This window comes from Anomaloglossus baeobatrachus, chromosome 2, assembly GCF_048569485.1.
Source record: "Anomaloglossus baeobatrachus isolate aAnoBae1 chromosome 2, aAnoBae1.hap1, whole genome shotgun sequence".
NCBI classification, from domain to species: Eukaryota; Metazoa; Chordata; class Amphibia; order Anura; family Aromobatidae; genus Anomaloglossus; species Anomaloglossus baeobatrachus.
Window position 1 is genome coordinate 539,966,860 of NC_134354.1, and position 274,456 is coordinate 540,241,315.

A 274,456-nucleotide genomic window follows, 5' to 3' on the forward strand; every position below is an offset into this window, starting at 1 on the left:
CATGTGGTAGTAGTAGGGCGCATTACCCCAGTTTCTACCAATTCTTTAATGGTTTCTCCTATCTCTCTGTGACCTCCTGGTATTCGATATTGTTTCATAGCTACCATTTTTGTAGCTGGAGGCACATGTACAGGGGGCATTTTGACTTTGCCCACCACCACTGGTCGCATTTCCTTATGACAAGACTTAATCCCAAAGGAGAATTTTCCTTCTGTTAGATTAAGAGTCATCCCTTTTAGGACATCAATTCCCAAAATATATTCTGGTATAGGTACTACCAGTACCGTATACTTCTTGATAGGTAAATTACCTATCTTTAAAGCTACCTGTGTCTGAACCCTGGTGATCACTTGACCACCTAGTCCAGCAATTTTTACTCTAGGTCCTTTTATTTTTTCTGGGTTTCCATGAATTAAAGTAGCCTCCGCCCCCGTGTCAATCAAAGCTGGGACTCTTTGAACATTTCCCCCTTTCCAATGTATGCTAAGATTGACGTAGGGACGTTCGTCCCTTTTTATCAATAGGGGGGCTTGGCTGGCTACCTATAGTAAATCACTTCCTTCTGAACTTTCATTTACACAGACTTCAGTCTGTGCATTAGCCCTTCCTTCCGTAACCTTTGTGGCCACGGCTGCAGCCAGTTCTTCCCATGGATAAACTGACTGAAAATCTTCCCAAGACACTTTCTTTGGGGTTTTTTCCCCTTTTCCCTCTAATTTCTTTACCTTGGGGGTTTTTGAACCCCCTTCCATATTTGTAGTGGTCACTTTCTTTGCAGATAGAACTTTCTGTTTGTACAACTTCCATAATTCTCCTGTCTCCTTTCCATCAATCCTTTCCTTATTGATCCCGGCTTTAAGCAAAGCCTGGAACATGTCTTTGCGAGACACCCGTGGGGCCTCCCCTACTGATTTCTTTTTCCAATCAGGATTGTTTGGCTTATTGTTTCCAACATGGCCTCCAGGGGACGATTTATCCCACTGTCCCATATCCTGTAACTCCCTCATCCTCCCTAGAACTACACCGATTGATTCTCCAGTCAGCGCTACAGTTAAGGTTAACATAACTGTTTTATATGCTGGAGGAGCATGTTTAACCAGCCTATTTCTTATGCTGGCTGTCAATGGGTACTGGAGATAATCATCATCCATTCCCAAAAGAGGAAGAGCATTCCTCATTGCTTCTTCCTTCAGCCTTTCCATACCATCTTTTAAGGTATACCAAGGTTTATCATTGATAGGAAAATCTGCTTCTGATGGGTATTTGTCCAGAAAAGCATGGGCTAAGATCATGATTAAGTTTTGAGTACCATGCTCATTATGATCAACAAAATAATTTTTTATTGATCTCTGAATTACTGGGTCCCGAGACATGGTGACAAATTTTGCCACGTCTCCGGCGTCAAAGTGCACTCCACCTCCTCCGAGATCGTGCACCCTGACCAACCAGGGAATTTCTCCTTCTCCTGGTTTTTGTCTAAACTGTGTTAAAATGCTATCAACTTCTCCCTGAGAGTAATCTTCAATGGTTACTCGATTTTTTACATGAGGGATCGTTCTCTCATTTGTGATGGCATTACCATCTTCGTCATATTGCAGATTTCCCTGACCATCCCGGACATGTTCCCGGATGATATCATTCTCTGTCCTCTCTAAGCGCCTCCTCACGGGATTAGCCTGAATCTTCCCTTTATGGTAATCCTCCTCATCAGATGATGAAGATGAATCCCACACATCCCCATCCCAAGTATCGGGATCCCAGTTTACAGAAGCTGAGGCGATACTTTTATGTACTTTGGTTTTATTTACTTTTCCTCTTCTTTTCTTGTACTTATTTTGAGCGATTTTTACGGCAGCTTTTTCTGCCACATTCTGATAATGTTCCAATTTATCCTTCAACAGTCTGGTATTACATTCCAGAACTGTTTTCTGGCCACCTAATTCTATCATCTTTTGTTCCATTTGGGAACATTTCTTCTGCATCTTTAGATTACGCTCATGCATCTCGTGATATGCACTTGCCAAAATCCAGATGCGCCGTCCTAAAGACACTACATCACCTGCTTTCACAGGGACACTACTGAGTACATTAACAACATCAGTAATTTCACTACCCTTGAGCTTATTCTGCCATTGTTCTGCCAATCCACAATTGACCAATTCATGTGCTATAAGATTGTAGGGAGCCTCAGTCCAGCCGGGGATCTCCACAACAACCTCCTTAACATTATCCTTATGTTTTCTGAACATTTTGACACTATGCAAAAAGATTGAAAAAATATCTGGAAATTTGCCAAATATATGTTTTTAATTTCTAAATTACAAAAATTTGTTAAATTACTTCTAATAGAAGTAATCCTGCCGACTACGCCAATTTATGTCTTGCTAAATTCTACTAAAAAGGGGGCTGAAAGCCCGTACTTACGAAGCGCTCACTGATATCCTAATCAGGCACGAATACTAATATTCTTTATAGCAAGATACTATTTATTTTAATAGCACATGAATATATATAGTCAATGGTACATAGGCATAAGAACTATAGTCATAGAAACTTATACAATAACAGAAATATGCATCAACATTACCGTTATGTTGTAGCAATCCTTTCACATCGGAGGGAACTCGAGTTAATGATAAGGAATCAACATGGCATCTTGCATCACAGGAACAGTGCGTACGTACACTTCAATGTCCTGGAAGGTTTTCCTAACATTAAGCGAGTCTGGTGTATTTTTATAGGAAAACATTGTAGGTTGTGTTTAAATGATCACCAGCATGTGACAGCTGAGTCATGTTCATGTAACTTGACCACAAACTGCTGTGGCACCGGCAGCTTCCTGCACATTTCCTGCACATCCTGCCAGTTGACAACTGACCGACCACAGTTTGAACATAGTGTTAGTGAAATATTGCAATGAGCCGTAAATTTCATATGCAAGCTTCCTTAAACCTGTCTTTAAGCTAACCACAAGTTTCCTGTAAGTGGAACTGTAAATGTTACTTCCTTGTTATCTTGAAAACTGCTTCAAGACATGTATTCTTTGGTCATCATATTGGCCTTCCAAAGGACATCTCTTTGATACTGAATTATTGATAGGTCAAATAATATCTGGGATCACTCCTATCTTTTGATTATGATTCCTATCTAATTACATTCAAACTTCAGTCATATCACATTGGTATCACACATGGCCAAGGTAAGGGAGGCTGAAAAACGACCACCTTTGAACAAAAAATGAACCTGTGGGACCTTTTCAGGTTGAGGATGGAGTGAAGCTCAACTCCCAGACCTACTGCCAGTTTCTGGAAGACAACTTCTTCAAGCAGTGGTACAGGAAGTAGTCGGTATCGTTCAAGAAAAACATGATTTTCATGCAGGACAATGCTCCATCACATGCATCCAACTACTCCACAGCGTGGCTGGCCAGTAAAGGTCTAAAAGATGAAAAAATAATGACATGGCCCCCTTGTTCACCTGATCTGAACGCCATAGAGAACCTTTGGTCCCTCATAAAATATGAGATCTACAGGGAGGGAAAACAGTACACCTTTCGGAACAGTGTCTGGGAGGCTGTGGTGGCTGCTGCACGCAATGTTGATCGTAAAGAGATCAAGCAATTGACAGAATCTATGGATGGTAGGCTGTTGAGTGTCATCATAAAGAAAGGTGGCTATATTTGTCACAAATTTTTTGGGGGTTTTGTTTTTGCATGTCAGAAATGTTTATTTCTAACTTTTGTGCAGTTATATTGGTTTACCTGATGAAAATAAACAAGCGAGATGGAAATATATTTGGTTTTTATTAAGTTGCCTAATAATTCTGCACAGTAATAGTTACCTGCACAAACAGATATCCTCCTAAGTTAGCCAAATCTAAAAAAAAAGCCACTTCAACTTCCAAAAATATTAAGCTTTGATATTTATGAGTCTTTTGGGTTGATTGAGAACAATGCCCCCTATGACATATATGACATACAGTATATGACATATATGAGTTACTGGGGTATTTATTGTGTCCCCCTGTACCATCTGTGATACGTACTGGGTGACACATGTTACGAGAGTGTCATGTGATTTAACATGCTCAATTAGGTAATGCTGTTTCTCCCATTTTGCCGCTGGAGATGCATGAGCGGTGGTGGTTGATGTGTACACCCCCTTTGATGTATGTTGGTCATCCTGTTTCCAAGATGCAATCTGTGACGCGTTCATGGTGGTGCGTGTCACGTTGTTTTCATGTGATTTAACATGGCGCTGAGGTTTACACCTCCAGTGACGTGTGTGATGTCTCTTTGTATTCAGCGTTTCCATGGTGTCATTAGTGACGAGTGCGCAGTAGCAGCACACATCACGTGGGTGTCATGTGATTCAACATGACGCTGAGATTTGGGACAACCCTTTTTACCCACCATGCCACGACGCATGCACTGTGGTGAATATACCAAGGACGCTTGTGCATTGGAAACTAGGATGGAGTGTCCAGGATAGTATTTTTGGGGACAGCTGTGTTCAATCATTTTAATTGATGAGGAAAAAATAGGATGTTCCTGATGTGCATTCCCATAGTGCCTCCTTCCTGTGTGACGCCTGACTGACGTTATTACAGCATTGTCTATGACCAGGGATTATTTTCTCTCCCAGCTGGTGCACACTATGGGACTCTGCGTCTGGACACTCAGTGTTTACTTTTGTCTATTTTGGGGTAGCTACTTTATATGTAATCCAAATTCTATTTGTTCACTCTATTGTAATATATACACTACAGTTCAAACATTTAGGGTGACCCAGACAATTTTGTCTTTTCCATGAAAAATCCTACTTTTATTTATCAAATGAGTTACATAATGAATAGAAAATATAGTCCAGACATTGACTAGATTAGAAATAATGATTTTTACTTGAAATAATAATTTTCTCCTTCAAACTTTGCTTTCGTCAAAGAAATCTCTCTTTGCAGCAATTACAGCTTTGCAGACCTTTGGCATTCTAGCTATATTAATTTGCTGAGGTTATCTACAGATATTTCACCCCATGCTTCCAGAAGCCAGTCCTACAAGTTGGATTGGCTTGATAGGCACTTTTTGCGTACCACACGGTCAAGCTGCTCCCACAACAGCTCAATAGGGTTGAGATCTGGTGACTGGGCTGGCCACTCCATTACAGATAGAATACCAGCTGGCTGCTTCTTCCCTAAATAGGAACCCATACAAATAACTTCAAAAGACCATATTATAGGTGCATAAATAAATCTTTATTAACATGATTAAAAAACATAAACACAGTAGACACAATAGACATGATTAAAAATTGATAAGGTGTAAAATGGAGGGTCCATCAAAGAATCATTCATGATATCATAATCTCCATTTGTAAAGCATGTATTATTTACTCTCATCACCATATATCATCCCCTGTGTTAGGTTGATAAATTGATTTACTATTAAGTATGGGAAATATATGTATATACAGTTAGGTCCAGAAATATTTGGACAGTGACACAATTTTCGCGAGTTGGGCTCTGCATGCCACCACATTGGATTTGAAATGAAACCTCTACAACAGAATTCAAGTGCAGATTGTAACGTTTAATTTGAAGGTTTGAACAAAAATATCTGATAGAAATTGTAGGAATTGTACATATTTCTTTACAAACACTCCACATTTTAGGAGGTCAAAAGTAATTGGACAAATAAACCAAACCCAAACAAAATATTTTTATTTTCAATATTTTGTTGCAAATCCTTTGGAGGCAATCACTGCCTTAAGTCTGGAACCCATGGACATCACCAAATGCTGGGTTTCCTTCTTCTTAATGCTTTGCCAGGCCTTTACAGCCGCAGCCTTCAGGTCTTGCTTGTTTGTGGGTCTTTCCGTCTTAAGTCTGGATTTGAGCAAGTGAAATGCATGCTCAATTGGGTTAAGATCTGGTGATTGACTTGGCCATTGCAGAATGTTCCACTTTTTTGCACTCATGAACTCCTGGGTAGCTTTGGCTGTATGCTTGGGGTCATTGTCCATCTGTACTATGAAGCGCCGTCCGATCAACTTTGCGGCATTTGGCTGAATCTGGGCTGAAAGTATGTCCCGGTACACTTCAGAATTCATCAGGCTACTCTTGTCTGCTGTTATGTCATCAATAAACACAAGTGACCCAGTGCCATTGAAAGCCATGTATGCCCATGCCATCACGTTGCCTCCACCATGTTTTACAGAGGATGTGGTGTGCCTTGGATCATGTGCCGTTCCCTTTCTTCTCCAAACTTTTTTCTTCCCATCATTCTGGTACAGGTTGATCTTTGTCTCATCTGTCCATAGAATACTTTTCCAGAACTGAGCTGGCTTCATGAGGTGTTTTTCAGCAAATTTAACTCTGGCCTGTCTATTTTTGGAATTGATGAATGGTTTGCATCTAGATGTGAACCCTTTGTATTTACTTTCATGGAGTCTTCTCTTTACTGTTGACTTAGAGACAGATACACCTACTTCACTGAGAGTGTTCTGGACTTCAGTTGATGTTGTGAACGGGTTCTTCTTCACCAAAGAAAGTATGCGGCGATCATCCACCACTGTTGTCATCCGTGGACGCCAGGCCTTTTTGAGTTCCCAAGCTCACCAGTCAATTCATTTTTTCTCAGAATGTACCCGACTGTTGATTTTGCTACTCCAAGCATGTCTGCTATCTCTCTGATGGATTTTTTCTTTTTTTTCAGCCTCAGGATGTTCTGCTTCACCTCAATTGAGAGTTCCTTAGACCGCATGTTGTCTGGTCACAGCAACAGCTTCCAAATGCAAAACCACACACCTGTAATCAACCCCAGACCTTTTAACTACTTCATTGCTTACAGGTTAACGAGGGAGACACCTTCAGAGTTAATTGCAGCCCTTAGAGTCCCTTGTCCAATTACTTTTGGTCCCTTGAAAAAGAGGAGGCTATGCATTACAGAGCTATGATTCCTAAACCCTTTCTCCGATTTGGATGTGAAAACTCTCATATTGCAGCTGGGAGTGTGCACTTTCAGCCCATATTATATATATATAATTGTATTTCTGAACATGTTTTTGTAAACAGCTAAAATAACAAAACTTGTGTCACTGTCCAAATATTTCTGGACCTAACTGTATATATCTCATTGCATGTTAATCATAGAAAAACACAATGTTTATAAGTCTTTGCCGGAGATATATCCTTTATATAGTAAACAAGGAAAACACGCATGGGGAGATGTGAAATCTCATAATATGTGAGAAAACTCAAAAGGACGTTTCTCACAGTAAAATAACAAGGTCCATGTAGGACAATTATGCAGGTGAATAGAGATGCTTTACCTAATGTAGATAGATCCTCCCCCACACCACTCCAACGATCGTTTCACGTAGTAAAGGATATATCTCCGGCAAAGACTTATAAACATTGTGTTTTTCTATGATTAACATGCAAAGAGATATATATATACATATATTTCCCATACTTAATAGTAAATCAATTTATCAACCTAACACAGGGGATGATATATGGTGATGAGAGTAAATAATACATGCTTTACAAATGGAGATTATGATATCATGAATGATTCTTTGATGGACCCTCCATTTTACACCTTATCAATTTTTAATCATGTCTATTGTGTCTACTGTGTTTATGTTTTTTAATCATGTTAATAAAGATTTATTTATGCACCTATAATATGGTCTTTTGAAGTGATTTGTATGGGTTCCTATTTAGAAACACTTAGAGACCACTTTAGAGTTTTTTGATTATTGATAACTTCCTTGTGAGTAAATTCTTCCCTAAATAGTTCATGCATAATTTGGAGGGGTACTATGGGTCATTGTCCTGTTGTAGGATGAAATTGACTCCAATCAAGCGCTGTCCACAGAGTATGGCATGGCGTTACAAAATGGAGTGATAGCCTTCCTTATTCAAAATCCCTTTTACCATGTAGAAATCTCCCACTTTACCAGCACCAAAGCAACCACAGACCATCACATTACTTCCACCATGCTTGACAGATGGTGTCAGGCATTCTTCCAGCATCTTTTCAGTAGTTCTGCATCTCACAAATGTTCTTCTGTGTGATCCAAACACCTCAAACTTTGAGTTGCCTGTCTATAACACTTTTTTCCAGTCTTCCTCGGTCCAATGTCTATGTTCTTTTGGCCATATTAACCTTTTCCTTTTATTAGCCAGTCTCAGATATGGCTTTTTCTTTGCCACTCTGCCGTGAAGGCCAGCATCCCGGAGTCACCTCTTCACTGTAGACGTTGACACTGGACATTGACATTTTGACATGTTGACATTTTGTGGGTATTATTTATTGAAGCTGCCAGTTGAGGACCTGTGAGGCATCGATTTCTCAAACTAGAGACTCTAATGTACTTGTTGCTCAGTTGTGCAGCGGGGCCTCCCACTTCTCTTTCTACTCTGGTTAGAGCCTGTTTGTGCTCTCCTCTGAAGTAAGTAGGACACACCATTGTAGGAAATCTTCAGTTTCTTGGCAATTTCTCATATGGAATATCATTCATTTATAAGAGCAAGAATAGACTGTCGAGTTTCACATGAAAGTTCTTTTTTTCTGGCCATTTTGAGAGTTTAATGGAACTAACATATGTAAAGCTCCAGATCCTCAACTAGCTTAAAGGAAGGTCAGTTTTATAGCTTCTCTAATCAGCAAAACTGTTTTCAGCTGTGCTAACATACTTGCACAAGGGTTTTCAAGGGATTTTACTAAACATCCATTTGCCTTCTAACACAGTTAGCAAACACAATGTACCATTAGAACACTGGAGTAGTGGTTGTTGGAAATTGGCCTCTATACACCTATGTAGATATTGCATTAAAAAACACACGTTTGCAGCTAGAATAGTCATTTACCACATTACCAATGTATAGAGTGTATTTCTGTTTAATTTAATGTTAGCTTCATTGAAAAAAATGTGCATTTCTTTCAAAAATAATGAAATATCTAAGTGACCCTAAGCTTTTGAACTGTAGTGTATATGTAATAGATGTTGGATGGTCTTTTTATGGATCATGTGTTATTTTTATAGCCTCCTGATGAAATGCATGAACGGGGAAATGCGTCAAGGTGGGCATTTATTGGCTATTATCACATAAAGAGGACTTTATCCATACAGCAAGTGGACTACCAATAGTGGAGATATCCACAGAGATGCTGAATATTGGATTGCGGCAACTTGCCTAGTGTATACACGATATATGTAAAGGATTTTCTATAACATATGAAGCTAAATATTGGTTATTGAGGATCTCCTTATTAATAATGTATACATTTTATGTCCCCTTGTGAATATTGCCGATATGGTGTAAATCCGGTTTTCTGTTCAACCCTGCCTTCTGTAATATATCTGGGACCACTGCATAACCAGTATATATATATATATATATATATATATATATATTCTTATCCATCTAGATATATTGGTTATCATAAATATTGGAGTCTATATGATGGAAGACTTTATTTAATAGGGTGGATTTTTCCATATACTATTGAGTTCAGGATTCTACTGTTTGTCCATGAATTGATAGGCTGAACTTTCCATATATTATAAGTTGAGTATTGCACTATTTCTCTATACATGTTTTAGTGTGTTTTTGATTATCGCACAGTAAAGTGTGTGTTTTAATGATTTTTGATAGAATAAAATTTTGTACTGGGAAACTTTGTGCATTTATCAGAATATATTTCCCATATGTATATTTTTGTAAACCATGGACTCGGGTGAACCCTGACGTCACCGTGAACATGGTCAAAAACAGCTGAAGACTGCCGAGTGACAGCAGTACAGTGAATACCCCCGGAAGTTAATGATCGGACCCGGAAGTAGAAGCGGCCAAGAGACAGCAGGTCTGCAGGACACGTCGTGGGACATGTAAGTTTAATCATAATGCTTTTTAATAATGTGCTTTTTTACAGCCCCTGTACCCGAACTGGACCCGAACTGTAACACGAGCTTCCCAGGAAAGCTCGTGTTCGGGATCGTGTGCACGAACACTATGTGTTCGGTACGGACTTTGAACTTTACAGTTCAGGTTCACCCATCACTATTAAGGATAACTCCAGGTTAGGCCATGTTAAGCCAATTATAGTGATTGATCTTTATTATTTCTGGCCTGCTGCAAACTTCTTCAATACTGGCCACTATTCCTCCTTTGACAAGTCTGCATGCTGTCTTTGAAGTCTGTTCCTACTAAACTTTTCTATGCTGTGTTACTGCCTTTAGTATGTCACCATGTCTCTGACTATGCTAGCTGGGCTCAATCCAAATATGCTAGGAGCATTTCAACAATATTCATCCAATAAGCAAATTGTGACAATCGTAGTTCAAAATTTCCAAACAATATATCCCGTTATTTAATTTTCCAAATTGATAACAACTTCTGATCTTGGCTCTCAAGTCTTTATTTTTTGAAGGGTTCAATTTCACATGTTGCTTTAAAAACAGGATCATCTGTCAATACAATCCATAAATCTATACCACACTGCCTGAGATGTCCATTGCATTTTTCCCTTCAGACATTATAAAAAAATAATCAAAAACTCCCACAACGGTACAAAAAAAACCCTACGGCTTGTTATGCAAATACCATTGACATTGTGAGGCTGGGTGGGAAGAGTGGGGTCCGGTGACCCAATGAAGCTGTGTGGATGGTACGACTATGTACATTAGTAAGGTTTTTCAGAAGTCATATAACTTTTAAAGCACACACACGAAATAGAGACACAGATATTAGTTTGCCTTTTTCCAAACAACATTTAATTAAATAAAATAAGAAATGTTTCTGAAACCATGTTGCATAGATTCTAGTTTTCTTATCAAGGTAAATAAACTAATCAAGGTGAACTTACACAAGTGCAGAAAATGCGTAATGCTGGTTAATGGATCATGCAGGTGAAAATGGAAGGGCATGTGATATCCATAAATTCTTTAGTGTGTGATATCAGCAGCAGAGATAACAATGCTAATGCAGGAGGAATATTTGATCTGATTTGATGGTAGAACTTGACATCTAAGCAACCTTCAGTCCTCTCTATAAAAGAGAATGAAAGTGACCAGAGGCGGCTTTGGTGTTGGATTTCCTGTGCTGCAGAAGGGGATCAATCTTGGTCACCAGAAATGGCGACGTTTAATGAAAAAAAGACATGCAGTCAACGAATGGAAAACTTTGGTCGCTTTGTATGGAACTCTGACACAGGAGAACTGATGGGAAGAACCTTAGTTAAATGGGGTATGTCTTTTAGCCATATTACTATTAGGAAATAATTAAATGTTATGACACAATAAAATAAAACAGTACTAAAAACCTATACAAGTGATAATTTTTTAAAACATTATCACTAAACCTTTATGTATTCAAAAGGAAATGTAGAGATAGTCACATTTTTGCAACCTTTAAAGATGTTTTTGATCTTCTTGTAAAGTAGTAGACGTTAAGCTTCACCATCATAGAGAGAAATATTTGTGAAAGATTTGACATCATTTATATGTAATTTTGTACAATTTTTAAAATTCAATTATCAAGCAAATGCTTTTCATTCATAGCAATGCAAAAATGGTTAAAATAACAATTTTGACAAATTATTCATATATAGTAAGTAGTGATGAGCGAGTATGCTTGTTACTACTCGGTACTCGCACGAGTATCAATGTACTCGGGCTACTCGGCGGGGACCGAGTAATCTCGCGATACTCGTGCTGTACTCGTGGTCTTCATGTTGGCGCTCTTTTTACAGCCATCCCTTATGCAGGGATTGGCTGGCAGACCACTGCAATGCCACAGCCCTGTTGTGGAATTGCAGTGATTGGCCAGCCCGCACAGCGTGACCGTGCCTTTAGCCCGACACTTCCCCGCTCGGCTACGGCCCCTCCCGCACTCCACTCCGCGTGTATATATATATGCACGCTTACACACACACGCACGTTTTTTTTTTTAATTTACAGTTTTCTGGTTTCTCCATGCTGCCGGGAGTGATTTCACAAAAATACTCGGGTCTCCCATAGGATAACATTGGGCTCGTTGCTCGGGCCGAGTACACGAGTATCTTGGGATGCTCGGCCCGAGCCTCGAGCACCCGAGCTTTTTGGTACTCGCTCATCACTAATAGTAAGCTGTAACATAGTATGCCTAATCAAAAATGGCTGTTATTTGGATTAATAGAGCTGTTTAACATTCCAGGCACGTACAAGAAGTAATATTATTCGAATATATTCATACATCAAAATTAGGAATAAATATATAATAATGTGCAAGATTTTCAGGCAGGAGTTGTAAAAATACTACAATAATGCTTCTTCTTGGTACCCATCCATATAGTTTTTAGACTCATCAAACAGATTGTTCTAAACATCTTGGAAAACTAACTACAGCTCTTCTGTGGATGTAGACTTGTGCAAATCCTTCTATCTATTCATATAGTTCCAAACAGACTAGATGATGTTGAGAACAGGGCTCTGTGGAGGTGATATTACTTCCGTTACTTCTTGCTCCAGCTTCCACAACTCCTCCCTTATGGTATTGCATGATAGATAAGGGATCTGCCTATATTTCTCAGCATTGAGGATACCATTAATCCTAACCAAATCCCAAACTCTTTTTGATGATATGCAGCCCAAAACATGAAAGGACCCTCCACCATGCTTCACGGTTACCTGTAGACATTCATTATTGTAGTGCTTTCCTGCCCTTCAGTAAAGTTCCTTATGTTGCAGCCAATTATTACAGATTTTGACTAATCAGTCCAGAGCATCTGCTGCAATTTTTTTGCACCCCAGTTCCTATGTTTTCATAATTCAATCTCTAGGTCTTGATTTCATGCCAAATCTTTGGCTTTTGAGAGTAGCTGGGTTCTACTAGTTGTTACTAGTTTTATGCTTATGGCATGCATGGACATGCTCGGTACCATTGGTTGCTGCTAGTTATAACCAGATGGTACTCTTGAACACCTAATTTGGCAGGGAAATAAGCATGATCCATCTTTCATCGACTGCTCTAAGTTCCCTTAGCTGACCACTGTGTCTAAGTCCATAACATTGCTCATTTCTTGATGCTTCTTCAAAAGAGCTTGAACAGAGCATCTTAAATATCCCAGTCTGTACTGAAATATTTGCTGGGGAGAGATCTTGCTGATGGAGTATAACTACGTTTTAATTTGTTGCTTTGCTAAGTGTTACCATTTTATATGATCTGTTAAATGAAATTATGTTCTACAGCTTTAACTTTGTATCAGAGTTTAGCTGTTTTTCACCTAGTTTTAAGCCTCCTTCACAGTTGTTTCTGTTTCAGTAAATGACTGTCTTTTAACCTACATATGAAAATATTTGTATAATCGGTTACTCTTTGTGCAAATATATCTAGAAGAATTGAGGTTGTTTGATAGCAAAGGGTGATTATCACAGCAAATATTGATTTGATTTAGATTTCTGTTTTGCGCATTCACTTTAAATTTTGTTAATATACTTTTGACACTTTTAATTTTTAAAACATACTTACTTGCAGCACTTTTTATGCACTTTCCTAAAACGTGTACAAAGTATTGTAGTTTGCTAGTACTTTAACATACTGCATATTTCCTGCCCTTAAAAATTTGGATGGAAAATTTGCAGCATATGCACCGCATGTTAAGCTACACTAATGGCACGTTTTATATATATATATATATATATATATATATAGCAATGCAAAAGCAGGAGCAGCACTTAACATGTTGTGGTGCAAAGTCCTTCCAATCAGTCTCACCCAATTCCGATAGACAGCAAATAAAAAAAAAAAAGTAAAGGTAGCACTCAGTTTTTACTTCAAAGAAAACACCTTTTAATGTCCCATGGGATACAGCAACGTTTCAGTCACAAGTGACTTTTTTTCAAGCAGTACCTTAGTCACTTGTGTATACAGTATACAGTACAGACCAAAAGTTTGGACACACTTTCTCATTCAAAGAGTTTTCTTTATTTTCATGACTCTGAAAACTGGAGATTCACATTAAAGGCATCAAAACTATGAATTAAGACATGTGGAATGAAATACTTAACAAACAAGTGTGAAACACCTGAAAATATGTCTTATTTTCTAGGTTCTTCAAAGTAGCCACCTTTTGCTTTCATTACTGCTTTGCACACTATTGGCATTCTGTTGATTAGCTTCAAGAGGTAGTCACCGGAAATGGTTTTCACTTCACAGGTGTGCCCTGTCAGGTTTAATAAGTGGGATTTCATGCCTTATAAATGGAGTTGGCACCATCAGTTGTGTTGTGCAGAAGTCTGGGAGATACAAACCTGATAGTCCTATTGAATAGACTATTAGAATTTGTATTATGGCAAGAAAAAAACAGCTGAGTAAAGACAAACGAATGGCCATCATTACTTTAAGAAATGAAGGTCAGTCAGTTCGAAAAATTGGGAAAACCTTTAAAGTGTCCTCAAGTGTAGCGGCAAAAACCATCAAACGCTACAAAGAAACTGTCTCACATGAGGACCGCCCCAGGAAAGGAAGACAAAGAGTCACCTCTGCTGCGGAGGATAAGTTTATCCAAGTTACCAGCCTCAGAAATCACATGTTATCAGCAGCTCAGATTAGAGACCAGGTCAATGCCACACAGAGTTCTAGCAGCAGACACATCTCTAGAACAACTGTTAAAAGGAGACTTTGTGCAGCAGGCCTTCATGGTAAAATAGCTGCTAGGAAACAACTGCTAAGGACAGGCAACAAGCAGAAGAGACTTGTTTGGGCTAAAGAACACAAGGAATGGACATTATACCAGTGGAATTCCATGCTTTGGTCTGATGAGTTCAAATTTGAGATTTTTGGATCCAACCACCGTATCTTTGTGCGATGCAGAAAAGGTGAATGGATGGACCCTGCATGCCTTGTTCCCACCGTGAAGTATGGAGGAGGAGGTGTGATGCTGTGGGAGTTCTTTGCTGGTGACACTGTTGAGGATTTATTCAAAATTTAAGGCATACTGAACCAGCATGGCTACCACAGCATCTTTCAGCGGCATGCTATTCCATCCGGTTTACATTTAGGTGGACCATCATTTATTTTTCAACAGAGCAATGACCCCAAACACACCTCCAGGCTGTGAAAAAGCTATTTGACTAAGAAGGAGAGTGATGGGGTGCTACGCCAGATGACCTGGCCTCCACAGTCACCAGACCCGAAGCCAATCGAGATGGTTTGGGGTGAGCTGGACCGCAGAGTGAAGGCAAAAGGGCCAACAAGTGCTACGCATCTCTGGGAACACCTTCAAGACTGTTGGAAGACCATTTCCGGTGACTACCTCTTGAAGCTCATCAAGAGAATGCCAGGAGTGTGCAAAGCGGTGATCAAAGCAAAAGGTGGCTACTTTGAAGAACCTAGAATATAAAACATATTTTCAGTTGTTTCACACTTTTTTGCTAAGTATTTAATTCCACATGTGTTCATTCATAGTTTTGATGCCTTTAATGTGAATGTAGAATTTTCAGAGTCATGAAAGTAAAGAAAAAACTCTTTGAATGAGAAGGTGTGTCCAAACTTTTGGTCTGCACTGTGTGTGTGTGTGTGTATATATAGGGAGGGGACGCTGCGCTCACCGACTGCTCGGGTCCGGCTGCTGCTGCTCGGTGGCTTGAGCAGTGGGCCGGATCCCGGGGACTCGAGCGGCGCTCCTCGCTCGTGAGTGAAAGGGGGGTGGTTTGGTTTAGGGATATTGTCCGTAACGCTACCCACGGTTGTGGTGAGGTTGTGACACCACCGCTGCTCTGGACGGGGATCCCGGGAGCGGTGACAAGGTGCAGCTTGGATGTTGTTTTCTCCCCTCCGTGGGTAGGGGGGTTGGTTGTCTCGGGGCCCGGTGAGGGAGGGATAACAGGCGGGTTACGGGGCCTGGTGAGGTGCAGGGTCGCGGGGGCAGCGCGGTCTTGACTGCTGGGAAACCCCGGAGGTTTCCTTCGCTAACGGATTTGACCCGTTTTACGGCGACTCCTAGCCTGGTCGGGGTCCGTAAACCCTACCGAATGGTGCTGGCTTCTCTTCGCTCCCCGATACGGTACCGGCGGGCCACCGCCCGTCCCCAGTCCTTACGGTTTACTTCAATCAGCCTCTCCTGCAGACGTTCACCACCGTCTGCCAACCTTGCTGTATGTGCCCGGGCCACGCACCCGGACATGGTCAGTCTCCTCCACTACCACTTCACTTCACCACTCCTCAAACTCCAAACTCTATCTCCCTTCCTTTTCCCACCTCCAGGACTGTGTACTCCTCGGTGGGTGGGGCCAACCGCCTGGCTCCACCCCCTGGTGTGGACATCAGCCCCTGGAGGGAGGCAACAAGGATTTTTGTTTGACTTCAGTGTGCCTAGCCGGGGTGTCGGTTGTGTTGTTGTAGTACCTGTGACGTCCTGACTTGTCCAGGGCGCCACATTCCCCCTTAGTAAAATGCAGACCGTCCGTGGGCTGCCCGTCCATCACCGGTTTTATTTTTGTTAACTGTAGAAAAAGGGATAAAAACACATAAACATTAAAACAAGCATTGCTGTATAAACTTCCCTTAACGGGAGGTACGGTTCTTAAACGTTGCAAATGGTAACGGCTTCCACTCTTCTCCCACCCAAACAACCTGGCCCTGATGCTGCCCCTAAGAAGTGGGCAGCACCCCTTGACCCCAGTCCAGAACCAAGCTGCCCAAGCGGGTACTGTCTCTTTCAGGGGACCCGCGTCCATGGGGACCCCTGAACCCCCGGAGGATCGCCACCGGTTATGGTAGTGGCGGGCCTGGGCCATCCCTTTCCTCCAGGCCCATCCTCCCAAATCAGCCTCTCCGGAGGCAGCAACAGTATCAAGCTAACAATTTTATTTACATCCCACTAGTCCGTGGTTGCCCTGCCAGTTCTCGGGCTTGTCCGTAAGAAGTCCCTTACGCAACGGTTGAAGGAAGTCCCTACGGGGACCAGTTGCCGGCAACGGCCAGTTCAATCAAAGTTCCAATCAGGTGACATCTTCTGTTGATTTACTTATCATTCACAACTTTTAACGGTACTGGTGGTCCCAACGGGGACAACTGCTGGCAACGGTGGACCGCTGACTCACTCCAAATCCACGGTGTCGGCCGGGGGAGGGGGCCGGGCTGGTACTCGGGCCTCTTGACTCCCCCTCAGCTTAGCGTCCAGAGCAAACCAACCCCTCTCCCCGCAATGCCTAGTGTACTGGACCAAATCCCCCGGCATCAGGTTGCGGCCCGGGTGGTCCTCCGGCAGGTGGGCATTGACGTCCCGTCGGGCCACAAAGACTTCGGCCTCCAGGCCCGGCTCATATATAAAACCGTACCCCCGACGGACGTCAAACCTCCTCACTTGTCCTTCATAGAGCGGGCCCCGTACACGGAAGGTGGCTTGGCGAAGGCTTTCCTTCTCTCTAATCATGTGGGCTACCAGCTCCGCCTTCCTTCTTTCCCTCTCCGCGATCTCCTGGCCCAGCGGGGTCTGTTCCCTGTCCCAGTAAGGGGCTACTGCGGGCCCCAGCGCACCGGTCGGGCCCCGCGAGACCTCCTTCACGCTGCCCAGTACTGGCATTCTGGGGGGAAGGTCCCGCGGTGTCATGGCCTGGGGTGCTGCCTTACAGCGGCAACCTGGCGCGGCCTCAGCCGAGGCATGGGGGATGGGCACAGGGATCGTCTCCCGCTTAATCTCCTGCACGGAGCAGCCTGTCGCAACCGATTCTGGCTCAGGCACGATCACTACAGGTGCCTCCGTATCTCTCCGCTGACGGCCTCGGATTTCGGCACCTTCCAAGGGAGCGGCTCCGGACGGTCACGGGCCCCGGTTGCAGGTCGGTCCGCCTGGGCGGATTGGCGGGGTACCGCTACCGGTTGTGGTGGTAGTGGGCCTAGTGACGGGGCAGCAGCAGCCAACACGGGTAGCGGGGGAGGTAGCAGGACGAGTGAGCGTAGACCGGGCCCCTCGGCCGCGATGACCGACCCACTAGGGGTACAGGGGCGTGGGTCACTTACCCTCTCTTCCAAAACTCCCTCCACCTCGCGTCTCCGTATGGCTGCCACCACCTCCACCATGTCAGCCTCCCACTCCTCCAAGAGGAGCTGCACACGGATCTGCAGCCGTTGTTGTAGTTGGGCGGTCCGGACCTCCACCCACGCCGTGGTCCCGGGCGCGGGGGCTACGGTGCTGCAGGATGGTTGGTACATCGCTGCGGCAGCCTCTTCCAGGAACCAAAAGATGGCCGCAGGGTCCTGGCGTCCCTGCTTTTATAGCCGCGGGCTACATGCGGCCAGACGCCATCCGTCCCCCTTAGTCTTTTTCCGGGTCCTCCTCTACAGGGGCGGGGTTTCGGCTTTCGCGCCTCCACTGCTCAAGGAGACGCTCGAGCGGGGACGTTTCGCGCCCAAAATGGCGGCTTCTCAAAATTTTCGGCCGGACACCTCCGGCGGTCACAAGGTGCACCTCTACCAGATGGCAGAGCGGTAAGATCCTGTTCGTGACGCCAAGTTGTCGCGGGCGGGGAGGGGACGCTGCGCTCACCCACTGCTCGGGTCCGGCTGCTGCTGCTCGGTGGCTCGAGCGGTGGGCCGGATCCCAGGGACTCGAGTGGCGCTCCTCGCTCGTGAGTGAAAGGGGGTGGTTTGGTTTAGGGATATTGTCCGTGACGCCACCCACGGTTGTGGTGAGGTTGTGACACCACCGCTGCTCTGGACGGGGATCCCGGGAGCAGTGACAAGGAGCAGCTTGGATGTTGCTTTCTCCCCTCCGTGGGTAGGGGGGTTGGTTGTCCCGGGGCCCGGTGAGGGAGGGATAACAGGCGGGTTACGGGGCCTGGTGAGGTGCAGGGTCGCGGGGGCAGCGCGGTGCCGCACGGCACGGTTGTACTCACTCAGCCAATGATGAATGCAAAGTCTCCGGTAAAGCAAACGGCTGGATGGACGGGTCCCACAGACGGCTGCGGTAGTTCTCCCGGTAGGTTGGCGGTGACTGCCTTTCCCTGCTCCTGTGTTATGTTCACGGTTCCAATGGCTTCCCACCGGTAACCCGCTCCCCAGCTTAGATGGAGGCTGAGGGAGCCCCTTTTGCCCACAGGCTCTGGCCCTGGGAACTGTAGCCTTGGCGGTGACTGTATATCCCTTCACGGTTTGAGCTGTTGCCTTCAATCGGGTCTTGACTGCTGGGAAACCCCGGAGGTTCCCTTCGCTAACGGATTTGACCGGTTTTACGGCGACTCCTATCCTGGTCGGGGTCCGTAAACCCTGCCGAATGGTGTTGACTTCTCTTCGCTCCCCGATCCGGTACCGGCGGGCCACCGCCCGTCCCCGGTCCTTACGGTTTACTTCAATCAGCCTCTCCTGCAGACGGTCACCACCGTCTGCCAACCTTGCTGTATGTGCCCGGGCCACGCACCCGGACACGGTCAGTCTCCTCCACTACCACTTCACTTCACCACTCCTCAAACTCCAAACTCTATCTCCCTTCCTTTTCCCGCCTCCAGGACTGTGTACTCCTCAGTGGGTGGGGCCAACAGCCTGGCTCCACCCCCTGGTGTGGACATCAGCCTCTGGAGGAAGGCAACAAGGATTTTTGTTTGACTTCGGTATGCCTAGCCGGGGTGTGGGGTGTGTTGTTGTAGTACCTGTGACGTCCTGGCTTGTCCAGGGCGCTACATATATATTGTGACAGGTTAGGCAATTAGCTCATGAATTCGCTGTCTTCTATATGAGACGGGACTTTCAGGCACATCAAATGCTGAAAAGGTTCATGCAACCGGCAATAAACTGGCTCTGCATATATCTCAGCGAATCCAAAACTCAAGGGATACAGTGAATGTTTTGCACCTGCAGATTAATTAATACTAAAGGTGTGTGGGCCTACTTCATTTTTTAACAATTTAAGGGAATAAATCATCAATTCTTGATCACCAAACCATGAGCAGTATGGATCAGAGCCTGGTTGCAAGTGTTTAATATAAAATGCAGTTTGACTATCTAGCTAGGGACTTAGGAATAGAGATGAGCGGACATTTGGTTCGAGACCCGTACTTTATCCAAACTTGACCCCAGACCCCTAATAGTATCTAATGGATGTGCCTCTTCTGGGGGACTGTGGGCTGATGTTTTTAGGTGGGAAATGGACAAATAACACTGGCCCTTCCCAGCCTGATAATACCAGCCCCTAGCTGTCTGCTTTAACTTGATTAGTTATCAAAAATATGCAAGACCCCACACCACTTTTTCAATTATTTAGACAAATAATTAAAACAAAATGGTGTAGGATCCCCTTTATTTTTGATAATCAGACAAGGTAAAGCAGGCAGCTGAGGGGTGCAGTCCCCAGCTGTCTGCTTTACCTGTGTTGGTTATCAAAAATAGGGGGTTCCTTTTTTATTATTTATTCCCTATGCACTTGGCTGTTGGGGCACTGTGCACCAGAATTTATACAGGCTGGATCACGAGGTGTGCCGGCCAATCACAGCTATGCAAATAGTTAATACAATGGGTTCGGAAGTTGCCACAGCCGACAAGCCTGTTTATTGGCTGTGCTGCAGTCGTTTAACAATCTTTATTTGATGTCGAACCTGAACAGTAACACGGACTTCTGTAAGAAGCCCATATTCGAAGTTCAGGGACTACTAGGAAACCCCGAACTTTACCGCTCATCTCTACTTAGGAATATAGTGTACAAAAGAAGTCCAACACTGCTTTACCCCACAATGCTTTAGTTGATTGATATGTATCGCCCATGTGTATATATTGGAAGAGATCCCCCATGTGTATATATTGGAAGAGATCCCCCCAATCATCTAAAGGGAGAAAAGTTGATCAAGGGCAGTGTTGGACTATTCCAATAGTATCCAGCCAGCTTTTTAAACTATATCTTCTCTGAGCTGTCAGAGCATTTTAGAGAAATGCATACCTGGCTACAATCATATCGTCAACCTCTCATTCATGCTGCTGGTAGTTTGAGCATAAATTGAGTGACAAGTTCCTTTTAAAAAAAAAATAAATAAATAACAATAACTTTCATTATTAATATGTGTCTTTATGCTGCTGTAAGGTTTTGTTAACCAAATATATTAATAGATTAGTTGTGAAGAAAACATTTAAACATACTAGTGTAATACTTCTATTTTGCAGTGTATATAAGTCTTTATTATGTGGCTTTTTACTGTGTTATGATTGGACTATTTGCACTTTCCATCTACTCTCTGATGAAAACACTCAGCCCGTATGAACCAGATTATCAAGATCTAATCCAGTCACCAGGTAATTTTGACCAGTTATTTATTAATCACCAGTATATTAGGCACCAATGATATTCTATTATGCTATTAATGTTAAAGCAGATTGTGACTATACTCCATGTGGCAGTAACAATTATAAACCAAATAGAGCACAGGACTACTTTTCTGTATGCAACCATTATGATATTGTTAATCTTGTGCTCAGATGGTTTCTATATACTAAAAACGGAGAATTTCTTCACAAATATTATAAATCTTCTTGTTTTTCTTAAACTATTACCTTCTGTGAAGATGCTGTAAACCATATGAGTAAGTGGTGTATATGCTAATAAAAACATGTAGCATTACCTTTCTAGCATAAGGATCTATATTTTGCAGGTGTGTTTGTAATGAGGCAAGGCTTAGCTCTGCTGTTCTGTGTAAGTTGTAATCCCACACAGCTATAATGTAAGATCAGGAGAGCAGATTGTCAGTCATTACAGGTCTCACAACAGTAACACCCCCTTTATTTAAAATAAGCTCGAGTCAGTTTCTAATGCAGATACGTGTCCAGCCCACACATCTTAACAGCTCATTTACATATTAAGACAAATGTGGATTTCTCTAAAATAAGACAATAAATCACAGATATCAAGATATGATTTTATTCAACTTTCTGTAACTTACATGCGTATAAAAATGTATATGTATAGGGCGGCATGGTGGCTCAGTGGTTAGCACTGCAGCCTTGCAGCGCTGGGGTCCTGGATTCAATTCCCACCAAGGACAACATCTGCAAGGAGTTTGTATGTTCTCCCCGTATTTACATGGGTTTGCTCCGGATACTCCGGTTTCCTCCCCCACTCCAAAAAGACCTACACATAGGGAGTTAGATTGTGAACCCCAATGGGGAAAGTGTTGCCGATGTGTAAAAAGCACTGTGGAATAACAGTGCTATATAAATGAATGTTGTAAGCCGCTCTGAGTCTTTGGAGAAGGGCAGCATCCAAGTTTGACAAATAAATAAATAAAATAAATGGCTTAGGAGGATTTATACAGCTGACAGATTCCCATCAAAAGTGCTAACTGAGACTGACATAATTGATGGCTTATCCCCAGGACTCCCACTTTTTAGTTGAAAACAACTCCAGCAGCATCCGGAATTAAGCGATGTATGGAGGAAAATACAGAAGCGCTGTCCATTTCTTAAAGTGCCATCTGTCATGTAATGCACATTATCTCCCATTCATTTGCCAGAATGGTTTTCAGCTGAACAGTTGGGGTGCTGGATGTTGGACCTCAAACGATCCAATGCTGATGACCTATCCTACACATAGGCCATCAATATGTCAGTCATAGACAGCCCTTTTATCTCTTATTAGACTAAATAGTTAATCTTATCACCATTGTCTTTCAAAATTAGCCCTTCTGTACATGATTGTATATGAGATCACTATCACTCTGATTGCAAATTATATAGTAATACTTATTTAAATATGGAAATGTTTACCATTGTATAAAAAAGAACTTATTAACCATAGTACATTGAAGGCATACGTCATGCTCATCTCCCTTTATGTACTTCAATGGATACCAGTGCATTTTATCTTTTGCAAAATTATTCCCGTTGTATAAAACAGTAAATCATACAGATTATGTATATATATTTAATGCCTCTGCATAGAACAGCGCAGTTAATCACTGATAAAGTGAATATAAAAAGTCTACACACCCCTATTAAAATGCTTGTTTTTTGTTATGTGAAAAAAATCCTTCCAAGTAGAATTATTTCAGAACTTTTTTCCACCTTTAATATACATCATAATCTACACTTTCAAGTAAAAACTTAAATATACAATTGTGCTGGACAGGGGTGACAATGCGGCCAAATGTATATGGCGAAGAAGGAATTGAAGTTTTCTACAACATTTCAAATGAAAAGTCTTATGAAGGAATTGTGAAAAGTCTATGCAAATTTCTCTCAGGTATGTCTTATCATCTTTAGTACATAGTATTCCTCAGGCTATGCATCACTCTCCTTCAAAATGGGACAATAATGTTTTCTGAGGCCCTTCTCTACATGTCTTACAGGTTGTATTGCAGTCCCTCCTTCTAATTTCTGGTAGCCCTTGCAATTAGTACATAGGCTATATGAGTCTAGGAGTCCCACTACCTAACAATTTTAATAGCATGTGTATTAGGCCCTCCTTTATGTCTAAGGCTATGTGCCCACGGAACATTGTACCTGCGTATATTCGCAGGTATGTCCGCAGGTTTCCCGCAGAAGCTCCCCGGAATCAGCAGCAATCCATAGCTGCGGGATTCCAGCGAAATATGTGTGGAAAACCTGCGGACATTCATGCGACTTACCTGCAGAAGTCCCAGCCTTTATCTCCATAGTGGAGGGCCGGGAAATCCGCAGGTAATTCTGCAGGGATAATTCCCATGCAGTTACGTGCGGTTGTGGGACATCCGCAGCATGTTCCGCTGCCACACATACCGCAGCATGGACACAGCACTCCCCATGTCCCATAGGATAACATGAGGAGTGTCTGTACTTGCTAAAACCTGCGGGTTTATGCAGAAAATCCAGATAAATCCGCAGGTTTTCCGTGGCAAAATCCGTGGGTACATAGTCCCGTGGGCACATAGGCATATAATACCGGGTGTATCGAAGTCCCTCTGCCTTCAAATATTTGTCAGTTCTTGCATTGTCTGTATAGGCTTTGTGAGTTTCATAGTCCATTCTTCATAAATTAAACAATCTGTCTGATCATTTCATACACAACACATGCCCAGATAAGGTAGTAAAATGTTAAAATTAAATTTTCCAGTGACTACTGGTGTTTTATTTTCGCCTCTACTATGCCATCTACTGTAGTCATAGGCGACAGGGAAATACGCTGAGAGATGGTCAGGCTATTAAGGGGTGGAGGAGGGAGGAGGTGGTTTTATTTTTCACTTTTTAAGTTTGCCTTATACAGTCATGGCCAAAAGTTTTGAGAATGCTACAAATATTAATTTTTACAAAGTCTAATGCTTAAGTTTTTCTAATGGCAATTTGCATATACTCCAGAATGTCATAAAGAGTGAGATCAGCTTAACAGCAATTACTTGCAAAGTCAATATTGGCTAAGAAAATGAACTTTAACCCCCAAAACACATTTCAACAGCATTGCATTACTGCCTTAAAAGGAGCAGTTAACATTGTTTTAGTGATTGTGCCATTAACACAGGTGTGGGTGTTGATGAGGACAGGGCTGGCGATCAATCAGTCATGATTAAGTAAGAATGACACCACTGCACACTTTAAAAGGAGGCTGGTGCTTGGTATCATTGTTTCTCTTCAGTTAACCATGGTTATCTCTAAAGAAACACGTGCAGCCATCATTGCTCTGCACAAAAATGGCCTAACAGGGAAGAGTATCGCAGCTACAAAGATTGCACCTCAGTCAACAATCTATCGCATCATCAAGAACTTCAAGGAGAGAGCTTCCATTGTTGCCAAAAAGGCTCCAGGGTGCCCAAGAAGGACCAGCAAATGCCAGGACCGTATCTTAAAACTGTTTCAGCTGCGGGATCGGACTACCAGCAGTGCCGAGCTAGCTCAGCAATGGCAGCAGGCTGGTGTGAGTGCTTCTGCATGCACTGTGAGGCGGAGACTCTTTGAGCAAGGCCTGGTTTCAAGGAGGGCAGCAAAGAAGCCACTTCTCTCCAGAAAAAACATCAGGGACCGACTGATATTCTGCAAAAGGTACAGGGAGTGGACTGCTGAGGACTGGGGTAAAGTCATTTTCTCAGATGAATCCCCTTTTCGATTGTTTGGGACATCTGGAAAACAGCTTATTAGGAGAAGAAGAGGTGAGCGCTACCACCAGTCTTGTCTCATGCCAACTGTTAAGCATCCAGAAACGATTCATGTGTGGGGTTGCTTCTCAGCCAAGGGAATCGGCTCACTCACAGTCTTGCCTAAAAACAGAGCCATGAATAAAGAATGGTACCAGAATGTCCTCCAAGAGCAACTTCTCCCAACTGTCCAAGAGCAGTTTGGTGCCCAACAATGCCTTTTCCAGCATGATGGAGCACCTTGCCATAAAGCAAAGGTGATCACTAAATGGCTCATGGAACAAAACATAGAGATTTTGGGTCCATGGCCTGGAAACTCCCCAGATCTTAATCCCATTGAGAACTTGTGGGCAATCATCAAGAGACGGGTGGACAAACAAAAACCAACAAATTCTGGCAAAATGCAAGCATTGCTTATGCAGAATGGACAGCTATCAGTCAGGATTTGGTCCAGAAGTTGATTGAGAGCATGCCAGGGAGAATTGCAGAGGTCCTGAAGAAGAAGGGTCAACACTGCAAATATTGACTTGCTGCATTAACTCATTCTAACTGTCAATATAACCTTTTGGTACTCATAATATGATTGCAATTATATTTCTGTATGTGATGTAAACATCAGACAAACACAATTAAAAACCAGAGGGCAACAGATCATGTGAAAAAATAATTTTGGTGTCATTCTCAAAACTTTTGGCTATGACTGTATACAAATCATTATACAGAAAATAATGTTTTATTTTTTTCCCCTGTAAAGTCCATTTTATCTTCAGCATTGTATGTTTTATTGTCAGTTCATAAAAGTGGAGTATTTTCTGCACTAAATCTGCAAATCACAAATAAGCAACGTGTGCATGATATTTCAGGATTCTCATTGACTTTGCTGGCATCAGGATTCCCTTCAGGTTTTGGGACAAATTTGCAGTCTAAAATTTATCTAAAAATGCAATGTGTTCACACAACCTAATACTCTAACAACATTGTTTCCAACAGTAACCTGAGAGTCAGAGATGCTTCCAGGCATCCTCCCCATGCTGTTCCCATTCCATATAAGTGCTGTTTCCATCCATTTTAATAACTTTCCTGCACCCCTTCAGCCCTCCTGTTTAGATTTTCCAAAAAAATGCTCTAGTTTCCCTTTGACTTCCATTATACTTGTTGCTCAAATCCAGCTCGTATGAGTGTCTGACCTGCTTGTTTCGAGTACCGAGCACTCTAGCATTTTAGTGATCCCTCATCACTAAGAAGGACGTAGCATAATTTATGAAAGGTTTTGACTATTTCATGGAAGAAGCTGGCTTGGGGCTGGTGATTTATGTGCCCCGGCTACTAGGTGTCACGGGTAGACCAACAAAGCATTCTGCCTTGACCTCTGTTAGATACAGGATTAGTACAAGGAATTTAATTATTGCCCAAGATGAAAGAAAGTTTAACTAATAGGTAATCGTAATTAAATGATAAGACAATAATGAAACCATCATGCTGATCAACAGATGGTGATATTTAGAAATACCATCTAACACTAGAATTTCAAGTAGTGGCAGAAGTAAATGCAGAAGTAGATATATTCATCATCTTCTTAACCAAACATTGCTGTCTTAAATGAGTTTTGCAAAACTCAATAGAAAAAAAATGCTGCCTATCCACACTGCAAAAATAGACCTTAATGAAAGGGATGATGCAACTAGATCACAGACTTATTATTGATTAAAAGTAATATTCAGCCCATATATGGATAATATGTATTAAAAATAATATTAAAAATGATAGTGATAATAATGATTGGTACCTATACTGTATACCAAGGGTCTAAAACAGGCGGCCCACATATGCCCCCTGAGACTGCTTCTTGTGGCCTGCGGACTCCTTGACAATCATGGCCACCATCATCAGCTCTTTATTTCAGTTGAATGTATTGCCAACGCTGCACAGAGACAAGCTCTCTGCACAGCTATACCAATGGCAGACACTGGCTAATCAGAGGCCAGCAGCTGACATCGGTGTATTACATCAGTTGCTGGCCTTTGATTGGCCGGCGGCTGTCATTTGTATAGCTGTGCAGAGAGCTTGTTTGTGTGGTGCTTGCAATACATTCAACTGAAATAAAGCTCTGTTGGCAGCGGCCCCCTGCACCAGGCTGCAATTGTCAAGGAGTCTACATGCCCCGATGGAATGAAGGATAGGTTAGGAGAATATGTTTTTTTATGTGTATAGAAAGAATGACACAATAGGGTACATTACTACAGTATAGTACATTGCTACAAGAATTGGACAAAATGGGGAGCAGGATGGGCACATTACTTCAGGATGGGGACAGTACTACAGGATGGGTACCAGGATCGGCACATTACTACAAGAAGGGGGCAAGGATGGGCACATTACTACAGCATGAGGACATCTAATGGGTGCATTTCTACAGGATGGGGACAGGTATGGGTACATTACCACAGGATGGGGACAAGGATGAGGAACATTACTACAAGGGAACAAGGATGGGCACATGGATACAGTATGGGGACCAGGCTAAGCACATTACTACAGGATGGGGACAGGATGAGCACAAGAAGGGGACAATGATGTGGACATTATTACAGGATGAGGACAAGGATGGGGCACATTACTTCAAGGGAACAAAGATGGGCACATTACGACAGGATAGGGACCATGATGGGCACATTACTAAAGGATGGTGACCAAGATGGGCACACTACTACAGGATGAGGACAAGGATGAGCACATTACTACAGGATGGGAACAAGGATGGGCACATTACTATAGGATGGGGATTAAGATGGGCACATTACCACAAGTGGACAAAGATGTGCATATTACTATGTGATGGGGACAAGCATGGCACATTATTACCAGAAGGGGACAAGGATGAGAACATTACTACAAGAAGGTGACAAGGTTCGAGCACATTACTACAAGAAGGTGACAAGGATGAGGCACATTACTACAAGAGGACAAGGATGGGCACATGACTATAAGACGGGACAAGATTTGCACATTACTACAAGAAGTTGAGAAGGATAAGGCACATTACTTACAAGGGGAAAAGGATAGGCACATTACTACATGATGGGAAAAAAGATGGATGCATTATTACAGAATGGGGACAAGGATGGGAACATTATTACAAGATGGGGTGCAGGATGGAAATATTACTACAAGATGATGGTCAAAATTACTATACAGTGCTAACTGTAAGATGATATTACTTACAAGTCAATAAATAAAAAAAATGAATAAAGCATGAACATTTTTTTACTATAAACATGCATATATACAGTACAGACCAAAAGTTTGGACACACCTTCTTATCTCTAGAACAACTATTAAGAGGAGACTTTGTGCAGCAGGCCTTCATGGTAAAATAGCTGCTAGAAAACCACTGCTAAGGACAGACAACAAGCAGAAGAGACTTGTTTGGGCTAAAGAACACAAGGAATGGACATTAGACCAGTGGAAATCTGTGCTTTGGTCTGATGAGGCCAAATTTGGGATCTTTGGATCCAACCACCGTGTCTTTGTAGAAAAGATGAACGGATGGACTCTACATGCCTGGTTCCCACCGTGAAGCATGGAGGAGGAGGTATGATGGTGTAAGGGTGCTCCCCAGACACACCTCCAGGCTGTGTATGTGCTATTTGACTAAGAAGGAGAGTGATGGGGTGCTACGCCAGATGACCTGGTCTCCACAGTCACCAGACCTGAACCCAATCGAGATGGTTTGGGGTGAGCTGGACCGCAGAGTGAAGGCAAAAGGGCCAACAAGTGCTAAGCATCTCTGGGAACTCCTTCAAGACTGTTGGAAAACCATTTCCGGTGACTACCTCTTGAAGCTCATCAGGAGAATGCCAAGAGTGTGCAAAGTAGTAATGAAATCAAAAGGTTGCTACTTTGAAGAACCTAGAATATAGGACATATTTTCAGTTGTTTTACACTTTTTTAAGTATTTCATTCCACATGTTTTAATTCATAGTTTATATGCTTTCAAGGTGAATCTACAATTTTTAGAGTCATGAAAATAAAGAAAACTCCTTGGATGAGGAGTTGTGTCCAAACTTTTGGTCTGTACTGTGTATATATATATATATATATATATATTAAACAAAAAAGTGCACATTTGATAGTCACAGTTGTGACAACCCAAGCTATAGAACTGTACCATAACCCACGATGAATGCCATTTAAAAAAATAAAATAAATTAAAGAAAAATGATCAAAAGAGTGATTCAAAGATGTGTGGAAAAAAATATGGTATCAATAAATATGTCCCTTTGCAAAAAATGCGGCCCCCCAAATTTTTTTTTTTTTTTTATTTTTTCTATGTGTGGCCAATATACCCAGCCGAGTTTGAGACCCCTGCTGTATACCATAACTCACTGATTGCGTAATACATTACAGCGTACAATAAAACCAACCAGATGGAAAAGAAGAACAAGGACTGCAGCAACACTACTGATGTCAAATCTTTTCTAACTGTGAATGAAAATACTAAACATGCATGTCAGTTCACAACTGACATGCTTGGGAATTGCTCCTACGATAAGGATCACACGTTTGGCTTTGCATCAGGACAGCCATGTCTCTTCATAAAAATGAACAGGGTAAGTTTGTCTATTACTGTTTCAAAGGGTTATTCTAATTATCATAAATTGTTACGAAAGCAAAATGCTTTTAATAAGAAACAACATTGCAATTTACTTGTTATTAAAAATCTGCTCGATACTCAAGAACGAGAAGATTTTTAATTTTCTAATTTCTTGCTTGCTGGCTAGCTTACCAGCCCCCCCTGCAGATTTTCTAGAGTAGAAACAGAGTACTTTTTGCAATTGAGCTTGTAATCACTGTTCTGAAACTAGCTCCAATGAAATGCACTCCTACGATACTGCAGAGACAAGGCTGGTTCTGCCTGCAGTTTTAAAGAGCATACAGATCCTGCCCACAACACAATGATGCCTCTAGTCCGAACTGTCAATCAAGTAAGAGCACACCAGCCCCTGGCAAGTAGCAAGGAAGGAGGCAGAGGTACAGTGCGCTATAGAAGATTGATGTTTGGATAATTCCCTTAAATGTAGGCAGCTTAAAACGTTTGTGAAAAATTGGGGCATCTTGCTACACTCTTCCTTACACCATTTCCTATTGGCTTACTTTACATCTATTTTGCACCAAATTATGGTACAAAACCTAGCAAATTTCTAGCACAAACATAGCACAATAGCTAGCACAGGGAATTTGTCATCCTAAATAAAGTTTTTATGTTAAACATATTATTTGAAACATTTCTGGTGATTCTATTTGATCTTACACTATCAAATGGACTTTCATGGCCAAGATGGGAATCACTGCTTCTAGGCCCTGGCCTCCAGAGGTGTGATTGCTAAATAGCCAACCATAGTTGCACTATGCTGTTTGAGTGCACTCCTATGAATGGTAATGAATGGGAGTTAACTAATCAGTGTAGTACAGAGAGCAAAGCTGTTTCCACAACTCATGAATTACTCCAGCAATGCAACTCGCTGTGCTACACTACTACTATTACTCCCAATCATTTCTATACAAGTTATACTAACAGGCCAGCTGTGATCAGCTGTTTTCAGAACCCAACCTTTGGTGGCCAGGATTGAGATCTAAAAACAGTTTTTCCTGTTTTGGCCATAAAAGTTGAAGATGTAAATGACCCTCTAATATTGAAAAAATAAATCTTGAAACTTTCCACTGTCACTTTGTCAATTGAACCTCAAAATCAGCTGATAATTCATGTTCTGTAGAGTGCCCCTAGTGAATAGAATTTACAAGTCAAGCTGAGAAATTGTTCCAGCTGGCACAAATTCCCAAGGAAGATGGTGAACTAGGGTAAGGCAAATCTTTTTACTCATCTCTAGTCACAAAGCATATTCTTATGAACATAAACACTCTCAAACACGGGTAACAAACAAAGGGAAGATTTACTACAGGGAAACTCTGCACCCGCAGATAACTGATCCCTGTAAAGACTTGAAAGTCCCTAGCCACAGAACTCTAAATACCACCTCGGACCTGATTCCCTAAAAGGCTATTGAGGAATTTCTTATACCTTCTGAAGGACCAGAGGGGTTGGCCACAATATACTGCAAACAAGAGGAGAGGAAGGTGTGCAGGAAGATACAAAAACTCCAAGTGAGAAAACGTTCCTATAAGGTAGAGAGGGAAAGCTAAAAAAAAGGGTTCCAAATTAGCAAATCTACCAGAAACTTAAAAGAGTTGAAAGGAAAAGGTGCTGGAAAGGAAAACAAACCAATTCACTCCAGGCGCTAAACTGGTGTTTACCCAATGAGGTAAACCTCTAAGCTGAAGGGATGAAACTCCTAAACACAAGTACACCTAGAGGTATAGCCAGCAAAGACGTTCAGTAAAAGGTGAACATCTAAAACTGAACCCAGATTCTGATAGGGAAAACCAAAACAGGAAAATGGGAAATACCTGGAGAGTAGCGAACAAAGAAGAGAGAAAAAAGACCATTGAAACCATCAGCATTTGGACAGTGAAGAAAAGGCAAAGCCTATAGAAGGCAATAAACATCCCCAGTCTATTGATTAATTTAGTCCATCTACTCGTTACCTGTGCCCCGGTCTACCAAATCCAACATTTCTTTATTAACACTTCTAGATCTGTCAATTACGTGGCCTCTTCAGACCCACTTTGCCTGTGATGTCTAAGAGCTCCCACAAACTCACAGTTATACTTTCATGTGCTTCCGATCGTACACAATGCAGCTCTCTTCTTTCTCCCAAAAACTCTTCACAGTACCTATGCTACCCAGCTGGAAGCTACTTCATTTCTTACCCAATATAACTGCATATGAAGCATTAATCATACATTAAACGATTACATAAAATATCCACATACAAAAATACTTTAGAATATTACATTGCAGTATCAAAATCACTATAGCAATGTCATCAGGTGGAATCAGCCATCTTTTCACTCCTCTCCAGTCTCTACCAATGAGGTGTTGCTCACAGGATTCCCTTGAGATGTTTATTTAACCTACTCTAAATCACTGCCCTGTAAGCAAAACCCCAATGGTAAAGACCATAAAAATGATCACTAAATAAAATGCACATATCTCTGGACCAGTATGGCTGACAGTAAAAAAAAGATTTATACACTGACAAGCAAAAGGGTAACAATGTTTTGAAAATTTGACTTTCAGGCTCCATATCTCCCCATCCATTACAGCTTTGCGCTTGAGACTACATTAATTTTATAGACCATCATCTTGGCTATCGCATACAAAAAATTGACTTGTAACTATTTAGCATATGATTTAAAATCTAAATTTAAATTTTTATTATTTTGCTAGCATTTTGACAGTCATATGAAAAAGTTTGGGCACCCCTATTAATGTTAACCTTTTCTCTTTGTAATAATTTGGGTTTTTGCAACAGCTATTTCAGTTTCATATATCTAAAGCGGGCTTTACACGCTACAATAAATCTTACCATGTGTCGGCGGGGTCACGCCGTAAGTGACGCACATCTGGCATCGTAAGTAATATTGTAGCGTGTAAAACCTACGTGCGATTGCGATTGAACGAAAAATCATTCATCGCATGCACGTCGTTCAAAAGCTAAAAATTGTACGTCGGGTTGTCCAATGTTCCCGAGGTAGCACATATGGCAGTATATGACACCCCGGGAACGATGAACAGATCTTACCTGCATCCCGTGGCTCCCGCCGGCAATGCGGAAGGAAGGAGGTGGGCGGGATGTTTATGTCCCGCTCATCTCTGCCCCTCCGCTTCTATTGGCCGGCTGCCGCATGACGTCACTGTGACGCCAAACGTCCCTCCCACTCCATGAAGTGGATGTTCGCCGCCTACATCGAGGTCGTATGGAAGGTAAGTACGTGTGACGGGAAATAATCGTTTGTGCGACATGGTCAATAAATTGAATGTGCTGCACATACGATGGGGGCGGGTACGATCGCATACGATATCATATGCGTAATTGTACCGTGTAAAGCATGCTTTATAACTGATGGACTGAGTAATATTTCTGGATTGAAATGAGGTTTATTGTTCTAACAGAAAATGTGCAATCCACATTTAAACAAAATTTGACCGGTGCAAAAGTATGGGCACCTCAGCATAAAAGTGACATTAATATTTTTTAGATCCTCCTTTTGCAAAAATAACCGCCTCTAGTCGCTTCCTGTAGCTTTTAATGAGTTCCTGGATGCTGGATGAAGGTATATTTGACCATTCCTGTTTACAAAACAATTCCAGTTCAGTTAAGTTTGATGGTCGCCAAGCATGGACAGCACGCTTCAAATCATCCCACAGATGTTCAATGATATTCAGGTCTGGGGACTGGGATGGCCATTCCAGAACATTGTAATTATTCCTCTGCATGAATGCCTGAGTAGATTTGGAGCAGTGTTTTAGATCATTGTCTTGCTGAAATATCCATCCCCTGCGTAGCTTCAACTTCGTCACTGATTCTTGCACATTATTGTCAAGAATCTGCTGATACTGAGTTGAATCCATGCGACCCTCAAATTTAAAAAGATTCCCGGTGCCGGCATTGGCCACACAGCCCCAAAGCATGATGGAACCTCCACCAAATTTTACTGTGGATAGCAAGTGCTTTTCTTAGAATGCCGTGTTTTTTTGCCTCCATGCATAACGCCTTTTTGTATGATCAAACCACTCAATCTTTGTTTCATCGGTCCACAGGACCTTCTTCCAAAAGGTAACTGGCTTGTCCAAATGTGCTTTTGCATACCTCAGGCGACTCTGTTTGTGGTGTGCTTGCAGAAACTGCTTCTTTCACATAACTCTCCCATACAGGTTCACCTTGTGCAACGTGCGCTGTATTGTTGACCGATGCACATTGCCTCCATCTGCAGCAAGATGATGCTGCAGGTCTTTGTAGGTGGTCTGTGGATTGTCCTTGACTGTTCTCACCATTCTTCTTCTATGCCTTTCTGATATTTTTCCTTGGCCTGCCACTTCTGGGCTCAACAAGAACTGTACCTGTGTTCTTCCATTTCCTTACTATGTTCCTCACAGTGGAAACTGACAGTTTAAATCTCTGAGACAACTTTTTGTATCCTTCCCCTGAACAACTATGTTGAATAATCTGTTTTCAGATCATTTGAGAGTTGTTTTGATGAGCCCATGATGCCACTCTTCATAGGAGATTCAAATAGGAGAACAACTTGCAAGTGGCCACCTTAAATACTTTTTCTCATGATTGGATACACCTGCCTATGAAGTTCAAAGCTCAATGAGGTTACAAAACCAATTTAGTGGTTTAGTAAGTCAGTAAAAAGTAGTTAGGAGTGTTCAAATCAAGAAATTGATAAGGGTGCTCATACTTTTGCACCGGTCACATTTTGTTTAAATGCGGATTGCACATTTTCTGTTAATGCAATAAATACTACAATAAACCTCATTTCAATCCAGAAATATTACTCAGTCCATCAGTTATTAGATATATGAAACTGAAATAGCTGTTGCAAAAACCCAACTTACGATGCCAGATGTGCGTCACTTACGGCGTGACCCCGCCGACACATCGTAAGATTTATTGTAGCGTGTAAAGCCCGCTTTAGATATATGAAACTGAAATAGCTGTTGCAAAAACCCAAATTATTACAAAGAAAAAAGGTTAACATTAATAGGGGTGCCAAAACTTTTTCATATGACTGTAAATCCACCTTTAGCTTTCAACACTGCCTGAATCCTTCTGACTATGCTCTCAATCAGACTCAAGCATGTCTATAAAGAAATCTGATTCCAGGTTTCTTATACATGTTTCCATTGTTGGTGCATGCTAGTCAGCTAATTTGGGTATGTATACAGCTTTTTTCCTCAACTCTTCCCACAGGTTTTCGATTGGTTTGAAGTCTGGGAACTGTGGGGGTCAATCCAGCACCTCTACTTCATTGTCATTGAACCAATTCTTCGCCAATCTTCACGTATGCTTCGGGTTGTTCTTCTGCTGAAAACTATGTTGTTCTTTTCATACCCATAGTACTTGAGTATACAAAGTAACTCAGCTTGTAGGATACTAACATATACCTCAGTATTGAGCCCACCATAGATCCTGGTCAAGTATCCATCGTCATTGGCTATGAAACAACCCCATATTATCAGGCTTCCTCTACTGAACTTGACAGTTCTCGATCTATTAGCCTCTTTTTCCCTTGTTTATTTCAGACCCATTTGCACCCATCAGAGAATAGTCTATTGACTATTGTCTCATTGCTTCAAATCACCCATTTCCAATCTTCTACTTTACACTTTTTGTAAACACAAGCCGACACTCTTTATGATGATACTGAAGTTGAGGCTTCTTCACCTTCTATCGGTCCACCATTCCAGACTTGCGTAATAATACTTCCATCGACATCTGTGATCTCATTATTACAATCTTATTACATATTATATATATACATCTTATTACAATATTATTATCTTATTCTTCCAACTTTCATAGCACCCAGATAATGCAATTTGGCAATTTTCTTGGCTGAGAGACTGCTATCGATGAGCTGGGTGATGCTGTTCCTCTTTTCTTTGGAAATCTTCTTTATGGCTGCTCCTCAAATAGAACCAGTGACTTTGCTTGGGAATCAACCTAATAACACAGTTATTAATGAATGTGAGAACAGGTTGTAAGATTTTCCAAACACCAGGAGCAAAACAGAAACAATGGAGTTATATGACAAGAATCTGCATAACTAATCATATACTAAGTAGTTTCAAGTTAAATTTCTGTATGAGATAGCCAAGATGATTGTCTATAAAATGAAGGTAGTCTCAAGCTCAACGTTTCTAAAACAAAAGATAAATATGACATAGGATACAGTATGTATATGACATTTTTTAGCACTAAATTCAGCCACACTCTTTAATAATGTTGGTTAGTAAATCTCTTTCACTATGTTATCTGGAAATGTATTTCCTTTCTTTTTTGTTACACATTAGGTGCACTTTTTTGCAATTTTATTGCACATTTTAGTAAATGGGAAAGACACATTTAAGGTAGAATTCAATTTATAAACATATAGACACATGGTTTGACAATTTATGTGATGAGTATTTTTAAAGAACCTACTTGAATGGAATTTATTCTAATACCAATTAACTAGTTATTAATTAATGAAAATAAATAAATCACTGTATCCAATTTGAGTAGGACTTCTTTTGTATCATAGAGATCTCCTCACACATTGTTTTGTCTTAGACCTGGTCAAATATTCAAAAAGATTTTCAGTAAGCTATCAGAACATGAGAATTCATCATTTGTGTTTTTGTCACTTTTCTTTTTTTGTCTTATGGTATTCATTTACGTTTTTGTGCCAAATTCTTTAATACAGCACACGTGGTTCATGAATTTTGCTCAAAAAATCCTTTTTTTGTGTTTTGCCATTTTTGCCACTTTTTAGCACAGTAAAGGCCACTTTACACGCTGCGATATCGGTACCGATATTGCTAGCGTGGGTACCTGCCCCCATCGGTTGTGCGACATGGGCAAATCGCTGCCCGTGGCGCACAACATCGCCCAGACCCGCACTACTTACGTGCCCTGCCACGTCGCTGTGACTGGTGAAACGCCTCCTTTCTAAGGGGGCGGTTCGTTCAGCGTCAAAGTGACGTCACAGCTGCGTCACTGAACCGCTGCCCAATAGAAGCGGAGGGGCGGAGATGAGCGGGACGAACATCCCACCCACCTCCCTCCTTCCGCATTCTGGGCAGGAGGCAGGTAAGGAGAGGTTCCTCTTTCCTGCGGTATCACACATAGCGATGTGTGCTGCCGCAGGAACGAGGAACGACTTTGTTACTGCTGCAGTAACAATATTAGAGAATGGACCCCCATGTCACCAATGAGCGATTTTGCACGTTTTTGTAACAATGCAAAATCGCTCATAGGTGTCACACGCAACGGCATCGCTACAGCGGCCAGATGTGCGTCACAAATTCCGTGACCCCAACGAGATCGCTTGAGCGATGTCGCAACGTGTAATGCGGCCTTTAGTCAAATATTGTATGTTAGTCTTCAAGTACACCAAATTAAAGTACTGCCTTAAAATTTACACTCCAGCCAGGAGTCATTTTATGAACTTGTTTAAAAACGACTGGATAATGAAAATTCAGGACAAGTAAGAGAATACTAAAATATTATGCAAAATGTATAGAGAATACGGAGCAAAAATAAAACCACTAATAAAGAGCATATTACGCCAGAAAACTGGAGAAACAGCAATTATTAATTCAGGTCAATGTCTTCAGATATCATAAACATAGGCAATGTATATGATAAGATGCCTAAATAGCTGTTTCACATCCAATCATGTAACAATTCAGTGACTGAGTTTGGAATATGTCACCCAGGTTTAGCTTCATATAACTATTGTACTTTGATGACTAATGGCGCTCCTTCACATTGAATGATCCATTGATTGCGGTGAGACTCAAAAGCTACCATATATATATATATATATATACAGTGCCTACAAGTAGTATTCAACCCCCTGCAGATTTAGCAGGTTTACACATTCGGAATTAACTTGGCATTGTGACATTTGGACTGTAGATCAGCCTGGAAGTGTGAAATGCACTGCAGCAAAAAAGAATGTTATTTCTTTTTTTAATTGTTTTTTAAATTGTGAAAAGTTTATTCAGAGGGTCATGTATTATTCAACCCCTCAATCCACCAGAATTCTGTTTGGTTCCCCTAAAGTATTAAGAAGTATTTCAGGCACAAAGAACAATGAGCTTCACATGTTTGGATTAATTATCTCTTTTTCCAGCCTTTTCTGACTAATTAAGACCCTCCCCAAACTTGTGAACAGCACTCATACTTGGTCAACATGGGAAAGACAAAGGAGCATTCCAAGGCCATCAGAGACAAGATCGTGGAGGGTCACAAGGCTGGCAAGGGGTACAAAACCCTTTCCAAGGAGTTGGGCCTACCTGTCTCCACTGTTGCGAGCATCATCCGGAAGTGGAAGGCTTATGGAACTACTGTTAGCCTTCCACGGCCTGGACAGCCTTTGAAAGTTTCCACCCGTGCTGAGGCCAGGCTTGTCCGAAGAGTCAAGGCTAACCCAAGGACAACAAGAAAGGAGCTCCGGGAAGATCTCATTGCAGTGGGACATTGGTTTCAGTCAATACCATAAGTAACGTACTCCACCGCAATGGTCTCCGTTCCAGACGAGCCCGTAAGGTACCTTTACTTTCAAAGCGTCATGTCAAGGCTCGTCTACAGTTTGCTCATGATCACTTGGAGGACTCTGAGACAGACTGGTTCAAGGTTCTCTGGTCTGATGAGACCAAGATCGAGATCTTTGGTGCCAACCACACACGTGACGTTTGGAGACTGGATGGCACTGCATATGACCCCAAGAATACCATCCCTACAGTCAAGCATGGTGGTGGCAGCATCATGCTGTGGGGCTGTTTCTCAGCCAAGGGGCCTGGCCATCTGGTCCGCATCCATGGGAAGATGGATAGCACGGCCTAGCTGGAGATTTTGGCCAAGAACCTCCGCTCCTCCATCAAGGATCTTAAGATGGGTCGTCATTTCATCTTCCAACAAGACAACGACCCAAAGCACACAGCCAAGTAAACCAAGACCTGGTTCAAGAGGGAAAAAATCAAGGTGTTGCAGTGGCCTAGTCAGTCTCCTGACCTTAACCCAATTGAAAACTTGTGGAAGGAGCTCAAGATTAAAGTCCACATGAGACACCCAAAGAACCTAGATAACTTGGAGAACATCTGCATGGAGGAGTGGGCCAAGATAACTCCAGAGACCTGTGCCGGCCTGATCAGGTCTTATAAAAGACGATTATTAGCTGTAATTCCAAACAATGGTTATTCTACAAAATATTAAACCTAGGGGTTGAATAATAATTGACCCACACTTTTATGTTGAAAATTTATTAAAATTTAACTGAGCAACATAACTTGTTGGTTTGTAAGATTTATGCATCTGTTAATAAATCCTGCTCTTGTTTGAAGTTTGCAGGCTCTACCTTATTTGCATCTTATCAAACCTGCTAAATCTGCAGGGGGTTGAAGACTACTTGTAGGCACTGTATGTATATATATATATATATATATATATATATATATATATATATTTATATAGTGGGAAAATAAGTATTTGATACACTGCCGTTTTTGCTTGTTTTCCCAAAGACTTGGGAAGGTCTGTAATTTTTATCATTGCTACACTTCAACTATACCAGAGATTAAAAAAAAATCCAGAAATTCACATTGTATGATTTTTAAATAATTACTTGCAATTTATTGCATGAAATAAGTAATTGATCACTTACCAACCAGTATGAATTCTGTCTCTCACGGATTAGTTATTTTTTCTTTAAGACGCCCTCCTACTCTGCACTCATTACCTGTATTAATTGCACCTGTTTGAACTCGTTATCTGTATAAAAGACACCTGTCCACACACTAAATCAATCGCACTCCAAACTCTCCACCATGGCCAAGACCAAAGTGCTGTCTAAGGACACCAGGGACAAAATTATAGACCTGCACAAGGCTGGGATGGGCTACAGGACAATAAGCAAGCAGCTTGGTGAGAAGGCAACAACTGTTGGATCAATTATTAGAAAATGGAAGAAACAGAAGCTGACTGTCAATCTTACTTGGCCTGGGGCTCTCCATGCAAGATTTCACCTAGTGGGGTAAGGATTTTGAGAAAGGTCATTAATCAGCCCAGAACTAGACTGTAGGACCTAGTCAATGACGTGAACAGAGCTGAGGCCACAGTCTCAAAGATTACTATTAGGCTCTGTGCGCACTGGGAAGTGGAATTTTCTTGAGAAAATTCCGCATGCCCTCAAAGATTACCGCACCCGCGGTAAAAAACCGCGGGAAACCGCACCCGAAAACCGCATGCGGTTTGCTGCGGTTTTACCGCGGTATTATTCGCGGTATTGCCGCGGTTTTCCCGCGTGCGGGTTGGGATGTGCTTTATTGCATTCAATGCAATAAAGCACATTGAAGAAAAAAAAAAAAAAGTCATTTAATTCTGAGAGTAGATAGACAGAAGAATAGATAGAGGGATAGATAGATAGAGGGATAGCTAGATAGAGAGATAGATGACAGATCGCTGCATTTCCCACGGTCGGCAGTGAGTTCACATTACCGGCCGTGGGAAATGACCGGTAATTACCTCTGCTGCTTTCATTCAGCCTGTGTCTGTGACAGTCGCGGCTGGATGGAAGCAGCGCTGGACGTCGGACCTGGATTACGCCGGAGCTTTGTTTGGGGGGGTTAATAAAATGGTGAACGAGGCTTGTTTGTTTTATTTAAAATAAAGGATTTTTGGTGTCTGTGTTTTATTCACTTTACTTACGGGTTGATCATGTCAGCTGTCACATAGACGCTGCCATGATCAAGCCTGGGGTTAATGGCGGTTGTCCCCCATCACCATTAACCCCTTGTATTACCTTGCCACCACTGCTACACGGTGGCAAGAAGAGCCGAGGACACGCCGGTATTGTCGCATATTGCATGCGACAGTGCCGGGGCAGCTGCGGCTGATATTCTCGGCTGCCGGAGGGGGAGTGAGGCGGGGGACATTATCCCTGCCCCTCTCCCTCCCCAGCCTGAGAATACCGGGCCGCCGCTGTGTGCTTACCTCGGCTGGAAGGTAAATATGCAGCGGAGCCCACGTTCTTTTTTTTCTATATTTCCGTTTTCTTTCTATGTGTGTTCTATGTGTCTGTGTCTGTGTTCTATGTGTCTGTGTCTATGTGTCTATGTGTTCTATGTGTCTGTGTGTGTGATGTGTGTGTGTTTACTCTCTGCACGGCTTCCTCTTCCTGTAATGACATCACTTCCCTGCAAAACCGCAAGCAAGTGATGCACATTACCGGAGGTAAACCGCAAAATACCGCAGGGAATAACGCAGGAAAACGCAGTGAACCGCACAGAATTTGCTGCCTGCGTTATTCCCTGCGGGATTTCTTGATTAACATTGAGTCAATGGAGTAAAATCCCGCAGCAATGTGCGGAAAAGAAGTGACATGCACTTGTTTTTGCTGCGGGATTCCCGCGGCAAAACATGCAGCTGTCAAATTCCGCCCAGTGCGCACAGGATTTTTTTTCTCCATAGGATTTGCTGGTGATTCACTGCAGAGATGTTATGAACATTTTCTGCAGCGAAACATGCAGCAAATCCGCGGCAAAATCCGCGAAAAATCCGGTAAGTGCGCACATAGCCTTAGTAATACACCGTCATGGATTAACCCCTTCACCCCAGGATGATTTTCCGTTTTTCATTTTTGTTTTTTCCTCTCCTTCTTTTGAGAGCTATACCTTTTTTTATTTTTCCATCAATATTGCTATATGAGTGCTTATTTTTGCAGGACAAGTTGTATTTTTGAATTACACCATTCAGTTTACCATATAGTGTACTGGAAAATGGGGGGGGGAATTTGAAATGTGGAGAAATAGTGAAAAAAGTGAAATTCCACAATGGTTTGGAGTTTTTTATTCACCATGTTAACTATATGGTAAAATTGACATGTCAGTATAATGCCTCAAGTTGGTAGGAGTTTGTAGGTACCAAACATGTATACTTTTACTTTTATTTAAGTGGTAAATAAAAATTCAGAAACTTTGAAGAAAAAAAAAAGAATTGCGCTTTTTATCACCTTTAACGTTCTAATTTTTAAGTATCTGGGGCTTAGTGATGGCTTATTTTTTGTGTCTTGAGCTGACGTTTTCAATTATACCATTTTTGTGTAGATGCACTGTTTCGATCACTTGTTACTGTATTTTAATGCAATGTTGCGATGAGCAAAAAAACACTTTTGGCTTTTGGAATTTTTTTCTTGGCACGACTTGTATTGATCAAATTAATTGTTTTTATATTTTGATAGATCTGGCATTTCGAAATAATGTGGCAATACCAAAATATTTGTATATTTTATTTTTTAATTGTTTTATTTTCAAGGAGGCAAAAAGGGAGGTGATTTGAACTTTTATTTTTTTTAATTTTTTTATGTTAACTTTTTGTTTACTTTTTTTATTGATTTTATTAATTCCTCTAAGGGACTTTATGGCTGCAGCATTGCTTAGATCAGGGTGGGGGTGCTCTGTTCTCTCTCACAGGAAGTGAAACATGGTAACATCAGGAGTCATCAGCTGACTCCAGGCCATGAAAACACATTGGAGGCCTGTGATTGCATCATGGGAACGTCGATGTTGGCAGGGAACAACATGATCCTCACCGTGGCCCTTTAAATCATGCTGACAGTGTTTGACAGTGCGATCTAAGGGGTTAACAGGCGCGGATGGATCTCCAATCCTCCGCACCTGTTAGCCACACATGTCTGCTGCTCAAATCAGCAGACATGTGTGGGAAATACCGTGGGCTCGCCGCTGGAGCCCACGGTAACCAGAGAGAGGCAACCAAGGCCACACCAGTATGTCCTTGGTCGCTAAGGGGCTAAAATCCTGCAGGACAAGCAAGGTCCCTGTGTTCACAACAGCACATGTTCAGGCCTGTTTGTAGTTTCTCAGTGACCTTCTAGATGATCCAGAGGAGCCATGGGAGAGGTCATGTGGTCAGATGAGACTAAAATACAACTTTTTGGTATCAACTTAATTCGCCATGTTTGGATGAAGAAGAAGGATGAGTACAACTGCTAGAACACTGTCCCAGCTGTGAAGCATGGGGGTGGAAACATCATACTTTGGGGGTGCTTTTCTGAAGATGGGTCTTGGATGAGTTTTCCGAGTCTTCCAGCATGACAGTGACCCCAAAAACACAGCCAGGGCATCTAAGCAGTGGCTCCATAAGAAGCATTTTGAGGTCCTGGAGTGGCCTAGCTAGTCTCCAGACCAAACCCCAATAGAAAATCTATGGAGGGAGCTGAAGTACAATGTTGCTCAGAGACAGCCTGGGAACCTGAAACACCTGCAGAAGATCTGTATGGAGTGGGCCAAAATACCTACTCCAGTGCATGCAAAGTTGATCAACAACTACATAAAATAATGAAGAAGATAATCCAGCTGGGTGCAAACGGTTCTCTTTATTCGTGCATGAGAGGATAGTGCACAACAAATGTTAACGCGTTTCTGGCTTAACGCCCTTAGGCGGGCTTTGCACGTTGCGACATCGCAAGCCGATATCTTGTGATTCCTGGCGTAGCGAACATTATCGCTATGTCAGCTTTACATGCACTCACCTGTCCTGCGACGTCGCTCTGGCTGGCATCCGTCATCCGGGTCGTACAACGTCAGAGCGACGTCACACGGCAGGAGGCCAATCAAAGCGGAGGGGCGGAGATGAGCAGGATGTAAACATCCCGCCCACCTTCTTCCTTCCGTATAGCCGCCGGTGGCAGGTAAGGTGATGTTCCTCGCTCCTGCGGCTTCATACACAGCGATGTGTGCTGCCGCAGGAACGAGGAACTACATCGTACCTGACGCGGCAGCGTAATTTTGAAAAAGTCGGAGCCTACACCGATGATATGATAACGACGCTTTTGCGCTCGTTAATCGTATCATCTAGGATTTACACACTACGATGTCGAAAGTGACGCCGGATGTGCGTCACTTTCGATTTGACCCCACCGATATTGCACGTGCGATGTTGCAACGTGCAAAGCCGCCCTTAGTCATGAAAGCCAGTAATGTGTTAACATTTGTTGTGCACTATCCTCTCATCCACGAATAAAGAAAACCATTTGCACCTAGCTGGATTATCTTCTTCATTGTTTGCATTGCGGCCGGGGCAGGGCCGACATTCGAGTCTGGGCAGCGGTCAGGTCAGGTGGCGGTGAGCTGGATCCTTAAGCATTAAGCTACATAAAATGTCTGACCTCTGTAATTGCAAACAAAGATTTCTGTACCAAATATTAAGTTTTTTCTTTTGTATCAAATACTTATTTCATGCAATAAAATGCAAATTAGTTATTTAAAAATCATACAATGTGATTTTTTTTGTACTCTTTGGGGGGATTCCATCTGTCGCAGTTGAAGTGTACCTACGATAAAAATTACAGACCTTCCTATTCTGTGTAAATAGGAAAGCTTGCAAAACTTGCAGTGTATCATATAATTATTTTCCTCACTGTGTATGGCCACATGATTTTCCCCCAACTGATGATGCTGAGGTTAACAGGATTAAACATATTGATTATGAAAGGTCCGAAACTTTTCTTTTTGAAGTTGATACATTTCTGGCAGTGAGTTACTCCTTTCTCCCCAATGAAAACATATGCATGCTCAGGGATCTGTAAGAATGACTGATGGCCAAGCAAAGATTTAGCTGATAATTATTAAGGATGTATTCCCTTTCACATTTCAAGCTGAAAAAGTATATTACATTTAAAAATTGTATTGTTGTGTAAAAATTGTGTGTTCTCTTTTTTTTTTCAGATCATAAATTTCATACCTGACAATAAAACATCCCCAACTCTACATTGTTTCTCAACGGTTAGTTTACTCTACAGTCATGTAGCACAATTTTCTTTTATACAGTTAAATGAGTCGCTACTGTGTTAAATTGTTAAAGGGGTTGCCTACTACCAGAACAACCCCTTCTAATTCCCTATATTTGGCCCCATTGACATAAAAAAGGTCACACTCACCTCCCATACCAGTGCTGTTCCAGTGCTGTAGGGCTCATGTGAGGTGGCCAATCACCGCTAGCTTCTCTCTCCCTGACTTCAGACGTATGAGTTTATCAACAAGAAAAGAGAGTGTTTGGCTTGGTCTGGTGACTGTCCAACACATGGCATGAAAGATACGCACAGACCCGGGCGCAAAGTGAAATGCACAAGCATCAACAGGGATGGTAGTAAGGGGAGGAGGACTCTGATGATAGGGAGCGGGGGATGGGTTACCTCTTGACACTAACCTGTGTCTGGTCCCTGAGTCCCCCTAACTTCCCTATATGAGTTTAGTATCAAAGAAATCCTCACTCAGACAGGGGAGTACGAGATAATAAGTGCTTTCATTCAACACAGTGTGTAAAGGATTGGTAATGTTACGGTCAGAGATTAGACCTTCATCAGCATCACACAGCTGTTGATGTTGTCAGTGGGTATATAGTATCCAGCACAGTGGAAATACTCGATCATGTCGCTAGGGGAGGGCGCCCTGAACACCTGAAAGGTAATATGGCGCCCTCCCCTAGTGATGTGATTGCATATTTACACTGCCGTGGGACACTATATACACTGACAATATCAACAGCTGTGTGATTCTGATGAAGGTCTAATCTTTGACAGACACGTCACCAGTTGAAGTAAAGCACTTATTATCACGTACTCTGAGTGCTGGATTTCTTTGATACTTTATTAAGGATTTGGATCCTATCCAGGCACCTCTACATGCAGAGTGCAGTATCTTCCTCTGTTTATTGAATTTCCCTATATGATTTGTTACCCTTATCATGCCCTAGTCCCTTACTGTCCCTCCCTGGATAATGAAAAGGCCAATGACTATACTAGATGTCACTACTATGCTAAAGACATACAAGCAAAAGAGGACAAGCAAGAGAACATAGACAAAAGGATATACAAACAAGCATCACTACTGCAGGCAGACACCAAGGCTGCAGCCAGCTAGGTTCCAAAACGTAGCACTGCAACAGCTAAGCTCTAACAGCATAACACCAGCAGTTCCAAGAGAGCTTCCTCCCTTCACGGTGGTCAGAAACAGAATTAAATTCTATTACCCTCATCAAGTGATGGATCATGTGACCATTTTAAAGGAGATGGGAGGGGTCACCAACCAGCTGCCCCTCAGGGGAACTAACCAGGAGCTACAAGCACGGAAAATGTCATTAACCCTTGCTGCACCAACAGAAAGCAAAACACATTTAAAATCATAAAGCAATGTGAAGCTCCAGTCCCAGAGTTTTCACGTCTCTCAACCACGAGAGATTCTAATGACATTGATAGCTGCAGCTGGCCACTCACTTCCTATTGATTTCTCACACATCCAAAGGTGGGGAGAGAGAAGGCAGCAGTGATTGGGCACAGGACTTGCATGACGTTATAACCTCACATCATCAGTAGGAATGCGAGCGCTGACACTACTGGCACAGCACCGGCACGGAAGGTGAGTACAAAATTTTTGATCTTAACGGGGACTAACATGGGGAATCAAAAGGGGTTCTATAAGTAGTGGACAACCCTCGATTCTGGACTGCCTATTTACTCTAGACATTGAGACAGTCCATCTTCTACTCTGCAATGTAATTTTTAGAACATTATTGCACAGTAAGCAGCTGCATCAGACCGTGCAGTTTTAGGGGTGGGACACTGACTGTTAGGCACAGTCACACTCCCAACAGAGAAGGCAGAGATCATTTACTACCTTCTCTGTCTTCTCAACTGCTGTATGCACAGAACTGAACAAGCCCTGTCTATAATGCATAGAAAGCATAAACAGCACTTTCTCCTCTAAATTATCATATTATTGTCTTGTGCCAAGAGGTATCAAGAGCCACTGGGTCCGTCTCAGGTCAGCTGTGTCTTTCAATTAGGAGTCTGAAGTTCCCTTGTAAGTAGAGATAATAAGCCAACACCACTTACAGATGAAACCAGCAATACAAAAAACTATTGCTGTCCCCGTTCTTTTGTGTGGGGAGACTGTGTGAATGAAATGAAAAAAAGAAAGAAAAAAGCTACCAGTTTAAAACGCTGTTTCTAGGCTGTTCACATCAGAAAAAAAACAAATGACTGATATAAGAAAAATAATGTTTATAGGAAAGGGAACACAAATCTAATATATAAAGCTGAATGTGTGTATATATGTATGTATGTATGTGTGTGTGTGTGTATGTCCGGGATTGGCATCTGCACCGTCGCAGCTACAGCCACAAAATTTTGCACACTCACACGTCTGGACCCTGAGAGCATCATAGGCTATGTTGTGAGGCGAAATTTTAACCCCGCGCATTCCAATTTACCAATCAATTTTGCCCCTATCTACATAATGGGGAAAAAGTGAAACGAAAAGTGTATCCACACCGTCGCATTTACCATCACAAAATTTTGCACAGATACCTCATGTGACCCAGGGAACGTCGTAGACTATGTTTTAACAGGAACATTTAACCCTGCGCTTTACAGTTACTCTCCAAAAAACATGTCTTCATTAAAGTAAAGGGAGCCTGGAACTACAGGTTATTAGTAGGAGCTGTGAGTGGTTGCTATAGGAACAAAAGACATTCATAGTATAAGAAGCTTATATGTGAAGTAATAAGATGTCGGTGGGGAGACGGATAGAGAGAGACAGAGGGAGACAGACAGAGAGAGAGACAGAGAGACAGGGAATGAGACAGACAGAGACAAACGGTGAAAGAGACAGACAGAGACAGACAGGGAAAGAGACAGACCTGGAAAGAGACAGACCTGGAAAGAGACAGATGGGGAAAGAGACAGGCAGACATGCAGACAGAGACAGGCAGACAGAGAAGGAGTATACAGCCAGAGAGACAGACAAAGATAGATGGGGAAAGACACAGACCTTGATAGAGACAGATGGGTAAAGAGACAGAGAAATAGAGAAACAGGGAAAGAGACAGACAGGAAAAGACACAGACAAAGAGATGGGGAGACAGACCTGGGAAAGAGACAGACCTGGGAAAGAGACAGACCTGGGAAAGAGACAGACCTGGGAAAGAGACAGATGGGGAAAGAAACAGAGAGATAGAGACAGACAAAGAAAGAGACAGAGACAGGCAGACGAGGAAAGAGGCAGACCTGGAAAGAGACAGACCTGGAAAGAGACAGATGGGGAAAGAGACAGACAGGGAAAGAGACAGACGGGGAAAGAGACAGATCTGGAAAGAAACAGATGGAGCACATTACTTGGCCAATTTAGTTAAATCTGTGTGGAATATCTGTGGTGTTGAAATATATGTTGTGAAAAGCTTCTATTAGCTTAGTTTTTGCCTTTTAATAATTACATTTCTATCTATTTGTTTTGTGGTTTTTGTGTGCAGAATACATTTTTGTTAATACATTCTATTTTGTTTGTTTTCTCTTTCCAGATCTGTCTCTTTCCCCTTCTGTCTCCCCGTCTCTTTGTCTGTGTCTTTTCCTGTCTGTCTCTTTCCCTGTTTCTCTATTTCTCTGTCTCTTTACCCATCTGTCTCTATCAAGGTCTGTGTCTTTCCCCATCTATCTTTGTCTGTCTCTCTGGCTGTCTCCTCTTTCTCTGTCTGCCTGTCTCTGTCCCTGTCTGCTTGTCTGTCTGTCTCTTTCCCCATCTGTCTCTTTCCAGGTCTGTCTCTTTCCCTGTCTGTCTCTGTCTGTCTCTTTCACCGTTTGTCTCTGTCTGTCTCTTTCCCTGTCTCTCTCTGTCTGTCTCTCTCTGTCTCTCTCTATCCGTCTCCCCACCGACATCTTATTACCTCACATATAAGCTTCTTATACTATGAATGTCTTTTGTTCCTATAGCAACCACTCACAGCTCCTACTAATAACCTGTAGTTCCAGGCTCCATTTACTTTAACGAAGGCCTGTTTTTTGGAGAGTAACTCTAAAGCGCGGGGTTAAATTTTCCTGTCAAAACATAGTCTACGACATTCCCTGGGTCAGATTTTCTGGGTCAAAATTTTGAGATTGTAAATGTGTCGGTGCGGATACACTTTTCGTTTCACTTTTTCCCCATTATGTAGATAGGGGCAAAATTGATTAGTAAATTGGAACGCGCGGGGTTAAAATTTTGCCTCACAACATAGCCTTTGACGCTCTCAGGGTCCAGACGTGTGAGTGCAAAATTTTGTGATTGTAAATGCGACGGTGCGGATACACTTTTCATTTCACTTTTTCCCCATTATGTAGATAGGGGCAAAATTGATTGGTAAATTGGAACACGCGGGGTTAAAATTTCACCTCACAACATAGCCTATGACGGGTCCAGATGTGTGAGTGTGCAAAATTTTGTGGCTGTAGCTGCGACGGTGCAGATGCCAATCACGGACATACACACATACATACATACATACACACATTCAGCTTCATATATTAGATATATATGCATATATATATATATATATATATATAATTTCTATAATATAACTACGGTATATACATATAATTATATACAGCATGTACAGTGTGTGTATATATATATATATTTATATATATAAAAATGTAGTATATAAAATTTAAAATAGTACTAATTATAATAATGAAATCATGCTCTATATGCTTACACCACATAGGATGAACATGATCTTGGCCCTGTAGAATATTTTCCGCATGGATCTTTTGGTGTACAATACTTCCCGTACTATGGAAAGAAGAGACAGGTATTCTAGAGTGAAAATCAAGTTCTCTAGCTTTAGTTATTTTTCTGTAAAACTCACAATATATCCCCCCTTGTTTTCTTCCAGCCAAACTACACCAATCCAATAGTGGCGGTGAAGCTTTCTCATGTTAAGCTCAACAAGGAAATTGAAATTGTCTGCAGAGTTAATGGGAGCCACATTATAAATGACAACCCTCATGATCCGTATGAAGGAAAAGTGACATTCAGGCTTAAAATAAATAAGTAATTTGCCCTCTATAACAAGAATGCAAGGTATGAGCGGTGTGGCGGTGGTTCTTTATAAACGTCACGTGAAAGGTACACTAACATTGAAACAGGACAAAAATCAAATATATGTATTTGCTAACAATTACTTTAGAGATAAGCAGATGAAGTGCAAGGTGATACGTTATCAATGTACTCATGTTAATTCCAAATCTTCATACACGGATAATACGCAAGGACCAACTGAACAAAACATACAATGAGAGCAAAATTTTTTTTATATTTTACCTTCTGATTGAATAGGCAATACCTTTGGTTGTTATCAGGACTTGTTTTTAAATAAGGTCCATTGTGGTTCTCAATTTTGACCGCATTGCAAAATGCTTAAATATAGAAATAACATTATATTGACCTGTGTACATGGTCTGTAACAGACCACAATTTCCAGACCAGCTGAGGATCTGCTGGCCAACACTTAACAGCCCAATAGAGTCATGTCCAAAAGTTTTTACGACTGGCACAAATTTTTGTTTTTTCACAAAGTATGTTGCTTCAGTGTTTTTAGATTTTTAGACAGATGGTTCCATTGTTATGGAAGTACAATTATAAGCATTTCATACGATTTTACACTTTTCTTGACAAATAAATTAAGGTTATGTAAACACTCAATATTTAGAGTGTTGGCCCTTATTTTTTAAGACTTCCTTAATTTGCCTACCATGCCGTATTTCAGGTTCTAGGCCAGTCATGGCGAACCTTTCACAGGCCGAGTGCCCAAACTGTAGCCCTAAACCCAATTTTCTTCCGAAGTGCCAACTAATCCTATTATGTAAATAATTAATTGTAAACTTACCTTTGCAGTCTTCTCTTCAGCAGGGGGCATCACGCTCATGGTTACCACACATTGAAGCTGAGCCCCTGCCCTTTCGAGACACAGCAGTTGGATTGATCTTTCTGGAAAAAATTGCAACATATTAGACAGAGATTTTAGCACGGAATGCAATCAGATATCACCCTTAAATCCACATCTACATTTCAAAGTCTCAACATCTTGAAATCCCATAAAGACGTGCGAGTTGCTCCCCTCCCCTTTCATTGTGTAGTTATGTCCCCCTTCCTGGGCCACTTCCTGGTAAACACGTCCCCCATCCTGATATACATTTCCTACATTCTGGTATATTTGTCCCCATCATGGCCCCATCCTGGTAAATATACCTCATCCTGGTAAATGTCCTCCATCCTGGTAAATGTACCCCATTCTGGCATGTTTCCCCATGCTGGGAAATGTACCCCATCCTGACATATTGCCCATCCTTGTAAATGTTCCCCCATCCCGGCATGTACCCCATTCCTGGTAAATGTTCCCAATCCTAGTTAATTTACCCCCATCCAGGTAAATGTATCCCCATCCAGGTAAATATCCCCCTTCCTAGCATGTATCCCCATCCTGGTAAATGTCCACCTTCCTGGCATGTTCCCCTTCCTGGTAAATGTTCCCCTTCCTGGAAAATGTACCCTATCGTGGCATGTCCATCTTGGCATGTATATTTTCCCCATCCTAGCAAGCATGTTTTCACCATCCTGGCATGTATGTTTCCTCCATCTTGGCATGTATGTTTTTCCCATCTTGGCATGCATGTTTCCCCATTCTGGCATGCATGTTTTCCCCATCCTGGCATGCATGTTTCCTCCATCCTGGCATGTATGTTTTCCCCATCCTGCCATGCATGTTTCCTCCATCCTGGCATGCATATTTCCTCCATCTTGGCATGCATGTTTCCCCATCCTGGCATGCATGTTTCCCCTATCATGCCATTCATGTTTCCTCCATCTTGGCATGTATGTTTTCCCCATCCTGGCATGCATGTTTTTCCCATCCTGCCATGCATGTTTCCTCCATCTTGGCATGTATGTTTTGCCCATCCTGGCATGCATGTTTCCCCATCCTGGCATGCATGTTTTCACCATCCTGCCATGCATGTTTCCTCCATCCTGGCATGCATGTTTTCACCTTCCTGCCATGCATGTTTCTTCCATCCTGGCACATATGTTTCCTCCATCTTGGCATGTATATTTTCCCCATCCTGCCATGCATATTTCCTCCATCTTGGCATGTATATTTTCCCCATCCTGGCATGTATGTTTCCCCCCATGCTGGCATGTGTGTTTCTCCCCCACCCCATGCTGGCATGTGTGTCCCCCCCATGCTGGCATGTGCGTTCTCCCCCACCCCATGCTGGCATATGTGTTCTCCCTTCCACCCCATGCTGGCATATGTGCTCTCCCCCCATCCCATGCTGGCATATGTGTTCCCCCCCCCCACCCCATGCTGGCATATGTGTTCTCCCCCCCACCCCATGCTGGTATATGTGTTCTCCTCCCCCCCCCATGCTGGCATGTGTGTTCTCCCCCCACCCCATGCTGGCATATGTGTTCTCCCCCCCCCCCATGCTGGCATGTGTGTTCTCCCACCACCCCATGCTGGCTTATGTGTTCTCCCCCCACATGCTGGCATGTGTGTTCTCCCCCCACCCCATGCTGGCACTGGCACTGGCCCCCCCATCCCCACCTTGGCACAGCCGCACACGAGTTATAAAAAAAACCAAAACACAACATACAACTCACCTTCCAGTACTCGCTCCACCGCTGTGCACTGCTGAGTCCTCAGTTCCCACGCGGCCAGAAGACCTCATTACACCGGCGCCGCTTGCTGACGCTCCTCTGTCTCCTAGGCAACACACCTGCAGCCTGGGGTGTGGAAAAAAGTCTCCTCCGCTCCAATACAGCTTTGATCTGCCGGCGCAACTGCACCTGAGCACTCATGATAGTAGGCCAAGCTCCACAAGTATCCAAGCATGCCAATGCTCGATCAAGTAATAAGCAGTGACAAGCACGTTTACCCATCACTATTCATCATCAAATTACTCTTTAATCGTTGGGAGAAGTTTCTCTTGAGGGACATGTACATACCATTCCTTATTCATGGAAGAGTACTTAGGGAAAATCATCAGTGAGCACACTCTTTTGAATGAAAAGCAAACCCCACAGATGAATGGTGTCAAGCTGCTTTACCGTTGGCATGACACAAGGCTCATGGTAGTGATTAGCTTTTCTTCTTCCAACAATCATTCTTCATGATGTCCCAAACAGTCTGAAGTGGGCTCCAGAAATGACTTTACCCCAGTTCTCTGCAAACAAACTCATTTCCTGTAAAGTTATTTTCTCTGATGAAGCCCAGACTGTATGGGACTTCTGGAATATTGATTATTGGGGGAAGAAAATATGACCGCTACCACTAGTTCTGTGTCATGCCAACACTAACGCATCCTGAGATCATTCATTTGTGGGGTTGCTTCTTGCTCTGATTGTAGCTGATCACTACAGTTAATTGCCAAAGAAACTTGGTAGCAAGTGTTTAGTTAGGGTACCTTCACACTTTAGCGATACAGCAGCGATCCGACCAGCAATCTGACCTGGTCAGGATCGCTGCTGCATCGCTACATGGTCGCTGGTGAGCTGTCAAACAGGCAGATCTCACCAGCGACCAGTGACCAGCCCCTAGCCAACAGCGACGTGCAAGCGACGCTGCGCTTGCACGGAGCCAGCATCTGGAAGCTGCGGACACTGGTAACTAAGGTAAACATCGGGTATGGTTACCCGATGTTTACATTAGTTACCAGCGCACACCGCTTAGCTGTGTGTGCAGGGAGCAGGAGCCGGCACCGGCAGCGTGAGAGCTGCGGAGGCTGGTAACGAAGTTAAATATCGGGTAACCACCTTGGTTACCCGATGTTTACCTTGGTTACAGCTTACCGCAGGCTGTCAGACGCCGGCTCCTGCTCCCTTTACATTCAGGATTGTTGCTCTCTCGCTGTCACACACAGCGATGTGTGCTTATCAGTGGGAGAGCAACAATAAAAAAACGAACCAGGGCTGTGTGTAACGAGCAGCGATCTCACAGCAGGGGCCAGATCGCTGCTCAGTGTCACACACAGCGAGATCGCTAATGAGGTCACAAAAAACGTGACTCAGCAGCGATCTCAGTAGCGATCTCGCTGTGTGTGAAGCACCCCTTACCCTTAAGTGCTATCACAGGGCAATTTAAGCATCGTAAATTGAACATTAGAACCAGTGGTATGGCCATTGATTTATGACCAAATGTAATACAGAGCCATTAGACCTGGAATGAAGACAAGAGGGGGCCAGCTACTGTACTTAATGACATCCCAGACCAAAATAATGAGAATACAAGAAATGTGACATTTCCCCCAAAAATGTGTGACGCCCTAGCAGCAGTCGGACTGCTCGGCAGACACTTCGATGAAAAAAAAGGGCTATTTACAGGGGAGAATATTTGTGACGCCACCTACGGTGTGCGGTAATAAGGAATACCGCCACTGCCTTGTGGGAGTGCCGGGGCTGATGGTATTGGGGCAGCCTGGTGGTGATTCCCTCCGCAGGTAGGGGCCCCGGGACTCAGGGTAGGGAATAGGAAGGAAGTCTATATTGATATAGGGCCGGCAAGGGGAGCCAGGGTACTCACTCAGGTGTGATGACGCATTCAGTGGACACAGACTCTGAGGTAAACAAAGTCTCTTGGTACTGCTGCATTCGGTGACAGCACGTCCGGTGGTCCCTTTCAGTGATTCTGTGGTGGACTGGAGCCTTCCTCCATACACTGTGTACTGTGTGTGTCCCTGGCCCTGTTGGCTTGAAACCTTCGGGTCCCGTCCCTCTTTTTACTGGGGACCTGCTCTTAGCAGCTGGCACGTGGGATTTTGTGACTGCTCTGTGTGGGAAGTCCTATCCCTCCGTTGTGCTGACACCGCTAATCTCTGCGCCGTTGCAGATAGCACGTGAAGCTACTTCCCGCTGCAGGTTAATTGCCGGGTTGTGTGAAGCTACCTCCCGACTTAGGGGCCTGTCCCCCGCTGTGTGCCCAGACCGGTTACTGTGGATCCGATGGCTGACGGTCCTCTTGCCCCGTCCAGCCCTGTCCTCCAGTTTCCCGCGACTGGGTTTCCGTCTCCTCAGGCACAGGCCACTGTCCGTGACCCAGCCAGACTCTCCTCAGAGAGCTCTTAATCCCCAGGTCCTCTCTCTTTTTCAGTTACTACCAACTGTCTAACTGACTCCTCCCACCAGCCTGTCTGACTCATAGGTGGGCAGTTCCTTTCCCAGCTGGAACCACGCCCCCGGTGTGCCTGACAAGTGTAGTGTTTGGGTGACTAGGATTTGTGCTGTTGGTACAGAATCACTGTTGCGGACCCCGGAACCAAGGAGGGTGGGCCCTGCACCAAGGATAGAGAATAGTGCAGTTCCCTGTGACACCCTGGACTAGTCCAGAGGCGTCACAAATGCATCTTCATTTTGTTGCACATAAATGCTCCAGACCAATGTCCATATATCATTGCAATCAAGACAAAAGCAGCGACTCATCGCTGAAGAAGACATACCTCCAATATAGCATCAATTGCTATCTTGCTCTGCACCATAATAACCTTTGACAGCAGTAGTATGATCTCAATGAAGAAGCTTTCAAGTGAGAACTTCAAATCGGTTGTACTCCCAGGATTATGGTGTGGGTGGCATAAAGTATGGTAGCTGAACGCTTTTTGTCATTTCAGATACACTAATTGTTTGGCTTTACATTCATTTAGTGTGTAACCAGTGATACGCCCATTTCTGTAAAGTGTACAAGGAGATGTTTCTCAACACGACAATGCAAGAGCGCATGTTGCTCATGCTACTGTCAGCATCCTGCATTGGCTAAACAACCTACTAGAATGTCTCTATATATTGATACCATCAAGCATATCTAAGATATCATTGGTTGGCAACTGCAAAGCGAGCTGACCGTAGCAAATCTTAATGATGTGTATAAACAAGTGCAATCAACATGGCAGAAAATTCCATTAATAACCTCTTTGATAGCATGCCAAGATGTGTGGGTGTTTGTATTTCTGCCTGTGAAGCTCATGATCAATGATGAATAAATCAAGATGGTTTAAAATATTTTATTTTCATTTCTTCAGAATTTGCATATTATTAACATTATTGATTTTCATAATGCCATGATTTTTCCTTCTTGGTGTTAACCTCTGAGTAATAGAACCAAACATTTGAAATATGACATATGTTTTAATATATTCCAGTGATTTTTTTAGAATATTTGTTCATTATACATTACACTTTATGTTTGTGGTAAATTTAGGCTGATATGTTTTGTATTTATTTATTTAAAATATCAGACATTTAACCAAGATTTTACAAAAATTAGCATTTTTAAAAAGTTGACTGATTATACCTTTGCACCAATTGTTGCACCCTGAGTAGTGATAAAGTTCGGGGTCCATATCGGACAGCTAGTGTCTGGGCATGGACCCAGAACATGGACTTCTCAGGTAAGGATGCAGATACATTAGCGTATGGCATCCGATGCGAGAGCATTGGATGCGATATGCTAATGACCCCCGGGTTCAGGCTCTGCTGCGAACGTGAGCCGAGTATCATGCAACTGTGACCGGCTCTTGCGATCGGATCATAGCTGCAAAGCGGAGGACAGGCGCTGCAGAGGAGAGGTAGGAGTGGTTGTGAGTGATACGGCTCTAGCAGAAAATCTCAGCATTCTGCGATTTTTTTCCTCAGTCCAATTAGGAAAAAATATCGCTGATCTGAGCTGCAGCATTGTCTTAAGCGGGCTTTACATGCTGCGACATCGCTAGCAATGACGCGAGCGATAGCACCCGCCCACGTCAATAGTGCGTCACGGGGTGATCGCTGCCGTAGCGAACAATATCGCTACGGCAGCGTCACACGCAATTACCTCTTCACCGATGTCGCTGTGACCACCGTACAATCTCTCCTTTAAGGGGAGGTTCATTCGGCGTCACAGCGGCGTCACTAAGCAGCCGCCCAATAGAAGCAGAGGGGCTGAGATGAGCGTCCGGAACATCCCGCCCATCTCCTTCCTTCCTCATTAATGGCGGCCGCAGGTACGATGTTGTTTCTCGTTCCTGCGGTGTCACACATAGCGATGTGTGCTGCCGTAGGAACGACAAACAACCTGCGTCATGCAACAGCAACGCTATTTGGGATTAAAACGACGTGTCAACGATCAACGGTTAGGTGAGTAATTTTGATCGTTAGCAGTCGTTCGTGCGTTTCACACACAACGACGTTGCTAACGAGGCCGGATGTGCGTCATGAATTCCGTGACCCCAACGACATCTCGTTAGCGATGTCGTTGCGTGTGAAGCCCCCTTTACACAAGGCCGAGTGCAAGGCGAGATTTTATCTCATTGCACTCATTATACGCATTATACGCTCGTGCGAGTGTACCCTAAGTTAGTGTTACGGTTCGAGTTCGGCCACCCAGATAAAAAAAAAAAAAAGATGCAAAATGTGGATTAAAGCAGGACAATTATACTTATCGTGCTTCCAAGGGTATATTCACTGCTTCCCCACCCGCTGTGACAGCGTCTGTGATTGGTTGCAGTCAGACAGCTGGCATCTGTGACTATTTGTGTAAAAATAAATGAATAATTGGAAAAAATTATGTAGGGTCCCTTGTATTCTGTTTGATACCCAGCGCAGATAAAACAGACAGCTGGAGGCTGCAGTCAACAGCTGTGTGCGTTATCTTGGCTGTGTATCAAAATACGAGAGACCCCATGCAGCTTTTTTTTTTTTTTTTGTTAATACTCAGCCAAGATAAAGCACACAGTTGGGTGCTGGTATTCTCAGGCTGGTGAGGGCCACAATAACCTATTAGATGCTCCAATCCTGGAGCTTACCTGGCTTATCCCAATTGCCCTAGAGTGGTGGCAATCTGGGTAATATAAGGGGTTAATATCAGCTGTGATTTTTCAAAAAAATCACAGCTTTCATTGAGCCCAAGGTTAGTAATGGGAAGTGGTTTATGCGATCTCAGGATGTAGCAGAGGCTCTAAGCCATTTTTTCAAATTATTATTCTTTATACTCCATTTCTGAGACCCAAACAGCAAGTGTGAGGGCAATCAATCATAGATGCCAGCACGCCGGCAGTTGGACTGCAACCAATTACAGATGCTATCACAGAGGGTGGACAGGAAAAGCAGTGAATATTCAGGAGATGTAATGAGTTTTGATGATGTAAATAGTTTAAAAGCAGCGCAAAAACTCAGTAAGTATAATTGTCCTGCTTTAATTGCCATTTTACTTCTTTTTTGCAGCCCACCAGCTCTTACTAACACCATTTTATAACACTTAAGTTTGGATCCCTTAGACTTATATGGGGTTCGGCATCCATGGTCAAGTTTGGGTCAAGTCTGGTCCTGAACCGAACTTTCTTTTTAAGTCTGTCAGCATCCACCGAACCTGAATATCTGTGGGTTCGCCCATCGCTAACCCTGATTTGAAAGCAGGATACATAATTTACTACACATTCTCATACCTTATCAATAAATACAATAGAAATGATAATTTCCAGCATTATATAAGCTAAATGATTGAAATTTTGGTGTATTTATATGACCAATAATAAATAATATTGTTCTTGTCATTCACAGATTGTGCCTCGTATGAAGAAGTCAGTTATGGAACAGACATTATAATCTTTCATCAAAATGCATGAACTCTGCTGCAAAGTGTTCATGTCGCAGACTCACATCAAGAGTACCTTGACATTTTTTTTTAAACTAGCACTGATATATGTAAAACTGAAATACAAATGCATGGAAATACCGATATGACATTAGATATTTACATATTTCATACAGGTATTTATTCACATACATCCATCACAAGCTATTCCATGGAATCACTCCAAGACTAGCTCTACCTTCATGTAGCCAGAACAGGAAAACAACTTGTTAACTTTAAGATTGATACTGTATATATTATAATTCATTATATTTGATTCTCACAAGCAGTGGTATGATTGGTAGAGCAAGTTCAAACAATATCCTAAATGTAACAATAATTAGCAGTGTTGACCCGTTCATTCTTTATTGTGCATTGTCATTACACTGGGACTTTTTTTTTATCAAAAGTTAAGCATAAAACTTACAATAAATATTGGAGTGGCCTAAAAATCAGATTCAAAGAACACCATTTCTTAAAATTAGAGTTTCGAATAACCAGTCCAATCCTCTGTGGTAGCCAGAGCAGGGCAGTTTTCACTTCAACGTTGGCACCTCTTACACTTATTGACATTTCATGATGTCGCATCAGGCCAAGTGATATCATGGGGCCTAAAAAACCCAAGATGTTGGGCAACAGATGAAGACTGCCCTGGTCCAGCTTCCAAGGAGGATGCCAATACATTGCTCAGTTGTAATTTTGTCAATCGCTGAGGATTGGAGCGGATCAGAACTGGCAATTTACATGTGGAGGACTCCTATGCTTGTGCATATCAATGAAAATGCTCCGGAACACACCATGATTGCAGGATTTTGCTAAGGATAACATCTGAGCCGAAATAAATTAAGCTAAAAATTGTAAATAAAGAAATTAAGGAAAATATAAAACAATGTTGATAAATAGACATTTGTTTCAATTTATACACAAAATTTGTTTATCACAGGAAACATTGAAGTTACATTGTTGAATACCAAGTATAGCAATGTGAAATTATATATATTATAGTTATGAAGCTCTGCCACCACTTTGATACAAATTTGTATCAAGAATCACTAATTGAACCCAGGTTTTTTTTTACATTTTTCCACCTGATTAATCAGAAGGGCATGCTTTCTGTGTCAATTTCTGCTGCACAATACATTGTTGGTATAGTGCACAACACTGAAAAATATCACTCAGTATTTATATACCACTAGTGTTGAATTCTATATTTTACAGCACTCATTTGTAGCTATTCATATTCACTGGCTTTATTATGCTATATCCCTTAATATGCTATATCCCTTAATATATCTTACACACTTACTTTCAATCACCACAAATAAAGTAACATTAATCATGGGTTAATCCTTTACGTGTATATATCTACTATGGCTCCTAAAAAACAAAATATACTTGTCATGAAGCATAGCTCTCAACCGTCCTGCATCCAGTGGGACTGTGCAGATTTGAGGGAGCTGTCCCACTGTCTCGGAAGGCCAGGGCTGTTGTCCCGACTCACACTCACTCTGTATGATGACTTTTCTTCTGCCATCTTTATTGCTTCAATGCATCTTCTTAGGGGGCTGGGACAGCTTCATTCTGCCCTCTATAGACTTACATTAAATTAAATAAACAATTATATTTTCTTGAGATCTGATCTCAATGGAATGCGAACCCCCAACCTGAATCAATGTAGGTGGTAACAAAAGCTGTGAGCTACAACCTGCAGACTGGGATAATTCTCTATGCCTGAATATGCTGTGCATCCTCCAAAATTAGAGGCCAATTGTACTGGTACATAGAGCTACATCTCTTTAGACCAGTGCATTTCTATGTACCTAAATTCTCGAGGTAAATCAAAAGATACCACTGAATTCTAAGCCCTGTAGGGCATACACCTGAATTATATTAAAAGATAACAATGTCATGTGACTAATAATATAGGCATATATGTAAAAGGACTAAATGCAAGGATAAACCAGAAAAACAAATACCACATCAGATAAGGAGAAAAGGTAATAGGCTTCATAAATATAGAAAAATAACAAACACTTTATTAAATAAAAACATGACAGAGGTCAAAGAAAAAGACCAGCAAAAGGATGACATTATCAGCAGGAGAGGGAATTATGTAAAATGTATAACATATTTCAGAAGTAAATATGGGGGTAGTGCCTAAATGACAGAATACATACATAGTGAGAGCAAAAGTAAAGTTAATAGTAATAAAAGGGACATGTCAGCAGGTTTTTGCCACCTCATCTGAGAGCAGCATGATGTAGACAAATAGACTCTGAATCCATCGATGAATCACTTAGATTCCTGGATGCAGCCATTCTCACACAATCAGAATTTTTAGTTTTAGCCATTTAGCAGAGCCAGGTTCTCTATAAAGATTGTACATTGACAGTGAGGTGTCAATCAGATGAATGGGCATGCCGGACTGCCGTGCGCTTTATATTGTAGTCCAGCAATGATAATCACAGTCTGAAAAGGGTGGCATAGTTAATTTTTTTTTTAACCTCTACAGCATGCTGTCCTCAGAGTACACAGCAAAAACCTGCCGACAGATTCCCTTTAAATAGAAGTCATGCACATACCCATTAATTGCCTCTCCTGGAATGGCACCAACTCCAACATGTTTTATCGCAATGCCTTTGTTCTCACTATGTATGTATTCTGTCATTTATGCACTAGCCCTATATTTACTTCTAAAATATCTTAAACATTTTTAGACTATGCCCTCACCTGCTGATAATGTCGTCCTTTTGCTGCTAAGTAGCGATAGGTGGACCCCGACTGTAAAGGCTGGTTCAAATGTACCCGAGCACTTACCCCAATCCTGGAGTTCTTAGGGAACTCCAAATAATGATCCGGGTCCGGCAACCTGGGTAATTAACAAAAAAATAAAGGAAAAATAAAGAAAAAAAGGGGAAAGCAGGCACGTTATACTTATCAAGTCTCTTGCTTGGCTCTACAATGCTTCCGAGGCTGCTCATTAACCTCATGCATATGTACTGCTTCCCCCGCCCACTAGCAGTCCCTGTGTTTCTGATTGGTTGCAATCAGACGTCCTCCACCCTGTGTGAAAGTGTGTCTGACTGCTTTCAATCAGAGACGCACAGTTTGTGTGTCTATATTGGTGTAAAGATAAATAAATAAATAAATTGGCGTAGGGTCTCCCCATATTGTGATATCCAGCACAGGTAAAGCATATGTCTACAGGCTGCAGCCCCCAGCTGTTTGCCTATCTTGGCTGTGTATCAAAATAAAAGGGACCGCATGTAGCTTTAAAAATAAAAAAAATAAAAAAAATTAAATAATTTTAAAAAACGGCATGCAGTATACCTCAATTTTGATAACCAGCCATGATAAAGTCAACAGCTGGGGCCTGGCATTCTCAGGCTGGGAAGATCCCTGCTTATTGGCACCCCCAGCTTAAAAATAGCAGCCTGCAACAACCCAGGATTGCCGCACCCATTAGATGCAACAATCCCGAAACTTTACTTGGCTCATCCCAATTGCTTTGTGTCACGTGAGTACCACGACGGAGAGTGGTCCCTCCTATTTCTGGTGTAAGGAGATCACTGGTGATAGTTTTTTCTTTGCTTGCCTCTAGAGGTAAACTGTGAGCTGTGGACCAGGAAGACATTCAGAGAATATTTGCTGTGTGAAAGTTGTGTTGAGTTTTTTTCTTTCCTTAGTACTTTTTGTTTTTTTTCCCAATTGGTTCATGTCATGATGTATGTAGTTTTCTCCATCCCATATTTTTGTATAAGATGCCATGTGATGTATTTTACCTTCTCACTGTATTTGCTGTAATACTGTGTCTTGGGATGTAAGTGACCATACCTTTCCCCAGCCTGTATCATATTGCACTCAGGCTTCAGCAGTAGCTATTGTCATTGATTTGGTGGGGGTTGCATATATATATTGTTCTTCTCAGCATGGGACTTCTCCAATCTACAACTTGGTAAACAGAACAGAGCCAGCAGTCTAAAGTCCATTCATGCATCAAATGGCCAGGGGGAGGTGTGCCCACCTAAGGGGCTGATCCCAGGAGAGAAGAACATGTTAGTTCAGTTAGTTGGATCTCGGCTGAAGACGTACTAGGATCTATAGCTGAGGCTGGATCCTGGGGTCTGTGTGTGTGGACTGTTACAGACTGGAGATCCGCGGCCACGTGGGATTGTGCTTTGTTGAGTGAAGGGTGAGGACCTGTGCTAAGGCCAGCTCCTTATCGCCCGTGCATGGACGATTGGACTTTGAGGACTTTTGCATTCTCCTTGGCGCCCCCGGACCTATTTCCTTTGTGTGGACTCCAAAGAACCATTTTAATATTGCATGTTTTATGCTCCCTGCCTCATTAAATCTTCTTGGATTGTTCCTTGGCCTGGCGTCCCTTACTGCTCTGTCGCATACCCCGTCACAAACTGGTGGCAGCGGCGGGAGCAGAGCAGAAAGAATGGAGGACAACGGCCCATTAACATCTGGATTCAGAACCTCAGGATACAGGAACTGGACTGTGGTGAGCCTACAAACAATGGCCCGTGAATTAGGAGTCGGTTACAAAGGACTCTCTAAGGAGCAACTAATTGAGGCATTGGAAAACGCTTGCCTGCAAGATGGCACCGAGGAACAATTTCCACAGCAAAGGGAGGAAAGACGGGAGCTGGAGGTAAATACCCAAAAAAGTCAATGGGTTGTGTGGTATGAGGAGGAGATGGCACTGCTGGGAGATGAGGTCACCACTGAATATAAGATGGATGCCATTCGCCGAGCTCAAGAGAGGGCAGCATTGCTGGAGAGGAGGCTTGCTGTGGAAGCATCTAGAGGCTCCAGACAGACTGTAACCACAGCACCAACTATGAGGGAATTCTCCAGAGTGTCCAGCAAGGACTTTAAGCCATTTAATGAAGCTGCAGGTGACATTGAGGGCTTCTTTCAGGACTTTGAGCATCAGTGCCGATTAATGGAAGTCCCAGAAAGAGAGCGAGTCAGACACCTGGTGGGCCTCTTGGAGGGTGGAGCTGCCGACGCCTATAGAGCTATGGACCCTGAGTGGAATTGTGAGTATGGGGAGATAAAACAGACCATTCTGGAACATTATGCCGTGACCCCAGATACTTATAGGACTAAGTTCCGTACATTAGACTGTGATGGAGAAGTGTCTTTCAAGATGTTTGCCCACAGACTGAAACAAGTATGCCATCGCTGGCTGGAGGGAGAGGGAGCCTTAACTTGGGAGACCTTCCTCCAGGTCATCCTGAAAGAGCAGTTCTATGCCAGGTGCCCTGCGGAAATCAGAGAATGGGTGCATGAGAGAAAGCCGTCAACTGTGGAACAAGCTGCTGCTCTAGCTGATGAGGTGCTCACTATCAAGCCTCAATGGAAAAAGCTGCTAGCAGAGGGAGCAAAAATGACCAGCTCCCCAACCCCAGAGGTTCCTTGTCCTTCAGTGTCCAATGTTCCTCGACCTAGATCACCACCTCATGTGGATACCCGTGTGTACGTGCCTCCAGTTGTTTCTACCACATTTTTTGGAATACGACGAGGAGAGAAAGTAGAAAAGCAGAGATGTTATAGCTGTGGGCATCCCGGGCATCTGCGGGCCACATGCCAATCTATCCAGTGGAGTCATCCTCCAAATCGACAACCACCTCCAGCACCTGCACCTCCCTATCAGTCACCAAGGTCTCCTACCTACTTCTCCAGAAGGCAAACTGGACGGAGTGAGATGCAGCGCAGATGTTATCAATGTGGGCAGCCTGGTCATCTGCAAGCTCACTGTCCAGGTGTTCAGAGGCAGAACAGCTGCAGACCACCTTTGCCTGTCCATTATCTACATACACCTTCAGCAGGAGAAGAGCTGGATTCAGGCCCTGATGATTTGCCAAGTGACCCTGATATGTTGACTTCCCTACCAGGAGTCTATGGAGTGCGAGCCACAGCCACGCGTTCTTATGATCTTCAGCATAAACATCTACAGGAGGTTGTGCTGGATGGCCAAAAAGTTGTTGGCTTTCGTGACACTGGGGCTTTTCTCACCATCGCAGATCCCCGAGTAATTCAACCAGAAGCAAATCAACAGGGACCAGGAATTGCCATTGAATTGGCTGGAGGTACTCAGAGATATATTCCAAGAGCGAGTGTGACCCTGGATTATGGCTTTGGGGCAAAACAATGCATAATCGGTGTGATGAGCGGCCTTCCTGCAGACATACTCATAGGCAATGATGTGGGAGATATACAATGCCGATTTGTGGGTGCAGGAAGCAGAGTTTAAGTGAAGGAGGATATAAACTGGACCCGAACATTCAACCCTACATCTTCATCATACACTAAAGAACCTGGAGCCAACACCCAAAATGCAGATGGACTGTCCAGGCAAGAGGAGCCTTGAGTCCTGTCAGCCATGCCTGCGTGTACTTAACTAGCAACCTGTAGAGGTCCCTAGTACGTACACAAGTTGGGAGGGGAAGGAATTGTCATGATGTATGTAGTTTTCTCCATCCCATATTTTTGTATAAGATGCCATGTGATGTATTTTACCTTCTCACTGTATTTGCTGTAATACTATATCTTGGGATGTAAGTGACCATACCTTTCCCCAGCCTGTATCATATTGCACTCAGGCTTCAGCAGTAGCTATTGTCATTGATTTGGTGGGGGTTGCATATATATATTGTTCTTCTCAGCATGGGACTTCTCCAATCTACAACTTGGTAAACAGAACAGAGCCAGCAGTCTAAAGTCCATTCATGCATCAAATGGCCAGGGGGAGGTGTGCCCACCTAAGGGGCTGATCCCAGGAGAGAAGAACATGTTAGTTCAGTTAGTTGGATCTCGGCTGAAGACGTACTAGGATCTATAGCTGAGGCTGGATCCTGGGGTCTGTGTGTGTGGACTGTTACAGACTGGAGATCCGCGGCCACGTGGGATTGTGCTTTGTTGAGTGAAGGGTGAGGACCTGTGCTAAGGCCAGCTCCTTATCGCCCGTGCATGGACGATTGGACTTTGAGGACTTTTGCATTCTCCTTGGCGCCCCCGGACCTATTTCCTTTGTGTGGCCTCCAAAGAACCATTTTAATATTGCATGTTTTATGCTCCCTGCCTCATTAAATCTTCTTGGATTGTTCCTTGGCCTGGCGTCCCTTACTGCTCTGTCGCATACCCCGTCACAGTTCATTCCTTATTATTACCTCTTGTTGTTTGGAGTGGCTAGTATGATTGCTGTTTATTTTACCCTTGTGTGTCTAATCCTCTCTGTATCTTTAACCTACAGCCGGACTAGCGTTCCCCCCTGCCCTGCACACTATACAGGGCTGAGTCCAGGGAAAGAAAAGGATAGGCACGTGATCACGACGTGGTAAAATAATCCATATAGGGACTCAGGTGAGTATAGGAGGTGACCCAGCTCCCCTATCCCTAACCCCAGGGTCCACCATTGTATCCTGTACCATGTGTATTGCAGTGCTCACTGGAGGTTCCCGTGTACCTGGCGGAACCCCGGTAGTCACTGTGTAATACCCTGGTGCGATGACAATTGGGGTAATAAGAGGTTAATAACAGCTCACAGCTGCCACAAAGCCCTAGCTTAATAATGGGAGGCATCTATGAGACCCCCCTTACTAATCTGTGAGTGAACAGAAATAAACTCAAGCAAAAAAAATGCCTTATTTGAAATAATATACAAAAAAGACCCTCTTTCTCCCCCTTATTAACCTCAAAAACATCCAGGTCCGACGTAATCGATACGAAGTCCCACAACGATTCTGGCTCTGCTACATTACTGAAGGCATAGTGCGCAGGCACAGAACATGACCGCCTGCTATGAGCTTCAGGCAGAGACTGAGCCGCAGCAATGAGTGGTGACATCGCTCAGGTTATTTGCAGTTACAGCTGGAGATTTCCACCTGTGACCACAGATAACCTCATTGAACTGAGTGACCTCACAGACCTGCATCTCCTGACAGAAAACCATGTTTTTTTTGCCAAGAGATGCAGATTTGGTGCTGAACTGGAATCTGGTGCAAACATTTTAGCACCAAATTTGCACCTTCTGACAGAAAACTGCACCGAAATGCCATGAAAACCGTTTTTGTGCATTTTTTTGTCAAGAGATGGAGATTTGGTGCTGAAAGTTTTACACCATATTCCTCCACCCAATCTACACCTCCTGGCAAAAAATCCCATCACTATTGCATCAAACCTGCATGGTGTTTTAATGAGGGTTTTTTACTGAGAGGTGTAGATTGGGTGCAGGAATATGGTGCAGAAAGTTCAGCACCAAATCTGCATCTCATGGCAAAAAAAAATGCATGCAGTTTTCTGTCAAAAGATGCAGGTCTGTGAACTCAGTGACCTCACTAGAGGTGAGGTTACTCAGTTCGGTGAGGTCACCTGGGATCAGATGACCTGCGGTCACAGATGGAGAAACTTGGGAATCTCCAGCTGTGACTACGAAGAACCTGAGTGACATCACTGCAAATCACTGTGGCTCAGTCTCAGCCTTCAGTAACTTAGCAGAGCCATGTGGATTACGTCAGACCTGGGTGTTTTGGTCGTTACTATAGGGATGAAAGAGGTTTTTTTTGTATTTTATTTCAAACAAAAGATTTTTTCAGTGTTTGTGTTTATTTTTTTTCACTTACAGATTAGTAATGGGAATCTCACTTATTACACTATTAACAAACAAGCTGTCCATACCGGTCGCTGTTCCATCCTTGGTACGTCGAAGTCCTCCCTCTCATCCAGGGGACGTCCATATACGTCTGCCTAGCTAAATCTTTCCTGCTGGCGTGGCTTTTGGCTTGAGCTGCATTGCCTCCAAGATCTTTGCGACGTCGCTGCTCAGCTGTTGCACCTGTGAAGACAAATCACTGATTCCGCCCACTGGCACTACCAAAGATGTTGGTTCCGGCAATACTAAGGCAGGGGGCTTCACATGTAAAGGAGAGGTGTCGGCTTGCCAGGATGGAAAGGGAGAGTCAGTAGCCTCTGGGGGCTGCAGGGCCTTAATCGCCCGTTTTTTCAGGACAGCAAAGTCCAATGTGGGGTGCTCCAGGGTCCACAGCTGTAGCTGCTTACGATCTTCCACCGATCCCAGGCCTTGCAGGAACTGCTTCACAAGCATCTTGTTCCCCTCCTGTTCACCGATGTCGTTGATCAATTTCAGAGACCGTAGCACGGCTTGCAGTCTCAGGGCGTAATATTTGATGCTGTCTTGGGGGCACTGTTTGCAGCTGTAGAACCTCATTCTCAGCTCAGCTTCGGTGCGGGTCTCAAACGCAGCTCCCTGCCATTTAAAGATAGCGGGGACCGAGGTCCGGTCCTCATCAGTCCACGTTTCCACGTCCAACTCAGCAGCGCCTCTCAACTGACCGAGTACCACAGACGCTCACTGCCGGCCTGTTAGGGCATACATATCAAGGATGGTGCAGATCTTCCGCTTGAATCCCTGCAATGCATTAGGTCGGCCATCATATTGTGGGAGCCAGGCAGCGCCAGGCATGTATGGTAAGGTGATCGGCATGATAGGTACGACCGCCTCCGCCCCGGGTGCTGCCGCTCCTGTTGCCGGAGCAGCGCCTGCTGCAACCACATTACCCTGGTCTGGTGGGGGTAGCACTGCGACGCTTCCATCGTCCGGCGCGGACATCTTCACGTTCCCCCTTTGTTTTCGCCAGCCACTCACTGCTGTGCCGGGGCCTTCTGGGAACTTCCGGTACCAAGCAAACTCTCAGGATGAAGGGCGGGGCTTCGGCTTTGCGTGCTGTTGGCCTGGAAGATGGCGTTTTGGCGCCAAAGATTGCGGAAAATGGCGGGAACGGGACTCCGACACCGCAGCTTCGGTTTTTAAGGCGCACGTCACTCAGGTTAGTGGGCCCAGTTCGCATCCTGTTTGTCACGCCAGAAATTTGAGGTGTGCCGCCCCTGCAGCAGATCGAACTACTCGGATCCGGTGACGGTGATTACTCGTGGCTCGAGGGTCTCTGGACTCGGGGGCTAGGGGCCACACTCAAATGAAAAGAGGAGTATTTACAGGTGATTGGTATAGTTCGTTACGCCACCCGTGGTGTATGGTAATTGGGAGTACCGCTGCTGCCGTTGGGAGTACCTGTGGTGATGGAGGGGGAAGCAAGATGATGTTACCCTACACGGGTAGGGGTATGCCCCGGGACTCTGGATGGTGATGCGGGGGTACAGTGCAGGTGTCAGTCGGGTACTCACACAGCAATGAAGCTGGTGGAGCGGGTGACGCTCTTGCAGTCTGCACAAACACACACATATTATGCTCACCTTACCTTCCATTCCCTCGCCGGCCTCCTGGTTCTTGTAGTCCGCAGGTACAGTATGTGTATCCGGTAACCATTGCAATGATGGAGGAACTTCCGCTGTCCGTGCTTCTCAAAGGCAGTGCGCTGGCCAATCAGAGGCAAGCGGTTCCTGCTTATGACATCTGCTGCTGACGCGCTGACTAGCCGATACACACACTGTACCTGCGGACTACAAGAACCAGGAGGCCAGCAAGGGAACAGAAGGTAAGGTGAGCATAATATGTGTGTGTGTGTTCGTGCGTGTGTGGAATAGCACAATAGGGGACCAGGATGGGACATTGCACAAGTTGTGGAACGAATTGTCTGAGCTTGCATTATTTCCTATGGAAAATTTTGCTTTGCTAGACGAGCAACTTGGTTTACAAGCACACTCCCAAAATGGATTGTTCTCGTAAACCAAGGTTCCACTGTATATATTTTATATATATATATATATATATATATATATATATATATATATATATATATATATATACAGTTAGGTCCAGAAATATTTGGACAGTGACACAATTTTCGCGAGTTGGGCTCTGCATGCCACCACATTGGATTTGAAATGAAATCTCTACAACAGAATTCAAGTGCAGATTGTAACGTTTCATTTGAAGGTTTGAACAAAAATATCTGATAGAAATTGTAGGAATTGTACACATTTCTTTACAAGCACTCCACATTTTAGGAGGTCAAAAGTAATTGGACAAATAAACCAAACCCAAACAAAATATTTTTATTTTCAATATTTTGTTGCGAATCCTTTGGAGGCAATCACTGCCTTAAGTCTGGAACCCATGGACATCACCAAACGCTGGGTTTCCTCCTTCTTAATGCTTTGCCAGGCCTTTACAGCCACAGCCTTCAGGTCTTGCTTGTTTGTGGGTCTTTCCGTCTTAAGTCTGGATTTGAGCAAGTGAAATGCATGCTCAATTGGGTTAAGATCTGGTGATTGACTTGGCCATTGCAGAAGGTTCCACTTTTTTGCACTCATGAACTCCTGGGTAGCTTTGGCTGTATGCTTGGGGTCATTGTCCATCTGTACTATGAAGCGCCGTCCGATCAACTTTGCGGCATTTGGCTGAATCTGGGCTGAAAGTATATCCCGGTACACTTCAGAATTCATCCGCCTACTCTTGTCTGCTGTTATGTCATCAATAAACACAAGTGACCCAGTGGCATTGAAAGCCATGCATGCCCATGCCATCACGTTGCCTCCACCATGTTTTACAGAGGATGTGGTGTGCCTTGGATCATGTGCCATTCCCTTTCTTCTCCAAACTTTTTTCTTCCCATCATTCTGGTACAGGTTGATCTTTGTCTCATCTGTCCATAGAATACTTTTCCAGAACTGAGCTGGCTTCATGAGGTGTTTTTCAGCAAATTTAACTCTGGCCTGTCTATTTTTGGATTTGATGAATGGTTTGCATCTAGATGTGAACCCTTTGTATTTACTTTCATGGAGTCTTCTCTTTACTGTTGACTTAGAGACAGAAACGCCTACTTCACTGAGAGTGTTCTGGACTTCAGTTGATGTTGTGAACGGGTTCTTCTTCACCAAAGAAAGTATGCGGCGATCATCCACCACTGTTGTCATCCTTGGACGCCCAGGCCTTTTTGAGTTCCCAAGCTCACCAGTCAATTCCTTTTTTCTCAGAATGTACCCGACTGTTGATTTTGCTACTCCAAGCATGTCTGCTATCTCTCTGATGGATTTTTTCTTTTTTTTCAGCCTCAGGATGTTCTGCTTCACCTCAATTGAGAGTTCCTTAGACCGCATGTTGTCTGGTCACAGCAACAGCTTCCAAATGCAAAACCACACACCTGTAATCAACCCCAGACCTTTTAACTACTTCATTGATTACAGATTAACGAGGGAGATGCCTTCAGAGTTAATTGCAGCCCTTAGAGTCCCTTGTCCAATTACTTTTGGTCCCTTGAAAAAGAGGAGGCTATGCATTACAGAGCTATGATTCCTAAACCCTTTCTCAGATTTGGATGTGAAAACTCTCATATTGCAGCCGGGAGTGTGCACTTTCAGCCCATATTATATATATAATTGTATTTCTGAACATGTTTTTGTAAACAGCTAAAATAACTAAACTTGTGTCACTGTCCAAATATTTCTGGACCTAACTGTATATATATATATATATATATATATATATATATATATATATATATATATATACACACACACACATTATGAATAGTGTTGAGCGGACCCGGATCCGCAAAATCCGGATCCGAACGGTTTGAGCGCCCGATCCGAGTCCGACCAGTACCCGGAATTCGGGGTGCACGATCCGGGATTTTTTTTTTCTCTCTCTCTCTCTCTCTTGTTCCGGATCCGGCTCCCCATTCATTTACATGGCCGTGGATTCCGGATCGGATCCGGACTTCGACAGCAACCCGATCCGGATGCGCCGGACCCAGATTCTGACCAATCCGCTCAACTCTAATTATGAACTATATCAGAACTAGCTTTCTTCCCCTGCTTGTGCAGAGCTTGGAGCTGATGTGATCTCTCTCGGTGATTCAATAACATGCATCAGGAGCAGACACAGTAAAGATGAAAGGCAGGAGTTTGGATGGAGTTCTGAGTGGGTATGAGATACAGGCCACCACAAAAGATCATGGATTTAGGAACTGAATCCAGGAGGTCAGGAGAAAGATTAACCCTATCAGAGCTGGAGCCAGCAATGATGATGTGCTGCTAGAGCATGATAAAAAGTAATATTGCTAAAATAACATAATATATGTGTGCAGAGGCACATATTAGCAAGATTTAGGAGAAAAAAAATCAGTTTTGGTAACTGGACAACCTCTTTAAAGGGAACCCGTCACCATATTTTTCCCTATTAAACTAAAAGAATCACCTTCTGCAGCTCCTGGCAGTGGCGTAACTACCACGGTCGCAGCGGTCGCGATTGCGACCGGGCCCGGGAGGTTAGGCAGATCAGCAGCCAGCTCCTGTCAGTGTGAGAGGAGCTGCGCTGATCTGTCACAGACCTCGCAGCCGCTATTTGACCCGCTGCCGCCGCCAACACCGGGCCCCCCTGCCTGATGTCAGCGGCGGCACCGGGGCCCCCTACCTGGTGTCAGCGGCTGCGGCGTCTCCCCCGTCACCGCGCACAGTAATGATGAAGCATAGCACGGCCGGTGCCGCGCTATGCATCACCATTCTCCCCCTGTGCGATGACGTCACTCCCGAGCGACTGCTATGCTGAGTGCACAGAGTGCAGGACAGGAGGACGCCGACCACAGCACCGGGAGAACGAGCAGCGGGGAGGACAGCAGCGGTGGAAGGAAGAGAGAAGGTGAGTACTTGTTTTGTTTTTTTTAATATAAGTGAGTAAACGGTGGCCAGAGGCTTGGGAAGGAAGTTCTGGGGAAGCTGCATTATTGTACATGGAAGCCTGGAGAGGCTGCTTTATACATGGAGGTCTGAGGAGGCTGCATTATATGTGGAGGTCTGGGGTAGCTGCATTATTATACATGGAGGCCTGGAGAGGCTGCTTTATACATGGAGGTCTGAGGAGGCTGCATTATATATGGAGGCCTGGAGAGGCTGCTTTATACATGGAGGTCTGAGGAGGCTGCATTATATTTGGAGGCCTGGAGAGGCTGCTTTATACATGGAGGCCTGTAGAGGCTGCTTTATACATGGAGGTCTGGGGAGGCTGCATTATATATGGAGGTCTGGGGTGGCTGCATTATTATACATGGAGGCCTGGAGATACTGCATTATACATGGAGGCCTGGAGATACTGCATTATACATGGAGGCCTGAGGAGGCTGGGTGCATTGTTATACATGGAGGTGGTCTGGAGAGACTGGGTGCTATATTATACATGGAGGCCTGAGGAGGCTGGGTGCATTGTTATACATGGAGGCCTGGAGAAGCTGGCTGCTACATTATACATGGAGGCCTGAGGAGGCTGGCTGCATTATTATACATGGAGGCCTGGAGAGGCTGACTGCATTATTATATATGGAGGTCTGGGAGGGCTGAATAATACAAAATGAAGGACACCTTATACATGGAATATAGGGGTGCCTTATGCATGGAGGAGTATGGGGCTGCATAATGCAGTATGAAGTTTTATGGGGTTGCGTTATAATACATATAGGACTATGGGGGCTACATTATAATATATGGAGGACTATGGAGGCTACCTTATACATGGACTATGGGGGTGCATTATAAAACATTGGGGACTATGTGGTGCAGTGTAATATATGGAGAACTTTGGGGTGAATTATAATATATGGAGAACTATGCATATTGCACTGACTTTGCAAAAATGGTGTGCCATTCCAAAGTGACTGAAACCCTCTGGCAGCAGGTTGTCCAGATGAAGGCCAAAGGGGTGACCCTATACGCCATAGCAAGAGAAGTTGGTCATTCCAAGACTGTGATCTTAAGAATATTGATTCTTTACAACATCACAAACTCTTCAAAGTCCCCCAAGAAGGCAGGTCACCCTCGAAATACAAATGGAAGAGAGGGCAGGATAAAGTGGAGAATATCCATTGGTAATCATTTCAACATTGCAGCTGGAATTTCTTGCCAGTTCAGCACTGAACAGGGTAAGGATCTGTCTCCTCATACTGTGTCACAACGTTTAGGCTATGTTCACACACTGCGTTTTTTACCTGAGTTTTTGGTCCGTTTTTGCTGCAGATATTTCTTGAGAAATTCTTGTAACCTTTCTGCAGACATTCCCCAGCAAAACCTATGGGAAAAAAAATTAGCTGTGCGCACACTGCGTTTTTTTCTTAAGAAAATTCTTTCAGTAGATTTTCTTAAGAAAAAGAATGAGCATGTCACTTCTTTTCTGCAGCTAACTGCGTTATTTCACTCCATTGACTGTAATGTAATCATGAAATAGCGCAGGAATAACGCAGGTAGCAAGTGATGTGCGTTATTCCTGCATTATTCCCACGTTATTTCGCATTTTCGGGACATAGTGTACTTCCCTGCACTGCGTTTTGCAGGGAAGTGATGTCACTAGGACAGGAAGAGGAAGAAGAGAAAAAAAAAAGCGTGTGCTCCGCTGTATTTTTACCTTCCAGCCGGGTAAACACACAGTGGCGGCCCGGTATTCATAGGCTGGGGAGGGCGAGGGACAGGGTTGATAAACTTTGGATCTTTTGTAGAAAAAAAATGTTCTAATGACATGGTGTACCCCTTACAAAAAAAACCTTCATATATTCATCAATGTAGATGACATTATTTCTGAAAAAAGCAAGTGATCATATATTGTTCTCTAATTTTGATCTCCAGTGTATACGAAAATAATAGAGAGTATCATATAAAACAAAATAATATAATGAATAAAAACAAAATGCATATCAGAAATAATTGTGCTGGAAGGTGTTTGTACAAATATTAATAATGGTAATTAAAAATTACACAGAGAGTATGAGATAAAGAATATATTTTTTATCACCCTCCTCTGATAAGCAGCTTCTTGTCTATAGACAATGTACACAGGATGCTTTGGTGTGGGTGGGGTTACCTTACTGAGCTCTGCTTCATCCTACAGTACATCTAAGGCGGGCTTTGCACGCTGCGACATCGGTAACAATGTGTTACCGATGCTGCAGCGATAGTCCCTCCCCCGTCGCATGTGCAATATCTAGTGAAAGCTGCTGTAGCGATTATTATTGCTACGGCAGTTTCACACGCACATACCTGCCGTGCGACGTCCCTCTGGCCGGCGACCCGCCTCCTTCCTAAGGGGGCGGGTCGTGCGGCGTCACAGCGACGTCACACGGCAGGCGGCCAATTGAAGTGGAGGGGCGGAGATGAGCAGGATGTAAACATCCTGCCCACCTCCGTCCTTCTCATTGCAGCCGGGAGGCAGGTAAGGTGATATTCCTCGCTTCTGCGGCTTCACACACAGCGATGTGTGCTGCCGCAGGAGCGAGGAACAACATCGCACCTGTCGCTGCACCGGCATTATGGAAATGTCGGAGGCTGCAGCGATGATACGATAACGACGCTTTTGCGCTCGTTCATCGTATCAAAAAGGATTTACACGTTGCGATATCGACTGCGACGCCGGATGTGCGTCACTTTCGATTTGACCCCATCGACATCGCACGTGCAATGTCGCAACGTGAAAAGCCGCCCTAAGAACTCTGATTGTGTCACAATTGCTGCACCTAATAAACTAAGTGATTCATCCAGGAAATCAGGGTTACTTTTCCTACATTATGCTTCTCTCAGGTGAGGTAGCAAAAACTGGTGACAGATTCCCTTTAAATACTTATACTTACTACCTAATGTGTATAGACATAAATATACTTTTCCTTTTTTTACTAATTGACTGAGAGCTTTTCTGACTGAAGACAATGCAGTTTTACGCCGGTATCACACCTCTATGTTTCAGGTGATGCACAGTTTACAGGTCTCCAAACCCAAACTCAACAACCTCATATATAATGTGTGAAAACTGGCCTTAGCCAGAGATGTGAAGATAGACCTTATTAATTAATTCATAAGCACAGATAGCATGACCCAAAAAAACCCCTATTTATTAAAAAAGTATTCTATTTGGCATTCTTTCATATTTTTTTCGCCTATGTAGTTATTTCCTAGATGCGTCAGTGTATGACTGACAGAAAAGTCATCATACACAGACCAGGTGAGATCCTGCTAAATAATCTATCAGTAGGCTGCAATCCTAGTAAATCATTAATCGGATTTTACATGACACACAGAGTGCAGTAATCCTATTACTTTGTTTAGAGAACCTGTTCCTTACAACATAGGGCATAGTTGATGCATTTGTATCTGTGGAGGAAAAAGCACACACCACAATCCGTTTCAGATATTCTGTAGCTGAGAACTCGGATAAAGACCAGAATTGAACATTTTCATTTGTTGGTGTAAGATGTAATCTGGTCCTTTTGTGTCATTGTATGGAAGGCATGCATTCATCAGTCATAACATTAAAACTACCTATCCAATATTGTGCAACGTCCCCCTATACCAACAAATCAATTCTAGCCTGACAAAACATTAGGCCCAATTTATGAACGCTTTCACGCCAAACTTCTGGAGTAAAATCTTTGAAAAGTTGCAAAATTTAGATGTAACTGGTTTATAAATTTTGAGACTTTTGGAGTTTTCACATCTGTTTCTTCCAGCTGTGACACAATAGGTGGAGATGGGGTGGGACAGGACGTGGCTGGGGCATGGCACAACAGCTCATCTAATTCATGACGAGCTGAAGCCTTCCATCCGCCAGAAATCTCACTTCAGTACCTGACTCATCAAATGCTCTATATTTATGAAGAGGTGTGCACCTTTTCATCAATCAATGCCAGTCTTAATTAATCGGGTGAATTGAATCCACAAGACCTCTGAAGGTGGACTAAAGTATCCAGCTACCAAAATGTTGGCAGCAGTTCCTTTACAGGTGACCTGATACATGCTGCCCAAACCAGACAGCATGTGCCTGTCTGGCACTGGCTGTATGAGTTACGTCATGTATGTCTGACTCTGAAATGTAAAAGCCAGTTTAGGACCAACCCACACGGATGACTAGTCAAAAAGGCTAGTCCCTGGCAGTAATAAAAGTAGAGTGGCAAAAGTGTATGAAGCTTTGTATTCAGTATTTCATTGAATCGATTCTTCTCTCTACCTGTGAAATGTTCCCCATGCCATTGGCTGCAACACAACCTCAAAACATGATTGATGCACCCCCATGCTTAATGGTTGGCGATATGTTTTTTTCCTGAAATTCTGTCCACAGGACTTGTTTTCAAAATACATCAAGCTTGCTTAGATTTTTTTCATACTTCTGAAGCTGAATTTTATGATGAGGATATAGGAGAGGGTTTCTGCTGATGACTGTTGTATGAAGGCCTTATTTGTACAGGTGTCTCTGAACAGTAGAACAATGTACCACAACACCAAAGTCTGCTAAATCTTCCTGGAGGTCTTTTGCAGTCAAGCGAGGGTTCTAATTTGCCTCAATAGCAATCTTACAAGAACGCTCTCAGAAATTTTGCTTGGTCTTAGAGACTTTATCTTGACCTCCACTCTTCTCCTGGTTTTTGGGCCTTCACCATTTTCATTTTATGACTGCAGCTGCTTGGATGAATCTATCGCTGCTGTTTTTTTAGCACAAGGTTAGAGGAGGGCGGGTTTTTATAAAGCTGTGAAATTTGCATCACCTGGCCTTTCCTAACGATGATAGTCAAGAAGCCATAACCCTAACAGGCTATGTAAGGTCTGAAACTTTCGTCAAAGTTAGATTAAAATCTATATATAAATATTGCCTAAAATACAAAGGAAATGTGCCATCTTTAACTTCATGCCTTTTAGAGGTCATTTCATCTTCAAGTTGCTCATAACTGTTTACAATAACAGTTATTTTGACCAGTGGTGCCCAACAAATTTTTGTCATGCCATTGTAGATTTCTCTAACTTGACAAAGAGTTTATTCTCTTTAAGTACCTGTAAAACCTGCTTCAAATGTACCTGATTTGACTCTAGGTTAAGCAAATAAATTAAAATGTCATCCAAATAGACTACCACAAATCTACCCATTGGATGTATGAAAATGTAATTAACAAAATACTGAAAAATGTCTGTAGCATTGAACAAACCAAAATACATGACATGGTTTTCATGTTAAAGGGAACCTGTCATCAGAAATTTAGCTTGAAACCTCAAGGATTTTATCTAGGGGTATAGTGAGCATTTTGAACCCACACAGAATTTGATAACATTATGTCGTGATATTGAAAATTTTCATTATTTTTTTTTCACAAAACCGTTGCTTTAGCACCAAATTTCTCACTTTTTCGAGAGGTAATGCCAAAAAGTTTACCACAGTTTGTTACCCACTTTCTTATGAGTGCAGTGATGGGAGGGAGGGCTTGGAACCAAAGGAGCAATATTTGAATTTTGGAAAAAAATTTGGATGAAAAAGATTGCAGATATCATGTTGCATTTGTAGGACGCCTAAGGTACCCAAACAGGAGACAGCCCCCACAAATAACCCCATTTTGGAAACCAGACCAAGGATTTTATCTAGATGTTTCGGGAGCACCTTGAACCCTTGGGTGCTTCACAGAATTTTATAACATTGAGCTGTGAAAATAAAAAAAAAAAATGTTTACCACATAATTGGTACTTCAACCAGAAGGTTGGGTATCAGGAAAAAATGCACTATACAATTTATAGTACAATTTATCCTGATTATACCAATAACTCATGTGGTGGAAATCAACTGTTTGGGCGCACGGCAAGGCTCGGAAGGGAAGTAGCGTTATTTGACTAATATTGGCTGTAATATTTAGCGGACACCACATTGTGTTTGGAGACCCCCTGAGGTGCCTAGACAGTGGCGCTCTACTTATTAATTTACTCCATTCTGGAAACGAGACCCCTTTAAGGCTTTTATTTAGGGGTATAGTGAATATTTTGAAACCACAGGTACTTCACAGAATTTGATAAACTTAGGTCGTCATATTGAACGTATTGTTATCCAATTTTTTATGAGCCACATGTGGCTAAAAACCTGTTTAGACAAACGGGAGAGCTCGGAACGGAAGGAGCACCATGTGAATTTTGGAAAAGTTGAAATAAATTGTGGGTACCATGTCGCATTTGCAGGGTCCCTAGGGTACCTATACAGCAGAAACCTCCCACAAGTGACTCCATTTTGGAAACTAGACCCCTCAAGGATTTTATTTAGGGGTATAGTAAGCATTTTGAACCGACAGGTAGTTCCCAAAAATGTTGCTGTATTGCCAAATATCTTACCTTTAGGCTATGTGCCCACGACCCTGCGACACTGTGTCTAGGATGTAGTGTCAGCCCTCCTGAGGAGATGTAAGGTTTGTCCACAGGAGAACGTAGCTGCCCGTGCCTAGATCCGGGTTTGGGCCGCTGCGGAATTTGCCTGTGTTTTCCCCAAGGAGAACACTGTCATCTGTGCAGCATAAATCGACATGCTGCAGCTCAGGAAACCACGCCGCAGGTCAATTTATGCTACGGAAAAAAACAAGCACAGTGGGCATGGGATTTCCAAAAATCCTTCAAATGCACTTGTACTCCACAGCACAGCGTTATGGACGTTCCGAAAACACTGCGTCCAAAACGCTGCAAACCCTGATCGTGTACAAGCAGCCTAAAAAGCTAGGATGGATGGATGGATAGACAAATGTAAAACACACATATAATGTCCCACTTCCGTAAATCGTCTGACCTGGCACCCTTTAGTGCCTTTCATGTGGCACTAAAGGGTGTTTGGCCTTATATTTAGCCAAAAAATAAAAAAAAGTGGGGTCCCCCATTTTTGTTACCCAGCTAGTGTAAACAGACAGCTGCAGCCTGCAGACCACAGTTGGCATCTTTACATTGGCTGGTAATCCAAAACAGAAGGCACCCAATGCTTTTCTTTTTATAAATAAATAATTAAAAAAAATAAACATGGGGTAACCCCAAACTAGACTACCAGCCAAGGTAAAGTGGACAGCTGGGATCTGAAATTCTCACGGTGGGAAGGTCCATGGTTATTTGGCACTTCCCAGCCTAAAAATAGCAGGCCACAGCCGCCCCAGAAGTGGCGCATCCTTTAGATGCGTCAATCCTGGCGCTTCGCCCTTGCTCATCCCGGTGCCCTGGTGCTGCGGCAAATGGGGTAATAAATGGGGTTGATACCAGCTGTGTAATGTGACCTGGTATCAAGCCCTGGGGTTAGTGATGTCACGACGTCTATCAAATTCCTGACATCACTAACCCAGTCATAAATATAACAAAAAAAAAATTATTTGAAAAAACATTCCTCAACATATTCCTTCTTTCACCAATTTAAAGGAAAAAAAAATCCAGTCCACCGTAATTAATTTTGGTGTTCCTACAACAACCTGGACCTTCCAAAATATGGGGGGCACGCTCAGGGAATGAATCCACCATTTTCTGGAAGTGCAGGCACTCTATGGGGGAAGTGTGGCTGCACTGACCTGACAATACTGCACTCACACTCCCAACCGAGAGCAGTGTGAGCTGCAGTAAGCTCAGTGTCACTGAGTGCAGGATGCCAGCTGAGAGCCACTCTCTGCGCATGCGGCCGACATCTTTTAGAGGAGGGATTGTGGGGGACCAAAGCAGCAGCAAGTACCGGGAGACCGCTGGAGGACCAGGGCATGACAGGGGGTGCTTTGGCTGGACCTGGAGAGCACTTTTCTGCGGCATCTGACATATCACATGAGAAAGAAATCAAAGGAGGAGGATTAATGCAGCGGACGTGCCACTGATGCACAAACACCATTTTACATAGTTGTGATGGGGAAGGAGGACTAGGGGGCACTTTGGCCACACAGGCGGACCGGCAGAGGAGATTTATCTCCCATTTGACATGTTTGATCATGGCAGGTGGGAGATAAATCATTTGTTACCGGTGTCGCCATTTACTGTATCATGATCATCTTTATACGGTGTATACCGATGATAACGTGACCGGGGAACGGAAAAAACGTTCAGAATTGTGATCTCCAGGGTTTCAACGTCCACCGATACCTGAAACACCAGAGATTTTCCGACACTGTGGGGCGTTAAACACTTTTTTCTTACTGCCGTTTTAAAACGGTGATATGGAATAAGTACCCTTTCCTGTCGCCATTTTAATCCGCACGGCCGTCGAAAAGGGGTTAAAAAGCTTACAACACAGCAAAGGGATCACTGCTCAAGGTTGTCAGAAAAGTAAAACATTTTTTTCAAAGACATTAGACATAGCCAAGAAGATTGTGAAGATGGTCAAGAAGTGATCAGATCAGTTCTTGGTGTTGGTTTTACCAGCAGTGATTATCTCGTATGCCCAAAACAACTCCTAGCCATTACTACGTTAAAAATGGGCAGCACATGGAGAGTATCGGTGTGCTGTCTACAATTTTCAAAGTCCCATAGACTGATAAGTAATTTGCTGCATGCAAAAAAAATTGTCTGCACCATAGACTATAATGAAAGACAAAATCAGGAATCCCATCTTTAACACGCATCATGATTAAAATCTTAATGGGCTAAAAGAAGGGAATTTTGTTACTTACCGTAAATTCCTTTTCTTCTAGCTCCTATTGGGAGACCCAGACAATTGGGTGTATAGCACTGCCTCCGGAGGCCACACAAAGCAATTACACTAAAAAGTGTAAGGCCCCTCCCCTTCTGGCTATACACCCCCAGTGGGATCACTGGCTCACCAGTTTTAGTGCAAAAGCAAGAAGGAGGAAAGCCAATAACTGGTTTAAACAAATTCACTCCGAAGTAACGTCGGAGAACTGAAAACCATTCAACATGAACAACATGTGTACCCGAAAAACAACCAAAAATCCCGAAGGACAACAGGGCGGGTGCTGGGTCTCCCAATAGGAGCTAGAAGAAAAGGAATTTACGGTAAGTAACAAAATTCCCTTCTTCTTCGGCGCTCCATTGGGAGACCCAGACGATTGGGACGTCCAAAAGCTGTCCCTGGGTGGGTACAGAATACCTCATGTTAGAGCTGCGAAGACAGCCCTCCCCTACGGGGAGGCAACTGCCGCCTGCAGGACTCTTCTACCTAGGCTGGCGTCCGCCGAAGCATAGGTATGCACCTGATAATGTTTGGTGAAAGTGTGCAGACTCGACCAGGTAGCTGGCTGGCACACCTGTTGAGCCGTAGCCTGGTGTCGTAATGCCCAGGACGCACCCACGGCTCTGGTAGAATGGGCCTTCAGCCCTGATGGAAACGGAAGCCCAGCAGAACGGTAGGCTTCAAGAATTGGTTCTTTGATCCATCGAGCCAGGGTGGCCTTAGAAGCCTGCGACCCTTTGCGCTTACCAGCGACAAGGACAAAGAGTGCATCCGAACGGCACAGGGGCGCCGTGCGGGAAATGTAGATTCTGAGTGCTCTCACCAGATCTAACAAATGTAAATCCTTCTCATACCGATGAACTGCATGAGGACAAAAAGAAGGCAAAGAGATATCCTGATTAAGATGAAAAGAGGATACCACCTTCGGGAGAAACTCCTGAATGGGTCGCAGCACTACCTTGTCCTGGTGGAAGACCAGGAAGGGAGCCTTGGATGACAGCGCTGCTAGCTCAGACACTCTCCGAAGAGATGTGATCGCTACCAGAAAAGCCACTTTCTGTGATAGTCTAGAAAGTGAAACCTCCCACAGAGGCTCGAAGGGCGGCTTCTGGAGGGCAACTAGTACCCTGTTCAGATCCCATGGATCTAACGGCCGCTTGTACGGGGGTACGATATGACAAACCCCCTGCAGGAACGTGCGTACCTTAGAAAGTCGTGCTAGACGCTTCTGAAAAAAGACGGATAGCGCCGAGACTTGCCCTTTAAGGGAGCCGAGCGACAAACCTTTTTCTAACCCAGATTGCAGGAAAGAAAGAAATGTAGGCAATGCAAATGGCCAGGGAGACACTCCCTGAGCAGAGCACCAGGATAAGAATATCCTCCACGTTCTGTGGTAGATCTTAGCGGACGTGGGCTTCCTAGCCTGTCTCATGGTGGCAACGACCCCTTGGGATAATCCTGAAGACGCTAGGATCCAGGACTCAATGGCCACACAGTCAGGTTCAGGGCCGCAGAATTCCGATGGAAAAACGGCCCTTGGGACAGCAAGTCTGGTCGGTCTGGTAGTGCCCACGGTTGGCCGACCGTGAGATGCCACAGATCCGGATACCACGCCCTCCTTGGCCAGTCTGGGGCGACGAGTATGACGCGGCTGCAGTCGGATCTGATCTTGCGTAGCACTCTGGGCAAGAGTGCCAGAGGTGGAAACACATAAGGGAGCCGTAACTGCGACCAATCTTGCACTAAGGCGTCTGACGCCAGAGCTCTGTAATCGCGAGACCGTGCCATGAAGGTTGGGACCTTGTTGTTGTGCCGGGACGCCATTAGGTCGACGTCCGGCCTTCCCCAGCGGCGACAGATTTCCTGAAACACGTCCGAGTGAAGGGACCATTCCCCTGCGTCCATGCCCTGGCGACTGAGGAAGTCTGCTTCCCAGTTTTCTACGCCGGGGATGTGAACTGCGGATATGGTGGAGGCCGTGGCTTCCACCCACATCAGAATCCGCCGGACTTCCTGGAAGGCTTGCCGACTGCGTGTCCCCCCTTGGTGGTTGATGTATGCCACCGCTGTGGAGTTGTCCGACTGAATTCGGATCTGCCTTCCTTCCAGCCACTGCTGGAAGGCTAGTAGGGCAAGATACACTGCTCTGATTTCCAGAACATTGATCTGAAGGGTGGACTCCTGCTGGGTCCACGTACCCTGAGCCCTGTGGTGGAGAAAAACTGCTCCCCACCCTGACAGACTCGCGTCTGTCGTGACCACCGCCCAGGACGGTGGTAGGAAGGATCTTCCCTGTGATAATGAGGTGGGAAGAAGCCACCACTGCAGAGAGTCCTTGGCCGTCTGGGAAAGGGAGACTTTCCTGTCCAGGGATGTTGACTTCCCGTCCCATTGGCGGAGAATGTCCCATTGAAGAGGGCGCAGATGAAACTGCGCAAACGGAACCGCCTCCATTGCCGCCACCATCTTCCCGAGGAAGTGCATGAGGCGTCTTAAGGAGTGCGACTGACTTTGAAGGAGAGCCTGCACCCCAGTCTGTAGTGACCGCTGCTTGTCCAGCGGAAGCTTCACTATCGCTGAGAGAGTATGAAACTCCATGCCAAGATACGTCAGTGATTGGGTCGGTAACAGAGTTGACTTTGAGAAGTTGATGATCCACCCGAACGTCTGGAGTCTCCAGTGCAACATCCAGGCTGAGTTGGCATGCCTCCTCAGAGGGTGCCTTGACAAGTAGATCGTCCAAGTAAGGGATCACAGAGTGTCCCTGAGAGTGCAAGACTGCTACCACTGCCGCCATGACCTTGGTGAACACCCGTGGGGCTGTCGCCAGACCAAATGGCAGAGCTACGAACTGAAGATGGTCGTCTCCTATCACGAAGCGTAGAAAGCGTTGGTGCTCTGTAGCAATCGGCACGTGGAGATAAGCATCTTTGATGTCTATTGATGCTAGGAAATCTCCTTGAGACATTGAGGCAATGACTGAGCGGAGGGATTCCATCCGGAACCGCCTGGCGTTCACATGCTTGTTGAGCAGTTTTAGGTCCAGAACAGGACGGAATGAGCCGTCCTTTTTTGGCACCACAAAGAGATTGGAGTAAAAACCTTGTCCTCGTTCCCGAAGAGGAACAGGGACCACCACTCCTTCTGCTCTTAGAGAATGCACCGCCTGCAGAAGGGCATCTGCTCGGTCGGGGTGTGGGGAAGTTCAGAAGAACCGAGGCGGAGGCCGAGAACTGAACTCTATCCTGTACCCGTGAGACAAAATGTCTGTTACCCACCGGTCTTTGACCTGTGGCAGCCAAATGTCGCAAAAGCGGGAGAGCCTGCCACCGACCGAGGATGCGGAGGGAGGCGGCCGAAAGTCATGAGGTAGCCGCCTTGGAAGCGGTACCTCCGGTTGCTTTCTTGGGGCGTGAGTGAGTCCGCCAGGAATCAGAGCTCCTTTGCTCTTTCTGAGTCCCTTTGGACGAGGAGAATTGGGGCTTGCCCGAGCCTCGAAAGGACCGAAACTTTGACTGCCACTTCCTCTGTTGAGGTTTGTTTGATCTGGGCTGGGGTAAGGAAGAGTCCTTACCTTTGGACTGTTTAATGATTTCCGCCAATTGCTCACCAAACAGTCTGTCTCCAGATAATGGCAAGCTGGTTAAACATTTTTTAGAAGCAGAATCTGCTTTCCATTCTTTTAACCACAAGGCTCTGCGCAAAACTACAGAGTTGGCGGATGCCATTGAGGTACGGCTCGTAGAGTCTAGTACCGCATTGATAGCGTAGGTCGCAAACGCAGTCATTTGCGTAGTTAAGGACGCCACTTGCGGCACTGCTGGACTTAAGAAAGAGTCCACCTGTGCCAGACCAGCTGAAATAGCTTGGAACGCCCACACGGCCGCGAATGCTGGAGCAAACGACGCGCCAATAGCTTCATAGACAGATTTCAACCAAAGGTCCATCTGTCTGTCATTGGCATCTTTAAGTGAAGCCCCATCCTCCACTGCAACTATGGATCTAGCTGCAAGCCTGGATATTGGAGGGTCCACTTTCGGACACTGGGTCCAGCGCTTGACCACGTCAGGGGGAAAGGGATAACGTGTATCCTTCAGACGTTTGGAAAAACGCTTGTCCGAATAAGCATGGTGTTTCTGGATTGATTCTCTGAAGTCAGAGTGGTCCAGAAAAGTACTCAATTTACGCTTGGGATACAGAAAATGGAATTTCTCCTGCTGGGCAGCTGCCTCCTCTGCTGAAGGGGCTGGGGGAGAAATATCCAACAGCCTATTGATGGCCGCTATAAGGTCATTTACCATGGCGTCACCATCCGGCGTATCCAAATTGAGTGCGGTGTCAGGACCAGACTCCTGATCACCCACCTCTGTCTCATCATATAGAGACCCTTCTCGCTGAGACCCTGACCCGCGTGATGACGTGGAGGGTCTCTCCCAGCGAGTTCGCTTAGGCGGCCTGGGACTGTCGTCAGAGTCAGAGCCCTCAGCCTGTGATGCCTGGGACCCCCTTGAAGTACGGATTAGTTCCAACTGAGGGGGACCGGGGAACATAGACACAGCAGTGTCCATGGTCTGAGCAACTGGCCTGGACTGCAAGGTCTCCAGGATTTTTGTCATGGTCACAGACATTTTGTCAGCAAAGACTGCAAATTCTGTCCCCGTCACCGGGGCAGGGTTCACAGGCGTCTCTGCCTGGGCTACCACCACCATAGACTCTGGCTGCCGAAGTGCCACTGGGACTGAACATTGCACACAATGAGAGTCGTTGGAGCCTGCTGGTAGATTAGCCCCACATGCTGTACAAGCAGTGTATACAGCCCGTGCCTTGGCACCCTTGCGTTTTGTGGATGACATGTTGCTGTCTCCTCAGAGCAATATAGGGGTATACAGCCAAGAAGCGACCGTACAGTGCAGTATATATATATCTGGTACAGGAAAAAGTACACCAAAATAACACTGTGGCACTAGTGGGGCCAGCGCTAATGTGCTGCTTACCGCCCGCTATGCAGGTGTGTGGTCGCCAGAAATCCCTAGTCTGGGTCTCCCAGAGCCTGTGTCCGTCCTCCAGCCAGACTGCATGCAGGAATGGCTGCCGGCGTCCTGTGGAGGGGGGGGCGGGCCCTGGGCGTGCTCAGACCAAAAGCGGGAAACCTGCGTCCCACTGTGCCTAGTGAGAGGGCTGGAGCATGTAAATAAGGCTCCAGCCCTCGGCGCTGACGATTGCACAGCGTCTGTCCCATTCCCTGAGTGACAGGGAGGGGGCGGGAACGAAGCGGAGCTAGGCCGCAAAAGCCGGGGACTAAATTTATAAGCGCCGCCGCCGTAAAAGCGCGGTCGGCGCTAAGTCCCCGGCGCACTACAAGTCCCAGCCGCGCCGCCGCTCCGAGAGTGGCCGGCGCGGTAGTTCCCAGCACATGAAGTCACACAGCTAAGCTGCTGTGACTCAAACCCCCGCGTGCAGCGCTACTGTCCCCGGCGCACTAACACACCCAGCAAGTCTGGCGTGTGCGTGCCTGTCTGTACGGGGACACAGAGTACCTGAAAGTTGCAGGGCCTTGTCCCTGAACGGTACCCAGCTCCGTATCCAGCAGGTTCACTGGGTCTGTGGATGGAGCCCGGCCTCAGGGCTTGGGGGCCGGTAAGATCCCACTTCCTCAGAGCCCCTCAGGGGGATGGGGAAGGAAAACAGCATGTGGGCTCCAGCCTCTGTACCCGCAATGGGTACCTCAACCTTACAAACCACAAGTGGGGTAAGAAGGGAGCATGCTGTGGGCCCCATATGGGCCCTCTTTTCTTCCATCCGACATAGTCAGCAGCTACTGCTGACTAAACAGTGGAGCTATGCGTGGATGTCTGACCTCCTTCGCACAAAGCAGAAAACTGGTGAGCCAGTGATCCCACTGGGGGTGTATAGCCAGAAGGGGAGGGGCCTTACACTTTTTAGTGTAATTGCTTTGTGTGGCCTCCGGAGGCAGTGCTATACACCCAATCGTCTGGGTCTCCCAATGGAGCGCCGAAGAAAGTATGGATTACACTGGTCAACGCAATTTTTCTGGCAAAAGGTTTTAAAACATATTTTAAGTTAATTTTGGCTGCTGATTACGAATATGAACTCCGTTTTTGGCTATCACATCAGGATTTCGAGATATTTTCAATTTTTTATGAAAATTAATCATATCGAATGTTTTATGATAAAAACACATGATTTTAGGTACTACATTTTGTATATTTTTAATCAAGGAATAACAAAGATTACAAAGTCTATGAACAGCAAATCAAATATACTTAATGAATTAAACAACAAAATATAAAAACACATATATATGGACCACAGATGAATGGCAAATGGCAGTTATTTGAACTTTCTTTTCTTGGCTGATCTGTGATGTACAGCTTCTGGGTTGTCTCTCATCAAGCTCCACCAATAGTCAGCCATCATATGTGAGTCCCACTGGCCTTGATACCGGTTCTTCCATTGTTTTAATGTCATGATGAAAACGCTCCCCTTGTTCCTCGCTCACATCCCCAAGGTTCTCTGGAAAAAAGTCCAAATGGCTGTGTAAATAGTGAATCTTGATACTCATTCTACATCCCAGATTTCACAGACTCATTAGTAGCTCTTCCACAATCTCTTCATAGTTGTCTGCTTTCTTATTCCCTAGAAAATTCTGCACCACATTACAAAATACATTCCAAGCTCTTTCTTCTGTCTCATTCATTGATGTGATACAATTTGGGTCTCTCATAAGTGTTCTTATTTGAGGTCCATCAAATATTCCAGCCTTTTTCTTCTCTTCACTAAGACCAGGAAAAGTTGATATAGTTAAAGCATTCTCCACAGTGATTGAGAGCTTTGACGAACTGCTTCTTCAATCCAAGTTTTATGTGCAAGGGAGGAAAGACAATGTTCTTCCTACACACTAGAGGATCATGGATGACATTCTTATCACCAGATGCCAAACTCTGTCGCTGAGGCCATTCAGTTTTCACCCAATGCTCTGCTGTAGCTCTACTGTCCCAGTAGCACAGAAAACAAGGGTGTTTTGTGTACCCTCCTTGCAGACCCAAAAGAAAGTTAACCATTTTCAAATCAACACAAATTAACCACCCATGATCATTATATTGTAACCTCTCTAGAACAATCTTGTTGTTTTTATATTCTTCTTTAAGTTTTACAGAATGACCTATTGGTACAGAGCCATACTTATTTCCATTGTGTAACAGAACACATTTTAAACTTCTTTTGGAACTATCAATAAAAAGCCTCCAATCCCTTGAATCATATGCTGGAAGTCCCATAAAGAGAAGTAGCCCTTCAACATCAGTACAATAGACAAGCTGGCCATCTGAATGGAAGTACTTACACAGTTCTGCTTCCCTGTTATGATAAAATGAGACACTTGTTCCGGGTTTCAACATTTGATTCTCTTGTAGTCTTGAAGCCAATAGTTCAGCAGACTCTTTTGGTAGATAAAGATCTCTAACCAGATCATTCAAAGCAGACTAAGTAAACAGAATTGGTTTGTCACAATCTTCATCACATGGCTGAAAAATATCTGGACTGTCTTCTTCATCAGTATAACAATGTGAGGAGAGATCTGTGTCAACGTTTTCTGGAAGCGCAGTATATTTTGAACAGGTATGTCTTCACTATGGGCAACTGGTCGATTAGCTGAAGGGATTCTCGGGTATTGCAAATATTGCTTGTTTTTCTTATTGAAACCTTTTACATCGACAAGGCACAAATAGCAGTCTTCTAAATGATTGCTTGGTTCTCTCCAAACCATAGAAACTCCAAACTGAAGTTTAGCATTCTTTCCTTGAGACCATGATCTCAAGCTCTCAATACAGGTTTTGCCCACTTTGTGAGGAGCCCAATGCTTGTCTTGGTGTCCAAGTTTTACTTTGAAGTACGCAAAATACACCCTCTTAACAAAGTCAGTAATGTTGCGCCTCTGAATCTTCACAGTAAAGTTTCTACAGATCTAACAAAAAATATTTGGATCATCTGAGCACTGTCTTCTGTGAGATGTAGAGGCCATTGTTAGATCAGCAAAACATCTTGCAGAGAAATACAAGATAAAAGTTGTTAGCTACCTGAGTTGTTCATTGAATTTCTGTCCTCCCCTCCACACCTTAGGTATTGATTCACAAACAAAAAACAGAAAAACAGCAGGATAAAAACAATAAATATCAAAACTCATTGAAAATTTAAATAAATAAAACAGTACAGGCACACGACTGTTGTACGTTGAAAACTGTTTAATTTATCATAATAAATGGGAATTATGCATGTTCAAAGAAAACAAAGATATTCTCACATTTATTTGGAGACTAAATGAAAACCTTAGTGAACCGTATAAACCGACACTTTTGATACACTACTTATATTTTTCATGGAATTCATGAAAATGGGATATATGCCTATAGCGCAAAAACGTGATGTGATAGAGAAATTATAAGATCATATTTGAATGCAGCACCCTCAAATTAGGCTATGTCCACACTTTGCTTTTTACCTGCTTTTTTGCTGCTTTTTCAACTGCAGCGTTTCAAAGAAGCAACATGTCAATTGTTTTTGCCATTTGCGTTTTGAACTGCAAAGCAGATTTTTGCCCAAATTTCTGCCACAAAAAGGCTGCAGTTTCAACTGCATAGTGCGGACAAGAAACCCAAATTCCCATAGACTATGCTTGAAAAGCAGAACACATCCATTTTGGCATTAAACGCTGCAGTTGAAAAAGCAGCAAAAAAGCAGGTAAAAAGCAAAGTGCGGACATAGCCTAAAGGCTACTTTACACGCTGCGATATCGGTACCGATATCACTAGCGTGGGTACCCGCCCCCATCTGTTGTGCGACACAGGCAAATCGCTGCCCGTGCCGCACAACATCGCGCAGACTCGTCACACATACTTACCTGGCCGGCGACGTCGCTGTGACCGGCGAACCGCCTCCTTTCTAAGGGGGCGGTCCGTGCAGCGTCACAGCGACGTCACTGAGCGGCCGCCCAATAGAAGCGGAGGGGCGGAGATGAGTGGCCGGAACATCCCCGCCCACCTCCTTCCTTCCTCATAGCGGCCGGGAGGCAGGTAAGGAGAGGTTCCTCGTTCCTGTGGCGTCACACATAGCGATGTGTGCTGCCGCAGGAATGACGAACTACATCGTTACTGCTGCAGTAACGATAATCGAGAATGGACCCCCATGTCACCAATGAGCGATTTTGCACGTTTTTGCAACGATGCAAAATCGCTCATCGGTGTCACACGCAGCAACATCACTAATGCGGCCGGATGTGCGTCACAAATTCCGTGGCCCCAACGACTCCGCATTAGCGATGTCGCAGCGTGTAAAGCCCCCTTTAGTCTAAAACTGTTCTTAAAGTCCATGCCAGAATTTTTTTTTTTTTGGAGACCAGTGTTATCTTTTCTTAGAAGCCAATGTATAAAAATAAAACTATATATTTAAGATAAACAGTGAACTGTATAATTATATTTTTTGCATTAAAATAACCTTACAAAAATGTAAAAAAAAAAAAAGAAATTAACAATTTACCTTGATATTAAATTCAATAACAACTTTTAATGCCCATGCACTTTTTATTAATAAAACTAACAGTGCCAAGTTAAACAATTCATTTATAAGTCTCTGTATAGTTAATAAAATTACATAAGTATGTATGTTCCAATAAAAAGATTATTGTATTTCAGCAGGCAGCTGAAAGCATTTGTGCAGTTAACCATTTCATGGATTTATCAGAAACTACTACAGCTTGCCTTGAAATTCATCATATAAAATATGAACTGCTAAACACGATTCACAAATCCAGAAGGGCAAGGGAAAAAAAAAAAAGAAAAAAAAAAAAGAAAAAAGCTTAAAACGCTATAATTTTAACATTATAATAGATTACAATGCATGTTTAGGAAACAAATACAAAACATTTGCTTCAGAACACATTAAAATGATAATTATGTAAACTATATATATATATTTATAAAACAAAAATAAAATCAAAAAGTTTACCTGGAAGAATTCAGGCAAATTATACTATAAGCAATATTTATAATTATATACTGTATATAGCAACCTTCAGGACATTTCACATAGCTGCACCAGCATTGCAGAAGTATCCTTTGCCAGAAAATGTATGTTATTTCCCCCGAAAAAAACATATACAATAGAAAGCTTAAAAATGGCTATAGTTCAAATTATGTGAGTTTCATAAAAAAAATACCAAAAAAAAACCCCCAAAACAAAAAGAAAAACGGTCTTTGGACTTTGCATGATTTCACAAAACCATACCTTACCGCACATTATTGAAGTAAATAAATGCCAAGTCTGAACATCGTGTTTCATTCCATTACACATAAGCAGGATATTTTATTCTGCATTTCAGGGGACAATACATCAGCATTGAAATGAGGTAAAATTAAGGGACAAAAAAAACAAAACCCAAAAAACTTTTAGAACAAAAATAAATTTACCCAAATATTCACTGCACAAAAATGTAAATAGGAAAAATTACCTAGATTATAAAAACCTTTGCTCTGTTACAATGAATTGCCTTAGCAGTTTGTTTTTTCTCAGCAGTGATGTTAAACAAGAGGAAAAGAAACACACAAAACAAAGTTCTTGTAGCTTTTTTTTTCTTAAGATTTTTCTTTTTTTTTTTTCTTTTACTGTATACAATTCACATCAGTCATCATCATCATTCTCAAAGTCATCATCATCTTCATCTTCCTCCTCTCCAACATAAGAGACAGGTGTCTCCACCCTCGAGCTGCTGTACTGTGAACCATTGGAACTGGTTGCCAGCATCCCATCGGTGGTCAAATCACTGCAAAACAAAGTATTGCATCATTTTGTGTTAGGTGTCAAAATATTATCCGCAACCTGGATTTCTTAAAGGGACTAAAAATAAATTAGAGTCCCCCCGTATTATGATACCCAGAACAGATAAAGCACATGGCTACAGGCTGCAGCCCCCAGCCGTGCACTTATTTTGGCTGTGTATCAAAATAAGAGGAATCACATAATAAGAGGAATAAATTGGCTTAGGGTCTAAGCCCTAGATTAGTAATGGGAGGAGTCTATGAGACCCTCCATTACTAGTTTGTAAGTTAAAGTAAATAAACACAAACACCTACAAAATCCATTATTTGAAATTAAAAACAAAAAAACCCTCTTTCACCAATTTTTTAACCCCCCCCCAAAACACCCAGGTCCGACGTAATCCACAAGAGGTCCCACGATGATTCCAGCTCTGCTACATCTGAACTAAGAGCATATGGCCATAGAACGTGACCGTCTACTGTGAGGTTCAGGCAGGACTGAACCATAGCAATAAGCGGTTATGTCACTCAGGTTATTTGCAGTTACAGCTGTAGGTTCCCACGGTCCTTCACCTGTTATTGCAGGCAACCTGACCTAAGGTGACCTCATTAAACTCCGTGAACTCACCTGCATCTCCTGGCAGAAAACCCATGTTTTTTGCCAAGAGATGCAGATTTGGTGCTGAAATATTTACACATATAATCCTGAACCTATTCTACACTTCCTGGCAAAAAAAATCGCATCATACCGAATGTGGTTTTGATGCATTTTTTTTTTGCCATTAAGTGTAGATTGGATGCATGAATATGGTGTAAAAATTTCATCACCAGAGTTGCATCTCTTGGCCCAAAAAAGGAAAAAAAACAAAAACGGTTTTGATGCAGTTACAGTGCAGTTTTCTGGCAGGAGGTGCATATTTGGTGCTGAAATGTCTACACCAGATCACGGCACCAAATTTGCACCTCTTGGCAGAAAACCGCTCCGAAACTGCATGAAAACTGGTATTGGTTTTTTTTTTGCATTTTTTGGGCCAAGAGATGCAAATTTGGTGATGATATTTTTGCACCATATTCCTTACACGCACTTTACACCTCCTGGCAAAAAATCGAATCACTAGTGATGCATTTTGTTTTTGTTTGCCAGCAGGTATAGATTGGGTGCAGGAATATGCTGTTGCAATTTCAACACCAAATCTGCATCTCTTGGCAAAAAAACATGGGGTTTTCTGCCAGGAAATGCAGGTCTGTGGACCAGTAAAGTCGGTGACCTCACCTCAGGTCATGTCACTGACTTTACTGAGGTCACCTGGAGGTCAACTTACCTGCGATCACAAGTGGGGGGCCGTGGGAACCTCCAGCTGTAACCGCAAATAACCTGAGTGATGTCACCGCTCATCGGAGAGCTCAGTCTTTGCCTGACGCTCACAGCAGGTGGTCATGTTCTATGGCCGCACGCTGCACTTTCAGATGTAGCAGAGCTGGAATTGTCGTGGGACCTCTTTTGGATTATGTCTGACCTGGGTGGTTTTGGGATTAATAAATTAGAGAAAGAGGGTGTTTTTTGTATTTTACTTCAGGATTTTTGGGTTGTTTGTGTATATTTCTTTTCACTTAAAGATTACTAATGAGGGGGATCTCATAGATGCCTCCCATTACTAATCTAGGGCTAAATGGCAGTTGTGAGCTGCCATCAACCCTTTATTACCCAGATTGGGTAATCTAGGGCAATCAGGAAGAGCTGTGTGAAATGCTAGGACTGTCACATCTAATGGATGCAACAATCCTGGGCGGCTGCAGGCTGCTACATTTAGGCTCGGGGGGGAGGCAATAAGCATCGATCTCCCCAGACTCCCTGACTCCCCAGACTCCCTGAGATTGCAAGCTCCCATCTGTCGGGCTTGCTTGGCCAGGGAAGCGGTGAATATGGATAAGCAATAATTTGTGGTCCTGGAAGAACAGTAAGCAGCCCTGAAACAGTTACAGCCGCACGGGAGACTCGGTAAGTATAGCGCACTTGATTGATTATTAATTTTCTTTTTTTTTTCATTTTCACAAGTTGCTGGGCCCCAATCATTAGCCGGAGTTTCCTGAGAACTCCAGGCCCTTGACCGGAACCTGGATACTTTTGAAACCGCACGGATCCGGACTTCTACAGTCCAGATCTGCCCATCACTACTCCTAAGCCATCTAAATGGGCATGAACGTCAAAGAAAGTTGAATAAAATTATATTTTAAAATACTTAAACCATAAAATTATTCTGTAGAATGGATTTGTTATTAGACTTGTTTTATACGACACTCTTGAATTGAATGCACATGACTGTGGCTCATGGTCCATGCACAGACAGCATTTTCTGGACAACCTGTGGGTCTCCTAACCAGAACTAAACAGCTTGATGGGTACAGTGCCTTGAAAAAGTATTCATACCCTGTGACCTTTTCCACATTACCCCCACAAACTTACATGTAGTTTGTTTTTTTTAATTGGGGTTTTGTGAGATATACAGTACTAACACAAAGAAGCAAGTATTTGTGAGATGTAAAGGAAATGATGCATGGTTTTATAAATATTTTAAAAATATAAATCTTAAAATTGTGATGTGCATTTGTTTTCAGCCTCTGTAGTCTGACCGCTAAATAAAATCTGAACTGACTAATTGCCTCCAAAAACAAGTCAATTAATACATTTATTCTCAGTATAACTACAGCTGTTTTGTGAAGGCCACAGATTTGTTTGTGAACATTAGAGATCAAACATTATCATGAAAACCAAGGAACACATCAGACAGGTTAGGAATAAAGTTGTGAAGAGTAAAAAAAAGGGCTAGGCTATTAAGAAAATATCCCAAGACATCTTATGGAACACTGTTCAATCCATCATCCAAACATGGAAGGAGTATGGCACAACTGCAAACCTACCTAGACATGGCCATCCACCTAAACTGACATCCCAAGTAAGGATATAAAAAATTAAAGCAGCGAAGAAGCCCATTTTCACTCTCGAAGAGCTAAAGAAATCCATAGCTCAGGGGGGAGAATCCATCCAGAGCACAACTATTAGTCGCATACACCACAAATCTGGACTTTATGGAACAGTGTTTGAAAGAAAGCGAGTTGAAAGCAATCCATAAAAAGTCTCATTTGCAACAAGTCATTTAGGGAACACAATTAGCATGTGGAAGAAGATGCTCTAATCAGATGAGCTCAAAGTAGAACTTTTTGGGCTAAATGCAAAAACTATAAGTTGTGGAAAACTAACACTACACATCACCCCATAAACACCATCCCCACCGTCAAACATGGCGGGGATGCTTTTCTTCAGCAGGGATAGAGAAGCTGGTCAGAATTAAAGGGAACCTGTCACCAGTTTTTTGCCCTGTAAGCTGCAGCCACCACCACTGGGCTCTTATATACAGCATTCTAACATGCTGTATATAAGAGCCCAGGCTGCTGGGTATAACATAAAAAACACTTTATAATACTCACCTAGAAGGTCGCTCCGATGCCCAACGGTCGGATGGGTGGCGCCGTTCTCCGGGACCGGCGCCTCCCCTTTCGGCCATCTTAGTCTTCCTTATTCTGAAGCCACGGTGCATGACGCGTCTACGTCATACACACGCGCCGGCATTGAGGTCCTGCGCAGGCACACTTTGATCTGCCCGGCTCAGGGCAGATCAAAAGTGCACCTTTGCAGGACCTCAATGCCGGGTATGTGGGGCTCAATGTATTTAGGAGGCTATCTGGGGCTCCATGTATATAGGGGCTATGCGAGGCTTATAATGCATGTAGGAGGCTATGTGATGGCTCATTCTCTATAGAGGAGGCTATTTGATGGCTCATTCTGTATATAGGGAGATATGTGAGGGCTCATGCTGTACTTACGAGGCTATGTGAGGCTCATACTGTATATATGAGGTCATGTGGGGCTCAAAGTATACAGATGGCTATGTGTATAAATATATATAGGAGGCTATGTGCTATGTGGGGGCTCATACTGCATATTAGAGAGTCCAGAAGCAAGGGGAATTTCAAGCTCACCCAGCGGAGATAATCAAAAACGGTGCATGGAAGGGAGGCCACTCCTAAGTCCAATCACGAAAACAGATCCAGCATCCAGTCTAATAGGTAGAATAAATATATTCACTCTTTATTGAATTTCTATTAAAATAGCCATTGATGTGGCTTGGTGCGAACCATACACATGACACATTTCGGACGTCGCAGCGTCCTTGATCACACATATTAGGGAGCCATGTGGGGGCTCATACAGTATACAAGAGGACGTGAGAGTTCATAATGTATGTAGATAGCTATGAGCTATGCGAAGGCTCATGCTGTGTGTATATATATATATATATATATATATATATATAGGGAGGGCTGTGCGTGGGCTAATGTTGTCTATAGGTGGATGTCCGCATACTTAATATTAAGTGATACAATGTAAAATTATAATTCATATGTTAATATCAAGCAGAATTAGTTTCAGCCTATTGGTTCGGCCTTCCACACCAGTTACGGTCTCTCATGTGAAATAAAAAAAAATCCCAGCACTCACTAGATTTATGTTTGGTTGGTCCTTTATTTACATTCCTGATTATCTACAGTTAGGTCCAGAAATATTTGGACAGTGACACAATTTTCGCAAGTTGGGCTCTGCATGCCACCACATTGGATTTGAAATGAAATCTCGACAACAGAATTCAAGTGCAGATTGTAACGTTTAATTTGAAGGTTTGAACAAAAATATCTGATAGAAATTGTAGGAATTGTACACATTTCTTTACAAACACTCCACATTTTAGGAGGTCAAAAGTAATTGGACAAATAAACCAAACCCAAACAAAATATTTTTATTTTCAATATTTTGTTGCGAATCCTTTGGAGGCAATCACTGCCTTAAGTCTGGAACCCATGGACATCACCAAACGCTGGGTTTCCTCCTTCTTAATGCTTTGCCAGGCCTTTACAGCCGCAGCCTTCAGGTCTTGCTTGTTTGTGGGTCTTTCCGTCTTAAGTCTGGATTTGAGCAAGAGAAATGCATGCTCAATTGGGTTAAGATCTGGTGATTGACTTGGCCATTGCAGAATGTTCCACTTTTTTGCACTCATGAACTCCTGGGTAGCTTTGGCTGTATGCTTGGGGTCATTGTCCATCTGTACTATGAAGCGCCGACCGATCAACTTTGCGGCATTTGGCTGAATCTGGGCTGAAAGTATATCCCGGTACACTTCAGAATTCATCCGGCTACTCTTGTCTGCTGTTATGTCATCAATAAACACAAGTGATCCAGTGCCATTGAAAGCCATGCATGCCCATGCCATCACGTTGCCTCCACCATGTTTTACAGAGGATGTGGTGTGCCTTGGATCATGTGCCGTTCCCTTTCTTCTCCAAACTTTTTTCTTCCCATCATTCTGGTACAGGTTGATCTTTGTCTCATCTGTCCATAGAATACTTTTCCAGAACTGAGCTGGCTTCATGAGGTGTTTTTCAGCAAATTTAACTCTGGCCTGTCTATTTTTGGAATTGATGAATGGTTTGCATCTAGATGTGAACCCTTTGTATTTACTTTCATGGAGTCTTCTCTTTACTGTTGACTTAGAGACAGATACACCTACTTCACTGAGAGTGTTCTGGACTTCAGTTGATGTTGTGAACGGGTTCTTCTTCACCAAAGAAAGTATACGGCGATCATCCACCACTGTTGTCATCCGTGGACGCCCAGGCCTTTTTGAGTTCCCAAGCTCACCAGTCAATTCCTTTTTTCTCAGAATGTACCCGACTGTTGATTTTGCTACTCCAAGCATGTCTGCTATCTCTCTGATGGATTTTTTCTTTTTTTTCAGCCTCAGGATGTTCTGCTTCACCTCAATTGAGAGTTCCTTAGACCGCATGTTGTCTGGTCACAGCAACAGCTTCCAAATGCAAAACCACACACCTGTAATCAACCCCAGACCTCTTAACTACTTCATTGATTACAGGTTAACGAGGGAGACGCCTTCAGAGTTAATTGCAGCCCTTAGAGTCCCTTGTCCAATTACTTTTGGTCCCTTGAAAAAGAGGAGGCTATGCATTACAGAGCTATGATTCCTAAACCCTTTCTCCGATTTGGATGTGAAAACTCTCATATTGCAGCTGGGAGTGTGCACTTTCAGCCCATATTATATATAATTGTATTTCTGAACATGTTTTTGTAAACAGCTAAAATAACAAAACTTGTGTCACTGTCCAAATATTTCTGGACCTAACTGTATTCCATGAGCACCATGCAAGATGGGCGGGAGTGCTGATCATTTGTGGATTATACAGTCTCTCATGTGGCCCCTCAGGAAAATTAATTACCCACTTCGAGTTTAGATGAAAGCATAGTCATGTGTTTGAATGGCCCAGTCAGTCACAGTCCAGACCTAAATCCCACTGAGAATCTCCATCCAACCTCACTGAGCTAGCTCTAGTTTGAGAAAGACGAATTTCAGCCTCTAGATGGGCAAAGCTGGTATATACTTACCCAAAAGACTTGCAGCAGTAATTGCAGCAAAAGGTAGTCCTACAAAGTGTTGACTCAGGGGGCTGAATACAAATGCACATCATAATTTTTCAGACATATTTATAGGGTATTTAGAAAACCATGCATCATTTCCTTTATACTTCAGAAATACTTCTTTATTGTGTTGGTATAGGACATAAAATGCCAATAACGTGAAAAAATATAAAAAAGCTCATGGGGTTTGAAAACGTTTTTTATAAAGCCACTTTATATATGAAGCTATTGAGTTTGAGCCAGGAAATGTGTGGACAGGGTCCAGAAATCAAGGTCTGCACATGGCCTACACATCAGATATGAGAACGCAGTAAGTTATCATGAAAATGGTATCTGATCTGCAAACAGGAGGTATCCATTGTTAAGTCCACTCATATGGTGACAGATAGTTGCTCGTGGTCATAACCATGGACACCTAAGCTGCAATGCCCTGCACATGAGGTAAGAGACATGTCTATATTAGAAGAATTATACTACATTTTTACCTGGAGGTATTTGCTAATATTATTACAGCTACTACATATTGGGATAGGATTTTGGAGATGGGAATAACCCATTAAATGTTTGGCCATGACGTGATGCACCTAGCACCTGCACTTGGCTTTAACAGTCATTCTGTGCTGGCAGAATCCCTTTAAATGCTGCTGGCAAACTCTGATAGCGGCATTAATAGCACCCTGGCATGGGGGTGCATCATCCTATGCACCTCTGTGCTGGGATCGACGGACGCCAATGGGTTGCTGTGACAGCCAGGCTTCAAAGACGACAATGATTTTTACTATAAGGCCAGGGCCACATGGGGACTAATGCGATCCTTGCATGACACTCGGCAGTCAAGCAGGCAGCACAGCAGAGGCTGAGTGTCATGCGAGTGTCACTGCAACTGAGGTTCGATCATGCAAATCGGACTTCAGCTGCAAGGGACGGGCCGGCACTAAAGAGGGGAGGGCCGGCGCTGAGGAAGGGAGGGCCAGAGCTGAGGAGGGGTGGGCCGGCACGGAGGAGGAGAGGGAGGGATTTATCTCCCTCTCTCCTCCGTAGCCAGCTATTGCCATTCTTGCCCTGCACTCGCGGAACACCTGTGTACCGCGAGTGCAGTGCAATCTTTCTTTCGCCCCATAGACTTGAATGGGTGCAAGAGAAAGAGTCACGCATTACAGTCACAGCATGCTGCGATCGTTTTCTCGGTCCGATTGAGGCCGAGAAAATGATCGCTCATGGGTGCTGGGACATAAGTTAATATTGGTCCAAGTGGAATGCGATGTTTTATCGCATTCCACTCGGTCCGATTTTCGTGCCGTGTGTCTTAGACCTAAGAAGCAATATTGTTATACTGCTGTGTATTACACAAATGATCACTCAATTGAATGTTCAAGTAACATAAGGGGACTAAAAGTAAAAATAATTAAAAAACATTTGGTATCACTGGATCCAAAAAGTCTAATTTATCAAAATATAAAAATAATTAACCCGATCAGTACACACAAGAGTATTCAAAAAGCCAAATTGTTTTGTTTTTTTGGTTAAGGCAATACCGTAAAAAATACTTCAAGAAGTGATTAAAATATCATAGCTATCAAACAATCTATCAAAAAAAAAACAAAACGATGTCTCACCCGGCAAAAAATAAAGACTTCACACAACTCCATCGATCGAAAAAAGAATATGTTAAAGGACTCGAAATATGGCAACACACTAAATATATGTATTTTTTCACCACTACAATAATTAAAAAACTGAACAATTTTTGTACCGCAGTAGTCTTACGCGGGCTTTACACGCTGCGACATCACTAGCCAATGCTAGCGATGTCGAGCGTGATAGCACCCGCCCCTATCGTACGGCCGATATGTGGTGATCGCTGCCATAACATTATCGCTACGGCAGCGTCACGCGCACTTACCTGCTCTGCGACATCGCTGTGACCGGCGAACCACCTCCTTTCTAAGGGGCCGGTTCGTTTAGCGTCACAGTGACGTCACTAAGCGGTCACCCAATCAAAGCGGAGGGGCGGAGATGAGCGGGACGAACATCCCGCCCACCTTCTTCCTTCCTCATTGTGGGCGGGACGAAGGTAAGGCGATGTTCCTTGCTCCTGCGATGTCGTAGTGTGCAAAGTACCCCTTACTGTTGAGAATCATACTGCCAGGTCATATTTACCACATTATGTCTGAATTGCACCGATTCACCCCCCCCGCCCATCCCCCAATTTCACAGCACTCTGAATTTTTTCCCATTATCCATTACACTATGGGGTAAAATGAATGGTGTTGATCAACTCATCCCACAAAAATAAAAATCATACACTTATGCGTATATATGGACAGAAAAAGAAAAAAGTTATGGCTCTTGGAAGTGGGGAGGAAAAAACTAAACTGAAAAAAAGGAAAGTGGCTGTGGCGGGAAGAGATTAATAAATATGACAGGTCAATGATGGCCAAAAATTGACAGTTATTGGACAGCACAATTATTGGATATCCAATGGTTGCATTACGTTTTGTTGAATAAAAGGGGTATTCTCATGTTATATTACTTTAGTTAGCATGAAAATAAACAATTTTGCAATTGCCTTTCATTTTCTATCTGCTTTCACTCTCCTGCAATGAGAGCTTTTATCTTACGCAGTGTACAGCTTGTTTCCAAGAGATTAGTTGAGTATGTGAAGTAGTTACATTGTATGAGAGGAGTTAACTCCCAATATCCAAGCCACTTCTCTCCAGCACATTGATTTTCATAAAGAAGTTAGCTGCTCACATCCCTTCCTCTCTGTTCCTCACAGGGCTATCGGTATAAGCCCACACAGGCACCCTATATACAGCATCAGCCCCACTCACAGCCCCCCTATACACAGTATGAGCCCACACTATGTATGAGCCCCCACATTGCTTTGTATATAGTATGAGTATACTATGTATGTATAGTATAGTATGAGTATACACTCATATGTATGTATGTATAGTATGAGTATACAAATAGTATGAGCACCCAGTGTCACTCTGTATACAGTGTGAGGCTCAAAGTAGTCTCCTTGTACACAATATTACCCCCACATAATCCCCTAAATGCAATATACGTCTCTAAAAAGCCCCCAATATACAATATGAGTGCTTAAAAGAAGGGAATTTTGTTTACTTACCGTAAATTCCTTTTCTTCTAGCTCCAATTGGGAGACCCAGACAATTGGGTGTATAGCTATTGCCTCTGGAGGCCACACAAAGTATTACACTTAAAAGTGTAAGGCCCCTCCCCTTCTGGCTATACACCCCCAGTGGGATCACTGGCTCACCAGTTTTAGTGCCAAAGCAAGAAGGAGGAAAGCCAATAACTGGTTTAAAGACCAATTCAATCCGAGGAAACATCGGAGAACTGAACCATACCACATGAACAACATGTGTACCCGAAAAAACAGAAAAACCCCGAGAAAACAGGGCGGGTGCTGGGTCTCCCAATTGGAGCTAGAAGAAAAGGAATTTACGGTAAGTAAACAAAATTCCCTTCTTCTTTGTCGCTCCATTGGGAGACCCAGACAATTGGGATGTCCAAAAGCAATCCCTGGGTGGGTAAAAGAATACCTCATGATAGGGCCGTCAAACGGCCCTCTCCTACAGGCGGCCAACCGCCGCCTGAATGACTTATCTACCTAGGCTGGCGTCTGCCGAAGCGTAGGTATGCATCTGATAATGCTTGGTAAAAGTAAGTAGACTCGACCAGGTGGGTGCCTGACACACCTGCTGAGCCGTAGCCTGGTGCCGTAATGCCCAGGATGCACCCACGGCTCTGGTAGAATGGGCCTTCGGCCTTGAGAGAACCAGAAGCCCAGTAGAACTGTAGGTTTCAAGAATTGGTTCCTCGAGCCCCCGAGCAAGGGTGGATCTGGAAGCTTGCGACTGTTTACGCCGACCAGCGACAAGGACAAAGAGTGCATCCGGGTGGCGCAGGAGCGCCATGCGGGAAGTAGAACCTGAGTGCTCTCACCAGAACCAACAGATGCAAATCTTTCTGAAATTGATGGACTGGACGAGGACACAAAGAAGGTGAGGTGATATCCTGATTGATATGAAAATGGGATACCACCTTAGGGAGAAATTCCGGAACCGGACGCAGAACTACCCTGTCCTGGTGAAGGACCAGGAAGGGAGTTTGTATGAGAGCGTTGCTAGCTCGGAAACTCTCCTAAGAGACGAGACCGTTACTAGAAGGCCACTTCCCGTGAAAAACGGGAAGGGAGACATCCTTCAAAGGCTCGAAAGGCGGCATCTGGAGAGCAATTAGAACCTTGTTCAGATCTCAGGGCTCTAACGGCCGCTTGTACGGAGTGCTGAGAAGACAAACTCCCCGTAGGAACGTGCGTACCTGAGGAAGTCGTCGTTTCTGAAAAAATACAGATAGCGCTGAGACTTGTCCCTAAAGGGAACTGAGCGACAACCCATTTTCCTACCTAGATTGCAGGAAGGAAGGAAACATAGACGATGCAACCGGCCAGGGAGAAACACCCTGCGCCGAGCACCGAGATAAGAACATCTTCCACGTCCTGTGGTCAATCTTGGCGGACGTTGGTATGCTAGCCTGTCTCATGGTGGCAACCACGTCCTGAGGTAATCCTGACGACACTAGGTTCCAGGACTCAATGCCACACCATCCGGTTGAGGGCCGTAGAATTCAAATGGAAGAATGGCCCTTGAGACAGCCAGTCTGATTGGTCTGGTAGTGCCCCCGGTTAGCCTACCGTGAGGCACCACAGAACCGAGTACCACAACATCCTCGGCCAATTTGTAGCGACGAGGATGGCGCGGCCGCAGTCGGTCTTGATCTAGCGCAGTACTCTGGGCAACAATGCCAGAGGTGGCACCTAAGGTAGCTGGAACTGCGACCAATGCTGAACTAAGGCGTTTGCCGCCAGAGCTCGATGATTGTGAAACCGTGCCATGAAGCTGGCACATTGTTGTTGTGCCGTGACGCCATTAGATCGACGTCCGGCCTCTGTCAGCGGCGCCAGATCTCCTGAAACCCGTCCGGGTGAGGAGACCATACTCTTTCGGCCACACCTCAGCGACTTAGGAAGTCAGCTTCCTAGTTTCCACACTTGGGATGTGAATTGTGGATATGGTGGATGCCGCGTCTTCCACCCACATCAGAACCTGCCGGACTTCCTGGAAGGCTTGCCGGTTGCGCGTTCTTCCTTGGTGGTTGATGTATGCCACCGCTGTGGAGCTGTCCGACTGAAGTCGGATATGCTTGCTTTCCAGCCGCTGTTGGAAGGATTGTAGGGCAAGATACACTGCTCTGTGTTCAAGAACATTGATCTGAAGAGTGGACTCTTGCTGAGTCCACGTACCCTGAGCGCTGTAGTGGAGAAAAACTGCTCCCCACCCTGATAGACTCGCGTCTGTCGTAACTATCGCCCAGGACGGGGATAGGAAGGACCTTCTTTTTGACCAAGAGGTGAGAAGAAGCCACCACCGTAGAGATTCCTTGGCCGCCTGAGAAAGAACGACGACTCTGTTGAGGGACGTCGACTCCTCGTCCCATTGGCGGAGAATGTCCCATTTTAGTGGACGCAGTAAAACTGCGCGAAAGGAACTGCCTCCATTGCTACCATCTTACGTAGGAAGTGCATGAGGCGTCTCAATGTGTGCGACTGGTTCTTAAAGAAGAGCTTGCAGCCCGTAGTGAATGCTGTTTGTCTAGCGGCAGCTTCACTATCGCTGAGAGAGTAAGAAACTCTATGCCTAGATATGTTATCGATAGGGTCGGGGTCGGATCTGACTTTAAAAAGTTGATGATCCACCCAAAACTCTAGAGAGTCTCCAGCGCAACGTTCGGGCAGTGTTGGCATGTTTCCTAAGAGAGTGCCTTGACAAGTAGATCGTCTAAATACGGGACCACAGAGTGACCCTGAGAGTGCAGGACTGTGACTACTGCTGCCCTGACCTTGGCGAAGACCAGTTGGACTGTCGCTAGCCGGAAGGTAGAGCTACGAACAGAGGGTGTTCGTCTCCTATAACGAAGCGTAGAAACGCTAGTGCTCTGGATCAATCGGCACGTGTGGATAAGCATCCTTGATGCCTAATGATGCTAGGAAATATCCTTGGGACCTTGAGGCGATGACATGGCGGAGGGATTCCATCCGGAACCGCCTGGTGTCCACGAGCTTGCTGAGCATTTTTAGATCCAGAACGGGACGGAACGGCCCGTTGTTATAGGTACCGCAAAGAATTTGGGGTAAAAATCGTGACCTTGTTCCTGAAGAGGAACGGGGGTCATCACTCTTTCTGCCTATAGAGTGCACCCTGTTTGCAGAAGAGCAGCGGCCCGGCCGGGAGGTGGAGAAATTCTGAAGAATCGAGTTGGAGGACGAGAAGTGAGCTCTATCCTGTACCCGTGAGACAGAATGTCTCACACTCAATGGTCATTGACCTATGGCAGCTAAATATCGCCAAGGCGGGAGAGCCTGCTACCGACCGAGGCCGCAAGTCATGAGGAAGCCGCCTTGGAAGCGGGTTTTCAGACTGTCGCTTTTTTGGGCGAGACTGAGCCCGCTAAGAATCTTAGCTCCTCTGATCCTTTTGAGTCCACATTGGACGAGGAAAAATGGGACCTGCCCGAGCCTCGAAAAGGCCGAAAACCCCGACTGCCTCTTGCTCTGTTGGGGTTTGTTGTGTCCGGGCTGAGGAAAGGATGAATCCTTACCCCTGGACTGTTTGATGGTTACATCCAACGCTCACCAAACAGTCGGTCAGCAGAAAAAGGCAACTGGTTAGGCAACCTTTTTTGGAAGCAGAATCTGCCTTCCATTCACTTAACGAGCAGACCAGGCTCTGCTTAAAAACACGGAGTAGCGGAGGCTACCGCCGCACGGTTCGCAGAGTCCAGGACAACCTGAATCGCGTAAGAAACAAATGCAGACATTTGAGAGGTTAAGGATGCCACCTGCGGCACAGATGTACGTGTAACCGTGTCAATCTGTGTAAGACAAGCTGAAATAGCTTGGAGTGCCCCAAGGGAGAGAATGCCGGAGCCAACGGTGCGCCGACAGCCTCATAGATGGCTTTCGACCAGAGATCCATCTGTCTGTCAGTGGCATCTTTGAGTTTGCAGTTCCATCTCCCACTGCAACTATGGATCTAGCTACAAGCCTGGAGATTGGAGGATGCCGCTCGGGACATTGGGTCCAGTCCTTGACCAAGTCAGGGGACAGGGATAACGTGTATCCTAAGCCGTTTGGAGAAGCGCATATCTGGATAAGCGTGGTGTTCCTGGACTGCCTCTCTGAAGGCAGAGTGGTCCAGAAAAATACGTGAAGCTGACTCCTCCACTGGAGGAGCTGTGAGAAATAACCCACATTCTATAGATGGACGCTATAAGATTATTTACTATGGCGTCACAATCAGGTGTATCCAGATTGAGAGCGGTCTCAGGATCAGAATCCTGAGCCGCTACTTCCGCCTCATTACACAGCGAGTCCTTCTGTTAGGACCCTGATGAAACCGAGGCCGCTCATAGCGAGCCCACTTAGGCTGTCTGGGACTGACGTCCGTGCAGAGCCGTGACTCTGGGATGCGTGTGACATTCCCGGAGCTGTTAGTTATTCACACTGAGGGGGGCCATGGATCAATGATTCAACAGTGCCCATATTGTGAGAGACATGTCCGGACTGCTAGGCTTCTAGTATCATAGCCATAGTCTCAGAAAAACTGTCAGTAAATACTGCAGACACCGTCCTCATCCCCTGGCCATTAGTGCATACAATGGGAGTCTATGTACCTGCCGGCCGTATAGCCGTACATGCTGTACCAGCTGTATAGAAAAACATGTGGTTCTGCACCTTTGTTTTACACAGAGAATATGCTGATAACTCCTCCGCATAATCCAGGAGGGTATATACAACGTGCGACCAAACAGTGCAATGTATATAGTACAAGCATATCTATAAGTGCACTTCTGCACTAGTGGGGTTAGCACCACAGGTGCTGCTTAACGCCTGTTACAGCGATTGTGTGACTATCAGAATGCCAGGGTCTTCCACACTTGTCTCTGTATCGTACAGAAACTGACACTAATGGCTGCCGGTGTCCTTGTAGAGAAGGAAGCCGTGGGCGTGCCTGAGAAAGTGCGGGAATCCGGACTCACAGTGCACACAGTGAGAGGGGTGGAGTATGCAAAACATACTCCAGCTCTCAGCTCTGCTCTATGCAGCGTCACGCCCCTACCCTGACTGTCAGGGCTGTGGGCGGTAACGAAGGGAGCTAGGCCCAGAAGCCGGGGACTCGAGTTAACAGCGCGGCCGCCGTAAAAGCGCGGGCCGCGCTGAAGTCCCCGGCGCACCACAAGTGCCAGCCGCGCCGCAGTTCCAGCGGCCGGCGCGACCGATTCATAGAAGTGGCCAGCGTCCCGCCCCTCTCCTGACTGGCAGGTCTGGGGGCGGGAACGAACGGAAGCAGGCCGCAAAAAACCGGGGACTCTAGTTATCAGCGCGGCCGCCGTAAAAGCGCGGGCCGCGCTGAAGTCCCCGGCGCACCACAAGTGCCAGCCGCGCCGCTGCCAGCGGCCGGCGCGACCGATTCCTGGAAGTGGCCAGCGTCCCGCCCCTCTCCTGACTGGCAGGTCTGGGGGCGGGAACGAACGGAAGCAGGCCGCAAAAGCCGGGGACTCTAGTTATCAGCGCGGCCGCCGTAAAAGCGCAGGCCGCGCTGAAGTCCCCGGCGCACTACAAGTGCCAGCCGCGCCGCAGTCCCAGCGGCCGGCGCGACCAATTCCCATAAGTGAGCCTGCTTCAGCAAAGCTGAATGAGGCCATGGCACAGGCGCCGCAGCGCTGATGTCCCCCGGCGCACTACAACACCCAGCATGCTGCGGTGTGAGCGCCAAATGCACGGGGACACAGAGTACCTTGAGGAAGCAGGGCCATGTCCCTGATGTACTCCGCTCCATCCAGCATCTTCTCCAGGGGCTGTAGATGGAGCACGGTCTCAGTGCCTGGAGACCGGTAAATCCCACTTCACCCAGAGCCCTGTAAAAAGGGATGGGGAAGGAATCAGCATGTGGGCTCCTGCCGCCGTACCCGCAATGGGTACCTCAACCTTACAAACACCTCCGACATACAGTGGGGTGAGAAGGGAGCATGCTGGGGACACTATATGTGTCCTCTTTTCTTCCATCCGACATAGTCAGCAGCTGCTGCTGACTAAAAAGTGGAGCTATGCGTGGATGTGTTGCCTCCTTCGCACAAAGCACAAAACTGGTGAGCCAGTGATCCCACTGGGGGTGTATAGCCAGAAGGGGAGGGGCCTTACACTTTTAAGTGTAATACTTTGTGTGGCCTCCAGAGGCAATAGCTATACACCCAATTGTCTGGGTCTCCCAATGGAGCGACAAAGAAAGCCCGGTATATACAATGAGCCCCAACATAGCCCGTTAAATACAGTATGAGCCCCCCACAGTCCTCCTATATACCGTAAGAGCCCTTGCATAACCTCTTTATACACAGTATGAACCCTCACATAGCTTCCTTATACAGAGTATGAGCTCCAACATAGCCTCCTTATACACAGTATGAACCCCAAATAATGTCCATATACACAGTATGAGCCCCACATAGCCCACTATATAAAGTATGAGCCCCCAAATAGTCTCCTTATATACAGTATGAGCCTTCTTATAAAAAGTAAGGACCCTCACTTAGCCCTCCTACATACATTATGAGCCCATACATAGCCTCCTATATACTTATGAGCCCCCACATAAAAAACACCACATACATTCCCTTACCCCCAGCACTATGCTATGCTCCAGTCTCCACTGCACTGACACAGCAGACGCGATGACATTACGTCATCACGTCTGCTGTTTCAGATGAACAAGGTGATTGGGGGAAGACGGAGCTGACAGCTTCCTGAGGATACAGATAGCGGCAACATCAGGACACATGGGGTGGACGGCGAATGACACGGTGCAGCCCATGGGTTCATTGTGCTCTGTGGACCACTCTTTGCCCACCCCTGGTGTAGACACAAGTCACTTGCAGACCATTAATGTGTTGTTGCTAGCCATGACCAAAGTGTGCTTGACACTGATCGTTACTCAATCAAGCCTCAGGGTTCTCAAGAGCAACTGGAGTGTAAAGTATAATGTAAGTCAATAGGAAAGTCGAGCATTTTTAATCTCTGATACTCGATCAAGTAACGAGCACTCTCGCTCATCACTAGTTATAGAATGACTGAGCTCTGACAAGAAAGATCACTCAAGGAGATGTGTTTGTTCCCAAGGCAAGGAGGAAGTGACAGACTGCAAAGCTATGAGCACCTTATGAGACAACTTGAGAGTACCCCTTAAGCCATACGTGGGGGGTATTTTTCTGTTGTGGATTTTTGGAATTCTCCAAGATGTTCGTTTACCGCACTGTGAAATGAGATTTTTGCAGAAGTATAAACATGCTGGGGATATAAAAATTTGCAGGATCACTAAGAAATCTTGAAATGGGCAATACGTTTTTACAAAAGGTACCAAATGTGTAATTTAATTCCTTTTAACGCAAGTTGCAAAGTAGTGTTCACAGGAGGACAAACTAAGGCAGATACCACATATTAGAATAAGTGACAAATGTAGAATGGACCAAACTAGTTTAAGCTGCTAGATAAGATAGTGCATGCTTTAAAGGGACTCTGTCACCAGGTTTTTGCCATCTAATCTGAGAGCAGCATATCGTAGGGCCAGAGATCCTGATTCCAGCAATGTCACTTACTGGGCTGCTAGATGTAGCTTTTATAAAAGTACTATTTAATTAGCAGGAGATTATCATTATAGTACTACTTGGCGTGCTGTTAGATAGTCCAGCCTATTCATGAGCTCGCCATAACCCTGCTCTACATTCAAATAACTGCTAGATCTGCAGCAGAGAAAACAGTGATTTTATCAAAATGACAGCAAACAGCTCCGTAAGCGACACATCGCTAGAATCAGGGTCTCGGTCTCTACATTATGCTGCTCTCAGATGGGGTAACAAAAACCTGGTGAAAGAGTCCCTTTGATGAAAAGAGCTCTTGCACATATCTGCCAAGAGGACAAGGACAAAGTAGTCACATCCATAAATTACGGATGTGACTTGTTCTAAGAATAACAATGTTCGTTACCCATAAGGGAAGAATTTCAGTAAATTTAAGCTTTTTACCTGGCAGAAAACCTTCGACCATTCGACACTGAACCTGAAGTAGACGACACATACACACTACTGATGGATCCCTGAGCCATTTCTAAAGAGAAAAAAACTTGGCGGTCATATACTGAATTACCACACACTTTCAACTGCTTAATTACTAATACAATTTTGCAATCATTCTACTTGACCTTTTATAGTTACGCTATGATGCCTGGAGGAATGTGTTTTTATGTAACTGTGCAGAATGCAGCTATTCTGTTGTTGGAAGAAAGGTCATGGGAGAATAAGCAAATAAATATGGCAGAACTAAATATGGATTAACAAAGTAATACCATGGTCTACTTAGTGACATTTGAGCTTTTTAAATTGAATCTATCAGTAGGTTTTGTGATATTTAATCAGTGTATAATGTAGGTATTGAGAGCCCAATTCTAGGGATGTGGCACTTAAGCTATGTGTTGTAGTTTAACTACAATAAGTGTTTTATCAGCAGGAGATTATCACTGCCAAACTAGGTATAATGCATCCTAGACCTGACACTTGTGAAACCTCACCCACATTAGTGATTGGCAGCTTGATCACAATGCACAGTGGACACAGGAATTGCCAGTTGGGGTGTGGAGAGGGTTAAAAAGAATATAAACCACAAGTGACCCTCCCCCCCTCCACTCCAAAAAAAAAGTACTGCATTTTGACAAGTGAACACTCCTTTAGTCAACCATGTGTGTCTATTGTGACTGGAAGAGGACTCACAATGACTTAGAGTGAACTAGGCAAGGTTAGAAATGGAGTGGCAAGGAGCGGAAAAAAGTTTAATATGAGACACAGTGATCTTACCCGTAACATATGGTTCTAGAGCCTTTGGTACTAAACTCTTTGCAGTTTTTAGATCTTCTGCTGAACAGCTACCGGACTCCAACCCACATGCCATTCCCATTCTCTTTAGTACTTCTATATCATCATGTATTTCAAACGTGTTGTCAAAGTTAAAAAGATATTCAAACCTGAAATGTGAAAAAGCAATAAGAGATGTATGAGGGTAGATGGGTTTTACTAGGTTACAAAAGAAGGGAATTTTGTTTACTTACCGTAAATTCCTTTTCTTCTAGCTCCTATTGGGAGACCCAGACAATTGGGTGTATAGCTTCTGCCTCCGGAGGCCACACAAAGTATTACACTTTAAAAAGTGTAACCCCTCCCCTCTGCCTATACACCCTCCCGTGCATCACGGGCTCCTCAGTTTTGGTGCAAAAGCAGGAAGGAGGAAACTTATAAATTGGTCTAAGGTAAATTCAATCCGAAGGATGTTCGGAGAACTGAAAACCATGAACCAAAAGAACAATTCAACATGAACAACATGTGTACACAAAAGAACAACAGCCCGAAGGGAACAGGGGCGGGTGCTGGGTCTCCCAATAGGAGCTAGAAGAAAAGGAATTTACGGTAAGTAAACAAAATTCCCTTCTTCTTTGTCGCTCCATTGGGAGACCCAGACAATTGGGACGTCCAAAAGCAGTCCCTGGGTGGGTAAAAGAATACCTCGATAAAAAGAGCCGAAAACGGCCCCCTCTTACAGGTGGGCAACCGCCGCCTGAAGGACTCGCCTACCTAGACTGGCATCTGCCGAAGCATAGGTATGCACCTGATAGTGTTTCGTGAAAGTGTGCAGACTAGACCAGGTAGCTGCCTGACACACCTGCTGAGCCGTAGCCCGGTGCCGCAATGCCCAGGATGCACCCACGGCTCTGGTAGAATGGGCTTTCAGCCCTGAAGGAATCGGAAGCCCAGAAGAACGGTAGGCTTCAAGAATCGGTTCCTTGATCCACCGAGCCAAGGTTGACTTGGAATCCTGCGACCCCTTACGCTGGCCAGCGACAAGGACAAAGAGCGCATCAGAACGGCGCAGGGGCGCCGTGCGAGACACGTAGAGCCGGAGTGCTCTCACTAGAACTAACAAGTGCAAATCCTTTTCACATTGGTGAACTGGATGAGGGCAAAATGAAGGTAAGGAGATATCCTGATTGAGATGAAAAGGGGATACCACCTTAGGGAGAAAATCCGGGACCGGACGCAGAACCACCTTATCCTGGTGAAAAACCAGGAAAGGGGCTTTGCATGACAACGCTGCTAGCTCCGATACTCTACGGAGCGATGTAACTGCCACTAGAAAAGCCACCTTCTGTGAAAGACGTGATAAAGAAACATTCCGCAGCGGCTCGAAAGGTGGTTTCTGAAGAGCCCTTAGGACCCTGTTAAGATCCCAGGGTTCCAGCGGCCGCTTGTAAGGTGGGACTATGTGGCAAACTCCTTGCAGGAATGTGCAAACCTGCGGAAGCCTGGCTAGACGCTTTTGAAAAAATACGGATAGCGCCGATACTTGTCCCTTGAGAGAGCCGAGAGACAAACCCTTGTCCATTCCGGATTGAAGGAAGGAAAGAAACGTGGGCAAGGCAAACGGCCAGGGGGTAAAACCCTTATCAGAGCACCAGGATAAGAAGATCCTCCAAGCCCTGTGATAGATCTTGGCGGACGTTGGTTTCCTGGCCTGTCTCACAGTGGCAATGACATCTTGAGATAACCCTGAGGACGCTAGGAGCCAGGACTCAATGGCCACACAGTCAGGTTGAGGGCCGCAGAATTCAGATGGAAAAATGGCCCTTGAGACAGCAAGTCTGGACGGTCTGGGAGTGCCCACGGTTGACCGACCGTGAGGTGCCACAGATCCGGGTACCACGACCTCCTCGGCCAGTCTGGAGCGACGAGGATGGCGCGGCGGCAGTCGGACGTGATCTTGCGTAACACTCTGGGCAGCATCGCCAGAGGAGGAAACACATAGGGAAGTCGAAACTGCGACCAATCCTGAACTAATGCGTCCGCCGCCAGAGCTCTGTGATCTTGAGACCGTGCCATGAATGCCGGGACTTTGTTGTTGTGCCGAGACGCCATGAGATCGACGTCCGGTGTTCCCCAGCGGCAACAGATCTCTCGAAACACGTCCGGGTGAAGAGACCATTCCCCTGCGTCCATGCCCTGGCGACTGAGGAAGTCTGCTTCCCAGTTTTCTACGCCCGGGATGTGAACTGCGGAGATGGTGGAGGCTGTGGCCTCCGCCCACAGCAGAATCCGCCGAACTTCCTGGAAGGCTTGACGGCTGCGCATGCCGCCCTGGTGGTTGATGTACGCGACCGCCGTGGTGTTGTCTGACTGTATGCGGATCTGCCTGCCCTCCAGCCACCGATGGAACGCCTTTAGGGCTAGATACACTGCCCTTATCTCCAGAACATTGATCTGAAGGGAGGACTCTGTCGTAGTCCAGGTTCCCTGAGCCCTGTGGTGGAGAAAAACCGCTCCCCACCCTGACAGACTCGCGTCCGTCGTGACCACAGCCCAGGATGGGGGCAGGAAGGATTTTCCCTTCGACAGAGAAGTGGGAAGAAGCCACCACTGAAGAGAGGTTTTGGCTGCCAGGGAAAGAGAGACGTTCCTGTCTAGGGACGTCGACCTCCTGTCCCATTTGCGGAGAATGTCCCATTGGAGTGGACGCAGATGAAACTGCGCAAAGGGGACTGCTTCCATTGCTACCACCATCTTCCCCAGGAAGTGCATGAGGCGCCTCAAGGGGTGAGACTGGCCCCGAAGAAGAGAGTGCACCCCTGTCTGCAGCGAACGCTGTTTGTCCAGCGGTAGCTTGACTATCGCTGAGAGAGTATGAAACTCCATCCCGAGGTAAGTCAGTGATTGGGTCGGTGTCAATTTTGACTTTGGGAAATTGATGATCCACCCGAACCTCTGGAGAGTCTCCAGAGCGACGGTCAGGCTGTGTTGACATGCCACCCGGGAGGGTGCCTTGACTAGGAGATCGTCTAAGTAAGGGATCACCGAGTGGCCCTGAGAGTGTAGGACCGCCACAACGGATGCCATGACCTTGGTGAAGACCCGTGGGGCTGTCGCCAGGCCGAAAGGCAGTGCCACAAACTGAAGGTGTTCGTCCCCGATGGCGAAACGCAGGAAGCGTTGATGCTCTGGTGCGATCGGCACATGGAGATAAGCATCCCTGATGTCGATTGATGCTAGGAAGTCCCCTTGGGACATCGAAGCGATGACTGAACGGAGAGATTCCATCCGAAACCGTCTGGTTCTCACGTGTCTGTTGAGCAGTTTGAGATCCAGAACGGGACGGAATGATCCGTCCTTTTTTGGCACCACGAACAAGTTGGAGTAAAAACCGCGACCACGTTCCTGAAGGGGGACGGGGATCACGACTCCTTCTGTCTTCAGAGTGTTCACCGCCTGAAAAAGTGCGTCGGCCTGAGCGGGGGGCGGAGATGTTCTGAAGAAACGAGTCGGAGGACGAGAGCTGAACTCTATCCTGTAACCGTGAGACAGAATGTCTCTCACCCATCGGTCTTGGACATGTGGCCACCAGGCGTCGCTAAAGCGGGAGAGCCTGCCACCGACCGAGGATGCGGTTTGGGGAGGCCGAAAGTCATGAGGAGGCCGCCTTGGAGACAGGGCCTCCGGCGGTCTTTGGAGGACGTGACTTAGACCGCCATGCATAAGAGTTCCTCTGGCCCTTCTGTGGCCTGTTGGACGAGGAGGATTGGGATCTGGCTGAGGGCCGAAAGGACCGAAACCTCGATTGAATTTTCCGTTGCTGAGGTCTGTTCGGTTTGGACTGGGGTAAGGACAAGTCCTTTCCCTTGGATTGCTTAATAATTTCATCCAATCGCTCGCCAAACAATCGGTCGCCAGAAAACGGCAAACCGGTTAAGAACTTCTTGGAAGCAGAGTCTGCCTTCCATTCGCGTAGCCACATGGCCCTGCGGACTGCCACCGAATTGGCGGACGCTACCGCTGTACGGCTAGCAGAGTCCAGGACGGCATTCATGGCGTAGGATGAAAATACCGACGCCTGAGAAGTCAAAGACGCAACTTGCGGAGCAGAGGTACGTGTGACCGCATTAATCTCAGACAGACAAGCTGAGATAGCTTGGAGTGCCCACACTGCTGCAAAGGCCGGGGCAAAAGACGCGCCTGTGGCTTCATAGATGGATTTCATCAGGAGCTCTATCTGCCTGTCAGTGGCATCCTTGAGCGATGAGCCATCTGCCACTGATACTACAGATCTAGCCGCCAGTCTAGAGACTGGAGGATCCACCTTGGGACATTGAGCCCAACCCTTAACTACGTCAGAGGGGAAGGGGTAACGTGTGTCAATAAGACGCTTAGTAAAGCGCTTGTCCGGAAATGCTCTGTGCTTCTGGACAGCATCTCTGAAGTTAGAGTGATCGAAAAACGCACTCCGTGTACGTTTGGGAAACCTAAACTGGTGTTTCTCCTGCTGCGAAGCCGACTCCTCTATAGGTGGAGTTGGGGGAGAAAGATCTAGCACCTGGTTGATGGACGCTATAAGGTCATTCACTATGGCGTTCCCTTCAGGTGTATCAAGATTGAGAGCAACGTCAGGGTCAGAGCCCTGAGCTGCGACATCCGCTTCATCCTCCAGAGAGTCCTCAAGCTGAGACCCCGAACAGCGTGATGAAGTCGGGGAAGATTCCCAGCGAACCCGCTTAGCCGGTCTGGGACTGCGGTCCGTGCCGGAGTCCTCTCCGTGAGACCTAGGTGCCACCCCAGGAGCACGCTGCGGCGCAGACCGAGAGGGGCCTGGGGGCGATGATCCCACAGTGCCCGGGGCCTGTGTAAGGACCGATCTGGACTGCAAGGCTTCTAGTATCTTAGCAGACCATTTATCCATAGACTGAGCCATGGATTGTGAAAGCGACTCAGAGAGTTTCTCAGCCAAAACTGCAAACTCTGTCCCTACCACCTGGACAGGGGAGCCGGTGGTTCTGCCTGAGCCGAGGGTCCCACCAGCGCCCGAGGCTCAGGCTGAGCGAGTGCAACAGGGGCCGAGCATTGCTCACAGTGAGGGTAGGTGGAACCTGCAGGCAACATAGCCGCACAAGAGGTACAGGTTGCAAAATAACCCTTTGTCTTGGCACCCTTGCTCCTTGTGGACGACATGCTGTTGTCTCCTAGGAGAGTGATCACTGAGGGTATATAGCCAAAAGCAAAACAATGCGGCCGAACAGAGAAAATGTATACAAATATATATATATATACACTTCGGCACCCCAGGGGGACCAGCACCGGGTGACCGGCGTGGCTTATCGACCGCCCAAAGCGGTTGTATGTCCACCAGATTCCCTGCCTGGGCCTCCCAGAGCTGCAGAGCTCGTTCCTGAAATCCTCCACCGGCAGAATGATAGTAAAAATGGCTGCCGGAGCTCTCAGGGGAGGAGGGAGCCGTGGGCGGTGACTAATAAAGTGCGGGAATCTGGTGCCCCACAGTGATCAGTGAGGGGGGAGGAGGACACCAAAGTATGCTCCAGCCCTCACTGTCGACGTCAGGTTGACCGTCCCGCCCTTACCCCTGACTGGCAGGCCCGGGAGCGGGAGTTATGGTACTAGGCCGCATGAAGCCGGGGACTAAATTTAATACCGCGGCCGGCAAACAGGCGCGGTCGGCGCGGAAGTCCCGGTCGTCACAAAAAAACAGCAGCCGCTGCAGCGTGTGTGACACAATCGCTCCATGCACCATCCCCATGGGGACACAGAGCACCTTTAGATGCAGGGCCCTGTCCCTGATGATACCCAGTCTCCTGTCCGGCAGATTCCCACAGGGGCTGCGGAGGGAGCCCGGTCCCAGTGAATGGATGACCGGATAGGATCCCACTTCTCCCAGAGCCTCTAAGGGATGGGGAAGGAAAACGGCATGTGGCTCCAGCCTCTGTACCCGCAATGGGTACCTCAACCTTAACAGCACCGCCAACTTAGTGGGGTGAGAAGGGAGCATGCCGGGGGCCCTGGGGCCCTCTTTTCTTCCATCCGATACAATCAGCAGCTGCTGCTGACTAAAATGTGGAGCTTGAGTGAATGTGTGCCTGCTTCAACACAAAGCATAAAACTGAGGAGCCCGTGATGCACGGGAGGGTGTATAGGCAGAGGGGAGAGGTTACACTTTTTAAAGTGTAATACTTTGTGTGGCCTCCGGAGGCAGAAGCTATACACCCAATTGTCTGGTTCTCCCAATGGAGCGACAAAGAAAATATGTCTTGATTTGAAAATCATGTGGTCACTAGTAGAGTGGCCTATAATACTGCACTACCATATATAGGGGGCAAGTAAGCCCAATTTTCAGTTATCACCTTCAAGCTAGCACACAGGATTACACAGCAGCGGCAGTCAATGCTGACAAGCACAATGTCAGGGTGCCAATGCTCTCATCTCCCTTTCTTCTCTATAGTGGCCATACGTTGTTATGTGATCCTGTATGTAGTGAGCAGCTCCTACACACAGGACGGGGATGAGAACTGCCTCTGCAAACTGTATGCAGGCGCTCAACCACTCCTCAGTATGGCTGGGGACTTAAAGAGGTGGCTCACTACTCAGCATATTGGCCACACATCAATGTAAACCTCATAAAGAAGGCTTTTTTCAAATACCTTGATTAGTCAATTGTGACGATGAGCAGTGCTATTGCGGTCCGCTCTTTTCCATCACATGACCCTCGGACTAGGTGACCTCTGAGATCTGGTGATGTCCCATCAACTTCGAGTTGACCCGACATCACTGAAGCGGCCCCAGTGTCCCAGAGTGACTGGGCTGTGGGTGGAGTTTCACCGCTTATCACAGCCCAGCATCGCTCCTGCGTGAAGCACTCTGCAGCGAAGGAGAGAGCGTGCGAGGCGACATGCTGGGCTGTAACGGTGATAAAACTCTGCCCACAGCCCAGTCACTCAGGGGGAATGGGGCCCGCCTTGGTGATATTGGGTCAACTGGAAGTTGAAGCGACATCACCGGATCTCAGAGGTCATGTGATGGGGATGAGCGGACCATAATAGCGCCACTCAGAGGCACTATTGACTACACAAGGTATATGAAAAAAGCCTTCTTTATGAGGTTTATATTGATGTGTGGCCATTATGCTGAGTAGTGAACCCCGCCTTTAAGATCAGGAAGCACTCCAAAGCGAGCGCTGACAATCACCAAGAGTGGGGGGTGGGAATATTAGAATTGAGAGCCCTATGCGACCCCAAGGGTGCACTGAAGTCCCTTCATTTCCATATGTAATAATACATTTTTTCTCTAAAACACATTTACTAAAGTCTACAGTACAAGCATGATGTTCATAGGGGCTAAATCGGTTATAAAATCTAGAATTCAGTTTGGGTGGTGCCAGACTCTTTAAACGTGCTTGTAAGAGGCCAATTCTAGATCTTGATTTTTTGTGAATTTTTGATAAATATTATTAATTACATCCTACTTATCTGAACACTAAACTTACAGAACAGTTTTTTCCCCAAAGATATTAGGAGTGAAGTTTAACATTGTTTTTATCCCCACTGTCTAAGACATACAGGACTCACAATGTGGCCCATTTGTTTCTGTACCTCGATTCCCCAAATGGAGGAATTCATCCATTGTGAAATCTATTACAGTGTATCAAATGTGAAAAAAAGTGCAAGTGCAAGATGTGATTTGGTAAGAGGCTGCTTTGTCTCCGGTTCCTAACTCTTCTCATTCACATGTCAGTGGTTTTTGGCTGAGTTACCAATTTATCTAGTATGCACAAAAAAAAAAGTTTCTCTACATTCATCGATCTACTGTCAATTTTAATCAGACATTCACTCTGCAAAAAGCTATGGACTATGCGAGTAGCCCCACTCCATTCACTAGTATAGGTACCAGTACTATCCATGAAAAGACACAGATAGGACTCATTCAGAAGTCTGTTTTTCGTAGATGAGTTCTAACATCAACATTAACTAAAACCTTCCCCTATTTAATTCTTGATTAAATCATGGATCGGTAGGTTTTTGACTGCTGGAGCACCGATTGATTTTAAAAATGGGGCTTTCTCATAGCAATAAATGGAGTATGGAGTTCTGGTGCACGTGCATGACCACTGATCAAGCATTTCAGTGGCCATCTTAGTAGTCAGACCTTTTAATGTCGGGACAACCTTTTAAGCGTTCGTGTTGGAACTTACATGGGTTGATTTGTTACTTACTTATCATTAGAAATACTACAATCGATCACAGTCTTCTTGCTGGTGTTCACTATGATGAAAGGTAAATGTATAACTGAATTGGCAGGAGGAGATCTGTTCGCTTGCTGCTCCGCCTGACGATTTCTTTGAACTAGGTTTTTAAAGGCAATTTGCTGAAACACAAAACAGAACACGAGCATTCGATGAATATAGGTATGGTAGGATTGCTGTCATCAGATATCCAGTTTGGGTGAACATAACAAATTCTGCTTCTAAATAATTACATATATTCCAGTTTTACATTTTAAGTCAACTGTGTAATTTTGCAAATGGCTGGCTTTACTTATGTATACTTTTTAGTTACTGCATTTTTCTGACTATAAAAGATGCATTTTTTTTAAAGATAACATCTTGCTAAAATGTATCTGTGTCTTTCGGTATGTGCGCACGATCAGGAGACGCTGCGTTCTAGACTCGAAGAACACAGTATCCATGCCCACAATCAGAATGCTGGAGGACGTGTAGTTTTGCCGCGTTATCCTGCCCGGAACACCAGCTTCTCTGCAAGAATAAATGGACATGCTGATGCGTGGAAAGCCACCCTGCATGTAAGATCACAGAGCGTCTAAAAGAAGCACAGTGGCCATGGGATTTCTATAGATAAATCCACTGTGCTTGTACTGTACATCACAGTGGTTTGGACGCAGTAAAAACACGCTGCTGATCCTGATCGTGTGCACTCACCCTTACAGTCCGCAGTCAGTAAGGTCAGCAGTGCCAGACCTCCATGACCGCTTCCTAAAATCATCGGGCAGAGCATTTATAAACATTATGCTCCTATCACTGAAGTAACCTACTGGTTCCATACTTTTTGCTCTAACTAATCCTGAGCAGGAGAGACTGAGCTGATGTTGCTAGCCGGTAAGGTAAGCTTGTGTCCACATGATGGTTAATTGAATGGCTTTTTGGTGCACAGGCTGAAGAAAAATAATGTAGATGATAAGCTGATTAAAGGCGGTGTCACACGCAACGACGGATCTAACGATATATCGCCGGGGTCACGGATTCCGTGATGCACATCCGGCATCGTTAGCGACGTCGTTGCGAGTGACAGCAAGGAACGACAGTTAACGATGGAAAATACTCACCTTATCGTCCATCTTTGCATCGTCGTTTCTTTTTAAAATATCGTTGATTGTATAGGACGCAGGTTGTTCATCGTTCCCGAGGCAGCACACATCGCTACGTGTGACACCTTGGGAACGACGACCTGCAGCTTACCTGCGGCCGCCGGCAATGCGGAAGGAAGGAGGTGGGCGGAATGTTACGTCCCGCTCATCTCCACCCCTTTGCTTCTATTGGGCGGCCGCTGTGTGACGTCGCTGTGACGCCGAACGTCCCTCCCCCTTCAGGAAGAGGATGTTCGCCACCCACAGCGACGTTGTTAGGGAGGTAAGTATGTGTGACAGGGGTTAACGACTTTGTGCGCCACGGGCAACTAATTGCCCGTGACGCACAAACGACGGGTGCAATCGCTAATGCGATCGCACGATATATTGTCATGTGTGACGCCGCCTTTACACTTGCCAGAAGAGTCTCAGTCTCCCAGATAAAAGCCGATCTGCATTTCCATTCTCTGTTTGCTCCATATAGAATACATATGTAATGCCATCCTTGTTTGTCTATATTTATTTGTGATCATGAAGGGCAGAAAAGTAATGTAACACAGGACGGCTTGATATAATATCAGCAATGGGCATCCTTATAAGTAATGTGGCAATTACAATAATTTTTACTAAAGTGTATAGCCGGCTAAATTGTGTATAAGGAGTTCAAGTGTCATAAATGAAGACATTGCACATGTCAGACACCGGGCGTGTAGCTGATATATGGGCTTGGGCTCTTTATGAAGTTTGGTATAAGGCAACCAAAGTAAACTGTATGAGCCCTTGGTATGACACTGTTGGGGGCAGTAGATAATACCCATTATCTTTTTGGTAAACCCTACTAATACACTTCTATCACTTTGCAAAAATGCATTAAGCCCGCCTCGTTTATTCTAGAGCACCACGAAATGAGCAGATTTAGAACCCCGCTAGTCTACCTTTAATGTTAATATTTTTTGCTCTTATTTTTTGTTGTCCAAATCTGGGTTTGAAATATAGTCAGCTGCATCTTTCAGTCTCAAAAAATACGATACATTAGGTTTTACTGGTTGTTTAGACTGAAAGGGCTGTACATTGTGGGAGCTTAAGTGAACCAAAACAAAAACCTCTAAAAACAATAAGTCTTTATTTGTATGAAGCTAAAATCCCAACCAAACATACCAAACAGACAACATGAAAAACAGTGGTGTGTATGGTCTACACCAGGGTAACACGTGGAACATAAAGCGATAGGGGTAACAGAGTGTGATGACCCATGATACTCAGGGCATGGATAGTCAATATAGCTCGAAGGACAAGGACCTTGCCCTAGACTTATCCCCTGTATAGACAACGGAGGTATGGTCACCCTAATGTGTATGGTGCCCCCGTTCCTCGGTGGCTGTTCCTATTACTCCCTATTCTGCCACTAATTGTATATACTCCACCAAACCTCACATGTGCAAGTACAAAGACATTCATGTAACACCTTCGAGGTAAGAATATCTGCCACTAATGTCTATGCATACATGCAATACAATTTTCCACCACATAAACTGATCAGGATAAGCCAATCATTAGATGGATGGTGGTGGAAGAAAAGTGACCCTAATATATGGGGACCTTTGGCTGTAGATCAGCCTAGTATCCCTGAAAAAAAATTCTCAGGCCAACAAAAATTACCAAAATTGTTAATTAACCCACCTAGGACCAGTTATTAAAACAGTCGTTAATCACAAAGGTAGGAAATAAATGGTCCTTTTCAAGGGATACTTCGTGTGCAGTTATTAATTACATCGGGAAATCTACCAAGCCCACAGGGTCCCTACTGTAAATATGGAAATCCCGATGCGTTTCCTCCCTCCCTCGCGGTTCCTCAGGGGTCGGGGGACTAAAGAAGTCCCACAAAAGGGGCCACCTGTATAAGGCCCTATTCTAATACAGATAGCGTGCCCAGGATGTCAATGCATATAATCCTTGTAGGGCACAAGGCAGGATACGGTCTCCCTGCTGAAGTTATGGGAGCTTAATTGACCAGATGAATTCATCATTATGTCTCAGTACCTAAAAGTGAAATGCGGAAGCGGGTCCAAAGTGCAAAAGAAATTAAAATCTGTACATGGTAGGTTTTGTCTTTTAATAATAGACTCTTGTTCTTCGTTACAGAAGCTGATGCAAAAAAAAAGTGTAGCTGATAAATCCTCCTATACATTGTGTGGGTATGTGCACTGATTTCAGCATGCGCCAGTCAGAGAAATGTCTGCAACCTGCGGTATGTGAACAATCCAAATCTGGAGGGGGTCAATTTTTGGAAAGCAGAATGAAGCCAAAAAACGGCACCTGAGCCCAAATAGGACCAGCAAAATTTTGAACACAAAAGCTACCTGAAACCTGTTGAAAAGAGATCGCTGCAAAGAAACTACAAAACCCTCAATCATGAACATTTGATGAGATTTTACTTTAAACTAGGGGTCTCAAACTCAGCTGGGTATATGGGCCGCATATAGAAAAAAATAATAATTTGGGGGGCTGCATTCTTTGCAGGGCCAAGTGACGTTTTCAGTGGTACCATTTATTTCTCTTTACAACTTTGGATCACTGTTTTTGAACAGATTTTGCTTGTTTGTTTATTATAACAAACGTGCACTGTTTTGTTAATATATATAAAAAAGAGAATTTTGTTTACTTACCGTAAATTCTTTTTCTTATAGTTCCGTATTGGGAGACCCAGACCATGGGTGTTTAGCTTCTGCCTCCGGAGGACACACAAAGTACTACACTTAAAAGTGTAGCTCCTCCCTCTGAGCTTATACACCCCCTGGAGAACCAGATCTAGCCAGTTTAGTGCAAAAGCTGAAGGAGAATAGCCACCCACAAGTAGAACCGAGCAAGAACCGTAACAACCGGAGACTCTGTCCACGACAACAGCCGGTGATAACACACGGAACAAGAAAATTGCCAACAGGCAACAGGGAGGGAGCTGGGTCTCCCAATACGGAACTGTAAGAAAAAGAATTTACGGTAAGTAAACAAAACTCTCTTTTTCTTTATCGTTCCTATGGGAGACCCAGACCATGGGACGTTCCAAAGCTGTCCCTGGGTGGGAATAAACAGAAAAAACTAAGAAGTAGGCGGAGCCTAACTTCACAAGTGGGCGACAGCCGCCTGAAGGATGCGTCTGCCCAAGCTCGCATCTGCCGAAGCATGAGCTTGCACTTGGTAGTGCTTCGAAAAGGTATGCAGGCTAGTCCAAGTGGCAGCCTGACAGACTTGTTGAGCCGTAGCCTGGTGCCTAAAAGCCCAAGAGGCACCGACAGCTCTGGTCGAGTGTGCTTTGAAAAGCTTGAGAGGTGCACCGCCTAAGCGCAGCGGTGCGAGACACATAAATCTGGAGAGCACGCACCAGATGCAGAGAATGCAGCGCTTTCTCAAAGCGATGAACAGGGGCCGGACAGAAGGAAGGCAAGGAAATGTCCTGGTTAAGGTGGAAGGGAGAGACCACCTTAGGAAGAAAGTCCGGAGTCGGACGGAGAACTACCTTGTCTTGGTGAAAAACCAAAAAAGGTGACTCCGAGGAGAGCGCAGCCAAATCAGAGACTCCCCTGAGAGAAGTTATGGCAACTAGAAAGGCCAACCTTTGAGAAAGACGATACAAAAGAAACCTCCCTAAGGGGCTCAAAAGGGGGTTTCTGCAATACCGTGAGGACCAAGCTAAGGTCCCAGGGATCCAAGGGCCGCCGATAAGGCGGAATGATGTGAGACGCGCCTTGCATGAAGGTGCGGACCTGAGTCAGCTGGGCGAGACGCCGCTGGAACAGCACTGATAGAGCTGAGACTTGTCCCTTGAGAGAGTTGAGGGACAGTCCTAGCTGCAGACCGGACTGTAAAAAAGACAGAAGGGTCGGCAACGAGAATGGCCAAGGAGGATGGCCGGAAGAGCGACACCAGGACAGGAAAATTTTCCAAGTCCTGTGATAGATCTTGACGGAGGAAGACTTACGGGCCCGAGTCATAGTGGAGCTGACTTCAGGAGGAATACCAGAAGCCGTCAAAATCCAGGACTCAAGAGCCACGCCGTCAAATTGAGTGCCGCAGAATTCGGGCGGAAAAACGGACCTTGCGAGAGTAGGTGTGGACGATCCGGAAGATGCCACGGCATCTCTACGGACAGTTGGAGCAGGTCCGGATACCAAGCTCGCCTGGGCCAGTCCGGTGCAATGAGGATGACTCGACGGCCCTCCATTCTGATCTTGCGCAGGACTCTGGGCAAGAGAGCTAGAGGGGGAAACACGTAGGACGGACGAAACTGGGACCAATCCTGAACCAGAGCGTCCGCGGCGAAAGCCTGAGGATCGTGGGAGCGAGCCACGTAAACCGGAACCTTGTTGAGACGGGATGCCATTAGGTCCACGTCCGGAGTGCCCCACTTGCGGCAGATTGACTGAAACACTGCCGGGTGCAGGGACCACTCGCCACCGTCCACGCATTGACGGCTGAGATAATCTGCCTCCCAGTTTTCTACGCCTGGGATGTGGACTGCGGATATGGTGGACTTGGAGTCCTCCGCCCATTGAAGAATGCGTTGGACCTCCAACATTGCCAGGCGGCTGCGTGTCCCACCTTGGTGATTGATGTAGGCAACCGCTGTCGCGTTATCTGACTGGACTCGAATGTGCCTGCCCGCCAACAGGTGGTGAAAGGCTAAGAGAGCTAGAAGCACAGCTCTGGTTTCCAGCACATTGATTGAAAGGGCTGACTCGGACGGAGTCCAAGTGCCCTGTGCTCTGTGGTGGAGATATACCGCTCCCCAGCTGGATAGGCTGGCATCCGTGGTGAGAATCACCCAGGACGGAGTCAGAAAGGAGCGCCCTTGGGACAGGGAGAGGGGTCGAAGCCACCACTGAAGAGAGCTCCTGGTCCGTGGCGACAGAGCCACTAACCTGTGTAAGGAGGAAGGCCGCTTGCTCCAACAGCGGAGAATGTCCAGCTGCAGGGGGCGCAGATGGAACTGGGCAAAGGGAACCGCCTCCATAGACGCCACCATTTGACCCAGCACCTGCATCAGGCGTCTGAGGGTTTAACGGCGGGGCCGCAGCAGAGAGCGCACCGCTAGCCGGAGAGACTGCTGTTTGACTAAGGGCAACTTCACAAGTGCCGGCAAAGTCTCGAACTGCATCCCTAGGTACGTGAGACTCTGGGTCGGAGTCAGGGTGGACTTGGGAAGATTGACAAGCCACCCGAATTGGGCTAGAGTGGCGAGAGTGAGCGAGACACTCCGATGACAGTCTGCGCTGGATGGAGCCTTGACCAGAAGGTCGTCCAGATAAGGAAGCACTGCCAACCCCTGGAGGTGCAGGACCGCAATCACTGCCGCCATGACCTTGGTGAATACCCGAGGGGCCGTGGCTAACCCGAAAGGGGAGAGCCACGAATTGGAAATGATCCTCTCCTATCGCAAAACGTAACCAACGCTGGTGTGACACTGCGATTGGCACATGAAGATAGGCATCTCTGATGTCGAAGGACGCCAGGAAATCCCCTTGGGTCATAGAGGCAATGACTGATCGCAGAGACTCCATGCGAAAATGCCGCACCCGGACATGCTTGTTGAGAAGCTTGAGATCCAGGATGGGCCGGAAGGTACCGTCCTTTTTTGGAACTAGGAAGAGGTTTGAGTAAAAACCTCTGAACCATTCTCGAGCAGGAACTGGTACAATCACACCGTTTGCCTGCAAGGATGCCACGGCCTGTGAGAAGGCGGCGGCCTTGGATCAGGGGGGAGTTGAGAGAAAAAATCTGTTTGGCGGGCTGGAAGAGAATTCTATCCTGTAGCCGTGAGATATGATGTCCCTCACCCACTGATCGGAGACTTGCTTTAACCAAGCATCGCCAAAGTGGGAGAGCCTGCCACCGACTAAGGACGTGGCTGGAGCGGGCAGAGTCATGAGGAGGCTGTCTTAGTGGCAGGACCTCCTGCGGTCTTCTGCGGACGCGCTTTTGGGCGCCAGTTGGATTTCTGATCCTTAGCTGAGTTAGCGGACGAGGCGGAAGGCTTAGAGGATGACCAGTTGGAGGAACGAAAGGAACGAAACCTCGATTGATTCCTACCCTGGGCGGGTTTCCTGGTCTTGGTTTGTGGCATGGAAGTACTCTTCCCGCCAGTAGCTTCCTTAATGATTTCATCCAGCTGTTCACCAAACAGCCGTGAACCAGCAAAAGGGAGCCCAGCAAGAAACTTCTTGGAAGAAGAATCTGCCTTCCACTCTCGAAGCCACAAAATCCTGCGGATAACAAGAGAATTAGCTGAAGCCACCGCAGTGCGGTGAGAAGCCTCCAGCATGGCAGACATGGCGTAGGATGAAAAAGCTGAAGCCTGAGAGGTTAAGGTAACCATCTCAGGCATAGATTCCTTGGTGAGGGAATGCATCTCCTCCAAAGAAGCAGAGATGGCTTTGAGAGCCCACACTGCTGCAAAAGTCGGGGAAAACGTGGCCCCCGCAGCTTCATACACAGATTTGGCCAAAAGGTCAATCTGACGGTCAGTGGAATCCTTAAGTGAGGTGCCGTCAGCCACCGACACAACGGTCCGGGCTGAGAGCCTAGACACCGGAGGGTCTACCTTTGGGGAGTGAGACCACTCCTTGACCACCTCAGGTGGAAATGGAAACCGATCATCAGAACCACGCTTTGGAAAGCGTTTGTCAGGGCAGGCCCTGGGCTTGGTCACAGCGGTCTGAAAACTGGAGTGGTTAAAGAACACACTCTTCACTCTCTTAGGCGAGGTAAACTGATGTTTTTCTGCCAAAGAGGGTTGCTCCTCTGAGACTGGCGGATTGAGATCCGGCACAGAATTAATAGAAGCAATCAAGTCACTAAGATCTGAGTCACCCTCAGAGAAATCGATGGGATACATAGCCTCCGAGCCACCCGTGAGGGCATCCTCCTCATCTTGCGAGTCAGCTCTTGAGACAGAGCCGTGGGATGAGGAGGGGGAGGAAACCCTGCGCCTTCTCTTAGAAGGACGGGGTCTGGGACCTGATGATGAATCCTCTGTGAGCTCTGATGGACGGAGGTCAGAGGATAGGAATCCTCTGTCAAGAGTATTAGAGGCACCCTGTGAGGAGGGCTGATGCATATTCATCAAAGTCCTGGACAAAAGTCCCATGGACTCAGCAAATGACTGGGATATGGACCTAGAAAAGGACTCTACCCAGGCCGGGGGTTCAGCCACAGGTGCAGCAGCAGCCTGAGAGACCACTGGGGGTGAGACTCCAGGCTGTGGCACCGCCAAGTTAGAGCAACCATCACAGTGTGAATAAGTGCTCGGCTCAGGCAGCAGGAGCTTACATGCAGTGCATACTGAATAAAGCTTTGGAGCCTTGCTCCTTGTGTGAGACATGCTGCTGGAGTGGGGGCTTTGCAGAGAATGAACCCCAGGGAGAATATACAGAGGTCCACAACCAGAGACCGGCTGTGGCTTACCAGACCGCTGGGCGCGGTGTTGTGTGCCCTCCAGATCCCGAAGCCCGGTCCCCCAGTGCACAGCACCTCAGCAGAGATGCAGAGTGCAGAATGTCCCAGAGCAGAGTGAACTCTGCGTTAGAAATGGCCGCCGGAGCGAGGAGAGGGGGCGGGACTAGGGGGCGTTCCTATAGGAGAGCGGGAACTGGAGGGCTATAGAGACCTGCAGGGGAGGAGGGACGCCCCAGCAGTGGGGAGTGTCCCTCCCCTGTGTAGAATGGCCGCCGGGAGGAGCCGAGCCTGTCCCTCTGCATGAGTGACATGCGAGGGCAGGAAAACGAAACTAGGCCTCCGGCGAAGCCGGGGCCTAAATTTAAGCGGCGAGGCCGACAAGCAGGCACCATCGGCGCGGTTCTCAGGCAAAAGCTAGAGAACCCGCCGGAAAAGGCAAAATAATCATATACAGCATACTCTCCCCATACAATAAAGAACCGGGACCCCCAACACATAAACGTCTCAGGTACTTAGCTGCTGAGACGCAGGGCCAGGTCCCTGGGGATGAGTGCTCCGGTCCAACAGGATCCTCAAGGGGCTGTGGATGGAGACCGGACTCCTGCCAGGCATGGAGACCGTGCTGGCTCCCACTTCAAGCCAGAACCCAGGAGGGATGGTGAAGGAGCGCGGCATGTAAGGCTCCAGCCTTGGAAATCAACCTTAACAACACCGCCGACACAGTGGGGTGAGAAGGGACATGCCGGGAGTCCAGACTTGGACCCGCTTTTCTTCAAATTCTTTCCAAAAATCAAACAAATCAGATGAGAATGCATGTGTGGATGTATGCCTCCTGAACACAAAGCGATAAACTGGCTAGATCTGGTTCTCCAGGGGGTGTATAAGCTCAGAGGGAGGAGCTACACTTTTAAGTGTAGTACTTTGTGTGTCCTCCGGAGGCAGAAGCTAAACACCCATGGTCTGGGTCTCCCATAAGAACGATAAAGAAAAAGCATTTTTAATGGTGAAAAAAAATCATGCTTTATTTTTAATTATTTTTACATTTTGATACCCTTCTTGTAAATAATATAACAATTAGCACCATGTAGTAATTTTGGCCAACATCATGTAGTGATTTTTTCATCCTGTTCCTCATCTTTTAGTAATGTACCCCATACTTGAAAAAAAGTGCCCCATCCTGTAGTAATGTGCCCATCCTGGTCTCCATCCTGTAGTAATGAGCCCATCCTGTTGTAAAGTGCTCTTCCTGGTCCCCTTTAGTAATTTGTCCATCCTGGTCCCCTTTAGTAATTTGCCCATCCTGGCCTCCTTGTAGCAATGTGCCCATCCTGGTTCCTTGGTAGTAATGTGCCCATCCTGGCACCCTGGTAGTAATGTGCCAATTCTAGCCCCCTGGCAGTAATGTGCCCATCCTGGTCCTCTTCTTGTATTAATGTCCCCTTTCCTGGTCCTCGTCTTGTAGCAATGCTGTATAGTAGTTGCTCCACTCTTCATACAATCACACCCCATTCATATAGCTCTGTGGGGTATACAGTGCTGGGGGGGGAACAGACAGTTCTGAGGGGGTGTATACAACACTGAGGTCAGTGGACACACAGTTCTGAGGGTATATAGGCAGTGCTGGAGTTGGGGGGGCATACAGTTCCAGAGACGTATATAGGCAGCACTGGGTTGGAGGGGGACAGACAGTTCTGTAGGGGTATACAAGTAGTGCTGGAGTTGGTAGGACAGACAGTATACAAACTAGGATTGGGGGACAGACAGTTCTGGGTGGTATACAGGCAACACTGGGGTTGGGGGGACAGACAGTTCTGGCGGGTATTCAGGCAGCGCTGGGGTTGGGGGGTGACAGTTCTGGGGGGGTTTACAGGCAGCACTGGCATTGGGGGAGACAGACAGTTCTGGGGGTATACAGGCAGCGATAGGGTTGGGGGGACAGACAGTTCTGGGCGGCTATACAGGCAGTGCTGGGGTTGGGGGACAAACAGTTCTGGGGGTATACAGGCAGCGCTGGGGTTGGGGGACAGACAGTTCTGGGGGGGGGTATATAGGCAGTGCTGGGGTTGGCGGGACGACATAGAGCTTGGCGGGATGTTGGTGCTTCGGCTCCTCTCTCTTCATCTGTGCGACGGAAGCTCAGCACACTTGCGCACTAGCTCCACCCAGAGATGAACTTGTCCTGGACGCAAGCTCAGCAGAGAACTCTATGTGCAGGCGTGGATTTAACTACCGGCAGCCAGAAAAGTGCGTCAGCCAATCCGAGCACTGCGGTCCCTGGAACTCGGTGCAGGGGCCGCAGGATACATCACCGCCCTTCTCACCTGGCTATCCCTCCTTTCCCTTGTGTCCTCTTCTTGCGGCTCGTGACCCCCTTGGTGATCGTGACTTTGGTGCGGCAGTCAGTCAGCATTTTACTTCAGACCCTCTGCACAGAGTCAAGCTCTGTGCACAATTATTCCATAGGCAGCCGACCAGAGACAGCAGGTGACGTCATACGCTTCAGCCTCTGACTGGCAGCTGCGATACCTGTGCACAGAGCTTGATTCTGCGCAGTGTCGACAAATCGTCTGAAATAAAGCGCTGACTGCTGCGGCCTCTGCAGCGGCCAGGATCATCAAGGGTGCCACAAGAAACAGCCTCAGGTGCTGCATGGAGCTCACATGTTTGAGACCTCTGCTTTAAACTATAAATTTTATTTTGTCATCTAACTGTGTAGAAAACAATTCACATTTTAGGTAATCCTAAAAAGCTCAACAAAAGAATAACACTCTAATAAGAATTAAAGCATTCATTATTCGATCTTAAAATATTTTGGTGCATCTTTTTTGTCTATTGTGAGACATAATCAGAACTGTGCTCAGTTCTTCGCTAATAGTTGGGGACAGACTTAACTCCTTCATTTTTAACTTTATTTTTGTGTCAATATAGCCATATGAGGGCTTGTTCTTTTGGGGAATGAGTTGTACTTTTGAATGACCCCATTCATTTTACCATGTAGTGTATTGGAAAACTGGGGAAAAAAATTCCAAGTGCGGAGAAATTGCAAAACAAACGTGCAATTCCACAATGGTTTGTTGCTCATTTTAATTCACCACGTTCCCTATATGATAAAACGGACATAGCAATATGATTTCCCAGGTAAGTACGAGTACGTAGATAGCAAACGCATAGTTTTTTGGTTCTTTTAAAAAAAAAAAAAAAAAAAAAATAAATGGTGAAAAGAAAATTAAAAAATTTGTTGCCATTTTCTGAGACCCGTAACATTCTCATTTTTCAGGAACTGAGGCTGTGTAATGGCATATGTTTTGCACCCTAAGCTGACATTTTTAATGATACAATTATGGGGTAGATATGATGTTTTGATCGCCTTTTATTGCATAATATTGCAATGTGGCAACCAAAAAACCCCAAAATTCCGGGGTTTTGATTTTATTTCCTGTTATGCCGTTTACTGATCAGATTAATTTTATATCTCGATAAATCGGACATTTCTGAACACAGAGATACCAAATGAGTATTTTCTTTATTTTGTTTTATTATTCAATGGGGCAAAATAAGGGCAATTTGAACAGTTTTTTTTCTTTTCTTTTTACTGTACATGTATGGATGTGATAGATACCTAGTGCAGGGTCCGTGAAGCTCATCTGTCCTCAGCCCGACACGCGTTTCGTCTAGCGTTGACTTCCTCAGGGGGATACTATGATGAGACTCAGGAAGTCAACGCTAGACGAAATGCGCGTCGGGCTGAGGACAGACGAGCTTCACGGACCCTGCACTAGGTATCTATCACATCCTCCATTATTTCAAACTTAAACTTTCAAACTTTATTATTTCTATTGGTCTTTTACAATTGGGACATAATTATTGCATTGGTATTTATTTATTTTTGTATTTAAATATGAAAACCTTTTTTTTTATATGTTTATTGATTGATGTTTATTGATCATTGTTGGATTGAGTTGTAACATTTGCCTTTAGTGGTTTCTCTGTTATTTATTATCTCGTTTTCGTCTTTTTCTTTGGTGGTCTTGACCTTTGAGAACAGTTTCATGCCACATATCTGTTCATAGGGGCTTTTTGATATCACATTTGTTTTTTTTTCGGACACCTCATTTTTTGATTATGCATAGGTGTATAGAGGCCCATTTCCAACAACCACCACTCCGGTGTTCTAATGGCACATTGTGTTTGCTAAGGCTGCTTTCACACTATGTTTTTTTAACATGCGTCCTGAACGTTTTTTTTTAAAGCAAAAACGGATACAGTGCAAATGCGTTTTCATTTCAATGCATTTGCAATAGACACGCGTCAACATGCGTTCACCTGCGTTTGCGTGCGTTATAGTGAGGATCCAGCGACTTGCAGTTTTTTAACTTTTTTCAAAAACGCTACTTGTAGCGTTTTTGAGCTGCGTACAAATACTGCAAATTGCTGGATCCTGACTATACTGCACGCAAACGTATGTGAACGCTGGCATGCTGATAGACAGCATCCTGCTTGCTCTACTGAGCATGCCCAGAAACCAGCCTGGTGTGGATTAGTCTCTCTCCCCCTCCTGACAGCTGCGGAGGCTCGTAACCAAGGTAAACATCGGGTAACTTGCTTGGATATCCGATGTTTACCTTGGTTACGTGTGCAGGGAGACCGGCTCCTAGAAGCTGCAGACGCTCGTAACCAAGGTAAATATCGGGTATCTAAGCAAGTTACCCGATGTTTACCATGATTACGAGCCTCCGCAGCTGTCAGATGCCGGCTCCCAGTCTCACATTCTGTTCCCCTCACTCCCGATCACATGACTCCAATGCCCGCCCATAAACTTCAAGTGACTGGATCCTGCAAAATAACACATGCATTTGCATGAGTTTTTCTCTGCAAAAACAGGATCCACTTTTGCAGCAAAAAAACGTTTATGACGCATGCTAAAAAAATGTAGTGTGAAAGCAGCCTAACTGTGTTAGCAGGCTAATGGATGTTTAGAAATCCCTTGAAAACCCTTGTGCAAGTATGTTAGCACAGTTGAAACCAGCTTTGCTGATTAGAGAAGCTATAAAACTGACCTTTCTTTGAGCTAGTTCAGAATCTGGAGCATTACATTTGTTGGTTCCACTGAATGCTCAAAATGGCCAGGAAAAGAGAACTTTCATTTGAAACTCGACAGTCTATTCTTGTTCTTAGAAATGAAGGCTATTGCATGCGAGAAATTTCCAAGAAACTGAAGATTTCCTACAACGGAGTGTACCTCTCCCTTCAGAGAGCACAGGCTCTAACCACAGTAGAAAGAGAAGTGGGAGTCCCCGCTGCACAACTGATCAACAAGACAAGTAATTAAAGCTCCTAGTTTGAAAAATCGATGCCTCACAGGTCCTCAACTGGCAGCTTCATTAAATATTACCCGCAAAACGCCAATGTCAACGTCTACAGTAAAGAGGCGACTCCGGGATGAGGGCCTTCAGGGCAGAGTGGCAAAGAAAAAGCTATATCTGAGACTGGCTAATGAAAGGAAAATATTAATATGGGCAAAAGAACACAGACATTGGACAGAGGAAGATTGGAAAAAAGTGTTATAGACAGATGAATCGAAGTTTGAGGTGTTTGGATCACACAGAAGAACATTTGTGAAACGAAGAACTACTGAAAAGATGCTGGAAGAGTGCCTGATGCCATCTGTCAAGCATGGTGGAGGTAATGTGATGGTCTGGGGTTGCTTTGGTGCTGGTAAAGTGGGAGATTTGTACAATGTAAAAGGGATTTTGAATAAGGAAGGCTAGCACTCCATTTTGCAACGCCATATCCTGTGTACAGCGGTTGATTGGAGCCAATTTCATCGTACAACAGGACAATGACCCAAAGCACACCTCCAAATTATGCATGAACTATTTAGGGAAGAATCAGGCAGCAGGTATGCTATCTGTAATGAAGTGGCCAGCCCAGTCACCAGATCTCAAACATATTGAGCTGTTGTGGGAGCAGCTTGACCGTATGGTACGCAAAAAGTGCCCATCAAGCCAATCCAATCCAACTTGTGTGAGGGACTTCTGGAAGCATGGGGTGAAATATCTCCAGATTACCTCCACAAATTAACAGCTAGAATGCCAAAGGTCTGCAAAGCTGTAATTGCTGCAAAGGAAGCATTCTTTGACGAAAGCAAAGTTTGAAGGAGAAAATTTTTATTTCAAGTAAAAATCATTATTTCTAACCCAGTCAATGTCTGGACTATATTATGCAACTCATTTGATAAATAATAGTATGATTTTTCATGGAAAAGACAAAATTGTCTAGGTGACCCCAAACTTTTAGACTGTAGCGTATGTACAACTATATCAAAATAGCTTGCTGTGCTGGTGTTCCATATTTTGTAATTTAACTGCTTCAGCTTCCAAAACTGTGAAATGACTAATAAAGTGGACGCCAATATCACATAACAAAATAAAGTCTGTGACAAATCTGCCCCAAAAGCTGTTAGATTAGACCAGGGGTGGGGAACCTCTGGCCCGTGGGCCGCATGCGGCCCGCCATGACCTTTTCTGCGGCCCCCAGGCAGATTCCCGGGGGTGGCAGTGCTCCGGCCGCTGCCACAGTCTTACCGGCCGCCGGCCCTTTAAATTCCCACATGTGCTACTTGCGCGCACCAATGAGCTCTCACTGGCAGGTGCCAGCGTGCTCAGGACTTTGTGGGCGGGTTTAGCGCTCTGCGCTTCCGTCCCAAAACTGCTTCCAGCATTGTGTGCCCACTCTCTGGCGCCATGTGCCACCCGCTTTCCAGCAAGGTGTGCCTCCAGCTTCCCAGCGCAGTGTACAGCCCGCTTCCAGCGCTGTGTGCCTCCAGCTTTCCAGCGCCGTGTGCCGCCCGCTCTAAGGGGTACTTTACACGCTGCGACATCGCTAGCATCGGTTAGTGATGTCCAGCGCGATAGTACCCGCCCCCGTCGCACATGCGATATCTTGTGATTGATCCTTCAAGGGGAAGGTGCGTTCGGCGTCACCGCGACGTCACTAAGCGGCCGGCCAATAGAAGCAGAGGGGCGGAGATGAGCGGGACGTAACATCCCGCCCACCTTCTTCCTTCCGCATTGCCGTCGGGACGCAGGTAAGGAGATGTTTGTCTTTCCAGCGGCTTCACACACAGCAATGTGTGACGCCGCTGGAGCGACAAACAGCATCGTACCTGCAGCAGGAGCGACATTATGAAAATGAACGACGTGACACAGATCAGCCATTTTTGACTGTTTCACGCTCGTTCATCGTCGCTCCTAGGAATTACACATTGCGATTGCTACCGCCGGATGTGCGTCACAACAACCGTGACCCCAATGATATGTCGGTAGCGATGTCGCAACATGTAAAGTACCCCTAAGGCGCCGTGGGCCTCCCGCTTTCCAGCGCCGTGTGCTTCCCTCTTTCCAGCGCCGTGTGCCTCCCGCTTTCCAGCGCCGTGTGCCTCCCGCTGTCCAGCGTTGTGTGCCACCCGCTTTCCAGCGCCGTGTGCCTCCCGCTTTCCAGCGCCGTGTGACTCCCGCTTTACAGTTCCGTGTGCCTCTCTTTCCAGCATCGTGTGCCGACCGCTTTCCAGCTCCGTGTGTCGCCTGCTTTTCAGCGCTGTGTCCGCTCTCCGCCCCTTCTCCAGTGCAGCGTTCTCCCTCCAGTGCTGTGTGCAACCCCCAGTGCTGTGTATCCATTAGTGATGCCTGTGCCCCCCCTCAGTGATGCCTGTGCCCCCCCTCAGTGATGTGTTACCCCTCCCTTAGTGATGTCTGTTACCCCTCCCTTAGTGATGCCTGTACCCACTAGTGATGCCTGTGCCCCCCTAGTGATGTTTGTGCCCCCTAGTGATGTATGTGCCTCTTAATGATGTCAGTGCCCACCTAGTGATGTCAGGGCCCACCTAGTGATGTCTGTGCCCACCTAGTGATGTCTGTGCCCACCTAGTGTTGTCTGTGCTCTGTGCCACCCTGCAATGCTTATGTCTCCCAGTGACCTATTAATGTCTGTTCCCCAGCCAACGCTGAATTTCATACCTCAGGACGGCGCCCGTGGTCCCGCGCATGCGCTGTGCGACTGTAGCGGGACTGTGCACTGTGTGCACGTGTGACCGCTGGTGACGTTTTGCGCAGGCACGAGGTTATGGGCGGCACTGTGAGTGTCATCAGCAAGTGCCGCCCATAACCTCGTGACCGCACTTTCCCCTCTTCCTCCAGCGTTCTGCGCAAGCGCTTGCTGGCCAGATGACCCGACGTCACCTCTTTCCCATCTTGCCCTGCTGCAGAGTAAGATGGGAAGGAGGTGACGTCAGGTCATTTTGCCGGCGAGCGCTTGCGCAGAGGCAGTGGGGGAAAGCGCGTCCACAAGATTATGGGCGGGCACTTGCGATGCAACCATAGCGCCGCCCATAATCTCGTGCTTGTGACACACGTCACCAGCGATCCTGGCGTGGGCGGCACCTCGGGCGCAGTGGTTTCAAGCTAAATTTCTGATGACAGGTTCCCCTTAAGAACTCTCAAAATCTTTGTTCAGATATTAAAAATGTTTGCATCATTTTGATATTTTTATTTTTTAGGGTTTTTTTTTATTTTTGCCAATATTGAAAGATATCGGGGGGAAAAGGAAAAGATGTATTTAACATTAAACCATTAGACCGTTAACCATTAAAATATGTTTATTCACCTATACATAATTTTTATATATTGGACACTTAGGTTAGCGACCCACAGGGGTTCCCAGTGACGTGGCAGTGGGATTCATACAGTCTGATCAGCATGTTAGACTGAGAACCTGATGATGTATGATTTTCAGATGTGCAGTCAATGTCTTTCTTCTACAGTTAAAGCATATTGCATCCTGTTCTTTTATTTGTTTTACTTGGACCCAGAACCCCTCCTCCCATTTGACTCAGGACTTTCAATTGAGCGTGCAAGAAGGGTTTAACCTATTTTTGCTGACATCATGAACATGTGGAAGGGAAGGAGATTTTTTTTTCTTTAGCTCCTTTTACTGTTGTAGCTATGCCTGTAGGGTGGTGTGGCCTGGAGCCATGGGGGGTTTGTCTTGCAACTCAGGTGCTATGGAGAGCACCGGGTCGCTCCCCCTGCTGGTGTGCTGCTACCTCAGTGATTCTTAGCGCATGGCACCACACCTTTTAGATCAGTGACCCACTGAGACGTTCGCCGTGACGTGGCAGTGTGCTTTATACAGTCTGATCAGAATGTTAAGGCTAAGTTCACATTTCCGCTAAAATCTATCAGTCACAATCCGCTGCTCTTGTAAACAGCGGAATCCGTTTAGCGGATTCCGCTGCTCCCATAGACTTGTATGAGCAGCGGATTGTGACTGATGATGCTGCGTTGCACCCTCCGCCCGACTGATCAGTCGTGGAACGACTGACCGCCGGGCGGGAGGAACGCAGCATGTAACGTTTTTTGAGCAGCGAGATCCGTCGGATTTCGCTGCGCATGCTCTCTGGCTCCCTGCACACGTCACCAGCTTTGGTTGGTTACCCGATATTTACCCTGGTTACGGTGCAAGGAGCCAGCGCTAAGCGGTGTAGGCCCGTAACCAAGGTAAATATCGGGTAACCAAGGTAAACATCGGGTGCTTTGCTGTTACCCGATATTTAGGCTGTTTACGTGTGCAGGGAGGCCGACACTTCCCCGCTCGGCCCCGCCCCCTCCCACACTCCGCACATGTATGTACACACACACACACACACACACACCTGTCCCCAGCCATGCAGACAAGCACTGACACCTTCGTCTGGCCCCGCCCCCTGCTCGGCTCCGCCCCCTCCCGCACTTTGCATGTGCACACACACACATACATACATACATACATACATACATGCACATACACACACTCACTCATACATACACTCACCTGTCCCCAGCCATGCAGACCGCAGCACTTCTACTGACATCCTCAGCGCCTGGCCCCGCCCCCCGCTCGGCTCCGCCCCCTCCCGCACTTTGCATGTGCACACACATACATACATACATACATACATACATGCACATACACACACTCACTCACTCACAGATACACTCACCTGTCCCCAGCCATACAGACCGCAGCACTTCCACTGACATCCTCAGCACTTGGCCCCGCCCCCCGCTCGGCTCTGCCCCCGAACTCCGCCCCCCGCACACAACGGAATCCGACAAAGAATTCTGTTCTTTGTCATCCGTTGTACAGCGTTGAACAGCGCATCAGTCACATGCGTCAAGCGACGCATGTGACTGATACAAATCAACGGAAATGTGAACTTAGCCTAAACGAAGAACCTCATGTTCAGTTTTGTCAATTCTTGCTAAGCCACAATAGAGCAATGTGTGATTTTTGGATGTGCGGCCCATGTCTTTTTCTACATGTGTAGTATATATCGGACACTTCTTTTTAAACAGTAACAGCTTTATTTATGTATCTTATTTCAAGTATTGTGCTCCCCCACCTCATGAAGGCCATATAAGACCTCAGGGGAAGCCTTTCAACATTTTTATATATTTTTCTTTTTTTAAATATATATCCGATTACAGTTATGACTGTGGGTAGTATATTAGCACTAGCTGGTGAGCACATCTATACTTCTGCCTGCACTACAGCGCTCACCTGGTCTGTTAGGTGCTGGGATCAGAGGGAGAAGCCCTGACACGGTTTCCTATACTGTACCGGTTCAGCACTGTGTAGCCAAGATTACCTGTAGTATAAGTTCCTGTAGCTGGGACTGTTTCTGTTTTATTCTTTCAAGACGTCTTTGTCTTTCAACCTAAGAAAAGAATAATTACTTTAAGCAATGTATCAGACAAATGATGACAAATGTGCAGTGTATGTCCAGTCTAGTTTGACAGAGCCAAGGTGCTGGTGTAAGTGCTCCACCCTCTTCATTGTCTACGCCAGGTCTTACCTTGATTTGTACTTGCATGCGCTGTATTATTTGCAGCAACTGCTAGTATTACACTGTTTCTACCAATAGCCATCAGTAATAGGTGAGAAATTGGCAAGTAACTTGTTTCCTGATTATTTATTTCCCCTCCTCGTCTGATTGTGAATACACAATAAATGGCGGTGGCTTTCACAAATACTATGCTAGCAGCAGGTGTATTCATTATACTATATATGTTAAATAAACTAAGAATATTAAAAGAGGAAGAATGGCCAACGCACTCCTCCCAACATTTTAAAGGGAATTATCCACTACTAGAACAAAAATCCCTCTGAATCCCTGTGTTTACCTCTTGTAAAATAGCTTTTATACTTCACGCTGATGCCGTTTCACTGGTGTCGGCACTGTCTCTCCTGGGGATAGTGTAACATTGTTACTTAACTCGATCCTTGCAGCCAAGTAGTGGCTGCTGCACTCTCCCCGCCTTCGGATAAATCCTAAACATACGGAGGAAGTGCTTGCTGCTGCTCTCTCACTTCCTCCGATGTATGTGATACGTCTGAAAGCGGGGAGAGTAAAGTGACTGTTGACTGGCTGTGAGGATCGAGTTAAATAATGTCACACGATCCCCAGGAGAGGCAGTGCCGACACCAATAGAACAGCAGCCCCTGGAGGAGAGCATATTATTTTACAAGGCGGAATGCATGCGAATCCGCAGCAAACAATTGGCATGCTGTAGTCTGGAAAGACGCACCACAGCAGTGTTTGCTGCGGAAAAAACAAGCACAGTGGGCACGGGATTTCTAGAAAATCCCGTCCACTATGCTTGCACTGTATAATGCAGCGTTTTGGACGCAGCTGAAGTAGGCTGCATTCAAAACGCAACAAACACTGATCGTGGGCACACAGCCTCACTTATTGCAACTTGGAAAAGGATCTTGTTTGGGAAACAGATTTTTTTTTTTTTTATTTTCACTGTAAGTGTTGATGAGCACTAAACATGGAAACATTGCTTGATAAATATATCATGTATTAAAGTCATACATGTACCAATGAGATTTTAGTGAACCAGCAACACAGCCTAGTAAGTAACATGTGGCTAAAATCAGGATCTCAGCCCCTACATCATGCTGCTCTAATATTACATAGCGAAAATCTGCTGAAAGATTCCCTTTCAGTTAATAATGGACAAACCAAAATTAAACAGTAAATGTCAAATAAAAATGAAAAGCAGACATACTTCTAAATTTTGACATTCCTGAGCAGAGTTTGTAGGTAGACCAATCCACTTTATTTCCTTTTTTTCTTTAGAAATAATGTTCATAGCCATGAGCACATTTAAGGCATCATAAACACGACGTCTTATGTTCTTCTGGTCATACGCTTGCTGTAAATGAGAAGGTTTACAACATTGCACATATTCCAAGGTATATAAAAGAAAAAATGCATGTCGTATGTAAAACATGGAAAAGCAAAATTATTTCTCATTGGTTGGAGAAGCCTAGTCAGGTCTTTAAACTTACCTTAAGCCGGGGCCAGATGGGCCAACTTCAAGGTCTGCATACAGACTGCAATGAGACTATGAAATCCGCCTGTCTGAACAGGCCCAAGAATAAGAATACGTTTTGTGACAAAGCAGATTTTATTAACTTTGGACTAAACTGGGGTAAATTATCTTCACTACACAACTTTAACTGACCATATCCAGGTTAAGGCCATGCTGCCATGTAGAGTAAAGCGGGCTTTACACGCAACGATATCGTTAATGAATTATCGTCGGGGTCACGGTGTTTGTGACGCACATCCGGAGTCATTAACGATATCGCAGTGTGTGACACATATGAGCGACCTTAAACGATCGCAAAAGCAGTCAAAATCGTTTGCTGCGGAGAGGTCGTCCTGAAACAAAAAATCGTTTTCTGTTTATTAGCGATGCTGTTCGTCGGTCCTGTGGCACCACATATCGCTGTGTGTGACACCGCAGGAGCGATGACCATCTCCTTACCTGCCTCCACCGGCAATGCGGAAAGAAGGAGGTGGGCGGGATGTTACGTCCCGCTCATCTCTGCTTCTATTGGACGCCTGCCGTATGACGTCGCTGTGACGCCACAGGACCCGCCCCCTAAGAAAGGAGGCGGATTGCCGGCCAGAGCAACGTCGCAGGGCAGGCATGTGCGTGTGACACTGCCGTAGCGATAATGTTCGATACGGCAGCGATCACACAATACCGCATGTACGACAGGGGCGGGTGCTATCGCACTCGACATCGCTAGTTGATACTAGCGATGTCGCAGCGTGTAAAACCCGCTTTAGGCTATGTGCGCACGGTGCGTTTTTGAGTGTTTTTCAGGTGCGTTTTGGGGCTCAAAACTGTATGACTTTCCATCCCCAGCAAAGTCTATGAGTTTTCATTTTTGCTGTCCGCACACAGCTTTTTTTTTTTTAGCTGCGCTTTTGAGCTGGGGAAAAAAAAATGGTCATGTCAATTCTTTTCTGCGTTTTACTGTGTTTTCCACCCATGCAATGCATTGGAAAATGCAGCATAACGCAGTGATCAAAAACGCAGCCAAAAACGCACTGAAACGTGGTAAAAATGCATGCGTTTTTACCAATGCATTTTTGCCGCGGGTGTGTTTTTGTGCATTTTTAGTGGCAAAAAACGCACAAAAACGCAGCGTCTAAAAAAAAAGCAATGTGCGCACATAGCTTTAAAGCTGTGCTTTGTGTGAAAGAAAACACCACTGTGCTAAAAAAAAATTCAAGCAAAGTAGGCGTGATTTCATGAAAACTTACACACATTAAGCCCAACTCAGTTGCGTCTAAATATTGCGTATTGAAGTCAATTTCTCCCAGCTCTGACAAAATGGACTGAGCTACGGCAGAGCAGTATGAGTGTACTTTGGATATTGCAGAGCTGTATATTTTGTTCTAAGTATGTTGCCTTGCTGAATGTGTATACTACTGTATGGCTGTTTTCTATGGATGTAGCACATGTTTATGTGTGTACTATGGATGTAGTACAGCTGTCCGGGTGCACTATGGTTGTAGCAGAGCTCTACGTTTGTACTGATTGTATGTGCGTGTGTGCATAAAATAACTGGATGTGTAAAACATGGATGTACAAAGGTGCAGAAGGTAAGCACATGCTTATATTTTAGGCTCTATTCATTTCTTCTCAACACATTAGATCCCGATTTACGTGCCCTTTAACCTAAGGCGCATCAGAATACTTTTCCATTACTGTATTGGCAGATGACGCAGTTGCTGAACTCCTTCCTCCTGGCATCCGCCCAATTCTGCAAACCTGCCCCGGTCAACAAGGTCTGACCAATAAGTATCTGAATCTACTGACATTTCCAACTAACCTCATCTGTGCGCTATAACGCTTTATATTCGATTACCGTTTTGGGTAGGATAGGGGGGGGCACAATTTGTAATTTTGGGACCCCATGATTTTTATGTACGGCTCTGGTGGTGGGGCAACAATGATTTTTATCAGGCAATGGCTTTAAGAAATTGAGAGTTCATTTTGTACTGTGTAATGGCTGTTTTGTGGATCAGGTATTACATGCTGTGGATATAAAAATAAGAAGTGCATGTTAATAGATATCCAGAGTGTAGATGACATTTTTGAAATCTCATGTATTTTTCTACCAGGGTAAACAACATCAAATATGTAACGTGCGAATAGGCCCCAACAAGTTCTGTTGCTGTTGTGGCAGAATAAGCCAAAATCACCGGATAAATGATCTACTTACTGATTCATTTGGTGATATATGGTTATCAGCTGAACTAAATTCTGCTACCAGTTCATCAGCCACCTCATTGTAAGACGTCGTGCCCTTTTTCTGTACTTTTTCACAAACCTTCATAGAAAAGTGACGCAAGCCTTTGCCATTTTTCTCTCCTTTTTTATTCCGCTTACTATATATATAAAAAAAGAGAAGAATCAAAGACTATAGTTATGGTTACACATTGCATGAGACGTTAAAAAAATTCAGAAGTAGTCATAATAAATCTGTGGTGTATTCACTGTCCTCGCCATAGCTAATTGGGCAGCATCTCATACTTTTCCTTAGATTGATAGGCCATGGATGCGGAAAGCTAGCCGTTTCTTTGGACATGATAGATGAAAGATTTTTTTTCAAATTGGAAAAGGAAGGAGAGGTAAAACCTAGTCACTAATTCCTGGTCCCCACAAAAGACAACAGAGGCAGCCCGTGAAGACATTTCTGAGCAGTCTGATGTCAGGAGACAGTCTGCAGGTAGAGTACTTTTACCATAAAGACCTATATCATTTAATGCCAAAATGTAAACTTTTGGTAGAACATTCACGGACTGATAATTAGGACTCTACTAGCCGATGTTTACATAATTAGATCCTAGAGCAATATAAATCTACACAAAAAAATTCACATTCGAAATGTAAAACTGCAAGGCAAAACATTTAAGGTTTTCCTAAGCCCCGTTTCACACATTCAGCATTTCGCCGGATTGCCGGATCCGGCACCCTGCAGTACAGTGTAATATATTACAATGGCATCACGGCAACCTCAGGTCACATGCTGTCAAGTGACCGGAGCATGCGACCGGAGCTTGCCGCGATGCCATTGTACAGTATTACACTGTACTGGAGTGTGCCGGATCCCGCAATCCGGTGAAATGCTGAATGTGTGAAACGGGCCTAATATGCAAAAAGGTGAACTTACTAGAACATGCTGATGGCATTTAGCTTACCCAGCAGACCAGGGAGAGGTGTCTGTAACTTGGTTCTGTGAAACAAAGTGCGTATTGGGGGTATGTGGACTTCCTAATAAAATTGTACTTGGTGCGGACTGTCTTTGTGGTGTGGTAATAACCTGTGATTGAAAGAAAAGTATGAAAAATGTTATTGTATGTCAAACATGAGTGATCACCGATATGAGTAAGCAAAACATATATGTTGATGGATCTTCTAGAAAATACTTTGTATAAGCTCCAAATAAAAGCGAGCACATAACAGAACAGTAATTTATGGAGGAAAAGAAAGTTCTGGACAGCACGTCATGAAAATCCATTGCACCTAATTTTTTCTTTCCCCCAGCCTTCACTCCTATTCACAATCCAAATTACCTTTACTACATACAAGTACTTGTTGCATACACAAGCCTGAGGACTTCACTTAACCAGCAATACATCTTTTTACTGATCTGAGTTATAAGGCTATGTGCGCACTAGGCTTTTTTTGCGCGTTTTTGTGTGCAAAAACGCACAAAAAATGCACCCGTGTTTTTAGCGCGGGTGCGTTTTTTTGTGCATTTTTACCGCGTTTTTGGCAGTGTTTTTTGCACTGAATTCAATGAGTGAAAAACGCTGTGAAAAACGCAGAAATAATTGACATGCTGCGTTTTTGTGGTCACCACAAAAACGCAGCTACAGAAAAACGCTGTGTGAGGACAGCACTTCTGAAAACCCATAGACATTGCTGGGGAAGCAATGTCACAGTGTTTTCTGCACAAAAACGCAATAAAAAACGCCGCAAAAAACGCAGCAAAAACGTCTAGTGCGCACAGGGCCTAAGGCGGGCTTTACACACTGCGACATCGCTAGCAATTGTTAGTGATGTCGAGTGCGATAGCACCCGCCCCCGTCGTACATGCGATATCTGGTGCTTGCTGCCGTAGCGAACATTGCGTACCGGCCAATAGAAGCGGAGGGGAGGAGATGAGTGGGACATAACATCCCGCCCACCTTCTGCCTTCCGCATAGCCAGTGGACGCAGGTAAGGAGATGTTTTGTGTTCCTGCGGTTTCACACACAGCGATGTGTGGTGCTGCAGGAACGACAAACAACATCGTACCTGCAGCAGTATCGACATTATGGAAATGAACGACGTGACACAGATCAGTGATTTTTCACACTTTTGCGCTCGTTAATCGTCGCACCTAGGATTTACACATTGCGATGTCGCTACCGGCGCCGGATGTGCATCACTAACGACGTGACCCCGGCGATATATCGTTAGCGATGTCGCAACGTGTAAAGCCCGCCTTAGAGAATAGCATCTCTAAATGGGTGAAAATGCAGCAGCTGTCGGCTGTCGACTATAGCAGACATGCTGCTGCATCAGTCACAATGGGTGTTGTCACTGACCATGGCCAATTAACCCCTTAGATGCTGCTGTAAATAGTGACTACCTCATCTAGATGGTTAACAGAGTGTGAGGGGGGGGCTCCCTTGTTAACCCAATCCACATTCTGAGATGATGATTGTGTGGTCCTGATGGTTGTCATAGCAATTCAAGTCTAAATTATGGCCTCGGAGTCTGGTGGCTTTAGTGGGATGTTAAGAAATTAGCAACATAAACATGGGGTGAAGTTTCAAGGTAGATATATTGTGGGAGATATATTACAACAAATTTCTCCTTGTGGGCTAGTGTTTTCTGCCTATTAGGGTGGTCCCGATTCAGATAAGGGACTTGAGCGAGGGTGCACTGATAATTATCTATTGGGATCATCTTTTTTCCTTCCCAGGTTGGGGAGATGCAATTTTGAAGTCTTTGAGCAATTTCAGCCCCTCTTCCGGCTCTTCGATCCCAGAAAATCAATTTGAAGATAGATTTCAAAAGTCATTGGCCACAGTCTACAAAAATATACCTTGCGTTGCTCTTATAGAAACCAATTATAAGATAATAACCCGCTGGTATTACACACCCCATAAATTGCATTTAATTAACCCAGATACCTCAAACAAATGCTGGAGAAACTGTGGAAATTCAGGCAACATAACTCACATATTTTGGTCGTGTCCAAAAATTAAGAAATTCTGGAGAGACATTCAATCACTTATAAGGTCCATTACACAGCTAGATGTCACTCTAACTCCAGAATTAGTTCTTCTTCTCTTAAACATTGAAGCGATACCTAAACATTTTAGGCCCATGGTAATACATATTCTACTAGTGTCCACTAATCTCATTGCATCCAAATGGAAAAGTGAGAAAGCTCCTAATATTCAAGAAGCTAAGGAGAAACTAACTCTACATAAAACTTTAGAGTACTACTATGCCATAAAAAATAATACTCAAACAAAGTACCTCACCAAATGGGGCCCATGGCCAGAGCCCAATCACCGATAGATTATATAGCCCAACTGACGTTAAGAAAACACTAACTATATTCGAGAAATACAAGCTCACTAATAATTCCAGGCTTGAAGCTCTAGTCTTTGATACCTCCCTGATCTAAAACGCACTAGAATTATATGTTTCTGATCTCGCAAATTTGCTGGACTGTCTACGGAATCCATGTCAGGAAGTTGTTAATTTTATTTGTTGTTTAGTTATGTTTTGCAAAAAGTTAATTCATAAGCAATTGATTTGACCAACAAAATATACTGCTTGATGTATCAACACTAACAAACTGGAGGGTCAAAATATGTGCATTTTCTTAACCTTGCTTTACTATCTATATGTCCTTAAATTTTGTAATGCATGATTTCAAGACTTGTTAACTACAAAACCTAATAAAAATCATTTGAATAGAAGAAATTAGCAACATTTATGTGGTAAAAGTATTTTTTTTTATTCCTGTCATGCCATTTTGCATTAATTCCTTAAATGCACAGGAAGGGTTAATAAAGTACCTGACAGCAGTTCTGAATATGCTGAGGGGTGCTGTTTTTAAAATAGTATCAGTTTTTTTTTTTGCCCTAGTCCCTTGACTAGCAATTCAAAACCAAATAGGTCCCTAAAAAATAAGTTTTGTAAATTTCCTTGAAAATATAAAAAATTGTTGCTACATTTTTAAACCTTCTAATATACTAAAAAAATTAAAGGATCTTTGACAAATGGTGTTTATGTAAGGTAGACATAAGAGAAATGTAATTTATTAACTATTTTGTGTGGTGTGACAATCTGTATTAAAGTGATAACCATTCAAAGGTTGAAAATTGCAAATTTAATAAAAAATTCTTATTTCTCATATTTTTATAATTAAATACAAAACATATCTACTTAAATTTACCATTAACATCAAGTACAATGTATCACGAAAAAAACGGTCTCAAAATCACTGGGATGTGATGAAGCATTCCAGAGTTATTACATCATAAAGTGACATGTGTCTGACTTTAAAAATTTTGCCTCATCTCAATAAATTAGACTATCATCAAAAAGTTAATTTATTTCAGTAATTCAATACAAAAAGGGAAACACATACTGTATATTATAGAGTCATTACACACAGAGGGATCTATTTCAAGTGTTTATTTCTGGTTAATGTTGATGATTATGGCTTACAGCCAATGAAAACCTAAGTCATTATCTCAGAAAATTAGTATATTCTATAAGAACAACTGAAAAATGATGTTAAACTAAGAAATTTTGGCGCCTACTGAAAAGTCTGTACAGTAAATGCACTCAATACTTAGTCAGGGTTCCTTTACATGAATTACTTCATCATAGCGGCGTGGCATGGAGGTAGGTGATCAGCCTGTGGCACTGCTGAGGTGTTATGGAAGCCCAGGTTTCTTTGATATCAACCTTCAACTCGTTTGCATTGTTGGGTCTGGTGTCTTTCATCTTCCTCTTGACAATACCCTATAGATTCTCTATGGGGTTTAGGTCAGGCGAGTTTGCTGGCCAATCAAGCATAGTGATACTGTGGTTAGTAAACTAGGTATTGGTTCTTCGGGCAGTGTGGACAGGTGCCAAGTCCTGCTGGAAAATGAAATTTCCATCTCCAAAAAACTTTTTGGCAGATTGAAGCATGAAGTGCTCTAAAATTTCTTGGTAGATGGCTGCGCTGATAAAACACAGTGGATCTACACCAGCAGGTGACATGGTTCCCTAAAACATCACTGATTGTGGAAACTTCACACTAGACCTCAAGCAGCTTGGATTGTGGCCTCTCCACTCTTCCTCCAGACTCTGGGACCTTGATTTCCAAATGAAATGCAAAACTTAGGCTATGTGCGCACTTACCGGATTTTGCCGCGGATTTTCCACGGATTTGCTGCATGTTTCGCTGCAGAAAATGTTCATAACATCTCTGCAGTGAATCACCAGCAAATCCTATGGAGAAAAAAAATTCTGTGCGCACTGGGCGGAATTTGACAGCTGCATGTTTTGCTGCGGGAATCCCGCAGCAAAAACAAGTGCATGTCACTTCTTTTCCGCACATCGCTGCGGGATTTCACTCCATTGACTCCAATGTTAATCATGAAATCCCGCAGGGAATAACGCAGGCAGCAAATTCTGTGCGGTTTTCCTGCGTTATTCCCTGCGGTATTTCGCGGTTTACCTCCGGTAATGTACATCGCTTGTCTGCGGTTTGGGAAGCAAAGCAGAGAGTAAACACAAACACATCACAGACACAGATAGACATCACAGACACATAGAACACACATAGAAAGAAAACGGAAATATAGAAAACAAAGAACGTGGGCTCCGCTGTATATTTACCGTCCAGCCGAGGTAAGCACACAGCGGCGGCCCGGTATTCTCAGGCTGGGGAGGGAGAGGGGCAGGGTTAATGTCCCCCGCCTCACTCCCCCTCCCGCAGCCGAGAATATCAGCCGCAGCTGCCCCGACACTGTCGCATGCATTATGCGGCAGCACCGGCATGTCCCCGACTCTTCTTGCTGCCGTGTAGCAGTGGCAGCAAGGTAATACAAGGGGTTAATGATGGTGGGGGACCACCGCCATTAACTCCAGGCTTGATCATGGCAGCGTCTATGTGACAGCTGACATGATCAACCCGTAAGTAAAGTGAATAAAACACAGACACCGAAAAATCCTTTATTTTAAATAAAACAAACAAGCCTCGTTCACCCTTTTATTAACCCCTACCGCACCAAAGCTCCGGCGTAATCCACAGGTCCTGCGCTGCTTACATCCAGCCGCGACTGTCACAGACACAGCGCTGAATGAAAGCAGCAGACAGCAGAGGTAATTACCGGTCATTTCCCACGGCCGGTAATGTGAACTCACTGCCGACAGTGGGAAATGCAGCGATCTGTCCTCTATCTATCTATCTATCTATCTATCTATCTATCCCTCTATCTGTCTATCTATCTATCTATCCCTCTGTCTATCTAGCTACTATCTCAGGATTAAATGACTTTTTTTTTTTTTCTTCAATGTGCTTTATTGCATTGAATGCAATAAAGCACATCCCAACCCGCACGCGGCAAAACCGCGGCAATACCGCGAACAATACTGCGGTAAAACCGCAGCAAACCGCATGCGGTTTTCGGGTGCGGTTTCCCGTGGTTTTTTACCGCGGGTGCAGTAATCTTTGAGAGCATGCGGAATTTTCTCAAGAAAATTCCATTTCCCAGTGCGCACATAGCCTTACACTCATCTTACAGGTAAGACGCTTCTGGTGTTGTCTATTGGTCATGAGTGGCTTGACACAAGGAATGCGACACTTGTAGCCCATGTCCTGGATATGTCTGTGTGTGGTGGCTCTAGAAGCACTGACTCCAGCAGCAGTCCACTCCTTGTGAATCTCCCCCAAATTTTTGAATGGCCTTTTCTTAACAATCCTTTCAAGACTGCAGTATCCCAATTGCTTGTGCACCTTTTTCTACCACTCAACTTTCCATTAATATGCTTGGATACAGCACTCTGTGGCTTACCCTCCTTGTGGAGTGTGTCAATGACTACCTTCTGGACATCTGTCAAGTCAGCAGTCTTCCCCATGATTGTGTAGCCTACTGAACCAGACTAAGGGACCATTTTATATACTTAGGTAGTCTTTGCAGGTGTTTTGTGGTACTTATTCTAATGTTTTGAGATAATGATTTTTGGGTTTTCATTGGCTGTAAGCCATAATCATCAACAGTAACAGAAATAAACACTTGAAATAGATCACTCTGTTTATAATGACGATATAACGTATTTCCCTTTTGGCACTGAATTACGGAAATAAATTAACTTTTTGATGATATTCTAATTTATTGAGATATCGCTATCTACCATTAGAGAGAAGGGTCTCCCGATTCATCCCGCAAGGTCATCAGGCTGAACAGAGAGGTGGCAGTAAAACTGCAGATTTGATATGATCATTTCCATAAGTATTATGGAAAGGATAAAACAAACTTACATGGCACTTTCTACAATGTAGTGAGGCTTGCATATTCGTGTTTGCTTTACTAAGCAGAGATTTCAGATTGGAAGGGCTTTGTTCATCACCTCTGGCTAGGATTTTATCAGCACCGACACTGAACTATAACAGAGTTCAATTCCCAATTATTGACCCCAGTAGACAGCAGAAAAAAATGGTAGCCATTGCCGCAAACTAATGAACAGTTAGCATTGCAAGTGATAGGAAGAACTTGGTGCTCTTATTGTATAATGTAAACTGTGAGCTTTCTTGAGCAATCCACAAATAATCCTGACATTTCGGTCTTTGCATCTTTAGACCTTTGTCAGAAACTGAAACGCAGATGTATAATGTTACACAATAAAATAAAAAGAAAGAAAAAGAAATACTACATATCCAATGTGGAATACAAAATATACATAATTAAAATTCCCAGAGTAATATACATATGGAAAAATACTTATAATAGAGAACAATTCAATAATGCTCGCAGGTATAATACCCTGGAGAATGTTGATGCCCTCCTCCTCCTCCTTAAGAACTTCATATTCCGTTTGAAGAAAGGGGGTGTAAGGGAGGGAGTACCATCATGCCATCGGCACTCCCAACCCGCGTGCCTCCTTCCCGATCCCCCATTGGGAGGTGCCTGAGCAACACATCCCTGTGGCTAGTCTGGCCATGCTAGTTGGTTGTCAGGTCCCTATGATGTTATCTGCATAATGTACTATTTGTGACTGTCTGCATTCCGCCTAGCAGTGTCCGAGTAACCACCTGTGATCACCCTGCACTCTCCAGACCCTGCAAGCTTCCTTCACCTGCCTGTGACCTCCAGAACCAGCCTGCCCCACACTGCTCCAGTTTCAGTGTCCTCCACTCCGTGTCTCCGTTCCGTGGCGCCAGCTGCCAAGGTATCTGGATCCCCTGGGGCTGCCTCCTGGCGGTCACTTACCCGCATGTGTACCTGCTTCCACATCCGGTGGTAGTAGTGAAGACTCGGTGGCCACCCAGGTCCTAGTTCAAATCGGTGACCAGTACCTTGGACCAGTGGATCCACTTCCTTTCCATCTAGTAGCCGGATGTGACAGTCCACTTCCATGTTCCATACTGTAGGCCTTGCGCATTTTTAATTATGTACGCAGCTTAGAGCATTATTAGAGAATAGAATATATTTTTTAAGTAGCAGCAGCAGCACGGTCTGTAAGGCTAGAATCCGTACCTACAGGTCTCCAATATTATCCCTACTCCAAAAGCTCAACCTATACTAAACTGCAGACTTAGGGGTACTTTGCACGTTGCGACATCGCTAGCATCGGCTAGCGATGCCGAGCGCGATAGTACCCGCCGCCGTTGCATATAATATCTTGTGATAGCTGCCGTAGCGAACATTATCGCTATGGTAGCGTCACACGCACTTACCCGCCCTGCGACCCGCCTCCTTCCTAAGGGGGCGGGTCGTGCGGCGTCACAGCGACGTCACACGGCAGGCGGCCAATAGAAGCAGAGGGGCAGAGATGAGCGGGACGTAAACATCCCGCCCACCTCCTTCCTTCCGCATAACCGGTGGAGGCAGGTAAGGAGATGTTCCTTGCTCCTGCGGCTTCACACACAGCGATGTGTGCTGCCGCAGGAACGAGGAACAACATCATATCTCCTATTGGTGCAACATTATGAAAGTGACCGACGCTACACAGATCACCGATTTTCGACGCTTTTGCGATCATTTATCGGCGCATCTATGCTTTACACGATGCGACGTCGTTAATGGCGCCGGATGTGCGTCACTTTTGATTTGACCCCGACGATATCGCAGTAGCAATGTTGCAGTGTGCAAAGTACCCCTAAGAGCAGTGTTAGTATAAAATAGAATAGATTTCAATTAGCCCTGAAAAGGACTGTTGGCTTAATATTGCACCAGCAAGTACTGTGTCGCTATTCCACACTGTTTCTTCTCCAGTAGATCCTCTCACTACACTATTTCCAGGTACAGTGCGGGAAGCATGGAGTCACTGGGTCTCATATAAACTTGATGACGCTATGCGGCCGGCCAATCACAGTAATGCCAGTAGCCAACATGTCTACGACATTACCATGATTGGTAGGCAATCACGCATGTTTTGTGGCAAAAAAAAAGCCGCAAAACATGAGGGGTGGGGACTCAAGCATGGCACCTGAGCACCAGAATATTTGATAAAATGTCTCGAGTATCCTAATGCTTGTTTGAGTACTGAGCACGTTCGCCTATCACTAGTCATTATTAATCAGGTAAGCATATTCACATTACTATAAATAATTGTATTACAGGCATGAGCCAGTCTTCAGCTAAATACTTCGCATGTAAAAAAAAAAACCCTTTCCATTGGTTAGCATGCTCGGATTTCGGATTTGAATTTCTTAGTCCTTAAGTGTTCTACTCTCCTTTTTCTGAACATGTACCTATGTGTAAATACGCATTTTGTTAGTTTGTGAAAATTATCTTCATATATTAAAGCACAAGACCTGTCTGTTACATTGTGATATATATATGTATATATATGTATATATATATATATATATATATATATATGTATATATATATATATATATATATATATAGTGGCACCCCTAGGGGTATTAGCCACAGCAAAACCATCATTAGTTACTCAACACAAGCAGTAGAGCAGACACCGCACTACCACCTCTGGCCAGAAGGGGGAGCTCAAGAGACTCCCCTAGATATATTCTGATCTGCGGTAAAATTGACAGTTTAGTTTTTCAGTTGGAGCCGGGACGCTCAAAGGAGCAGTCACAGAGAAATTGCTCTGAGGTACTTAGGAGAGACTGACAATTTCCAGGCCCAAGCCATTGGTCTGAGGAAGAGGAGACAGAGAAGAGGAACATTTTAGGAACCGGGTAGCCATTAATCTCTACCCCTGAAAAGGCGCAAATACGGACACCGGATCCGTGGCTGCATTAGTTTCACACAATACAGCAACCAGGAGAAGTGAAGGCGATTCAAGCTTCACCAGGGTCAGACACAGCAACATCCAGTGAGTTCAGCAGTACTCCCAGAGGGGGTAAGCAGGGGAAAAGGACTCGAGTTGCCTGTTGAATTAGGACCCAGGAGGGACAGTTTGGGCCGGCAGCCAGTACACAAACAGCAGCAGGGCCACACACAGACAGCGCAAAGAAGGAGGCCAAGGACCTGGCAGGGCAGAGTAACTTAGTCCTCCTTATACAGACTCCGGTGACGGGACTTGTTGTTATGCAGTTTTTTGTTGAAGTAAACCGGTTAAACGTCGCCTGTGCCTCAGTCTCTCATTTGGGCAGTAGCCACCTATCCGGGATTGGGACCATCGAAGCTGAAAAAACCTATTGCTGATCAAGTAAGTGTCTGCGCCCCTAAAGTCTCCTCACAATACCATTATCTATAACCACCATTGACTTTTACCTCACCTGCCTGGGACCCACAGCCCTACCCGGAAAGGGCTTTCCACCTCAGCTGCCCCACATCATCATCCCCGGCCAGCTACTGGCAGCGGTGGCCATAAATAGCCACATTTATTCCGGGTGGCGTCACGAAAAACTCTTATAAACTTTTATTTATCCCCTGTAAATACCCCCCATTGCACTGTGCATCGCCTGAGACCACAGCCCGGGTCGAGCCACCCGTGACATCCCCTCAAGAAATAGACCCCCGGTCCGGTGCTGGGTACCCCGGTCTCCAGGGCGACACAATATATACACACACACACAAACGCACCGTATCTTCAGAATGGCCCGTGCCTCACCACCAACAGCTAGCACCAGCACAGAGCAGCGCCCGTTGCCCCAGCACCTGCAGCCCCAGGACAGCGCCGCCGCCCACAGTGAATATCTGGGGCCCCCTCTGCACCGCCGTACTCCACACACACCACCCCTGCCTCGTGGGGCAGCTGCAGACTGCAATTCGCAGCGGGGGGCAGAAAGCTTGGGCCACCCTGCACTGCGGATTCCAATCCCCAGCTGCCTAGTTGTACCTGGCTTGGCACATAAATTGGGGAAAGCCCACATCGTTTTTTTTTTGTCTTTTTTTTTAATTATTTTATGAAATTCATGAAATAATTAAAAAAAAGGGCTTACCTATATTTCGCCCTTTTTTCTTTTTATTGACAAAAAAATCAAGACGTGGGCTTTGCCCAATTTTTGTGTCCAGCCAGGTACAACCAGGCAGCTGGGGACTGGAATCCGCAGAGCAGAGTGGTCCAAGCTTCCTGGCCCCCCCCCCCTCCCCGCTGTGTATTGCAGTCCAAAGCCGCCCCAGAAAATGGTGCTTTCATTGGAGCGCCATCTTCTGAAGCTTTATCCAACTCTTCCAGTGGACCTGGTGCCAGGTGGCACGCTGGGTAATAAGGGGTTAATACCAGATTTGTTTTACCAGCTAGTATTAAGCCTGAGATTCTTAATGTCAGGCCAAGTTTGACCCGGCCATTAAGAATCTCCAATAAAGGGTTAATAAAAAAGACACCACACAGAGAAAAAATACTTTATTAAAAATAAATACACAGACACACTTAGGGACATCATCTTTATTACTCCCTCTCACCCCTCCTCGATCATGGGCTTCTGTCACCGATCTAGCTCTGCTATATCAGAAAGCACGGGGGGAGGAAGAACACTTCTGCTCCCCATGCTGTCTAATCATTCAATTAGTGAGCAGAGACTGCGGGTTGGTAAGCGGTGACATCACCGCTGCCACCATTGGCATAGTAACCTAGTAGTAACCTATGAGCTCAGTGTAGATGCTAGACTGTATGGGCTGCTTCCAGGGATGACGTCCCTTTGTCATGTGATAGTATTTCGAACACGCCCCTATCACATGACAATGGGACGTCATCCCTGGAAGCAGCCCATACAGTCTAGCATCTACACTGAGCTCAGTGTGACCGCTGGAGAGGTTTGCGCGCTCAAGAGATTATGGCCGGGTACTTGCTGATAACAGTCACAGTCCCGTCCATAATCACTTGCCTGCGCACACGTCACCAGCGGTCACACTGCTCAGTCCTGTGAGACTGGCACTGGGCATGCGCGGGGATGGCTGGAGCAGTGGGCGGTGCATCAGATATGGAAAGGAGCGATGGGGGCGGCATACAGGACCAGGAGGCAGAATAACGGACGGCAGAGAGCCCGCCCCCGTGACGGATTTACAGAAGCTGCATACAAAAAGGTAGAACTTTATAAAGGCTTTATTTTGGTCTCACATGGGGCACAATAATAACAGGGACCTTCCTAGAATGCAGCCCAGGAGCTGCAGAGGGGGAATCTTTTAGCTTTTGGGCGAAATTTCTGATGACAGGTTCCCTTTAACTTGTCTTCAGAATTCCCAATAGGTGATTCGTTTGGACTCCAATCAGGAGACATACTTGGCCACTGAATCACTTTCACCCTGCTCTTAAGAAATGAAATAGCCTTAGATTTCTGTTTTGGATCATTATCATATTAGAAAAGTGCACGTCTACCAAGGGCACAGAGTGATAATCGCATATTCTATTTTAATATAGAGCAGTATATCTGTGCATTCATGAAGTCTGTGAGATGGTTGCAGTTCCATCTTTGTATCATTTTTGCTACAGTATTCTGACCGATAAGTACGGTAAATGTTTGCTGATGATCTTGTAGGCGGCATCTTTCTTGTGACATTTCTCTTCCATGTGGTGCCATTGTTGACAGCATGACCTGGACAAGAGATTCTGTTAACAAATGCCCTTTTATAGTCAACTGTCTGATGGACACCTGTTTACTGAATAATCTTACTTGCTGTTGAATTCTTGTTAGATTTTGAGTCTAAAAAGTTTAGCTTTGCTCTTAAGACTTTCAATTTTGGAACATGGTCTTGAATAAATTTGTTTAACAAAATTACATTTTTGGGTGTGCAAAAACAAGAATTCTTGTTTGCCACCAAAGGCTCACATTTATAGAAAATGTTGTTTCAGAAAAGAAACAAGGGTTTTCTGACAAATCTGTTGGGGGTGTACTCATTAATGTTGAAAACTATAAAAATTCTCCCTGTAAATAACAATAGTTCTATACATATATATTTCCATGGGAACCTTCACTATGTATACAATGAACGCAAAATTTATGTCTTTTCAGGATCCTGTACTTTTATTTTATTTCATACTCCTGTGTATTATTGTTGTACATGTATGTATTCCATTTTCTGTTATTCAGGTATGTTATCCCATGGTCTGATAATACAAAGACCAAAACGACATGAAAGCCCGGTTTACATTATACAAAGGGAGCACCACGTTCTTTGTACCACTTGATTTGGGGGTAGCACCCATAAACATATGTTCAGGTAGAATGGTAAGTATTATAACTAGGGACATTGATTCAAAACCCTGGAAGGCCTCAGTATAGTGACATTGACTGGTCCAGAATAAGCATCAATCTACTGCGTTTACAAGTGCACACCCATTATAGCGATTCATGTATTAATGGACACTGGGCAATCCAGGAATAACTACATCATAATCCATTTTCCTAATCAGCATCACTAGAGATGACTGTGAGCACCAGTGTCAAAATCATCTCTGCCGTGAAGTTAGTGCGTCTCACACCACTTTGACAAAGGCTCATTTTCACCAGTGGTGTACACCATCCAGTGACAAAGGGCATGATTCATTAAAGGGAACCAATTACCAGGATTTTTGTAAATAACCTAAAGCCAGTGTAATACTGGCACTATCAGGCTGATTCTCTACATACAGCTTGGAGGTATAAGTTTTGAAATCCAAGAAAGTAAAGTTTATAAAAATCACCAGCTTCTTAAGTGACAGCAGCTGAGGATCAGATAATAGCTGGGGGGGAGGAAGGGTATTCATAGTTATCCCCTCCCCCTGTTAGAATTTGCATAAGTATTATACAATCAATTTACTTTTTCCCTTGCAGGACCTGTGTGAGGGCATACCCATGTGACCAGAAGGGGCGAGGGCCCAGCCAATAAAGCTGATACTAGGAAGCAACATTTTTCTGTTGGCTGAGGCCCCACCCGTTCTGGTCACATGGGTATGACCTCACACAGGTCCTGCTAGTGAAAAAGTCATTTGATTATATAATACTTATGTAAATTCTAAAAGGGGAGGGGATAACTATGAATACCCCCCCCCCCTCTACCTTTAGGATATATAGAAAAATCCTAGTGATTGGTTCCCTTTAAGGTATTTGACCTAATATTGATGTAATACACCTTGAAAAGCTGCAAACCTTTTGCATGTGAAGTGGGCAAAAATATTAGAACTTTTGGCAATGGAGGCAGTACTAGGCAAGTAATAGAGCTGGATTGACAGAGGCTTCAGATCTTCAGCCTTATTTGTATCACAATTCAAATGCTGATATCTCAGTAACAGAGGCACGGTCTCGTCCTGTAAAGGTATTCCTGAACTTGTCTTTGGAAATCCTGCTGCCAGATTCCTTGTAACTAGGGCTGATCGAATCCGCCAAAATCCGGAACCGGCGGATTCCTGCCGGATTGAACAAAAAATCCGGATCCGCTCCGGATTCCGGTGCCCATACAAATCTATAGAAATTTTTTTTTCCAGCGTCTCCAGGAGATAAAATAATAGTTGCTTTATTGAAAATATAAAATCTTCTTACCATAGAGTAAAACGACATATAGAGGCTTATAGAGGGGAGCACTTTCCTACGCGTTTCACCCCAAAGGGGCTTAATCATGGAAATTAATCATGATTAAGCCCCTTTGGGGTGAAACGCGTAGGAAATTGCTCCCCTCTATAAGCCTCTATATGTCGTTTTACTCTATGGTAAGAAGATTTTATATTTTCAATAAAGCAACTATTATTTTATCTCCTGGAGATGCTGGAAACAATTTTTTTCTATATTGTTCTTGCACTCTACACCCGGGTCAGGGTGTTTCCGTGCGTCGGAGGTGTGATCAGGAGTGAAGAGGGGTGAGCTGAATACCTCCCTTTGTGTGCATACAAATCTATGGGGACCAGAATCCGGAGATTAAAAACGTTTGTGGAGGGGACAGGGGGCTAGAAGCATGCAGTGTACTCACCCGAGGCTATGTCATGGCAGCAAACTCCTTCTGGGTCATGCTTTTCCCTTCTGGAGCCGACAATTCAATATTCATATTCACCCTGCAGCTGCGGCGTAATCCACACGAGGTCTCACGCCGCTTCAGTGTGCCGTCATGACACCGAGTCTCGGTAAGTATGAAACGCTGTTTTATTTCTGTTTTTCTTTATTTTTCAATTATTTTCCCCACTGCCAGATCCGGATCTTGCACCCAGAATTCAGGATCCAGAACCCGGAAATCTTTGAAACCGCGCGGATCCGGACTTTTACAGTTCAAATCCGTTCAGCCCTACTTGTAACACCCTAAGAAAAAATTGCTTTATTTGAAAATCCATTAATTCATGTATTATTTACACAATTAGTAGTATGTTAGGTAGAAGCAACCACGTACTAATGAGCAAATACATACTTCAGAATGTCATATCTAAGATATAAAGCTGAGTGTGTGTGTGTGTGTGTGTGTGTGTGTGTGTGTGTGTGTGTGTGTGTGTGCGTGTGTGTGTGTGTGTGTGTCCGCTAAAGGAATCCGCACCGTCGCATTTACAATCACGAAATTTTGCACAGACACTCCATGTGACTCAGGGAACTCATAGACTATGTTTGGCCAGGAAAATTTAACCCCGTGCTTTCCAGTTACTCTACAAAAATCCTGCAGCCATTAAACTGAATGGAGGTGGGAGATATAGACTATAAATAGCAACTGTCAGTGGTTGCTATAGGAGCAAAATAAACTGTTAGTATAAGATAGGATAGACAGAGAGAGAGAGAGACAGAAAAAGACACGACAGACATGGAGAGACAGACTGGGAAAGAGACAGCCGGAGAACGAGACAGCCGGAGAAAGAGACAACCCTGGAAAGAGACAGCCCTGGAAAGAGACAGCCCTGGAAAGAGACAGCCCTGGAAAGAGACAGCCGGGCAAAGAGACAGCCGGTCAAAGAGACAGCCGGGCAAAGAGACAGCCGCCCAAAGAGACAGCCGGGCAAAGAGACAGCCGGGCAAAGAGACAGACCTGGAAAGAGACAGACCTGGAAAGAGACAGACCTGGAAAGAGATAGACCTGGAAAGGAAAGAGTCAGATCGGGAGAGAGACAGCCCTGGAAAGAGACAGCCCTGGAAAGAGACAGCCGGGGCAAAGAGACAGCCCTGGAAAGAGACAGCCGGGGCAAAGAGACAGCCGGGCAAAGAGACAGACCTGGAAAGAGACAGACCTGGAAAGAGACAGACCTGGAAAGAGACAGACGGGGAAAGAGACACACGGGGAAAGAGACAGACGGAGAAAGAGACAGACGGGGAAAGAGACAGACCGGTCAAAGAGACAGACCGAGCAAAGAGACAGACCGAGCAAAGAGACAGACCGAGCAAAGAGACAGACCGGGCAAAGAGACAGATCGGGAAAAGAGACAGATCGGGCAAAGAGACAGAAGGGGCAAAGAGACAGACCGGGAAAGGGACAGACCGGGCAAAGGGACAGACCGGGCAAAGGGACAGACCGGGCAAAGGGACAGACCGGGCAAAGAGACAGACCGGGCAAAGAGACAGACCGGGCAAAGAGACAGACCGGGCAAAGAGACAGACCGGGCAAAGAGACAGACGGGCAAAGAGACAGACGGGCAAAGAGACAGACGGGCAAAGAGACAGCCCTGAAAAGAGGCAGCCGGGCAAAGAGATAGCCGGGCAAAGAGACAAATGCCCAAAGAGACAGATGGGCAAAGAGACAGACCGGGCAAAGAGACAGACCGGGCAAAGAGACAGACCGGGCAAAGAGACAGATGGGCAAAGAGACAGGCGGGCAAAGAGACAGACGGGCAAAGAGACAGCCCTGAAAAGAGGCAGCCGGGCAAAGAGATAGCCGGGCAAAGAGACAAATGCCCAAAGAGACAGATGGGCAAAGAGACAGACCTGGAAAGAGACAGACGGGCAAACAGACGGGCAAAGAGACAGACGGGCAAAGAGACAGACCGAGAAAGAGACAGAGCGGGAAAGAGACAGCATATCAGGCCGTAGCTGAAGTGAGCCGCAAGATCAGCGGTGTCGTCACTCATGTAATTTGCGATGACAGGTGGAGGATTCCAGCTGTCACCAGACATCACCTGAGTGACATCAGCGCTAATCCTGTGGCTCACTTCAGTAGAGGCCTGACAGGTGGAAGACTTCTGCGGGTTTTTTTAGGCTGCTCTTTGTAGTCACTACAAAGATAAAAATGCTGCATCTTTGCGGTCAAAAAAGGTGCAGTGTGCACACATAGCCTAAATGCTGCTCCAGTCTCTGACAGTCACATCTTAATGAAGGGCTCGTTAGAGATCGATGGGCTGAATTCATTAACCCTAGCGATCACCACACTAGTCTTCATAAATAGCCCCCTGAATCTTTAGTGAGAAAGGAGCTACGCAAGTGCCATAACACCTCTCATAGTTCTTTAACACAGGTAATTTTAATTTTAGTGCAAAGAAGGTCTGAAGTGCGGTCTATTGGCGCAATGATTTAGGATGTAGTATTCCTGCATTGGCTAGTGTCCACCAATCAATATGAAGGGAGCGAACCTGTGATTCCAGTAGGCTTGGTCCATGTCAGTGCATTCAGTCCCCAAACAGGCTATGTAGGTTATTTTAACCTAGGTTCCTGGCATCATGATCATAGCACTTCATAGTTGTGTTTCGATTTTAATACATTGATCTGCTGTCCAATTTTTATTCATATACACAAACCAATATACATATAATAAATACTGCACCTATTGATATTAAAGCTTTAATGGTTATTTTAAAGCAAACCAATCACCAGGATTTTCCTATATAACCTAAAGGCAGTGCTATACTGGCGCTATCAGGCTGATTTTTTACATACCGTTCGTTGTCAGCTAGGATGTAATGTTTTAGAAACACAAGCAAGTAAAGTTTGGAAAATGAGCAGCATTTTGAGTGGCAGCAGCTGCCGATCAGCTAATATCTGGGGTGGGTTTTCATAGTGATTTCCGCTCCCCTGCATGTTGTTCCTCCACCTGTTATTTATGCTATTTTATAGAAGCGTTTTACTAAGTGGCTAGAAGGACCTTCCTGATGTCGTACCCATGTGACCAGAAGGGGGGGGGGTCTCAGCCAACATAGCTGATACCAGGAAGCAACATTAATTTTCTGTTGGCTGAGGCCCGCCCCTTCTGGTCACATGGGTATGACATCAGCAAAGGTCCTTTTAGTCAGTTAATAAAACAATTCTATAATAGAATTAGCATAAATAACAGATAGGGGAGGAACAACAGGCAGGGGGTCGGGAATCACTATGAATACCCACGCCAGCTATCAGCTGATCGGCAGTTGCTGCCAATCAAAAAGCTGCTCATTTTACAAAATTTACTTGCTTGTGTTTCTAAAACATCACATCGACAACTAAAGGTATGTATAGAATCAGCATGATAGTGCCAGTATAGCACTGGCTTTAGGTTATATAGGAAGATCCTGGTAATTGGTGTTCTTTAAGATGTGCGTCATCTAGAAAATGTAATATAGCTTATAATCTTAGCTCAGCACAAGCACACACAGAAGCGGATGAAATAATGTTACCACTTCAACCATGGACTCTGGCACTGTATGCACAGAACATATGCAAATGTAAAGAATGTAAAGAGCGTCAGACCACAAAGGATGCAGTCACGTAACATGGATGTGAAGTAACAAGACAAAGTCATAACTTCCATACAGTTCACATAATACCTTTCAACCATTGACTGAACCACAATGGAATCAATTCCATCGCTTAAATGCAAGAGGTGTTATATACATTGCATGGTAAAAATCAGAATAACAGCACAGTTACATACAAGACATGCTTTATGATGCCTATGATTGATTGACAATTTACAAAGTAATCAAGAACAAGGTTAATATAGACGACAAGATAATATCATTGAGATATTTTCAGCCAGTTATCCTTTGTCCCCTTCCTAAACTGGATAAATGCACTACTTACCATGACCCTATTAGTTGCTGAGAGAGGATTTTTTTTTTATCATCGGCTTTAAGTCCAGGTGACCTAGCTCAATGTTAGCCGCACAAAACCAGGTTAGCAGAGCACCGAGATCCAAAGAGTAAACAGAGTGCATGTTTTATATTAATAGGCAGCTGAGAGACATCTTAGGGTACTTTCACACTTGTGTTGTTTTTTTTTTTGGCGCAATCCGCTGTCTTGGGAAACAGCGGAATCCGTTAACGGATTCCGTTGTTTCCCATAGACTTGCATTGATGACGGATTGTACCAAAAGTACCTGCGTTGCTTCCGTTGGCCGATGCTCCGTTGCTTCCGCAGAGCGGAAGCAACGCAGAATGTAACGTTAAATGCTGGCATCAAAATGACGCCAACCAACGGATTTCGTTGGTTCCGTTAAAATTTATAATGGTTCCCTATGATAGCGGATTCCGTTGCTAAGTGCTTAACAACGGAATCCGCTGCTGGATTCCGCTAATCTCTACTGAGCATGCTCAGAATGAAAAAAAAATAAAAAAAGAAATAAAACAGAGCCGACGGATTCCGTTAGACGGACGCCTAACGGACGCCAAACGGATGCAACGGTCCGTTATTTCACAGGAATCAGCTAACGGTTTCCTGTGAAATAACGGACCCGTTGCATTCGTTGACACCACAAAAATAACGGATGCGTCAAAACGACGCAGCAATGGACCCAGTGGATTCAACCCAACGCAAGTGTGAAACTAGCCTTACAAGACACATTTACCACACATGTATGATAGAATACGATAAGCAACAAATATGCCATGCTCATCACCATTTCTTCAGTATAAAAAATTCACAGAAAGAAAATGTGCTTACCAGTTGTTGAGAAATATTAACATTGGATTGTCCAAATGTTTTGGGCAATAGCTGTTTTCCGACAGAAGATGGATGAACAGCCAACAACGACACGACACCTACAAATTAACCAAAAATAAAGACTGCAGATGACCGGATAGCAACCTGTTTCAGGAGGAAATTGTTTAGAATTTTTCACAATGAGTAGAGTTCTAAAAGGGATTGTAAAGACCTATAATATCCTTGTGATAGGTCATCAATATCAGATCTGTAAAGAAGCAACAAGTCCCACCGGAACAGCACAGATCTGTGCAATGTAGTGGTGGTGCTGGGGAAGAGCAGATCAGCTCATATTTGCTAAAAGCAGCGTTTCTATAGCAGAATATGGCCACTACACAGTGGTTTACATCCGAATGGGGCTGCAAACAACTCATTGGTGTGGGAGCCAGATGTTGGACAAACACTGACCTAGCCGAAGGAACAGTCAGCAATATTTAATCAGTGTACAAGCCCTTTAAAGTTCTGTGCTCAGTACAGTTTGTGCAATACATACAGGCATAATCAGTCAGTACAGTAACTGGTTACAGCAGATTTGGACATCAGCACTGCTGGTCAGAGGTAAGATCACTGGGACAGCGCTAATACAGATGGAGACCAACCCAGGGGACTAAGAATTTCCTGTTTTATCACTCTAAAAGGCAACCGGACAGTGGATGCATGCCCGATCCACAGGCAGCATGTATCAGATGCTGGTTCTATGCTTCCAGGGAGGTTTGCTTGACTCAAACACTACTAGTTTGAGAAATGCATAGTTTATAAGTCACCGGGTGCACAGCGGTACAGGAGACTAGTCAGATAGGCAGCTTCCCGGTGGCTTCTCCCCACCCACTCCCCTGGACTGACAGGTCTCTCCCTGTGTGTGTATAAAGTGAGCCCTGTCACTTAAGGGCAGTGTGCGGGAAGAAGTCGCCAGGACCTGCCTTTCTGACTAGTCTCCCACGAGCCGCGGTAACATCTGGCTATTAAAGTATGGTTTTCTTTGAAATACCATAGAGTTTCAGAGTCAAACATATCTGTCTGACATTATACCAGTGTCGGATAAGTGCTGCCCTACTCACAGGCTGCATGGATCAGCTGTCAGGTTCCCTTTTATATCAAATTTGTTCTGGACCAATGCTTGTGAAAAGTGCCACATTCCTAACTTAAGTGACTATTCTGTGCACAGGATGTAGTGCTGGCTAAAGAAATCATTATTACATATATAAAGTGCATTAGTATAGCTACACATATGCAAAATAGCTAATTAATTTATTTCCTTGGTATAAGCAGTCAATTCTTCATCACATAGGATTGACGGTTTGACGGACTGCAGCCAGCACATGCAGGTGACAGCAGACAGCTCCACTGTGTGGATACATTCATCTATGTTGTTATCCGTCCCACTAAGCTCGGTGCTTTAACAGTGAATATGTCAAGTCAGTTTTGGTGATACAGTAAGGTATGCCAGAAACAGGGCTTGCTCAGCTTTTTCAGTACATGTGATTTTTATTGTTGCGCTCACTCATTTTTTCGTTTGTGAAGCCATCGTCCACCATAGCTCGAAGTACTCTGCTCAATATATATCACATGCCTTCTAGTCCTCCATATGCTCATGAATTGCTAAGCCTGCTTTCACACTACGTTTTTTTAACATGCGTCATGAACTTTTTTTAAACGCAAAAACGGATCCAGTGCAAATGCGTTTTCATTTCAATGCATTTGCAATGGACTCACGTCAACATGCGTTCAAATGCGTTTGCGTGCGTTATAGTGAGGATCCAGCGACTTGCAGTTAACTTTTTTCAAAAACGCTACTTGTAGCGTTTTTGAGCTGCATGCAAATACTGTTTTTCACTGGATCCTGACTATACTGCATGCAAACGCATGTGAACGCTGGCAGGCTGATAGAGAGGATCCTGCTTGCTCTACTGAGCATGCCCAGAAACCAGCCTGGCATGATCAGTCTCTCTCTCCCTCTCTCTCTCTCTCCCCCGCCTAAGAGCGGCAGACACTGGTAATCAAGGTAAATATCGGGTAACCAAGCAAAGCGCTTCGCTTAGTTACCCGATGTTTACCTTGGTTACGTATGCAGGGAGCAGGCAGCCCGGCTCCTAGCAGCTGCGGACGCTCGTAACCAAGGTAAATAATGGGTATCCAAGCAAAGCACTTCGCTTAGTTACCCGATGTTTACCTTGGTTACCAGCATCCGCAGCTCTCAGATGCCGGCTCCCAGTCTATCACGTTCAGTTCCCCTCACTCACGATCACATGACTTCAATGCCCACCCATAAACGTCAAGTGACAGGATCCTGCAAAATAACACATGCGTTTTTCTTTGTAAAAACAGGATCCACCTTTACAGCAAAAAAACGTTCATGACGCATGTTAAAAAAACGCGTAGTGTGAAAGCAGCCTAAGATGCATGCCCATCTACACCCATACTTGGCCCAACCCACCTTGTTGTCCTTCTGTGTCTAGGTTTCAAAAATCTTGCGCATGCATAGTTACTAATTGTAGGGTGCATGGGCTGTATGATTTGGTGACCGGGTTGCTCACACTAGGTCCTGGCAGAGCACCTGTGTACTAAACTCCTAATTTGTAGGAGCACTTGAGAACAGAGCACTGTTACTACAAATTGGGACTGTAGTACGTAGGCGCTGTACATGTCATAGTGAGGGCACTGTGGTAGAAAAATCACAGCAGATGCTCCGCACTATCTGTAACCATGCTTGCACAAGACTTTTGAAAACTAGACACATTTACGAGAACTGCAAGGTTTTGTAAAAGGATCAAATACAGGCGTAGAGGAGCATGCATTTTAGCGATTTATTGGAAAATGGAGGACCACTAGGCATGTGGCATAAGCAGACTACTTACTGATGTGCTGTCCTCTAGGTTCACAAGCTTATAGCAGACAAAAGTGGGCGAGCGTAATATTAAAAATTACATGTACTAAAAAAATGCTCAGCAAGCTGTATTTCACACATACAGTGTGTCCACCCATATCCTGTCCACTACCATTAACATGAGAATGGCGGCAGCTATAGGCATAGAAGTGGTGTCTAGGTATAGTAAAGTAGCCATGCGCTATGCAATTAAACCACCTATAGCGCCACCTGGTGGAAAACAACGGAGGTAGCATTTTCATCGAGAAAAAAAAAGGGAATTACAAAGTTATAGGGCATCATCAATTCAATAAGAATTGACACCTTGCATACAGAAATGCTATGATTAGAACGTGTAAAACTCACAAGGCTGCGGACGTGAAGCGATACCTCGTGGAGACCTTCCTACAAGTCATTGGGTATGGTGGCTGCGTGGAGTGGCCTCCACACTCACCTGACCTAACCCCATTGGACTTCTTTCTGTGAGGTCACATCAAACAGCAGGTGTATGCGACCCCTCCACCAACATTGCAGGACCTACGACCACGAATCACAGATGCTTGTGCAAACGTGTCACCTACCATATTGCACAACGTGCAGCAAGACACAGTATGCTGTCCAGAGTCCAGATGTGCATTGCAGCTGACGGTGGCCACTTTGAGCATCAAAGTTAAATGAGCGTCATATGCGTGACCAGCATTCAATGTTTTGGGGGGTCATGGGTTTCATATCATAGCATTTCTGTATGCAAAGTGTCGATTCGTATTGAATTGATGATGCCCTACAATTTTTTAATTCACTTTTTTTCTCCATCTCGTTCCGTTTACAAGATAAAAATGCTAACTCCGTTGTTTTCCACCAGGTGGCACTATAGGTGGTTTCACTGCGTAGTGCATGGCTACTTTACTATACCTAGACATCACTTCTATACCTATAGCTGCCGCCGTCCTCAAGTTAATGGCGGTGGACAGGATATGGGTGGACACACTGTATATTACTTGCATCATCGAAAATTATGTGACCAGGTTCCCTTTACATATGTAGAGTTTCATCACCTGTAAAGTAGTTTGCAAAAAAAGAAAAGAAAAACCCAACCCATCTGCATAGCTTTACTATCCTGTCAACGGTTTTGGCTTTTTTTGTAGCTCCTATAGAACTTTACATCATGTATCAATGATTTGAGCGGCCCATGGTATTTACACAAGCCATAGTTAAATAGCCATAGTAATCTAGATACTGATTTTAGCTTCATAGGCCAGATATTAACTAAAATAATGCATACCTAAATCAGAGGAATCTGCTGTCAACAAATCATAATTAGAGTTGAGTGAGTACCTAAGTGTAAGTACTCGCTATGCTCATAACTAGTACTGTCTAATACCCGCATATATGTTCCGAATAGCGTGTGCAATGCAAGTCAATGGGGAAAACTTGAAAGTAACAAGTAACCCAAATGCTGCGCTATTTGCTACTCGCATGAAAAGTACAGCATTCGGGTTACTCATTACAATGCGAGTATTCCCCATTGACTTGCATTGTACACGCTATTCGGAATGAATCCGCTAGTATTAGACAGTACTCGTTACGAGTATAGCGAGTACGAACAGTTAGGTACTCACTCAACTCTAATCATAATGCATAGCTGGGTCCATTGCACAACTGATACCACTGGACAGATAAAACGACATTTTTGAAAACAAATGTTTTAATGTGAAATAGTAGAAAACATTACTAAATTAATTTGGTCATCTAAACAGAAAATGAATTGTTATTCATACTTTTTACACAACCGTACTTCCTTAAAGACATTCTCTGAAAACAGGAAAAAAATACCGTAAACAAAAAGGAAAATGTTAAAAAAAATAATTGCTAGATAACTTTGATTAGCAAACCCTAAGTGTTTTGTCTAATGAGGCAATTGCTATAAGTGATTGGCTGCTGCCTTGTTGGGGTAGGTGCACAGGTTGTGGGTTCTCTCCGTGCTGTTTTTTCATACACCCTGAAGGATTCCCTAGTACCAGCAAAGTGGGTGAGATTTCTGAAGTCTCATTTTTTTCTTGCAGAAAAAAAGTGTGATTGCACGATTGTTTTTGGGATATTTAATTCACCGTGTTCACTATATGGTAAAACTGATGTGTCGGAGTGATGCCTCTGGTCGGTACGAGGTCGTAGACACCAAACTTGAATAGGTTTACTTTTATCGAAGGGGTTAAAAAAATTCAGCAGTTTGCCCAAAAAAGTGGCGTACGTTTGCACTATTTTCCACGACCCGTAATGTTCTCATTTTTCGGGATCTATGGCTCAGTGATAGCTTATGTTTTGCATCTCGAGCTGACATTTTTGCTCAGATGCTACATTTTAATCGGCTGTTATTGAATTTTGCGCAAAATTTGCAGCGACCAAAAAACTTAATTTTGGCGCTTGGAATTTTTTTGCCGCTACACCATTAATCGATCAGATTAATTGATTTTATTTTTTGATAGATCAGACATTTCTGAACACGGCGATACCAAATGTGTGTATATTTTTTATTTTTTTAACCCTTTAATTTTCAATGGGGTGAAAGGGGGATGATTTGAACTTTTAGGGTTTTTATTTTTTTTTTAAAAACTTTTTTTTTTTTACATTTTATTTTACTAGTCCCCCTAAGGGACTATAAGGATCAGCTGTCTGATCGCTTTTTCTTTTCTCCCAATCAGAGCAGCACCGCTCAGATCGAGAGAAATGCTCATCTCTTGTAACCTGCAGTACACGGCTGTTTGTTACAGGACCTGAGTCATGTGAGCTACAGGAGTCATCACATGACCCTGTGGTACCATGATAACCATCGGCTCCATGTGATCACGTCACATGACTTCCTGTGGCAGGCATGGAGTAAGGTTTTACTGCGACTGCGATTTAAATGGCGCAATTACATTTTGACAGATCCATTTAAGGGGTTAACAGGCACGGGCAGATAGCGGATCTATTCGTGCATGCCAGGCACACATGCAGCTGTACAAATCAGCTGAAATGTGTGCGGACCACCGCAAGCTGCCTGCAGCAGCGGGCGGGGATTAACACTATGACCGCTAGGACGTAATATTACTGCCCACAGTCTTTAAGGGGTTAAAGGATACCTGTCACCAGGATTACCCTCATATAAAGTTCGGCCAGCACCTGTAAAGCTCTCTGTTACAAAGTTGTAGATATGTCCTTAATCCACATTGCAAGACGAAAAAAGAAGGGAATTTTGTTTACTTACCGTAAATTCCTTCTCCTGTATCTCTTGATTTGATTTAAGAATGAAACTTTTCACGATCTACAAATGAAAAACAAACTGAGGCTACATGCGCATGCTGCTTTTTCTTTGTCGCTCCATTGGGAGACCCAGACAATTGGGTGTATAGCTTCTGCCTCCGGAGGCCACACAAAGTATTACACTTTAAAAAGTGTAACCCCTCCCCTCTGCCTATACACCCTCCCGTGCATCACGGGCCCATCAGTTTTGGTGCCAAAGCAGGAAGGAGGAAACTTATAAATTGGTCTAAGGTAAATTCAATCCGAAGGATGTTCGGAGAACTGAAACCATGAACCAAAAGAACAATTCAACATGAACAACATGTGTACACAAAAGAACAACAGCCCGAAGGGAACAGGGGCGGGTGCTGGGTCTCCCAATAGGAGCTAGAAGAAAAGGAATTTACGGTAAGTAAACAAAATTCCCTTCTTCTTTGTCGCTCCATTGGGAGACCCAGACAATTGGGACGTCCAAAAGCAGTCCCTGGGTGGGTAAAGAATACCTCGATAAAAAGAGCCGAAAAACGGCCCCCTCTTACAGGTGTGCAACCGCCGCCTGAAGGACTCGCCTACCTAGGCTGGCATCTGCCGAAGCATAGGCATGCACCTGATAGTGTTTCGTGAAAGTGTGCAGACTCGACCAGGTAGCCGCCTGACACACCTGCTGAGCCGTAGCCTGGTGCCGCAATGCCCAGGACGCACCCACGGCTCTGGTAGAATGGGCTTTCAGCCCTGAAGGAATCGGAAGCCCAGACGAACGGTAGGCTTCAAGAATCGGTTCCTTGATCCACCGAGCCAAGGTTGACTTGGAAGCCTGCGACCCCTTACGCTGGCCAGCGACAAGGACAAAGAGCGCATCAGAACGGCGCAGGGGCGCCGTGCGAGAAATGTAGAGCCTGAGTGCTCTCACGAGATCTAACAAGTGCAAATCCTTTTCACATTGGTGAACTGGATGAGGGCAAAAAGAAGGTAAGGAGATATCCTGATTGAGATGAAAAGGGGATACCACCTTAGGGAGAAATTCCGGGACCGGACGCAGAACCACCTTATCCTGGTGAAACACCAGGAAAGGGGCTTTGCATGACAGTGCTGCTAGCTCAGACACTCTCCGAAGTGATGTGACTGCCACTAGGAAGGCCACCTTCTGCGAAAGGCGTGATAGAGAGACATCCCGCATCGGCTCGAAAGGTGGTTTCTGAAGAGCCGTTAGCACCCTGTTAAGACCCCAGGGTTCTAGCGGACGCTTGTAAGGTGGGACTATGTGGCAAACCCCCTGCAGGAACGTGCAGACCTGCGGAAGCCTGGCTAGACGCTTTTGAAAAAACACGGAAAGCGCCGATACTTGTCCCTTGAGAGAGCCGAGAGACAAACCCTTGTCCATTCCGGATTGAAGGAAAGAAAGAAAAGTGGGCAAGGCAAACGGCCAAGGAGTAAAACCCTGATCAGAGCACCAGGATAAGAAGATCCTCCAAGTCCTGTGGTAGATCTTGGCGGACGTTGGTTTCCTGGCCTGTCTCATAGTGGCAATGACCTCTTGAGATAACCCTGAGGACGCTAGGAGCCAGGACTCAATGGCCACACAGTCAGGTTGAGGGCCGCAGAATTCAGATGGAAAAATGGCCCTTGAGACAGCAAGTCTGGTCGGTCTGGGAGTGCCCACGGTTGACCCACCGTGAGGTGCCACAGATCCGGGTACCACGACCTCCTCGGCCAGTCTGGGGCGATGAGGATGGCGCGGCGGCAGTCGGACCTGATCTTGCGTAACACTCTGGGCAGCAGTGCCAGAGGAGAAAATACATAAGGCAGTCGAAACTGCGACCAATCCTGAACTAATGCGTCTGCCGCCAGAGCTCTGTGATCTTGAGACCGTGCCATGAATGCCGGGACTTTGTTGTTGTGCCGAGACGCCATTAGGTCGACGTCCGGCGTTCCCCAGCGGCAACAGATCTCTTGAAACACGTCCGGGTGAAGAGACCATTCCCCTGCGTCCATGCCCTGGCGACTGAGAAAGTCTGCTTCCCAGTTTTCTACGCCCGGGATGTGAACTGCGGAGATGGTGGAGGCTGTGGCTTCCGCCCACAGCAGAATCCGCCGAACTTCTTGGAAGGCTTGACGACTGCGTATGCCGCCCTGGTGGTTGATGTACGCAACTGCCGTCGCGTTGTCCGACTGTATTCGTATCTGCCTGCTCTCCAGCCACCGCTGGAACGCCTTTAAGGCTAGATACACTGCCCTTATCTCCAGAACATTGATCTGAAGGGAGGACTCTGTCGGAGTCCAGGTTCCCTGAGCCCTGTGGTGGAGGAAGACCGCTCCCACCCTGACAGACTCGCGTCCGTCGTGACCACAGCCCAGGATGGGGGCAGGAAGGATTTTCCCTTCGACAAAGAAGTGGGAAGAAGCCACCACTGAAGAGAGGTTTTGGCTGCCCGTGAAAGGGAGACGTTCCTGTCTAGGGACGTCGACCTCCTGTCCCATTTGCGGAGAATGTCCCATTGAAGTGGACGCAGATGAAACTGCGCAAAGGGAACTGCCTCCATTGCTGCCACCATCTTCCCTAGGAAGTGCATGAGGCGCCTCAAGGGGTGTGACTGGGCTCGAAGGAGAGAGTGCACCCCTGTCTGTAGTGAACACTGTTTGTCCAGCGGTAGCTTCACTATCGCTGAGAGAGTATGAAACTCCATCCCGAGGTAAGTCAGCGATTGGGTCGGTGTCAATTTTGACTTTGGGAAATTGATGATCCACCCGAACCTCTGGAGAGTCTCCAGCGCAATGGTCAGGCTGTGTTGGCATGTCACCCGGGAGGGTGCCTTGACTAGAAGATCGTCTAAGTAAGGGATCACCGAGTGGCCCTGAGAGTGTAGGACCGCCACCACTGCTGCCATGACCTTGGTGAAGACCCGTGGGGCTGTCGCCAGGCCGAACGGCAGTGCCACGAACTGAAGGTGTTCGTCTCCGATGGCGAAACGCAGGAAGCGTTGATGCTCTGGTGCAATCGGCACATGGAGATAAGCATCCCTGATGTCGATTGATGCTAGGAAGTCTCCTTGGGACATCGAGGCGATGACAGAGCGGAGAGATTCCATCCGGAAGCGTCTGGTTCTCACGTGTCTGTTGAGCAGTTTGAGGTCCAGAACGGGACGGAATGATCCGTCCTTTTTTGGCACCACGAACAAGTTGGAGTAAAAACCGCGACCACATTCTTGAAGGGGAACGGGAATCACCACTCCTTCTGCCTTCAGAGTGTTCACCGCCTGAAAAAATGCATCGGCTCGCTCGGGGGGCGGAGATGTTCTGAAGAAACAAGTCGGGGGACGAGAACTGAGCTCTATCCTGTAACCGTGAGACAGAATGTCTCTCACCCATCGGTCTTGGACATGTGGCCACCAGGCGTCGCAAAAGCGGGAGAGCCTGCCACCGACCGAGGATGCGGTTTGGGGAGGCCGAAAGTCATGAGGAGGCCGCCTTGGGGGCGGTTCCTCCGGCGGTCTTTTTAGGACGTGACTTAGACCGCCATGCAGAAGAGTTCCTCTGGCCCTTCTCTGACCTGTTGGGCGTGGAGGAATGGGACCTGGCTGAGGGCCGAAAGGACCGAAACCTCAGTTGTATCTTTCGTTGCTGAGGTCTGTTTGGTTTGGACTGGGGTAAGGACGAGTCCTTTCCCTTGGATTGTTTAATAATTTCGTCCAATTGCTCGCCAAACAAACGGTCGCCAGAAAATGGCAAACCGGTTAAGAACTTCTTGGAAGCAGAGTCTGCCTTCCATTCGCGTAGCCACATGGCCCTGCGTACTGCCACCGCATTGGCGGATGCTACCGCTGTACGGCTCGCAGAGTCCAAGACGGCGTTCATGGCGTAGGACGAAAAAGCCGACGCCTGAGAAGCCAAAGACACAACCTGCGGAGTAGAGGTACGTGTGACCGCATTAATCTCAGACAGACAAGCTGAGATAGCTTGGAGTGCCCACACGGCTGCGAATGCCGGAGCAAAAGACGCGCCTATGGCTTCATAGATGGATTTCATCAGGAGCTCTATTTGCCTGTCAGTGGCATCCTTGAGCGATGAACCATCTGCCACTGATACTACGGATCTAGCCGCCAGTCTAGAGACTGGAGGATCCACCTTGGGACACTGAGCCCAACCCTTAACTACGTCAGGGGGGAAGGGGTAACGTGTGTCATTAAGGCGCTTAGTAAAGCGCTTGTCCGGAAATGCTCGGTGATTCTGGACAGCATCTCTGAAGTTAGAGTTATCGAAAAACGCACTCCGTGTACGTTTGGGAAACCTAAACTGGTGTTTCTCCTGCTGTGAAGCCGACTCCTCTATAGGTGGAGTTGGAGGAGAAAGTTCTAGCACCTGGTTGATGGACGCTATAAGATCATTTACTATGGCGTCCCCTTCAGGTGTATCAAGATTGAGAGCAACGTCAGGGTCAGAGCCCTGAGTTGCGACCTCCGCTTCATCCTCCAGAGAGTCCTCATGCTGATGTGCCTCCTTCAACACAAAGCAAAAAACTGATGGGCCCGTGATGCACGGGAGGGTGTATAGGCAGAGGGGAGGGGTTACACTTTTTAAAGTGTAATACTTTGTGTGGCCTCCGGAGGCAGAAGCTATACACCCAATTGTCTGGGTCTCCCAATGGAGCGACAAAGAAAATTATCTTATATTGTACTCACCTACGTGGCAGTCCGGTCCAATGGGCATCTCTTGTCTTGATCTGGCGCCTCCTTCCCTGCTTTGCGTGGATGACACGTCCTACATCATCCACACAGTGTCCAATATCAGCCTTCTGAGCAGGGGCACTTCTCTATGCCTCGCTGAGGGCAGAGCCAAGTTTTGTACTGCGCATGTGCCAGCACTCTTACACCTTTCACGGCGAATGCGCACTGCAGTACTTTGCTCTCCTCTCAGCTAGGCAAAGAAAAGTGTGCCTGCTTAGGAGCGTGATATAGGACACTGTGTGGATGATGTAGGACGCGTCATGCACATGAATCCAGGAAAGAGGTGCCAGATGCAAGGTCAGAGATGCCAATCGGGCCAGACCACCCCGAAGGGGAATATAATAAAAGCTATATATTTTTTTTTTTTGCCCTGCGGAGGGGATTGGGGACATATATAAAACATTCTACAATACTGTAACAGAGGGCTTACAGTTGCTGGCTGTACTTCATATGGTGAAGATCTGGTGCCAGGTTCCCTTTGATTGCCTCTTTAGCTAATCGTAACAGTTTTGTCAAATTAAAAGTACTTAGGAATTTAGTCATGAGATTTCTTTTAGTTATTTGTTTTCTATTTCCAGAGAACCATTTTACCTCCCACTCACTTTTATTGGAGTTAATAAAACAGCATAGATTGTCTGTTCAAGGCCATTTACCCAACTCACCTCCGGTGGCCGATACCTAGGATTAGTTTTTCCTTTGAAAGGCTGAGATAGGAATCCTTGGCCTTCATGGCAACATTTCAGCACCTTGCGATCATGTGGTGGGGCCATTAGAGCATGCAATGGCACATTGCCAAGCTGTGTGATGTAAAACCTACTGTCAAAGATTGAAAGCTGTATCTAAGGGGCACTTTGCACACTACGACATCGCAGGTGCGATGTCGGAGGGGTCATGTCGAAAGTGACGCACTTCTGGCGTCGCACTCGACATCGTAGTGTGTAAATCCTAGATGATACGATTAACGAGCACAAAATCATCGTAATCGTATCATTGGTGTAGTGTCTGGGAATTCCATAATTACGCAACTGCGACAGCTACGCTGTTGTTCCTCGTTCCTGCGGCAGCACACATCGCTGTGTGTGAAGCCGCAGGAGCGAGGAACATCTACCTGCGTCCTGCAGCTCACGCCGGCTATGCGGAAGATAACAGAGAGTAGTAGAGATGGGTTTCAAAGCCGCGCCAAAGACCACTGGATCAGATTAGCTTAAGATTAATGCTTCTTTATTTCATGCAAAGGTCAAGTCAACGCGTTTCAAGAGACACAGCTCCCTTCTTCAGGACAAACCAGCAAAGAATCATCAAATCTGCTGTACAGAGAGCCTATACAGCATTATATACCTTAGAGGTGACGTCAAGGCACACCCACAAAGAAAAAAAACGGTGGGAAACTATCCTTTTCAAGTCACAGATGACGTAGTATAGTGTAATAAAGTCATAATGCAGATAAATTTGTCATAAGCTCTCTATCATATCCCAAGCATTTAAAAATAAAAATAAAAAAATTATATTGGAAAAAAATGAAAAAGGAGTGGTTTATTTCGTGTACTAAAATTATATATATATATATATATATATATATATATATATATATATATATACATATATATAATAGTGAACATTATCAAGTTGGTGTATTGTACATTGCCCAGAACGCTATAATAGCGTCAGGCTTTCATTGGACCATGCACCGGGAACTGTGTGTATGGAACGTGCAGCTGAAGGTGTCACTTGTGATATATGGATCAAACTCGTGCAGGATCTTATTAGGGGTATCTATCCCTCCTGAGGGAAAAAAGGAAGAAGGAGGGAAATGAAAAAGGATTATGGGTAAAAAGTATGTAGGAAGAGAAAGTTCTGTTTTAGCAGTACCGTAATCCCCGCTAAAACCTCTTCATAGTATCATCAAATTGTTAACGGGACCGTAATCATGTGAAAAAAAAATATATTAATATATAAACAAAATTGCTATCATTAATGTGGCTGTATGTATACCACTAAAGGGATTATAATCCAAAAATGTGACATACAGTGACAAGGGTTAATAAAAATAGGTGCGGCAAAAAGAATTTTAATTGTGAGTGTTATATGTTATATGTTGTGACTTTCACAACCCTTTTTGGTGAGTAGTATTACTCTTTGCCTCACCCTGTATATATTGGGGTAAGACCCTATTGCGCTTCCTTTTTCCACAGTTTTTCTTCCGGCTATGCGGAAGGACAGAGGTGGGCGGGATGTTTACGTCCCGCTCATCTCCGCCCCTCCGCTTCTATTGGCCGCCTGCCGTGTGACGTCGCTATGACGCCGCACGACCCGCCCCCTTAATAAGGAGGCGGGTCTCCGGCCAGATCGACGTCGCAAGGCAGGTGAGTTCATGTAAAGCTGCCGTAGCGATAATGTTCGCTACGGCTGCTATCACAAGATATCGCATGTGCGAAGGGGGCGGGGACTATCGTACTCGGCATCGCAAGCATCGGCTTGCGATTTCGTAGTGTGCAAAGTGCCCCTAAGGGTACCACCAAACTGTTAAAAGGCGAAAATGTTGAAAGTCAAATGGGTTGTCCGGTCTAGAATTGTCCGGTCACTCTGTACTGAAAACTTGTGCATTCTCCCAGTGCACTAACTGTGTGCTGAGGATTCGCTGGCTTCTGAGCCGGGAATGGCGGTCACATGAACATAATTATACTATATGCATGTTCCCGGCCATAACCCGACTAGTGGGTGTGGCCTCGCTCAATACATTGACTAAACCTTTGCTTCCAAGTGAGTTAAGCTGCCACAGCACAGGATTAAAGGTCTATTCTCCTCTTGAAAAGGAAGGAAGGAAGGAAGGAAGGAAGGGAGAGAAGAACGAGGTATGATGATATAGGGGGAAGGGAATCAACAAACTGTTCTTTTTCTTTTTGATGGTTTTAAAATTAGTGAAACAGGTACAGCAATGTTATGCAAGTAACATTACCATATAGGTTTGTTTTCTACTGTTATTGTTTGACTGGCGATGAGCCTTTTAATAATGGTTTGTTAGAGGCTTCATACTGGTGGGAATTTTTTTGTACCAAAATCAATTATTTGAATATTTTTGGAATATATTATTCCTGATAGAATAGTTGTATTCATATATGTTCTGCAGAAACTTCTATAATTCCTGCCGTAAGAGGGGGTTTAAATTGTTTCCATTGTTTTTCTAATTTTGGGGGGCTGTTAGTCAATGTACAAAGACAGAAGAGCAATTTCGGGGAATAAGGTACATTTAAGGCTATGTGCCCACGATGCGTCCTGTCCCTGCAGAAATTTCTGCAGCGATTTGAACAGCACATGTGCGCCTCAAATTGCTGCAGAAACAGTCCGTAATGAAAAGCCGATTTCATGCGCTCTGGATGCAGCCCCTCCCATAGACAGAGCGGGGGCTGCATGCAAAGCGCATGAAAGAAGTGACATGTCACTTCTTTGAACCCAGCGATTCGGCAGTAGCCGAAGCGCTGCTGTAACAGGGTGAAAATGTACATAAGATAAACTTGTATGTTTATTAATATATATATATATATATATATTTATGCTATAACTTAAATGGCCACTAGGTGTCACTAGAGGGCAGGCACACTGCTAGACAGTAAGGAGTTACATTAGGTTTTCCTGGTAACGTAGACACAGAGAGACGGTTGAAAATTTCAGTCAGGATCTGAGGGACTGTGCAAGAGAAAGACGTCTGTCATTTTCCCGTGTTCGGATTTGTAGAATTGCCTGTTTTTTTTTTCTTCTTTTTATGGACTGCTTACTTGGGGTTTTTTTTGAGCTCCTACTGCCCCTGACGAGGGGAATTCATCTGAGTGAATTTTTCTCCAGAAACTGTTTGGACAAAATCAACTAAGAGTGAATCAGAAGCAGTCTGAGGGGACGGACGCCATCTTGAGTGAAAGACTTCAGTGAGTAACAATTAACCAGAGACTGATCGGTGTATAATAGTCAGTCAGGGACAGATAAAAAGGATAAAGAAGAAGGAGGATTATTCTACAGATAATTTCCTGAGAAGGAGCGGTGTTTTCTTGTTTATCCTGAGGCGTTTGCTCTGAACCGGAAGTTATTGGAGGTTAAGCTGTGTTGTGCTGATAATAGGACTATTCTGCCTTTGCTTCATCACACTGTCTGGGGCAGTGAGGTACCGAATATTGAATAGAGGTACAGGTATAAAGGTACATGTACATATATTTACTTGTTTCTGACTGTATATGGGAAGGTGGCCGGGTACCCTGATTGAATTGTAAACATAAGGGGAGGTGGTTGTAAGATTATACCCTTGGAGGGATCACGTGCCATTGTCTGTAGTAGTGTACCCGGGTAAGCCCCATTAATAGATAAGGGAGGGATCGGTATAGTGGGGGGAAATATAGTCCATTTCATCCCTACAGACCGACACTTGAAGTCCTCCAAGTTGCATAAACTGTCATTGTTTATTCCGGGCTGTTGTGGCCCATACATTGTAAGAGAACTGTTTTTTTTTATAAAGAAAATTGTTATCCCCTATCTTTGTGTGCCTGGGTTTTCCATAGTGCCATCGTATCTTAATAGTCATAACGACCGGCATTCAGTCGTTACACTGCATTCTAATACGCCACGTGGATTATGCACAATCTTCATAGATTGTGCTGGGGACGCAGGACACATGCAGTTACGCTGCGGTGCAGATCGCAGCGTAACTGCATGAAAATACGCTACATGGGCACATAGCCTTACACTCATTTTCTGAATGAGTTCATGTATTTCTTTCCATAATTTTTATTTTTTTGACAATTCCAGAAAATGTTTGTGTTTGGTCACAATTTCTCCAACACTTTTAAGAATAGTTGGGTGATATTTTGTTTAGTTTGACTGGAGTGAAGTAGAATCTGGCCAATATTTTGTAGTGTTTCTTGGAGGGAAGCACAAGCTGTTAATGAATAGGTACATTTAAGGGCTTGATAGCACTTTTCTGTGAGATATGAAATATTCAGGTCTCTTTCGAATTTAAGAATATTTCTAATTTTTTGTTTATGTAATCACTAAACAATTGACAGATTGATCTAGTACTCCATGTTTTTATTTTTTTGTATTATCTAATAGGATTGAGATTGTTCTGGGGATAGTAAGGGAAAATTTTAGATTCTTATTTATGTATTCCTCTATTTTTTTTTTAGATTTATATAGCTCTGAATCAGGAAGGGTGAAGTCACTTTTTAGTGAAATCAGATTTATGAATAGTCAAACCAAACATGCAAATGTATGGGGAGAGATCACTGGGTGAATGAGATTCAGACAGTTGTCTTCCTCGTGTTTATTAATGTGGCTTCACTCATGTCGTTTTTTGATACCAAACTGCCTCCAATGTGTTTTACATGATGTAATGTGCATCACCAACATGATTTAAAAAAAATATATATTCCATGTATTTATCTTAACAAAACAATTGATATACTTAGGTGAATGCAGTTAATACCTTTAGAGTTCAGTCACAAAGGTGGCATTTTTGCAGGGATCATTTAGAGATTTACCGGATTTTTCGCTTTATAAGACGCACCTGATTATAAGACGCACCCCCAAATTTGGTGAAGGAATAGAGAATTTTTTAATAAATGGGGTCCGTCTTATAATGTCAGTGTCCATCTAACAAATCATTTAGGGTATATATCCCTCATAGCCCCCCATCATAAAATTAGCCCCCTTAATCTGTATATGGCCACCTTATAGTGAATATAGCTCCCTTGTGCTGGCACACGTCCCCCAGTGATGCCACATGTCCCCTATGGCTGGCACACATCCTCTATGGCTGGCACACGGCCCCCTGTGGCTGGCACACGGTCCACTGTGGCTGGCACACGGACCCCTGTGGCTGGCACACGGCTCACTGTGGCTGGCACACGCCCCCCTGTGGATGGCACACAGCCCACTGTGGCTGGCACACGGCTCACTGTGGCTGCACATGGCCCCCTGTGGATGGCACACGGCCCACTGTGGCAGCACATGGCCCCCTGTGGATGGCACATGGCCCACTGTGGCTGCCACACGGCTCACTGTGGCTGCACATGGCCCCCTGTGGATGGCACACGGCCCACTGTGGCAGCACATGGCCCCCTGTGGATGGCACACATCACCCTGTGTTAGATATCGCCCCCAGGCTGCTGCTTTTAGTAAAATAAACCCTTTCCTTACCTTCTCCAGCACTGTCTTCCCTTGTGTCTCCCTCCTTGGGGTTGAGCTCCTTCTGTCTCCTGCAATACCTACTTCCTGGTTCTTGGTGCCGGTCATGTGATCGGGACAGCAGAGAGATATCTCTGTGTGCCTGATCACAGCAGCAGGAGGGAGACCAGCGCTGGAGGTGAGTAAAGAGTGTTTTATTTTACTATGGGCAGCAGCATGGGGGCCATATCTAACACAGGGGGGGCATGTGCGATCAAAGGAGGGCGCAGGCAGATATAATATGCGCCGCTGCCCCAGCCCGTCACCACGGTGCGGTTTCTGCACCACGGTGATGGACAGCGGCAGTGCATATTATATGAGCGGGAGAAGGAGATCTAACGCTGCCGCCCGCAGCTTTGACAAGCCCCCAGCACCGGTCCAGAGCTGCCCCCACCCTCCTGGACTCTGTAGTGTGTGTATGTATGTGTGTATATATATATATATATATATATATATATATATATACCCCCCCGTATATATTCAGATTATAAGACGCACCCCCTACTTGCCCCCAAAATCTGGGGGAACAAAAGTGTGTCTTATAAAGCGAAAAATATGGTAATATCAAAAAACAACTTGTGAGGTTCCCTTTAAATTATTCCTCAGACAAAAGGCCTTGAAATTATTTCAGTACGACATGAAAAAAAGAATCATCTACTTTTGACTCGTTTTTAGTAAACATAGAAATATGTCACTATAATATATTGCGGGGGCTGGGGATCCATCAGCAACCTATATTTTACAGATGGTTGTCTGTTTGGCAAATACCCCCTTACATATGTAACAAGTCTGGAATGAACACAGATTGAAGAGAAAAGAAAGGAAGAAAAAGTTTGATGATCTTTAGTTCTTCCCTGCAATTTTCTTTAATAATTTAAGGCAAATATTCACAGACTGAGATGGATACCCCCAAAAATACATTTATCATCAATTATATCCATTTTACTTAAGATAAAAAGTGAAAACTTCCAAACAAGTTTCAATTGCAACAGTTTCGAAATCATTAATATCTCACCTTTTCCTGGACTAAGATTTTGATCTACAAAAACTTTCAGCTCTCCATTTGCTTCAATTAATGCAGCCTAAAGAAGAAAGAATCGAACATGAAATAATTCTGCTACAAATGATAAAAACAGAAAGTAGAAATGAGTTGTCTTATCTCCGACATTTGGGGCTGAACACGAGGATTTGCTCTAAATATCTCATTGGTAGGAGTTCTACTTTTGACATCCAGTGCTGGTCACTGTCTCTATATAGTTTATGTAGTCAATCACTACAGAGACACCGTAGAGGGGATGGAGCACTGCATGACAATAAATTACAGTAAATCAATGGGCCAGTAGACGATGGAAGGACGAGCCATGTCCACCAGAGGGAGGAGACTCTTTTTGTAGCTGCTCTCCATTGTGACTAATAGAGTTAAGGGCCTGTCACACACAACGAGATCGCTAATGAGATCGTTGCTGAGTCACGGTTTCTGTGACACAGCAACGATCTTGCCAGCGATCTCGTTATGTGTAACACCTACCAGCGATCAGACCCCTGCTGTGAGATCTCTAGTCGTTGCTGAATGGTCCAGACTATTTTCTTCAAAGGTGATGTCCTGCTGGGCAGGACGCATTGCTGTTTTTGACACCTACCAACGACCTCCTAACACGGTCCCAATGCCCGCCAAGATCGATATACAGGTCGCTGATCGTTACTGCGTTGTTGGTAAGGTCTGACTGTGTGACATCTCACCAGCGACCTCCCAGCGACATACCAGCGATCCTTATCAGGTTGTATCGTTTTCGAGATCGCTGGTAAGTCATTGTGTGTGACTGGGCCTTAAAGGGAACCAAGCATCAGGATTTTCGTGTATAAGCTGCAGCCAGTGCAGTACTGGCACTATCATGCACAGTGTGTACATACCATCAGGGGGCAGCTCGGGTGTTTAGGCAGTGAAATTCATCTTTATAAAGTTTGAAATTTCGTGCACTTTTTGATTGACGTGTGCACCTCTGTGTTAATGTCCGGGCGGGTTATGCAGGAGTTCCCCGCCTCCCCACCAGCCTGTACCTCCCTCTCTCCTGATGTCCGGGCGGGTTATGCAGGAGTTCCCCGCCCCCCCGCTGCCTGTTCCTCCCTCCCTCCCTCCGGCTGTCTGTAAAATGCTAATCTTCAGAAACATGGCGCCGGAGTGGGCCTCAGCGCATAGCGCTTATCTCCGGCGCCATGTTTCTGAAGCCCGCATTACACAGCTTGGTGTCTGCAGAACAGCTGATCGGAGGACGCGATCAGCTGTAGCTATGACGACGTGCCGCCTCAGGACACCGGGCCAGGTCAGGAGCTTGCCAGCGACATCGGGGGTCAGGTGAGGTAAGTTCACAATGGACTCACATGACCCCGTGACGGCAGTGCTGCGAGACCCGGTCACGGTAGTGATATCGGGCGGCACTGTCTTCACGGGGTCAGGTGAAAGAAATTACTAGCACCTGTGATGTCATTGCCCCAGCAGGCACGCACACATTATACACACGTGCGCGCACACACATTATACACGCGCGCGCACACACACACATTATACACACGCGCATACACACATTATACACACACGCATACACACATTATACACACATGCGCATACACACATTATACACACGCGCATACACACATTATACACACACGCATACACACATTATACACACATGCGCATACACACATTATACACACATGCGCATACACACATTATACACACACACAGCTGTGAGTGCTTTCCTGCAGTGACCTGGAACTCAGAAGGTGAGCCCAGGTAAACGCAGGGGCGCACACACAGCAGTGTGGGTGTGTGTATATATATATATATATATATATATATATATATATATATATATATAGTGTGTGTATAATGTGTGCGTGCCTGCTGGGGCAATGACATCACAGGTGCTAGTAATTTCTTTCACCTGACCCCGTGAAGACAGTGCCGCCCGATATCACTACCGTGACCGGGTCTCGCAGCACTGCCGTCACGGGGTCATGTGAGTCCATTGTGAACTTACCTCACCTGACCCCCGATGTCGCTGGCAAGCTCCTGACCTGGCCCGGTGTCCTGAGGCGGCACGTCGTCATAGCTACAGCTGATCGCGTCCTCCGATCAGCTGTTCTGCAGACACCAAGCTGTGTAATGCGGGCTTCAGAAACATGGCGCCGGAGATAAGCGCTATGCGCTGAGGCCCACTCCGGCGCCATGTTTCTGAAGATTAGCATTTTACAGACAGCCGGAGGGAGGGAGGGAGGAACAGGCAGCGGGGGGGCGGGGAACTCCTGCATAACCCGCCCGGACATCAGGAGAGAGGGAGGTACAGGCTGGTGGGGAGGCGGGGAACTCCTGCATAACCCGCCCGGACATTAACACAGAGGTGCACACGTCAATCAAAAAGTGCACGAAATTTCAAACTTTATAAAGATGAATTTCACTGCCTAAACACCCGAGCTGCCCCCTGATGGTATGTACACACTGTGCATGATAGTGCCAGTACTGCACTGGCTGCAGCTTATACACGAAAATCCTGATGCTTGGTTCCCTTTAAGGGTGCTAAACACATTTTCCCTAAAAATATATAAAATTATGTTAAAAGAGGCAAAAAAGAAGCGTTCATATATATAATTTTTTTAATTATATGTGTCTATCTATGCATGTAATGTACTGAGTATTAATATACTCACCTACACCGCTCCGTTCTCCAGTGTGCATCATTCTGCTCTTCACTGTGACGTCACCACTCTGCAGACTGTCTGGGTCATTCTACATAGCTTTTCCAATGTACGTCTATAGAGCCACCATAGGCTTTCATTGTAAGAGACACTTCCGTCTCATGCAAAGATCAAGCCAGCTAGTTGCAACCATGGTGACATCACTGAGAAGCGAAGCAGCATGATGCTGGACACTGGAGAGCGGCAGTAGTGGAGTATATTAACGCACGCACTACAAGCATTTAATACATTAATACAATACATTTAATAAATACAATAAACATGGGAATGCTTCTTTAAAGGGAACCTGTCAGGTGCAATATGCACCCAGAACCACGAGCAGTTCTGGGTGCATATTGCTAATCCCTGCCTAACCGTCCCTGTATACACTAGCATAGATAAAGGGATCTTTAGAAAGAGTATTACTAAAGATCTTTTATCATATGCTAATGGAAGTTCTATCCCCGACTAGTCCACCCTCTAATCATGTTAGTACGCCTCTGTGGGCGTACTATCATGCTAGTCAATGCAGCGTTACCAGCGGTGACGCATGTACCTGTGTTGGCTGTGAATGCACTTCTGAATGACCCGACACTTCCGGTTACGCGCAGTATGAAGCCAGGACGCGTACACCCAGCTTCAGACAGCTCTAGTGCATATGACCAGAAGTGCCGGGACATTCAGCACAACATACACTGCGGATACAGGTACGCGCATCACCGCTGATGACACTGCATTGACTAACATGTTAGTATGCCCCCGTGGGCGTAGTAACATGATTAGAGGGTGGACTAGTTGGAGGATATAACGCCCAGGGGACTAGTCCCTTCGCTCATTAGCATAAGATAAAAGATCTTTAGAAATACTCTCTTTCTAGAGATCTCTTTATCTATGCTAGTGTATACAGGGCCAGTTAGACAGGGATTAGCAATATGCACCCAGAACTGCTCATGGTTATGGGTGCATATAGCATATATACAGGTTCCTTTTAAACTTAAAGTTTTCCATGGTTTACAATTTCCTATGTCAGTGTGGGGGAAGGGGCAGTGCAGCTGAGTTTAGTTGTGTCACATTACAAACTCATCATGTGTTTTTCGTTGATTAATAAAACTGAACCTGATTAAAAAACAAAAAAAAAAATCTCATCAGCTCTCCTGATTACTAAGGCTATGTTCTCGCAATCAGGATCAATTGCGTTTCTGATGCTGCAGAATTTCTGCACCACACTCTAGTTTACTTCAGTTTTTTTCATTGTGTTTGTGTGTGTTTTTTTTGTCTCCGTTTGAAGTGTCACAACTGCACCAAAAACGCATGCGTGTTTTACCTGCGGATTTTCCTCATGTATTTTAAGTCTATGAGGAAAATCCACATAGAAAACTGAGCATTCCTGCAAGGGAAATTGACATGTGGATTGGAAAACCGCATCGCAGAGGAGCTTACACGGCATAAAAAAGAACCATAGTGTACATGAGATTTCAATTAATTCACTTGAAATTTGCTTAACTGTAAAACGCAGCATTTTGCAAAAATAAACAATGCCCAGAACACGAGTATCACTGATCACGGGAACGTACCCCTAGTGTGTCAATAATCATAGGTATGTCTGCTATGCTATGACTTTTGTACTCATTCTGCAGAGAGATCAGGCTGTCATTCCATCTCACACAAGAACAGTCAGCTCAGGACTACTATGTGAGATGTAGCGAGACCCCACTCTGATCTCACTGCAGAGCAATTTCAATGTGAGCACAACAGCCATCTCTGCATAAGCAGTGTGAGGAGAGGGGAAATACAGAGCTGGCAGACAAGATAGAAGAGTTTGTAAGGTGACACAGCTTAACTCAGCTGCACTGCCCCTCCCCCACACTGACTCATTCAGAAGATTAGACCAGGAGATCAGATCATTACATCGCACACACTGAGAAACCTGCTCTAAGCTGTGATGGGTGCGTGTTCTTATTCCTTTGAATATTGCTGCCTGCTTATGATTGGTCAGTATCATACAGGGAGAAGTACAGGCCCCCAGTGAAAACTGTTTGATAACTCCAGCTTGGACTTAACTCTTTTTATTTCCTTAGGTGTCAAGTATTTTACTTGTTAATAGCTCAACAGAGAGATGAGGAAAAAAAGGCACCATGAAAAAAAAATGCAACAAAACCTGCAGTGTTTTTTTTTGTTTTTTTTAGGCTATGTGCGCACTAGGCGTTTTTTTCACGCTGCGTTTTTATGTGCGTTTTTGTCTAAAAAACGCACCCGCGGCTAAAAAAACGCGGCAAAAACGCATGCGTTTTTGCCGCGATTTGGTGCGTTTTTTGCTGCGTTTTTACTCACTGCGTTTTTAATCAGTGCACAATGCCATTAAAGATTGTTGATGAAAAAAAAAAAAAAAAAAAGGTCTGATGTCATTTCCTTCTTCAAAATGTTCATTGTATGCAGGAGAGCAGACAGCTGCAGAACTAGTGTATGCAGGAGAGCAGACAGCAGCTGCAGAACTACAAGTCTCAGCATCCTCCATTCACTAGTGTATGCAGGAGAGCAGACAGCAGCTGCAGAACTACAAGTCTCAGCATCCTCCATTCACTAGTGTATGCAGGAGAGCAGACAGCAGCTGCAGAACTACAAGTCTCAGCATCCTCCATTCACTAGTGTATGCAGGAGAGCAGACAGAAGCTGCAGAACTACAAGGCTCAGCATCCTCCTTCCAGGACTGTATGCAGTTTTTTGCCCAAAAAGAAAAAAAAATGACATGGGCTTCGCCATATTTTTGTATGCTAGCCGGGTACAGCAGGCAGGTACGGGCTGCCCCCAACCCCCAGCTGCCTATTTGTACCCGGCTGGGAGCCAAAAATATAGAGAAGCCCTTTTTTTTAATTATTTCATGAAATAATTAAAAAAAAAAAAATGACGTGGGCTTCGCCTAATTTTTGAGTCCAGCCGGGTACAACTAGGCAGCTGGGGATTGGAATCCACAGTGCAGGGTGCCCATGCTTTCTGGGCACCCCCACTGCGAATTGCAGTCCGCAGCCACCCCAGAAAATGGCGCTTTCATAGAAGCGCCATCTTCTGGCGCTGTATCCAACTCTTCCAGCTGCCCTGAAGCCGGGTGGCTAGCCAGGTAATAATGGAGTTAGGGCTAGCTGTATATTATCAGCTAGCCCTAAGCCCGAAATTCATGGTGTCACGCCAATATTAGACATGGCCACCATGAATTTCTAGTAATGATAAAAAAAAAACACAACACACAGAAAAATATTTTTATTAGAAATAAAACACAACACAATTAGTGACTCCATCTTTATTGAAATAAACCCCCCTCCGCAGTAATCCTGGGTCAGGGTCCCGCGCCGTCCAATCAGGATCCAATATCATCTGATCGGTTTGCTGGAAGGCAAAGCGATCAGATGATGTGTCAGGATCAAGTGCCTGAATCACATCACACATCAGCTGATTGTATAAAAGCCGATTATACAATCAGCTGATGCATCAGTAGAAAAAAAAAAATAAATAATACTCACTTATGTGCTGTGCTGATTACCGGCAGCTCCTGGAGCGATCGATTGGACAGGAGTCTGATCCTATACGATCGCTGCCGGAGCTGCCGGTAATCAGCTGATGAAGTCCCCTGACGGCAGGATCAGCTGATAGCCGGCCGGGCGCGAAAAAGCCGGCGACACCGCGATCAGCTGATGCGTCAGGTGACTGCATCAGGTGATCCACCGCCAGGTCCTGCAAGCAAGGTCCTGCCCCGGGGAGACTGCACACAGCCAGAGCGGCGGGACCGGGAGGAGATGGGAGCGGGCATGGCACCGGGACCCTGCAGACAGGTGAGTATATGACATTTTTTTTTTTTTCTACTGTTCACTTTGGTTTTCGCCGCTGCCTCCACCTCCCGCCCAGACATGGCGCCGCACGGAGCTGACATGCACAGGACGGGAGGTGGAGGCAGCGGTGACGGTACCGGGAGGATTCATGCTTCTGTGTTTACCAACAGAAGGAATCCTCTTCCTGTACACGTCACTGTAGTACCCACCCCTTGCGTTTATAGCTGCGTTTTTAGTCATAGAAACGCGGCTATATGCGTTATTCATTGCGTTTTTAACATCTCATTGAATTCAATGAGTGAAAAACGCAGTGGAAAACGCAGAAATAATTGACATGCTGCGTTTTTGTGGTCACCACAAAAACGCAGCTAAAAAAAAACGCTGTGTGAGGACAGCACTTCTGAAAACCCATTGACATTGCTGGGGAAGCAATGTCACTGCGTTTTCAGCACAAAAACGCGGTAAAAAACGCCGCTAAAAACGCGGCAAAAACGCCTAGTGCGCACATAGCCTTAAGGTTCCAAGAGATCAGGTTTTGGCTGCAGAAAAAAAAAATAGCAAAAAAGCAACATTTGAATATAGCAACAGTGAATTCCCACAGAAAAATGTTTGCACCAAAATATACCTTCACTGAAAATCAGTTCCATTCATCTGAACATGGTCAGGTGAGGACAGTTGCAATATATTTCACAACAAAATCCACAGCAAAAATGTACTATATGCAGTGACCTTCAGGCTACATGCGCACGCTGCTTCTTTTTCGTGTTCACAAACTGCAGCCAAAACTGCACCTTGTCAGAGAGAGCCTGGAAATGTCACAAAAAATGTAGGTGCTTTTTTGGCGCGTTTTTGCTGCTTTTTTGGTGCGTTTTTGGCTGCAGTTTTGTCAACAATTGTTTCATGTATTTTTCAGTTCAAACAAGCCCATAAAGCTTGTTAAATTGAAAAAAAAAAAAAATTAGAAATAAATAAATAATTAAAAAAAAAACTGGCGTGCGGTCCCCCCCAATTTTAATGCCAGCCAGATAAAGCCATACGGCTGAAGGCTGGTATTCTCAGGATGGGGAGCTCCACGTTATGGGGAGCCCCCCAGCCTAACAATATCAGTCAGCAGCCGCCCAGAATGGCCACATCCATTAGATGCGGCTGTTCTGGGACAGTACCCGGCTCTTCCCGATTTGCCCTGGTGCGTTGGCAAATCGGGGTAATAAGAAGTTATTGGCAGCCCATAGCTGCCAATAAGTCCTAGATTAATCATGTCAGGCGTCTCCCCGAGATACCTTCCATGATTAATCTGTAAGTTACAGTAAATAAACACACACACCCGAAAAAATCCTTTATTAGAAATAAAAAACACTAACAAATTCCCTCGTTCTCCCATTTAGTAAGCCCGACAAAGCCCTCCATGTCCGGCGTAATCCAGGATGGTCCAGCGTCGCTTCCAGCTCTGCTGCATGGAGGTGACCGGAGAAGTAGCAGACACCGCCGCTCCAGTCAGCTCCACGCAGCAACTGAAGAGAGCCACGCGGTGGCCGCGAGTAACCTCAGTGACAGCTCAGCTGATCACGCTACTGCGTGAAGCTGACAGGAGCGTGGAGGACGGGACTATCAGCGGCGGCGGTGGCAGCGAGAGGGGTCCATCATCTCCCCTGTGCGTGCACGCTGGGGACAGCGGTACTTCGGGGAACACGTGGAGGACGGGACTATCAGCGGCGGCAGCGAGAGGGGGATGGACATTGGCAGCTGAAAACATTGATTTTTCCCTCTCGCTGCCACCGCCGCTGATAGTCCCGTCCTCCACATCATCTCCCCTGTGCGTGCACGCTGGGGACAGCGGTACTTCGGGGAACACGTGAAGGACGGGACTATCAGCGGCGGCGGCAGCGAGAGGGAAAAATCAATGTTTTCAGCTGCCAATGTCCATCCCCCTCTCGCTGCCGCTGTTAGTCCCGTCCTCCACGTGTTCCCCGAAGTACCGCTGTCCCCAGCGTGCACGCACAGGGGAGATGATGTGGCGGACGGGACTATCAGCGGCGGCAGCGAGAGGGGGATGGACATTGGCAGCTGAAAACATTGATTTTTCCCTCTCGCTGCCGCCGCTGATAGTCCCCGTCCTCCACATCATCTCCCCTGGGGACAGCGGTACTTCGGGGAACACGTGGAGGACGAGACGGGACCACATGCCTGTTACCTCACTTCCTGACAAGTCACCTGCGTTTTTGGTAGCAAAAACGCAGGTAAAAGGCAGGTAAAATGCACCACATTTGATTATCATGCATTTTTCCTGCGTTTTTGATGCCCTCATTGATTTCAATGGGTGACAAATGTTGACAAAAACGCAGGAAGAATGAACATGCTGCATTTTTTTTGTCACAAACTTTTGACAAAAAAAACGCTGACAAATAAACTGCAATGTGCGCATGACAAATCTGACTTCTCATAGACTTTGCTGGGAAGTCAAATGTCAGAAAGTTCTGCTGACAAAACTGCAGCCAAAAAAGCAGCAAAAAAAGCAGCGTGCGCATGTAGCCTCAGTTTGTTTTTCATTTGTAGATCGTGAAAAGTTTCATTCTTAAATCAAATCAAGAGATACAGGAGAAATGAGAATAATCAAGCCCAAAAGTTGGAGAATAGCCTATAATTCTAATATTAGAAACACTGTTGAGCGAGTTAAAATGATTTGTGAACATTTGTGATCTGAAACCAGGGAATGAAAGCTAGCCACTTTTCTTTATCCAAACCAATTTGGCTTAATATGGGCAGCACAAACAAACCAAAGTTTGTAGATTAGTGAAATAAATAATAAAGGAGTTAGAAAAATCAGAAGGGAGAAGTATTTGAAGGAGAGGTAGAATTCATTAGCGAATGAAGAGGTAAAAGATTGTTCTTCAGTAGCCAAGGGAGGGGGATTTAAGGTACTCTAAAGGGGGCTTTACACGCTGCGACATCGCTAATGCGGAGTCGTTGGGGTCACGGAATTTGTGACGCACATCCGGCCGCAGTAGCGATGTTGTTGCGTGTGACACCGATGAGCGATTTTACATCGTTGCAAAAACGTGCAAAATCGCTCATCAGTGACATGGGGGTCCATTCTCGATTATCGTTACTGCAGCAGTAACGATGTAGGTCGTCACTCCTGCGGCAGCACACATCGCTATGTGTGACGCCACAGGAACGAGGAACCTCACCTTACCTGCCTCCCGCCGCTATAAGGAAGGAGGTCGGCAGGATGTTCCGGCCACTCATCTCCACCCCTCCGCTTCTATTGGGCGGCTGCTCAGTGACGTCGCTGTGACGCCGCACGGACCGCCCCCTTAGAAAGGAGGCGGTTCGCCGGTCACAGCAACGTCGCCGGGCAGGTAAGTATGTGTGACGGGTCTGCGCGATGTTGTGCGGCACGGGCAGCGATTTGCCCGTGTCGCACAACAGATGGGGGCGGGTACCCACGCTAGCGATATCGGGACCGATATCGCAGCGTGTAAAGAAGCCTTAAGGCTGGGTTCACACATAGCGACAGTGACGTCGCTGTTACGTCACCATTTTCTGTGACGTAACAGCGACCTTGTATGTCGCTGTTATGATCGCTGCTTAGCTGTCAAACACAGCGACGCAGCAGCGATCATAACGTCGCTACATGTGCAGAGAGCAGGGAGCCGCGCACACTGCTTAGCGCTGGCTCCTTGCTCTCCTAGCTACAGTACACATCGGGTTAATTAACCCGATGTGTACTGCAGCTACATGTCACAGTACAGAGAGCAGGGAGCCGTGCACACTGCTTAGCGCTGGCTCCCTGCTCTCCTAGCTACAGTACACATCGGGTTAATTAACCCGATGTGTACTGCAGCTACATGTGCAGAGAGCAGGAGCCGGCACTGGCAGCGTGAGAGCGGCGGAGGCTGTTAACGAAGGTAAATATCGGGTAACCACCTTGGTTACCCGATGTTTACCCTGGTTACAGCTTACCGCAGCTACCAGACGCCAGCTCCTGCTCCCTGCTCGCTTCATTTCGTCGCGCTCTCGCTGTCACACACAGCGATCTGTGCGTCACAGCGGGAGAGCAACAATAAAAAAAACGAACCAGGGCTGTGTGTAACGAGCAGCGATCTCACAGTAGGGGCCAGATCGCTGCTCAGTGTCACACACAGCGAGATCACTAATGAGGTCACAAAAACCGTGACTCAGCAGCAATCTCAGCAGCGATCTCGCTGTATGTGAAGCACCCCTAACTAGCATATAAGTACATGAAATACCATATGAGTTGTCTTGTGTGCTACATATACATTTTACAAATGACAACACTGTACATGTAGGTTACAGATAAGGAAGTTAAGTCATCTATTTCATTACAAAAATGTGTAAAGGGTAAGCATAAGTTTAAGTAACTTTTTAGAATAGTCTATCCTTTGTATGTACATAAGCAAATGGTATTTCTGATCATAATTTTTTCCCAACATTTCAGTTTTCCCTTCTGTATGCTCTTTCTGATTTGCAATCCACTGGGACATAGGAGAGGAGGCAAGCAGCTGTGATCTCTGCCATACAAAGCTCAGCATACAGAGGAATTCCTGCTCTTCATTCATTTTTAGCACCCAAATTCTACAGCAGTGAAGTTGCCTGGATGTGTCAGCCCTGGGGTGAGGTACAAAACTTAGAAAAACCTTATCCAGGATGTTTCTATGGTGTTCCCTCTACCTGTTTCCTCTCTCTGCTCCTTCCATCTATGTATAAGGTATAAGGCTATGTTCACACCAGTGCATCTTAAGATACAGCATTTTTGGCCCCCAAAAAACGCATCAAAAAAGCGTATGCGTTTTGCCCAATGTGTTTAAGTCAAATCTATTGATTGGAAGGGCTCAAAAACGCTGGAAAAACGCAAAAAGAATTGACATGCTGCATCTTCAAAAACGCAGCCAAGATGCAGCTAAAAAAAGATGCACAGTGTGGACAGCAAAATCAAAATCTCATAGACTTTGCTGGGAGAAGGAAATGCATGCATTTTGGTCCATCCTTGTGACCTCAAAAACGCACCAAATATGCAGTAAAAGATGCAGTGTGAGAACTTAGCCTAATGGGATATATCATATGACACCACAGAGCCCTGCAGTACATTTTGTCTGAGTAAGGCTACTTTCACACTTGCGTTGAACGGTATCCGTTGCATTGCGTTGTGTAACGGATGCAACGGATGTGTTGCATATAGTGACACAACGGATGCAACGGATGCTGCAAAACAACGCAATTCGTTTTGATTTTTTTTTTTTTTTTTTTCCCGGTTTTACCAGCGGCAGACTATAGTGAACGATCAGCTGATCGTTCCCTGCAGCCGGCCGCTGGGTGATCAGCTGATTGCTCCCAGTAGCCGGCCGCCGGGTGATCAGCTGATCGCTCCCGCCCGCCGGGTGATCAGCTGATCGCTCCCGGCTGCCGGGTGATCAGCTGATCGCTCCCTGCAGCCGGCCGCCGGGTGATCAGCTGATCGCTCCCTGCAGCCGGCCGCCGGGTGATCAGCTGATCGCTGTCACTTGCCGGCGCCCGGGCATGCCGGCGGGCGGGCGCTCAGCTGAGCGCTGTGACTTGCCGGCGGCCGGGCATGCTGGTGGCCGGTCATTCAGCTGAGCGCTGTCGCTTGCCGACGGCCGGGCGCTCAGCTGAACGTTCGGCCACCGCGAGCCAAAATAAAGTTTGATTTAAAAAAAAAAAAAAAAAAAGAGCATGCGCAGTGAAATCCAGAGGATTCCGCTGCTCAAAATAACGTTACATGCTGCGTTCCTCCCGCTGGGCGGAAGCAACGGAGCGTCGCCCAGCGGAAGCAACGCAGCTCCTTTTGGTACAATCCGTCAACCATACAAGTCTATGGGAAACAGCGGAATCCGTTAACGGATTCCGCTGTTTCCCAAAAGGGCGGATTGTAACGGAAGGAAAATAACGCAAGTGTGAAAGTACCCTAAGTCAGATTTGAGCTACCGTGTTTTTTGGACTATAAGGCGCACTTTTCCCCCCCCAAATGTTGGGGGAAAGTGGGGGGTGCGTCTTATAGTCTGAATGTAGAGCATGGCTACGGGGAATGAGGGTGCTGCAGTGGAGCAGGTGAGCGGCAGCATGAGCAGGCTGTAGCAGCCTGCCGTGACCACATGGGCCCGCTCATTACATATGCATGCATCCTCCCGCCCATCATCTCTCAGCGCTGAAGCCGGAGCTGACAGGTGGGCGGGGTGATGGGCAGGGTGATGGGCGGGGGATGGGCGCATACTTAACAGCCGGCCCACGTGATCACCCCTGGCAACTAAAACCTGGAGTGATTATGTGCGGCTGTATTCACTGCTCCCCGCGCATCATCATCAGCGCAGGGTGCAGTGAATAAGTATACTCACCCGTCACCGTTGAATACAGCATCGCGATGTCCTCCTGTCTGTGCTGGCCACTGCTGTGTGTGGAGACTAGCGGTGCGCACAGCGATGACATCATCGCTGTGCGCACCGCTAGTCTCCACACACATATCAGCAGGCCAGCAGACAGGAGGACATCGCGATGCTGCAGGGGAACGGTGACCGGCTCCACACAGGTCAGCGGCGCTGCTGCTGGCACAGAAAGGGAGATGAGCAATGCTGCAGGGAGTGAGGAAAGGTGAGTATAAACGTTTCTTTTTTTTATGTGCCACAGGATGCAGTCATACACCGGGATGGGGTATATAGCAAGATGAGGGCATATACCAGGATGGCGCTATGTACCAGGATGGGGGCTATACCAGGATGGCGGTATATAGCAGGATGGGGGACATATATATACAAGAATGGGGATTATATACAAGGCAGGAGGATCATTACCAAGATGGGGTACCTTAGTAGAGAATTTGGGGACATTATCCCATAAGTGTCAGCAGCAGATCCTCGCCCCATAACAGTGTGTCATAACCACATTTTTTGCTTAAAATTTTAGTTTCCTATTTTCCTCCTCTAAAATCAGGGGGTGCATCTTATGGTCCGATGCGTCTTATAGTCTGAAAAATACAGTATCTTTTTCAGATTGAATGACAAGTTCAGAAAGAAGGAGGGTAAGCAAGAGGTGGCTAATAAGTATGTAAGGAAGAAGGGAATTTTGTTTACTTACCGTAAATTCCTTTTCTTCTAGCTCCAATTGGGAGACCCAGACAATTGGGTGTATAGCTATTGCCTCTGGAGGCCACACAAAGTATTACACTTAAAAGTGTAAGGCCCCTCCCCTTCTGGCTATACACCCCCAGTGGGATCACTGGCTCACCAGTTTTAGTGCCAAAGCAAGAAGGAGGAAAGCCAATAACTGGTTTAAAGACCAATTCAATCCGAGGAAACATCGGAGAACTGAACCATACCACATGAACAACATGTGTACCCGAAAAAACAGAAAAACCCAGAGAAAACAGGGCGGGTGCTGGGTCTCCCAATTGGAGCTAGAAGAAAAGGAATTTACGGTAAGTAAACAAAATTCCCTTCTTCTTTGTCGCTCCATTGGGAGACCCAGACAATTGGGATGTCCAAAAGCAATCCCTGGGTGGGTAAAAGAATACCTCATGATAGGGCCGTCAAACGGCCCTCTCCTACAGGTGGCCAACCGCCGCCTGAATGACTTATCTACCTAGGCTGGCGTCTGCCGAAGCGTAGGTATGCATCTGATAATGCTTGGTAAAAGTAAGTAGACTCGACCAGGTGGGTGCCTGACACACCTGCTGAGCCGTAGCCTGGTGCCGTAATGCCCAGGATGCACCCACGGCTCTGGTAGAATGGGCCTTCGGCCTTGAGAGAACCAGAAGCCCAGTAGAACTGTAGGTTTCAAGAATTGGTTCCTCGATCCCCCGAGCAAGGGTGGATTTGGAAGCTTGCGACTGTTTACGCCGACCAGCGACAAGGACAAAGAGTGCATCCGGGTGGCGCAGGAGCGCCATGCGGGAAGTAGAACCTGAGTGCTCTCACCAGAACCAACAGATGCAAATCTTTCTGAAATTGATGGACTGGACGAGGACACAAAGAAGGTGAGGTGATATCCTGATTGATATGAAAATGGGATACCACCTTAGGGAGAAATTCCGGAACCGGACGCAGAACTACCCTGTCCTGGTGAAGGACCAGGAAGGGAGTTTGTATGAGAGCGTTGCTAGCTCGGAAACTCTCCTAAGAGACGAGACCGTTACTAGAAGGCCACTTCCCGTGAAAAACGGGAAGGGAGACATCCTTCAAAGGCTCGAAAGGCGGCATCTGGAGAGCAATTAGAACCTTGTTCAGATCTCAGGGCTCTAACGGCCGCTTGTACGGAGTGCTGAGAAGACAAACTCCCCGTAGGAACGTGCGTACCTGAGGAAGTCGTCGTTTCTGAAAAAATACAGATAGCGCTGAGACTTGTCCCTAAAGGGAACTGAGCGACAACCCATTTTCCTACCTAGATTGCAGGAAGGAAGGAAACATAGACGATGCAACCGGCCAGGGAGAAACACCCTGCGCCGAGCACCGAGATAAGAACATCTTCCACGTCCTGTGGTCAATCTTGGCGGACGTTGGTATGCTAGCCTGTCTCATGGTGGCAACCACGTCCTGAGGTAATCCTGACGACACTAGGTTCCAGGACTCAATGCCACACCATCCGGTTGAGGGCCGTAGAATTCAAATGGAAGAATGGCCCTTGAGACAGCCAGTCTGATTGGTCTGGTAGTGCCCCCGGTTAGCCTACCGTGAGGCACCACAGAACCGAGTACCACAACATCCTCGGCCAATTTGTAGCGACGAGGATGGCGCGGCCGCAGTCGGTCTTGATCTAGCGCAGTACTCTGGGCAACAATGCCAGAGGTGGCACCTAAGGTAGCTGGAACTGCGACCAATGCTGAACTAAGGCGTTTGCCGCCAGAGCTCGATGATTGTGAAACCGTGCCATGAAGCTGGCACATTGTTGTTGTGCCGTGACGGCATTAGATCGACGTCCGGCCTCTGTCAGCGGCGCCAGATCTCCTGAAACCCGTCCGGGTGAGGAGACCATACTCTTTCGGCCACACCTCAGCGACTTAGGAAGTCAGCTTCCTAGTTTCCACACTTGGGATGTGAATTGTGGATATGGTGGATGCCGTGTCTTCCACCCACATCAGAACCTGCCGGACTTCCTGGAAGGCTTGCCGGTTGCGCGTTCTTCCTTGGTGGTTGATGTATGCCACCGCTGTGGAGCTGTCTGACTGAAGTCGGATATGCTTGCTTTCCAGCCGCTGTTGGAAGGTTTGTAGGGCAAGATACACTGCTCTGTGTTCAAGAACATTGATCTGAAGGGTGGACTCTTGCTGAGTCCACGTACCCTGAGCGCTGTAGTGGAGAAAAACTGCTCCCCACCCTGATAGACTCGCGTCTGTCGTAACTATCGCCCAGGATGGGGATAGGAGGGACCTTCTTTTTGACCAAGAGGTGGGAAGAAGCCACCACCGTAGAGATTCCTTGGCCGCCTGAGAAAGAACGACGACTCTGTTGAGGGACGTCGACTCCTCGTCCCATTGGCGGAGAATGTCCCATTGTAGTGGACGCAGTAAAACTGCGCGAAAGGAACTGCCTCCATTGCTACCATCTTACGTAGGAAGTGCATGAGGCGTCTCAATGTGTGCGACTGGTTCTTAAAGAAGAGCTTGCAGCCCGTAGTGAATGCTGTTTGTCTAGCGGAAGCTTCACTATCGCTGAGAGAGTAAGAAACTCTATGCCTAGATATGTTATCGATAGGGTCGGGGTCGGATCTGACTTTAAAAAGTTGATGATCCACCCAAAACTCTAGAGAGTCTCCAGCGCAACGTTCGGGCAGTGTTGGCATGTTTCCTAAGAGAGTGCCTTGACAAGTAGATCGTCTAAATACGGGACCACAGAGTGACCCTGAGAGTGCAGGACTGTGACTACTGCTGCCCTGACCTTGGCGAAGACCAGTTGGACTGTCGCTAGCCGGAAGGTAGAGCTACGAACAGAAGGTGTTCGTCTCCTATAACGAAGCGTAGAAACGCTAGTGCTCTGGATCAATCGGCACGTGTGGATAAGCATCCTTGATGCCTAATGATGCTAGGAAATATCCTTGGGACCTTGAGGCGATGACATGGCGGAGGGATTCCATCCGGAACCGCCTGGTGTCCACGAGCTTGCTGAGCATTTTTAGATCCAGAACGGGACGGAACGGCCCGTTGTTATAGGTACCGCAAAGAATTTGGGGTAAAAACCGTGACCTTGTTCCTGAAGAGGAACGGGGGTCATCACTCTTTCTGCCTATAGAGTGCACCCTGTTTGCAGAAGAGCAGCGGCCCGGCCGGGAGGTGGAGAAATTCTGAAGAATCGAGTTGGAGGACGAGAAGTGAGCTCTATCCTGTACCCGTGAGACAGAATGTCTCACACTCAATGGTCATTGACCTATGGCAGCTAAATATCGCCAAGGCGGGAGAGCCTGCTACCGACCGAGGCCGCAAGTCATGAGGAAGCCGCCTTGGAAGCGGGTTTTCAGACTGTCGCTTTTTTGGGCGAGACTGAGCCCGCTAAGAATCTTAGCTCCTCTGATCCTTTTGAGTCCACATTGGACGAGGAAAAATGGGACCTGCCCGAGCCTCGAAAAGGCCGAAAACCCCGACTGCCTCTTGCTCTGTTGGGGTTTGTTGTGTCCGGGCTGAGGAAAGGATGAATCCTTACCCCTGGACTGTTTAATGGTTACATTCAACGCTCACCAAACAGTCGGTCAGCAGAAAAAGGCAACTGGTTAGGCAACCTTTTTTGGAAGCAGAATCTGCCTTCCATTCACTTAACGAGCAGGCCAGGCTCTGCTTAAAAACACGGAGTAGCGGAGGCTACCGCCGCACGGTTCGCAGAGTCCAGGACAACCTGAACCGCGTAAGAAACAAATGTAGACATTTGAGAGGTTAAGGATGCCACCTGCGGCACAGATGTACGTGTAACCGTGTCAATCTGTGTAAGACAAGCTGAAATAGCTTGGAGTGCCCCAAGGGAGAGAATGCCGGAGCCAACGGTGCGCCGACAGCCTCATAGATGGCTTTCGACCAGAGATCCATCTGTCTGTCAGTGGCATCTTTGAGTTTGCAGTTCCATCTCCCACTGCAACTATGGATCTAGCTACAAGCCTGGAGATTGGAGGATGCCGCTCGGGACATTGGGTCCAGTCCTTGACCAAGTCAGGGGACAGGGATAACGTGTATCCTAAGCCGTTTGGAGAAGCGCATATCTGGATAAGCGTGGTGTTCCTGGACTGCCTCTCTGAAGGCAGAGTGGTCCAGAAAAATACGTGAAGCTGACTCCTCCACTGGAGGAGCTGTGAGAAATAACCCACATTCTATAGATGGACGCTATAAGATTATTTACTATGGCGTCACGATCAGGTGTATCCAGATTGAGAGCGGTCTCAGGATCAGAATCCTGAGCCGCTACTTCCGCCTCATTACACAGCGAGTCCTTCTGTTAGGACCCTGATGAAACCGAGGCCGCTCATAGTGAGCCCGCTTAGGCTGTCTGGGACTGACGTCCGTGCAGAGCCGTGACTCTGGGATGCGTGTGACATTCCCGGAGCTGTTAGTTATTCACACTGAGGGGGGCCATGGATCAATGATTCAACAGTGCCCATATTGTGAGAGACATGTCCGGACTGCTAGGCTTCTAGTATCATAGCCATAGTCTCAGAAAAACTGTCAGTAAATACTGCAGACACCGTCCTCATTCCCTGGCCATTAGTGCATACAATGGGAGTCTATGTAACCTGCCGGCCGTATAGCCGTACATGCTGTACCAGCTGTATAGAAAAACATGTGGTTCTGCACCTTTGTTTTACACAGAGAATATGCTGATAACTCCTCCGCATAATCCAGGAGGGTATATACAACGTGCGACCAAACAGTGCAATGTATATAGTACAAGCATATCTATAAGTGCACTTCTGCACTAGTGGGGTTAGCACCACAGGTGCTGCTTAACGCCTGTTGCAGCGATTGTGTGACTATTAGAATGCCAGGGTCTTCCACACTTGTCTCTGTATCGTACAGAAACTGACACTAATGGCTGCCGGCGTCCTTGTAGAGAAGGAAGCCGTGGGCGTGCCTGAGAAAGTGCGGGAATCCGGATTCACAGTGCACACAGTGAGAGGGGTGGAGTATGCAAAACATACTCCAGCTCTCAGCGCTGCTCTATGCAGCGTCACGCCCCTACCCTGACTGTCAGGGCTGTGGGCGGTAACGAAGGGAGACTAGGCCCAGAAGCCGGGGACTCGAGTTAACAGCGCGGCCGCCGTAAAAGCGCGGGCCGCGCTGAAGTCCCCGGCGCACCACAAGTGCCAGCCGCGCCGCAGTCCCAGCGGCCGGCGCGACCGATTCATAGAAGTGGCCAGCGTCCCGCCCCTCTCCTGACTGGCAGGTCTGGGGGCGGGAACGAACGGAAGCAGGCCGCAAAAGCCGGGGACTCTAGTTATCAGCGCGGCCGCCGTAAAAGCGCGGGCCGCGCTGAAGTCCCCGGCGCACCACAAGTGCCAGCCGCGCCGCTGCCAGCGGCCGGCGCGACCGATTCCTGGAAGCCAGCGTCCCGCCCCTCTCCTGACTGGCAGGTCTGGGGGCGGGAACGAACGGAAGCAGGCCGCAAAAGCCGGGGACTCTAGTTATCAGCGCGGCCGCCGTAAAAGCGCAGGCCGCGCTGAAGTCCCCGGCGCACTACAAGTGCCAGCCGCGCCGCAGTCCCAGCGGCCGGCGCGACCAATTCCCATAAGTGAGCCTGCTTCAGCGAAGCTGAATGAGGCCATGGCACAGGCGCCGCAGCGCTGATGTCCCCCGGCGCACTACAACACCCAGCATGCTGCGGTGTGAGCGCCAAATGCACGGGGACACAGAGTACCTTGAGGAAGCAGGGCCATGTCCCTGATGTACTCCGCTCCATCCAGCATCTTCTCCAGGGGCTGTAGATGGAGCACGGTCTCAGTGCCTGGAGACCGGTAAATCCCACTTCACCCAGAGCCCTGTAAAAAGGGATGGGGAAGGAATCAGCATGTGGGCTCCTGCCGCCGTACCCGCAATGGGTACCTCAACCTTACAAACACCTCCGACATACAGTGGGGTGAGAAGGGAGCATGCTGGGAGCCCTTAGTATGGGCCCTCTTTTCTTCCATCCGACATAGTCAGCAGCTGCTGCTGACTAAAAAGTGGAGCTATGCGTGGATGTGTTGCCTCCTTCGCACAAAGCACAAAACTGGTGAGCCAGTGATCCCACTGGGGGTGTATAGCCAGAAGGGGAGGGGCCTTACACTTTTAAGTGTAATACTTTGTGTGGCCTCCAGAGGCAATAGCTATACACCCAATTGTCTGGGTCTCCCAATGGAGCGACAAAGAAACCAATTTTTCCTGACACGATATATTACAAAGTTTCGAATATTATCCTGCACTATTTATGCAAAGATTGTAGCAAGAACAGTTCCATTTTGACTACACTTAAGTTAAAAAATATGATGGAAAATATGCTTGTGTGAAAGTAGCCTATATACAAAAAAAGCTGAAGTTTCACAAAAGGTATGTGACCCTTTGATAAGAAGTCCCTAATACCTTTAAAACGTAACTCAGTTTGACCCAGAGAGTCTCCAAATCACCATATATTAGTAGTTGGATGGGCTTAAACAATTTTTGCATTATATTGCAACTGCATTTTTTTTTAACATTTACAAGTTGCCTTACGTTTTAAAGCACAGACATGACAGGAAAGCAATTGTGAAGTTCTGCAGATGTCAATAGAAGTATACTGACATCATGCCTATGGAAGTCAATTAAAGGGCATATACAGTTCACAAAAAACAATTCAACTCTTTACCCTACCAATCGAGTGCAGATGGTCTGGTGATCTCACGGTTTACAATAGGGGAGAATGAAGTCAGTGAGGGCCCGATCGATGGGAGAAAGCAGAATTGGGAACTATTTTAAAGCAACATTTGCCCATTTATTTATTTTTGTTAAACCAGATAACCCATTTAAGCTAAGCGCGTAGTACTAATGGTTTTAAATTCTGACAAGCTAAGGCTATATGCGCACGCTGCAGTTGTTGGTGCAGTTTTGTAGTCAGAACTTGTTTCACTTCCCAGCACAGTCTATGAGAAGTCAGATTTGCTGTGCGCACGTTGCAGTTTATTTGTCAGCAGTTTTTTTTTTTTTTACAAAATTTTGTGACAATAAAGAAGCAGCATGTTTATTTTTATTGCATTTTTGTCAACTTTTGTCACCAATTAAAATCAATGAGGGGATGAAAAACGCAAGAAAAAACGCATGGTTACAAATTGTTTGCGTTTTGCATACGTTTTACCCACAGTTTTATTAACAAAAACGCAGCTCACCATCTGACTGACAGCTGTCTGACTGCAACTAATCACAGCCGCCAGTGGGTGGGTATATATCGTATAGTACAATAAATAAATAAATTTAAAAACAAAAAAAAACAGCGTGCTGTCCCCCCCAATTTTGATACCCAGCCAAGATAAAGCCTCACAGCTGAGGGCTGGTATTCTCAGGCTGGGGAGATCCACGTTATTGGGAGCCCCCCAGCCTAAAAATTACAGCCAGCAGTCGATCGGAATTGCCACAGTTCCAGGACTTAACCCAGCTCATCCTGACTACCCTGGTGAGGTGGCAATCAGAGTAATAAGGAGTTAATGGCAGCCCATAGCTGCCACTAAGTCCTAGATTAGTGATGGCAGGTGTCTATGAGACATCCCCCATTACTAATCTGTAAATGAAAGTAAATAAACAAAAAGACCCAAAAAATCGTTTATTTGAAAGAAAAGACAAAAAAGCCACCCTCTTTCACCACTTTATTAACACCCCAAACACCCCTTCAGGTCCGACGTAATCCACACGAGGTCCCAGGACACTTCAACCACTGCAACATATAACACTCACAGCGAGCAACCATACAACATTATGGCCGGCTAAGAGCTCCACACTGCAACTGAAGTGAGTCGCACTATCAGTGGTGATGTCCCTCAGGTTAGCCGTCGCCACAGTTGGAGTCCTCCACCTGTGACAGCAAATCACACGAGTGACTGAAGTAAGCCACGCAATCAGCGATGCCATCAATCAGGTGATTTCAGGGCGCAGCTGGAGTCCTCCTGTGACCACAAATCAGGCCACAACTGAAGTGAGCCGCAGGTGGAGGACTGACCTGAGTGACGTCACCGCTGATCTCCCAGCTCACTTCAGTCACAGCCTGAATCTCACAGCGGTGAAACCGTGATATCACTGCGGTGACACACGCCGTACTGCGGGGCCCGCAGCTGTGACGTCAGGGGTTCACCCGAGTTCATTTTGAAGGCGCGGCTGTCTACACTCACAGTAGGCAGTCATGCTCTATGGCCGCTCGCTGTCACAAGACAGGGATGTAGCAGAGCTGAATTGCTGTGGAACCTCGTGTGGATTACGATGGACCTACAGAGGTGTTTGGGGATTGATAAAGTGGTGAAAGAGGTGGCTTTTTGTATTTTATTCCAAATAAAGGATTTTTTGGCTGTTTGTGGTTATTTACTTTCACTTACAGATTAGTGATGGGGCGGGATCTCAGACGACTGCCATCACTAATCTAGGACTTAGTGGCAGCTATAAGCTGCTATTAACTCCTTATAACCCCGATTACCACCGCACCAGGGCAATCGGCAAGAGCTGAGTCCAGTGCCAGTATTGGGGCGGCTGTGGGCTGCTATTGTTAGCTGGAAAAGGCCAAATAACGATGGCCCTTCCCACCCTAATAATATCAGCCCCCAGTTGTCTGCTGAACCTTGGCTGGTTTTAGAAAAATGGGAAAACCGCACTTCATTATTTATTTTTTTAAATAATTCACATACTAAAAAAAAACACTTGGGATCCCCTCTATTTTTCATAACCAGCCAAGGTACAAGAGACAGTTGAGGGTTGCAGCCTGTAGCTGCTGCTGTTCCTGTGCTGGATATGAAAAACGGGGGGGAACTCACGTCATTTTTTTTACCACAAAAAAAATTAAGAAAACAGCAGGCCAAGCCAGCTATCCCTCTATCGAGCTATTCTGTTATTTATTTCTCTGTTCTTTCTTATTATCTATTCTATATGTTCTTTCTATCTATTCTTTCTGTTTGTTTTATCCATCCTATCCTACCATATTTTGTTTCTCCTTTAAGAAAATGCATTAAAAACGCACCTACATTACAAGCGGTTTTTTACATTTCCAGCCTCTCTGTGACAAAGTGCCGTTTTGGTTGCAGTTTGTGTGCAGAAAAACTGCAGCGTGCGCATATAGCCTGAGACTCCTTTTTACACCTTCTTCACAGCTATTTTTGAATCAGCCATCCTATTAGGTTAAGGACTCACGGCCAGGAAAATAGAGTGAGTAGAATGCGATAAAAAAAAAAAAAAAAAAAAATCACATTCCACTCGGACCAATGTTACTCTATGGCCTTGTGCGCACTAGGCGTTTTTGCTGCGTTTTTAGCGGCGTTTTTTACCGCGTTTTTGTGTTGAAAACGCAGTGACATTCCCCAGCAATGTCTATAGGTTTTCATAAGTGCTGTCCGCACACAGCGTTGTTTTGTAGCTGCGTTTTGTGGTGACCGCAAAAACGCAGCATGTCAATTATTTCTGCGTTTTTCACTGCGTTTTTCACCCATTGAGTTCAATGAGATGTTCAAAAACGCAATGAAAAACGCATATAGCCGCCCAGTGCAATGTCAGCTCCCGTGCGGCGTCATGTCTGAGCGGGAGGTGGAGGCAGCGGCGAAAACAAAAGTGAACAGTAGAAAAAATGTCATACTCACCTGTCTGCAGACTCCCGGTGCCATGTCCGCTCCCAGCTCCTCTCCCGGTACTGCCGCTCCGGCTGTGTGCAGTCTCCCCGGGCACGACCGATGGATGCAGGACCTGGTGCTGATCACCTGATGCGATCACCTGACACGTCAGCTGATCGTAATTCTCGCGGTGTCGCCGGTTTTTTTAGCGCCCGGCCGGCTTAACTTATCAGCTGATCCTGCTGTCAGGAGACTTCATCAGCTGATTACCGACAGCTCCTGCAGCGATGGGACAGGATCAGACTCTCATCCGATCGCTCCATGAGCTGCCGGTAATCAGCACGGACGTGACTCAGTATTTTTTTTTCTACTGATGCATCAGCTGATTGTATAATCGGCTTTTATACAATCAGCTGCTGTTTGTTGTGATTCACGTCCTTGAACCTGACACATCACCTGATCGCTTTGCCTTCCAGCAAACCGATCAGATGATATTGGATCCAGATTGGACGGCGCGGGACCCTTGACCCAGGATTACTGCGGAGGGGGGTTCTTTATTTCAATAAAGATGGAGTCACTAAGTGTGTTGTGTTTTATTTATAATAAAAATATTTTTCTGTGTGTTGTGTTTTTTTTTATCATGGTGGCCATGTCTAATATTGGCGTGACACCATGAATTTCGGGCTTAGGGCCAGCTGATAATATACAGCTAGCCATAACCCCATTATTACCCAGCGAGCTACCCGGCATCAGGGCAGCTGAAAGAGTTGGATATAGCGCCAGAAGATGGCGCTTCTATGAAAGCGCCATTTTCTGGGGTGGCTGCGGACTGCAATTCGCAGCGGGGGTGCCCAGAAAGCTTGGGCACTCTGCACTGCGGATTCCAATCCCCAGCTGCCTAGTTGTACCTGGCTGGACTCAAAAAATGGGCGAAGCCTATGTCATTTTTTTTTAAATTATTTCTTGAAATTCATGAAATAAAAAAAAAAAAGGGGGCTTCCCTATATTTTTGATTGCCAGACGGGTACAAATAGGCAGCTGGGGGTTGGGGGCAGCCTGTACCTGCCTGCTGTACCTGACTAGCATACAAAATTATAGCGAAGCCCATGTCATTTTTTTTGGGCAAAAAACTCCTGCAAACAGTCCAGGCCTTGTAGTTATGCAGCTGCTGTCTGCTCTCCTGCATACACTAGTTCTGCAGCGGTCTGCTCTCCTGCATACAATGAAGAACATATTGAAGAAGGAAATTCAGTCAGACTTTTTTTTTTTCTTTTCATCAACAATCTTTAATGGCATTGTTCACTGATTAAAAACGCAGTGAGCAAAAACCGCACCAAAACGTGGTAAAAACGCATGCGTTTTTGCCGCGTGTGTGTTTTTTGAGACAAAAAAGCACATAAAAACGCAGTGTGAAAAAAACGCCTAGTGCGCACATACCCTATGGAGTCGATCCCATGTGTGATTTTTTTTCTCAGCCTTAAATCGGACCGAGAAAACAATCGCAGAATGCTGTGGGTAGAATCAGATTTGTTTTCACTCGCACCCATACAGGCGAGAGACACATCACACTGCACTTGCATTACATCGAAGTGCATTGCGATATACACATCAGCTGATAATGCAGGAACGCAGGATAGGATCACAGTATAATGACACTCGTCTCACGCTCGCAGCATAGAGGGAGCCAGGGGTCATTAGCATAACACATCCCATGTTCTCGCATCAGATGCTAAATGCCCGTATGTCCTTAGCCTTAAAGACAGTATAGTATTATAACCCATTCTTTGTTTCTTTATTAGATGGAAATGAAAAGATCTGCAAGCTTTCACTTCAAATGCTCACGGAGAAAACAAGAGTATCTCTTTCCTCTCCAAGCAAATTATGTGATGTCCCCATTATCAATAAAATCGATATTTGTGAGCCGTTGTTTCACCACAAAATGGACAAATATTTGTCTTTGATTTATCATTAAAAATATAGAAAACATTCATAATCTGTTCTAATCTTGGACGGTCTACTATGGGAAGGTGAATAAGATCTACACTAGTGAAAGGATTCTGAATTTCTATTTAAAGAGTTTGTCTGGCCTTGTGATATTGATGAGCACTCCCTAGTATAGGTCATCAATATCAGATCATTCGGAGTGACCCTGCACCCACATGATCAGCTGCTTTAAGTTCCAGACAAATGTTAAAAAGGGAATCTGTAAGTAAGATGAATCCTCCTAAGCCCTCTATATAGGCATATACAGTGGAGAAAATAAGTATTTGATACATTGATGATTTTGCAAGTTTTCCCATCTACAAAGAATGGAGAGGTGTGTAATTTTTATCGTAGATACACTTCAATTGTGACAGAATAAAAAAAAAATCCAGAAAATCACATTGTTTGATTTTTAAATGAATTTGCATTTTATTGCATGAAATAAGTATTTGATACAGTAGAAAAACAGAACTTAATATTTGGTACAGAAACCTTTGTTTGCAATTATGAGTACAGAGGTCACACGTTTCCTGTAGTTCTTGACCAAGCTGCACACAATACAGCAGGGATTTTGGCCCACTCCTACATACAGATTTTCTCCAGATCTTTTAGGTTTTGAGGCTGTCTCTGGGCAACATTGATTTTCAGCTCTCTAAAGACTTTCTATTGGGTTCAAGTCTGGAGACTGCACTGGAGAAGGCCATTCCAGGAGAAGGCCACTCCAGGGCCTTGAAATGCTTCTTCTATAGTCACTCTTAAGTTGCCCTGGCTTCAGGTCATTGTCATGCTATAACTCATCTTCAATGCTCTTACTGAGGGAATGAGGTTGTAGGCTAAAATCTCGTGATACATGACCCCATCCATCCTCCCTTCAATGCGGTACAGTCATGCTATCTCCTGTGCAGAAAAGCACCCTTAAAGTATAAGGTTTCTACCCCCATGCATCACAGTTGGGACAGTGTTTTTGAGGTTGTACTCCTTCCTCCAAACATGGCGAGTTGAGATGATACCAAAAAGTTCTATTTTGGTCTAATCTGACAACATGACCTTCTCCCATGCCTCCTCTGGATTATTCAGATGGTCATTGGGAAACTGCAAACGAGCCTGGACATGTGTTGGTGTGAGCAGGGGGACTTTGCATGCCCTGCAGCATTTTAATCCATGACAGCGCAGTTTGGTAATCTTTGAGACTGTGGTCCCAGCTCTCTTCAGGTCATTGACCAGGTCCTCCCGTGTAGTTCTGGAACGATTTCAGACCTTTCTCAGAATCATCCTTACCCCACAAGGAAAGATCTTGCATGTAGCTCCAGACTGAGTAAGATTGACAGTCATCTTGTGTTTCTTCCTTTTTCTAATAGTTGCACCAACAGTTGTCTTCTCACCAAGCTGCTTGCCTATTGTCCTGTAGCCCATTCCAGCCTTGTGCAGGTCTATAATTTTGTTTCTGGTGTCCTTAGACAGCGGTTTGGTCTTGGCCATGGTGAAGAGGTTGGAGTGTGATTGATCATGTGGACAGGTGTCTTTTATACAGGTAATAGGTTCAAACAAGTGAAATACAGGTAATGAGTGCAGAGTAGGAGGGCTTCTTAAAGAAAAAATAACAGGTCTGTGAGAGCCAGAATTCTTGCTGTTTGGTAGGTGATCGAATACTTATGTCAAGCAATAAAAAGCAAATTAATTATTTCAAAATCATACAATGTGATCTTCTGTTTTTTTGGGGGGATTCTGTCTGTCACAGTTGAAGTGTACCTACAATAAAAATTACAAACCTCTCCATTATTTGTAGGTGAGAAAACTTGCATAATTGGTAGTGTATCAAATTCTTATTTTCCCCACTGTAGGTCATAGGAAGTTGAATAAAATGATACATTGATATCTATGATTCGATATCTTATTCCTGAGATATTCACGTTTTTCATGTGTGTGACATACAACTAAGGCTATGTGCGCACGTTGCGTACAGTCACTGCAGAAATTTCTGCAGCGATCTGAAGAGCACATGTGCGCTTTAAATCGCTGCAGAAATGTCCGTAGTGAGCGCCGATTCCATGCGCTCTGCCCGCAGCTCCTGCCATAGACAGAGCAGGAGCTGCCGGCAAAGCGCACGGAAGAAGTGACATGTCACTTCTTTTTATGCAGCGCTTCGGCATTAGCCGAAGCGCTGCGCTCTAAAACGCCAGGTGCGCACGGCCCCTGCACAATCTCCATAGACTGTGCAGGGGACGCAGGACGCATGCAGTTACGCTGCGCAAAAAGCGCAGCGTAACTGCATGTATTTGCGCAACGTGCGCACATAGCCTAACACTGAAGAGTAGAACTTTGTCTCTTACAAACACATTAAGAGATGAAGCTCACGGCTCCGCTGCATTGCAATACACACTGCCTGTGAGATAGAAGCTGAAGCTGAGAAGAACCTGCAGATGTGTCAGTATTTCATCACACACAGCTCTGCAATGAGATCAGCCATCACTTATCACACTGGTAAGTCCCCTTCTATGTAAAAATCTCTGGAGGCAAATTCTCAGGGAGATCAGTGTCCAGCCCATAGCATAGAACAGCTCATAAACATACAAGAAAAATGTGGATTTCTCTGGAATAAAGCGGGCTTTACACGATGCGACATCGCCCGAGCGATCTCGTTGGGGTCATGGAATTTGTGACGCACATCCGGTCGCTTTAGCGTTTAGCTTTTTGCGTGTGACACCTATGAGCGATTTTGAATCGTCGCAAAAACCTTCAAAATCGCTCATCGGTGACATGGGGGTCCATTCCCAAATATCGCTGTTGATCGGTGTACGAAGTAGTTCGTCGCTCCTGCGGCAGCACACATCACTATGTGTGACACCGCAGGAGCGAGGAACCTCATGTTACCTGCGGCCGCCGGCAATGAGGAAGGAAGAAGGTGGGCGGGATATTGCGTCCCGCTCATCTCCGCCCCTCCGCTTCTATTGGGCGGCGGTTCAGTGACGCTGCTGTGACGCTGAACGAACCGCCCCCTTAGAAAGGAGGTGGTTCGCCGGTCACAGCGACGTCGGTAGGCAGGTAAGTAGTGTAACGGGTCCGCGCGATGTTGTGCGCCACGGGCAGCGATTTGCCCGTGACGCACTACCGATGGGGGCGGGTACGCATGCTAGCAATATCGGTAACGATATTGCAGCGTGTAAAGCGGCCTTAAGACATCGGATCACAGATATCAAAGTATCATTTTATTCATCTTCCTATGATTTTTGTACCCATACAAACTGCTTATGAGGGTTGATCCTACAGACAGATTCCCTTGAAACCTTGAAACCCTTAACAACTGTGGGAAGTAATATTAAATATCCCTGCGGTCATAGTGTTAATCCCCACCTGCTGCTGCAGGGGGGGATCCGAGCACATGTCAGCCAATTTACACAGCTGACGTGTGCCTATCAGGTACGAGTGGAATCGTTATCCACCCGTACCTGTTAACCCCTTAAATGGCGCTGTCGAGATGTGACAGCGCCATAATACCGTAAGTCACGTGACGTTATCACGTGGATACGGTGGTTGTCATGGTAGCACAGAGTCATGTGAACCTTTAACCAGCAGCCAAGTACTGACGGTTATAACAGATAATTATTTTTCCTGGTATGAGCGATACGGCTCTGATCAGGAGAAATGAATGAGCGATCAGATTGCTGATCTTTATAGCCCCCTAGGGGACTAGAAAATAAAAAATAATAAAAAAAAAAATAAAAGGTTGAAATCATCCCCTTTTCACCCCATTGTAAATTAAAGAGTTAAAAAAAATAAGAAATATACACACATTTGGTATCGCCGCTTTCAGAAATAGCCGATCTATCAAAATATAAAATTAATTAATCTGATCGTTAACGGCGTAGCGGCAAAAACTTGCAAACGCCAAAATTATGTTTTTTTGGTTGCCACAAATTTTGGGCAAAATGCAATAACAGGCGTTCAAAACGTAGAATTAGAGCAAAAATGGTATAATTAAAAACGTCACTTGGAGACGCAAAAAATAAGCCATCACTGAGCCAAAGATCCCGAAAAATGAAAACGCTACGGGTCGCAGAAAATGGCGCAAAACGTACACCACTTTTTTGGGACAAACAACTGATTTTTTTTTTTAACCCCTTAGAGAAAAGTAAACCTATTCATTTTTGGTATCTACAAACTTGCACTGACCTCAGGCATCACACTGACACATCAGTTTTATCATATAGTGAACATGGTGAATAAAATATCTCAAAAACTACACTGTGTTCCAAATTATTATGCAAAAAATATTTTTTCATATTTTCCTAAATTAACTTTCTGAACTGCAGTCATTGTTATTTTCTAGTCATCTACTATTCGAGTACAATTGAAATGTTTTTGATCAAACTTCCTATGAATACAGTATATTTTTAAAAATAATAAACACTCAAAATGCATGTTACAAATTATTATGCACAGCAGAGTTTTCAACCTTTTTATTTTTATTTTGAAAAACAAAATGGTCAATTGTGAAACTCTAAGCATTATCAGCTTATTACAAAATGAAATCAAACAGTTTTTAAGTCAAAACTTAATTCTAGGTGATGTTACAGTTGCACATAGGACCCCTTGTTTGAAAGAAGCTTCTGAACTCTCTCATCCATTGAATTTGTCAGTTTTTGGATGGTTTGTGCTTCAATTGTTTTGCATGTGGACTGAATACCCTCCCAGAGCTGTTGCTTAGATGTGAACTGCCTCCCGCCATCATAGACACTCCTTTTGATGATGCTCCAGAGGTTCTCAATGGGGTTGAGGTCAGGGGAAGATGGTGGCCACACCATAAGTTTGTCCTCTTTGATACCCATAGCAGCCAGAGATGCAGATGTGTTATTTGCAGCATTAGACAGTGCATTATCATGCATGAAAATGATCTTGCTGTGGAATGCACGGTTCTTCCTCCTGAACCATGGCAGGAAGTGCTGTTTTAGAAACTCCACATAGATTATGGAGTTCATCTTTACCCCTTCAGGGATCCTAAAGGGGCCGACAATCTCTCTCCCCATGATTCCAGCCCAAAACATTATTCCACCTCCTCCTTGTTGGCACCTTAGCAGTGTTTTCATGGGGTGTCCATTAACCAGCCATCCTCCACTCCATCCATCTGGACCATCGAGCGTTGCACGGCACTCATCGGTAAACAAAACAGTTTGGAAGTCAGTCTTCATGTATCGTTTGGCCCACTGGAGCCGTTTCTGCTTGTGTGCAGTGGATAGAGGTGGTCGACAGGATGGCTTACGCACAGCTGCAAACCTCTGAAGGACCCTGCATCTTGTTGTTCGGGGAACGTTGAAGGCACCAGCAGCTTCAAAAACTTTTCTGCTGCTATGACAAGCCATTTTAGCAGCTTCTCTTTTAACCTGACGCAATTGCCTGTTGGAAAGAGTCCTCAATTTTTCCTTATCAGCACGCACACGTGTGTGCCGTGAATCAGCTACATACTTCTTGATTGTGCGATGATCACAATGAAGTGTCTTGGCAATGTTGATTGTAGTCATGCCTTGACCTAAATACTCCACAATTTGTTGCTTCTCAGCAGCCGACACATCCTTTTTCTTTCCCATTTTAACAAAAAATGTAGGCTGCTTAATAATGTGGAACAGCCTTCTTAAGTAGTCTTTCCTTTATTTGGACACACCTGCCAAACTAATTTGCAGAGGTATCTGCAATTGCTTTCAGTGATATACTTGAAATATTTTTAGAAGGAATGTGCACAGCACTGCTTACCCATTCAGGAGGTGGTTCAGTAATCCCGTTCCACACTATTCAGTGTAGCTCTTGCCTTGTACATTTTCTTGGCATGCCGGGTATAATCATGAATCTTTTCCTGATATGATGGAAGATGGAGTCTCAAAACGTGGTGCTAGTGCCCAGCCAAAGCATTCAAATTCATAGAAAAATAGAAGAACGGCAGCACTCTGCGGTATCTCAAGACTACTTTATTTTCCGGTGCTGACAGGTGAAACAGACATGAGGGAATGGAGGGAGGGGAGCACGAGGACGACGGTACCGTTTCGCACCTCTAGGGGTGCTTTCACGGGTCCATATTTTCTTTATATCACTGCTTTCAGTGATATAAAGAGCCCTGACACACATCACCATCAATGAGTTTAAATGACAAACAAAAAATGTCTAACCTTATCACTCCTAAACTCTTTTTGCATAATAATTTGGAACAGTGTATAGTGCTATCGCACTTTTTTTTGCAATTTTTCCTCATGTGGAATTTTTTTGCCATTTTCCAGTACACTATATGGTAAAACTCATGGTTTAATTTAAAAGTACGTCTCGTTCCCCAAAAAATGAGCCCTCACATGACCATATTGACTGAAAATAAAAGAGTTACGCGTCTCGGAAAAAGAATGGTGAAAAATAAATGGAAAGCGCAAAATCAGACAGTCGTGAAGGGGTTAAGTAATTGGGAAAAATAGCACAACTACAATCACTGTAGTGGTTGTTGCAGAGCACTGCATGTCCCCTCTTAGGGCTCATGCGCACGTAAATGCTGAATATTCTGCAGTGATTTGACAGCACATGTGCGCTTCAAGTCACTGCAGAAACACTGTATAATGGATGCAGCTTTTCTGTACAAAAAAAGCCGATATCATGCGCTCGGGATGCTGCCCCCACCATAGACAGTGGGAGCTGCATTCATAGCGCACAAATTAATTGACATGCTCATTTTATGAACGCACGGATTTGGGTCAAAATTTTAGCACCCAAATAGCTACGTTCAGAAAAAGCAACGTGCGCACGTATCATGCACAATCTACATACATTGTGTTGGGGACGCAGGACGCATGCATTTACGCTGCAGGGCAATACGCAGAGTAAATGCATGTAAGTACGCAATGTGCGCAGAAGCCCTTCTTCAATACGAGCCGAGCTGCAGTTCTTGACAGGGACCCCTGCACAAGAGAATGGAGCCATACTCTTTTCAGAGGACACTGGAGCTGAAATCAGCTGACTGGTAAGACCTTCACCAACTGGTGACCTGTCCTAGCAATATCACAAGGCAGGACAACCATTTAATGACCTATTGCTCGATGCAAGTCATCCCTTGCACATCATCTTGGAGAAAAACCAGGTGTAGAAAACACTGGAACTTCCACATTATTCCAGCAACATTCCATCAATTGCTTAAGTAAAACCCATCTTTAATAAAAAATAAAAACTGGCATGAAAAAAAAAAAAAAAAAAATGTAAAACCTATATTTACCCCTAACAAGACCCAGCCAGATTTTGTAGCCTCATTTTTCCTACACATCTACCAGGAGGCCTAGTTTTATTTCCCCCCCCAGAAATAGTCATAAGTACCTGTGCGCACACTGTGGTTTTTGCCGTCGATTTGCCGCGGTTTTCGCGGCAGAAAAAGTGCGTTTTTGTTCCTAACCTTGCTGCAGTCCTTTCCCAGAAAAACCTATGGGAAAAAAAGATGTGCACACTGCGTTGTTTTTTACCTCTAGGTTTTGCTGCAGAATTTCTGCAGCAAAAAGAATGAGCATGTCACTTCTTATCCGCAGGTACCTGCATTTTTTGCCATAGATAATGGTAAAAAACCGCAGGTACCAACCCGCGGAAAAACCGCGGCAATACGGCGGGTGCGTTATTACCGCAGCAGTTCCGAAATGCCATAGAAATGGTTGGGAACTTGCTGTACTGCGGATTTTTGAACAATCCGTGGAATTTCCGCAAAAAAATCCCGGCAAATTCCGCAAATTTTCCGCAGCGTGGGCACATAGCCTAAGAGTGCTTATGTCATGTGGGACGAGTTGCATTTTTGATCTACATCATTCACTATACCATATAAACACACGTGATCAAACTTGTTTGTACCCATTCGTTTAATGAAAGAAAAAACCACAATGGTCACAAAAATAACTTGAATCTGACAAAAGTAATAATAAATAAAAAATCTATGAAAATGAACAAATGAAAGTCAGACATTGCTTTTCAACCATGCTTCACAGAATTTTTAAAAAAAATAAAACTCATGAAACAGGCCTGGACAGAAATGATGGTACCCCTGAAAATATTGTGACTAAAGGGACATATTAAATCAAGGTGTGTCCACTAATTAGCATCACAGGTGTCTACAATCTTGTAATCAGTCAGTGGGTTTGTATATAGGGCTACAGATACTCACTGTGCTGTTTGGTGACATGGTGTGTACCACATTCAATATGGACCAGAGCAAGCGAAGGAAAGAGTTGTCTCAGGAGATTAGAAAGAAAATTATAGACAAGTATGTTAAAGGTAAATGTTATAAGACCATCTCCAAGCAGCTTAATGTTCCTGTGACTAGTTGCACATATTATTCAGAAATTTAAGATCCATGGGACTGTAGCCAACCTCCCTGTACGTGGCCGCAGGAGGAAAATTGAGGACAAATCAAAGAGACAGATAATACGAATGGTAACAAAAGAGCCCAGAAAAACTTCTAAAGAGATTAAAGGTGAACTTCAATCTCAAGGAACATTAGTGTCGGATCGCACCATCAGTCACTGTTTGAGCCAAAGTGGACTTCATGGGAAACGACCAAGGAGGACACCATTGTTGAAAACAAAATCATAAAAAAACAGACTGGAATTTGCCAAACTACATGTTGACAAGCCACAAAGCTTCTGGGATAATGTCCTATGGACAGATGAGACAAAAATGTATTTTTTTGGCAAGGCACATCAGCTCTATGTTCACAGATGGAAAAATTAAGCATATCAAGAAAAGAACACTGTCCCTACTGTGAAACATGTTATGTTCTGGGTCTGCTTTGCTGCATCTGGCACAGGGTGTCTTAAATATTTGCAGGGTACAATGAAATCTCAAGACTATCAAAGGATTCTAGAGAGAAATGTGCTGCAGTCTCAGAAAGCTTGGTCTCAGGTGCTGGTCATGGGTCTTGCAACAGGACAATGACCCAAAACACACAGCTATTTAATTCTGTGGAAGCAGAAAAGCAATGTCTGACTTTCATTTGTTCATTTTCATAGATTTTTTAATTATTATTACCTTTGTCAGATTCAAGTTATTTCTGTGACCATTGTGGGATTTTCTTTCATTAAATGAGGGGTACCAACAAATTTAACCACGTGTGTAAATGTACTGGAAAAAAAAGAAAAAGAAAAACATTTCAATAGTAGTGAAAGAAATACAGAAAAAAAAATCAGCAATTCCGCCAATGTTTTTTATATTTTGCTCTTATGGCGTTATTGTGCAGAAAAAAAAAATGACCTGGCAGCATGATTCTCCTGGTCAGTACAATTACAGCAATATACCAAACTTGTGAAGTTTTATAATATTTTCATTACTTTTTTTGTCTTCTTAGGCCTCTTTCACACGTTCGTGAAAAACTACGCACGTTTTTCACAGATGTGTCAGAGGTGCGTTTTGCCCTCAGTGAGCAGTGTTTATGGGCTACGTGTGTTCTCCGTGTGTTATCAGTGATAACACACGGAGAACGGGAACTTTCTACTCACCTGTCCCTGGCGTCGCTCTCCGTGGTGCTGATCTTCTGTCTCCGGTCCTGCCGCCTCCCCGCTGCTACTGCTGCTGCTTCCGACCGCAGTGAAGTGAATATGCAATGAACATAATGAGCGGCTGTCGGCAGCAAGTGACAGCAGTGGCAGAGACTGCAGGGCTGGAGAAGGTGAGTAAAATTTTGGTTTTTTTTTTCTCACAGACATATGTCTTCTCTCCGATGCGTGTCACACGGAACACATCCGTGTGGTCCGTGTGTGTTACGTGTGACATGTTTGCGTGCCGTGTGACACCCATGATGCCGGAGAGAAAACGGACATGTCGGCGTGAGAAACACACGGACACACGTAAGTACAGAACGGACACACGTTCCATGTGCAAATACTTACGTGTGTCCAAAACCATAGGAATACCTAGGTCTACGTGTGTACGTGTCTCCGGTATGTGAGAAAACTGCCACACACGTACCGGAGGCACGTACGTGTGAAAGAGGCCTTATGGTGTGTGGTGGAAGTGACCAAAAAATACATTTCTTGCATTTCTGGTGTTTTAGTTTTTATACACTTTTCATTTATCTTATGGTTAATATTTGGCATTTTACAGATGCAGAGAAACAAAATGCATAAGTGATAATATTGATATTTCCTGTCTTTACAGATAAATTCCAGGGTATCCACACATCAGGCTTGTATTTTCATCACATGCTACAGATGTCCAGTGACTTTAATATAAAGGAATCGGAAGGTCAACATCTTGAGTGAAAACCAATTTTGGGCAGCCAAAGACTTGCCAAAATAAAAGAGTAAAAAACAGCCAAAGAGGGTAAAAGTGTCATAAAAAGACATATTCCTAAACTCGAAAAGCTAAATGCGACAGAATTCTGGCATAAATTGTTTATTAAGTGTTTTAGACATTATTTGGACTATGTCATCAGAAAAAGGGGTGTAGCCTGCAAACGCCAGTTCACGATAATCATAATCGGCCAGTGTAAAGCCAGCTTACGCTTGCATGGTCTAAAAATTAGACAGCACAGTGGAAGCTTGGTTAACGAGAACAATCCGTTCTGGGAGTGTGCTTGTTAACCAAGTAACTCGTTCAGCAAAGCAAAATTTCCCAAAGAAAATCATTTCAATGCAGACAATTCATTCTACAACTTGTTAAATGTCCCATCCTGGTCCCCTGTTGTGCCATTCCACACACGTACAAACACGCACAAACATATGCACACACACATATTATGCTCACCTTACCTTCTGTTCCAGCCTCCTGGATCTTGCAGTTCGCCGGTACAGGGTGTGTATCGGGTAACCATCGCAACGAGGGTGGAACTTCTGCTGCCAGAGCGCTGATGTCAAATGCAGGAGCCGGTTGCCACTGATTGGCCAGGGCGCTGCCTTTGAGTAGCGGCTGACAGTGGAAAATCCTCCCTCATCGCGATGGTTGCCGATAAACATCCTGTAGTGGCGAACTACAAGAACCATGGGGCCGGCAGTGGAACGGAAGGTACATATATTATGCTCAACTTACCTTCCATTCCATCGCTGGCCTCATGGATATTGCAGTTCGCCGGTACAGGATGTGTATCGGGTAACCATCACGACGAGGGAGGAACTTCCGCTGACAGAGCAAGTTCCTCCCTCGTCGCGATGGTTACCCGATACACATCCTGTACCGACGAACTACAAGAACCATAAGGCCAGTGATGGAACGGAAGGTAAGGTGAGCATAATATGTGTGTGTGCGTGAGTGTTTTTGTGGACTGCAAGAGCGGATTAGAGCGCAGTGGATGTATGGAACCGGAAGTGTGTGCGGTGAATATTTTGCTCGTTCACCAAAGCTTGCTCGCAAACTGAGTTATAAATTTACAGCAAGCGTTGCTCGCTAAGCGAAATATTCGCTAACTAAGTTACTCGTTAAGCGAGGTTCCACTGTATTCATATTGTGTTCTATACCCCTGTAAACACCATGACTGGGCTACATTTTGTTTTTAAAATGTGCTAATGCAATAAAAGTGATTTGGAGACTCAGTATTTTAGATAGGGAAGTGCCGGGTTAATATTGGGCCACGGGCATTTTTTTTCTCCAGTACTGAGCACTTTTTGAAGAGTGAATTAACCTGATTAAAAAGGCCAGTGTCATTAGGGAAACTTGTTACCATGAAGACTATCTGTGTAGATACATGTGAAGAACATTAAAAACGTTATTTACATTCGGTGCAAGCAGAGTTTCTGCCCAGAGAAAAGTGACCGATCAACTCCTGGGAAACTTCACAGAGTAAAAAAAGAGCAAAATCTAACACTTCTCATACAGAGTATATAATCTACAGTTAGGTCCAGAAATATTTGGCCAGTGACTGAATCTTCGTCATTAAGTCTCTTTGATACTATTTATTTAAAATTAAAGAACTGAAATGAAAAGTGCAGACATTCAGATTTAAAGGGGTTGAAAAAAATGATCCTATGAAATGTTTAGGAATTGCAACCATTTTTCTACAGATTCTAGATTTCACGGGCTCATTAATTGGACAAATTTACTTTACCATAAATATAACGTTCAATTTACTTTGTAGAGAATCCTTTTCAGGCAATGACTCCCTGAAGTCTGGAATCCATGGACGTCACCAAACGTTGGGTTTCCTCCTTTGTGATACTTTGCCGGCCTTCACTGCAGTTGACTTCAGTTGTTGCTTGTTTGAGGGTCCTTCTGCCTCAAGTTTTGTCTTAAAGGGAATCTATCAGCAGGTTTTTGCAACCTAATCTGAGAGCAGTATAATTTAGGCAAAGAGACTCTGAATTAAACTTAAGGGGGCTTTACACGCTACGACATCGCTAATGCAAACTCGTTGGGGTCACGGAATTGGTGACGCACATCCGGCCGCATTAGCAATGCCGTTGCGTGTGACACCGATGAGCGATTTTGCATCGTTGCAAACACGTGCAAAATCGCTCATCGGTGACATGGGGGTCCATTCTCAAAAATCGTTACTGCAGCAGTAATGAGGTTGTTCCTCGTTCCTGCGGCAGCACACATCGCTCCGTGTGACACCACAGGAACGAGGAAGCTCTCCTTACCTGCCTCCCGGCCGCTATGCGGAAGGAAGGAGGTGGGCGGGATGTTACGTCCCGCTCAGCTCCGCCCCTCCGCTGCTATTGGGCTGGGCGGCTGCTCAGTGACGTCGCTGTGACGTCGCACGGACCCCCCCCCCCTTAGAAAGGAGGCGGTTCGCCGGTCACAGCGACGTCACCGGGCAGGTATGTGTGACGGGTCTGGGCGATGTGCACGGGCAGCGATTTGTCCGTGTCACGCAACAGATGGGGGCGGGTACCCACACTAGCGATATCGGGACCGATATCGCAGTGTGTAAAGCCCGCTTTAGTTTACTAGGTGAAGCAGCTCCAACACCCCAATCAGAGTGTTTAGATTTAGCAATGCAGCAGAGCTATGAGAAAGTTCTCCCGCCCACACCAGGCTATATACAATGTCTATAGACAGTAAGTTGCTAATCACAACAGGGAGCTAGTCCGGCAATGAAGCTAAAACAAACACAACAGGTACACTACAGGAGCTTGATAAGAGGCTTAACTGAAGTTTTAACCCAGGACGCATGCTGTCTTCAGTTTACATAGATTAAACCTGCTGAGATTCCTTTAATCATGTGAAATGCATGTTCCATAGGGTTGAGATTTGAGGATGGACTCAGCCACTGCAGAATATTTCACTTGTTTGCCTAAATAAACGTGCTTTGTTGCCATGATTTAGGCCATTGTCTTATCTATATAGTAAAGCGCTGTCCAGTAAACCTTGCTGGATTTAGCTGAATATGAGCAGAAAGTATAGCCCTGTACACTTCAGAATTCATCCAGCTCCTTGAGTCTTCAGTCACATCATCAATAAACACTAGTGACCCAGTGCCATTGGTAGCCATGCATGTCCAGCCATCACACTTCCTCCACCATCTTTTAGAGGACGTGGTGGGCTTTCGATCATGAGCAATTCCAAGTCTTCTCCATTCTTTCTTCTTCCCATCATTCTGGACAGATAGATCTTCATTTCATCTGGCCAAATGCTTTTCCAGAACTGGGCTGGCATCTTTTAGATATTCTTTTGGCTTAGTCTTATCTAGAATATTTAAGATTGATAAATGATTTGCATCTTGTGGTGAACCCACTGTATTTGCTCTCATGAAGGGTATGTTCACACGCGGCTTCTTTTCACCACAAAGATGCGTTTTTGTCCCAAAAAACACACCGCGGCAAAAACGCATAAAAAAATGCGTTTTTTACACAATTTTACTGCATTTTGCCCAATGCGTTTTTTAAGTCAAATCTATTGACTGGAAGGGCTCAAAAACGCTGGAAAAATGCAAAAAGAACTGACATGCTGCATCTTCAAAAATGCAGCTACGATGCAGCCAACAAAAGATGCCCAGTGTGGACAGCAAAATCAAAATCTCATAGACTTTGCTGGGAGGAGGAAATGCAAGCATTATGGTGCATCTTTGTGACCTCAAAAACACAGAAAAAGAAGCCCTGTGTGAACTTAGCCGAAGTCTTCTCTTTATGGTAGGCTAAGATCCTAAAATACCTACTTCCTGTAGAGTGTATAGAGAGTTCCTCACTTGGGTGGATGTTGTAAAGGGGTTTTTCTTCACCATGGAAAGGATTTTGCGATCTTTTCACTACTGTAGACTAACGTGGCATTTTTGAGTTCTCAAGCTAAAAAGTGCAATTTTTTTTCTTTTTGGTGAATGTACCAAACTACCAGTTTGGCCACTCTTATAACTTATTCTATCTCTATGATGGATTTCTTCTTTTTTATCAGCGTAATGATGTTCTCTTTCTCTTCCATTGAGACCTCCTTTAACTATGTTGTTGATTTAAAGCAACAGCTTCCAAATGCAAATACAACACTTGGAATCAGCTCCAGACCTCTTATCTGCTTAACTGATGATGAATTAAGAGGAATAGCCAATGCAGCCCATCATAGTGCTTTGTCCAATTACTTTTGGTCTCTTGAAAAAGAGGCTGTTACATATTAAAAAGCTGTAATTCCTAAACCCTTTCTCTAATTAGGATGGGAACACCCTCAAGTTAAAGGTGAGAGTTTGAACTTTAGGCCAAAATTGATTGATAACTATCTCAAATACGTTTTGCTAAACAGCTAAAATGCCACAACTTGTGTCACTGTCCAAATATTTTTGCACCTAATCATATATTTGATAAGGAAAAAAAGGTGGATTCCTATTTAGGCATTTAAAAGGTACTTACATCTTTTGCCATGTTACCAAATATGCTGAATTGAGCAGGATTGCACCCAGTTTATTTACCTGAAAGAAAAAAAAAATAATATAAATATGGGCACAAAAAAAAAAACTGTAAGTTAAAGTCAATCCACTTAAAGTCAAAGGAAAAAAGTATTCACAAGGCCACTGAAAGGCCCTTATTTCAGCCATGGGATTTTCTGTGCTATCTGCAGAGCAACATTAAAGGTGTAAGAAAATAGTGCCAGGAACTCAAATAGAATGTCTCCTGACATGTCCGTTTCTTAAAGCGATCTTCATTCCCGTTATTCCGCCTCGAAATGTTATTATTAAATGAACGGGGTGTTACCAATCCCCCTGTCAGATGGATGCATCCCTACTGAGAACCAAACAGCCTGGAGTGATTGGACAGTAAGCAACTAGTAAAACTCAGGTATTCCGCCTATAGATTTATAAAATGATTACACAGGAGCAGCAAAATGTAGAATTAGAAGAGGATGCTCCAAAACATTTCATAGGGAATACATTAACCAGAATCTGTCAGTAGGATCCACCCTCCTAAGTCTTCAATAGGCCATGTAGGTCATAGGAAGCAGAAAGAACTGATATTAAGGCTGGTGTCACACTTGCGAGTACCTCGTGCGAGTCTCGCGGTGCATCACTCAGCCCAGTCTCACACTCTCCGGACAGGAGCGTCTCCGCTGCATAGAGATACATGCAACCGACCAGCTCCTGTGAGGAGAGTGTGAGTCCGTGCCAGCTGATGCAACGCGAGACTCGTGCGAGATACACACGAGGCACTCGCAAGTGTGACACCTGCCTAATATCTGCGGTCCAATGTCTGCGGTCCAATGTCTTATTCCAGAGAAATCCACTTTTCTCTATGTAAATGAGCGGTTATAGGCCATGGAAGGACACATCTTCCTGAGAATCTACCTCCAGAGCTTATTTTAATCCCTTTACCAAGCGGTGAGTTTCGTTATTTTCCTCCCCTTCTTCCAAAAGCCATAATTTTTCCGTCAATATAGACATGAGGGCTTTTTTTTTGCAGGACAAGTTGTACTTTTGAACCACATCATTCATTCTGCCCACTGTGCAATTCCACAAAAATTCAGGGCAATTTCACAAAAAAATTTTTTATTTTATTTACGGTGTTCACTATATGGTAAAACGCACTTGCTAATATGATTCTGAGTTTGTAGATACTAAACATGTATAGTTTTAAAAACTAAATAAATAAAAAAAAAAGTTTTTTGTCACCATTTTCTGAGACCCGTAGCATTCTAATTTTTAGGGATCTGGGGCTCAGTGAGGCTTATTTTTTGCATCTTGAGCTGATGTTTTTAATTATACCATTTTTGGATAGATGTGGCGTTTTGATCGCCTGTTAGTGCATTTTACTGTAATGTTGTGGTGACCAAAATAAACCTTAATTCTGGAGTTTTGATTTTCTGTTACGTCCGTTACCGATCAGATTAACTGATTTTATATTTTGATACCTAAGGTATTTCTGAACACGGCAATACCAAATATGTGGGGGGGGTTTATAGGTTTTATTTTTAATGGGGCAAAAGGGAGGTGTTTTGAACTTTTAAATGTATTTTATCATATTTTAATTTTTTTTTCTTAGTTTTTTATTGATTTTATTAGTCCCCTTAGGGAACTTGAGGCCTGCACTATCCAGTAGATTCTGCTGTTCAGAACGATGCTTCAGCATCGCTCTGTGCAGCAGAAATGCAGATCTCCTGTGAGAGCCAGCATTCATAGGAAGTGAGTCATGACAACAGGGGTCATCATCTGACCCCACGCTGTCATTACCCACTGGAGCTAGAGGGAGGAGCTAGAGACAGAGCCCCCCCCTCCCGTCTTCTACCTACATATAACCTCATCAGTAAAAACTGACATCTCCTATCTCAGTAATGGGAAAGTCTTCACTGAATACAGATTTTACCTCAGAATTGAGAATTCTGATAATGACTGATCCATTCTATCAGATAAAAAAGCATATTTGTCTGATAAAAATAAGCATCTTTGTAATAAATGTTATGTGTACTATTAATTTATGAAAACAAATTAAGATGACATTTACACATTAAATGAAAGGGGAGTTACCAGTGTGAGACATGTAGTGACTGACAGTCTGGTCTGTTGATTTCACTGCTGAGTTGTGTGTGATTATGACTGACAATACAGCATTAAAAGGGGTTTCACACTACTAGGACAACCCCTTTTGATTCCACTTTTCCCACAGGTAACATAATAAGGATTATACTCACGTTCCGTCCCAATGCCTTTCCAGCAGTGTTTGGGATTGCAGTTACGGGGCTAACGTGGAATTGTAATGTTATGTGAGCCCTGCATCGGCTTCCTTCTCCCCGCCATTGGACCAAACAAGTTAATCAACAGGAAGTGAGCGCAGCCGCATCACATCCCAACCCCACATCAGCCCCGACTCCGTGATCTCAGACACTGCTGGAAGGGCACCAGAACGGAAGAGTATAGTCTTTATTAGTTTACCCTAAGGAAACATGTGAAATTATAAAGGAGTTGTCCTAAAAAAAGGACAACCCCATTAAAGAGGTTGTCCACTACTTTAACATTGATGGCCTATCCTTGGGATAGGCTATCAAAGGCTGATCGGCCGGGGACTGACATCAGGCACCCCCACTGTGGCGCCCCTGACCTGGTCAGGCACCACTGAGTACTGCACCCATGCTGGGGACAGTACAATACAGGTAATCCAGAAGGCTGACCGGGGTGTGGAACACAGGCGCATAGTGATCAGGTCTCACACATGTACCCATGAGAGGACCCCTGGGGATCCCAGGAGGGGGCAAAGCCTATACCTCCACTGGAAGAGTGGTAGGGGGTTAAAAAGCCTCCATCTCCTCTCAAGGGGTGTGGTGGAGAGTCTGGTTGCTAGGTGGCGTAGGCAAGAACAGGAGAGGAGAGGCAGTGAGTCAGTTAGAGCAGAACTCCATAGGGCTCAGTGAGGAGCAGACCTGTGGGGCTGATGCTGTCTAACAGCGCCCGCGCAGTGACTACAGACGGGGGAGAACGGTCAACTAGGAGTGCTGCCTGAAAGCCAGCTTCAGCTAGAGAGAAAGCACGGAGTGGGAAGTAAGGAGACTTCTAGAGAGCACCAGGCCCAACCGGGCGGCAGATCCCGAAGCGAGGATAGATTCACCTTTCCCTGCTAAACCTGCCGGTGTGGGGCTCTTACAGCCCACACCACAACAACCAAAAGCCGCAGCCACGTAACCGCAAGTAGGGCCCATAGGTCACAGGAGGCAAGAGGCTGGAGTGGCCTGGCCCGGGGAACAAGCACACGGCAAAACAAGAAGGGGAGAGAGGCTTGGAGCATCTTCCCTGGGTGACCCCCATAGGGACTCAAAGTCGGGGTCACCCCAAACCACCAAGGGCTAAGGAAGGCGAGTTTGTAGTCACCCTCATACAGTCAGCCGGAAGGATACCTGGTTCCCACCTGGTTCATCCCAGCTACGCCCGGGTTACTCACCCTGCCACCTGAAGTGAGTAAAAACCCTGAAAGACACTCTGCCTGTGTGTGGTCATTCTGCGACTTGTGGTACTACAGCTTTACAAAGGGCCCTGGGGCTTGCCTCACTCTCAGGAGGCTACTACACCCGACTGCACCCACCATCAGCCCCAGGCGTCCTCTAACCTGCAGTGGCGGTCCCCTCTGACCGCAAATACTGAGAGTGGCGTCACGATCAAAAACTGAAGATTCCCTACCTGTGACCAGCACCAGCTACGTGGAGTCCCTGAAGGTAACGCACCGACACCGACACAGCGTTTGCGGGGCTTCACATCTGGCGTCACGAACAGGATAAGGACTAGACCTGTTCAGACAGGTGACCATGTGCCTGGGCGGTCCGCTTGAAAAATTGGAAGCGCCGCCATATTGCCACCATGAAAAGCGCGCTGAAAAACAACAGCAGCCCGCGCTGGAAGAAGTTACCGCCCACGAAGAGGTGTGGCTACCCAGAGGTCCCCTGCAGAGTTCTGACCTTGCCAGCTATGAGAGTGGAAGCGTCGAGAGACGGCGGGAAGGAAAGGAAGCCACAAGCCTGCTGCTGGGAGAGGAGCTGCTGAAAGAGGCAGAGCAGAAGCTGGACAGCTTACTACTGGAGGCAGCGACGAGTCCACTGCTGGGAGACCGTGCAGAAGACGGCGCAGAAGAAATGGCGTCTGACCGCAGGAACCCAGAACCAGGCTCCGCTGCCTGGTGGTACCGAGAGCTGGCCCAGTTTTGCAACCGGCTGGAGACCCGGGTCGTGGAGCAGATTCGGGAGGAACGGATGGAACTGCAGGAGCTGACCGCGGCGGTTCGGGCCTATGAAGGGAGAGCTGCATGCCGAGTGTCAGACAGGACGGCGACGACGCAGACCCCGATGCTGCCACCGGTGGGTGAGTCAAGTGATGCCCCGGCTAGCGCAAGTGCCCCGACCCCTGCTGCCACGTCCGCGGTCCCTGAAGAGGCGCCCGGCGCGGCGACGCTGAACCAGGCCGCAGCCACGCCAGGTGCGGCCCGCCAAGCCCCGGCCGCTGCAGCGATGCCCTGCTCGGCCCACCAAGACCCGGTCCCTGCAGCAACGCCCAGTCCGGCCCGCCAAGACCAGGCCGCCGCCATGCCGGGCGCGGCCCGCCAAGACCAGGCCGCCGCCATGCCGGGCGCGGCCCGCCAAGACCAGGCCGCCGCCATGCCGGACGCGGCCCGCCAAGACCAGGCCGCCGCCATGCCGGGCGCGGCCCGCCAAGACCAGGCCGCCGCCATGCCGGGCGCGGCCCGCCAAGACCAGGCCGCCGCCATGCCAGGCGCGGCCCGCCAAGAAAAGACTACCTCAGCATTTACCCCGGCCTGTAAGGCCAGAGCAGACACCGCTCCCCGGTCCACAGAGGTCCCTGATAGGCAGCCCACGGTGGGTGAAGACCCTGCATATTGGCAGATGAAGGCTGACCTGGAGGCCAAATTTCCACAATGGCTGGTGAGCCAGTACATACCCCCTCCGCATACCCCAAAGAGTCTCCTGCTAACTCCTGCAGCAGCTACACCAAGGAGTCCCTCACCTGGGCCGGCCGAAGAGCAGCCATCCCCGGCACTGCCACAGCTGGAGTGCCAGGAAGAACTAAGGGGGAGAGGAGGCCAGGAAGCAGAAGGGTTGACTCCGACTCCAGTGTCACCAGAAGCAGATGTGTATTCAGAGCCGGAAATGCTGCCATACTCCCGCTGGGACGAGGAGGACCTGACCCCCTCTGCAGAAGAAGAGCTGCCTAAGAGCTTCACCTGGGAGCCCACAGGCATGGATCCAGCCCGCAAGACACGGCGCAGAAGAACACAGTTTGCTCCAGCACCACAGTCTCCTGAACAGAGAGCAGTCACCGCCAGAGACCTAAAGGAGAAGCGTATGTTGAGAGAGTCCAAAGCCCAGGCTAGAGGACCCCTGTGTTATGGCGTAGTGGAAGATTTCAACTTGAAAAGTGGTTATGGCTTCATTGTAGCACCAGGAATAAAAGAAGGGATATTTGTAAACCGCAGAGATGTGAACGCTCATCTGCCAAGAGGACACCCTTGCAGAAATCTAAAGATGGGAGATTCCGTTCAGTTCACCCTGCATCAAGGCGAAAGAGGATTGTATGCTCTGGGCGTAACGCTATGTCCCAACAAACCTTACAGCCATCCCCTGCAACAAGAAAGACAAGAAAGACAAGATAGAGATAAAGAACCAGATGTAGAAACAGATGAAGACCAAGAACGGAAAGATAAAGATCCTACAGATGAAGAAAGAGACAAAGAGCAAGAAAGTCACAGGTGCCAGTGCCCAACGTGCCCTCGCCCTAGTGAAAAAGAGGAGTAAAGTAAAGTAAAGGAAAGTAAGAAGTTACTGTTTTGACCAGTTTTGAAAAGTTTTGTTTGCAACGTTAAAGAAATGTGCCCACAAAAACTATTGTGAGAAATAAACTTAAGGCTATGAACTTGCTATAGCCACAAACTCTCGCAGTGTAAATAGTTACACCAGTGGCACCACCACCAGGGCCAGCCTGTTTAGGGGCTTGGCTCGTCTGCAACCAGGGGGGCCCGTCCGTAGAAAAGGGCCTTGGCTCACCTGCGACCAGAGAGCACGCCTGTTTATGGGGCCTTGGCTCACCACCACAAAGAGGGTACCTGGTCAGCACCAACTGTGGAGTCCGCCTCTGAAACCTGCCAGAAGAGGCTGACGGCGCGGATCCACCGGGCCAGGTATACCCTGAAGACCACCAGACCATGAAAGCCGCCTCTACATCCTGCCAGAAGTGGCTGAAGTCGCGGCCAACGTGAGAGGGTTTTGGGTGGGTTAACGGACTTGTGGGTGGAGGGTGGTGATGTCTAATACCTGGTGCTTTTAAATGTTTTACATGTTTTAATGTTTTATGCATTTTAAAATGTTGTCTTGCAGCCCGAGGACGTGCTGGTGATAACTAAGGGGGAATGTGGCGCCCCTGACCTGGTCAGGCACCACTGAGTACTGCACCCATGCTGGGGACAGTACAATACAGGTAATCCAGAAGGCTGACCGGGGTGTGGAACACAGGCGCATAGTGATCAGGTCTCACACATGTACCCATGAGAGGACCCCTGGGGATCCCAGGAGGGGGCAAAGCCTATACCTCCACTGGAAGAGTGGTAGGGGGTTAAAAAGCCTCCATCTCCTCTCAAGGGGTGTGGTGGAGAGTCTGGTTGCTAGGTGGCGTAGGCAAGAACAGGAGAGGAGGGGCAGTGAGTCAGTTAGAGCAGAACTCCATAGGGCTCAGTGAGGAGCAGACCTGTGGGGCTGATGCTGTCTAACAGCGCCCGCGCAGTGACTACAGACGGGGGAGAACGGTCAACTAGGAGTGCTGCCTGAAAGCCAGCTTCAGCTAGAGAGAAAGCACGGAGTGGGAAGTAAGGAGACTTCTAGAGAGCACCAGGCCCAACCGGGCGGCAGATCCCGAAGCGAGGATAGATTCACCTTTCCCTGCTAAACCTGCCGGTGTGGGGCTCTTACAGCCCACACCACAACAACCAAAAGCCGCAGCCACGTAACCGCAAGTAGGGCCCATAGGTCACAGGAGGCAAGAGGCTGGAGTGGCCTGGCCCGGGGAACAAGCACACGGCAAAACAAGAAGGGGAGAGAGGCTTGGAGCATCTTCCCTGGGTGACCCCCATAGGGACTCAAAGTCGGGGTCACCCCAAACCACCAAGGGCTAAGGAAGGCGAGTTTGTAGTCACCCTCATACAGTCAGCCGGAAGGATACCTGGTTCCCACCTGGTTCATCCCAGCTACGCCCGGGTTACTCACCCTGCCACCTGAAGTGAGTAAAAACCCTGAAAGACACTCTGCCTGTGTGTGGTCATTCTGCGACTTGTGGTACTACAGCTTTACAAAGGGCCCTGGGGCTTGCCTCACTCTCAGGAGGCTACTACACCCGACTGCACCCACCATCAGCCCCAGGCGTCCTCTAACCTGCAGTGGCGGTCCCCTCTGACCGCAAATACTGAGAGTGGCGTCACGATCAAAAACTGAAGATTCCCTACCTGTGACCAGCACCAGCTACGTGGAGTCCCTGAAGGTAACGCACCGACACCGACACAGCGTTTGCGGGGCTTCACACCACCGATCAGCTGTTCTTGGCATCAGCAGCCTATAGGAGTTGGATGTGCAGTTTCCAGTTGCAGCCACCATCAGAAGATGGAACAGCTCTGGAAAGGAGCTTTTCCGGCCACAGACTGCCTTGCCGACACTGAGAACAGCTGAATGGCGGGGGGGTGGGGGGGAGTGCATATTGTCGGACCCTTTCAGATCAGACATTGATAACCTATCCTAAGGATAGGCCATCAATGTTAAAGTAGTGGACATCCTCTAGCCACAAAGATGAAGATGAAGCAATAGCGAAACGGTTATTGGAGTGGTCAGTGGTGGTCGTGGTCTGTCCATATTTGGTAGAGTATACCTTGTATTAGGTTTGCCTGCAGTGATCTACTGCATTGCATTGACCCTTGTAATGGCATTTATTTGGGTTGTATTCCCTTGCCTTACATGATTCCTATTTGGGTTTTCATTGTTTTACTGCATTGCATTTATGTTGTGGCACTCTATAATATATGTATTTTGTTTTTTTGCTTCTATTATATATTTTTATGTACATAGCACTGTTTCTTATGATTCACATTGGCATTTAATATTATGCTTCATTATATATCCCTGATATGATATTGGATCACTAGATATTTATTATATATTGGTTATAGTATACTTATTTTTCATTTCTCAGAGGTATTGCATTATACATAACCCTTTCTTTGCCATTATTTTGTTCATACCTGAATATTCATTCTCTCTACCATTTTTTGGACATTCTCACTCCCCATATTTTATTATACACACACATATATATATATATATATATATATATATACACATACATACATACATACACACACAATGATATGTTTTGTTTTATTTTAACTATTGTGTCATTAATAAGCAGTTGATCTACATTTATTTGCCTTCTATTTTTTGTTGGGTAACCTCTACACACAGTCTTCAGTTATACTCCGTACTTCAGCTCCATCTTACAGGAGAGCAGTGAGAGCAGAATTTACTAATGTGTTTGTTGCAAGACAAAGTTCAAGTCTACTGTACTGTGTTAATTACACTGATAACGCCATCTTTTATTTAAAATAAGGTCTGAAGGCAGATTCTCAGGGAGATCTATATCCAGGCCATGGATCTTAACAGCTCATTTACATATGAGGAAAACTATGGAATTCTCTGGGATAAGAAAGAATCGCAGGCATCAAGGTATCATTTTATTAATTTTCCTATGACCTACATGCCCATATAGACAGCTTAGTGGGGGTCGCTTAGTACGTGCAATGGGGATGGGGCTTTGTAGGTCAGGTCCTGGGCAATTATTCCTCCACCGGCGTCCTCATGGCTTGCCCCATTTTTTTATTTGAATAGCACGCCGCGCTGCCATTGCTAATGGTGTTGCGCGCATTGCCACAGTAATTAGGTCTTTATTAAAATAGTGCCGGAGTCTGCGCATATTACAATCTCTGGCGCCATTTTATTGAAGGCAGTGAAGACAGAGGAATCAGCGCATGCGCTCATGGTCTTCACCACAGTATCTTCAATCAAACTGTGCCGGAGATCGCGGTACGCGCATGAGCAGAGTCCAGCGCCATTTTAATGAATACATCTTTACGGTGGCAAAGCACACACGCCTCCAACAACAGTAATGGCGGTGCAGCGGGCTATTCAATTAAAGAAAAATGGGGCAAGCCAGGACTTGAGTTGAGCAAGTACTTAACTATTCGTACTCGCTATACTCATGAGTACTGTCTACTACTCATGTATTCATTCTAAAAGCGTGTGCAATGCAAGTCAATGGAGAAAAACTCGCAAAGTAAAGAGTAACCCAAGTGCCATACTATTCACGCAAGTAGCAAATAGTGCCGAATTCGAGTTACTCGTTACATTGCGAGTATGCCCCATTGACTTGCATTGCACACGCTATTCGAAATGAATACATTAGGAGTATAGCAAGTACGTATAGTTAGGTACTTGCTCAACTCTAGCCAGGACGCCAGACGAGGAATAAACGCCAAGGACACGACCCACAAAGACCCACCCCCGTTGCACACATCAAAGTGCAGTGTACTTCTGCAACTTTATTATATTTAATCAACCAAGCATCCGATTTTTCTATAACAAGTATGCCTGGATTCAGCATCTTAGTGCCAGTATGGTACTGCCTTTAGTTCATATCGCAAAATCCTGGTGGTTGGTCCTCTCTAAAAGCAATCTTAGGATACACATCTGGAAGAGGGGGAGGTCCGGTAGCTCTGACATCTATACAACAGATACATGTGCATCAGAGCTGCACTGCAGAAGAGGCTTTCATCATCATTATGTGGTTGTGTAAGCCTGGACCATCTGTCTTCCTGAGATCTCACACATCCAGCGGAAGACAGTCAGCTGTGTAACAAAAAGGTCATTTATTTCTTCATGCTTCTTTAGAAGCCACCAGTGCCATACATTAGTCTCCATTTTCATTAATCTACCTACTGTACGGCCATGCATGCACCCACTCCAATACATTTAAGAAAAAGTGAATTCAACTTTTTTTGGAATGTGCAAAACAGCATGAAATCAAAGTCCTGTCAAATATGGCACCTAGTCAACTCTGATTTTAGGATCCTGGTCCTGAAGGCCTAGCCAATGACTGCATGCTGCCCTCATGTTTACCCTGTGCTCATGTGGGTTTCCTGCTCACATTACAAATCACAATGTCACAGGAAGCTATCAGAACTGGTGCTAGAGACCCTGCTGACCGCCTGTGAAGAGTTCACAAACACAGCCGCCCTGTATATCATGGATCTGCAGCAACTACCTGGGGAACAGTCCTCATGTGAAAAGGCAGAATACCTGACTCCAGATGCCCGGCTCCTACGAGCCAGTATACAGATCAGGAGCGAGCTTTGATCGGAATATAACATTTCTGCAGCAATTTTCTCAGAGCAAAACATGACAAATCCATGGTGCCAGATATACAGCTGCAAAAAATGCTGTCTATTGAGGTTTATGAAGCTTATCTCATACTACCTCAAAAAATAAAATGGTTCCTGGAACAGGTCAACTGTCTCCTAAAATGCACAGTAATTTACCACTGAGGTCCTTGGAGAGCCAGGCCCTAGCTATATTAAGTGGCAGGAAGGACTCTGGGCTGCAGGGAAAAAATCCTATAGTGCTACAGGGCCTTTGAGTTACACTTCGAGGTCCCCCTTCCCACAGAGCTCAGGAGCCCCCTAGTTGGAGCCGCTGGGGAGTCAGGACTTCTAGGAGTGTTCATACCCTGCAGTCCCTTCTATGGCCGCAGCATGCTCGGTTTGATTAAAAGAGATTTCCATTTCCTTTATTCCGCTCATGTCCAGACCTTTGAGAACCTGTCCGTAGAACTCCGAACTATAAAGTACAGCCATGGCCATAATGGTGCTGTGACGCTGATTGACTGGATACCTGCAGTGAAAGAATTTCATTTGTGGTTCTTGAATAATCTTCCTCTGAAGCTTTCATCTGATGATGTCTTCTGTGCTTTGGCGTGCATCAGGACGGGGCTTGGGGTTAGGGTCTTCTCCGCCCCTCCACCCACCACCTCTGTTTCTTTTACAGGTTACTGATTTTTTTAGTAAAACAAGAATGCCACAGAGACACCATCACATGTTTCTCAACGCTGGCAGGAAACTAGCCAGGTCTTTCACCAGGAAGGAACAACCACGGGAAGGACAGCCTCCAATCAAGGAGACCGCCTATGCCAAACATGGTATCCATCCACAGACAGCTGTTTCGGTGTTTCCTACTCCACACTGATGAGGGGCAAATACCCTGAAACAGCTGTCTGTGGATGGATACCATGTTTGGTATAGGTGGTCTCCTTGATTGGAGGCTGTCCTTCCCGTGGTTGTTCCTTCCCGGTGAAAGACCTGGCTAGTTTCCTGCCAGCGTTGAGAAACATGTGATTGTGTCTCCGCGGCATTCTTGTTTTGCATATTTTCCCAGGGGGCATTGCTCTAGTGTCACTGCGTTGAGAAACACATGATGGTGTCTCCGCGGTGTTCGATGTTAATCTCCCCGAGGTCAACCATCCTTACCACTGATTATTTAGTGACCTGCCTGCTTTTTGAAATTCCACGCAGCCCCCATTATTGCGGTGGGCAGTGCATGAGCAGTGTGATTCTGTGAGTGGTCTGCAGGTACTCAGTAACATAGCACTAGATGTGGCACATGCCCAGACCAATATTGCAGGTCAATGACCTCTTCATTAAGTGGATATCTCGATCTGCGAAGGCGCCACCATTTTATTAAAGACAGTCTGTAGAATCACACTGTGCATAGTCCTCAATAAAATGGCACCGGAGGCAGTTCATGTGCAACCCAATGAAGAAGTCATGAAGCTGAAATCTCGGTCTGCGCATACAAGAATGCAGCACCACTTTCTTGAAGGCCTGCAGACTTCCCGCAGAATCACACTCCGCACGCACTGCCCATAGCAATCATGGTGTCGTCACTGAATTTCAAAAAGGAAGTACAGTATTTTTCGGACTAAAAATCCCTCCCACCCCTCCTCAGCTGTAGTCCAATCACATGATTGGAGCTCAGTCGCAATGACACTCGGCTCTGCTGTACTGCCAGTGTGAGCAGTGTCATGCGAGGATCGCAGTAGTCCCCGTGTGGCCCCGACCTTATAGTCTGATGGCTGCAGGGAAGGGGTGTGCGGTGGAGCGGGTCATCAGAGGTAGGAGCGGGTCATCAGAGGTAGGAGCAGGTTGTAGCAGCTCCTACCGTGACCACGTGGGCTTGCTCATTAGCCTCATTTCATATGCACTACATCCTGACACCCATCAGCTCTCAGCCCTGAAGGCGGCGCCGACAGGTGAGAGGTGGGCGGGATGATGGGCGGGGGTGCACACATACTAAACAGCTAGCCCGCGTGATCATCCTTGTTTCCTCCAGCCTGGAGTGATCATGATTGGCTATATTCACTGCCCCCCGCACATCATCATCAGCGCGGGGGGGTGAAGGGGGGGCGTCAGTGAATAAGTATACTCACCAGCCACTGATCCCTGCAGCATCGCAATGACCTCCTGTCTGCCGGCCAGCTGCGTGTGGAGCGGTGCGCACAGAGATTACGTCATCACTATGTGCATGTCTCCACCCGAGTCAGCGGCGCTGGCACAGACAGAAGACAAGCGATGCTGCGTGGGGTGAGGAAAGGCGAATATAAATGTTTATGTTTTTGTGTGTGTCACAGGATGCGGGCCATACCAGGATGGGAGCACATACCAGGAGGGGGGTATTTATCAGGATGGGGATCATATACAAGGCAGGAGGATCATTTCCAGGATGGGGTACCTTAGTAGAGAATTTGGGGACATTACCCCCATAACAGTGTCAGCAGCAGATCCTCGCTCCATAAGTGTCATGACCACATTTTTTGCTTAAAATTTTATTTTCCTCCTCTAAAACCAGGGTGCGTCTTATGATTCGGTGCATTTTATAGTCCGAAAAATATGGTAGGTCAATAATTAAATAGTGGATCTGTAGAAGAAAGAAAAGGCAGGCGGAGAAGACCCTACCCCCCAAAGTCCCCCCTGATGCACGTATGACATCATGAAAACTTCAGAGGAACCTTATTCTGCAACCAAAAAGCGGGTTCATTCACAGCAGGTATCCATTTAAAGGGAACCTGTCAGCAGAAATTTCGCCCAAAACCTAAAAGATTCCCCCTCTGCAGCTCCTGGGCTGCATTCTAGAAAGGTCCCTGTTATTATTGTGCCCCATGTGAGACCAAAATAAAGACTTTATAAAGTGGTACCTTTTCGTATTCAGATACTGTAAATGTGACACGGGGGCGGGCTCTCTGCCGTCCGTTATTCTGCCTTCTGGTCCTGTATGCCGCCCCCCATCGCTCCTTTCCATAGCTGATGCACCGCCCACTGCTCCAGCCATCCCCGCGCATGCCCAGTGCCAGTCTCACGGGACTGAGCAGTGTGACCGCTGGTGACGTGTGCGCAGGCAAGTGATTATGGGCGGGGCTGTGATTGTTATCAGCAAGTACCCACCCATAATCTCGTATGGGCTGCTTCCAGGAATGACGTCCCTTTTGTCACGTGATAGTATTTTGAACACGTCCCCAAAAGGGACGTCATCCCTGGAAGCAGCCCATACAGTCTAGCATCTACCCTGAGCACAGTGTGACCGCTGGTGAGGTTTGCGCGCTCACGAGATTATGGGTACAGTATCTGAATACAAAAAGGTACCACTTTATAAAGTCTTTATTTTGGTTTCACATGGGGCACAATAATAACAGGGACCTTTCTAGAATGCAGCCCAGGAGCTGCAGAGGGGGAATCTTTTAGGTTTTCCCCTCCCCAGATCCAGCACTGTCTCAGCGACTGCTTTCCAGCTGTAAGGGAGGCATGTCCACAGCTCTGCAGCCAATCACAAGGCTCAGAGGATTATGCTATGCGAGTAGAGCTCAGCGATTGGCTGTAGCGCTGCTGATGTGGTACCACCCCTGCAGTCACTAAGCAATCACTGGAGCAGTGGCGGATACAGCGCTGGACCCAGGGAGGGTGACCATCTGGACTTTTTCCATGCTGTTAGGAGGCAAAAAAAAAAAAAAGGAAAATTGGGATTTTATTTAAAGTTCAGCATGAACTGTTATTACAGAAGGTGATGCCCAACATCCGTTTAGTCTGTCTGAGACCCCTGTAGAAAAGGACAAAAAAACAAAACTGAAATGTTCATGTGCACTAGGCCGCTGACTGTGTACAGCTGCCTGGGGCATGAATATACACACACACACACACACACACACACACACACACACACACACACACACACACACACACAACACAGAGGTGCAGCCACATGCCCATAAAGATAGGACATGGCTGCCTACACCTGGCCTGTAGTGCACACCATACTCCACAGTAACAACTAGGGCCATGCTCTCTCATCCATTCCACCCTGGCAGTCAGGACACATTGGTACTGGCACTAGTCACACGGGGCTGGGGGTCACTCCAGAAGATTGGAGCACATACACAATCTATTTCCTTACAAAATAAGTTAAGGGACACCAAACTGTTGCTATAATCAGACATCTGGAGGGGGAATGGATAACACAGGCCATGGACAAAGGGTGGAGGACACCATTCCATGCAGCCCGTACGGGGCGCGGGCACACACCGGGTGGTCCCCCACCTTATGGGGGGCACACACACACACCAGGCGGTCCCCCACCTTATGGGGGGCACACACACACACCAGGCAGCCCCCTCCCGGTATGGGGCGCACACACACCTGGCAGCCCCCCTCCCGGTATGGGGCGCGCACACACACCTGGCAGCCCCCCTCCCGGTATGGGGCGCGCACACACACCTGGCAGCCCCCCTCCCGGTATGGGGCGCGCACACACACCTGGCAGCCCCCCTCCCGGTATGGGGCGCGCACACACACCTGGCAGCCCCCCTCCCGGTATGGGGCGCGCACACACACCTGGCAGCCCCCCTCCCGGTATGGGGCGCGCACACACACCTGGCAGCCCCCCTCCCGGTATGGGGCGCGCACACACACCTGGCAGCCCCCCTCCCGGTATGGGGCGCGCACACACACCTGGCAGCCCCCCTCCCGGTATGGGGCGCGCACACACACCTGGCAGCCCCCCTCCCGGTATGGGGCGCGCACACACACCTGGCAGCCCCCCTCCCGGTATGGGGCGCGCACACACACCTGGCAGCCCCCCTCCCGGTATGGGGCGCGCACACACACCTGGCAGCCCCCCTCCCGGTATGGGGCGCGCACACACACCTGGCAGCCCCCCTCCCGGTATGGGGCGCGCACACACACCTGGCAGCCCCCCTCCCGGTATGGGGCGCGCACACACACCTGGCAGCCCCCCTCCCGGTATGGGGCGCGCACACACACCTGGCAGCCCCCCTCCCGGTATGGGGCGCGCACACACACCTGGCAGCCCCCCTCCCGGTATGGGGCGCGCACACACACCTGGCAGCCCCCCTCCCGGTATGGGGCGCGCACACACACCTGGCAGCCCCCCTCCCGGTATGGGGCGCGCACACACACCTGGCAGCCCCCCTCCCGGTATGGGGCGCGCACACACACCTGGCAGCCCCCCTCCCGGTATGGGGCGCGCACACACACCTGGCAGCCCCCCTCCCGGTATGGGGCGCGCACACACACCTGGCAGCCCCCCTCCCGGTATGGGGCGCGCACACACACCTGGCAGCCCCCCTCCCGGTATGGGGCGCGCACACACACCTGGCAGCCCCCCTCCCGGTATGGGGCGCGCACACACACCTGGCAGCCCCCCTCCCGGTATGGGGCGCGCACACACACCTGGCAGCCCCCCTCCCGGTATGGGGCGCGCACACACACCTGGCAGCCCCCCTCCCGGTATGGGGCGCGCACACACACCTGGCAGCCCCCCTCCCGGTATGGGGCGCGCACACACACCAGGCAGCCCCCCTCCCGGTATGGGGCGCGCACACACACCAGGCAGCCCCCCTCCCGGTATGGGGCGCGCACACACACCAGGCAGCCCCCCTCCCGGTATGGGGCGCGCACACACACCTGGCAGCCCCCCTCCCGGTATGGGGCGCGCACACACACCAGGCAGCCCCCCTCCCGGTATGGGGCGCGCACACACACCAGGCAGCCCCCCTCCCGGTATGGGGCGCGCACACACACCAGGCAGCCCCCCTCCCGGTATGGGGCGCGCACACACACCAGGCAGCCCCCCTCCCGGTATGGGGCGCGCACACACACCAGGCAGCCCCCCTCCCGGTATGGGGCGCACACACACACCAGGCAGCCCCCCTCCCGGTATGGGGCGCACACACACACCAGGCAGCCCCCCTCCCGGTATGGGGCGCACACACACACCAGGCAGCCCCCCTCCCGGTATGGGGCGCACACACACACCAGGCAGCCCCCCTCCCGGTATGGGGCGCACACACACACCAGGCAGCCCCCCTCCCGGTATGGGGCGCACACACACACCAGGCAGCCCCCCTCCCGGTATGGGGCGCACACACACACCAGGCAGCCCCCCTCCCGGTATGGGGCGCACACACACACCAGGCAGCCCCCCTCCCGGTATGGGGCGCACACACACACCAGGCAGCCCCCCTCCCGGTATGGGGCGCACACACACACCAGGCAGCCCCCCTCCCGGTATGGGGCGCACACACACACCAGGCAGCCCCCCTCCCGGTATGGGGCGCACACACACACCAGGCAGCCCCCCTCCCGGTATGGGGCGCACACACACACCAGGCAGCCCCCCTCCCGGTATGGGGCGCACACACACACCAGGCAGCCCCCCTCCCGGTATGGGGCGCACACACACACCAGGCAGCCCCCCTCCCGGTATGGGGCGCACACACACACCAGGCAGCCCCCCTCCCGGTATGGGGCGCACACACACACCAGGCAGCCCCCCTCCCGGTATGGGGCGCACACACACACCAGGCAGCCCCCCTCCCGGTATGGGGCGCACACACACACCAGGCAGCCCCCCTCCCGGTATGGGGCGCACACACACACCAGGCAGCCCCCCTCCCGGTATGGGGCGCACACACACACCAGGCAGCCCCCCTCCCGGTATGGGGCGCACACACACACCAGGCAGCCCCCCTCCCGGTATGGGGCGCACACACACACCAGGCAGCCCCCCTCCCGGTATGGGGCGCACACACACACCAGGCAGCCCCCCTCCCGGTATGGGGCGCGCACACACACACCAGGCAGCCCCCCTCCCGGTATGGGGCGCACACACACACACCAGGCAGCCCCCCTCCCGGTATGGGGCGCACACACACACCAGGCAGCCCCCCTCCCGGTATGGGGCGCACACACACACCAGGCAGCCCCCCTCCCGGTATGGGGCGCACACACACACCAGGCAGCCCCCCTCCCGGTATGGGGCGCACACACACACCAGGCAGCCCCCCTCCCGGTATGGGGCGCACACACACACCAGGCAGCCCCCTCCCGGTATGGGGCACACGCCAGGCAGCCCCCTCCCGGTATGGGGCACACGCCAGGCAGCCCCCTCCCGGTATGGGGCGCACACACACACACCTGGCAGCCCCCCTCCCGGTATGGGGCACACGCCAGGCAGCCATGTTATGCTCCGGTGCCAGGCGGTGGAGTAGGCCGCACACCGCGCGGGCTGCACATATCCGGGACTTGCGCTCACCGTGTCCCGAGCTCAGGGCCTCATGCAGGACACCAGCTCCTGATCAGCGATCCGGGCCGCCAGCAGAGGATACAGGACGGTTCATGTGAGTGCGGGAGGCGGAGGAGGGCCAGCAGCTGCCGCGCACGCAGCACACAACACGGCGGCGCTGACTGCGGCCTAGGCCCGTAGAGGGGATGCCTGGGGGCGGCTGTCACGGGGAGACGGGTGCAGGAGCGGGCGGCAGCAGGGGATGCAGCATCCTCGGTGTCCCCGACTTCTCAGCACTGCCCGGCGCGGGCCCTCTCCACACTGGCCACGCGCGGTATCCGCGCACCCTGCTGCTCTTCCTACTGTCCCCGGCCGCCAGGCGCTCGGACCCGGTGACTCTCTCCCCGTGTGCCCGCACGCTGCCGCCTTCCTCCCTGGCCCGTCTTCTCTTCCTCCTCTCGCTGTATCCTCCCTTCCCGTCACCTCAAACAAAAAACCGAGCTTGGCGGCGTCTGGCCGACCTGCTCTTTGATTGGCTGCAAGGGGTTTTACGTCAGGGAACGTAACCCCGCCCCACGCCGGCTCCGGTGCGCAGCTCTCCATTCTGTTTGGGTAGAATTGCAGCTAGATCGTGACGTCACGACAAGTTCAGAACCCTTGAGCGCTGATTGGTCATCCTGAGCGTCAATGAGATAAAAGAGGTGTGTGTATGGGAACTCGTGCACGGGTCCGTGACGTCATCAACTGCCTGAAATATTTCTCTGGCTCCGCTCCAGCTGCTCCTGTGTCCTGTGGGAGGCGCCGTGCACTGCTCACCTGCTGCTGGGGAGCCCCGGCCTGCAGCCTCACACAGTGGCCGAAGCACCGGGGAAGTGGCGGGCCCCGCACTGTGCACAGGTGGCAGCTTTACTCCCAGAGTCCTGGGAATGTGGAGCAGGGGACAGTGTGTAATATTAGGGTCACCAGGGCCCTGCACCCCCAGACTGGTATACAGTATATCCCAAAAGTGAGCGCACCCCTCCCAGACTGGTATACCGTATATCCCAAAAGTGAGCCCACCCCTCCCAGACTGGTATACAGTATATCCCAAAAGTGAGCGCACCCCTCCCAGACTGGTATACAGTATATCCCAAAAGTGAGCGCACCCCTCCCAGACTGGTATACAGTATATCCCAAAAGTGAGCGCACCCCTCCCAGACTGGTATACAGTATATCCCAAAAGTGAGCGCACCCCTCCCAGACTGGTATACAGTATATCCCAAAAGTGAGCGCACCCCTCCCAGACTGGTATACCGTATATCAAAAAAGTGAGCGCACCCCTCCCAGACTGGTATACAGTATATCCCAAACGTGAGCCCACCCCTCCCAGACTGGTATACAGTATATCCCAAAAGTGAGCGCACCCCTCCCAGACTGGTATACAGTATATCCCAAAAGTGAGCGCACCCCTCCCAGACTGGTATACCGTATATCAAAAAAGTGAGCCCACCCCTCCCAGACTGGTATACAGTATATCCCAAAAGTGAGCACACCCCTCCCAGACTGGTATACAGTATATCCCAAAAGTGAGCGCACCCCTCCCAGACTGGTATACAGTATATCCCAAAAGTGAGCGCACCCCTCCCAGACTGGTATACCGTATATCAAAAAAGTGAGCGCACCCCTCCCAGACTGGTATACAGTATATCCCAAAAGTGAAAAAACACAAAAACCTGAGCTGAAACAATGTTCAGTAAACATGCAACATTAAGCATGTGAATTGCAGCCTTAAGACTAGAAAAAACCAAGGAGAAAAATTGTATGAAAAATACCCTGAATATAAATAAATAAATTGCAAGTGCTTAATAACAGGGTACTTAGTGTATACATTTTTGCAAAAAGGTAAAAAGCTGTCTCACCTCGTCACGGTGTACCCATCTGAGACAGTCCCTAACCTACTGAAGTTAAAAACATTATCAATACCTGACTTGTGTCATGTCAGAACTCCAATATGGATGGTGGCAAGTGGTTAGCTGTGTCCCAGATAAAATACACAGCAAAGTGAGACGCAATCAGCTGTTCAGTCTCAGTACTAGGAGGGCTGCACCCCCAACTTGCAACCAAGCAAGAAAAAACATACAAAAAACACAAAAACCTGAGCTGAAACAATGTTCAGTAAACATGCAACATTAAGCATGTGAATTGCAGCCTTAAGACTAGAAAAAACCAAGGAGAAAAATTGTATGAAAAATACCCTGAATATAAATAAATAAATTGCAAGTGCTTAATAAACAGGGTACTTAGTGTATACATTTTTGCAAAAAGGTAAAAAGCTGTCTCACCTCGTCACGGTGTACCCATCTGAGACAGTCCCTAACATACTAAAGTTAAAAACATTATCAAAACCTGACTTGTGTCATGTAATGTTGCATGTTTACTGAACATTGTTTCAGCTCAGGTTTTTGTGTTTTTTGTATGTTTTTTCTTGCTTGGTTGCAAGTTGGGGGTGCAGCCCTCCTAGTACTGAGACTGAACAGCTGATTGCGTCTCACTTTGCTGTGTATTTTATCTGGGACACAGCTAACCACTTGCCACCATCCATATTGGAGTTCTGACATGACACAAGTCAGGTATTGATAATGTTTTTAACTTCAGTAGGTTAGGGACTGTCTCAGATGGGTACACCGTGACGAGGTGAGACAGCTTTTTACCTTTTTGCAAAAATGTATACACTAAGTACCCTGTTATTAAGCACTTGCAATTTATTTATTTATATTCAGGGTATTTTTCATACAATTTTTCTCCTTGGTTTTTTATATCCCAAAAGTGAGCCCACCCCTCCCAGACTGGTATACAGTATATCCCAAAAGTGAGCACACCCCTCCCAGACTGGTATACAGTATATCCCAAAAGTGAGCGCACCCCTCCCAGACTGGTATACAGTATATCCAAAAAGTGAGCGCACCCCTCCCAGACTGGTATACAGTATAACCCAAAAGTGAGCACCCCCCTCCCAGACTGGTATACCGTATATCACAAAAGTGAGCCCACCCCTCCCAGACTGGTATACAGTATATCCCAAAAGTGAGCACACCCCTCCCAGACTGGTATACAGTATATCCCAAAAGTGAGCGCACCCCTCCCAGACTGGTATACAGTATATCCCAAAAGTGAGCGCACCCCTCCCAGACTGGTATACCGTCTATCACAAAAGTGAGCGCACCCCTCCCAGACTGGTATACAGTATATCCCAAAAGTGAACACACCCCAATTAATGAGAATCCAAATCTATCATTCTTGTAGATTTCCCTGATTTTATTTATAATTTAAGAACAAACCCAACATTACATTTGTGACACTTCCGTGCGATTGAAAAAGGTCGCAAAATCATTCAAAATCGTGAAGCGTTGACATGCCCCCTATTCCTAATTATCGTTGCTGCTGCAGGTACAATGTTGTTCGTCGTTCCTGTGGCAGCACACATCGCTATGTGTAACACCGCAGGAGCGAGGAACCTCTCCTTACCTGCATCCACCAGCAATGCGGAAGAAAGGAGGTGGGCGGGATGTTACGTTCCGCTCATCTCCGCCCCTCTGCTTCTATTGGGCGGCCGCTTAGTGACGTCGCTATGACACCGAACAAACTGCCCCCTTAGAAAGGAGGCGGTTCGACGGTCACAGCGACGTCGCTAGGCAGGTAAGTACGTGTGATGGGTCCAAACAATTTTGTGGGCCACTGGCAGCGATTTGCTCGTGATGGACAAACGATGGGAGCGGGTACACACGCTAGCGAGATTGCAGTGTGTACAGCGGCCTTAACGCTAGACTCTGGTCTCTCTTTCAAGCCACACATCCAAGCCCTCTTCACCTCCTGCCGCCTCCAACTCAAAAACGTTTCCCGGATCTGTACATTCCTTTCCCAAGAAGCTGCAAAAACCCTAATACATGCCCTTATTATCTCCCGCCTGGATTATTGCAACCTCCTGCTCTGTGGCCTCCCTTCTAACAGTGTTGCACCCCTACAATCTATTCTAAACTATGCTACCCAGCTAATCAACCTGCCCCCCCGCTACTTCCTGACCTCTCCTCTCTGCCAATCCCTTCACTGGCTTCCCATTGCCCAACGACTCCAGTTCAAAACCCTAACCATGTCCTACAAAGCCATCCGCAACCTGTCTCCTCCCTACATCTGTGACCTAGTCTCCCGGTACTTACCTGCACGTAACCTTCGATCCTCACAAGATCTCCTCCTCTGCTCACCTCTCATCTCCTCTTCCCACCATCGCATCCAAGATTTCTCCCGTGCCTCCCCCATACTCTGGAATGCTCTGCCACAACATATCACACTCGCCTACCTTGAAAAGCTTCAAAAGGAACCTGAAGACCCACCTCTTCCGATAAGCGTACAGCCTGCCGTAACCCTCAGTCTGATATAACGCCGCACAACCAGCCCTACCCTCACCTACTGTAGCCTGACCTATACCTTGTAGACTGTGAACCCTCACGGGCAGGGACCTCTGTCCTCCTGTACCTGTCTCTGCCTTGTATTGTTTATGATTATTGTACTTGTCCCTATTATGTATACCCCTTTCACATGTAAAGCGCCATGGAATAAATAGCGCTATAATAATAAATAAAAATAATAAATGGCATCGCTATCATTCCCGTGTTCTCCTTTGGATCCACACCATCCTCCTTGGCACTGATTTGGTTCTCTAACCCATGGGACTGTGGGAGCAGCTGCTGTTTTCTGGCTCTTTGTATATATTTTGTATCAAACTATCAGGTGGTTATAACCTTCTACAAACTATCACTGATTATCAAGATAAAGCTATTGTGCTCTTGTTCCTTACTCCTAACATTTATTGTTGCCATTTGTAAGGTATTTTCTCATGGTTCTGCGCACTTTTACACACTTGTCACAAAATTGTGATATAAATTGCAATTTAAAGAATTTTTCACAACATTAGTATTGATGACTTATCCATAGAAGTCATCACCATCACAGTAGCAGGAGCCGGACACCTTGCACTCCCACCGATCAGCAGGGTGTAAACAGTAAGATAGAGCAAATCACCGACACTAACACACCTAATACACAGTGTGAATACTGCAAATCAGTTTCATTCATTGATAGAGGAACCGATCAGAACCCAAAAACAGTAAATCATGACAGAGCGCTGTAATTCTGCTCTATCAGACTACATGCATACGTTGAGTATTTGGTTTGTTTAGCTCAGGTGTAATCCAAAATTGGGAGTGGGTGTAAAAAAAAAAAAAAAAAAAATACAGAAGTGGTGCCCGTGTTTTTATTAAACTTTACCTCTGTTCCACTCCTTGTTTTGGCTTACAAATCTTTCTTTCTTCTCTTAACGGCCTTCAGCTCGATCTTGAGCCACGGCGACTTGATGGATAAACACTCTGTAGGAAGATCGATCTTGTCCAAGCCTAGATAGGGCCACCATGGGCTTCTCTGCGGTTATCGTGATAGGATCCAGCCATCGGGTTGCTGGTCTTCCTCTTCGCCCCTCTCTCTTTTTTTTTTTATGTCGTTCTCCAGTGATGATTTGTCCAAAGTGGGCAAGCCGTAGCTTGGTGATTCTTGCTTCGAGTAACATGTCTGACTTGATTTGTTCCATAATTGATTTTGTTTGTTCTTCTTGAAATCCATGACACTGATGACATCCTTCTCTAGCACCACATCAAAGGTGTTGATTCTTCTTTTTTGTTTCATCATCCATCATTTTCTTTATCATCCAGGTTTCTCATCCTTGTGTGACTACAGAAAAGACCAGACTATGTATGATCCGTATTTCAATCACCAGTGAAATGTTCCTCGATTTTTAGGCTATGTGTCCACGATGCGTCGCGCTAGGTGCACTTCTAAACGCACCCTCTGGCAGTAATTGATTTTGCCAAAGTTGCTTTTTACCATAATTTAGCGCTAAAACTGCATGCGTATTCACTGCGTTTTAGGTGCGTTTTTAGCGCTTTTTACATGCTTTTCAATAGCGTTTTAACAGATGCATTTTGAACATAAAGACACTGCTAAATAAAGATTAAACATTCAAACAATTAAAAAAGAGAAAAAAAAAGGACAACATATTTAATTTATTTTATAAAAAAGACAATAGTTATATTTCATATAATTGTAGCGGTTATATACTATTTAGCAGTAAAATAGAAATATATTGATATTTTTCATTAATTTAATTGTCGGACTATGTGTGTGTGTGTGTGTGTGTAAAGGGACATATGAAATCTTTATTCTGATGTCCAAAAAGCATGCATTTTGTTAGTCCAAAACGCATGTTTTATGCACCTAAAAAGCAGGTAAAAATCAGGAATTTTTCTTTTTGCCATTTCTCATTGACTTCAATGTTATCAAAACGCTGCAGAAATGGCAAAAACAATTACATGCTGCTTCTTTAAACGCTGAGTTTTTGCCCAGCATTATGCAAATTAAACGCAGCATTTTAAACTGCATGGTGCGCACAAGAAATCCCTATTTCTCATAGACTTTGCTGGGAAATCACAACGCATGCATTTTAGCATTAAAAAGGTGCAGTTCAAAATGCTGCAGAAAAGCATGTAAAAACGCATCGTGGACACATGGCCTTAGGCTATGTGCGCACGTTGCGTCGGAGTACCTGCAGTTTATTCTGCACGTTTTCCTTCCCTTGGTTTTTGACCAAATGGCTTTTGACCATTTTTTGCGCTAAAAACGCATGCGTATTTACCGCGTTTTTAGTGCGTTTTCAGCGCTTTTTACCTGCGTTTTCACCTGTGTTTCTGCAGATGCGTTTTGTAGATCAAGACCCTGAGAAATAAAGTTGGAAAAGTCAAAAAGAATGAAAAAAGAGAAAAAAAGGATAAAATTAACTTTTAATAAAACTATATGGAAAATTTTTAATTTTAATGTAATAATAGCGGTTATGCACATTTTAACAGAAAAATAGGTAAAGTTTATTATTTTTTAGCATTTAAATTTTCGGTTATTGTGTGTGTGTAAAGGAACATTATAACCCTTTAATTTTATGCCAGAATAGCATGCGTTTTTTAAGCCAAAAACGCAGTGGAAAAGCAGGTAAAAAGCATGAAAAACGCAGGAAAGTTGATTTTGGTTGCATTTTGCCGTTTCTCATTGACTCCAATGTTAAGGAAATGCTGCAGAAATGGCAAAAACAACTGACATGCTGCTTCTTTTTCAGCATGGTTTTTGACCCAAAATATGCAAATTAAACGCAGAAAAAAAAGCAAAGTGCAGACAGGATTTCATCTTTTCCCATAGACTTTGCTGGAAAACAAAAACGCATGCGTTTTAGCGCAAAAACGCTGCAGCTAAAAACGCTGCGGAAACACGGTAAAAAACGCAACGTGCGCACATAGCCTTAGACCTTGTCCAGTGACTTCATTGACGATTTACCCATAGCTATTCTCCTATTGACGTCTGGTGTCTTACTGCATCTAGAGTCATCACTGATCTGAGTAGGTTAAAGTCCTTTACAACTTCCATTTCATCACCATCCATCTCAAATGAGGTTAAAAAAAAACTCACCAAGTACTCAACGTGTGCATGTGCATTTCCATTCAGCTGTTGATATTGGCCATTCACTTGTTGATATTGGCTAATCATTTGGAGGGGGGGGGGCATATGTAATTAATTCTGCAGTTTAAATGTGCCCAGAGAGCAGTGTGAAGAATTCCCTCTTCTCCACCTCCAAGCTCATGCCCGTTTCTCAACCACAAGGCTGTGGGCATGATACCAGCAAACTGTAGGAATGAGTGACGGCGCTTCGGGATTAGTCAGGGTACAGGTGCACCAGGATTATACATTATTGTACAATGATTGCAGGAAGAGTTGTAATAGCAGCATCTAAAGCATTACTAGGAAGCGGATAAAACGCAGTATACATTATTGGGGTAAATCATTTGGCCCAGTTTGCTTTAATAGACTTTAGGTGCTCTACCCCACTTCAGTTTTTTGCCAGTCTTATTTTTACAGATAGATCACAGACCCAAGAGAGCGAATTTGCCTTTTCACATTTTTATTTATTTATTTTTTATTTTTTTAAAGGAGACAGAATGGTCACAATATTAAAAATAAAAAAAGACATCTTCTAAGATTCATGTTCTGGATCCAACTCACCAATGGTTCCGTAAAAAAAAAAAAATACATGTCAGCCGTGTTTTGTCTGAATTCTGCTGTTTGATGGGTAGAAGAAAGTACCGTAAGCCATTTTATTTCTTCCTGCAAGCAAATCTGTTGTAATAAGTATTGAAACAACTGACACGCTGACAATAAATGGGTGCAAGGCACTAAAATACAAATGGCCCATTCTCCTTGTACGTGGAGAACAGTGGACGTGTGAAATCAGCCTATGGGTTGGTCTTTACTAATGAGCTTGGATAATAATAAAAAACTAATCATTGTAATTAATGGACATGAGCATGTGGTTTTATGTCGTATATGACACCAATAAATCCATCACATTGGATGTGGCAGTTGTCCCCTCACATACAGCAGCTAAAGGGCAATAAAAGTGTCAACTCTTACACTGAAACCCTTTTTACAGCCCTGGTGACATCACAAACCTCAGTCACTGGAAGATTTGCTTTGTGGAACGTGCAAGGGGTTTGGTGAGGTAATACTGAATGTCAAGCTAGCAGAAAACGATAAACCAGTGTTTCACCGCATTGCTTTGCACATGACAGGGGGGGGGGGGGTGTTTAACAAGTGTTACCAAGTAGTTTAGACACTCTGAGAAGTGGATAATTGAGACCATTGGAATGAGAGTCAGAATGGTTAGAAAACAGGAATTGCTGGTTCAGCCCTTTACAAAAGACAAAACTTCCCAGAAGCTGCTGGTTTCACTACATAAAATACATTGTCTGTTTATGTACAATGATGGTCAAATTGGTTGTGATTATTCCAGAAAAGACAACAAAAGCATTAGGTGACCACAGAGTCTCCTCCATCCAGACACTGTGTTATACAGAATGGGTTATACCTGGCCCTAAGGACATCTGGCATCATAAATAGACACATGGAAGAATCTGATGTATACTTCTGGATAGCTATGTGCGTGGTGTACGTAAGAAAATGCTCCCAGGCGCAGGCTCAAAGGTGATGGGAACATACTAACCTCATAGTTGTGCAAGTAACAGCTTGTGAGACCCTTTTTTGCAATTTGAAAAATGATTTGCAAATGTAACTTACTTCATGGTGATTTGTCGACTTCGGGATCAATGTGTAGAAATAGTTAATGATGAATCACCTATATATTTTATTTTGGGTCTTTGCACCTTTTTTGGAGTGAAAAAAAAGTTTCTCAGGCTAGGTACAGACTGCAGCTATGACATATACTGTAAGGTCACTATAGGCCATAATTCACCTGGCAGAGACCAAAAGTGTGTTTTTTCGGAGTTCGTCTGCTGGGGTGCGCCTGCATACTGTATAACTGTATAGAAAATTGCAGCCCCATACAGAAAGCTACTGCAAAGAAGGTGGAAGATACTTTACACAGGGCCACACTAGGAATTTAGGGCCCTATACTGGCAAAAGTTTTGGGCCCCTTTGAGACTCCGCCCAGGCTCCAACTCCGCTCTATCTCCACCCCTCAAACCTTCCACAGTCTTATCGCCACTGTTGGAAAAAAATGCCTATCTATCTATACACACACACACACACAGTCATGGCCAAGTGTTAGCACCCTTGAAGTTGTTCCAGAAAATGAAGTATTTCCCTCAGAAAATTAATAATACACCCCTTTACCACCCCTCTCCATAATATCTCTCCCACACTGCCCCATATAGAGTGTGTCCACCCATATCCTGTCCACCGCCATTAACTTGAGAACGGCGGCAGCTATAGGCATAGAAGGGGTGTCTAGGTATAGTAAAGTAGCCATGCGCTACGCAATGAAACCACCTATAGCGCCACCTGGTGGAAAACAACGGAGTTAGCATTTGTATCTCGAAAACTGAACGAGAGAGAAAAAAAAAAGTGAATTACAAAATTGTAGGGCATCATCAATTCAATACGAATCCACACCTTGCATACAGAAATGCTATAATATGAAACCCAAGACCCCCCCAAAACATTGAATGCTGGTCACGCATATGGCGCTCCTTTAACTTTGATGCTCAAAGTGGCCACCGTCAGCTGCAATGCACATCTGGACTCTGGACAGCATACTGTATCTTGCTGCACGTTGTGCAATATGGTAGGTGACACATTTGCACAAGCATCTGTGATACGTCGTTGTAGGTCCTGCAATGTTGGTGGAGGGGTCGCATACACCTGCTGTTTGATGTGACCTCACAGAAAGAAGTCCAATGGGGTCAAGTCAGGTGAGTGTGGAGGCCACTCCACACAGCCACCATACCCAATGACTTGTAGGAAGGTCTCCATGAGGTATCGCTTCACGTCCGCAGCCTTGTGAGTTTTACACGTTCTAATCATAGCATTTCTGTATGCAAGGTGTCAATTCTTATTGAATTGATGATGCCCTATAACTTTGGAATTCCCTTTTTTTCTCGATGAAAATGCTACCTCCGTTGTTTTCCACCAGGTGGCACTAGCATGGAGACTGTGACGGTACAACAGAGCAAAGGATGGACGAGGCCGAGGGACGATCCAACAGGTTTATTCACAAGAACACTGGAACAGCACACGATAAGTCCACGTAAAACAGATTCGGGGGCCCTTCCCGACAATCCTCGGACCGGATAACAAAGCAATCGTCCTTACAGTAGTCCAAAGAGTTCCACACAATCCCACGGGCCGCCACACAGGCCTAGCTCCGTCCGTGTCCACAGCCACCCAGGCTGGGAGCTCCTTCTTCTTCCCAAGTTTCAGCTCACTCTGAAGTTACAAAAAGGGAAATGCATTGTCTGTGCTCCTTGACCAGCCCACCATGTTCAGGGGGTAGGGGTCACACATCCTATCATCAATGGTTTGGTCCATCACAGGGCTCCAATATGTCTGCCAGCCACAGTAGATGAAGGGATCCCCTGCTGTGCAGAACAATGACTATTCCTTCACTGGCCAATGCAATTACAGACTAGATACACAACTCTGGATAGAAGACGACAGGCTATTTACATAATCACATTAGATGCCAAGACTGCAATTGTATGAGAGAGACACATTGAGACCAGTAGCTCCCCCAAGGAAATACATGAATTACAACTAATACAACCAGGGAAATATACATATCATGACATAGTATCACAGCATATACAGTGAGAGGGTAAATTACATCTTCACAATCCCTCCCCCTCCCAACTTGTGTACGTACTAGGGACCTCTACAGGTCACTGGTTAAGTACACACAGGCAGAACGTTACTTACATGTGGCTTCATGCAGCCACGAATTGGCATCGTCGCTCTCCCACATCATTGCCCAGGAGAACAGCTGCAGGCAGACCACCCATCACCCCAACCACACATCGCCTGACCCCAAAACCAAAGTTCAGATCCACAGTGGCTGTGGGAATAGTCCTCCATTGTCCACCAGCCAGTTCAATGACAATCCCAGGTCCTCTATGGATTGCCTCAGGCCGAACCACTCGGGGATCAGCCAGTGTGAGGAAAGCACCCGAGTCACAAAATCCAACAAGTCTCTGTCCATCCAGCACAACCTCCTGCAAGTGCTTACCTTGATGAGCAAAAGTCGTCATAACTGCGGGTCGCACCCCGTAAACTCCTGGTGGTGCAACATGGGGGGCTGAGTCACTAGCCCAGTCCTCACATAGCGGTGCCACATCTTCCTCCATGGCACTGGGCTGTAAATAATTAACAATCCGATTGGGTGCAGGATTAGTCCTCATTTGAACAGCTGGGCAGGAGACTTGCCGATGCCCTGGCTGTCCACATTGATAGCATCTGAGCTGGGTCTCCCTCCATCCAAGGCGTCCTCTTGGGTAAGGGGTAGGGGAACTTGGAGGCCGGCTCCCACCTGAAGGTGCTGTAGGGGTTTGAGGATGATTCCTCCATGGGCTGGCTGGGCATCAGGCCTGCAAATGCCCGGGATGCCTACAAACATAACACCTGCGCTCTGTTACTTCCTCTCCCCGGCGTATTCCAGAAAGTGCAGTAGAAGCAACTGGAGGTACATTAACACGGGTATCAACATGTGGTGGCTTAGAGGAACGGGGAACAATGGGGACAGAATAACTGGGGGCATCCGGTGTTGTGGAGCTGTTAGGCGTCTCTCCATCCTCCAACAGAACCCTCCACTGAGGCTTGATAGTGAGCACCTCATCAGCTAGAGCAGCAGCTTCCTCCACTGTCGCTGGTTTTCTCTCACGCACCCATTCCTGGATCTCAGCGGGGCACTGGGCAAAGAATTGTTCTTTTAGGATGACCTGCAGGAAGGTCTCCCAAGATAAGGCCTCCTCTGCCTCCAGCCAGCGATTACATATTTGTTTGAGTCTATGAGCATATATCTTAAAAGACACTTCCCCATCACAGGCTAAAGCACGGAACTGAGTCCTGTAAGTGTCTGGGGTCACAGCATAATGTTCTAGAATAGTCTGTTTAATCTCCGCATACTCACAGTTCCACCGAGGGTCCATAGCTCTATAGGCTTCAGCAGCTCCCCCCTCTAGGAACCCAGCCCACCATGTTCAGGGGGTAGGGGTCATACATCCTATCATCAATGGTTTGGTCCATCACAGGGCTCCAATATGTCTGCCAGCCACAGTAGATGAAGGGATCCCCTGCTGTGCAGAACAATGACTATTCCTTCACTGGCCAATGCAATTACAGACTAGATACACAACTCTGGATAGAAGACGACAGGCTATTTACATAATCACATTAGATGCCAAGACTGCAATTGTATGAGAGAGACACATTGAGACCAGTAGCTCCCCCAAGGAAATACATGAATTACAACTAATACAACCAGGGAAATATACATATCATGACATAGTATCACAGCATATACAGTGAGAGGGTAAATTACATCTTCACAGAGACCACTCCACGCAGCAACCATACCCAATGACTTGTAGGAAGGTCTCCATGAGGTATCACTTCACGTCCAAAGCCTTGTGAGTTTTACACGTTCTAATCATAGCATTTCTGTAAGGTGTCAATTCGTAGTGAATTGATGATGCCCTACAACTTTGTAATTCACTTTTTTTTCTCAATCTCGTTCCGTTTTTGAGATAAAAACGCTAACTCCGATGTTTTCCACCAAGTGGCGCTATAGGTGGTTTCATTGCGTAGTGCATGGCTACTTTACTATACCTAGACACCACTTCTATTCCTATAGCTTCCGCTGTTCTCAAGTTAATGGTGGTGGACAGGATATGGGTGGACACACTGTATATCTCCTCTCTGTGTAATATACCCCCACACACACTTCTCCTCTGTATATTCCCCCACACACTGCCTCTCTGTATATCTCTCCCACACACTGCTCCTCTGTGTATCTTTACAACACTCTGCTCCTCTGTATAGTATCTCCCCACACACACCGCCCCTCGGTATACTATCCACCACACAAGTTGACCCTCTTTATATATATCCTCCCACACACACTGCCCCTCTGTTATCGCCACACACACGCTGCCCCTCTGTATTGTATCCTCTCAGTATATCTGTCCGCCTCCTGGCCCCATACTGGTGTATATATTCCCATCCTGGTTTATTTGTGCCCTTCCAAGCATATATGTCATTCTACTGGTATATATGTCCCTATCTTGGGCCTCTCCTGGTAAATATGTCCCCATTCTGATTTATTTGTCCCTATCCTAGCATACATGTCCCAACCTCGGCCCCTCCTAGTATGTATATCCCCCTCCTGGTATATATATCGTCCTCCTAGTATATAAGGCCCCTTTCTGGCATATTTGTGTTCCACAAAAAGAAAGAAAAAAAACAAACAACAAAAAAACATTTTACTCACCCTCCCCGTCTCCCACGTCGTCCTCTGTGAGCTGCGATGCATTTCAGGTGGATGTGCGTATTCTGACGCGCATCCAGCTGAAGCAAGGCAGGGGCTGGGGTCAGTGGGCCCCCCCACACCATCAACAATCGTCTTCAGCTCACGGATTGCTTACCTGTCCCAGCCGGCTCTATTACCTGCAGCAGTGTCGTGAGGTTGCAGAGTGATGACCTTATCACACTGCTGCGCACTGAGACTCTTGGGGTCTTCCATTTTACCATTTTAAGTTTTATTGTGCTCATCATTTTGGGCTGGGGAATAACAATAAAATCAGAGTTACTTATTTTCACCTGTTCCAGTGATGTCTTTCTGCTGCTCTGTCTACATTTACAGGCTGCAGTGATGATGTCACATGTGACCACTTGAGCTAATCACAGGGTTCAGCAACTGACACCATCTACCTTGGCGTGACTGCTGAGCTCAGTGATTGGCTCCAGCAGTCAAATGTTTTAGTCACGACATCACAGCTGCAAACATAGACCAGAGCAGCAGCATAGAGGAATTCCTGGTCCTGAGTAGGATAAGTGACCCTGAATTTATTGTTTTTCCATTGCACAAGACTAACAGAAAAAAAATTATATTATGTATATATATATATATATATATATATATATATATATATATATATATATATATATATATATATATACACACACACACACACACACACATACACACACATATACACTGTATACATACTCACAAAGGTACATATACATATACTGAATTCACACATGCACATATACACATACATACAGGAACATACACAGGCACATACACACATCGTATCTACATACGCATACACACATATACTATATATACACAGACACATGTACATATATACAGGAACATACACAGGCACATATACTATACAATATATACTCAAGCAAATTTACTATTTATGCACAGAGATACATATACTGTATACACACATCATATACAGTCAGGGCCAGAAATATTTGGACAGTGACACAAGTTTTGTTATTTTAGCTGTTTACAAAAACATGTTCAGAAATACAATTATATATATAATATGGGCTGAAAGTGCACACTCCCAGCTGCAATATGAGAATTTTCACATCCAAATCGGAGAAAGGGTTTAGGAATCATAGCTCTGTAATGCATAGCCTCCTCTTTTTCAAGGGACCAAAAGTAATTGGACAAGGGACTCTAAGGGCTGCAATTAACTCTGAAGGCGTCTCCCTCGTTAACCTGTAATTAATGAAGTAGTTAAAAGGTCTGAGGTTGATTACAGGTGTGTGGTTTTGCATTTGGAAGCTGTTGCTGTGACCAGACAACATGCGGTCTAAGGAACTCTCAATTGAGGTGAAGCAGAACATCCTGAGGCTGAAAAAAAAAGAAAAAAAATCCATCAGAGAGATAGCAGACATGCTTGGAGTAGCAAAATCAACAGTCGGGTACATTCTGAGAAAAAAAGGAATTGACTGGTGAGCTTGGGAACTCAAAAAGCCCTGGGCGTCCACGGATGACAACAGTGGTGGATGATCGCCGCATACTTTCTTTGTTGAAGAAGAACCCGTTCACAACATCAACTGAAGTCCAGAACACTCTCAGTGAAGTAGGTGTATCTGTCTCTAAGTCAACAGTAAAGAGAAGACTCCATGAAAATAAATACAAAGGGTTCACATCTAGATGCAAACCATTCATCAATTCCAAAAATAGACAGGCCAGAGTTAAATTTGCTGAAAAACACCTCATGAAGCCAGCTCAGTTCTGGAAAAGTATTCTATGGACAGATGAGACCAAGATCAACCTGTACCAGAATGATGGGAAGAAAAAAGTTTGGAGAAGAAAGGGAACGGCACATGATCCAAGGCACACCACATCCTCTGTAAAAGATGGTGGAGGCAACGTGATGACATGGGCATGCATGGCTTTCAATGGCACTGGGTCACTTGTGTTTATTGATGACATAACAGACGACAAGAGTAGCCGGATGAATTCTGAGGTGTACCGGGATATACTTTCAGCCCAGATTCAGCCAAATGCCGCAAAGTTGATCGGACGGCGCTTCATAGTACAGATGGACAATGACCCCAAGCATACAGCCAAAGCTACCCAGGAGTTCATGAGTGCAAAAAAGTGGAACATTCTGCAATGGCCAAGTCAATCACCAGATCTTAACCCAATTGAGCATGCATTTCACTTGCTCAAATCCAGACTTAAGACGGAAAGACCCACAAACAAGCAAGACCTGAAGGCTGCGGCTGTAAAGGCCTGGAAAAGCATTAAGAAGGAGGAAACCCAGCGTTTGGTGATATCCATGGGTTCCAGACTTAAGGCAGTGATTGCCTCCAAAGGATTCGCAACAAAATATTGAAAATAAAAATATTTTGTTTGGGTTTGGTTTATTTGTCCAATTACTTTTGACCTCCTAAAATGTGGAGTGTTTGTAAAGAAATGTGTACAATTCCTACAATTTCTATCAGATATTTTTGTTCAAACCTTCAAATTAAACGTTACAATCTGCACTTGAATTCTGTTGTAGAGGTTTCATTTCAAATCCAATGTGGTGGCATGCAGAGCCCAACTCGCGAAAATTGTGTCACTGTCCAAATATTTCTGGACCTAACTGTATACATTCACAAATACACACATACTATATATGCACAGACATGCAAAATTATATACAGTACAAGCAACTAACAATAACGAATAACGTTTGGAACACCATTCTAAGTCTGAACTGGGTGCAAAAAACCTAAAAAAACATCACTATGGGGAGATAAGGTATGCACACCAGTGACTATGGAAGGGGAATACATGGAATAGCAGAAACTGCTGTGTGAATACTGACTTGAAAAATCCAATAGCTATATGAAGAGTGAAAATGTGAAAAATGGAATCTGCATTACTGCCATGAACATATGAATCAAGAGAAATTTAGCTACTGAATTGATCAATGCAATAGAGCCCCAACACTACGCCAAAGTATTTCTCTACGTTGGGGTCCCTAGCTTGTGTGTGTCCTCTCATGCAGTTAAAAAACTTACCGTGTATGGGAAGCTGAGACCCAGGCTATTTATGCGTATTATATGGATTGGCAATAGGTGTGGTGGGGAGGGTTCACAAACGAAAAACTACTAACAATAACGAATAACGTTTGGAACACCATTCTAAGTCTGAACTGGGTGCAAAAAACCTAAAAAAACATCACTATGGGGAGATAAGGTATGCACACCAGTGACTATGGAAGGGGAATACATGGAATAGCAGAAACTGCTGTGTGAATACTGACTTGAAAAATCCAATAGCTATATGAAGAGTGAAAATGTGAAAAATGGAATCTGCATTACTGCCATGAACATATGAATCAAGAGAAATTTAGCTACTGAATTGATCAATGCAATAGAGCCCCAACACTACGCCAAAGTATTTCTCTACGTTGGGGTCCCTAGCTTGTGTGTGTCCTCTCATGCAGTTAAAAAACTTACCGTGTATGGGAAGCTGAGACCCAGGCTATTTATGCGTATTATATGGATTGGCAATAGGTGTGGTGGGGAGGGTTCACAAACGAAAAACTACTAACAATAACGAATAACGTTTGGAACACCATTCTAAGTCTGAACTGGGTGCAAAAAACCTAAAAAAACATCACTATGGGGAGATAAGGTATGCACACCAGTGACTATGGAAGGGGAATACATGGAATAGCAGAAACTGCTGTGTGAATACTGACTTGAAAAATCCAATAGCTATATGAAGAGTGAAAATGTGAAAAATGGAATCTGCATTACTGCCATGAACATATGAATCAAGAGAAATTTAGCTACTGAATTGATCAATGCAATAGAGCCCCAACACTACGCCAAAGTATTTCTCTACGTTGGGGTCCCTAGCTTGTGTGTGTCCTCTCATGCAGTTAAAGATTTTAACTGCATGAGAGGACACACACAAGCTAGGGACCCCAACGTAGAGAAATACTTTGGCGTAGTGTTGGGGCTCTATTGCATTGATCAATTCAGTAGCTAAATTTCTCTTGATTCATATGTTCATGGCAGTAATGCAGATTCCATTTTTCACATTTTCACTCTTCATATAGCTATTGGATTTTTCAAGTCAGTATTCACACAGCAGTTTCTGCTATTCCATGTATTCCCCTTCCATAGTCACTGGTGTGCATACCTTATCTCCCCATAGTGATGTTTTTTTAGGTTTTTTGCACCCAGTTCAGACTTAGAATGGTGTTCCAAACGTTATTCGTTATTGTTAGTAGTTTTTCGTTTGTGAACCCTCCCCACCACACCTATTGCCAATCCATATAATACGCATAAATAGCCTGGGTCTCAGCTTCCCATACACGGTAAGTTTTTTAACTGCATGAGAGGACACACACAAGCTAGGGACCCCAACGTAGAGAAATACTTTGGCGTAGTGTTGGGGCTCTATTGCATTGATCAATTCAGTAGCTAAATTTCTCTTGATTCATATGTTCATGGCAGTAATGCAGATTCCATTTTTCACATTTTCACTCTTCATATAGCTATTGGATTTTTCAAGTCAGTATTCACACAGCAGTTTCTGCTATTCCATGTATTCCCCTTCCATAGTCACTGGTGTGCATACCTTATCTCCCCATAGTGATGTTTTTTTAGGTTTTTTGCACCCAGTTCAGACTTAGAATGGTGTTCCAAACGTTATTCGTTATTGTTAGTAGTTTTTCGTTTGTGAACCCTCCCCACCACACCTATTGCCAATCCATATAATACGCATAAATAGCCTGGGTCTCAGCTTCCCATACACGGTAAGTTTTTTAACTGCATGAGAGGACACACACAAGCTAGGGACCCCAACGTAGAGAAATACTTTGGCGTAGTGTTGGGGCTCTATTGCATTGATCAATTCAGTAGCTAAATTTCTCTTGATTCATATGTTCATGGCAGTAATGCAGATTCCATTTTTCACATTTTCACTCTTCATATAGCTATTGGATTTTTCAAGTCAGTATTCACACAGCAGTTTCTGCTATTCCATGTATTCCCCTTCCATAGTCACTGGTGTGCATACCTTATCTCCCCATAGTGATGTTTTTTTAGGTTTTTTGCACCCAGTTCAGACTTAGAATGGTGTTCCAAACGTTATTCGTTATTGTTAGTAGTTTTTCGTTTGTGAACCCTCCCCACCACACCTATTGCCAATCCATATAATACGCATAAATAGCCTGGGTCTCAGCTTCCCATACACGGTAAGTTTTTTAACTGCATGAGAGGACACACACAAGCTAGGGACCCCAACGTAGAGAAATACTTTGGCGTAGTGTTGGGGCTCTATTGCATTGATCAATTCAGTAGCTAAATTTCTCTTGATTCATATGTTCATGGCAGTAATGCAGATTCCATTTTTCACATTTTCACTCTTCATATAGCTATTGGATTTTTCAAGTCAGTATTCACACAGCAGTTTCTGCTATTCCATGTATTCCCCTTCCATAGTCACTGGTGTGCATACCTTATCTCCCCATAGTGATGTTTTTTTAGGTTTTTTGCACCCAGTTCAGACTTAGAATGGTGTTCCAAACGTTATTCGTTATTGTTAGTAGTTTTTCGTTTGTGAACCCTCCCCACCACACCTATTGCCAATCCATATAATACGCATAAATAGCCTGGGTCTCAGCTTCCCATACACGGTAAGTTTTTTAACTGCATGAGAGGACACACACAAGCTAGGGACCCCAACGTAGAGAAATACTTTGGCGTAGTGTTGGGGCTCTATTGCATTGATCAATTCAGTAGCTAAATTTCTCTTGATTCATATGTTCATGGCAGTAATGCAGATTCCATTTTTCACATTTTCACTCTTCATATAGCTATTGGATTTTTCAAGTCAGTATTCACACAGCAGTTTCTGCTATTCCATGTATTCCCCTTCCATAGTCACTGGTGTGCATACCTTATCTCCCCATAGTGATGTTTTTTTAGGTTTTTTGCACCCAGTTCAGACTTAGAATGGTGTTCCAAACGTTATTCGTTATTGTTAGTAGTTTTTCGTTTGTGAACCCTCCCCACCACACCTATTGCCAATCCATATAATACGCATAAATAGCCTGGGTCTCAGCTTCCCATACACGGTAAGTTTTTTAACTGCATGAGAGGACACACACAAGCTAGGGACCCCAACGTAGAGAAATACTTTGGCGTAGTGTTGGGGCTCTATTGCATTGATCAATTCAGTAGCTAAATTTCTCTTGATTCATATGTTCATGGCAGTAATGCAGATTCCATTTTTCACATTTTCACTCTTCATATAGCTATTGGATTTTTCAAGTCAGTATTCACACAGCAGTTTCTGCTATTCCATGTATTCCCCTTCCATAGTCACTGGTGTGCATACCTTATCTCCCCATAGTGATGTTTTTTTAGGTTTTTTGCACCCAGTTCAGACTTAGAATGGTGTTCCAAACGTTATTCGTTATTGTTAGTAGTTTTTCGTTTGTGAACCCTCCCCACCACACCTATTGCCAATCCATATAATACGCATAAATAGCCTGGGTCTCAGCTTCCCATACACGGTAAGTTTTTTAACTGCATGAGAGGACACACACAAGCTAGGGACCCCAACGTAGAGAAATACTTTGGCGTAGTGTTGGGGCTCTATTGCATTGATCAATTCAGTAGCTAAATTTCTCTTGATTCATATGTTCATGGCAGTAATGCAGATTCCATTTTTCACATTTTCACTCTTCATATAGCTATTGGATTTTTCAAGTCAGTATTCACACAGCAGTTTCTGCTATTCCATGTATTCCCCTTCCATAGTCACTGGTGTGCATACCTTATCTCCCCATAGTACAAGCAACTAAGGTATGTATGTATAAACAGACAGCTCCAACAAGTTTATACTCCCCTCTCTGTTTCTTGCTGATGACCCCTGGAATTTGGCCTGGGCTACCTCTCCTGCTGTGTGGCCTCCATCTTCCTGCTGCCCCTCAGTTCTGTTCTCCACTCCTGCAGAAATCAGCTCCTCTGGCTACCGCCTCCATCCTCTCCTCAGTGGTGAATCCTGGCATCTTCTCCCCCGCGCTGTCAGCCGTGGAAGGGGTGGAGTATCCTACAGAGCACTGAGCAAAGCTGAGAGCTGCAGGGAGCTTTCCATAGAAAGGGTCCCTTACTGGTTCCAGGGCACATCGGCATTCAAAATTCACTGGAGAGTCAAGTTGGACCCCGGAAATCTATATGTATTGCAGTGCATGTCCCTCCTAGAGTTGTCCGATGCAGTTTCATTACATGGCTAATTTGAATTGAATGTCCGTGAATGGCTTCACCTGCAACTTATCGATATGTTGTAGTGACTAAAGTGACAACGCCAGACCCCTCCGCTACGGCTGTGACTAGGGCCCGGTGAAGGAGGGGCCCAGCCTGTCCAGGGCTTATCAAAGCTAAGTAAGTACCCCAGTCTCGGCCAGGTCCCCCCCTCTTCACCGAGACCAATACACCAGTCATGGTTGTAATGCCCTAATGGTGGCCCTGACTTTGCACTAGGTAGACGACCACATCAGCAGCCATCCTGATTGTTGTCACTTAGAGGCGCATATCTGTAATTAAGACAGGCAGGTAGAGAAACAATAATCCAACATCCACAAAAGAAATTTAATACTTATTTTAATTTTTTTTTGCCCAATAAATGTGAACATAGAGATGTTTAAAACCATAAAAAATGTCTATTGTAATTGTTTCATCTCAAATGATGAATTAGTGCTCATTCGCATGTCCATGCACATTGGTCCGAGCATGGATCACAGTGCACATACTGGCTTTGGCTCTCCGAACTTGAACAGCACAGCTTCATTAAGACATATGAGGTTGTAACACTCGGGTTGGGGGACTTATGTAGGCATCACACGAGACGATCTATCGTGCGATGCATCGTCGGGATCACGGTTTTTGTGACGCACATCCGACATAGTTTGCGACGTCGTCCCGTGTGACACGAGCGACGCTGAGTATTCGCAAATCGCCTATCGGTAACAAGTCGCTTATTTTTAAAAAATCTTTTATTTTTCTTTGCGCCGGTTGTTCATCGTACCCAGGGCAGCACACATCGCACCGTGTGACATCCCGGGAACGATGAAAACAGCTTACCTGCGTCCCGCGGCTCCCGCCGGCTATGCGGAAGGAAGGAGGCGGGCGGGATGTTTACGTCTCGCTCATCTCCGCCCCTCCGCTTCTATTGGCCGGCGGCTGTGTGACGTCGCTGTGACGCCGAACGTCCCTCCCCCTTCAGGAAGAGCATGTTCGCCGCCCACAGCGAGGTCGCTCAGCAGGTAAGGACGTGTGACGGTTTAATGACTTTGTGCGCCACGGGCAGCGTTTTGCCCGTGACGCACAAACAACGGGGGTGGGTACGATCGCTCGTGTGATCGCACGATAGATCGTACCGTGTGACGCCCGCATTATAGTCAGTCTTTGCTTTGTGGTCCTTGCTTGGACTTCTGAATGAGCCCTTAGCCAAAAACATTGGAATAATGAAAAGCACGTCCACCAAAAAAAGAAAAATGTTGAGTAAAAAATGGCACAAAAGGCATAATGAATTTGGTGCAAATATGAATATGGCCCTAAAACAAACAGTTATGTAAAAGAAAGGCAAATTGGGGCCAAAGTTTTTATTGTTTACTTAGACACAGCAGCTCATCTGTCTAGGCATCCTTGCCTGATGCTTCAGCTTGTGGCATTTAGGCTAGTGCCATACCAATAATGGAATATTGCAGATCAACATTGTCACTTTTCAGAACAATCAGATCGAACAAGCTCAAGATAAACAAAATCGGCCTCAGCGTTAATGTAGATATCATATCACTTTTAAGTAATATTGTCACCAACCCAGGAATGTAAAAGGAATAAAAAGTGCATGTTAAGTATATACGTCAGTTAGCAACATTTATCACTTTAAAGCAGATGGCGAGGGCGTGGGAGCACGAATAGTTAACAGCATGGAATGAGTTGTCATTATAGCTCACTGCCTTAGTCTTTCATCTAGTATGGCAAGAGATATTAAAGACATATTTAAAGTCAATGATGCTAATATCTCTTCTGCAATGGAAGAAGTGAAAATGGTCTTCTGCAGGATCATTATTTTATATCATAGTATCATAGTTTTTAAGGTTGAAGGGAGACTCTAATTCCATCTAGTTCAACCCGTAGCCTAACATGTTGATCCAGAGGAAGGCAAAAAAAAACCCCCCAATGTGGCAAACAAGTTCCAATGGGGAAAAAATTTCCTTCCTGACTCCACATCCGGCAATCAGACTAGTTCCCTGGATCAATACCCTGTCATAAAATCTAATATACATAACTGGTAATATTAAATTTTTCAAGAAAGGCGTCCAGGCTCTGCTTAAATGTTAGTAGTGAATCACTCATTACAACATCATGCGGCAGAGAGTTCCATAGTCTCACTGCTCGTACAGTAAAGAATCCTCGTCTGTGATTATGATTAAACCTTCTTTCCTCAAGACGTAGCGGATGCCCCCGTGTTCCAGTCGCAGGCCTAGGTGTAAAGAGATCTTTGGAAAGGTCTCTGTACTGTCCCCTCATATATTTATACATTGTGATTAGATCCCCCCTAAGCCTTCGTTTTTCCAAACTAAATAACCCCAAGTTTAATAACCTGTCGTCGTATTGCAGCCCACCCATTCATCTAATAATCTTGGTCGCTCTTCTCTGCACCCTCTCCAGTTCAGCTATGTCCTTCTTATATATCGGTGACCAGAATTGTACACAGTATTCTAAGTGCGGTCGCACTAGTGACTTGTACAGAGGTAGAACTATATTTTTTTCATGAACACTTATACCTCTTTTAATACATCCCATTATTTTATTAGCCCTGGCAGCAGTTGCCTGACACTGTCCACTAAAGTGAAGTTTACCATCCACCCATACACCCAAGTCTTTTTCTGTGTCTGTTTTACCCAGTGTTCTACAATTAAGTACATAATCATAAATGTTATTTCCTCTACCCAAGTGCATGACCTTACATTTATCTACATTAAACTTCAATTGCCACTTCTCAGCCCAATCCTCCAATTTACATAAATCTCCCTGTAATATAAAATTATCCTCCTTGTATTGATTACCCTGCAGAGTTTAGTATCATCTGCAAATATTGAAATTCTACTCCGCATGCCCCCAACAAGGTCATTTATAAATATGTTGAAAAGAAGCGGGCACAATACTGACCCCTGTGGTACCCCACTATGAACTGAGACCGAGTCCGAGTACGTACCATTAATAACCACCCTTTGTTTCCTATCACTGAGCCAGTTTTTAACCCAGTTACACATATTTTCCCCTATCCCCATTATTCTCATTTTATGTACCAACCTTTTGTGTGGCACCGTATCAAAAGCTTTTGAAAAGTCCATATACACAACATCCACTGCATTTCCCTGGTCCAGGCTTGAACTTACCTCTTCATAGAAGCTGATCAAATTAGTTTGACAGGATCGATCCCTCATAAACCCATGTTGATACTCTGTCATAAGGTTATTTTTCTTGAGATACTCCAGTATAGCATCTCTCAAGAAACCCTCAAGGATTTTACCAACCGTAGAGGTTAAACTTACCGGCCTATAATTTCCCGGCTCAGTTTTTGTCCCCTTTTTGAATATTGGCACCACATTTGCTATGCGCCAGTCCTGCGGTACCGACCCCGTTATTAAGGAATCTGAGAAGATTAAAAATAATGGTCTATCTATCACAGAACTCAATTCCTGTAGTACTCTGGGGTGTATGCCATCCGGGCCCGGAGATTTGTCAACCTTAGTGATTTCGAGGCGGCGGCGTACTTCCTGCTTGGTTAAGCAGGTAATATTCAAGGCTGAATTTATGGTATCACTGGTCATGTCATCTGCCATGGCATTTTCTTGTATAAAAACCGTAGAAAAAAAGTCATTCAGCAGGTTGGCTTTACCCTCATCCCCTTCCACCATTTCACCAAGACTATTTTTAAGGGGGCCAACACTATCGTTTTTCAGTTTTTTACTGTTTATGTAGTTAAAGAATATTTTAGGATTATTTTTACTTTCTCTCGCAATGAGTCTCTCTGTCTCAAACTTAGCTAACTTAATTTGCTTTTTACATATTTTATTTAATTTTCTATAATTATATAATGCCTCATCACTACCTACCCTCTTTAATTCTTTTAAGGCTTTCTGTTTTTCTTTTATTGCTTCCCTTACAGCTCTATTTAGCCATAGGGGTTTCCTCCTATTTCTAGCATGTTTGTTCCCATAGGGTATATTTTCTGCACAAGCCCTATTCAGGATGCTCATAAAAGTCTCCCATTTGCTTTGTGTACTTTTATTACTTAGTACATCATCCCAGTTTATTGCACTAAGATCATCTCTCAACCGTTTAAAATTTGCTTTCCTGAAGTTTAGTGTCCTTGTAGCCCCTCTACTATACATCTTACTAAAGAATACATCAAAACTTATTATTTTGTGATCACTATTCCCCAAGTAACCCCCAACTTGTATATTTGATATGCGGTCTGGCCTATTGGTTAGTACAAGGTCTAGTAGTGCTCCCCCTCTTGTGGGGTCCTGTACCATTTGTGAAAGGTAATTATCTTTCATTGTTATCAAAAATCTATTTCCTTTGCTGGAACTGCAAGTTTCTGTTCCCCAATTTATATCAGGATAGTTAAAGTCCCCCATAATAATTACCTCTCCGAGACTTGTTGCTTTATCAATTTGCTTTATGAGGAGATTCTCTACCTCTTCCATAATATTCGGCGTCTTATAACACACCCCTATCAGTATTTTATTATTCATTCCCCCCCCCTTATCTCCACCCATAGGGACTCTACATTCTCAGTACCCTCACATATGTTGTCACGCAGGATGGGTTTTAAGGATGATTTTACATATAGACACACACCTCCCCCTCGCTTATTTGTACGGTCATTCCTGAATAGGCTATAACCCTGTAAATTAACAGCCCAGTCATAGCTCTCATCCAGCCATGTCTCTGATATCCCCACTATATCATAATTTTCTTCCAACAATATTAATTCTAATTCCTCCACCTTATTTGTGAGGCTTCGGGCATTAGTGTACATGCACGTTACGTATGACTCTGTACCTATATTCCTGCTTACTGTATTGACTGTCCTAACCCTTCCCCCCGTACCACCCCCAATTTCATTACTTGTGCCCTGGTCACTATCTGCACTACATTCCCCTTCTATAAAGTGAATACCCTCGCCCCCCCATTCCTAGTTTAAACACTCCTCCAACCTTCTAGCCATTTTCTGCCCCAGCAGAGCTGCACCCTCCCCATTAAGATGCAGCCCATCCCTAGCATAGAATCATATATCTTATCACTCAAACTAGTAAATCACTTTCCTGTTGTTGTTTTTAGATGGTCTTTCATTTGATAATCCCCAAAATGTATACATTTTTGAGCTAGCCACTGAAAAATTGCTGGGTATAGTTTTTCAGAAAAAGGATTTACGGTATATAGGGACCCTAACATTAAACTGTCTCACAAAGATCACTCCGGCTTGAAATTCATCAGCTGATGGAGGGGACATAAAGATTTTTGATACTTCCCGTAAAATCTTTCTAATAAATTTTTTGGGAGAAACCGGAAACAATGGGTTATATACAACCACATGGAGGTTCACATCTTAGAAAAAAAAGTTGAGTTCTTCCCAACAGGCTATGCCTGGACAGCAGATATCCAGCGTTTCAGTAAGTTCAAGTTCAGTAGGAACGAAACAAAGCCCTTCCCTCCCCCAAACAAGGGAGAGAGCGGTGTCCCTCAAAGGAGGCTATGGGAAAGATTTTAAAATGGGTACCAAAAATCTGGCACTTCATCAGGAACCATGGGTCGACCTAAAACTGTCCCTTGGGTGGAAAAACGAATACCAGCACTGCTGAAGGAAGAATAGCAATCCCTAAGGTTACTAACTGCACAACTGCCACTTATACTACCCTTCTGCTAAGACTTGCATCCCTAGACTGAAAGATATAGACAGAAGCTTAAGTAGAAGCCCCGTGGAACAGAAGAACAGACGCTTGTAATCATAAGACCAAGGAGGCTTTACCCCACAGGGAAGAGAGCTGTGTCCCAACAGAGGCCCCTTAGCTTAGTTCAATCTTCCACATTAGCACATCGAAACCAGAGAACCATGGTATCCCTAGAGGTCTGAACTCTGCGAGACCCTATCAAGATTACTCACGAGGCAACCAATCGTCCCAACAGAGATGTGAGAGACAGCTAGAGGTGCATAACGCTGACTAGGTCAGATTGTGTAAGAACCTCTTAGGGAGATGAGTGGCATAGTGCCTACAGGAGGAAGAGCAATCACCTCATTAAAGAGAATCTGTCAGTAGGTTTTTGCTACCTCATCAGACAGCAGCTTAATGTAGGTAAAGAGATCCTAACTCCAATGGTATATCACTTAGATTACTGGCTGCAGCTGTTCTGAGTCAATCAGAATTTTTAGATTTAGCCAAGTAGCAGAGCTGAGAGTTGTCCCACCCAGACCAGGCTCTCTATACAGATTGCCACCTCACTGTTAATGTACAATCAGAGGAGGGCAGACTGCTGTGCACATGACATTGTAGTCCCAGCAATGATATATCCTGCTGCTTAAACAAACATAGCTAATAATGAACAAATTAGACCTTGACAGGACAGGTATCCTATGTTTATAACCCTTCCACCAAGCGGTCTTAAGCTTACATAGCAAAAATCTGCAGACAATGTCCATTTGATATGAAATACGCTAAAGAGAAAGGAGGTAGTCAAGTGCCAGACTACTTTGTCCTAGAAAAGGTAGAAAAAAAGGAAGAAAGGTGAAAGCCTCCACTCGAACCCTTGTCTGATGGACAAGTTTAGATCCTAACCAAAGCTAAGACAGATCTGCTACTCAGACCAATGTTAGCTTCCGAATGACACAAAGGTTAAATTGAATATCTGGGTGTTGGCTGCTCAGGTGTAGCCTATTGGGGAGCAGTCATCTTTTTTTCCAAGATGTATTATTAGTGTCAGCATATACACTGACAAGCAAAAGGGTAACAATGATCTGAACTTTTGAATTTCAGGCTCTATATTTCACTATACTTTTCAGCTTCGAAAGTGAGATTACCTTGATTTTATAGACAATCATCTTGGCTATCTTACACAAATTTAACTTCCAACTGTGTAGCATATATTAGTTAATGCAGTGATTTGACAAGAATCTGCATTGTTCCTGTTTTGCTCCTATAATGCTAAATTTTCATTTTTATTATTTTGTTAGTATTTTGTAAATCCACCTTTGGCTTTCAACACTGCCTGAATCCTTCTAGGCATGCTCTCAATCAGCTTCAAGCATGTCTCAACCGAAATCTGATCCCAGGTTTCTTCTACACGTTCCCAATGTTGGTGCATATTGGTCGATTCACGTGGGTATGCATACAGCTTTTTCTTCAACTCTACGCACAAGTGTTCAACTGGGTTTAGGTCTTGGGACCAATCTAGCATCTGTACTTTATTACGGAACCACTTCTTCATTAATTTCAACGTATGCTTTGTGTCGGTGTCCTGCTGGAACACTGTTGTCCTTTTCATACCTATAGTACTCAAGAGTAGCTCCTCTTGTAGAATACTCACATATAGCTCAGCACTGAGACCACCATCGATCATGGCCCAGCACCCAACGCCTTTTGCTGTGAAACAAGCCCATATCATCAGGCTTCCTCCACCGAACTTGACAGTTCCTTCAATTTTCTTAATCTGTTTGCATTTTTCCCTTTATTTCTTCCACACCCGTTTGCACCCATCAAAGCCTAGTCTATTGACTTTCGTCTCATCGATCCAAATCCCCAGTTTCCAATCTTTGACTGTCCACTTTTTGTGCTTTCTTACGACAATATTGAAGTTGAGACTTTTTCACCTTTTTTCAGGCCACCATTCCAGACTTGTGTAACATGCATCACACGTTGCTTGCATGGACATTTGTAATCTTAGGCTATGTGCGCACGTAGCGTTTGTCCCTGCAGAAATTTCTGCAGCGATTTGAACAGCACACATGCGCTTCAAATCACTGCAGAAAGAGTCCATATGAGAAAAAAAAAAGCCGATTCCATGCGCTCTGAGTGCAGCCCCTCCCATAGACAGAGCGGGGACTGCATGCAGAGCGCAGGAAAGAAGTGACATGTCACTTCTTAGAATGCGCGCTTCGGGCAGCAGCCGAAGCGCTGCACTCTAAGACGCCACGTGCGCACGTCTCCTGCATAATCTTCATAGATTATGCTGGGGACGCAGGACGCATGCAGTTACTCTGCGGTGCAGATCGCAGCGTAACTGCATGCAAATGCGCAATGTGCACACGTAGCCTTACTATTACGAAGCATATAAGCCACCTCCACTGCAGTGTTTGTTGGGCCAGAACTGATAGACCTTGTGAAGAGCCAACTTGTTGACTCCGATCTTTTGCCTGGACATCCACCTCTTCGCTTTTGAATGGATGGACGGACTTCATTTTGTATTCTTCCAACTATCATGGCACTCACATGATGCAGTTTAGCAAATTTCTTCCCCAATCAATGAGCTGGATGATGCGGTTTCTCTTTTCTTGGGAAATCAGCTTCATGGCTGCTTCTTGATTCGCCTGAGAATCAAACTAATAACACAATGTCCTATTAGGGAATGTGAGAACAGATTTCAATTTGTAGTATTCAGGATCAAAAAGAATTGTCCTCCACCAGCAGCAAAATAGTAACAATGCAGGGACATGACAAGAATCTGCATAACTAATCATATTCTACAACCCCTGGCAAAAAATTATGGAATCACCTGGCTCTGAGGATGTTCATTCAGTTGTTTACTTTTGCTTAAAAAAAGCAGATCACAGACATGACACAAAACTACAGTAATTTCAAATGGCAACTTTCTGGCTTTAAGAAACACTAAAAAAATCATGAAAACATAATATGCTAGCCACTAACGGTTACTTTTCAAGACCAAACAGGCGGGAAAATTATGGAATCATCTCTGTGCTCGCCACTGTTGTCCGTGCCCCTTCCCCCACTGCTTTCCGTGTTGATAATTTGGTGCGGACCCCAAAGGTTGGTAGAAAATTCCAAACGGCCCCAGCAGTAAAAAGGTTCCCCACCGCTGTTCTAAATAGTTGCAAGTTAAATCTATGTATAAGATAGCAAAAATGATTGTCTATAAAATGAAGGTAGTCTCGTGATGAAGCTGTACTGGATGGGAAGATCTAGAGCTTGAAAGTCAAATGTTCAAAAAATTGTTACCCTTTTGCTCATCAATGTAAGCCATGGTTTCTGTGTCCCCCAATGAAATGACAGAGAAATAAATACCTGATAGTCTTTCAGATTACTAACAGTCTTCATAATATATGGACTGAGTCCACCACACAGAGCTGCTAATACATCGAAGCTCTGTGCTCATAGAGGGGAGTTCTGAGCTGGAAAACCCCATTGTGAGATTCTATAGGCCTTAATAGAATATATGGAAATGGAAAAAAATGTGTAATATGAGATATTCTTGTGAAAGTACAAGTCTTTTCAGCCTAACTATTCCAAATTTAATTCTGCCTGATAAATTCCAGTTAGTTATTATATTTCACAGACATTACACATTTTTAGTCCAAAAATGATAAAACGCCTGAAATATGTTTCCAATGTGGGCAATCTCGAAGGGAAATCTATAGAATGCAAATCTAGTAGTGTAAGGATCAGCATAATTGTACATGTATAACAGCACCGTTTGGTGACGTCACGGTGATGTCGTTGTGACGCCGAACGCACCTCCCCCTTGAAGGAGGGATTGTTCGGCGGTCACAGCCACATCGCCGACCAGGTATGTGCGTGTGAAGCTGCCGTAGCGATAATGTTCACTACGGCAGCAAACACCATATATCGCATGTACGATGGGGGTGTGTGCTATCGCGCTGGACATCGCTAGACCAGTAAGAGCCGGTGAGGGTGACATTGCAGTGTACAACATTCTTCTGAAATTTCGTTTGTCTACTCCATCAAAACAAAAATGCATCATATAGCCATAAAACATAGTAGACGATAAAAACAGAACATGATAGACAGTAATAAACAAATGTTTAGTAGGTAAAACTGCAGATATCTCCTTTTCAGCCAGTGTATGAAGTTCAACAAAATGTTCACATTCTCTTTATTTCACCTTCAGTTATTACAGCCATTTACATTATCCCTGATAACATTAGTGTCCATTCATTTGAAAGTATATTTCCAAGATAGTAAGTGTTAGCATGCCGAATTGCCATGACTGATTGGTTATAGTCCCAACCGATGTGACTGTCGGAACTCCCACAATTGCTGATCCTTCACAGACTTTAATGATTTTGCCATCCTACATTGTTATGGCATATTACAAAATTAAAATCACCACTCTAGCGGGGGTTTTTTCACTGCTGGAGTGGAGCTTTAAAACATTAGCCCGGTGTTGTATTCTCACCTTCATCTTTTACAGACGCTGCTCTGGTCCAGTGGCGCCATCTTGTGACTAACTTCTGACTGTCTGGAAGTCAGAAGCTATGTCTCAAGCTCTCAATGCAACTCTATTAGAGCCAGAACGAGGCTCTAATAGAGATGTATTGAGTTGTGACCTCCGGCGCGCTCCATGGAACACTGGAGCTGCCAGCAGGTCACAAATTGTCGGAGACCGACCAGAGCAACAGCGATAGAGATGAAGCCGCTGGGAGAGGAGTATAAGACAGGGTGAAGGGGACTTTGATTTAAAACACCACTCCAGTGGAGCAATAAAAAAAAAAAAAAAAAAAACTCTGAAGTGGTGCTTAAAAATCAATGGAAGTCTGACCTCTTGGACATCCCCTCAATTACCAGTGTGCATAGGATCTTTGCCGTACATAGTATAACCAAAGGGAATTCGGCCCCTCCATTTCATGTGATCTCTGGAGGATTTAGGGTATGCAACAACATTTTAGGAAGGGAATAATACTTAAGTCAATTAAATATTTAGCAAACTTTTCTGTCAATGGTAAATATTCACTTGCTATTCATGGCAAAAATGAGACAAGGGGAAAAAGTACATACAAAGTTTTTTTAAAGCAAGAACAAAATCTTGGTCCCCAAATTTCTAGAATACACAATTCCTTTTATTACTTGGGAAATGACAGTGCTAGTAAGAGCTTTGATGTTCTGTTATAGCATTTGGTCTCTGTGAAACAGGAATGAGTTAACAGTCGGTACCAAAGAAGTACCAGCAACACAATTGGTACCGATATGTGCAACAAGGGCAGTTCACTGCCTAAACGGAAATACAAAAATAACATTATCTAATAAAAAAGAAGAATTAGTTCAGAACTTGGGGTACTATTCCCAAAAATTATGAGCTTTACAAATATGTACTGCTTCTAACACACACTTTATCTTGTCACACAAATGTAAGGGTAAGGGAATGTGCGCACGGAGAAGTTATACTGAGCAGGGAATCCTTAAAAAATACAGCTCACAAATCTGTTCATTTCTATTGTACAACAATTTGCTGTCCATATTTCATCTTATTGAGTGGGTTTCTTTTCTGTGTCAGGTTTTGAAAAATGTTTAGTTGGGAGAAAGTGCCTGTCCCTTCTTTGAAGCTGCTCCTGGTGGGACGGGTTCCAAATTAGACACTGTCCAATCAAAACGCTGCAGAGAGGCCTCAGGAAAAAAACTTGTCTAAAACACGTCAGAAAAGAAGGGAATTTTGTTTACTTACCGTAAATTCCTTTTCTTCTAGCTCTAATTGGGAGACCCAGACAATTGGGTGTATAGGCTATGCCTCCGGAGGCCGCACAAAGTATTACACTAAAAGTGTTAAGCCCCTCCCCTTCTGCCTATACACCCCCCGTGCTCCCACGGGCTCCTCAGTTTTGGTGCAAAAGCAAGAAGGAGGAAAAGATTATAAACTGGTGTAAAGTAGATTCAATCCGAAGGAATATCGGAGAACTGAAACCAAACAACATGAACAACATGTGTACACAAAAAAACAGGGGCGGGTGCTGGGTCTCCCAATTAGAGCTAGAAGAAAAGGAATTTACGGTAAGTAAACAAAATTCCCTTCTTCTTTGTCGCTCTATTGGGAGACCCAGACAATTGGGATGTCCAAAAGCAATCCCTGGGTGGGTAAAATAATACCTCGTAATAGAGCCGTAAAACGGCCTCTTCCTACAGGTGGGCAACCGCCGCCTGAAGGACTCGTCTACCTAGGCTGGCATCCGCCGAAGCATAGGTATGCACCTGATAGTGTTTCGTGAAAGTGTGCAGGCTCGACCAGGTAGCCGCCTGACACACCTGCTGACCCGTAGCCTGGTGCCTCAAAGCCCAGGACGCGCCCCCGGCTCTGGTAGAATGGGCCTAGAGCCCTGAGGGAACCGGCAGCCCGGTAAGCTTCGAGAATTGGTTCCTTGATCCACCGGGCCAGGGTTGATTTGGAAGCCTGTGACCCTTTACGCTGGCCAGCGACAAGGACAAAGAGTGCATCCGAGCGGCGCAGGGGCGCCGTACGAGAAATGTAGAGCCTGAGTGCTCTCACCAGATCTAACCAGTGCAAATCCTTTTCACATTGGTGAACTGGATGATGACAAAAAGAGGGTAAGGAGATATCCTGATTGAGATGAAAGGGGGGTACCACCCTTGGGAGAAATTCCAGAACCGGACGCAGAACCACCTTGTCCTGGTGAACACCAGGAAAGGGGCTTTGCACGACAACATTGCTAGCTCAGACACTCTCCGAAGTGAAGTGACTGCTACTAGGAAAATCACTTTCTGCGAAAGGCGTGAGAAAGAAATATCCCTTATTGGATCGAATGGTGGTTTCTGAAGAACCATCAGCACCCCGTTCAGATCCCAGGGTTCTAACGGCCGCTTGTAAGGATGAACGATGTGACAACCCCTTGCAGGAACGTGCATACCTGTGGAAGTCTGGCTAGGCGCTACTGGAAAAAACACAGAGAGCGCTGAGACTTGTCCCTTAAGGGAGCCGAGCGACAAACCCTTTTCCAGTCCAGATTGAAGGAAGGACAGAAAAATGGGCAAGGCAAAAGGCCAGGGAGAAAAACCCCGAGCAGAGCACCACGACAGGAAATTTTTCCACGTCCTGTGGTAGATCTTGGCGGACGTTGGTTTCCTAACCTGTCTCATAGTGGCAATGACCTCTTGAGATAATCCTGAAGACGCTAGATCTAGGACTCAATGGCCACAGTGTCAGGTTGAGGGCCGCAGAATTCAAATGGAAAAACGGCCCTTGAGACAGCAAGTCTGGTCGGACTGGTAGTGCCCACGTTTGGCCTACCGTGAGATGCCACAGATCCGGGTACCACGACCTCCTCGGCCAGTCTGGAGTGACGAGGATGGCGCGGCGGCAGTCGGCCCTGATCGTGCGTAACACTCTGGGCAACAGTGCCAGCGGAGGAAACACATAAGGGAGTTGAAACTGCGACCAATTCCGAACTAAGGCGTCTGCCGCCATAGCTCTGTGATCGTGAGAGCGTGCCATGAATGCCATGACCTTGTTGTTGTGCCGGGACGCCATTAGGTCGACGTCCGGCCTCCCTCAGCGGCAACAGATCTCCTGAAACACGCCCGGGTGAAGAGACCATTCCCCTGCGTCCATGCCCTGGCGACTGAGAAAGTCTGCTTCCCAGTTTTCGACGCCCGGGATGTGAACTGCGGAGATGGTGGAGGCCGTGGCTTCCACCCACATCAAAATCCGCCGGACTTCCTGGAAGGCTTGCCGACTGCGTGTTCCGCCTTGGTGGTTGATGTAAGCCACCACTGTGGAGTTGTCCGACTGAATTCGGATCTGCTTGCCTTCCAGCCACTGCTGGAACACTTTTTAGGGCAAGATACACTGCCCTGATCTTCAGAACATTGATCTGAAGCGAGGACTCTTGCTGAGTCCACGTACCCTGAGCCCTGTGGTGGAGAAAGACTGCTCCCCACCCTGACAGACTCGCGTCCGTCGTGACCACCTCCCAGGATGGGGGTAGGAAGGATTTCCCATGCGATAATGAAGTGGGAAGAAAGCCACCCCCTAAGGGAAGCTTTGGTTGCCTGAGAGAGGGAGACGTTCCCTGTCCTATTTGCGTAGGATGTCCCAATGAAGAGGACGCAGATGAAACTGCGCGAAAGGAACTGCCTCCATTGCTGCCACCATCTTCCCCAGGAAGTGCATGAGGCGCCTCAAGGGGTGTGCTTGACCTTGAAGGAGAGATTGCACCCCTTTCTGTAGTGAACGCTTGTTGATCAGCGGAAGCTTCACTATCGCCGATAGGGTATGAAACTCCATGCCAAGATATGTCAGCGATTGGGCTGGTGTCAGATTTGACTTTGGAAAATTGATGATCCACCCGAAACTCTGGAGAGCCCCCAGAGAAGCGTCGGGGCTGTGTTGGCATGCCTCTTGAGAGGGTGCCTTGATCAGCAGATCGTCCAAGTAAGGGATCACCGAGTGACCCTGAGAGTGGAGGACCGCAACTACTGTAGCCCTGACCTTGGTGAAAACCCGTGGGGCTGTAGCCAGGCCGAACTGCAGTGCCACGAACTGCAGGTGTTCGTCTCCTATGGTGAAGCGCAGGAAGCGTTGGTGCTCTGGAGCCACCGGTACGTGGAGAAAAGCATCTTTGATATCGATCGATGCAAGGAAATCTTCTGGGGACATTGAGTCGATGACGGAGCGGAGGGTTTCCATCCGGAACCGTCTGGTCTATACGTGTTTGTTGAGCAGTTACGGGTCCAGGACAGGACGGAAAGACCCGTCCTTCTTTGTAACCACAAACAGGTTGGAGAAAAACCCGTGACCCTGTTGCTGAAGAGGAACAGGGACCACCACTCCTTCTGCCCTCAGGGTGCCCAGCGCCTGCAGAAGAGCCTCGGCTCGTTCGGGAGGCGGGGATAACCTGAAGAATCGAGTCGGGGGACGAGAGGCGAACTCTAACTTGTAACCGTGAGACAGAATGTCTCTCGCCCAACGGTCTTTTACCCTTGGCAGCCAGGAGTCGCAAAGGCGGGAAAGCCTGCCACCAACCGAGGATGCGGATTGAGGAGACCGAAAGCCATCAAGAAGCCACTTTGGTAGCGGCACCTCCGGTGGTCTTTTTGACTTAGACCGCCATGAATCGGAGAGCCCTTGATCTATTCAGAGGCCTTTTGGACGAGGAGAATTGGGACCTGCCCGCGCCCCGAAAGAACCGAAACCTCGACTGCCCCATCCTCTGTTGGGGTATGTTCGGTTTGGGCTGGGGTAAAGATGTATCCTTTCCCTTGTATTGTTTGATGATTTCATCCAAACGTTCGCCAAACAGTCGGTCGCCAGAAATTGGCAAACTGGTTAAACGCTTTTTTGGAAGCAGAATCTGCCTTCCAGTTCCGTAGCCACAAGGCCCTGCAGAGTACCACCGAATTGGCGAAAGCAACCGCCATACGGCTCGCAGAGTCCAGGACAGCATTAATAGCGTAAGACGCAAATGCCGACGTCTGTGTGGCTGCGTCAATTTGCGCTTGACCTGCTGAGATAGCTTGTAGCACCCATACGGCTGCAAATGCTGGTGTAAAAGAAGCGCTGATAAGCTTCATAGATGGATTTCAACCAGAGCTCCATCTGCCTGTGAGTGGCATCTTTGATTGATAGACGCTATAAGATCGTTCACTATGGCGTCCCCGTCAGGCGTATCAAGATTGAGAGCGGCCTCAGGATCAGAATCCTGATCAGCTGTCTCCGCTTCATCATCCAGGGATTCCCCCCGCTGAGACCCTGACCAATATGAAGATGTCGAGGGAATTTCCCAGCGAGCTCGCTTAGACGGTCAGGGGCTGGGGTCTGTATCAGAGACCTCACTCTGGGATCTATGAGACACCCCGGGGAGACCTCTGGTCCAACTGAGGTGGGCCAGGGAGCAAT

At 45.6% G+C, this 274,456-nt stretch overlaps 2 protein-coding genes across 2 annotated transcripts; one reads left to right on the forward strand and one right to left on the reverse strand.

Moving 5' to 3' along the window:
* Positions 1-11,100: 11,100 nt before the first annotated feature.
* Positions 11,101-59,243, forward strand: ATP4B (ATPase H+/K+ transporting subunit beta). The gene is made up of 8 exons (XM_075334328.1): positions 11,101-11,253; positions 21,136-21,264; positions 23,093-23,206; positions 29,475-29,677; positions 44,485-44,541; positions 49,292-49,378; positions 49,463-49,650; positions 58,153-59,243. Exons 1-7 carry the CDS (start codon positions 11,142-11,144, stop codon positions 49,622-49,624), a joined length of 864 nt encoding a protein of 287 aa, XP_075190443.1. The 5' UTR covers positions 11,101-11,141; the 3' UTR covers positions 49,625-49,650; positions 58,153-59,243.
* A 30,969-nt stretch (positions 59,244-90,212) lies between these two features.
* TFDP1 (transcription factor Dp-1) lies at positions 90,213-238,153 on the reverse strand. Its single transcript, XM_075336637.1, has 12 exons — positions 237,641-238,153; positions 219,823-219,881; positions 179,791-179,857; positions 161,667-161,764; positions 142,435-142,556; positions 141,456-141,621; positions 138,938-139,084; positions 137,512-137,580; positions 118,231-118,382; positions 109,995-110,161; positions 109,170-109,251; positions 90,213-91,464 (listed from the first exon to the last, which is right to left on the reverse strand). Exons 2-12 carry the CDS (start codon positions 219,832-219,834, stop codon positions 91,323-91,325), a joined length of 1,224 nt encoding a protein of 407 aa, XP_075192752.1. The 5' UTR covers positions 219,835-219,881; positions 237,641-238,153; the 3' UTR covers positions 90,213-91,322.
* Positions 238,154-274,456: the final 36,303 nt, after the last annotated feature.

Bases quoted from the DNA above. Each gene is read 5' to 3' on its own strand.
- ATP4B (XM_075334328.1), top strand. From the start codon at position 11,142: ATGGCGACGTTTAATGAAAAAAAGACATGCAGTCAACGAATGGAAAAC. The intron at 11,254-21,135 runs GTATGTCTTTTA...TCTATTTTGCAG, and splicing joins AAGAACCTTAGTTAAATGGG to TGTATATAAGTCTTTATTAT. The intron at 44,542-49,291 runs GTTAGTTTACTC...TACACCACATAG, and splicing joins CTCTACATTGTTTCTCAACG to GATGAACATGATCTTGGCCC.
- TFDP1 (XM_075336637.1), bottom strand. The intron at 142,557-161,666 runs GTAAGCACATTT...TTTCAATCACAG, and splicing joins TTAATATTTCTCAACAACTG to GTTATTACCACACCACAAAG. The intron at 91,465-109,169 runs GTAAAAAGCTTA...TTTGTTTTGCAG, and splicing joins GGTCGAAGGTTTTCTGCCAG to TGATTTGACCACCGATGGGA.